At 45.4% G+C, this 261847-nt stretch overlaps 1 protein-coding gene across 6 annotated transcripts; it reads right to left on the reverse strand.

Moving 5' to 3' along the window:
- Positions 1–44275: 44275 nt before the first annotated feature.
- On the reverse strand, positions 44276–164032 carry TIAM1 (TIAM Rac1 associated GEF 1). Of its 6 annotated transcripts, XM_086631681.1 has the most exons (26): positions 163949–164032; positions 126883–127863; positions 111282–111729; positions 108839–109011; positions 104226–104450; positions 102278–102463; positions 99701–99847; positions 97514–97588; positions 96293–96463; positions 90366–90470; positions 86446–86527; positions 80927–81013; positions 76931–77155; positions 66799–66902; positions 58297–58476; positions 57784–57852; positions 57348–57473; positions 55591–55699; positions 53266–53445; positions 53024–53142; positions 51118–51226; positions 49500–49558; positions 48418–48520; positions 47705–47792; positions 46623–46795; positions 44276–44760 (listed from the first exon to the last, which is right to left on the reverse strand). In XM_086631681.1, the coding sequence occupies exons 1-26, from the start codon at positions 164030–164032 to the stop codon at positions 44276–44278; spliced, it is 4893 nt and encodes a 1630-aa protein (XP_086487807.1). The 6 variants fall into 6 exon arrangements, with proteins under 6 accessions (XP_086487807.1, XP_086487832.1, XP_086487814.1 ...); XM_086631706.1 differs by lacking the exon at positions 163949–164032 and having other exon boundaries at positions 58297–58401; positions 126883–127851; XM_086631688.1 differs by lacking the exon at positions 163949–164032 and having other exon boundaries at positions 66799–66905; positions 126883–127851.
- Positions 164033–261847: the final 97815 nt, after the last annotated feature.

Genomic DNA, 261847 nt, shown 5'->3' on the forward strand with positions numbered 1-261847 from the left:
AGGGCTTGGGACCTTGCAGAGGGCCAAAGACCTGATTAAGCAAAGTGCTAATGGCCTCAGCAATGAACTGCTTTGCCAGCACAAATAATTAACCTGCTAAAAAAACTGGTAAATCTATTACCAGGTTCAGACACTGTGTCTTTGGGCAAGATAGGCTTAAAACATGAGCAAATATGTTGAGTGTCCACCTACACCCACTGAACTGCATTGTGTACCTCTGCCTGGCAGTTCAAACAAGATTTTTTTGCATCTGTTTTTTTGAATTTATTCTAGTTGATTGGATCTAAAACCTCTAATAACTACACTCATTTGTACTACATATACACAACCATTTAATACAAAATAAATCTTTTATGAAGGCTCTTGCTGGACTCTTGGAAGATATTTTACTGCAGTTGTAAAAGTTGCTATCAACTTTTAAGTTGGACCATCAGATTAGTGTCCTACAAGTAACAATTCCTCTGCTTTGAAATGTTACATCTCAAATATTACAGAAATTTACTATCAAATAGCAATGACAAGATTACTTTTTCTGGCAACACTGACTAACAAATTCCATTCAAATTATTTTTAAAAAAAAATTACTTCCTCTAAAATCACTTTCCTGAACAGTCAAAAAAAAAAAAAAGTACCTTTTGACCAAAAACCTTTGGCAAAATCAATACTCTTGGCTTCCATCCAGAAATTAAAGATGAAATAGATAATGGCTGAAAAACATGTTAAAAAGCTGACTGCTCCCAGTGGCACTGAAGGCAAAGCCTTATCTATCTTGATGTTTTGTATTTCTGCAATAAATGTATGAAACATGTTATTAAACCAGAATTTGCCCTCTGTAGGAAAGCAGTGCACAATCATGACTATTTGTTCTATGTTCGCATGTTTTGAGAAACAAACCAGGTCAGGAATCTTTGCAATGGTGCCTTCTGCAGCACTGTCCTTACTAAGTGATAGACGCTATATGTAGCTATAGGAAAACTAAACAAACAAATGTGATATACATAGATGAAAGGGAAAGAAATATGGGGAAGAATTCAGTGTGACAAAAAGCACATCTGTCTAGTTCTAATCCCTTCTCTTCCCTCCTCTGCAGTGTGCAAATAATCCTTATCTAAATATTTTATTCTGAAACTATGTTGTCTCTTATCTTTTTACACCATGTTTTTGTATTTGATCTTAATCTTCTTCTACTTAGCTGGTACTAGCCTTTGACCTTTTCACATTTAAGGATTTTCTTTCTGCAGAAATTTCCCACTAGGAATAGGAAAAAATATAAATATTGCTGTAGGTAAATAAGCATATAAGATCTAACATTATATGTGGGGGAAAAAAGATAAGAACATTTTAGCATGAATTTGTTTTCCTAAAAGTTAAAGACAAGTCACATATTTTTTTTCCTATAATGATATTTTCCATAAAATGAAGGCATGCTGAAGGCAGTGCAGTGAAATTACACCAATTTACAACGTTGCAATGCATCAGATTCCAGCCTACTCTCCCAAGAGTGTGCCTCTAACTCCCATAAACAGCCCCGAAGTTCTTTGGAGGAAACATTTACTTTATAATTTCACCACAAACTAGAAAATCAACACCAGCTATAGTGTTGCTAAATTATTCCCCCCTCACAAAAGCAGCTGTGAAAGATTATCATTACAGTTCTCAAACACACTTTTTTTTAAATTACAAATTCTCAGTGAAAGTTGTTGATGAATATTAATTCTCATTATCCCAAAATTTTACAGAATGAGCATTCAATCATAAGTTCCCCCAATCATAAGTTCCCTCCTTCCCAGTCAAGACCATATTTTTTCTATTGCCCCTTGAGTTTCTTCTGGTGGACAAGGAACACCTTTTCAGAGCCAAGTCTGAACATTAGAGGTAATTCACCACTGTACCACTCAGGGCAGAAACAGAATCCTGGTTCTTGCAGTGGCCCTTCTCTGTTGTAAGGCTATTGCCAAGAAGGCCTGCATACCAAACAGGCTTTCCTTTTCCTCACATATTTCAGAGCATGGAATGGGATAAAGAAATACAAGCACAAAAAACCCTTTTCTTAAGCAACTACATATTTACTCTGACCTTATTGTACTATACTGCCACTGTGGAGCACGTAGGGAAAGCCATGCTTTGATCACCCTGGCTGCCACGTGTAACAACACAAATGCAAGCACAGACTTTAGCATGGAATGTGTAGGCTCAGCAGGGACCTCAGATTCCATTTGGGAGCTCATGCTGAAGCCCAAGCCACTGATGGGTCATTACTGCCTTTGCTTTTCCTATCCAAGCAAAAAAGTGGGATGAGTCCTAGCGCTTTAATCACATTTCTATTTGTGATAGAGATGGCAATTATTGTACAGAATTATCTGCAAAAGCTGTGCAAAATATTTACAGTGAGTGATGAGTCCTTGGGCTTATGTTTCCAGGAACTCAGCCTGAGGTTTACTGGCTTCGTAATTATAACAGAAACCTCCTCCCACTTAGCCACCCTCACACCATTCTGCCTGAAGTTTTCTAAACACGGATAGCAAATGAAGACACCAGGGTCAGGCAAAACTGAGAGAGAAAAGAAATCTGCTCTAATGAATTCAGTCTGGATATTTATTAATTTTCCTCTTGTTAAATACCCAAACAAATCCACACAGGATGTTTGCTTCCAACCAATGCAGACTGAGGGGTTTAATTAGCTGAAAGCTCCACAAACGGAGCCCTGCTGAGTTTGCAGTGCTGCAGTTACCACCCGAGTTTTAAAGGAGACAGAAACGGCCACAGGATATCTAACTATGTCCTGGATCAAAGTGAAATGGTGACTGCCTGAGTTCAGGTGATAATATAATCAATTTTTTTTTTTTTTAGTGCAATGAAAACTATTGTTGTTTTAGGGTCTCTTTGAACTGCTGAATTGTTGCACTCCTGGAGAGATGCACAAACGCACAGCTAAAGTAGAAGCAAGCATTGAGAACACTCAAGGTGAGATATTGTGTCACATTCTTAAGACTTTTGAGGTTGCTTTTTTAAAAAATATGTAATATCTTGGCAAACTCAGTTAACAGTCACCTTTGTTTTCCTTTCTTGTGTGAAAAATGAATATAGAAGTGTCAGAAATGGTGACGCTGCATGAATAGTCTGTTTTAATAAGCTGAACTTCATCTTGTCAAATGTGGTTTGTGGGACTTAACGTCTCTTCTTTAGACTGAATAACATGGTTATTTTTACCAGTCTGTACTTAGCAGACATAGTCACATACTGGTTCAGCATATTCCTCATGAATATGATGTAATCTTGCACCATCATCCACTACGGAAAAGAGAAAATCAGTCAACCTCACAGTATTGCTCTTCCTGAAGCCAGCCCTTACAGGAAAGCCTCCTTCCAGGAATCCTTCCCTTTGCTCACTGATGGCCTTGCTCTTTTCTCCTGACAAAATGGCCACAAATATCCCTGCGTTGCTCTCTGCAGTCCTGGGTGCTTTGTTGCCTTGTCGGTCCCAATGGTGCATTGGGCTGAAGCCATGAGTGCAAAGGCTGTTGCTTTGGAAAAACTCTCTGGAAGCCATCCTTTCTCAGAAAAGAAGACTCTTAAAGTCTGTTTCAAAAGAGGCATGCTGCTTTGTTTATTTGTTTTGGCTTCTCCTGGCTTCGTTCCTCAGGGAACCAGCTTATAGGCTCTCAGGTCTTGGGAATCCAGCTGTCTCCTGATTACAACACTGGCAGTCCTCCTAATTTCCCACTATACTATTTATCCTTTCTCTGATGCTTTGGACAACATCACCTACTCCCCAGTTTGTTTTGCTTAGAGTTCAGAACATGGAAGAAGGAATTCCCACCTGGGCCCTGAAAGAGCTTCATTGGGAGCTCCTGTTCTCAGAACCCACAATGTCACCTCTTATAGCCATTGTCACCCTTGTCACTTTGTATTCTTACTCTTTATATATATATATATATAAATTATTTGTTGTACTTTGTCCTTCAAATAGCCCTGACTTGAGAAAAACTCACTTACAAAGCTAAGGTGAGTACTGAGAAGTCCCTAGATTTCAGCCGTGGGATATAACCTGACTAAATGATCTCTAAGTGAAAGTCAGCTCAAGAATTTGAGGCTAATTCCCATCTGTGTATGTCACAAATTTTAACGCAGGCTCTCATGGAAGGTTGGTGCATGACTACAGCACTGCATCATGCCAGCTATTGCTAGATCTGCTTCAGTAAAATCACTGAATTTGTATTGATTTGTAGGGTTAGCATAACATAAAAGAAAGTTTGGTATGTGATCACAGATGTTCTGGTCAGTACAGTGATTTTTTAATAAAGTCTCTTCTAATTGATTGATGCCAGCAACAAACTATCCATTATTTCAGGATTTGTCTTCCAGTGCTTTGCATTTTGAGCCCTCGTAGCTATCTGTGCCAACTACGTGTCACTTTGCATAAAAGTCAGCAGCTAGATAGAGGGATGGCAGGGAAGAACAGCCGCTTTGAAAACAGCCTCCGTGCCTGTTCCCCTGACACCATCAGAGTGAAGGTCCTGGGTGATTGAAGCTTACACAGGCCTTGGAGGCAAGAAGAGAAGTGGGATGGTCCCTTCTCCAGCTTCATCCTTCCTATACCTGTGGGACCAGCAGCACTGGAGATAGCAGAGGGATTCCCCTCCCCATCTTCCTAGAAAATCTTCTCTCTCCAAAGGGACCTTAACCAAAGCCCAGCCAAAGGCACCAAGCTGTGTCCACCCCATGAACATCCAGTGAAGGTCATAGTGGGACAGAGAGAAAATCAGCATGCCACGTGGCAGCAGAGTGTCTTTTAGGCTATAAAGGCTGAAGTAATGGGAAGAAGAATGCCTCCCTCTGGAGTAGCACAGGGCTGTGCATGGGATCGGGCTCCGTGGCCCATCGTGTGTGAAACGCCACTTAGAAAAGCTGCCAGGAGAGGTTGTCTTGCTAGGAGCAGCTGCGGGGTGGAATAAAGGTGTGTGTATGCTGGGGAGTTAAAAACATCTCCGAGCCTAATGACTGTTTTAGTGGTGACCTGCAGCCCAGACGGAAGCAGGAAAAGCATCCCGAATGTGCTCTCTGGCTGATTACCACCCACTGTCTAAAATATAGCGAGTCAAAAGGATTGTTAAAGCCTGCTGCGGTCTCAGGGACCAAATCAGCCAAACAAATAATTCCACTGCTTGCTGTTAACACGTCCCAGAAATGTGAAACAAAAGGTACAAGCGATATGTTGCTCCCCTCTCTAATTTTAACTGCAGTTCTGCAGACAAGATGTTCCTTACCGCAAATTCATTACAAAGCAGCAACAATAGAGGGGCAAAGCGAAATAAAAACTCCACATCTCCCTGGGGAAGTACAATCCATTTCTAATCCCTTTTTTTTTTTTCTTTTGTGTCGACAACCAGCAATCAGAGGGTAAGCAGACATAACAGAGCTACATGCTATTGCCAAGCCACGGTTAAAAGAAGAAAAGCTGATGTGGGGTTACACCATTCTCTAGTTTACCGTGCAAGCGAGGGAAAGAATGACAGCAGAGGTCAGAAGAAATACCATTGCTTTCATAAAAGATGGACAATTGGTTCTCTGAATTATGGAAAGATCCAGCTTAAACATAATAATTAGCACAGAATGGAAATGGAAGTTCCTTTCATAACAAATAGCAATTACTGAGGACGCGTGGCTTTAGAAGGTAATGCAAGTTTGTAATGAATAGGGAACTATGGAGTGGATGTACGGAGAGCAATTTAATCAGCCCAGGGGTATAAGGGCCATGGTCAGCTCCAGTCAGCATGGTGCAATATAAAACACATGTATTAAAATATCAATAAAGGAAACAAAGAAACCATTCAAAATATAGGCTAAGAGTTAGTCACTGTGCTTTTCTCCAGACTGCATGGTGCTGCCAAATCAAAACCTATTCCTTCCACTCACCTAGGAAGTCAAAACGAAAAGAAATGCGTTGTCCATATACTGGAAATACAGGGAGGCCTGAAGTCCTCCATAATGATGATAGTCACCCAAAATTGTCCAGCCCTCCAGGGACACAGTGGGGAGGGGGACCCACATACGACGCAACTTCTGTACCTGCAGCAGAAAAGAACAAAAAGAAAACAAAGACTTACCGCTTGAGAAAAAGTAGAAATGCAGGAATTTCTAAGGCAAGCAGAGGAAAAAGTAGGAGTGAGGGGAGGCAAGGACATGAGCAGGAAGGAGATAAAGCTTTGCAGAAAGGGAGGAAGGGGTTAAACGTTCAGGGGAAGAGCAGAATAATGAGGAAAGCAGCAAAAACAAAGTCCCACAGAGTGGGGAGAGGAGGAGGGTGGCATCCTCAAACGTTCCAAAATCCTGACAATGTGAATTAGTCTTGCTCTGAGATTTTTGGACTCAGTCCATGTCTCTTAATACTTATCAGCTATATATCATCTTCAAGCACCTGCAGAAACATTAATCCTAACTAACCAGTCTTCTCAGGTATATTTGTAATGCTATTGTCCTCACTTACAAATAGGACTGCAGAAATATGAGAAATGAGACCCGGCAGAAGGTCTTAAACTGTGTCTAAACAAGGTGTCAAGTGGTGTTTTAATTCATGTTAGGCAGCACTGGGAGTTTTTGCACCTTTTCTCCCAGTAGGAGCAAGTCCAGGCAAGCCGTATCTTCCCCTCTGACTTCTCATTATAAACTGATGTATAGACCAAAATTACAATTAATAGCTGAGGAGGAGGGATTGGCCTTTATAATATAAAGGTAAAGAGAGGATTTAATGAAGGAGTATCAATCTAACTGAGGGTAAGTACCAAAGAGGAGAGGGGAACATTGCTGCGGAGCCAGGGGTGCGCGACACGGGGCTATTGCAGACCGACTGTATGCGAGGAAAGGGGGAATTAAGAGCCGACCCTCAGTTGCAAAGGAACATCTTTGCCATTTGAGGCTCACTGCAATATTGTTTATGCAGGAGCTGCTGATGAGGAAGAGTGACTTCCCCGCTCACAGCTGAGACGTGGGCAGCAGTGGAACTCACACTTTCATCTAAATATTTCGCTGAATTTTCCCCAAGTGCTTTTAATATCTCATCGCTTTCATTGTGAGTTGGTTTGACTTTCTTTTAGTGCCACCAGCTGCTCCACACACAAAAACAGTTGGCTGTGAACTTCAAAGTTCAACACCGATTTTCACTGCAGTTTCATGCCAAGATTCCTATAGGAGGAGAAGGAGAAGGGAAAGTAGCTTGTTAGGGATACATTTCTCTTCTGTCTGTCCTAGAAAAGGGCTCTTCAGGTACAATACATTATTCCGCATACATAACTTACGGGCATAATCCATCAGACCACAGGTCCACCTAGTCAACCGCTCTGTTTCCAAAGCAGCTAGTGGCTATAAATGACGTAGTTGTGTAACAGTATGCCAAGTGATATCCTTCCCCAGAAGATTCCCAGAAGTCCCCCTCGTGCAATTTTCAGCTTAGAGTCTTTTCAGTATTTTTGTATTTACTAGCCCTCAGTGGATTTTATTCTCAGTCATTCATCCCCAAACATTTCAAGCCAATGTAATCAACTATAATGCTGCGCAGCTCACAGTCCCACATCTGAACTGCACCCTGTGTGAAGGATGGTCTTCTTCTGCAGCGAGCTGCAGGGATGGCTGTCTCATTTGACCCCTCCTAGCTCTTTTGTTGCAAGACTGTAAACAACCATTCCCTGTTCACCTTCTCCTTGTCACTAGAGATTTAATATATCTCTCCCATATCCCTTTCTGGTCATTTCTTTCAACCTGGAGAATCATTGTTCATACAGAAACTATTCCATACATCAGATTATCCTCGTTGCCCTTCTTGGTGTTGTTTGCGTGTCAGCTGCATTCCCTCCGAACTGAGAGGGCCAGATGTGAATACACATTTAGGATGCAGACACAGCATGAGTTTGTGATGGCGACACGCTGCTTTCTGTTTTGATCTTTATGCCTTTCCTAATAATCCCTAATTTTCAATGTGCCAGTGTGATCAATAACAAGTGTTGTCATGATGTTTTCACGCAACAAACTATTAGAAACCTGAGAGCTCCTTCTTGTGAGGTAGCAATCACCTTAGAGGCCACCATTTTATGTGTGAAATTAGGATTGTTTTTCCCATGTACACCACTTCATGTTTCCCTACAATGAATTTCACTGACCACCTCATCACCTCTTCATTCACTCTTACAACGTCCTTCTGCAGTTCTCACAGTCAGCCTTGCATTCACTGCTCTGAATGACTTAGTATGACCAGTGAATATTGTCATCTCATTTTTTCCATTTTCGGTTCATTTAGGAACACATTGAACAGCACAAGCTCCCCACACAAATCCCCACAGGACTCCATTCATGACCTTCTTCCACTGTGAAAGCAGAACATTAATTTCTGCCTTCTGTTTCCTTTTAATTATCTGTGTACAGACCTTTCTCCTTCCCCATGGCCATTCAGTGCTGCAACAGCTGATGGTGAAGGACCTTGTAAAAACAACCTTACAAAGTTACCAAGGAAATGAATCACCCTTATCTACATGCTTGTGGACTCTCTGCATTTGTAAAGAAAGTGTGTAAGTAGATGTGATTTTTCAGTCTTCTTGGATGTGAAGCCACATCCCAAGGCAGTGAAATTTCTAGCAGCAGTTCACCAAATGTCAACAGAGAAGTTGTCCCTGTCCTCATGTATGCAGCTTTGCAGCTGAGTAATTCTGTAACTGTGGAACGAATCCTTGAACTTCAACACAGTTTATGCTGGTCTGGGAACTTCCAAAGAGCTGCTTTCATAAGAAAAACAAGAATAAAATGGGAAATAACTGGGAACGGGTGTTGTAATCTGCAAATAAAACATTATGCCAAAGTTGATATTTGGTATTTCAGTCTGAATTCCTATTTTGCAAAACATTATATCTTTGCAGTTATTTAAACATACATATATCACAGCCTTCTTACTGCACTGAGTGTGGTTCATTCATTTTTTAATCACCTGATTGTTTCTAGTAGTTCAATAAAAGTATTGCAAAGTCTGGATTCATGTATTTTAATCAACTACCTCTTTTTATCCCACTTCAGGCAAATCACAAGTAAAAACAATACATGAGTTCTCTAAAGTACATAAAGAGAGAATCTGAACTGGTGATTTGTGGTCCCAGTGCTTTGAGGATTTTAAAGTCAGTAGGTTGCAAACTCTAGGGCTCAGCTTCCACCCATTACTTAAAGAGTGGATAACATGCTTTTCTGCTTCTTGCAATAGCAACTGGCTGCCACTTTGTGAGTGAATCAGACGTTGACCTGAACTAGCTGAATAAACTAAAATGAAAAATAATCCCCCTACTGCCAGAAAAGACTACCCCGTCAGTATTTATTTGGCACCTCAGTGAGTCAGTAACCATCCACCAGCTCAGCAGTCTGGCACCGAAAACGTGCTACTTTATATTATTGTCTTATAATCTAGTCTGACATCATGAAATAAATTTTAAAAATACTTCTTAAACTTTTCTTTGCCATTAATTTTTAAACTGTGTATCAAAGAAAGAAACAGTTAAATTTAAGGAATCAATTTCTGCAGTAGACATCAAATTATATCTACCGTGAAATCTTTAAAATCATATGCTGAGTGGATAAATCTTACAATCGTGTGGGGAACGTTTCAGGAATATGAAAATTTTTTCAAAACAAGAGACAACCAAGGAGCTCAAAAAGCTTTTTAAATTCATACACCAAAAACCAGCCACCTCTGATGAAGCGTTAGCTCTGTGTCCCTGGGACCACCATCCCAGACTGTACAGTAAGAGGTTTCTGCAAGGTTGGAAATATCACAGAGAACATGGTTTGGTCAAACAAAGCATCTCCTCCCCTCCACGCAAACAGCTTGGTGACAAGTCTGACCAAGTGGTTGCCAGTGCGGCACTCGCAGCTGAGGATCAGGGTTGCACCATGGCAAGACCCATCAGGTGTAACTGGGGTGAGCTCACACATCTTAAAAGGACTTTTGCCTCCATCACTCCAGCTCCTAAGGCTCTCGCTATGTCTCATGAAACTGGATTAAAACGATTGTAGTAAGTAGTAGCAGACCAAAGTATAAATGTTACAGAAAAAGTAGAGAATTGCTTCTCACTGGTTATTTCAGGCCAGAGAACATTTCAAAAATATTCTTGCTCTAAACAGGTGCTGGGCAAGACCAGCAGGGGTGACGACTGGAGACGAAGCGCTCTCAGAGAAGTTTAACAACATGCTGTCCCTCACAGTCCTCCACCACGGTATTTAAATATTTTATCTCTTTCCTGCACTCAGGATTATGTATTAGGAGAAGGAAGGAAGGATCTGGAAGATTGCTTTCCTGTGTTCTTGTTAAGCTTCTCTCTCTCAAGCCTGATGCCCATATGGCCTGTTAATAATGCAGCACCATAATTTAACAGAGTTCGCCTTCAGATAAATCCCAAAGTAAGCATGGTCTGGGATAATGCTCACTTAATATGAAGTGCATGGCCCAAAGGGAATTGACAAGCAAACCAAACTATAAATGCTAAAAGATGGAGGAAAAATACAAGTCATCCCAAGCACTTCAGAAGTTTTTACTATTATTATTATTATTATTATTATTATTATTATTATTATTATTATTATTATTATTATTATTATTATGAGCTTTCATCCCGTCAGCTTGAATGAAAAAGGATTAGATCTCCATATTCTCCTGCAGGTCCAGGGACTCCCAGTAAGGTGCAAAATTTTAATCAGAACGATAAAGGGATTTTTTTTAGAAAAAAGTATATCATTTCATTCTAATAGAATCCAGGAGGGTGCTCAAGGCAACTGGTGAAACATGTAATGATTTGTTAGCATGAAAAAAAAAAAAAAAGGAAAGAAAGAAAGAAAAAAGGAAAATGAAGGAGCTAAGGAGTTGGACCAGAAGTTTGGCTTTGTGTTAGTAAAGCTAAGAGTGAGTTAAGAAGGTTCACTAGCAGGGAGTATCACTGTGACATAGATGCAGGGCTTACGGGTTTCAGGTCAGTCTCCGGGGACAGGTGCACCCACTCAGTTGCTGTGGGGTCCAGCCAGCAGTGCAATGGCTGTTCTTCGAGTGACACAGACAGGAGGAACAAGGAGCATTTTGGGCAATGCTCATGTGACAACCATAACCCCGGACACCTTCCCACATTCACCATGCCTTTGGGCTTGGAGACATGAGCATGATTTCTCCTTCTGAAAGGATAAGGAAATATAACGAGCCAAAAAGTAAGAGAGCCATTTGGACTTGAGGAAGACTGTGTCGTCTTCACTGTGTCATGACTGTGAGCAAGCTGTGCCTTTTCATTAGCAATTGCAACACTTACCTGAGCAGATCCTACTTAAAGGGAACAAATAGAAAACAAAGAAAAGGTGAGCGTATGGTTTGGCCAGTGCTTTTAATTTTACTGCACCTCCGTAAACTGTGCCCTGCAATGTCAGAAGAGAGGCCTGGGCCAGCAGCTGGTGGAGGTCTATTATGACAAATGGAAGACTTTGTGGTGTTCATATGGTTATTTTTACTGCCAAGAGCTGGCCTGACCCAGGCTGACCGGCAGAACCAGGGCAGCTCTCATGCAAGGGCGTGTTTCCTCCAGCAGCCTTGTGTCGCCCCTGGTGCCCACTTTCTGCCACCAGGCACAGCCACCCTCGGGACACAGCCCTAGTCAAAGTCCACAGGGTTTAGCGCATCAGGGCTCTCAAAAGGCCTCTAGTTTTCAAAAGAGAAAGCAGAAAGTTTTACTAAATGTGAAATTCAATTCACTTAATGTGTTTCCAGAGATTATTCACCAACAGTAACACTTTTTATTTTATTTCTGCCCACAGCACCCCAGCTAACATAATGCTTAAGTATCCAGAGGAGACAAAAATAATTATGTAACTTTGTGATATCTAAGCAATAATGATGAAAAAGTTCAGTTTCTATCACAGTCATAGAAAAACAAGACCTATTACTCACATAACATTTAACTCGCTTTCAATACCGCAGTATAGTGCTTCTGTCTCAAAGCATTAATAAAACGTAACTACACAGGCTGTTGAGAAAGCAGATTTCCATAGATTTTCTAACATATCCGAGGCTTTCTGTTTAAGTGTGAACATGTATCTGAAATATTATTGCAACAGTGAATCGAAAAACTCTTCCCAAAGTGCACAGGTGGCCTGAAAAATAGATAAATAAATATGAGGTTGATAAACAAAATATCAGTTTCAATTACTATTCTAGAGAAATCAGATCTTCTCCCTGCCCCCTCAAATTACGAGTATAAGGAAATTTACCAGGTTTTTTTCTTTTGAATTCCTCTCTTTATGAAAGGAGTTTGAAAATCATGGAAGAAAAACAAAGCATATTCCTTCATATGCATCATCAGGATCCGTAGTTGCATCTGCATTGGTTTAGGTGACTGAAAACCATAATGTTGGCATATGCATGAGTTGGAAAGGCTAGATGAAACGCCCAGTAGAAAACGGAGAATATCTGGCTACACAGGAAAGCCGTTGCCAGAAAAGACGACAAACCATTCACTAGCCAGTAACGTGACGCTGTTTCTGAAAGTGGAAGTCTTCTCCTGGCGTGCATTTACAGGATTATTGTCCATTAGACTTGAGAAGAAAATGATTGTTTCTACCTGTACTGGGGAGGCCTCAGCCATGCAGAAGTACATACCTTTGGGAACTGCGCCTCAGGAGTGCCATAGGAGAGATGGAGAGAGCATAGAGACAATCCTCATAACAGGTCATTTGGTCTACAAGTCTTTGTGAGGAAACAGTAAAGGAATTGACTTCTGAAAATATTTTTTAAAAATTTATATTCATATCATATGCACAGAGAGAGAGAGAGAGAGAGAGATCACATGTCTGTTTTCTAAGGAGATACCTTAAATGTCAATGGCAGTATTATACAGATCAACTCTGGTGTCTTATGAATCCCACAGAACAGCTTACATCCTAATGAAACAGTCCAGCACAACACCTACCTGCAGATTTCTTGATGAACCATTTACTCTATTGATTACATGACAAGCTGCATAAAACCTACATTAGCTATCCACAGAAAAGCTTAGATTTTTGGCTAAGGATTAATTTAAGAGTTTTTATGTGATGTGGGCAAATCTACTTTAGCTTTGCAAGACTATAACATTGCCAGGTTCAAGAGAATTTACTGTACAAAAATCCGCTTTTCCCCATACTCAGAGTATGTACAAGAATATTATAAAGCATAATTCTTCATGATCTACTCAATGCTATCATGCCCCAGTTATACCAGCTTTTGTAGATTTTAACTTTGCAGTTTTATCATTGCCAATGGGTATATTTATTTCAGTTTCAAACGTATCTAAAAATGATTCTCTAAGTTTTTCTCTATCTTTCAAAGCTTCTTCTAAAAGAAGAAACAGCAACACAGCATCTAGACAGATGACCAGAGAAGGAAGTTGCCCATGAACTCATACAAAGGATTTGCACCCTTAGCTTTTTCATGACCACTGACTTTTAAAATCTTACTTTGTGACTTTCACAGTTTAGATTTTAACTCACCGAACTGGAAGATTTTTGGGTCATGACGGTTTGATACAGAGGCTGAACTTTTTTTTTGCTGAGCACTATCTGCAGAGAAGAACAGAGAGATATATTAAAAGTACTTACAAATCTGTATGTAGTTCTCAAATGGGACTGTATATCACGAAGATTTCCTGCACTGCATCTACACTGAAAGTAGTTAAATCAAATTTAGATATACATAATGAAACACATTTGCAGTACAAAGGACATTTCACACACGACAACTACTAGATGCATATTTCGTTAACTACATATGCATCTAGTAATGACTCACAGTTTGAGATATTTATGTTTGTTTGTATTAACATCTTACGGCCGTAAACAGCAGAAGTTACACACCAGCTAGAATAAGTGTCTTTTCTGAAATACATCCACACCAATTCTGAGAGGTTTGGTGGCCCCTTACCTACAAGGGCAGCTCTATGCAACCGTCCCTGGCACTCTGCGTGTGGGCCACAGTGGCATTAGCACGAATCTCTCTAGCACTGGTTCACTGCATCCCTTGTCCACCTCTCCTCCATCAGCCCCTCTGCTTTCCCCAAAGGCCATACCATCCTGTCTGTGCAGTCATCCCATAGCTTGATCCAGAGCCTTTAATGCCTGGTTAGGGCTGGGATAAGAATAAGCTGCTCTCACCTGTTTATCCAGTGCAAAGAGCCCAGGGGGAAGCAAGGAGATCATCCTCCTTATCATAAATACTTTCACATTTCTGGTTTGCATCTTATTTGTGAAATTTATACCAACATCACTAGGGCATTTGAATGGCTGCCATTTTAGGAAGTGCATATGAGAGACGTTTTGGCAGTTACCTTTAATTTTCCAAGCCAGATCAAAAAGATTATGCATTTGTCAGTAAGCTTCCTTTCAAATCATGAGTGTCCTAATGCACAAAACCTGTACTTTGCTCAGGAGAGCAATGGGAACGATGATAGATTTTTTTCAATGCATATGATCTCAATTTGTAGCAGAGCAGGTTAAACGCTCACACAGTTCAGCAAAATGGATCTCACTTCTTGCTATCTTTTACTCTATTCCAAACCATCAATTTGTGTGTGAATTTTGGGTGGTTTTTGGTTGCCTCCTGTGCATACAGTGTTGTCCTCAAAACATATGCTTCTGCTAAATCTGTATAGAGGCTTTGTTAGGGGGCATAAAGATGCTTGTATTACACAGTATAAAGTGTGTAGGTGTTGCATTGGTAATGCATCTGTCCATTTATGCTTATGGTACATTTAGCTTACGTCTCTAGTGTGGCGTTTCTGAAGTTCCCTTCTCACTGGGTGCATTCAAACCAGCGCGCTGCTGTTTGCAAGGCTTCTGAAGCTCTCTGACATTGATCATTACGTATTCACAATAAATAGCACTGTGTTTTAATGGGATTGGAGGACTGTTGGGTTTTTTTTTGCTTGTCAGGAAGCAAATTTAATATAGACGTTCGTTAAAGGCGGGAAGCCAGAGCATGTTGAGGATGGTCATGCCAGAGCATGTTGATGTTATGTGCTCTTGCGGCCCAGAAGGCCAACCACGTCCTGGGCTGCATCAAGAGGAGCGTGGCCAGCAGGTCGAGAGAGGTGATTCTTCCCCTCTACTCTGCCCTCGTGAGACCTCACCTGGAGTACTGCGTCCAGTTCTGGAGCCCCCAACATAAGAAGGACATGGACCAGTTGGAGAGGGTCCAGAGGAGGGCCACGAAGATGATAAGAGGGCTGGAGCACCTTTCCTATGAGGACAGGCTGAAAGAGTTGGGGCTGTTCAGCCTGGAGAAGAGGAGGCTCCAGGGTGACCTTATAGCGGTCTTCCAGTACCTCAAGGGGGCCTACAGGAAAGATGGGGAGAGGCTATTCAGGAGGGCCAGTTGTGATAGGAAAAGGGGTAATGGTTTTAAAATAGAGGGAGGTAGATTCAGATTGGATATTAGGAAAAAATTTTTTACCATGAGAGTTGTAGAACACTGGAACAGGTTGCCCAGAGAGGTGGTGGATGCTCCATCCCTGGAGACGTTCAAGGCCAGGTTGGACGAGGCCCTGAGCAACCTGATCTAGTTGGAGATATCCCTGTTCCTTGCAGGGGGGTTGGACTAGATGACCTTTGAAGGTCCCTTCCAGCCCTAACCATTCTATGATTCTATGATTCTATGGTGCCAACTGCTCGTTGCAGGTTAAATTGAGGCAAAGGACACAGCAAAAATACAAAAGACTTCCCTGTATACATGCGTCTGCGAAGAACCGCGGCTTCCCTCAGCACCAACTGGCACACAGTATTGGTATGCAGGACCCGGCGATTTCACCACTCCTCACAACTCCAGCCTAAAATTTTCTATTGTTTGGGGCATGCATCGGTTGCATTCACTGGTGGCTTTGAACCAGCTGAGAAAAGATTATGGTTGTGGGTTTCTGAAGTTGCTTTCTCCGTGAGACACTAATGTTGGGTTATTTGCTCTGCCCTTTTATTAAGAGGAGTGCATGTGGATTCTCATGTACTTTCTGCATGCTGCACAGCTCTACAAAAATATAAAATCCTAACTCAAAGGAGATGAAATTAGATTTGGGAGATGCAAACTCCCGAAAAAGAAAAGAAAACAAAAACCCTGATCAGCACATTGTGATCGTGGAAGACATTCTAAAGAAATTTCATGCTATGTAATGCATATTTAAAAGGCAGCTTTTTACGGCTGTACATTTTTTCCTGTTTGCTTGTACATGGTAACAAGTAGCACTGAGACACAACATACATTAGAATCCACCACATAGCTCAGCCATCTGCTGAAACTAAGTTAACTTAGCATCAGTTTCTCATGTCTTTAGACAGAGACTCAAATGGCAGATTCTAGTAGTACCAAGCTGATGCAGCTGGTTGTCCTATATCCTTTCTCTTATCCCGTTGAGATACCACCCCTGCAGCTGCTCTGCTTGGTTGTCGCTCTGATGCGTTACTTAGTTAACCGCACTTTTCTTTTTATATGGTGAGAAAATAATTGTCATTATAGGACCTGTCTTCTGCAACAAACCAACCATTGGGATGTAAATGCAGTTTCTTCCATGACTCAAGGAACTGTTTCAATTCACGACTGTTACAAGAGGACTGATGGAGGGCTAGCTTGACAGAAGGATTTTGGTGAAACAATTCTGCGGTGTCTGACCCAGTCTCACAGGTGCCTTCCTCAGTCAATGAACTCGCAATCCTGGGTGAGTCACACGAGCGTCCTATTCAGCGTCAGGGAAAGGAGTACGTATATTGCACTTGGATCTATGGACATGCTTCCTAACAAAGGGTCAGACTAAGCACAATGATGCTCTCTAGGACTGCACCTAACGTACTTGTTCGCTAATGGTATTCAGTTCACGGGACCTGGCTCACGCTAACCTGACATAGCCCTTCCAAAATGCACATAGTGTGGATATTAAGTCCCCGCACCAAGTGTTTTCAGTTGCACACCTGGACCACAATACTCACTGACGTAGATAAAAGCATCAGCATGATAATCCAAGCTGTGCAGCTGCATTATCCTCCCTCTGAGATTCAGAAACCCTGAGCTTCCTCCAACATGGTTGTCTTTACTCATGAATCACCAGCACAGACAGGGACGTGAAACAGCCATAGCTCTTACATCATCTTTCTCCTAAACACTCCAGTGACCACTGGGAAAGCATGGGTATGCAGAAACTTTAGATCCCTCCCCAAAAAGTGCACAAAGATTTTTAAAATTTATTTTTATCGATTCATGGATCTGTTTCCAACACAGCAGTCTCCTTTTCTCTCCAAACTGAGCTTTCTCTTCTGTTGCTTAATACCACTGGTGTGTATTAAGTCTTGGGAGATGTTATGCTCTCTCCAAAAGACATGAGTATTCTGCTCACTGTAAACAATATTTCCAAAGGAAGTTCAAGCTGTTTCCAAAACTAGGATCGAAAAGGGTTGAAGTTCATCTGGTGAGCTATATTGTATTCTGCCTGTGTAGAGCTTTGCCTCTAAAAGGGTAAAAGACCGTGCTAGAAATTCACTTCATTCTGTACATTCACTGTTAGTGAGAGCCATAAAAGTCACACTTTTGAAATTTTGAGGACTTCCATCGAGTCACTTACCACTGCCAAATGCATAGAGCAACTTAAAATTTTGAGGACTTCTATCGAATCACTTACCGCTGCCAAATGCATAGAGCAACTTAATTAAGGTTACAAAAAGACCATCATAGGCAATCAGGATCCTATTATTACAGGAGAAAACCATTTTTCCAGTGACCCTACACCCTTCAGGAGAAAATGCAAAGTTGTTTCTGCAGACAGATGGAAAAATACTTTTTAATGAGTCACCTTTTGACAATAAAGAATAAAACCTATCTGAATTTAAAGAATTCTGAAAGTTTTTTAAAAAATGTTTTTGTTTAAGAGAGTTTAAGTCTTAGACATGTTACGCATACCAGCTTTTTAAAGCAACAGAGTGGAACTGAATGAGTAGGCTAGTGGTGAACAAGGTTCTGCAGTACCTGTCCAAATTCGTTTCAAGAAGCCTTGACTCTTTTTCTTACAAATAGATTGCAAACAGAACAGACTGTTAGGAAAGAGGTTGCACGCTGAAAATGTAGAAGGACAATAAACCAAAAGATGTATAATCAGATATTAAATCAAATCTCATCAAGCAAATTTTAGCCTTAGCTCTTAAAACCTTCACTTAAGAGCCACTTAATAAATGTAATGATGTAAGAGCACAGAAAACATACATTTTATTAACTGCTAAAATCTGAGATAAATCTTTATATTTATCCTTAACTAAAGCAGAAACTGTTTCAGTGTGTGTTGGCTACGTCTCTTGTGCTGTTTTGTACCTCTATGAAGCAAAAGGGAAAAGATGCAGTGAACTGAGCTCCTAAGAGTGTTCTTGTTCCCTGTTTGAACTCTGTTTCCTTTCCTTGAGGACTGGGGTTATGGACAGTAGTAAGGAAAACCAATGATTCTTGATGAATCCTCACATTTCAACTCAAGTCAGATACAATTTTCTGGAGAAGTATGCCAACAGGGGTTGATTAGCTCAAGAACCTGGGAGCCCCCTGGCCTTGGATGGCCCTTCCCATGTTGTACAGCTCAGTAGAGAGTGTAAGATCGCCCTCATGGCCTCAGCATCAAGCAGTTTCTGGAGGGCAGATGTCCACATGAGGAAGCCCCTGATCAGCACTGAGCATTCTTTGAGAAGATATGGAGAAGAGATAACTTACAAACTCCCACCATTGTGAGATTTTGCCTTTTTTGCAGATGTTGTTAGCATAATTTGATTTGTCAATTGCCATTTCTCACCATTTTCCTTTACAGAAACATCAAAAAACAGCAACCTTCACTTTTGCGCCTTTTGCAGCAGACATGCTTTCCTGGACAAAAACCAATGGAAATCTCAAACATATGAATCAGAGATGACAATTGTCTTCCTCTTAAATAAAAAGAGAGCTGAAGAAGCAACGGAGGCTCCTGCGTGGTTCCAGCATAGTGGAAACTTTTTCCTTCTGCTGATCCAGAGACAACTAGCCAAAGAAGGTTGGCTGCCTAAATTTCCTCTTTCATGGGGTCTCTGCTCAGAACACAGCATCTGCTCCAACATCTGATGAGCTACATGGCACGGCAGTTTGCGTGGAAGGGCATGCAGGAAGGGCACAGTCACCCTGCCAGCTCAAGAGGTGAGTTTAATTGGTGGCCATTATGCTCTCAGAAGGAGCTTAGCTATGGTGTCCACCTGGCAGAAAGCTATGTCCTCTGCACTCCGCAGAATGGATGTGGCAACCCAGACAGCGCCCCCATGAAAACATGTAGCCATCCAGGTCTCAGACCGCAGGGAGTGACAAAGCCATTAGCTGGTAATGGATGGTAGTAGGGGGAACAACTGCTTGAGGAGTGACCAGGTGAAAAATCTCCTCAGCCTGATGGCAGAACTGCAAGAGGAAGTAGAAAGGTCAAGGAGCATCAGAGAGTCTGAGAAAGAGATAGACTAGTGGTGTCACGTTCTGCCCAACCTGAGACAGCAACAGTAATGGCCACCAGAAAAAAACAAGATGAAGGGGGTTCTGTATCCTCCCCCCACCAGGCTGAAGGTAGTACTTTAAATGAAAGGAGTAAATGGAGGCAAGTCCATGCTTGGGGCAGCAGGCGAACCCCCTCTTTGCCAATCTCACCTTCCCAGATGCCTCTGTACAAGAGACTCTGGATGTGGAAGGCCAGTCAATGGATGATGTGGATGATGGTGCATCTACACCAGAGGTGTTGCCAGGGTCAGAAAGGCCTACCCCCTTTATCACAACCACCTCCACGAGGAAGAAAAGACGGGTTATAATTGTAAGTGACTCCCATCTGAGCAGAACAGAAGGTCTGATATGCTGGACAGATCCTCCTTGTAGGGAAGTCTGCTGCCTCCCTGGGGCCCAGGCTAAAGACATTGCTGGGAAACTTCCTAGCCTGGTATGGCCCTCGGATTGTTACCCATTACTGCTCTTCCACATCGGTGCTGATGAAGCTGCTACGTGTAGCCCAGGGGCCATGAAAAGACACTTCAGGGTCCTGGGACAGTTGGTAAGGGAACCTGCAGCATAGGTTATTTTTTCCTCTCCTTCCAGTTGCGAGCAGCAGCATTGGAAGAAACAAGATACATACAGTCTATTAATACATGGCTCCAAGGCTGGTGGCACTGCCACAGTTTTGGTTTTTTAGATAACGGGATGGTCTATACAGCACCAGGCTTGCTGGTGCCAGATGGGATTTACCTTTCTCAAAGGGCAAGAGGGTCTTTGCTCATGAGCTAGTGGGGCTCATTAACAGGGCTTTAAACTAGATTGAAGGGGAAACGGATAATATCAGGCTTGATCAAGACAAGCTGAAAGCACCTGAAGAGCAGCAGAAAGGAATTGCAGCCACTCCAGTTAGTAAGTCAGCTTCATCGCGGGCCAACTCATATGCCTCTGTGCAAGTGCATGTAGCATGGAGAATAAACAAGAGGAGTTAGAGCACAAGCACAAATACAGGTTGAGTGGAGAATGGATTGAGAGCAGCCCTGAGGAGAAGAACTTGGGCATGTAGGTTGATGAGAAGCTCAACATGATCCGGCAATGTGCACTTGCAGCCCAGAGAGCCAACCGCATCCTGGGCTGCATCCAAAGAAGTGTGGCCAGCAGGTCGAGGCAGCTGATTCTGCCCCTCTACTCTGCTCTTGTGAGACCCCACCTGAAATACTGCGTTCAGCTCTGGGGTCCCCAACATAAGAAGGACATGGACCTTTCGGAGCAGGTCCAGAGGAGGGCCATGAAAATGATCTGAGGGCTGGAGCACCTCTCCTGTGAAGACAGGCTGAGAGAGTTGGAGTTGTTCAGCCTGGAGAAGAGAAGGCTCCGGGGTGATCTTATAGCAGTCTTCCAGTACCTAAAGGGGGCCTACAAGAGAGCTGGAGAGGGGCTTTTTACAAGGGCAGGTAGTGATAGGACGAGGGGCAATTGCTTTAAACTGAAAGAGGGGAGATTTCGATTAGATGTAAGGAAGAAATTCTTCACTCTGAGGGCAGTGAGGCACTGGAACAGATCGGCCAGAGAAGCTGTGGAAGTGTTCAAGGCCAGCTTGGATGAGACTTTGAGCTACCTGATGTAGGTGAAGGGTCCATGGCAGGGAAGTTGGAATTAGATGATCTCTAAGATCCCTTCCAATTCAAACCATTCTATGATTTTATGATTCTATGATTCTGTATTTTTCTCTTTGATTCAGTTGCTGTTTTCAAGAAGTCTCTCTCTGTAGTTATGCTATGGGTTTTGGACGTGACATTGTGTTGATTCCATAGAAAAGAGTGGAACCTTTGAGTGAGCCTTTGTGAATTTCCTCTGTAAAGAGCTTCAGAAAATATTTTTTGAAAGAATCCAAAGTCAGAAACATTCATAAACCTTTTCTAGTTCACTTCACTGCTACAGCTGAGGAATCAAGAAAGTTTGTTGGATCAAATAACCTAGGTTGGACTCTTCCTGTACTGTGCATCTTGGTAAGGTTAATCAGTTCTCCAGGATGTAATTGAGAGCAGAGTTTAGGAGACTCAAGGCAGAATTTAACACTCAGCGATGTAGTCAATGTTGCAGATCGCTTTTGTGCACCCTGAGTAAAGAACTTACTGTGACAAATCATATTCCTGTTAATTCACTTCCTAAGCATTTGTCTTACAATATTCTCACTCTGTTTACAGAGAAAAAGTTGAAGGATTCCACCATATGGGTATAAAAATATTATCTCAGATGGCTTATTATTTTATTGCACCCTATTTCCCACCTACAATATTAATTCTTATTCACACACCACCCAGGCTTTAGCAGCAACTATTTAACATTGACATCTGCCCATTATTGCTGTTCTCTGTTCCCTTAGGAAACGAAGTTATGCCGTTGAACTGTCTATCCATCCATCTGCCTGTCTGACAGTTTCCCTAGCCCCGTCTAAACAAGTGCTGGTTCTTGGCCAGTTGCTATGACATTTGACAGAAACATTTAAACCCCAAAATTAACATGCTTCATGAAAATGAAAGTCAGGCAAAGGAGACACTGTCAACATTACTGTCACCACTGTGGGAAAGGCAGGCAGAGCTCATTCATCCTCCACCTGGCAGCAGCTACATGGATGATGAGCCAACATGTCCTCACCTGCCTATTGGCGCAGCGAGGTCCCTGCCTGACCTCTGCCTGCACTGTTCCTTGGCCTTTGTGGTGGCATAAGAGTATATGCAGGGAAGAAAGGTTATTATCACAAGGAAAAGGTCTTAAGAACACAAACCTACAAGAAAATCAGCTGCTGGAGCTAGAGGTTTCATTAGTTCTGCAGCTCATGGGACAACCTCTCTCTTATTTGTGTGGTGGCTGTGCCTAAAAGACCTTTTTCTGTATCAGATCCCAATTTTCTGAGCACTGTACAAAGACAGTCTCTCCTTCTTCCTACTAAAGCTTTAGTCATTCTATGTCCATTTCTGTCTCCTGACTGTGTGTCAAATAAAAACAATGAAGACAACAAATTGTGGAATAAACATAATCTAGAGTAACAGGAGAAACATGTAAAAAATGTGTAATGAAGCCAAACCATTGCTAGTGCAAAGTCTCAAGTGCAATTAGTAACTTTGGCTGTGTCAGTAGATTTATTTTTTATCCCCATTGGACATGTCGCTGATGGTACCCTCAGAGGGCCTGATTTCTCAGGCATAGATGCTCAGTGCTGTGAAATAAAGTGAAATCTGTGTATGGGGTTCATGCAGCTGCTGATTCAATGTGAATGGCTGAAATCATTGTTCCCTCAGCCAGAAGTTCCCTCCCTGTAGATGCGATGAGCGAACTGACCATATGCGTGCTCCAAATCTCTTACACTGTGAAACAGAATAGGTAGCTTTTATCACACTTGGTCTATTTCTGGCACCAGCAAATGAAAATAAATCTGTCCTGTCACCTTAGCACGTATGACTTTTTCCTCTCTTTCATGGGCACTAAGAGCTTTTGACAAGTACCTTTTATTTGAGAAAAAGAGGTAGGCAGGGAGAGAAGCAAAAATAAACACAGTGCAATGTCTCAAAAATTCAGTCGACCACACAATTGCAAATTAACCAGGGAGCAGCAAAGCCTTTCACCCCTGGCCAACCCAAAATTCTCCCCAGGGCCCTGTGAGACACAGAGGAACCAAAAGGGTTCCCACCCCATGAGTTAACCTCCACCTGGCTTATCCAGGCTCAGCTATAAAGACAATTTTTCACCTCACTGCATCTAAACACGTTTCCACACAAAGTCAGCCTGACACTGTTTCTGACCTTGGCCCTGCCCAGTCAGGGCTAGCTGGTCCCAAGAGGGACTCTCAGTGCCAGCAAACATCCTTTGCTGGGCCATGCCGGGCAGGTGTCCCATGCCAAAGCACCCTGCAAGCTCAGGGTGACCTGTGTAGGGCAGGTGTCCTCCTGCCAACTCCTGTGCAACTGGAGCAGCACAAAATAGGAAGTCAAATAGGCATCAAAAGTCAAACAGGCTCTGGGGAAAGTGCTGGGAATTGTGTTTGAAGGACTATAGCAGCTCACTGGTAACTGCTGGATGACTTCAGCTGTTCATCACAACAAACACAGCCAGTTCCACAGCATAAAGAAAAAGAAAAAGAAAAAAAAGCATTGGGTAAGGAAGGTTATGCTTCATGTAAATTAAATAAATTAACATCATGCAAGTTTGTAAGTTGGGTCCCTCGCTTTTTTCCAGTTCAAGAAATCACATGTGGCACCAAGGAGGGAGTTTCAGTGCTTTCTGCCGCTCTATGTCAGCATAAAGTTCAGATAAAAAATGTGCAAAAACAGAAAATTCTTCTTTTTTAACCTGAGGAAGGGTTAAGCCCCTTTCCCCCACCCACAAATCAGGAAAAATGAGAATGACTTTGAGATATCTTTGCCCTAATCCTCGCTGCTGAGGAAGAGCGTTGTCTACATCAAGTCACCATACAGCTTCGTACGGAAAGTCTCTCTTTTTAAGGGAAAAGAAAATTCCATATTCCTGGCTTTTTTTCAAAGTTTCTGCCAAAACTCCTTGCAGACTGTTTCCATGGGTGAAGATGAAGAGCTCTTTCACCTGCGTGCGGTTACTTTGACTTAATTTCCGTCAATTCATTCTATCAGCTGCTGCAATTATTTCTCTTCACAGAAACCTTTCACTGTCTGTTATCAAATTTCCAGCGCTGCATGGCTGAGTACCTGCAGCAATACTTACCACCGGTGTCAGCGCCAGAGCCGAGCGTGTCTCCTTCTGAAGGACAGATTAGTAAATAGGCTCTGTTTACTTCGGATAATTTCCTTCCCCAGGGTGATAGCGCAAGTGAGTCCGACTGGAGGAAGAAAGAAAATGCCATTCATGCATGTACAGTTTATGTTGAAATAAATTTTCAGGGAAAAAAAGGCAGCCAGTCCAGAGAGAAAGAAACAGGCGTTCCCACCGCTCGCTTTTGGCTGCAAGACATGTTTTCCTGTTGCAATTATCCAGTGTGCCATTCTGTGGTATGTTTTCAAATTAACAAGGTGATGTGTTGTGGCAATGTAAATTGAACAGCAAAGATAAGAATCTTCCAGTGAACATCTGGGTAATGCAGGTCAGTCGGTAGTCTGCCTCAGTCATCTCTCCGGCAGTTGACCCAATGTCGTGGGTTAGGCCGATCCGGCAACTAAACTCCACACAGCTCTCCCACTCCAGTAAAGTAGAGAGGAGAAAAATATAATAAAGAGCTGAGGGTCGAGACAAGAACAGAGGAGCACCCACCAACCACGGTCCCGGGCCAAAGCAGTACTCGGCTTTCTTAAAGCAAAGCAACTTATTAACAGCTACCTAAAAAGAGAAAAGCAAACAAAAATGGTTACTTGAGCGGATAACAAGAAAACAAGGCCAGAACTTAAAATCAACACCACTCCCCCACCTTTGCCTCTTCTTCCCGGCTCTACCTCCTCCCTCCAGTGGCACAGGGGGGCAGGGAATGGGGGAGTGCAGGTCAGTTCATCCCATGTTGTTACTGCCGCCTCTCTTAAAGGAGAAGGAGTCCTTATACCATTTTCCCTTGCTCCAGTGGATCCCCTACTCATGAGGAAAATCCACAGACTTCTCCAGCGTGAGGTCCTACCCGCAGGAGGCAATCCTTAACCCATCGGATTGCTCCAGGTGTGGGCTTTACCACAGTCTCGGATTCTTAGGGAGTCGTTGCCACTCGCTCTGGTGTGGGTCGTCATACAGACTTTAAATGCATAAATGTGCCCAGACTTTAGATGCATAAATGCATCTAAATGCATCTAATGCATCAACGCGCCTCGACCTGTGCCCGTGATTCACAATAGTCTCAGGCTCAGGCATCTCCTTTAACAAAGCACCTCCCCATCGGCGGGGGTCATCCCACGGACTCTAGATGCGTACCGTGCTCAGGCTCTGGCATCTCTTCTCGACGTGGGTCCTCCACAGGCTGCGAGTGGGTCTCTGCTTGCTCCACCAAGGACTGGTTGCAAAGGGGCCACTTGCAAGGGGGACTCAGCTGCGGCACACGTTGTACCGTTCCATCTTCACCGACCTGGTGTCGGTGTGGCCGTTTCTCTCAGATCTCAGTCTTTTCTGGGTGAACTCAGCCCAGTGGGCACCCCGGGAGCGGGACTGTCCCCGAGTTCCCCAAGCGCCTCCGCCGCAGCCATCCTCAGCTGGTGGTGCCCGGCCGGGCGCTGAGGAGTGGAGGCCACGCCCCCCTCCCCTCTCCTTGCTCCTGGGCACCGGCACACCTTTCCGGTTCCTTTGTCCCAATGTAAATAGGGCAATTCGCAGAGGCGCCAATTGGCTCAAGCCCCGAGGGGGATGGGAGTCCGGTCTGATGGACAGCTTCTGCCACCCGCACCTCCCCCCACATCAAACCATGACACCCAACCACTGTAGGACTCGAGCACTGCTGCTGTAGTCAGAAACAGAAACCCCGTCCTCTGGAAAGGAAAATCTCTCCATTTCACATAGTTTCTGGAGCTTCCATTTTTCCGTGCACTGAAACGTGTGCTCCTTTTGGCCAGTGTTATTTCCTTGTCACCCACCCACATAGACCTTTTCTTCTCTAGCTCCCTCACGTCTTCACTACACATCGCAAATTCGTTAGTTACTGCTTACGTCTTTTGGGCAGCCGGTGATTCTGTTTCTGGTTTGAATGTGCTGCATCTGAGACAATACACCTACTGAACAGGGTTTGTTTGCTATGGCGCAACACCTTCTCCAGTGGTGACACCTTTCCTCAGCGCCTGGTCTGCACTAGCTCAGGAATTGCCTGCAGTAGGCCAACTGATCTCACGCACATGTCCGCAGCTGCACCTACTGATTTTGTAAGTACAAGAGGTGTTTGGGGGCTACACGAAAATTATTCTGCACTACCTAGTCTCCTTTAAGGGAGGATGAGCTATAATGAGTTCTAAACTCAAACAATCAAAATAAACTCAATTTCTTAACATTCAAGACACTAACTTAGATTTGGACAAGGAAATCAGATGACAATGGCTTTCTGCTTTCTTATCTTTTAATCGTTTTTCTTCTTTTCTTTCTCTCATCTTTACCTCTCTCTCTTTTTCTAATCTGTCATCTCTTTTTTGTTCTCCCCTTGTCTTTGTCTTGCTTCTGCACATCACTGACGCCTCCGTCCAGAGACAGGGCTGACAGAAGCCCAGAAATGGGGCAGGAGAGTTCAGTGCAGGGCAAGGCTGACATGGACAGGCTGTGGTCTACGTTGCTTAACACATAAACGCAACTCATCCTCTTCTTGGACACAAGTGCAAAAGCCTGATGGTTCTTCCTAAATGTGGTTTAGTCTGGAGAATGCTATCTGAAAGGCTACAGCCCAGCTGACTTTTGTATAAGCGGGTTTTGTTTCCTGACTCCATAGAAATCCTCTGCATTGCAACTACTGTGCTTCCCAGATGGATTTTGCAGGCGATTCACCAGCAATGTTCCCTGTCCTCTGCTCCAGCTCCTTGCCTTACTCCCAGGGATGTGCAGAAAGGCAGTGGCAGTGACCAAGCAGGGCTGGTGTTGGTCCAGGCTTTCCCTGCTCACAAATCCTGAGTGTAGGCAGGTCTGGCAGATTTCTGGGAAGAGGACTTTGACCTTTGCAAGCAGAGGTCTGTGAGACCACACCGTTTGTATCAGTAGCAACTTGCTCGTCACAAAAAGCCACAGGAACTGTAAAAATTAATGTATTCTTTGTGTACTACTTATGAGAACTAATGCCTCTGGGCTATAGACTCTTTGTTTTCCTTCATGTTGTGTTTTACACTAGTGGCATTTTATCAGGTTGATAATTCAGCTATATAAGAATCCCCTGATATCAGCATTAGTTCTGTCAAATCCCTTATCCACTGCGTGAAAACAGACTGGCGTTTCGTTGAAACAATAAATCCATTATGTCAACACAATTAATTCTGTTCACTGACTAAAACATTCTGTCAAGGAACAAAAGGCATTAACCTAATATCTTTATCTGGTTGACAAAAAACAAATTAGTTCAGAGTCTTTGATGTCATTGTGGTTTACGCCAAGGAAAATCCTTCCTGTCGACATACCATTTTATCATCATTTTGTGGGGAGTCAGGACGCATGGCTCTGCTGAACGACACAGGGAAAGTTATTGCATCTGCTTGTGCCTGTATTTCCCTCTGTCTGGACCGGTGCTTCTCCAGAGAATCGTTTGTAATTATGTGCCTGTACCAAGATGGTCTTTTCCCTGTGTTAGGGACCATCATTCTCTATGTGTTTATTTTTATAACACAAAAGGAAAGGAATGGGTTCCCTCTCTGCTCTTGCAGCACCAACAATAAGCGCTTGATTTCTCTTGGCACTTCTTAATGCTATTATAGGCCAAATCACTTTCAAAGTCATTGGCGAACACAAGGGGTTTTGGGAGTCCAAGTTTCTAAATGAGATCAGCTATCCATGCATGTCTCCATATGCCTTAAGCAAAGTCCCTCTCTTCTCACACGTATGTTTTTTCCTACAGTCATTGAAAATTATAGGTTCAAATTTCACACTATTTCTTCAGGGAATTATTTCATTACAAAGAGACCTCAGGTTTCACTGAAGCCCATAACAGCAGGCTGCATATGCACAGAGAAAGGAAGTGTTGCACTGGGATAATGTTCTTTTTATTTTCCCTCTTCTCCTCAGAAGTGCTGAATTACATTATGAGATGAGTTTTTGAATCAGTGAAGTAGTCAGTCCTGCCTCCCTGGAGGCTAAGGTACGGCTGTGGTTTCCCTCAGCACCTCCTGGCACTGCAATGGCTCCTCTGCAGCGGGGTCTTGGACTGGAAAGTATGAGAGTAGATGACACAGACAAACCCAGCCTGTTGTAGGGGACAACCTCCACGAGCTCGGACAGGGCTGGGATGCAGAATGAGGGTAGGACCACTGCTGATGCCACTGCAGCAATTCCTTTACCACCCATGGACATGTGTATCAGGACAGCAACCCTTCTGGCCACGGCAGCAGCCACATGCAGAAGTTCAAATTTGTTTTGTTACGGGCACAGGCTTTGTGCAACACCTCCAGCACCCCATTTGGCCATGCCACATAAAGTCAGGGGCTCCTCTGTTCATCCTCTGAGGAAGGTCCTCCTTTAAAGATGCCCATTTTATTTTGTGCTAACAGCACTACACACGAGCATGCACATCGGCGTTGTCTTTTTGCTGAATGGAAAGGCTGTCATGGAAAGGCCTCTGGATGAGATTTATCAAATCTGAGATTTATCAAATCAAAGCTAAATCTCTGATCTGCCAGAAAAAAACTGTGCATGTCCCAGGTTTCCTTTTTGTCAGTGCCCATCTGAAAAAGGCCATAGTGGAGCTTCTTTTCCTCACAGTGAGAATAAAGATATCTCTTGAGGGCAAAGAGGGTTGTGAAGTGGTACTGCATGCGGTGATCTGAGTTAGAACTAAGCACAAGTATACTTTTAGAAGATGGACATTTCACAGTGGTCACTTGGCACTCCAGTCCAGCTTCCTTGTGTACCCTGAAAGTAGCAGGACACCATCAGTCTTTGAAGTACTGTAGGTCCCATACACAAGACTTCAAACACAGGTCAGGGCACGGGGCCATGCGAGATTTATCCCAGCTACTTGCTTGCTAGGAATCTACACTTTCCTTATCTGTGAGACTAATATTTGGTAGCAGATTTAAGAGGTTCATTTTAAAAGAAAAACTGGAAAGAATTAAAAGGATGCTTATAATAAACATTCAAGAAAAACCCTCAAATTATACTTCATCATATCTAAAACTCCTTCAGACTGCACGCCTACATTTCTTTTTCAAACTCCCAGCAACTAGGTTTTTCTCCTTACGCTGTCTAAAAGGCAACAGTGTAGCTCCACGCAATGCAGCTAGAATGATTGTGAATTGTGTGGTTATCAATAGATTCCTGATGGGCAATTTTTCTTCCATTTATGCCTGCAGTGATTAAGAAATACCCAGCTCCTTCTTTCATTTTTTAATATTTTTTTTTTCCTATTCTACTGGAAAATAATCTGGTTGGGTTGATCCATGATTTGGCCCTCTGCTGTGGTCACGCATTGTTTTAGAGTAGCTTGTGAATCACAGCTGTGAGCTGAATTTCTGATGTACTTCTGCATATGCTTACCTTTAAGTTGGCAAGTGATCCTTGCAAGATCAATAACGTTGTGTTTAAGTACGTGCTTAGGGGCTTTGCTGGATTGGGACTCAAGTGCTCAGGATCTGCAAAGCTGAACTCCTGGTGGATAAATGCTGTAATCTATAGATTTGTTACAGTTTTAATTTAACAGCCAAGGCTTGCTCATTTATTAGGTAGCTCCTGTCCCCTAAGCGTATTTGCTATGACGTTTTTTTGAGTGATTGCCTCAGCGTTCCTGCAGACCTCACCTGTTGTATCAGCTAAGGTAGTCCTCTCTCTGAACTTCAGAGGTAGTGCAGAAGTTAGCAGCAGGATCTAATTATGTGGTAGCTATTTTGCTAATTTGGTTAATGAGATGCTTTTCCAGTGTGAGACAGATGTTGCCTATACACACAGGCACAGAGAGAAACCTAGATCTCTGGAAACAGAATTACTGCCTTCGGGAAATGTTCTGCTCAACGTACTTGCAAATGCTCATGGGAAGCCATCCTGTTTCACCTAGCTGAGCTAAGATAATTGGCTGGGGATTTTCTATCTCCAATTTTAAACTTTTCCGATATTATCTAGAATGCCTCAACACTCAGTCTCTGAGGTTTTGCTGTGTTTCCTAAGCTATGCTCTCTGAAATCAGCTGCAAAATCTTACTAAAACGTTGCTTGAAATCATTTCACAGTCAAAGTCAATCTGTCTAATGTACTGTCACAATATTTCAGATAGCATCTGTACAGAGGTCCCTTAAAAAGAAATAGTCTTAATTGCATATCATTTCTCTGTTATGTTTTTCCACTCATTTGCCCAGTATATTAAATCTGCTTTACACAAGCTATTCATTCTTCCTAAACAGAAAAATTAAATTCAACTTTCAACATGAAACATTTCACTTCCAGCTACAGAATCATCTCTTGCTTTGCAGCAAATAAAATGTTAGAACATAACACAAAAGCATGCAAACACACATGGTCTGGGAGGACAGAACCAAAAAGTGGCAACACCATGTTTTGCTGCCTTTGATGTGTGGTACTGGGAGAAGAAATAGAGATTCATTGAATCACAGGAGAACTGTTGAGGTTGGAAGAGACCTCTGGACACTGCCCAGTCCAAGTCCCTGCTCAGAGCAGGGTCACACACAACAGGTTTCCAAGGACTGTGTCCAGCAGGATTTTGGATCCCTCCAAGAATGGAGACTCTACAACCTTTCTGGGCAACCAGTTCCAGTGTCAAGTAACCTTAAAGTAAAAAGGATTTTTTCCTACTTTCTAGACAGAATACTGTACACTGGAAAACTTTCCAGTTGCAGTCTTTCACAGAGGGCGTCAGAATTGCCCTCAGGCCACCATCAAGTCAGCAAAATGGTGGCAGTCCCAAAAGCAGTGTCACAAGAGGGCATGAGGTTGAGAGACACTCAAAATTGCAGTGATGTAAGACGGTGTTGATGGTCTCTTTGACACAGATAAGCACGATCACAGAAACAAGGTATTGCTGCAGCATTAGTACAGGGCCCTGCCTCAGGTTCCCCCAGGCTTTGACAGGCCAGTTCTGGCAAATCTGTCGGTGCCTTAAGGTGCTCCCCTGCCAGCTGTCCACAGCTGTGCAACACTCGCCCCAGAGCAGATGGCCAAGTGGGCTGTCCCACTGCCACACAGTGGGACAGGCTCAGAAAACCCTCTTACTTCCGTAGCTTACCCTAAGGCGGATGGAGGACGGGGCTGCGGATGAATACACCCCGCTACTGACTGCAGCAGTAAATGTGACTGTGCAGGGACAGGCAGACCAAAGGGGTGACAGGAGTAACATTTTAAAGCCATTTAGCAAATATGATTGGGGTTTGCCTGTCGACTCCCATACCTACAATGATATCACAGAGGAAAGACTACACAGTTCAGACTCCATAGGCCACATGTAGGATAAGAAGGGACAGTGCATGTAGTGATAGGATGAGGGGCAATGCATTAAAATTGAAAGAGGGTAGATTTAGATTAGATATAAGGAAGAAATTCTTCACTCTGAGGGTAGTGAGGCACTGGAACAGGTTGCCCAGAGAAGCTGTGGATGCCCCATCCCTGGAAGTGTTCAAGGCCAGGTTGGATGAGGCTTGGAGCAACCTGGCGTAGTGGAGGGTGTTCCTGCCCATGGCAGGGGTGTTGGAACTAGGTAATCTTTAAGGTCCCTTCCAACCCAAACCATTCTATGATTCTATTCTGTGGTTTGTGGAAGGATGCAAGTGAAATAAAACAAGGTTTGGGCTTGATGAGAGGTGCTCAGTTGCTCAATACAAATGCACGATATGGGGGCAGGAGGAAGGGAAATTGCTGATTGCTGAGTGGTGCCACAGTGCTGGGTCCCTGAACCCCCTTGCAACTCAGTTTTGGTCACCAGCCCAGTGCATGTCCTCTTGGGGGACACAGTAGTCTTACTCACGTGGCTAGGGGAGACACATTCGGACAGCCCAGCAGATAGCCCATCACTGTCCTTCAAGGGTGTTTTGATGGCTGAGAAGGAAGGTAGAGCAATGACTTTCTCTGGGTCCTGTGAGCCACATTCATCCAACAACACAAGTAAGCCATAGCTAATTTCCATGTGTCCACTGATGTTTCTCTGTAAGAAGGGAAAGCCAAACCTTGGATCAGGAAAGACAAACATGAGAAATTGGTCATTTCCATAAGTACCAAACCAGATGAAAGACTGTAATCCCCTATCACACTGAAGAAAAGGCGTGTTTGTTGGAAATGTAGTATCACACAGACTGTAACGCATCTCTTTTTGCATTTGGTCTTCAAAGGAGAAAAATAAACCTGTTTTCTCTCAGCATTGAAGAGAATTGCACATCTCAGCCTCCAAAACAGTCCCACACAGATGAATATCTTCTCACTTGAACAGGATAAATTTATTTATGCTCTCTGTGAAGAGGTTACAATGAGAAGAACTTTCCTGAGCCACTAGTTGAGCAGATTGAGCTCCCAGTGTGGTTTGATTTTGATTTGCTTGTTTCTAAATCAAGGCTGCCAGGGATATACTGAGCCTGCTGACTTTTAGTGGCTTTTCCAGCTCTTGTCACGACAGTTGTGACAACAGTTTTCACAGTGCGACAGGATAGAGCATCCCCATCAACAGTGTCATCATTGCTGCACATGGGAGCGTGCCCAGGGGAGCAGCTCATATTTAGCCTTGGGAGACCCAGCTGAAAGGAACTAATGCAAAACCTCCTCATCACATTAAACCCCATTGCTGCTCCTGGAAGGATTTTTCTACTGTCACCAAAATAACAGAGAGCTGCCAACAGAAATGGTCGTAATAGATTTTTACCAGCCTGCACCTGAGCAGGAGAGGTGTTTACATGTACATGAGATTGTTTTGTCAGCATTTCTGTCTTGCCCTTACACTGTTCTGTATTAACAGTCCCTTCAGGCTCAAATTCGGTTAAATGCAATTATATTAGCAAAGCAACGTCGTCCTTCGCGTGACTAATATCAGCACTTTTCAGAAGCACAGATCGCATACTGTGTCTCAAAGATGTTCAATAGTCTGCAAGTGAGGCTGACTCTAGTCGCTAAGGCAGTGATGGAGGAGCTATAGGAAGAAAATGCTCCATCAGAACCAGACATCACAGGTCAACTGATACAGCCCTCAACCGTACGAAACCGTTGTTGTTAACTCCAAACAACTTCAGTTCTTTACGAAAATGGAGAGAAGCCCTTTCCTAGCTATAGAAGCAACACAGATAGTTAAATTCTGGGATGATCCTTCCTCATTTCTTCCCAATTCCATTGCGTTCAGGACCAGAGAGCAAGAATTCAAGAGACAGCTTAATCAATATGCTGTGCTTCCCACAAACCGATCTGTTTTGACACTCCAGGTGTAACTTCAATTAATGGTAGCAGGAAGAACGTTTGGCAGATGGTAGGACCAGTAAGAGATCAGTATTGCACACTGATGCTGCAGTTTTTTACACACAGTTATGGGGATTACTTGTCTATGTCGCAATACTACTCTACACTTCTGCATGTTTGGGATCAAAGTTTTATTATCTTACACGTTTCTTCCTCGTTTCCCAGTATTAGTCTCTCCAGGGCTGGGACATCTTTGTCGCTGATGAAGTACTTGGGATAATAGTTTTGCAAAGTGTTCCTTCCTTTGATTCATGCTAAGCACACCCTTTGCCTACTGCTGCTGTATATTTCATACTTATTTATTAGTGTAGAGCCATAAGGCAGCATTGTAAAGTGTGCACAGTTTTAAAAAGCAGATATAGGTGTAAAGGAAGTGAACGGTTACCCAGCTGGTACCACAATATGTTATTTATTTAGAGCCCAGTCATAAAACCAGCCAGGTGAAAGCAACGGTGGCCTTGTGGATTTTCAACATCAGAACACGCAGAGATCTTGCCCTGTGGTGCAGAACTCAGCCTAATGCAGGGTTAAAACACGAGATTGCAGGGACCTGGCATAGCAAGCAGAAAAAGGAAAAGGCCCTCTGGAGCGGGTGAGTGCCCTTGCCAGCACAGACCAGCTCTGTATGTGGGGGTGTCTGTGCTGCCATGCCCCACAGCCCTCACTGCAGATTAGGGCAGCACTCTGCAGGTTCAAGCTATTCAGCCTAAATACACTAAATTAAAAAGTCCTCCCCTGTAGTAACTATCCCACAACTGAATAAGATTGCACTATATTGTTCCCTTTTTCCTGAAATTCTCCATTTCTCTCTTCAGTTCCCAATGGCATTGTCTTACTGCCCTCTCCAATCTTAAGTCTCCACACTGACATTTATGATCTTCCAACCCCTGCTCTTGTCCCAACATACTGAAACATCTTCTTAGGCCATCTACAGAAATAATGTCAATTGCAGTTCACTGCCTGAGGCTTTTCCCTGCATCTCCTTGAAATTCCCTCTTGCAGTTCCCCGGGGAAATGCAGAGAGCTGAGCCTCACAGCTCCAACCTGTCTGTACTCCACTGGGGTGAATCTTCCCAGACCCATCTAGTGTTTTCAAAATGCATTTGCTGTGCAAATGTGCAATTTTTATCCCAGTACTCTCAGTTTTATTTTGCTTTAACAACAGCTCTTTCTTTAGTTTTTAAATGGGAGGCAGAGAAAGAAGGGTCATTTAAAAATCATTTCATTACCAACTGCTCATTTTCTCATGCTTTGTGAGGTTTTGAGGGGGCAAAGGATTGGATTTTCTTATCTTTTTAAGTTACTTTTTTTTTGCTGTCTTTATCTCCTCTTCCTGGAGTATTCCAGTGTATAATTCAACTAATAGCCTGCTACTGCAGTGACCTCAAAGAAAGCTGATACTCTTCCTCTACTCGAGTCTTTTAGTTCCTTACTGGAGATCTAAAGGGCTTTCATTAATGCTGTATTAGGAATTTGTGAGAGAGGATGAAGTAGATTCTTCTGACTTGCATTTCTACTAAAGCTTGCTTCCATGTCCCTCCGCCTTTTCCAACAGTGAGGTTTTGCCAAAGCTCTCTACTATCACGAAGAACTCTCGAACACTCTTTGCTCGCTGTTTTTAAGAGCAAGGCTGCAGTTCTCAAAGCAAACTTCAGTCACGCTAGGCTCTTGCTTCGACCTACCCAGCCAGGGCATGGGAGGAAGACTCAGTACAAATCCGTAAAAGGTCCTGGCGAACGGCTGCTGGCTCCCACACCGCCTCGCAGATCCTGCAAAAACAACCAAGGAGGTGGGACGTGAACGCCGCTATCAAGAGTCGCAGGTACAAAATCTGTTTGTCCTTTATGCAATGTTTGCCTGTCACCTGAGACACTGGTACAGGGCTCACGAGGGCACTGAGCGGCTGGCCACCTTCCACACCTCTGCCTGTTAGGAGGTGTTATCCCCATCCCGTGCCTCCTGCCTAAACTCCTGATGGAATCCTTCCATCCCTTCGGAGTGTTAGTACAAAATAGCGGACAAGACTGAGAGAGAATCTGCCCGCCTCCATCGGGGGAGATGATAGACAGATACCCACTGATCAGGAGCATCGGTCCCAGCGTCATCAGTGCTTGAATGACTACAAGGACACTAAGCCATCTAATACCTCTTGAGGAGTTAATTAAAGGGATTTAATCTCTGCTGAGAAGAAGCGAATCTGAATCTATCCCTGGAAATTACTTTCTCTGACAGAACGACGCCTGCTTTTCATTTATTTTCTGTTTATTCGCGTTATTAGAGCGGAAACCCGCCCGTTTCCAAAGGCGCCGGAGAACCAGGGCGGCGCGGCCCGGCAGCCGGGCCGGTGCCGTTCGCAGGGGAAGAGCGACCCCCGCTGGCCACGACGGGAAAGGCGCCCGGGGCCGCGCACCGTGGAGGAGGAAGAGGAGGAGGAGGAGGAGGAGGAGGAGGAAGAGGCCCATGTCTCATGTCAGCGTCCTCCTCTGCCCTATCGCCCCGCTCCCCTACAGAAAATCTGCTGGGCTTGTTGGCGGTTTGTGCCTCTGCGCGGTCACCGTGGAGGCAGAGCGGCCATTCCCAGGGCAGCCCCGGGGATGTTTTGGCAGCAGGAGTGCTGTCCTGGAAAAGCACTGGGTGGGATATTGCCGTTGCGCCGTTTGCAGAAACACTTCTTGAGCCTCTGCTCTTCCCTGCAAGTGGAAGGAGCCCCGCCACTTGCGAGCGGTGACGCTGGGCCATCCGGAGAGCAGAGGGGCAGAAGGCTCCGCGCTGAAGCTGATGCTGGAGCTGGCTGCCTCCTAGACAGCCCCAGCCGCCAGCAGCGGACAAGGCTCTCATTGGGGACATCAGGACCAAACTGCCTCAGTCACTCCAGCAGGTTGGACACAGGTGCCTGCACGGGCACTGTCAGCTCCGCTGCTCATGAGCTGTCTGTCTCAAAACGCTTGGAGCACGTCAGGGACGGCAGAGGTATCTGAGCTGAAATACTGCCCTGTAGGACCAGGCAGGTGTGCGGTACCATGTGTTGCCTCAGCTGAAGGGGGCAAAGCCTTCAGCATACCTGGGAAAACAGTGCAGGGCTCCATGCAGTGGAAGGAGAGCCCGAAGGCCACTGAGTTTCCATGGAGGAAACCCGAGGAGCAATGACTTGCACTGAACTGGCCCAGCAACTCTGCAAAGCAATAGGTGTTTTCTCTAGGAACTGCAAGGGAAGCTGCTGGAACTACAGCTGTGCAATTAGATTTAAAACTCTCTGGCACTGGCAGCAGCTGATCCAGAACAGCCTGTCTGTGCTGTGGAGCTCCCACAGTCTCCTCAACACCGTGGCCACAGGCAAAATGTTCCTGTGGCCATGTTCTACCTACTGTGAGTTAACACGGGCGAGGCTAGGGTTGCTGAGAAGCAGGAGAGCATCTGGTGCAAGATGGTACCTTGAGCAATTCTTCTAGGTACGGTGGCTGCAAAGGTTTGCCTGGTGCTTTTTCAGAAGTGAGGCTCATGTCACATAATGCAGAGCTGTATGTTGGCCCTTGGGCATGGAGGAGCACTTGGCTTTTTCCTTGCCACACTCCAAGCACCCCAGTCAGGTGTTGATTCGGAGCTTGTTCTCCTTTTGGAGACAATGTAGTACATACTTAATATTCTATCCACACCTCTCTGCAGCTTTATGAATCTCAGTTTCTGGCTTGATATGATTCCTGCAACATTAATTAATTTCAGGCCCTCTTGCTCCCTCTTTTTTTTCCAATATACTATTTCTAATTATTTCTTATTTCCTTGAGTTACCTATTTCGTTTCAAACAATTTTTCCCCATGAGCAGATGACAAACGTGTGATTGCGTACGGGTCATGAGCTAATTGCATAGATGTGACATGGGCATCTGGCACACCTCTCTAGCACACAGTCTACTGGAGTCTGTTCTGGTACTCCAAAACGTTACCAGGATTCGCCTCTCCAAACTGTGCATGGAATTGCAGGAGGAAGTTTCCCTCTGTCTTCCTCTTTCACGCAGAGGTGTCTGGCTGGTAGTAGCACGGAGTTTTAAAGCCAAAGCAGTGGGAAGGGTTTCAAATCTGGTGCGGTGAAGAGCACAGCGAGCTGGCATACACGAGTCACTTGTCACTGCTTGTGTGCGTGCTCTTCTAGTTGTGTGCTGCTTTCTGCTTGATGCCCTGACTCTCCTTCTTCAATTCACTACTTCACTGACTTCCTGAAGGTTTTGGATTAGTCTGGTAGTATTACAAACTGAAAATAATCCTACCTTAAGTAGCAAACACTAATTTGCTGCAAGACATGCCACTGCTGTAGGAACTGCTGCATATACCATACCCCATTTTCATGCCATTTCCTTTTTGTGCCTTTTATCGTCATCCTCAAGAGAGACACGGAGCTCTGCAACATTTAACCACTCTGAGAATCTTAATCCAACTTGCTGGTAACATATTCAAGATGCTTTATTTCTACTTCCTTTCACTGTCATACCTTCATAATTTTTATTATCTGCTTTTTTTTTTTTTGAAAAAAAAGCCCCATGACATCAATGAGCAGGATTCATGGCTCTTTGAGTACCAGAAAGGGCTCAGTCTGGACAAAAAGATGACTAATGAGGAATATGGCAGAGGTTTCTGAAGTTATGGATGATATGGAGAAAGTTAGTAGAGATTTGACTCTTCACAGTTTCCTCCAATGTAAAAAATTGATGGGTGTCAAATGAAACTAATGGGATCAAATTCAGAATGCGCAAAAGAAGGTGGCACGTCTCTACCTGGGTACTAGACTTCTAAAAGTCCTTGCCAAAGGATGTCTGGATGCAAAAATCTTACCTGGATTCAATGGTACACTGGACAGCTTCCTGGAAACGTAAGTCCTTGGAGAGCTACTAAACCCACAGGGTGGGGTTCAGTTGCCTTTAATGCCATCTGAGCTCCCCAAGATTCCCCACCGTACGCCAGCTGCCCCTCAATAACAGCATAGCTCACCTGAAGCACTTGTATCTCCCGCGCCCTCACACAGATAGATGTCTTGGACCTCTTAGACACCTGAAGTGTTACTTATTGACTACATGTGGGCGGATGAATTGACCTTGGGGGCTTTTGAAGTGCAAACCACCACAGAACAGCGCTAAGTGACTGTATTTAGGAGTCAGGAGCGTAGAGGTCAAAGTATCACAAATGTTACTCTTCTTTCCTAGATATGTATCTGTGGGTGCTGTTTGAGGCAGGACACTGGGCGCATCTGTAGGGGAGCCCAGAGTCATACCCTATCCTCCATTGCCCCTTGCAGTCAACCCTTCCCAAGAGTTCCCTCCTTCAGAATAGCCTCATTTCAGGTAGGATGCCGACCTCAAATACCTACCAGGCTCTGGGAGGAAGAGGAGTAGTACCTTTAACTCTGATGTGCCAAAACAGGGGGTTAAGGGGAGATTTTCTCATTTCAAATGTTGTCCTTCAACTGGGAGATGACCAGGGAGTAGAAAACATGATTTTGTATACCCAAAAAACAGTTTAGATAAAAGTCCAGTGATGTTTTTGCAGCAAGGACCCAAGGATTAATGGTAAATGGTCACTCCTGCCATTTAATGTTTAGGAGACCTGGGGGATTCCCAGGAAATCCAGCTCCATCTGCACCAAACCCTTCTCACTGGGGGTGAGAGGATCAGGAAAAGGTGACTTACGGCCTCTTCAGTTGTCCCATCTCACAGTAAATCAGTGCTCCTGCCATTTCCCACTGAAGATTGTCACCAAGCTTTATCTCCCGAGAGTTTGTCTATTTAGTTTCATTGTAATATTTTAATCTTTTGGTACAATTTGCAGTTTGTCCCTGATGGGGGAAAAAAAAAGCCAAACCAACTGAAACCTACCCTGTGTGACCAGGCAGGGAGGGCTGTGGAGAGGGAGTCACAGCATCACAGGATAATAATGCAGGTGGGAAGGGCCATCAGGTCGGTCTCTGGTCTAACCTCCTGCCTGAAGCAGGGCCAGCTCTGGGATCAGACCAGGCTGCTCCAGGCTTTCTCCACACGGTTCCTGAAACCCCCAAGGACAGAGCCTGCACAATCTCTATGGGCAAACTGTTCTCCTTTCAGGCACACCGAGATGTATTCCCCTGAGGCTGTGTGCCATCAGCATCACTTGTAACATCAGTGCACGGAGAGGAACAGTCACAGAAACCATGGCTTCATTTTGAAGGTCACATGGAAAACACTTCACTGGTTACAATTATTCCTGACTCATCACCATCCCTCCTCCCATTACTAAATTGATTGGAAACACAGAATTGAAAGGAGAAAGCAAACTCGATCTGACAGCATTAGTCTTATTCCCAGCTTTACCTAATGGACAAACAAATCCACCCTGCCCAGGAAGTCTGTGGGACTTTTCTGTTCCCTTTATTACTCTGCCACAAGAAAGGATTCCTTACTGCAGCTAATTACTTCTTTACATTAATGAAAAGGAAACGTTGTCCAGACTAATGGTTAAATAGCCTTCTGCAAGCCTGTCACCGGCACCACAGGCTTCCTGCATGACCTTGTGTGTGCTCCTCCATTTGCCTTCGTTCATCAAGCTTAAAATGGGAGCAATTTACCCAGGCTCTAAGGCTGCTATAAGATTTCACTATTGCAAAAAGCTACTCAAGCTCGTGCCCACGTACAACGCAGAGGTACTATGTATTATTAACAGGATGTGGCCAAAGGAAAAGAGAAACAGAGGAATCAATTTTTCAAAGTCTTTCTTTCCCCCCCGAACAAGGCAGAGACGCAGCAAGCTTCCATGATCCTGGCCTGGATTCATTCAGTAATACTGGCACGCTGACAGTCTTCAATCAACATGCATGACAGCTCTTGTAACTGAAAGGATTAAAAAAGAAAAGTTGTGTTCAACGGCGGTACCTCAGCAACTGTCGAGAATAAAATTAAAAGGAAAAGAAAGCAAGTTGCAGAGAACCCAAAGACACCGGGAGGGGGAACACGAGCTGTGGGGAGAGGCAGCACTGTTTGCTGTCTCCATGATAATCTGGCTGCATGAAGGGAGCAGGGTGACGTTCTTGACATGTTATTTGCAGAGACAATAGCCTCAGAAACAAAGTATTTCCTGTGCTGTCCTGAAGCCCCTGCAAGCAAAGCAGGTCTGCTAGAGAAGACAACAAAAAACCAGCTGACTAGCAAAACTGGAGTCAAGAAAATGTCAGTCCCACATGTCAGTGCTATGGAGTGCCTGTGCTCTCCCCAGGAATCTGCTGCTGCTTCTACTGCAGGCAAGCCCAAGGGGCTGTGCAAGGCTCTTCTCGCAGCACTGGCAGTAACACCTTGTTTCCTAATAAACCAGTTCCCTCACATCCACCAGCCCACCTTCTAGGGAATATCTGCCAGGATCCATGAACATAACCAAACTGCCTATACATAACTAGTCCTAGCTCCCCTAAAGAAAAGCAGTGAGAGTCACAGTCTCACCCACGGGCCAGGGAAGCTCCTGCCCATCCTGCAATGCCTGATGTTATTGCACAAAACACCATCCCACAGTGCCCTCCTTACATTTAGGCTGAAATCCAGCACCCCAAAGGGAGGAGGTTTGGCCAAACAACCAGCCACGGCAAGACTGGAGAGTTCTTCCAACGTAATTGGAATTCTGGAATTTGCTATTTTTTTCCTCTTTTTAAAACACGCACTTAAGGTTCCTTGTGATCAGCATAGAAAAAGAAACAGGCATGACTAGCTATGGACGTAATAAGGAAAACGGCAACTCACTTCCACAGAATATGAGCTGAGCCTTACCTGAGGGTTCTTTCCTAAGCTACCGTGACTGGTAGGTGAGAATACAAGAACTATTCCATAGCGTTACACATTCCACCTATCGCACCTTCTGTGTAAGGCTTGATGTGTGACAAACGAGCTACATGAGTTTTTAATGCAATGCCTGATGTTATTGCAGTAGGACAAGCTCTTTATGCAGCTTCATACACAATCTGAAACATTGCAGTCGCCAGCAAAACCTAAACTGTGGAGGAAACAAACATGTGAACCCATCTAAAGAAAGACTGGGGCATTTAAAATAGAAGTTCCTGCTTGTTCACATTTGTTCTCTGCTCATCACACGAGCCAGCATTGGCACGCTTTGCACTCATGTTTCAGTAGAGGTTGATGCAGTTTCACAGATTTGGGGAACAGTGTTGCTAGTTACAGACCTGAACATGCCATTTTAAAGTTAGTGGTCCCACTAAAGGGGAGGTGGGACCTTCATGTGCCGAGGTGCATGTCAAATAGGCACACTGTGGGCAAATACTGGCATCTGGCATTTGATGTCTAGCAACGTCTGTCTGTCTCATTTTCTGTCCTCTAACAGGTGAGGCTCCAGGCTTGGACCTTCCATTGAGGAAACAAATAAATAAGAATAAGGTTTAAGTAGGAGAGAAGGGAGGCCAACAAGCTTGCCCCGGCCATTCACGTGGGACAGGCTGAAGCTCAGCACATGCTGGCCAAAGGAGGCGTTATTTACTCCAGAGCTCAGATCCCACCAAAAAGCAGAGCCAAGACAGGCTGAGTCTGTTCTAAGGGAATATCCACACATGATACAGGGCACACACTGCTAAGGGTGGAAACCCTACTAGTAAGGAGACTCCCTACAGGTTACTAAAGCCAGGAGAGTGATCTCAACAGCTTCATCTACCGTAGGACTTCCTCCCTTGCTCGCCTCTACTGCGAGAGGCACCTGTCTTGGAGCACACACATACACATACCACTCTCTTGTATGTTTTTTCCAGTATTTTATTTCTGACAGGCATTTACAACGTTCCATTCATAGAACTAAAAACATAAAAATAGACCTTCTTTCAGCTTATAAAAGAAATATATAAGAACCTTTGACATAGACATGTCATGACATTATGTACAAGAGCAACGGTACCTTCCCAGTACCAGCCTTCCAGTATTTCAGCGCTGACTGTGTTCCGCTGGGTACAGCATAGGACAGCTAAAACCTCCGCTTCTCTAATACGCTGGGACACAACTGACAGGTAGATGATATAAAACAATGATGTGATAATACAAAGGGTATAGAAACCTTTCTAAAGCTTTTACGAAAAAGAAATCAGAAGATAGCAAAAAGTTAATAGAGAAAGCTTTCATAAGATCAAGTATAGTGCACCAGAAACCAGAAAGGGTGGGCAAGGGGAGAATGCTAGCTGGGACACAAAGACAGTGATGGATTTTTTGGGGGAATAATTTTTTTGTTATGTTTTAAAATATAGTCAGAGTGGATTTTATAAAATATAATCCTAAAGCTATTATAAAATTTCAGGTTTTCAAAGTACCTACTAATGTGTCAAACATCAATAGATACCAACCAAAAAAAAGAAAATTCCTTATAATCTTCCTTTTTTCCTATAGGTGAAACTGAAATGGGAAAAGCTATATAAATCTTAAAAAAAAAAAGTGCTATTTTGTGTTTCGTATTTGGAAGTCTACTTAAAAACCACAAGATTTTAGTCACATTTTACCCTGTTTTAGATGTTTAAATAAAAGATTTAAAATGTTCAAGAGGTTTGCTTGTGTAGAACTTGTTCATACTCTATTGCAGTGGAAAAGCTTTTATAAAGGAATTAAAATACACTAGTTTCACCCACAGTAGAAGAGTGGATGAGGTCAGTTTTTTTGGCCACGAATTCCCTGTCCCCTAAGCCCAAACTCTGCCAGAGGGAGTAGACCAAACGGATCTGTGATGTTGCTACACTGGCTCCAGCGAGGTTACACCATGGATCAGTTTGGTCCACTACAATTCAGTCATGTCATTTTATTTTATTCTTTTTATTATCTAACTAAACTCCAGTCTCAAACATATACAATAATCCTTTTCCTGAAGAAAGTTATACCTAAATAAGAGTTTCCAGTTCATATTTTAATATAAAACCACCATTCCTAACCCTCTGCAAAAAGCTAGCCTCGTATCCTAGACGTGGAGCTACACTAACGCTGTAAAACTCTTATCCCTTTGTGCCCCTGCATCTCAGGTAAAATACAAAAAAATATTTCTTCAAGTGTTAAATTTGGATCTCTCTAAAGAGAGTTTGGCATCTTTATAATATTATGTAAAACTAGAGCTTCCAGCATTGACATTAAATTAGACCAGCCACAGACCAAGAGGACTTAACACAACATAAATCCCGAACCTTTCCTCACACATTCCTAAAATACATGTATATTCTCTTACATTTAAAGAGGGAAAAGTAATAAGAATACTGCAACTGTACATGTTAAAAAGGCAGTTTCCTCGTTAAGGAGATGAACCTACGACTGACGTTTTACGGCTATAAACCCCTCTGTTCGTTGTGCTATTGTTTAAGCTAGTTTGCTGCACGTAGGTTAAGACATCCAGAGTAATTAGTTTTCCAGTGATGATATTCTCCCCATACTTAATTTCAGCCCCTGATTATTTTAGAATAAATAAAATAGTGTGAAAGCCCTTGGTAACGTAAGACGGGACCTTAAGCTTATTCTGTTCCAGGTTTTGAGCGTTTTACGGTTGCCTGAAGTGTGGCCGCATGGCTTTGGACCAATTCAGCTGCCAAAATGGTGTGTGCAAGTGTGCAATCTATCGGGATCGGCTCTCCGCGGTGTGTGGGGACGGGAGGGAGGGAGGGAGGGGAGGACGGGGAGACCTACGCATCCAGGCGGGGAAGGGGACCGGTTTAGAGCTCCGTGTTCAGTTTCCTGCTGGGGACAAAGTCTTCACGCCTAACCCAGATGACCTCTTCGCCGTGACCCTCCACGTCGCCGTTGATGCCGGACAAGGCCGCCTGCTTCTTCAGCTGGGTCATCCTGGAGGCGTGCGTGTCCATGGCTGGGCGCGGGCGGTCTCCCCGGCACGGCTGGCTGCTCGTGATGGAGGCTGCCTGCAGCCGCTCCCGAAGGTCTCGGTCGGCCACGGCGCCTCTCATGGCCTCGCAGTACTCATCGTCATCGCTGAGGATGTCCGTTTCCTTGATGTCCTCCTGCTCCTCATACTGAGCAAGGTCAAACTGTTCCTCTACCCAGCGGTCAGTGTCCCCACTGTGCGTGGGCTGCTGGGGCTCTTTTTCAGGGCTGCTCGTGTAGACGGCATCTGAGTCAATGGTAAACCTGTTTCGGGCCAGCCGCCGCCTCCTCCTCCCAAGAGACTTGCTTGGGGCTGACACTGCGCACACACAAAGATAAAACCCCACAGGCTTTTTACACACGGTACAACTCTCTTTAAAAAGTTAGTCTTCCAGGGGCTCTTTATTTAACACCACTAGGCACAAAGCAGGGAGGCTCCCACGAATGACCGAGTCATTCGGCATCCTCCCTGCGGGCAAGTCACACTTCACTCAGCTACTCAGCACAGGTCTCTCTCCAGCTGAAAAAGGAGTTTCTGCTACTCAGATCCACAGTGGGGATAATGGCCCACAATTACTGTTCCTCCTAAGCGGTAGGCAGCCAGCCAGCCAGTACAAAGTGCATCTGTTCAGCTCAGCTTCTCACAGGCAGTGCCCTGCTGTCAGCACACTGCGAAAACTGACTGGCCTTACGCCTCGGTACGGGAAATTGCTTTGTCTGGGGTAAGAGCAACGCTACGGGTTTCCAAGTAGCTACCTTGGTGCTGAAGATGCTGCAATTGTTGCGTTATTTATGGGGAAGTAAGTTACCTGCCCAGGCTCTGCTACTCCCTTCCCCACTCCCTCCCTACTGGAGAAGAAAAAAAAAAAAACAAACCCACCCCAAAACCAGATAAACTTTCAGAATTTCCTTACTCAGCATCAGCTGGTCTACTAGCTTTTGCAACTGGCCCAATTAGCAAATTCACATCTTCCATGTTGGAACATCTTCATAAGAGGCTTGTGAGGCAAAGCAGGGGATGAATCCTGCAGCCGAAGGACCTGCAGGCATTCCAGCGCTTTACGTGCACACACACGTGGCTCCATGGCAAGCAGGTGAACTCCGAGGTTATAGTTTGTCCCCCTCCACTAAAAAGCACCTTGGCACTTTCAGTACGTAGTTATTAAACTCTAGCTTGGGGGCAGGGAGACATTTAATATCCCTGAGCCTCAAAACATGCATGAAGTACAAGAGCTCGGCAGTTGCGCATTTTCACTGTAGTGAGAGGTCTGGACTCTAAGAGAACAGTTGCATTTTGGCCCTCCGTTGACTCTTCTTCCTTACGATTTTAAGCGTCTCTGAGGCAGATGGCTAGCAACACACCGAGTGAGAAGCCATGCTGCGAATGTTATTGGTCTGGCCTGCCCATTACAGAAGAGGAACAGAAAGCCTGGTTGTCTACATTGCTGGATCTAATGAGCAGAAAAAAAAAAACAAAACCAAAACAGACCAGAACAAAACACGCGGCGGTGCCGTGCATTTTTCAGTTGGAAGCAAATGTTTCTTCCCTCCACCATCTAGTGTTCTGAAAATGAAAACCTGCTTTTCCCTGGGATTTTCTCATTGCTTTTGCCTGAAGTCAACTGAAAAGGAAAATCCATGGTTTAGGACAGGCCACTACAAAAATAGTAATATCAAGTGCACGCTTCTCAAAACGTGAGAAGTAGAAGCACGTGCCCTTTAGCAGTAGAGCTGAAAAGGCCAAAACGGAGGACATACAAAGCTATCTCTTCAAACAAAGCCACTCACTCGGGGGAGCTGATTTTTTCTTGTGCATTTTAGTTTAAAAGTGCTAGGGTTAGCTCAAAATTCTGTACATGCTTTTAGGAAATATGCAGCAGGCTTCTGCTTTGTTCAGCTGAAACCCCTTTCCAGATTAAAGTGCACAGCCAATCGGTACTGACAGGAACCCCATTTCTTCCCTCCATGCCAGAAGGACTGCTCTGAATCTGAGCCTTGAGTGCAAAGCAAAGTAAATAGAGGCAATTTAAGGCTCTCAAGGAGGTGAAGCACGGAAAACCAGCAGTTTTTACATACATAGGAGAGAATGCTAATCCTAATATACAAGTAACAGACACCACCACATGTCCTACAACGGTGCTGGGGTTACTGGGATCTTGAAAGTCTGTAGCCCTACAGTACCTGCCCTGTTCATGGCTGGCCTTGCACCTTTTAGAGCACACAATCTTTTTCCACCAAAAGGAACATATTGCTGGGATGAGGGCAAACTTTCGGTTTTAAGAAGCTGTCTTCTGTGTTTATCCCGCAGAATTGAGTGCACTGCCTTCAGAAAGTCCTTCCTGTGTTCTGGTGAACTGAAAAACAGGCGAGAATACAAAAGGCAGCGTTATCTCTTGGGAACTGCTAAAAGCTCGCTGTAAATGAGATAAATAATGGCCAGTTCTGTAATTTAAGACAGTGCAAACCAACTGGCACGCACTTCCCACAGAGAAGACTCAATTTAATACAGCATTTTCAAAGCAAAGCTAAATCTACAATCACTGCAACAGACATCCAAGGAAACAAATACACTGTTCGTTAACGAAACATTTAGCTCTTCACCCCTCTGGAGGCTTCCTTTTCCCATTTAGCTATTCATCCCTCTGGAGGCTTCCTTTTCCTCTGATACCAACCACGCTCTTCTCTTTGTCCGATAAACATCAAGTTGACCTATGGTGACTAATTAAATCTCAGTTTGACTCCTGTAAACACACTCCAAGCAGAAGTCCTGCAACTCTCTACTACCTAGTAGTAGGATTTGGTTTGGTATCAGATCCATTAGACCCTAGTGAACTTGTGTACTGAGTTCTTATTTGAACTCTAAAACACATCAAGGCAACTGCCACAACAAAGATGGACGAGGTTTACTTGAGCAAAGGGCAATGCCCTAAAAGCAGAGGTTGGAACTTGGTGGCATGACAGGTGCCAGCTGAACAAGACACATGAGCAGCTACCTGACAGAAAGATCCAATGCTGGAGTTTAGTTGGATGTCAATGTGTGAAAGGAAAATTGTAATAAAGATATTCTCATAATGATGGAAAGCTGGTCAAATATATGCCTTTATTTGAATACATTTTACAAAATTCTGCCTGCCAGAAGTAAGGTTTTAACACCCCCTCCCCACTCCCCCTGCTGGCTGTTCCCAGATTGCCTTAAAGGAAAGGCATAGGCAAGCTGGGATACAGAGATGTAGCTGCCATTGGAAATATGGAAATGCACTTACCTACAGCAAAGGTGAAACGTTCTTTCTGGCCTGCCTTCAGACTCAGATTTAACATGGACAATCTCACAGACAGAATTGGTCTCTGCATCTAAAGTGAAAAGCAAGCACTGCTTCATGCAACGGTTTCTCATATCTAACCCCAATTAGAGTATTTATTTCATAATCCTGAGAAAACGGTTTAAGACCATCCAGGATAACAAATAATACACTGCAAACAACATTAACTCATGGCTGAAAGGCAGCAGTGGGCAAGTGAGTAATGAGGAGTACTGTCACATTTTACAGCAATCTCCTATGTTCCTCCCACTTTCAGTTATGCATTAGAAAGGGAGCAAATTGTTTAAAATTTTGAATGCAATAAGCTTCACATGAAGCCATAAATGACAAGAACAAAAAATCACTAGCTCTGTTGTCTCATAGCTGCAAGATTTCCTTCTAGTCTCCAGAAGGGGAACAGAGCGAACCAGAGTCAACAACAACTTTGTCCTTGTTTTCCTGACTGGCTTCAGAAAAGTACTGACAAGCTGCAGAAACACAACCGGAGCTTCTGTCCCTTCGTTTCTCTCCAGGACTATTACAGATGTTGAACTTGTGGGTTCCTTGCTCAGGCCCCGGAAGCTGCATACACGTGTACTAAGGACAAACATTGCTCAGTAAACACCCCCAGACTGAACATTAAGAACCCTGCCAAATTCATGCAGCGGGAAAGCTACCTGCACTTGCCAACGCTCGAACCTGCAGTGCTTCTAAAGGTATCATGTGGCGAAAGCGGAATGGATCCCAGTCTTCATAAATTGAAGCTCTATGTGATCCTCCCTGGAAGAATTTCAAAATACCGTTAGGAAACGAGACACCTTGGGATAGTCAGACATGAAAGTCTCCTTTGCTTTGCACTGAGAACACCCAGCTAGAGACTTGTTGCAATTCCTATTCTCTCACTACAATGTCTTAGTAACAGCATCACTAATGTGCCTACCTATGAAGGTCTTGCTAAATTCTAGACAAAAGAACCATTAGACCAATCAACTCTTACCAATGCCTTCAAAAGCCATTTGAGACCAATGCTGCATTCTCTCCTCCAAGTGCACATACACTCAAAAACATGCCTAATTTTTGCCTTAGTCACTCTACAGTTATTTCATGGCCATTTGGCTTTAGAAAACAACCATACAAGCATTTCAAATCACACTTTGGTTTATGCCATATGTGGGAATCAAAAAGTTTTCCATAATAGTATAAACTGTGTTCCCTATTGTAGCAAGGCATGTGTTTACTGTCAAGCTTAGCTTTAACTTTTAATCCCAGTCTCCAGTAGGATCCCCTGATACATACTGTAGGCACACCTAATTTAGCTAAGAGCTGCCAGCACGTGCTCCGCGGCATGCAACAGCCAGAACTGAAGTGAGGACATTGTGTTTCACTAAGAAAGTTGACAGACATCAGCTCTCATATTTGATTCACACACACTGATCAAAGAGCCAAACACAAGAGAGATGTTCAAGGTGACGCCTTGTTTCATGGAAGTCCTCTCTACAGCATGGAATAGATGTGGCAGGTCACAGGAATGACTAGTCCAGCAGTGAGCAAAGGATGAACTAAAGGAAGGCTTGCAGAGCACTGCGCCCAGGCTGAACAACAGCCCCACTCAGCACTACTCAAAACCTCAGCTGTGTGGCAGAGAATAAGAATCACATATGCAAAAGCACACTCTAGGACCACAGCATTATGGAAAGCAAATCATGACTGTAGCACCACAAACACACACAGCATCGCCGAAATAGTCCATGCAACTTACAAGTTTCTTCTTCTGTTTGGAACCATCCTTGTATACAAGGACCACAGCAGTTTTGAACACTAGAGGAGAAAGTTAGAAACAAAAGCCATGTAGTCAATAAGGTTGGGAATGGGTCTCCTCTACGCCCAAGCACACAGAGCTTTCAACTCCTCACACAGCCCTCACCTGAGCCAAGGAGGGAAGGCAGGAGTAAACCTACCAGATCTCTTGCATATTCTTCCCCAAAAAACCCAATCTCAACTGCTTTTAGCACACAAAACCACGTTACTTCAAAGTCACTTAAAACTTAAAGAGTTTAAGTTACCAGTTATTGGAACAACTATTCAAGCAGCAACAGTCCTATACAAAAATGTGATAACTTTAATCCCCCTCGCTCAGTTCATCTCAGACAAACGAGCAGCATCCAGCTACACGCAGCCAGTCAGCAGATGAGGACAGAGTCTGAACCCCTCCCAGGTGGGACAGTGGACTATGCTGAATTAAAAAAATGAGCACTACTGGCAGGCAGAGGTGTAATCCGATTCCTCTTTTGCCACCTAACATCCACTTGGAGCTGGAATTTGTCTTTTAAGACTCCAGTTTTCTTTGGGATCTCTTTCTTCAGGCCTCAAACGCACCCTTTGTTTTAGGATTGAATTGCATGGACGCTTAGCTTTGGACATTGTATGAAACCAATTTAAAGCTTTTTGCAGTAATTAAGAGTGGCTGCACATTCCTAACATCTTTCATGAGGCCTCTCAGCTTCAGGGTATGACCAGGTGCTTTCCCAACTTACAGGAAAGCAGTTAATTTTTATATGCTCTTCCAGAGCAAAGCTGGAAGAGCCTGCGTTTGTTATCTGTTTGGTATAAACCAAAAATAAAAATCATTGGCTTCCTAATCAGCATCGCTTTCTGGAAACAACAGAAACAACAAGGAAAAAGCTCTTTGCGTGTAAAGAAATTTAGGAACAAATAAAGAAAACCTAGCACACTCTGCACTACTTGATACAATTTGCAAAGTAGAAGAGACACGATTTAGCCAATATAAGCAATCATGTACCTTTCCAAGGGACCATACTCCAATGCAGTGGAAAGACCTTGAGATCTATGCCAACAAACAGTTTCAATTTCTAGTTTGGCCACCCAAGATAGACTGCTCAAAGGGAAGGAGACAGACCACTCAAAAGTAACTCACTGGGAGTCCTGGCTTAGCTTTTAAGTGCTTTTTAAAGTTTAGACATACAACTTCTTTCTGGCAAAAGGCACAGAGAAAAAAGGCAAACTCTCTTCAAGTTCCCAACCCCATCCTACAGGATGTGAAGTAGAGTGACTTGGCATCGATTAGACTATTGAACTATATCTTTCCAGAGACAAATACTTTTCTATAAAGCCCTCAATTCATAGCCTCGGGTATGGGTTTAAGAAACCCTTGCACTACTACAGCAGTCATCTCCAAATTCTTCACCAGATTTAGATCAACACAGAACAGAATTTGACTATTGCAGCAAAGAGAAAATATGGGTTTAGGTTCCAGTCAATCTTGCGGAAGGCAATGCTTAGCTACCTTCAACAAACATCTGCTAAGGCACAGCCGACAGTCTTTTAGGCATCCAAAATAAAATTACTGGGATACAAACCAAATGCTGCCAGCTCAGGTTCCTTCTTCCATTTCCCCAGTGAAGCAGGAGGATTCAGCCATATCACTGTATTATGCAAGAGCAAGTCCCCCATCGAAAGGTCTGCAACCTGCCAACACAAACACACGCACAAAGACACAATGCGTAATCAGTTCAAGAAAGCTTACTTGAATTTTCGGTTCAAGAAAACTTGCTTGAACTTCACTCTTAAACAAACAAACACACACCCCACGAGCAAACTTTTGGAATATTTAACCAGATGACTGCAAGCGTCTGCAAACAGACTGTGACAGTTGGCAACAGATGCATGTAAATCCTTAAAGGGTGAGCATAAATTAGAAGTCAAACTCAAGAGTCCAGCTCTCATAATTTGGATAGAAGGCAGGGAAAAACCCAGATGTTTTCCTTGCATTTTTTGCTCCTTTGTCCATCTTTCTCTCTACCAGTTTCTTTCTATTTTGTTTGAACATTTAAGCATAGCCCCCATCACACACACAGAGTTTAGGGTAAAGTTTAGAGGCTGCATCACGTGAAGCAGTCAAAGCGCTTCCTCCCCACAGTAGCTATGGCTCTTGATTTCACGCAAAGGCTCATCTGTGGAAACCACATTGCTGAAAATGGACCAGTAAAGGAGTTTATAACAACTGTTATGATGATGCCTACTAATATTGCAGCAACTGGATCTTGCACTTCGACTTACAGCCTCTGAGAGTGACAAATGGAGGGCTATCCCCACTCTAGGGGCCATGTAAGCCCATTCCTCCATCCTCCTCTCAGTGTAGTCTGACTTTTGCCAAAGGACACCACAGATACCATCACCACAATAACCTGAGGTCTCCTCAATAACAAGAACAACACTAAGATATGTGTTTGCTGTCCCCTCTTCCACATTAACACCAAACCACGACTGCTTTCCCAACAGATGTCCCGACATGCTCTCTCCAGCGCTGCTTGCCAGTACCAACTTTGGTCTTTGCCCTCTGTGCACCATCTGATCCTCCCTCCCTGCTGCTGCTATCCAGCTCTCACACCCAAAGCTTCCTCAACATTACTCAATCCCAGACCTCCTTTGCCCTGTAGCCCAATGCCTCTTATGTTTGTTCTTCATCATGGCTGTTGGCAAAACCCCATTGCCATTACTTCATGTGGTCATGTCTCTCCAGCCTTCACTCACATCGCTGCTCCCATCAGCCCTTTAGTAAGTCTCTACCTCATCCTTGAATCTCCCTCGACCTCACTCCGTTCCCATGTTACTGCCCACCACTCTCCTTCACTGCGCTGCTGGACTGCAGACCTATGTTTTATCAGTAAACGGAGAGTCCAGATCTCAGTCTGAAACTTCGAGACACCCTCCACGGGTTTCTGAGATGGTCAGCCAGGACTGAGCCACACTGGATCTTCACACTTTTGTATATGCACCATATGAGACATATAGACCAAAGCCCAAGGGGCTCTCACATATCAAGCCCACTAACACACCTTCTAAAACAGAAAGAGCAGTTTCTCACACGCTGCACCTCACATTTTGATATCTTTAAAGTGATTAAAGAGCTAAGTACAGACTTGCCTCAGCATGCCAGTCCACTCAGACAGGTGAGGCGAGATCATTTATGTGGAGTGAGGAGGTCCAAGACATGGACCTCAAAATAGTGAACTGCAAGCTGGGATGTGGTTTTGACCCAAGCACAACACTGAAGGTGATTTAACCCACTACTTCTTTACAGTGGTCTCACTCACTGAGTTGTACATGGAAAAGCAGTTTTTGAATTGGATTGGGATTTATCTGTTTGCACTAGGATCCACTTAAATGACGCTGCACAAAAGGTAAATATTTGACACAATTTAACATTCACGCTACATGACTCAAAATAACAGCCTTTTTCTTTTAAATTTGATCATCTGTTACCTCTTTTTTCTCCCCTGTTTGTTCTGCTATGAGTTGGTCAAACACTGCCCCATATTCTTCATGGATTTTCTGCATTTCATTAATGTGGCTGGCAACTTTGTTCATTGTTTTTATGGCCACTAGAAGAAAGAGAGATAGGGGAAGAGACAGAAGGTATTTTTAAGCCTCTGAGAGGAGGTGGGAGTAGGAGGGTTTCAGATCAGAGGTTAAACGGGGAAGAGCAATGTAGGTTAGCTCCTTACCATCAAGGTGATAATGTTCTTCACTGTCTACGTCAGTCAGAGCAAAGAGCTCCTTCAGCAGGAGAGGGTATTTCAGTATCCGCTGTATGGGTTTGATGAGGTAAGACTCCAGCGTGGAGGAGTGCTGCCGTCGGGGATTCTGAGCATCCAGAAATGCCTTGAAAGCAGTGTCTGTCTTGGCTGGAAGATTAAAATGAAGCGATCGGATAAATCAAAAATCCGAACAGCTGCCCTGATAAAGTGACTTTTCCAGCTTTAAATTCATTTATCCAAAGACATTTTGCAAGGAAGTGCAGATTTATCAGGTCCACAGTATTAGATTTATGCACTTCAAGTTTTGAGTTACTGACACTGTGCCACAGATATGCTATTTATGATTCAGCATCAGGCACCCACTTACTGTACCAAAACATGCAGGTTTTAATTTCACTATCCACAGTATTTCTGGCCTTTCAAATACTTTAGAGCAGCATATATTGTTTCAATCATCTGTTTCCTTTAAGAAAAGGCTCAAATGGAGTATTTGTAACAAGTCACTACTCATGAGTCTAGTCTGACAGGTACACCTACAATATTGGTGAGTCTGGTTATTGTTACCTCGTTAAACCTTAAAATGCAGTATTGAACAACAACATCAAAAATCAAGTGCTAGGAAGCAGGCAGGAAGCAGTAAACATGATAGTACACTATATTTTGGAAGCAACAGCAGACTGGACACCTGATTGCTGTAATTTTTCTGCCTGGCTGCTACTGAATTTATAAAAATATTGTTTTGTCTGTTGATCTCTCTACTAGAACATAAATTTGTACACGGAAGGAAGCATGAAGAAGGTACCACTTTTAGACATACAAGTTATGCAGTGCAGGAACAATTCCACACAATTGCTTTTATTAGAGTCATGTCCCCCACTGAGGTTGGATGGTTTTTTTGCAGACAGTCACCTGATTTCAATAAAGCAACTTCAATTTTAAAGCCAAAAAGCCACCTGCACCTCAGCTGAGGACATCAAATTACACTTGAAACACGCTCCCAGGCTTTTTAAGAGATTTAGCTCTGGAATAAAATTTTAAGTTCTGTTTGTGTGATAATTCAAGCACAACCATTTCTTATTTATAAATACAGTCAGCAATGAAAAGGCAAAACACAACAACCAGACCTACCTAAGTCTACATTAAGGTCTAACAAAATGATGAGGAAAGAAATTATGGATGTGACTAGCAACAAATCATTTATTCATGTATTCCATAGAGCTGCCAAGTATTCTTTGCAGCATAGTAAATAAAGAGTTTACAAGTAGAAATTTAAAAAAAAAATGTGTACCGCAAAAAAAAAAGCAAAACAAAACCAACAACCAAGAAACAAAAAAATCTGAAACTTTTGATTGTCAGGCATCCAGACGTTCTTTGAAAAATACGAGCTCCTCCCTTAACAGCATTGCTCCTACGATTGGAACCATTTGTTTATTTAATGTCTTGGCCAAAAATGAATCGCATGAAGCACTGCTAGCTCTAAGAGATTAACACTTTCACAGGGGAAAAAGCATCACTCCAAGGCAAGGAGGCCCACGAGCGTTTATAAGCCAGACCACAGTTCATTTATCTCCTTCTCAGCAAGCCAAGCTCTGCTAGAAATTTGTACATGGAAACTTCTCAGGCAAACTGAAATGAAGGTGAGAGGAGACAGAGAGGGGAGAGAGAGCACAGTGAAGTTAAAATATTTAGACAGCTTCCATAAAACATTCTCCCAGGGCGATCTGTTCCTAGTCGCTGTCAGCGTTCAACCACATTGGCTGCAGCTTCAGTGGAATTGCCACAAGCAAGGATTTGCGGCAACCTCTAGGAGGATCCAGAGGTCATTACAAGTGTCACCACTCCTGGTTCCAAAGTACACAGTGATACAGTAGCACAAGCCACATTGCCCATTTATGAAATCTTTCCACTCCCCACATGACTGAAAAGAAACTGAACATGTCAAGGGAGAATAAATTGTGGGGGGAAAAACTACACATGAGGTTAACAACCTCTTGTAATGGGCTACTCAGGTATCATTACATCGATGGTGGTCCAAGAACACCCATGGCATGGAGCTCTCTGTGAGCCTCTTAAGCCAGATGGACTTATTTCCCTACTGCAGAGGCTCCTGGAGAGCAACCAGGCACATGTGCGCCCCCATTCCTCTGCCACAACTTGCCCTGCATGGTTTGGGGTGCAGCGGCCACCTTTCATCATCCACAAGGGCAATCTGTGCCAGCTCAAGCCAACACTTCACTGCAACATCTCTCTCTCTGCATGCCCAGGTCTGTTTGTCCAGCACACGGCTCTTACCTTTCACCAGTACTTTGGGGACCTTCGTGTGGCTGGCACAGAAGGCACTGTACAGCTTGAATCGGTCAGCATAGTAAAGAAAGGATCCACCCAAGGAAAACAACACTTTCTAGGATTTAAAAAAAAAAAACGGTGTTAGAAAAAAAAGCACATGAAAGCCAGTGAGTTATTTTCCCTTCTGCAGGGTCACCTGAAGTTTCCATTTAGCTTCCAGATGACAGGACACTGCATTTTTGGAGTGTTTTCACACCATCTAGCAAGAAACAGGCCCAGCCTTGGTGCCTGGATTGAGGCTAAGTGATTAACATCATTATCCAAATTCCTGTTAGGACCATCTGGAGACACCACTGACTATACAGAGAACTGGGTTCACAGCTCCCAAACTGTATTTAAATGCCTGAGCTTAAACCCTTATTGATCTAAGTAATGACCAGAGGCCACAGGAAGGACTGGATGAATCTGACTTTGTAATAGATTAAGACACTAAGGAGCTGCAAGCAAGACTATCATCCCCCTGCACAAACACACCAAGGTCTTCACTCTCTTGAAAATGAGTTTGTGTTAAGGGCCAAACACAATCCTTCCCTAACAGGTCTATGCCATGGTCAAGCATTTGCTCCACTACCCGCTTAGGAAGAAGAAGACAACATGGGGCTGGAGGCGACAACACCTAGGCAGCTTGCCTAGAGCAAGCAGAGGGAAGCAAACTGCGGAATTGAAACCATGAATCCCTGAAGTCTCATTTTGCACACTGCTTTCAGACCATGCCCATAGGACAGAAGCGAAGTTGATGCATGTTTTATGGAAAGAGGTGGAATAAGCAGCAGCGCTCAGAAGACAGAGTTGTCTCCATAAGGAAGCTTCTTCCACACTCCTCTCTCAAAGCTCAGAGCACACAGTGGTCACAGAAGCTTCCTCCACTAAAAAAGTACCTCCGTGCTTTCTGTTATACAAAACAAAAGCTGTGTTCTAGCTACACGAGGGCTGTGTTCACCATTGACGCTTGTTTTAAACAAGTACCTGATGGCAAAGCCAGACACATACAAAAAAGTCAACTTCTTTCAGTAGTTCTTCCAGGGCTGTGTGTTAGCTGAAGAGCAATCCCCATGGAATTATTATTATTCATCAAGACATCCTGTCCTCTACCAAGGTGAGTGCTCAAAGCAAGAGTAAAATTCCCCAAAGACTAAACACTGTATTAGCTACTTGCCATATATCCAGTACATGACTACATTAGAAATAAAACAAAGTTTCTGTTTCCACATTTTACTATTGCTTTTTTTTAAAAAAATGAAGTTCATATATCTTTAGTTTACATTTCTATGTTTGATGCATATCTGCTGATAGTTTTTGCCATATAGTTCCACTATGTATCAAAAGCCTCAATACAGAATTCAATTTATAGTTCTGATCTGTAGCCCTAGTAGGCTTCTGAACTACTACATTAGACTTGTCAGAACAAAGATTTTATGTAACTTTCCATTTCCAGCTTTTTGTGACAGCCTGAGACAAAAAAATCTGGCAGAAGGGCAGGAATAGCATCTAAAAGCACATGGCGTTACAGATTTTTTTAGTGCTCTATATGGATAAATGTAGCATGAACTACAATCGTTAGCAGGATGGTTTTCAAACAGTTCCAATATTAACTAACAATTAATCTTGAGCAGATGTAGGTTTTCACATGAACAGTGACAGTAGTCAGACAAATAAAATAAAGAGTGTTAAAGGACTACTCTGAATGTAGACAACAAGATTACCTTAAATTGCTCAACTTTTTCAAGCTTTTCCAGGTCTGGAACCAGCCTTACTCCATCTTCAAGAGTTTTCAAGAACTCTACCTGGAATGCTACCATTTCAGTCAGATTCCCAAAGAGAACATCCAGCTAATAAGAGAAAAAAAAAAAAAAAAGCATGATGCTGAAAATACCACTTTGCAGCTAAATCACATTTTCTAGAACTTCAGTAAATTCTCAGTCCAATTGTATAATCAGTGTGATGTCAGGAAAAAAAAAACTAGACTATACATTACTGAGCAATTCCTTTATACTCTACTCAATCTATTATTTTAAAAGAAATGTAATTCAAAATTTCTCCATAGCCCTTGCTCAGACAAGCAAGTCAAGCTGGGGAGTGAGGGGAGTGCAGAGGTGTGTGTAAACTATCTAGCAAAAAGGGAAGGAAGAGTTAACATACCTCATCTGGTGTGAGGAACGTTTCCTTTTGTAGAGGCTTCAGGTATCTCTCCATTAGACAATTTAAGTCCTAAAAATTCAGAAAAAGATTCCCATGTTGGTTCCTTGAACTGCCTCTCAGTATTTACTGAAGTGGTAAAGATCACCATTTACCGAGTCTATGAACTTTTCCCTTTCACACATAAGACAAAATAGTTGGATTTCACAGAATTTAAGATAGTAAAAGGAAACATTTATACCGTTTTACTTACAAAATCAATACTGGAGCTCATTGAGCAGTGTTCTTCTGCACACCAGACAAGTAATTTCAAAATGACAGAATCAGAATTTGGAAAGCCTACTTATTTCAGAGGTTTAAGTTACTATTCTAGGGACAGGCTGTAGGATTGAATGCAAGTTAATGCAGAGATACGTGCACAAAACATCATTTGAAGTATTAGAGGAGAAACTAGCAAAATTTTCCAGAAGGAGGAGAAATATTAGCAGACTGAAACAATACATCAAGACCCCTTACTTTGACATAGGTGCGTTCCGTCTCGAGAAGTTCACAGATAACCTTTCGCAGTTTATCTGCATCTGTGAGCTGCCTCATGGTGGCCAGCTGGGGTCCTGTAAATTCCTGAGGATGAGCACTTGAATCAGAAGGGTTCATTTCATGCAGACTGCGACAGAAAGCAGCGACCTGCTCTGTACTCTTTAAAAAGAAGGAAAAGGAAAGACGAGCGGTAATATTTTAGGTAAGAGCTGTAGGAACGATGGAGCTGAGAAGCCTTTGCAGTTAAGCAGTTGCAGCCTGGGGGCTTTTTAACAGCCACCAAAGTCCAGAAGTGTACACATCATTTCATAGATCTGTCTATCCTATCTCTCAGTGACTGAGAATAAGGGGGGGAAAAAAAAAAAAAAAGAGTTGTACGATTCAAGTGAATGGAATGTTCAATAACATTCCTGGTATCAGACAATCATGAGCTTTAATTAAAATAGGCTCGTCCAGCATTTAAGACTGAAAAACAAACAAACAAAAAGGCTCAAGAATCGGGAACTAAAAATGACTGTGCAAACAAAACTCACACCCCAGCCCTCTGCCAGTTCCCTAATCCAGTTTGCAACAGTTCTGTAAATAGCTGTGTCAACACAACCAAGGAGACAAAGCAGAGATAGAAACCACTTTGGGGAAGAAGAGCCATCTGGGGAACCCAAGCCTCTCCGGGCTTCAAAAGCAAGCTCTTTGGGAAAGTAACCGTAGATCTGGTCTGTGTCTGGAAACATGCCTTGCAGGGTGAATTTCTTCCCTGTAAGTCAGGTTTTTCAGAGCTTTTACATCTAGCTGGTTTCTTTAATGTTTAATCAGCTGTCTATATATAAAGACAGTTATCCTCTCTTCACCTCCTCATGTTAGATCATCTTCTCACATCTTTCGTTACGCTGAAAAGTTTGGAGCAGGTATAGTCTCTGGTGTCAGTGACGACAGCCCCAGGCTTCTAGGGTTGCCAAAGCAGCAGTGTGCTCGGTCTCCATCCTTCCCAGTGACCTGGAGGGAGCGTGGGAGCATGGGAGGGAAAAGAGCAGCTGCACTTGATCATATCTCTCTAACCTTCTGCATCTAATCCTGCCACAGTATCTTAACCCAGATTTAGTGACCTTCCAGCACTGTCTCTGTAGCCCTCCAGTCCATACTAAAGCAACTTACCCAAAATTAGTCTGTTCAAACAGAGAATATGCAAAGAGAGGAGGCAAAAAAAACCTGCCCCCCCCCAAAAAAAAAACCCCAAACAAACAAAAAAAATAAAAATAAAATAAAAAAAAAAAATAAAGAAGAGAGCACATCACCACCTTGCAGTTTGGAGACAGAGCTCTGACCCCTGGGACACCACTTCACTCTCACCAGCAGGTAGCAAGAACATCACCCAGAGTCTGCAGTACCCCACACCTTCGTGATGACTCAGTGCTGAAAAACCTCTGTATTTTTTAAGCTGCGCAGTCTGCTCACATGCAGCTATTCTCCCCTCTCAGTGCACCTATAGCACTACACAGCCATGAAGCCCAAGAGGAGCATTAACCATGCTAGTGACAAGTAAAGGATTTCCTGCCATAATACAGTTGCTTTCCCTAAATTTACAGCTTTTATGGCTGTAAATGCTTACCTAAGTGTACCACTGCAAGGCATATTACTAAAGATGCTTGTTATGCAAAGGATAATTTTCTTCAGGACACAAATGCAAGCAATGAACTAATTGCAACTGACTGTCTATGCAAAAATGCCTCTTGGATGCAGTTTATTACAGGAAAAATATTCATCTTCAGTATCTGAGGTTTAACTCAGATGAGGAAGAAAGGAAAACCATTGTAAGTGGAGGGCAGGGGGAAGCAGTAAGTTGACCAATTCACTTCAAACTCACTCAGATTCTGGTAATGGCCCATGTCACAGAGTTGGATTTATTAGTCAAAGTAATTCCTTTTCCTTCTCAGCAAGGTTCCACCTATACTTGCTGTACTCTTAAGTAAATCCAAAGCATAATCAAAATTTTAGGTTAAGTTTGCATTAGATTTCAACAGGTGCGATCTTGATCCCAACAGCCCCAATCCACAAAGTACAGTAGGTGAAAGTATGGCTCCAGTGCAGGCAAAAAAAAAAACGGCCTGAATCATAGAATCATCTGGTTGGAAGAGACCCTCAAGATCATCGAGTCCAACCATTCACCCTGCACTGTCAGGGTCCCTAAACCATGTTCCTCAACTCCTCCCCCGAGTTACCCACTCTGCTGGAAAGGGACAAAGAACTGACAATTAACAGATGTTAATCTGAATCTGCAGATACATTTAGCTTTCTTAAGACTATTTTGTGAAAGAGTATTTGAGGAGGGCATATCCAGTGACATTTTGTTGTAAGAGCCCAATGTACACTTAAAAATAGTTACAATGTGTAAACCAAGTATGGAATCGAACCCTAAAAATAAACTAAGTGTTTTAAGCAGTTCATGCTTGATACCCCGCAGACAGCTCACCATCCTGCGAACGGACTTGCAGTAAGTTGCAGTGAAAGATGGGTGACCCAGAAAGAGAGTGAAAATCCACTTACACCATGAAACACCAGCAAGTAGTTGAAAATTGGATAACTGTCATATAGGCATACAGTGTGCCCCAGAAGGAACAGCTACACCCATATGCCAAAAAGGAAGCGTAGAAGACTTGTAAAAGCCTTATCTCCACCTGTGCACACTTAACGAACCGCTCGCTGACTTCAGCCATGGCCGGCTCCAGCCTGCGGCAGGGCTGAGCTCTGCCTTCCCGCTGCCCTGCCTCACCTCTTCTACATACTTCCCAAGCATCATTCACCCAATGCTCTTTGGACAGATGAGAAGTCTACTGCACAACAATGTTCACAAACCTGTTTTCTTGCTTGTTCATTGAACAAATTTTCATTCCTGGTTTCCTTCCTGAACGTAATCCTCGCTACCTTATATTTACTTTAAAAAAATCAATTTCTAGGCAGAAAGCAGATGCATACTGCACCCAGGGATGTTCAGACCACAGCTGTTTTGCTGAAAACTCCCGGACAGTATTAACAAAAGCCTCTCCATCCCCATTTTCCTTAAGAAAGTGGATAGAGTAGAGAAGGTCTGGAAAAGAAACAGATCCTTTTGTCTGCCAGTACCAGCTGTTTGCCAGCTGCAACATGATAGCACTGAACGAGGATTCCTCCAGGAGAAATACAGCATCGCACTTCAGGCACAATTCTGCAAGCAATCCCATCTAGCAACCTTAAAATGAGACGGAGGGCTGGCACAACTGGGCTGTAAAGCCAAGTTTATTTTGCAAGTACATTAACCCTTCCTCAGCAGGAGGCTTGGCAGAAGAGCTAAGCTCACATCCTTCCCATGCAGGAGGAGCACGTCCTTAAACTCATCAAGCATGCTGATGCTGCCCACAGTGGGGAATTTTGGCTGCCTGCCTATAGTTGTGAGAGCGGAGTGCCATTTCCCCTTGTGCTCACCAAATAAAAATATACGGGTGCCTGGGCATCAGGCAGATTGCTCCCTTGAACGACATGCAGCACCTCTGTTCCGCCACGGATGGCAAACTCTAAGCAGTACTGATCTCCCGAACAAAACTCAGGCACATGGCATCCTTTCATGCACTGCTAATGACATTGCACAGCAACAAAAAGCCCCTACAGGGTATATACGTTACAGCTCAGCCTCAAATTCATAACCTGAAAATTAAAACAGCATGAAAATGCGTTTAACTGCTAATTACTTAGACTAGTCGCGTTGCACAGTAGATCTGCTCACCAAATACAGCATACGGTACAGAGAGTCACCAGCTCGCCCAGCGCTTTCGTTCTTGAGTTTACGGTTAACTCTCCAAAGAGCCGACATCGCTGGAAAGGCAGTATTGCCAGAGCTGTCACTCAGCTAGGAGGAAAATCCCAGTTCTCCACATCTTCAGCTGATCCGAAAAGGCTTTCCCACTCCAGACAGATACTCCGTGCTGCTTACTTGGCACGCAATGCAGAAGACGGCTGCATTTTAATAAGGAAGGGCAGGGACCATATTTCTCTAAGCAAAGCCTTTCGCATGTATCATTTGCCGCCGGCCTCGTTCACTCACCGCATCAGCTGGAATTAAGATCCGGCTCCCAGTCGAAGCTGAGAACTCAACGCTGTTTTTCATAGACTCGTTAAGAGGAAAACTTCAGCAGAGAGGCTGAAATGCAGCAAAGCAGAGGTGAAGGCAGCCCAGGAATATAAATGTCTGTTGCCTGTGGCTGAGCACAAGCCGATTGGCTACGAACGGCACAGCTGAAGAATATTAAACATCTGAAGGGACCGAGACACAGAATTAAAAGAACTTAAAAAAGCCAATTACACTACCGGAAAACCTACCCCTCAAATCCCCATTCTAATCCTTTCACATCTATTGCAACACATTGAAGGTTTTGAGACTTAATTCTGGTCTTGAATAATGCTGCAGAGGGAAAACGACCTATTTTCTCAGAAAAAAAATACCTCTAAATAGTATAAGCATGTACACACACAGCCCGATACAGCACGCTCCCCCAAGCACAAGTGCTGCAAGGTAATTAGCTTTCATTTCAAGAGGCAGATGTCTTTAATTAGAAACAGGGAGAAATGAGTGTCCTGCAGTATTTTAACTGATGACAGTTTTTAAAACACATCCCAAATAAATTCAAAGGACCACTACAGGAAAAAATATGCACAAAGATTGATCTCGAGATGCAACACAACACCCATCTTAGCCTTTGGTAACCTGGAACATTAAGAACTCACACTTATACTCAGTTTTCAAGGTATCTCCTTTGAACCTCAATTTATTCTACAATATGTAAAAGGTCAAAACAGTCAGTTCACCACAAAGGCAAGTAACCAATTAAGAAATTACTCTGGAACGAAATGTTCCCCATACCCTGTTGAATTGGAGACTAACAGAGGGGCATCATCTAGATTTCGTAAACAACCTGAAACTCGAACTCACAAGCTAGATGAAAACAAGCCTGAAGAGGTGGCAGAGAGCAGGATTTCCTTTCCCCTACTCTCCTCTTGGCTCCCACGCAAAATAGGGAGAGAAGGGAAAGTCAGGAGCCCATGCCAGAGCAGAAGCACATGGGAGCGTAACTCGGGCCACTGTCAGTTGCACGGCTTAAAGGAATAGAGTTGCAGCCAGAAAGCGTACCTGCTTCCTACTGTTTACACAGATTTCAACCCAAGAGATACCGTACCTAAGGCGGCTGCTGGATACTGGAAAGGCATCATGAAATTAGATAGGGAGCAAGTCCAAAGAACAACAGCTATCCCACACCGCTGCACTACAGATGCCTCAAGCCATCTTGGAAATGGGTTTCTATTATTTTATGAGAATAGTTCTACAGACATCCCATTTTTGCTTATTATTATAACAATTCTTTTGACAATAGTGATGGAGAAGTAAACTCTACGTTATTAGGTCTTTAGGATACACAGAAGATAAGATTTTCGGAACAGGGAGGAATCCTCAGAGCTACTGGTATACCCTTCAAATCCTTCACCACCATCAACAGCTTGGAGGCTTTTGCAGATTAAGAAACAAACGCACCACTACTAAGGAAACACACCCACGTGCACACATGCTGGGCTGGGGGAAGGGAAAGAGACAGCCGGGAGGGAGGAGGAGGAGGAGGAGGAGAAGAAGAGAAGACACATTCGAGTACCTCCTGTGTCATAAATCCACCTACCACCTATGCGACGAAATTACAGGCAAGTCAGAAGGGACCGACGCCCAGCTTTTGGTAGGATTTCAAACAGCTTACCTCCACAAAAAGCCCACCCAGCCTGTGCTACACGAGCAGATGAAGGAGAGCTGCAGCGCGGCGTTCCTCTCCTTTACCCATGAATTATTAACTTTCTCCCAGGATCGCTTTGCTGGATGGAGAGCCAGGAAGTTTCCTTGGAGAAGCTCGGAGCTCTTCTCCTCTGCAGCACTCTGCAGGCATCAGCAGACCGCCAGCAGCACGGCGCGGTGCTGTTTGCAGGATTCAACCCTGCCCCAGGATCATGCTATCGCAAGGCAAAAGGTATCCCAAACCCTATTTTTGGGTCTTCGGCTGCTAACGCTTCCTCTGCGCTGAAAGAAGGGGAACTCTGCGTTTAGCTGGGAGGCTCCAGCGTAGTTAAACTGGATTTCCTCTGCTGCCCAGCGGTGAATGGATGAGAGTGCTCCTGCCCTGCTTTTGCCAAGAAGGGCAGACAAGAAAGAAAGTCTCCCCTGAACTCCACCATCCGAGGGAGACTGGAAGCTGTGGCTGTAATGGCGATAGCGGGGAAGATGCTCCTCCTGGTGGTACGAGGGCTGAGCGTTTCACTTCCCACGTACAAAAATAACCCGTGTAAAACAGTGCTGAGGACATCAGCTTAATCTTCTGCTCCATAATCCTGGGAGCATGGAAAGGTGTGGCAGTGCATGGACAGGAAAACATCTTTGCTTTTTTCTCAACGTACCAGCCCAGGGGTGACTTTTCATGGAAAAATATGTGTTGTAGACTCCTTACTTCCCATGCAGATTGGCTTTCCCCAGCATCCAGAAACGCAAAGGGATTAGGAAAACCCTGTGGTTAACTGAGCTTTTTTAGGTTAGGTTTTTTCTCATTGTTGTTGTATTTAAAAATCAGCATGCGATTAGCAAGCAATGATATCCTCCCCTCTACCCCACACTGGAATTCTCTATAAGCATTAGAGGGTTTCTGTAGCTTTCGTTAGAGAAGAACCACGAAACAAGCCCACTTAGTACAGAGCTCTTCTATGTGAACAGGGACAGTGGCGTTCATGAGTTTCCCAAATGGAGCACAACGTATATACTATACGTACATGTGTGCTTCTTTTTTTATGGAAAACCATTTCAAGCAGTTCATCCCATAAGAAACAGAATGTGAAGAAAAATGCCTCACTCCTCTCTGTATCACACAAACAAAACAAGACATATTTCTGAATTATAAAAGAAAACATGTACTGATGTCAACATTCCATTTACAGAGAGACAGATTTTCCTCTCGTTGGCAACCGAGGCTTGTTAGAGTTACGAGTTACTCTCCCAATTTATGAATATTAAGCATTAAAGCTGCTAATGAACATTTCTCAGTTTAACTAAATCTGCTGAGCCAGAGGGCTAATCACGTAATCCTTACGCCTTGCTTCAGGCAATTACAGCTCTGAAGATCCAGGAGGCAAGATAAAAAATGGAACCCCACAGCCTGTCACACAGTTCAGAAATAGAAAGCTACAGAAAACACAGCGAGAACATTTATTCCCCAAGTAGCTATGTGTTATGCTCGGTGCTCTTCCGCAGCTTCAGTGTTTAACAGAAGAGACTGTTTTCAGAGCATATGAAAATCCCACATATTTACAGTCAAAAATCCCAAAGCATCAACAAACACTTCCACTTACTGGAGAAGAAATTCTTTCTACGTACAAGAAAAAGTTCCGTAATGAAACCTGGAAACAAACTGTAACAGCAATCACCTTCTCTGCATGCAAGCTCCACATGTATTTCATGCATAGGAATGTCTTCTCTTATCTGACTTCCACTGTCCGGCTATCAAAGACAAAACTACAGGCTAGCATGACGTAAGAGATCAGGAAACAAGAGGCCAGGGTCTTTTCCTTCCTTCCTTTCACTACAATGACGAGAGGAATAGCACCGGGACCAGTTCAGAGCTCACTATAACACATTTTAGTTAAAACCAGAGCTGAGAAAAAACACACTGGTACATCAGCAAAAACTGAGTGAGATCTGATTCTCATTAGATCATTAATTCTGTAGAAAAATGGCTGTAAGCTCTCACCATCACCTATGCAACAAATACCTAAAAGCAATCAATGTCTTTAAAATAGTCTCACTTGATTCTCCCTCAAAAGCCACTAATCATCACACCTAATGTTGTGTAAAGCCCCTCAGCACCACAGCAAGTGCAAACTACCAACCATTGCCAAACCCATCCCTTAATAGGTGACAATTAGCAATCCATTTACACAACCTCTTAGCTATAATTGGAGAGTTTTGCTTCAATTTCAGGTAGATTGGCTATAATTAGTTTGCATTTAAAAACTAGCATGCTGCTATGCTAGTGATTTAAGGAAATACTGTTTAACTTACATTCCTCCTATGCCTAGAAATGGAGAAAATAAGAAATTGTAATAATCCATCTGATCTTTTGGTTTAGCTGACCTGCTCTGGTGAAGTAGGTGATAAGCCATCACATTTAAAAACTATGTGGGAATATTATCACAAGATGCTGACAATGTGAATCAGCCCTGGAAAAAGGGCACAAGTCTTGCTCAAGAGGTAGTGATGCGCCGTAATCAAAGCTGTAATTTGTTACATTCAATATCATCCGTAAACACCTTAAAAGTAAGATTAACATTTTCCCAGGAAAGATGCTGTAATTGTGTGCAGCTGTGAAGTCAGCACATCAGCTGCGAGCGTACTGCGCTTTCGCTCCTTGTCATGCAAAAATGAAACTTTCTCACCTTGGTTGTTTTATCGGCCTCATCAGATGACTCCAAGTCTTGTGCTTCCGCCTCCTCTGGAGCTGTCTCAACAGAGCTTTCCGGGTCGCCGAAAAGAGAGTGCCCTGCTGAAATTGAGACGTGAGTGAAAACCCAACCATAATCCCCAAAAATGCAAAAAACTGGGCGCAACAGACAGGATGTTCCCATGGAGGGCCAGGCCCCATTCTGCACCCAAGGACATGCCAACAGGACGTTGTGCCAGAGGCACTCAATGACCTCAGAGGACTACCTCGGTGTACAGCAGGGGCCAGGTTTAACTACAGGTGTAAAAATAAACAGGTTATGGCCAGACACATTATTTAGTTGGGAACTACGAAAGCTGAACCGATTCAGAGATAAGGCTAAAATGCCGCATTGGAATTCTTTGGTTTATTGTTAATTTCTTGGCTGGTGAGCAATTGCCTGTCTTTATACTTCAGTGGTTCCAAATGGAAACTGCGGAATGTGACTGGGCAGGCTGTGCCAAGAAGCAAGCAAGCCTTGTCAGTCCTTCCTCTGAGTTAAGTCGAACGTGATGATTTGAAATTGCTTGCAGTTTTGGCCTAACACACCCACTACTGAGTTTTGATGTTGATTTTTCAGGAAACAAATCCAGTTTTAGCAGTTTTTAGGAGCCTATTACATTCACTGAAAACTAAATTTCACTTCCATCAGTTCTTGGCAACAACTATGCCGCTCTATGTCTAAGCACTCTTCTGGAGACTATGTTGTTGATACAGTTAATAACTCCTTTGCGACTTCTTGTAAGTAAATGATGAATTACCTGCAAGTAACAAAAGAAAGAGCAGAACTAATCCCAGCCTGAGAGCTCTATGCACAAATAACTTTTTGGGGGATCTCATTCTCTGACTCAAATAGCTGTAAGAAGCAGTATGAACCAGTCTTCACAGAAAAAAACGATTTAATATACATCCAGCTCCTAGCTATGGCAAATTATAATGACCAGTGATGGAATTAACTCTGCCAGGAAATTCCTGTGTGCCTCAATTGAGCTTCAAGCTGTCACGAAGAGACGCTTCACAGTAGCTAAGTCCAGACGCTAATTCCTTTTACCCTTCCTCTTTCCTCCTCTCCACCTCACAAAGAAGAGTTTTTTCTATGGTGCCACTCCTGGAGCTGGATGGGGAAGGGTGGTTTCTGAGTATACCTCCCTGCCCGCATCCTGCCACACAAATAGGACACTGAATGTTCCACCAGGGATTGTACCCTTTATTCCATTCAGATAATGCAGAAAAACATAATCAATGTTCAATGGATGCGGCAACACAGAAAACCTCTGCTTTTTAATACCCAAGACTCAACAGCCTATATTAGCATTGGGTTTGGTTGTGTTGTTAGCACGTATTGCTTAAATCTTTTGGTGGAAAACTGAATAGAAAATTTTTCAAACCAGTGGGTTTTTTTGTTTGCTAGTCCTAAGAACAGAAGCAAGCCCAACAGCATGCTATCATGCTGTCAGCGCTCAGTGGTCCAGCAGCCGTACCTTCCTGTTCACCACTTGACTGAAACATGGCATTTTACAAAGATTAACAGTGATTTGGCACATCAGATGCAGCACCATTTCTGTGTTAGTCCCATGCTGAATCTCATGTTACTTGCTATTTTTCAATGAGGCATCTCAATTTAGGTAAGTCACGTATATTTGTCTATAAGAAGCACTTGGCTAGATAGCAATGCTGTGAGTAAAAAGGCCACAGTGATGATAACATACATCTGTCATACTGATATATTTCAGCATGGCCAAAAAGGCTAAAATAGTGTGGATGGTCTTTTTAATTCGGATAAAATGGCAGGCTGCTTTCAAAATCAAGAGATCTGGGGGGAGAAGAAAGGATTACACACATCTAGTGTGTTTGTTTGTATTTATATTGGATTGAAATAGGCTTTGTGATATAGAAATTATAGTCTCTAGGAAATGTTTCCTCAACAAATAAGCAAAATTCTGCTGACCCTTCACTGCTCTTCTTTCAATGAGTTTTATGTTAATGCATAGAGTTCGTTTGCAAACACATCCTAGATAAGGTTCTCTACATCAAGACTGAGGGCAGAGATCCAGATCTGGGTTCCTCAGTACCAACTTTCAGTTGCTGTTCTTGCGAGCTTTCAGCCACAACCACCAAAACCAATTTGCACGACTGTGCAAGATTTCCACTTTGTTGAGTCTGGAAATGATTTGGAAAAACTACAATTCCAGAAATCCAATCAAAAATAAATTCAAAACATATTCTGCCTACTGAGATGGAGCTAAATTCGCCATAAAATGAAATTAAAAGGACACAGAAGGAAGTTCATAGCTAAGATTCCAGAAGACATCTCTCTTTTCTGAGAAGACAGGGTTTACCTTTTAAAAAGATGTGCCTGCAGGGATTGTTTGGCAACACAAAACCTATCTGAAGAAGTGTTTTTTCTGTAAGAAGTTAGGTTTCCTGAGCCTTGCCCAGATTTTATCAACTTGAACTATCAGCTTTCTGGTCTCTCTATTAATGTGTGAAAAAATTCTTAAACCCCTTAAGCTTTCCATTAAAAAATAAGAGAAAAAAAACGTGCTATGTGTCATAATTTGTTTTGGGCAGTCTGTGTTTTTTCCCTGCAATTAATTTCCCATTATAAGCTGTGTGAAATACATCCTACAGCTGTTTCTCACCCCGAGCCAAGGCAAATAATGTTTGTTTGAGGGTTTGGGGTTTTGCTTTTAAGCTACCATTTTTTTCTTTTCCTGTATATTAAAACCCCACTTCATCTGTTTCCTGCAGGATAAACACTTTTACCCAGTGGACAGCAATATTTCACTTACGCCTTAATGAGCAGTCACACAGTACACATGCTCAGGGTATTTCTAATGTCTTAAGCTGCCAAAGCCAACATCGACTTTAGCAGGTTTATCTGCTGGTTGTTAAACGCAGGCAATCAGCTCAATAATGCCGCACGTTCCTGCCTCTTAATATCTTCCAGTTACCATCCCATTTCTGTCAGGTACGTTACATCATTTTATTTTTTCCCTGTAAATCTTTATTTAGCTCTGTCAGGAGCTCTGAGGACAACGTGCTCGTTTCCTTCTGCAGCACCTGAACGCTGCCCAACCACTACCATTTGCTAGGGACGGTAACGCGTGGGCTTCGCTTGACATTAAGGAATTAGAAAGGGAAATCCAAAAAGCAGCAGGAAAAGGGGGTCAATTCCATATGGCCACCAGCACAGATGGAGGTCACACAAGCTCCCAAGTTGCCTCAGCAGTGTAATATCCGTGACATTATGACTAATGCCCATTAAATAACTCCTTCTTATGGCTAGAACTAGCAAAATAAAAGGAAGTCTTATATCACTGGAGCAAAGGTGCTGGGGCTTAAAGGCCTGGAGAATCACGTAAAGCTTAAGCACCATGCCAACACTTGGCTAAAATTTTCCATGGCTGCTGCATTGGAAAACCTTCCAATTTGCAAGGTTGCTGTCGCTCAAGATTTTAATGAGACTTCCACGATATTTGGTACTGCTCTTAAAGCCCGCTTCTTGGTGCCAGATTATTTTTATTCTAATGCAGTGGAAATAAATATTCCCAGCCAGGCTCTGTCAGCTGTGGTGCAAAGCTCAGAAGCGCACATCCTACTAACACGAAAAGCAGCATACAAATCAGAAAACCCTCCGTGTTCATAATTTTAGCATCTTAATGCCTTGTTCCCAAGTATGTGGAACTGGCAATACTGAATTTAGTCTCCGTGATGGCTGCGATGGGGAAGTGCTGACAAGGGCAGCCATCTGCCAGCGTGTTACATGCTGTAGGCCAGAAGCAACAACAGGCTCGGATGGCTGAAAACTTTGGTTTGTAACTTTAAGGTGTCTCAGTTGTTCGAACAGGTTGTTTACACATCTCAGTGCCCCAAAAAACACCTTGCTATGAGACTGAGGCAGAGATCTGGGACTGCTGCAGCCGGACGGCAAGTGTTAGGGGCCAAGGAGCTCAGGCCGGTGTCCTTCCCTGCCCGTCTGCCACTGCTCGCTCCCTGCAAAAGGCGCGTCGTGCTCCTCCGCCCTTCTTTCATCAATGAAACTCAGCGATGCTGGAAGTCAAATGCAGCGATTGCTTCATCACTTTCAGCGGGAAATAAGGAGCGATCCCCACCCGAGCTGAAACCGCAGAAGAAATACGGACCAGGCAGAATGTGACTATCCCAGCTGAATCCCAGCCAAGACATGCGGGTGTCTGCGCTCCTGTGAGAAGTGCTGCGAAGGTTTCGGTGCTTTCAGTGCCTCACGTTTGACTGTAGTCTTAAAAGAAAAGAGCATCACTTGGGCAGTTCGACAGCAACTTCCTTAAACAGAACGTGTCATTTCTAAATGCTGCTGGGGAACAGCCCTATTATGACAACGGAGCATCTTTCAGAAGAGACTTTGTCATACATGGAACAATTTTAATACAACTTGTTAGGGAACTGTCTCTCTGATTAAATTTTTAATTGAGATAAAATTTTGCCCATAAATCCACAACAAAAAAAGGTAAGTATGCATATTTTTCTTTTTTAGAATTCTGGTTAGCTTTTAAACACTGAAACACTGTCCACGAAGAAGGAAACATCATTTTAGACTGGGGTACTCCGTCCCATTGGGAAGTCCTACAGAGTTGGTAACTTCTCCAAAAGACCTGTAAAACAGAGCTACAGCTATCACAGTTTCAGTCAACTGGGCAACCAAAGAACAGAAGAGGACTGAACTGGGAAACTATAACTTTCCTGGAGAGCTATAGAACAAGCCCATAAATCTCTTTTTCTTTCAAAAGAGCTCTTTTCCTTCTCTTTCCATTTCAACTAGGTAATAAATTGTGCAAACAAAGAAAAAATCTGTGCTGAATGTCATTCAGTTCATTCACTCTTCTTGGGAAAAATGCAGATTCAATGAAACCTTCCCTGTACCAACTGCACCACGGTCATTTTTCAGCCTCTCAGGTCAGGTGCCTAGTCAGACACTTGTAATAGGCTTGAGTAGCCTCTTTGGAATAAATAGGAGTTTCATAGACATAAAAATGAAGCATGTGCTCAGGGACCTTGGAAGCCAGAGACTCTGAGACGAGAAATACCAGCCTTTCCTTCCGCAAGTACCGTGCTGCAGCTTCCGGCTCGCGGTGCCAGTAGAGGGAGCGGCAACACAGCAAGAATATTAAGATTAGAAATCCGGGAGTAAGGGAGCAGGGATGCTTTCTGCAGCTAAAACGGAAAGGGTCAGAAACCCAAAGCTGCAATGCAAAAACTAATGTGCTAATAGCCACGCTGCTTATTTCAACAGCAGCTCAGGCAGACTTTAGAAAAGCCACAAATGAGACCTCTGAATGCAACTTTGACTAAGGCCACATCCTTGAGCTTTGGCTTTTAAGCTTTTAGAAAATAGATCTCACAAACAACTGCATGTCTCTGATTAATTATACGCAAGACCCTCAGATTGCTGCTGCAGCAAATGCCCCTGGAATTGTTAAATCAAGCACTGAATGATAACAATACTTTTTAACATGCTACAAAAGGTATGAAATTAGCTGTCTGCCTCAGGAAAATAACCCTGAGAAATTAAGGTTACTGTTAGTCTCAGCTTGTTCTGAAAACCAAATTACTTAGCCTAAGGGGACCTGTGACAGGACGAGGATGGAATGTAAAATAGTGTCCATTCTCATAGTGCAATGAAAGTTTGTTTCAGTTTTATACCACGGTCTTTGGAATGTGTGCTAACTTCAGCCTCTGGTTCTCCTGCTTTCTGAATGACAAAATAATAGGCTCCTTAAAAATACCTAGTTGCTTCATTTCTGTAAGATTAATATATATATTCAAACAGGTGTATGCTTTCTTTTTTATCATTTATACATTCTGCATGGTGATTTATATGGCTCACAGTTATCCTTGCAGAGTTATCCCTCATGCTAGAGGTCTCCAAAATACCAGAGCATACAAAGCCTAAACCTCAGAAACTCTACTGCAGAGTAAAAAAAGGTAGTGAATGGTGGGGAGACCACAAACAAATATGGATGCTGCTCCCATTCCCAAATCTCCTTCTAGTAACAAAATAGCTTCGTTATGATTCCGGGGAGATGCAACCCTGTGTTTCCAGCTTTCAGCCTCTCATTCCCTGGCTTAAGTGGAGCAGAATGGGGAGACAAAACACTCCTCATGGGGAGAGGAGACAGCTCTCTCTGATACTTTTAGGCAATCAGGAAAACATGCTGTGGGGCTCCAGACAGAATGAGAGCTAGTCCTCCTCAACCAGATTTATGCAGGCTGCATTAACAGGAGAGAAGACTGAAAGCCAGGAAAAACAATAACAGATGAAAGGAACGAAACTCGTGGCTCTGCAAACCTGATGCAGTGTGAATTCCTAGGGGAAAGTATACATCATACTCAAGATGATATTTTTTCACATCAATTAGAGATATAAAATCCAAGGTCATTTCCAGAATAACCTTTTAAATAAACACAATGAAGTAACCGGTGGCCCAGAGCTGAATTGCAGCTTTAGCCCCAACCTCAGTATATACAAGGTAGTTCCAAATAATGAAACAGCTGTAAGAAACATTGTATTTAACAGGAGCACTAGCAGTCACTTCTGGGAGGTCGACTCCCCGAAACAGCCCTGCTTTGCTCGTGGAAGACCTCCAACTGAGCAATAAGGCATTAGGAAAGCTTCCTATCAAAAAAAAAAAAAAAAAAAAAAAAAAAAAAAAAAAGTAACAGCATCTTTCTGTTGAAAACAAACATGATTTGCTTCACACAAAAAATCTACCCTTTGCTGCCTTTATAGCTGATGAAGAATTGCTAGTGAAGAAGACAATGATAGGACACCAGCACGGCTGGTCAACCAGACCCTGAATTTCTGCAGAATGGATGTGCCTACAGGTGATTTATACCTGCTGACATTCTGACCCTGCAATGTTTCACCCCCCCTGCTGAAACAGGGGCTACGCTACTTCAGGACCAAAGAAAAAATCTGCATTCTATAAATAAAGCGTGTAACAGAAATCACTGAGCTGATTTGCCCAGCCAGCCAAACTGCCAGTAATCAACAAGGACACAAATAAATGGGTCAGTGGGTATTTCACACTCGACTGCTCTCTACAAGAAGCTGCAGAGTCGAGACCAAAAATCTAAGATACAGCCACAATTTCCCGAATAAAAGCACATACCCCTTTTTAAATTTTTTTCGTGGACCCCATTTTAAGTAATGAATCCCTGAAAAAGCACAGGGCCAGAACAAGAGAGGCTTCAGTAAAACAGTGTGTTCTACAAACACCTGAATAGAGAGAAATACATGGGGAAGATCAAAACACCTTGCCTCCCAACCGCACACTTGGGTGCAGATCCTTGATTTCACTCCCACCTCAGGCTAAGTCATCCCAAATTAGAGCATCAGCATTGTTTAGCTTTAAACACCTTCTTCACATCGTTCTTCAGAGGCATATTTCATATGGCAACCACAGGCACTTTCAGAAGCTGCCAGACACCTGCACATCTGATGAACTACTGTGTTGCTTCTGTTGGTTAAAGAAGCGTTCCTCCCCCTTTGAGGAGGAATGAAGGCAATTCCCACCACAAAGTTTGCTGCATTTTGAAGGAAGGTAAATGTCAAGAGAGCTCTAGCTTCTGTGCTGCTTGAAAGAAAGGGCAAAGGAGCTGACTACAGAATACCAAAAGTGAAGGGCAGCTGTACTGAGAGAAATCTGAAGGGAAAAGGAAGCCCTAAAGCTTACCCCAGGTCCTGGGGAGCTATTTAAGCAGCAAGCACTTTGGCTCACCAGACAGTCACATGCTCACTGCAGGACATGGAAAAACAAGCAGCCGTTCCACATCGCTGCGATAACCACAAAAACAGGATAGACACCACTCAAGTTGGGAGCAGCACAAAGGAAGTCATGTCTACAAAGCAGCGGAGGCAGGAGGTCTGATTTTGCCGTGACGTGTCCATCAGCCACATCCTATGTCTTCATTTCACATGGGGCATGCAGGGTTATTACCGGATTATACTAAAAGACAAATGTTAGGTTCTTCAGACACATTTGACAAATGATGCACTATCTCACCCTTCAGCAAGGAAAAGGACCCCTCGAAGACCCTCAAAATAATGATGCAAAGAACAGTGCTTGTTGAGACCAACTGTTGAGACCCTGTACAACATGTGACGTCTCTGGCTCAGAAATCACTGAATACAAAAATTCCCAGTTCCCAATTCTTTGCACCCAGGGCAGACACTCACTTCAGTCAAAAGTTGGAGTAAGAGGATTCAGCACTTGGGGTATCAGTGTAACAGCACAGGCAAGGACAAAAGGATGAGGCCCACGAAGAGCTGGTGTTAAGTAGGAAATGGGGGCATCTTGTGGCCAACTCTAAAAACGTACAAGATGATCTCCATTTTTCAGCACAAAAGCCTAACTGGGAAAAGTTGAATTAAAATTAAAAGGGGAAAATGTCCTTCTGAAAATCTTTAACGGCCTTTGAGGGTTTATCCCATATCTTACATGAGGTTGCTTTTATCAGTCCCTTCAGAGGTATTTGCAATAAGCTGTTTCTAAGCTTTCCTGTTCACACTATTCCACTTGCTATGAATATCACGCTCCCCAAAGTCAGACTAGGGGTCCAGCTTCCCCTTTCCCCACTACGTGTTCCCATCACTTGAACAATGACATTTTTGCTAGACCACTCTTAGTATTTTAAGCAAAACCAGAGCAGCATCCAGAAATGTGGAAAGGCAGACTGCACCTCCGTGACCCTTTGCAGGCAGAGATGAGTCAGCTGGGTCCGGAGCCCAAGCAAACTATTTTTCACTGTGGCTCATTTGCTCCAGCTCAGCATCATGCTAATGCACTCACACTGCTCCTGGGTCAACTCCAGTTTGCACCCAGACTCCTTCCAGAAGGCCCTACACTGAGTGATTGCAGCGATTAGACAGACATGTCCTGGGATAAGGCTGACTTTAACCCCAGTGAAGGGCTTTAACAGCTCCCCTTACACTTCGGCTTTTTATTCCAAATGCCTGAAACAAAATTGTTTCATTGTTGTCAAAACAATTATTTTGACATTTCTGAAACCTTTACTTTGGGGAGAAAACAAAAATATTTTGAAATATTCAGGCACCATTTACTTTAGACTGGAAGTCGAAATTTCCCTCAGCTCAGAATAGTTTTGATTATCTAGAAACTACTTCTGTTTGGCCATTCCATTCATTTATCCTGGATTTTAAATGATTCAAAAAAACTAAAGCAAGCAGATACGTCCAGTATTCTCTTCTGTTTTCGAGTACAGGAGCCATTTAGAAGCCGAGAAGTTAAGGCTTGACTAAGCAGGCAAGTAAGAGGAGTGGGAGTTTTCCTGCTATCCCAGTGCAATGTCCAACCCCCTTGTCTTACAGAGGTAATGGCTAGCAACTGCCAAGGAGGTGGTCCTGCTCTTCTGCAGTCATTTCTCTTAACCTAGCACCAGTGCTTGCCCTCAGCCAGTTCAGGAAGCTAAACTAGTGGCAAACAATTCCCATTCGTTAGGGATTGATTTTCTGACAGTTCAGTTCTCTGAACAGGGCAGCACAGTGGGCAGGAATGCCCCTTCCCACCGCAGCGTGCTGTGGGACCAGTTAGATACCTTTGGCTCTAATGTCAATCCCTACCTTTAGGTGTTTTGAACTGTCCTTGTGAGTTATTTATGCATGTCAGCAAACACACAGGGCTCCTCTGCTCCTGCCTAATCCCAGAGAGGGCAAATGCTTATCCGCTCTTCCTTCCCTGTCATACATACATCCTGTGGGCAAACCCAGAGGTAAAGGCACCTCCTGAGCAGCCCAGAAGCGAGCTATCAGTTCTGCCACTTGCTGGAGGCACAGCTAGATGATGTGACGTGCATTTGGCGATGACACACGTTTCACAGCCTAACCGTGTACACAGCCATTCCTTCACTGCTACCGCAGATTATACCTTACAGCTTCCAGAGCTCCCATGTATTACCTGTCCAGAACATTCAGACTGTAATTCCTCTCACTTCCACTGTCGAAGTTACATGCAGGGATCAATGGGATTACACCAGCACATTGTAAGCATGAATCCTCCTCCTGGTAATTTCTACTTTGAACCCAATACCTTGGTTGCTCCCAGCAAATGTCAGTGCGCTGTCACTCAAGTCAGATGGATTTTCCAAGCGACGCGGTGGTGGCTGCATTAGTTTCTGCCCTTCCTCTATCTCAGGATAGGTGCGCACGGTAAGAAACAGCGAAGGCTGAACAAGGGCATCTTTCAGCAAAGCTGAGTCCAGATCCTCAGCAGCTTTCTTGTTAATCTCCACAATTTCATCACCAGCTTTCAGGCCTGCAACACAGAAAGGAACAGGTAAGACTTGCACAGTAACGTTTCTGTTACCCACAGGCATCAAGGAGCTTGGCCGGGTGTTTATGAAGTGCCAGCAGTGCTATGTCTAGACATAAAGTAAACATTTAGGACTGCAAATTATATTGAAATTTGATGGCCTTTTGCGAGATCTATTGTCAGGCTGGTACTCCAGTACTATCCCTAAGAGCACGGTGCCCAGGAAGTCCCTCACAACGTACCAGCAACAAGACATCCCCTTTTTCGTCACGTCACTCTGCAAGGAAACAGCTGCTGCACAGCAAGGCACCCTACACAACGCATTGCTCGTAAATAAATCTATACGGAAGGACAGAGTCAGACTTGTGAGGCGCTGCACACAGGATGGGGGAAGGATGGAGTAGCTGGGCTGGCTTGATTCTTGCTTTTAGCTTTCCATATAAGTGAAGACTTTTATTTGAAGTGGTCACCTACCCATACACCTAGGAGGAGAGAAAACATTTCCGACTCAGCCAGGGCGTACGGTGTAGGACTTCAGAACAGCCTCCTCTCTGGCCCTGTCTCAATCATGTCCTAGTACACAGATCTTCAAAAGGCAAATTTTAGTGCTTGGTTAAGTTAGTCATGGGTTTTTTTCCAATCTGATTTCAGGAGCTATTTATAGCACCAGCACCCAAGGGAACAGGAGATCTGCAGAGAAAACAGCTGACTCCTGCTCGCTTCAGGGGTGACACGGCGATGCTGACAGATCACGTGCAGCCCTATGAGGTGCTGCAGGAAACCTGACCTTCCCCTTAACCAGCGGGGCCTGCTCTCCAACTAACAACAGCAAGCTGGACCAGGGTTTAATCCCAAATAATCTTTAGGGTCAGGCAGGCAGCAGTGTGCCAGGGCACACCGGTGCTGACAGCCTTGATCGTTGGAGCTGCTGCTGCCACTGCAGCTTCTGTCTCTGCTTGAGGGTGATGCTGGCAGTCCCCGCAGACATCCCCCCAGGAGCCAGCCCACCGGGCACAGTCGGTGGGAAAGCTTACTCTGCAACAGCCACTGGCCTGCCAACGGGACTGCTGCAGCACCTCGGTCACCGTCCTGGCATTTACAGGAATGAAAGGTGGAATTTACAGGGTTGGAAGAACTGCTCTGTGGGGGTGATCTGCCCTTGTGCCATGCCATCCTCTGGCTGGGCAACCATGCAGAGGATGAGTCTTTCCACCCCTTAAGCCTGGATGAAAGGCCTGACTCAATGAGCCTGAGCTGCAAGCTGAGCTTAGCTGCATCCAGGCATTGCAGCCTTACTTAAAGAGGCTTACAGGAAAGCTGGAGAGGGACTTTTTACAAGGGCATGTAGTGATAAGACAAGGGGCAATGGCTTTAAACTGAAAGAGGGGAGATTTAGATTAGATATAAGGAAGAAATTTTTCACTCTGAGGGTGGTGAGGCACAGGAACAGGTTGCCCAGAGAAGTTGTGGATGTCCCATCCCTGGAAGTGTTCAAGGCCAGGTTGGATGAGGCTTGGAGCAACCTGGCGTAGTGGAGGGTGTTCCTGCCCATGGCAGGGGGGTTGGAACTAGATGACCTTTGAGGTCCCTTCCAACCCAAACCATTCTATGATTCTATGATCCTCCAGCAAACAGATTACCTACCCACATTCAAGAAAGATACATGGAAGGATGGGGCTAAAGAGCTTCAGTCTTCTTTAGGAAAATTGAGATCTTTCTAAATGCATGTAATTGTGCCCAGAAACTGTAGTATGGCATGCAGTTTCGGAGAGAATAAAATGAACTAGATAGAATAGCTACAAAGTAAATGGACCAGAAAATCATATTTGAAACAAGGACAAAACAAAGCAAGTCAAGCATTTCACATTATTTCATTTATTCTACTTAGTGATGCCATGTCATAATGGTAGCACATTAATATGCCTGCAACCATAAACATCTTATCTGGGGCTTCATTTACTGCTTGTAATCCTTGTTTTGAATCATTTAGGATAAAGCATCATGCCTATCTCAGCAGAATCACGCACCTCAAATTCCAACAATGGTCTAGCTAATGCAGATCAACAGAAAAACCAAAAAGATAAATCATAAAAAGTATTAGGGGAAAATAAAACTTAAATTTTCTAATTGGAGAAAAGATTTAAAATGAAATACTCTATCTCTTCTGGTTAGACTTACTATAGGAAGTGCAGTCAAAGGCAAACATGAATGTAAATAATGGGAGGAAGAGAGAGTTTTCCTCCCCGCTTTCTGCGAACTACGAGTATCTTGTCACAATATCCTGCCACATACTGTTCATACAGAAGTGGCTTTTTTATCAATTATGAAGAGCAACATACTATCGAAAGCATGTTGTAGCATTTCAGCCCCACAGGAGGCAGTCTGTGTTCATGCATTCATTTAAATTGTTGTTCAAACATTTTCTAAAAGCAAAATAAGGAAGCCCTGCTGCAAACCCCTCACCCTTGTGTTCTCTTTGCTCCCTGCAGCAAGCCCACAGGGTTTTATTTCCCTGTGACAGGCTGGCAGAGAGCTGTCGCCCAGGCCCGACTCAGGGCTTTTGGCAGAACACCCACATGGTCACCCAGGGAATCATATGGGGCTGAGGTGAGGGGAGAAGGAACAGGAAAGAGAAAGATGGCCTTCTCAAGCTCAATAAACACATGCAGCAGCCTCCAGAACCACCTATGTGGTTTTCCTAAGTCAGGGTTAGAGGCTACAGATGAGTGAAACTCCAGGCTCCCAGCAGCCAAAACTGCTCCCCATCCCCTGCTTCTTCTTTCCCAGTTTCTGTCTGTGCGGTCCTGTCCCTCCACTGTGCCACTTCCACCGTGCGCTTCACTGCAACACAAGCTGACTCCCTGGGCTGGAAAAGCGGCCATGCATTTCTGCCATGGACGTTTTCTATCAAGATGGTGAGCTGCATCGGCTCAGCAGGGTGCCAGAGTCAGCACAAAGCAAAGGGATGGAGAGGTTTGAGGGACATCAACCCCTGTTGCTTTCAGCAACAGCTGGCTGTTGAATAAGCTCTGCAAGACCACATAACCAGTCGCCAAGAAAACTCTGAAGGTGTTTTTCCGGACTCTGCATACACTGATGGGTTACGAAGAGATGAGAGGCTTCTCAGTCTTCATGCTCCCCATGTTATGCTTTAAAATCTGTTTAGGTTTCAGCTGCCCATGTCCTTGACCAGCCCATCCTGTGACTGCAAGAGCAGCAGTGCCAGCACATTCAAAAGGGCAATGAATGGGAAAAGCACTAAAGACATGGCAGCGTCGGGATTGACCTCAGCTTGGGTAGGCTGCAGTTAAACCATATCCTACTCTGCCCTGGGACTAGCCCAGCATCCTAGTTATCTCTGCCAGTTTCTGGTCCAAGTGCTGTCATACTTCCTGCAAAGGCTAGAAGCAAAACTAGAGGCAGTAATCCCAGCTACGGAGAGCACTATGTTGACTTCTACTGTACCCATTTATCTTACAGTGACTGACTTGAGAGGGCCTCTGCTCCTCTTTCTTGCTGCAAGGGACATGCTGACCCTGCTACACGTATAGCAACTCAAAAGTTTTTGAAAGAGGTTGACTATATAGCACAGCTGATCCCAAAAGCAGAACAGACATGTATTCAGTACCTCAGGTTCTTCCCAAAAGACCATGATGTCTTTTGGACTGGGACTCTGATTTGATATGTCTGTAAAGCTCCCATCCCAACAAGCTCACGGTCTATATCGCGATTAAACAAACAATAACAAAAGCACTTTTAAAAGAAGTCTTTTACCTTTCTTGAAGGCTAGGCCTGTCTCTTTGACACCGTTCACATATAGCCGACGAATCCCTTCTTCTTCCACGGAGGACAGAGAGAAACCTAGGTAGATACCCACTGAGACAGTTAGTAAAGCCAACCACTTCCAGCATGTCCTAACAACTGCACACACTGCAGGTAAGGCTGTGCTGTCCCTGCAGTGAGTAGTCAGGAATTTCTCCCTTCTCTTTTCCCATAAACCTTTACAAATGGAAAGGGAAAGTTAAAAAATGAAAGTGGCTTTAACAAAAACCTGAACTGAATTTCTGAGTTGATACATAAATCATCTACAGCTTTATTTAAGGATACCACAGCTGCAAAATATTGGAACAGACTTCCAGTTCTCTTGCCACAAAAGGTCACTTCAAGAAGTTTTGGTGTTTGCAGACAAAAGCAGCGCAGAGATGTGGTTTGTGACCCAAACCGACAAAAGCCCGGAAATGGAGAGCTATGGCTGACATGACATCTTGAACTCAGACAAGGCACACCAGTGCCTGCTAAAGCAGAATGCCAACTTTTACTTTTCAAAAGTCCTAGACTGGGTATATTTGTAAAAATGCTGCTTCCTCTTCTCCCCCTTTCTATTCTCAGCTGCTCCTGGCATGACTGTTATCTGCTAAGTCTCAGCTCAGTGCACATTTTATGGCTACATCAGAGACCCATAGGCCAGCCTTATAATGGAAGTACTGACACTGGCTTAATTTAAACAGTGCAAATGGTACTGTTACTTTTGGTTTTGGTGATTTTCCTGCCATTTGTGTTTGACACCATGTAAGACAACAATGTGTAAAGGAAATACAATGTCATTAGTTAAATAGCGTTTATTTATTTACTGTTGAGAGTTATCTAAAGCAGAACATTTGCCTTTCTGAAACTTCATTACTCCCTAAATGGGCTTAGGCAACCATTTGCTCTCTCTTTCTCTGACTAGAAAAACATTTACAAACGTCTGAGGGGAGATGCTTGTTTGACATGGAATCAGTCACCAGCCAAGAGGAAGCAGATGTGCCGGGAGCCTATTCTGACTTTAGGACTCCCTTCAAGTTGGTGCTTATGGATAAGAAGTTATTTTTTTCATCCATCATTTAAAAAAAATAAAGGAGAGGGAAGAATGTGGCAGCCTAGAAGCGAGGAGCATATGGCCCTTTGTGACTCACTGAGCTACTTGGAATCTGCACGTGAGCTCCTCAGTCTGAGTAAAATGAAATTTGTGAAGCTCACTCAACACACCAACTTTGGCAGAGAGAAAAAGCTTTGGACTAACCAAAAGAGCAGCTGTAAAAAAATAGTAGCTATTGGTTGACATCACTGCAAAGTCTACCTGGAAAACCCTTAACCAGAAGCACAGTGGAGCATGTCCAAGACTGCAGTTCGAGGCAGCACAAATTACCAGTTACTAATACCATCACTCTTTTGCAACTGAAATGCTGTTTTGCAGCCAACTACCATACACTTAAAATAAGGCTGAGCTGCATCTCAAGTTCTCACCATGGCTAACTGTGAAGAGATTAGCACGTTCAAGCAATCTCAAGCTCCCATTCTCCTCCATTAGAAGACCTCTGCCTCCTCCAATCTGTCAGGGCTAAGGGAAGGTGTAGTTGCTTTTTAATTCAGTTATCATTAAAAAAAAAATCCAGAGCGGAACAGGTATAAAGAGCAATTACGTGGGTTGTCATCACCTTCAAGAGACAGGCAATTGGCAACAGCCTTGAAATGGTCATCTCACAAAAGCACTTAACCCCTCTGCAGACAGGGTACGTGACCATACCTCAGGTGCAGATAAACCATTTCATTTCCACAGTAGTGATGTGGCTGGATCAATCTGAAGCAGCATTCCTGTCCCACTGCAGTGCTGGTGCCAGTGCTTTCACTGTCATGCAGTAAAGCAGAGCAGAGAACTCATCCAGATGGGAGATACCTCAGTCAAGTGTGTGAGTGCGTGTGTGTGTGTGTAGATATATGTATATACACACTTGCATATATGCATACATGTGTAAACATGTATGCCATGGGGTAATGATTTTAAACTAAAAGAAGGTAGGTTTAGACTAGATGGAAGGAAGAAATTTTTTATGATGAGGGTGGTGAAACACAGGAACAGGTTGCCCAGAGAGGTGGTAGATGCCCCATCCCTGGAAACATTCAAGGCCCGGCTAGACAGGGCTCTGAGCAACCTGATCCAGTTGAAGATGTCCCTGCTCACTGCAGGGGGGCTGGACTAGATGACCTTTAAAGGTCCCTTCCAACCCAAACCATTCTATGATTCTATCATTCTATGCATGTATAGTTTGTATATACACATATACAGTATGAATGTACAGTTTCCATCTGGCTGAATTCTGCAGGTGCTCCACACAAACACGTGTACTAGCATTGCATGAGAGGAAGGGCAGGAGTGGGTGGAAGAGACAGCAATTGCATAAGCTGGCATCACTGCCAAAAAGATTATTATCAAATTGTGCATGGACTCTGAAACACAGGTGTGAACAGATGGGTGGTGACCCAGACAGAGCCTTTTCTTCACTGCAAAGTTTTGATGACAGGAGGACAAAAGTCTACATCTATGAGTGCACATGGCCTCACCAAACCAGCACAATACCTGAACAAATCCGCCTCCAGAAAATTACCTCTGCCCCTTGAGATAGACAGTTGCTAACAAAAAAGCAGTATGTTCCTGCACACATACAGGAGCTGGAAGCAATAGGTTCTTACTGCTGGTGCACCCTGATTCCTGCCCACGCAACCTTTGCAATGAGGCTGGTACCAGTGAAAGAGGCAAGAACGTATGTGCCCAGGCATCAGCAACAGTATCACATTGACAGATCTAACGCTGGCAAGCTCCAACATACTGGCCAGACACTCCAGGAGCTCCTCTTACCACAGGCACGTTGGTGGGCATAGAAACACTACTAAATGTTCCCAGGTGAGCTTTCCCTGAAACACTGCTCCGTCTTCTTCACATCACTTGAACACATGGTGTGCTCAGATATGATGGCAAAGCTGCTCCAAAGGCCTGCTAACACCTGAAGGGGCAGCTCTGCCCTCTTCCCAGCACCAGGATCTCTTAGCTGGCCCAAAACTTCTTGCAAAGCCTGCAGACAGCTATTCACTTCTTTTGTTATCTTACCGTTCTGCCAGGCTAGTGAGCTGAACTGGCCTGTCTAATTGCACCCTTAGTGAAAGCGTTTCACCTCCCTATCTCTGATACCATGTCTGTTAAATGAAGATAACAGCACTAAGTCTACATTGTCAGGATTAGTGAATAGCTGCTTGTGAAATATCTTAAAAATTCAAGGTGATTTACAAGTATTATTATTGCTATAGCTGGAATACTAGCAACAGCAACAGGTAATGTCACTAATGATTTTCATAATCTCATCCATTTTCAAAATAAAGACTTCCAGTTCTTCTGAAGGAATCAAGACACAGGGAATTTGGATATATGCTTTTAAAATGGGCAAACAGTATGAGGGTTGAATAAAGCTGCCCAGAAAAAACAAGTAATCAGCAGAATAAAAAGACTCTTAGCGCTCTAGACATTTGGTTTCAGGACTGGCTCCTGACCCTGTTCCCAGCACGTGTCGAAATGCCTGTGGAGGGCTGAGCCTCCAGTGCTCCCCAGTTGACTGAGAACCAATCTCAAAGGCAGCCCCACTCACACCAAGACTTAGGCAGGTGCTTAGATGCTTAGAGTGTGTGGTCACGTTACTGATTTAGGTTTTTATCAAAACAAAACCAGTAGCAAGAACCCTTAATCAACCCTGTTAAAAAGATTCTACGCCAAAATTTTAAAGCTCTGATCTTCGTTCGTGTTGCCATAGCTTGTGAATGTGCTGTAGCTTTCTCTCTGGATTGTGAAAGTATGTATTGGCAACGCTAATTCTGGAAAGAGACCAAAAACCCTAAAAACTCAAATGTACCTAACACACAGGATGGGAAAGGATCTCAGGAGGAAACTCAGCCTTCCTCAAAAATGGATCAACACTTCACTTCTGCACCCCCACACGCATGTGTTTCAGTACATGCTTGTCGCTGCGTGAACACATAGTACTGTTTCTGTGAGACACACACAGACTACAGAAATTCTGCTGCCATTTAGACTCAAGGTAGGTTTTGCCATTTTCTTTCAATGAGAACAAAGTCAGCTTTTTTGGGGTGCATTTAGCATTCACTCCCTGCAGGGCTGGAGCCACTGAACAGATACATCCCATGTCTCACACAGCTGATCTCATTTCACAGGACATGACAGTGCATTTCACGGTCTTTCCCAGCTATCACTTAAAAAAAGAGAAGAAAAAGAAAGAAATAGAAAATGCCACGATATCCCTAACTCCTGCAGTGCTTTCAGGCATGGCATAATTATTGAACCTAGGGCCATCGCCGTGCTGGTTAATATTACTCTCTTAGGCCTTCAATATTCAAATCGCAGTCAGCACCACTGCTTTGTAGCAGAGCTCAATATTCAAATGGCCTGCGGCTGTATAGTAAGCAGTTTGGGGATTCAGAATTATTCTAGTCATTAAAACAGAATATTTAGATAAACAGTAAAAAGATGCAGACTGGCTTCCCGCAGGGCAGGTTGCACAAATAACTTTAAAATACACTACAGAATTGTAATTGCCAGACCAAAGGGCAAACTCACCAGGCTGGAGGTTTGTAACTTGAAATACTTTGAAGTTAAGAAATACAACCACCCCATTGTAAAGATTGGGGATTTTGCTGAGATTGTACAGGGTGGACTTCCTCTGGTTTATATTTTATGTACATATGTGTATCACGTGTCAGCTTCTGGCTCTTGGAGTCCACAGGGCATCCTCGGGGGCCAGGCGTGCACCAGGACCAGGCTCCCCCAGCCTCGGGAACAGCGGTGCAAGGCAGGGACCCACCTTGTGTGCCCATGGCAGGCAGGGAAAGAGGCCAAGCAGTTTCTCCTGGGAGAGCTGCCCAGCTGCAGGCCTTGAGATGCTTCGTATCCACAGCAATGCTCCTGGCACTATCCCTGCCATCGTGCTTGGTAGATGGGATGAGGAGGGGGAGAATCTGCTAGTAGCAGCAAGCTATGGTGGTAGCCCTCTCCCAAGCCCCACTGCATGGCCCCTGTGAACACCGTGATGCAGGCATTCATGTCAGATGTGACAACTGGCAAAGGATGCTGTTTTCCGCCAACGCTCAGTTGCACAACCTCCGTAGGTGGTGTTTCGAGAAACTACAAGAACAAGAAAACATTTGTCCTTTCTGCCACTGTAGTTCTCATCAAAGACCTGCACATCCTACAGCTCGAGCACCAAGAAAGACAGCATTCAGTGCACCACAAATAAAACTGTCCAGCTTCAGGGCAGGGGAGTGAGCTTTCTGTGGACGGCACAGGAATCAGATGTGCTTTTATTATTGTGTTCAACAGGCCTGTCAGCTATATCAATGAATAGCAAGCAAGAACTTGCACGCACTAGAATTGACTTGGTAGAAAAGTAAAAACAAATCAAGGAGATACTCACCATAAATATCAGAGGATGCATCAGACTTCTCTATTTGAATGTGCTGTGTAATTTTCTGACAGATTTCTATTTCTTTGTACAGCTGAATAGAAAAAAAAAACAAACACAAAAATACGTTACTGTGGCAGGACACATCAACTGTGATCATTCTGAACAGATGATTTATTTATTTTTTTAATTACAGGCAGAAGAAATGGACTGTGGTCATTATTTATCAAACAATTTTTCTCCGTGTGCGTGAGATGTATTTGTAGTGTCACTAAGCTTTACTGCTAGGAACAGTCAAAGAGAAGGCAACAGTGTTTTACTACCACCATCACAAAAGCAAGGCGACATCTATTTCACTCGGTCAATACCATTTTGAGTGCACAAGAAACACAGCTTCTATTCCTGTTTTCGTATTTTATTGGTAGTCATCATTTAACGTTTTTAAATTGTTTTGATTAAGACATTGCAGGAATTCAATCGTTCAACAGCACTAAAATCACAAGGAAGGATTTCGTTAGCAGATTTCTTAGCACGAATAACACGTTTATGTTTATTTGTACCAAGAAAAGCCCCCAACTCTTTGAAATGGTCGTTAACATCCTTCCTGGGACGTTAATTCATCCCAGCGCAAATTCACACCTAGGTAATAACCCAGAAGCCTACGCACACAGGTGCAATTCACTCTGCCTTTCAGGAGCCAAGCAACCCCTCAGCAGGGCTACACCTCTCCACCACTGCTCACACATTTTCTGCTTTTAAATCACTTACATCCTCCTGTTTTGGGTGGCTCGCTGTTGTCGCCGGCTCCTGCCCCAAGCTCTGAATAAAAGAGCTTGTACTGGGGCCTGTCACCCCACCTGAGGCAGAGAAACTCTGCTTTTCCAGACAAAGTCAGGTATTTAGAGGCTCTGAGCTGGCATCTTTGGGAGTCAGCCCTGTCTTACTCCTTGTAAGGCAGCCTTGACGTACTGGAAACCTCTGGCTCAGCACAGGTTTGAAGCTGGTTTGTCCACAGCACAGGCCAGCACTTAAATAACAAACCATCCTTTCGTCTTTGGAAAAAATCATACCCACAGGTGAATGAGAGCCCACAGGTAAACACTAATCTCGTTTACGTGCCGATACGAGTGTGTAAAAAAGCACTTGACAATAATTAACACTTTGAAACTAAATAACATCAGTGTTTGGACTGAAGTATTCAAACTATTTCTTAAAAAAAGAAGAGTAACTCATTAGTAAAGGGCTTCCTTAATAAAAATATGATTTTATCTCTTGCTTACATCAGCACTTACATAGCTACCTAACTGCAAATATTAGGTATTACAAAACAGTTATATACCCATTTAAATGGTTGTATATAGTAAAATAAAATGTAAAATTAAATGAGGATGCCATGCTAGCAATATTTTTAAAATGCAGTTTTCAAACATAGGACTGTATTGTTCAGAACCTGAAAAAGAGTCAAACAACTTTTACAAAAATCTCAGCTAGATTTCAGCACAGGTTTTAAAAAGTGGAGAAACCAAAATAGGAGCGAAAATAGCAGTATTTTCAGAACAAAACTTGTGTCTGCTCCCTGCAGTCATCTAAACTGAGTGTGCAGGACCAGAACCAGGGAGGCCGGCTGACAAGCTTTCCCAGGGATACAGGAGCCACTTGCTGCCTGCATCCCAAAGTGCTGTTTTCAAGCAAGAACCAAGAATGGGAGGCAAATAACTGGGATGCACAGACTGCAGCTGAGCTGCCCAAACCAGAGAGCTGGTTCGACAGCAGCCCTGAGGCGCTGCGTGCATTTCCGTGCCCCATGGACCCACTGTCCCGACACCAAAGGCAGGCAGCACATTTGGGCTATGGTGGCTCACTCCATGAAGCTGCCGGCCTTGTGAGCACCACAGGCTTGTGGGGGAAACCTCCTCCAGACCCAGCACAGAGGCCAGGGCTCTGCACAGAGAGGTTTGATAGCAATACCGGGAGCATCCCAGGGGGTTTGCCAGGCACCAAGGAGTGCCCGAGGACAGGATTTCTTCCTGACAGCAGCAGCACTGCCCCTTTGAGCTGCTCCAATCCCTCATAGTGTTTCTCATAGCAGTTTTGGGATATTATTACTATTATTGCTGTTGTTTTTCCTCAAGACTTGTTCTTCCTTGCCCTTTTTTCCCCTACGTTTTTTGGTCTTGTCCCAGCACTGCTTCGCAGGGATACCTTTTCCAGCAGCCCCAATGCCTTCACTGCAGCCTCATCCTACCTGCGAGATTTTCAGGGAGGCCTCTGGTCTCCTGCTTTCATCTAAAAGTGCCGTCTTACCCAAAGTAAAAAGTCTGGCATGTCAAGCTTCAGCCAAAACACTCCAACACTTTGTTTACAATAAAAGGTGCTTAAAAATACAACTGCCTGGTTCAGTACCTAATGCTAAATACTATCCCCTGAAACCTCAGTAACATTTTTAACACATAATAAACCGGGCTTATTAATTTTTGAAATACTATATCAGAGCACAAAGCATCACCATTCATGTTTTGGAGAGGAATGGAATACAGATATTTAATCTCCCTTTCTTATTTAAATACATCTGATATGTTATGCAAGAAAAAGGAGTATCATCCCAAGAAATTATGTTTACCTTTTCTGCAGCAATGTATGCATATAGAAGTATTTTAGTAGATGGAAGATACCTCTAGCAAGGTCACATCAACATTACACAACACTATAAACAGCTATTCAGGAGACTACAAAAATAGAGGCATTAGTTTTATCATACTGCACCAGAATCATTTAATTAAACACCTAAACAAAGTAACTCAAATTTCTCATGAAACAAGCACACACACACACAAGCAAACATAAAAATGTGTGTTAATGTGTGTTACTACATTAGATACAGCCCTGCGGCACTTATCTATATTTTAATCTTTCAGCATGTACAAAGTCCCACTGACTGTAGCATTTTGATTTAATTTCAGGTTTTCAGAATACACAATAACTGATGACTATGTCAGTCCTGCATCCTCACAACATAAGGCAAGTCATCACAGTCCTGCCAGGCAATGAAAGCTAAAATCTGTCTCCTCTGAGTTTTAATTTTTCCCAACTATATTTCACTTCCCAGTCTTAGTACTCCACTAGCACTTTCTCACTCTTTTTTTTTTCTTGACAGTACTAGCAGCAAACCCCAGAACTTCTTTACTAAATGAACAAAAGCATCCATAACTGGCAAAGTTTTACTTTTTGCAAATAAAACAGCCAACAACGTAAAGGGCTTTAAAAAGCTTTACAGCCATGCATGTGTAAAATCATAGAGTTAAAGCATGACACTAATTCTGTTTGGTCTTTTTTTTAATGTCTCATTTCAAAATTCCTTTGAAGTGTGCTTCTGAGATGAATGATATGAAAACATCCAACTGAAGCAATTAGGAAAATATATTCTCACATAACTCTGGAGCTTTTTAACCTCAAGGTTTGCCTTCCTATTTAGGGAAAAAAAAACAACAAACAAAAAAAAACCAACTACTTGTGCATTTCCTCCTTCTTCAAAAATCAGACAAAGTGATGCAAACAAGAAATACTCAGGCCTCAAGACTATGTCTTTAAAACCACCAAGGACAATATGAACAACAGGAAAAGGCAACCTTGAGAGAAGTTAAGCTTAAATGTATGTTACAGTGACTTTCACATATTAGTGACTTTCACATATTACCTGTGGCTGTTCTTTCTTCCAGGCAGACACATGCACAAACATAAGCTAAACACCAACTCTTTCCTCAAGATGAAATGTCTGGAGAGATAACTTTACTGTAGGCCAATTTGCTATGGTCTGCAAAGCACTATAATTGCAAGTCAAAAAGCATAACTCTGCATATTACAAATGTCAGATAAACACTAATTAATAGTGTCCTACCAAGTGTCATTTAATTTTGCTCAGTAGGTAGCATTACCAGTTCATAGATATCCTCTTCTGGCTTTGGTACATAAAATCGAATCTGGTTTTCAATCAGGAATTTAAGACGCAGGTAGTGAGCAGAGTGATCCAGCTGATGTGTCTGCAAGAAAAAGAGAAGAGGCTTTAGAAGAGAAAAGCAACCGCTCTCATCAACTGTACCTAGAAAACAGCCTGACATTCACAGGGAGAAAAAGGTGAGGATGTCCCAGCACCATCTTTCACAAGAGGCTCACAATCTCCTAACCTGAACAAGAACCTGAACCTCCTCCTTTTCCCCAGGAATAAGTGTTCATTTAACCACCGACCCGGATGTCAAGGGCAGTGCTAGTACTCTAAGCAGCCTCTCCGGTTCTGCTTATCTGGCAATTTTGCTCCATCCCATGCTATTGCAGAAATAAGCAAACACTACTACAGCAGAAGACTCAGAGCATACTTTTGTATACAAAGGGCATTTAAAATCACAAGGAGGAAAATAAATGTTCTGCTAACAGAGGAAAATGTAACAGAAAAGTTGTTTCTGTTTGTTTTGGGTTTTTTAGCATCTTCATAATTTGGTGAGTAAGTATGATGTGGTAAATTTCAAGCAAGGTTAATATAAAAAAAAATCTGTATGTCCTCCAAATTCAAAACAGCTCTGGATACACTGTTTTTATGAGGCTAAAAGAAGCCAAGAGTTGGATTACATCCCAGTGGAAACAGGTCACATCATTTTAATGAATTAGTTATAATTAGCTGAGGATACGGCATTTGGTCTGGGAGATGTTAACGACCTTTTCTCAGCACGATTAATAAGCTTGATTTAAGCAGAGGTTAATGCAGTGTGTAATCAAAACACATTAGAATTATGATAAACACAAAGGATGTCATTCAGAAGTTACTTTCAATGTTCGTCAACTGTTGACTAAAGCTAATGAAAAACCCCAAAGTGATTCACAAATACAGGAGGTAAATTCTCCTGTCACTTTTGAAATCCTATTATTACATACTTTTATACACTGGCCTTTTCATTTAATCCAAGCAAATTGCCAAAGTTTCCTAGATTGTACTAAAAACAACGGCTCATCTGAAAGTTCATGCAAGAATGTCATCATTGCCTATTTATTATGTTTTTTAAAGCCTCGCTTATCCAGTTCAAGCCAAGACGGTGATACACCAGGACTCAGCTGACGGATCACACAGCACAGATGATGAGTAACGTACACCGAGTGACCCGTGGAAAAGATCACACACTGACCTAGCAAACCCTTCAGCAAATACTCAGAGAACAGTGAATGTTTTTGAAACTCTAGACTAGCACATGAATAAAAAAGAGCTACCAATAAGAAGGAAAAAAAAAAAAGACAGATCTATTGTTGCACTCTATCTACGTAGCACTATGTTCAAATATGTCCAATTCAAAGACCAAATTATCTGTCTATGAAATTGAGTATCTGAAATAGGATAACCTCCATAATCTGGACAAATACCTAGTTAATTAAATAAGGAATGTGAAATCTATCAAAGGCCAAAGTAAAAAGAGCTGAATGTAGGAGATGCTTATCAAAAAAAAAAGAAAAAAAGAAAAAAAGGGGAGAAGGTAAGCATTTTGCATGCTTTTCTCATTGTTTACTGACTATTTTCACTAGTTTTCTCTCTTAAACACATACACATACCAACACCCCAGAAATTAATGGGAAGCAGAATTGGCTTTAATGGCTCAGAAATGATACGGAGGAGTCCTAGACTAGTTTCTGGTTAGATTAGTTTACTGTCTCTAGACACAAACTGAAGAGCGCCTTGCACACCAATTAAACAAAAACATATAAAGGAGACATAAACCCACAGACTGCACACCCCATGTCCGAAGGGAGAAGTCTGTGACAAATCTTTTTGAAAGTCCATGAAATACTGGGGCCATTTGCAGCAAAGTCAGCAGGAAGCAAATTCTATGGAAAAATCATACCAGCAGAAAAAGGAGCCAGGCACCCTGGCAGGCTCCTCCTGTCACCACGGTGTATCCTTCCCTTCCTTCCTGTGGTCTCCTGTGCCGAAGTTCTCGTATATGTGCTGCATTTGAGACAGTGTCAGGCCATGCTGCTCAGCCAGACCTATGCTGACAAGCTACATGTTATTGACCAAAGCCCAGCGTTGGGAGAGAGCCCTAGCCTGCAGCTGGGTATTTGTGTCACTTCCAACAGCGACTCCAAAGGTCCTTCTCTTGCAGAGGAGACCCAAAGAGATGCTTTCCAGCCTGCCCTAGACCAGCAGAAATCACAACCTGTTGAATTTTATCCATTCTGGGGTCTCCAGCCGTTGGGCGCAGGCCAGGAGCTGCCTTAGCTGCACTGGTGGTGCAGGGAGTCCATGCCCAGCCACTTCGGGCTCCCCGCAGGTCCAGGGGCACCCCACCACCCCCAATTCAGAGCCACCACCCACCCTGGGGCAGAGGCAGGGTTCGCTCACACCTGCCTGCAGCCTGTACCATGATAGCATCTTAAAAGAGCAACCTTCCCTGCAGGCTGTGGCTTGATCTGCCATCCCAGCAGTCAATGACAGGGCTTCTGCCTGCTTTGATATGGGCACTGCATCAAGCGTGGTGGTGGCAACCAACGCCGCCTCCATTTTCACACCCATCTTTGCAGGGAGAAAATCATGTGTGCTGGCCATTTTGGAGAGCAGGAGGGGATCAAATGCAAGATGAGCAATGCTGCACTGAAGCCCTCAATTATGCCAGAGCACAGCATTCTCTAAAGAGGTCACTGGATAAAACTCACATATTTTTTGAGCCACTCATTTCTTCCAAAAAGCACCATCAGCTGAGGTGGATGCCACTCATCCAGTACATCGCAATCTCATCCAAGACAGGCAACGAGAGTCATCCTTAAAGCTGTGATGGTGCAGCACATGAGCCACACCACTTAGACATTTGTATAGCTGCAGCAAGGCTTTGTCAACTCGAAATTTTACATCAGATAAACGGTTTCAATCAGCGGCATGATTTTCTACTGAAGTGAAAGAGAAAGGTCCTCTTAAAGTTGACATAGCCAGGCTGCCCTAAAAGCTATACCACTAACACTTTTTTTGTTGCTGGTCTAGCTGCATCCACATGCAGGAAGGTGGGAGCAGAATCAGGGCAGCTTTAATGATATTAATATCCTTTCGAGACCACCAAAAATACCTTTTAGCAGTCCAAATAAGCTTCTTGATTTATTTATTTCTCTCCTAATAACTCTGGCTATGTCTGGACTAAATTAAGCAGCTAATCCAATTCAAAGCACAACCCAACAGCTTAACCAACGTGCTCTTGAAGGATAATTTACAGCCTGGGGTGTGATCCGATTCCACAGGCTCCATGTGGTGTAGCAGGTCAGCACACAACCTGAACTGTTCATCCATTTCGGCTCCCTTCTAGTTAAAGCGAGGAATGGGCATATTCTTTCAGCTTGGTGGGGGAGACCTTCATTAGTGCTGAAGTGACAGCATCACAGAACACACCAGCCATCCCACCGTATTACTCCAGCTTTGAACTTGTGTGGCCCAAGCTTTTTCAGTAGGAAAACACCAGCTCAAAATCAACGTAAGCCCATAGAGCATCAGGCTCAACTAACTTCTCCGAGACTTTGAGCACAGACCTAGAGACCCTGGGGAAATCTGCCTCTTGGCTCTCAAGTAGGTCTATTAGAAAAACGCAAATCATGAGAAAACAGAACCTGTTTCGCTTCTTGCTTTTTATCCAGTTCAGTCAAAAGACTAAACGCCACATGGTCTTCAATGTTTGATTTTTAGGGTTGTTCTCTCCACACTGGCTCTGCCTAAATCCATGTAAAGTGTGTGTGTTTCTACTCAATTTTAAGATATAGCATTATGCAAATATTAGTAATATGTATACACACATTCACACTTACCAGTACTATTCATAGGAAACAATTTAATGCATATACACTGACTTTTCCTGCCTTCCAAGTGATGTTATTAGTTAAATCTTAGGAGAAATCTTCGAGAAACCACTTTAAAATATGCTTTAAACTCTCCTCCCACCATTCTTGAATCATAAAAGTGTCACAAAGCAGCCTCCAAAACCTAACTCTCTGTATAATAACAAGCAGCAATGTTAGTATAAGAACACATTTTCTACAATGACTTGAGTGCACTTAATGTTCTCCAACAGAATAATCAAGCTCAGTTTAATAGCACAGATAGATTTAACCACATCTACAAACATGAAGAGGTTTATATGAAATGTAGATCTTGAAATGTTTACTGTACCAGAACTTGACTGGTTCTCAGATGGCAGATGGCAAACTGATGTGAAATGATGTGGATCAGATATTAAAGGGGAAAAAATGAGCTGAATGCAAGAGACAGAAGAAAGAGATTGATTATTAAATGCTACAGAAAAGAAGGCATCCATCAGTGTTTTCCAGACTGAAAACTCTTACAGAAAGGAAAGAAACAGATAATAGCTCTTCAAAAAACAAACACTCACCCATCTCCCCTTCTCCTTATACACCACCACCCACAACAATCAAACACACAGTGAGAGACCAGATTCTCGGCAGGCACCTACTGAAAGCGGTGGAGCTACATCAGTTTACTCCAGCTACGGATTTGGCTCACGGAGTTAATCACTCGTACCCAAAGGACAATATAAATCCTAAAAATAAATCATTACTAATAATGTGTCATCCGGCTTCTCTATTATATCTCTCTCCAAAAATGTCATCTTTTCCTGAATACAATGAAGAGCTTTCATAAGCAGCAGCACTCTTTAATAGCGCACCTGGCAGAGGGACGAGCACGCTGTATAATTATTGCAAACAAATGCCTCTCTCTCACCTTCCCTCTCTTTGGAAGCACATGCAACATGTTCTAAAGGTCCCCAAAGTTAAGCTCTTCACAGTAATAAATGTTTTCTTGTCTTTTGCTGTTGTTGTTGTACAGAAAGAGGACTCACTTTTCAGAACAGCACGTGACACGAGTTGGGTCTAGCTTGCAGTCAGCCGGTTAGCAGAAAACACACATTATGTAGCTGCCAGAACCGAAAACTTGTATTTAATTTGTCAAAGCTTTCAACTTCTCCACTGAGACATAACTCTTTTTAACGGCCAAATGTCTCTGATACTTCATCTGGCAAAGAAATCCAGGTGTTTTTTCTTCCACCCCCTCCCCAAACGCAGATAAAAGCTCTCCTCTCTCTTCCCTCCTGCCACCTACACGAGGTGAGTCTGACTCCGCAATGCAGACAGCAAACACAGGCACCTTCTCCTACTCCTGGTGCTGCTGTTTTCTCCATGTCATCCTCCCCCGCGCCAGTCGGAGGGGAGGAAGCGGCAGGGGGAAGGAAGGAGGAATGGCACATGGAAACAGGACAACCTGGCACCTGGGAAAGGGTGAGATCAAGATCACTCCACTTGCCTGGTGGAGGAGGGAACGAGCCAGGGGAGGAGGGCTTGGCAGAGATGGGGTGGTCGGGCGAGGACAGGGTGACTGCACTACCACGCTATAGGGCATCCAGAGAAAGGAAGTGGGCTGGGGGCCAGGATGTTGGGGGGCAGATGGGGAGAGGAGAAGGGTCCTGCACACAGCTTGGTCTCCAGAAGAGGGGGAGCGGGTGGGTGGGTATGTGAGAGGTGGCAGCAGAGGCAGGGTGTGAAGGCACTTCAGAGGCTCATGCACAGCAGCCAGAGTGGAAAAGGCAAAAACTAGTCTGCCTTTCTCTCCCTATACCCGTGCCAGGTTTAGCTCCAGCTGTAGGACTTTTTCTTGTGTGGTGCTAGCATGAAAATTTCAGTATAACTAATGTTTTTCATCTAACATACAACTGATCCCCCAAGACAGTGCAGTCTGAGCACTGGTATATGAGAAAGTCACTATGAGGTTCAACGGAAGGGCTCGGGGTTGCAGACACTTCGCCCCGCTCCAGGGCACACTCGCAGCCTTTACCTTGCAAATCATTTCCAGCACATCTCGTGTGGTGTCCCCGGGACGTATGACTGTCAGAGCAGGCTGGTTGTTCGGCAGGCAGAACCAAGACGGCGTAAAATACTCATGAACCCAAATATCACAGTCGGGATTGTGCTGATGGACACTGCTCAGTGCCACTTCTTTCTCCCTCTAAAGAGACAAAATCCATTATGAATCTACCAGCCAAATACGATCACCCTCTTCATCAATAACAAGTGTAAGGAACATTAAATCTGTATCAAAAATCCCTCTTACTGTGAAGTTGTTTTATTCACAAGCCTAGATTGAAGGCTTGTCTGAACAGGAAACTTTGCAGTTTTACCTGAGCAGTATAAAGTGTGCCTTCCCAAGCCACCCACACAGCTACACTGGTGCAATGTGCTTTTCCTGGGATTTCACCTATAGCTATCGGGAATGCTAGGAATGCAACAAAAAACAACAGTGATATAAAGAGATTAAAATAAAACTTAAATGCACTGTGTTTCCTGGTAAACCAGTACAAGGCCAACACAACTGTTGTAGGTGCTACAGTACTTGTACCTAAAAATGGCAAAATAACAAATCTTGGCATTTATTTTGAATTTACTGTCTTTTATACATCCAAGTTGCACTCCAAGCTATAAATCCCCAGGAAGCGATGGAGCTGCAGAATTCCTATTTGCTGCAAGTGGGCTCGCGCAGCTAAACTCATATTCACTACATGCAGAATGTGCCTCTCAGCACGTTCTCAATGCTGTTTTATAGCTCACCTTCTCTGGGGAAAGAGAAAGCAGTTGTAATTGTGGCTGCAAAAGAAGAAGCTCACAGAAGCGCATGAGAACAAAACAGAGAAAGCCCTGCGCTTCATAGTTGCTCCAGCCTTAAATTATGAAAACCCCATATGGCCACCACAAGGAGTCATTTTCCAGAACCAGTGGCACCCAGGCTCTCCTGTGGGCAGGCGTTTCCCTGACGTGCAGTGCTAACACCCCTCCAGGTCTGGCACCTCCAGCTGTGCTTGGGATCCACAGGCAACAAGCCCTCTTGTTAGTGGGCAACCAGCTCAAACCCTCCCAGAGCAGCTACCAGCCCTACAGCGTGCAGGGGGTCCTCTTCTCTCCCACGGGTTCCACATCCCCTCTCATGTCCCAGAGTCTATGCTGCATTTAGGCTGGCTGCAAACAGGGGAGGAAGGAGGGAGCTGGAGAGCTGATGTTTTACCTTGCCATCTGGGACCGTATCGTCAAAGATTCCTTCGAGAGATTTCTTTACTGAATCAACTCCTTCACCAAACACCTGAGGAACAATAGAGCAACTCTGCTTTAGAACATGAATGCGCCTCTGTGCCGTCTGCAGCACACGCTAAGGGGAGAACAGTGTATTTAACATCTAGCATGGAAATCAAACTTAAAAATAAAAACATTCATCTCAAAATACAGAAAAGGAAAATATCAGCTTGTTAAAAAGGAAGGGAGGGTGAAGGACAAGCTGGTGACAGGGCACCATGCTGAAAGATTAGAGGCCAGTTCTGCTTAGCGGTCTGTCACCGACTTACTTTGTGGAGCTGGACAAACTTTATCTACTTTTCTGCTCAGTTTCTCCACCTGTAAAGTGGAAGAAATCATGCTCTCCACCTCTGCTAAGCCTGAGAAATCAGAAGGGCTTCGCTTCCGGCTCTTTTTGTAATAAACTGGTTTCCAAAAAGTACTTAGCGAACATTCACGTACGGCAAGTCAGTGTAATCCTTCTCTAATGGAACAAGAGCTGTTAACCCAGCATGAGCCAGAGAGCTAAAATCAACAGGACTCCATGCAGGAGGAACGACAGAATGGGAATATTTAAAGGATCCACCCCAAATCAGCACAGGACTGCATCAGACTGGCCAACAGGGTCGTTACTGCAGCAGAAGCTTATAATTAAAACTGAAAAGTTAAGTTTTATAGCGCCACATCAGCACAGCTTTATGATCAAGTTGCTGGGTTTGACTGTTAACTATTCTGTACCTAAAATGAAGCAGGGACCATGCAGGATGGGAGAAGGTCACTGCCTTTTAGGGATTTATAGTTTACTGCCTCAACTTGGCAATACTTTGCACACTACTACACAAGAGCAGTGAAAATGTGTTCAGGCACTACATTTAGACATCCTGCTACTTTTTCAAAGCTTTACTTTTTCAAAGCTTTACTTTTTCTTTGACTCTCTCCAGTATGACTTTTCTTTAACCTGGAACAAAATCCCTTTTCACGCCTGTGCTTATTGAGGAGTGAGGTGGGTAAGGGTGGGAGTGGGAGGAGGAAGCGTGAAGAACGCATTTATCCCCACTGAAAGAAAAAAAAGGGTGAGTTCAGAAAAAAAACAGGTCTGAAGACACAGCACGTGCAGGATCCTAGCTCAGGACAAGAGATTGTGCTTCATTTGGGGAACACAAGTACAAAGCAACAGGGATGCCGCAGCTCCAGCATGAAGAATCAGGAATGCGCTCACAGAGGCATCTGCTGCTTCCCAGCAAACCCCTGAGCTTTTGCTCAGTCACTAAATATTTGGTGAACTTTTAATGTCTCACTAAAAACAAGCTAAACAATTTTGCAGCATTCATCCTCTGCTGAACAAAACAAACACCCACTGCTGCTTTAACAGAAGAAAGAAGAAATCACAGGGCACAGAACAACACGTGTCCCATGCCTTTCTCCCCTCAAAAAATGAAAGAAGAGAAAGAAAAGTAAACCTACGTTTCCTGCAATTAGATGAGGTATGGCTCTCAAAAATTGAAAGCTGTAATTAGAGATGTTTGGAAAGAATAACAGGGAAGCACCTTCCTACCACACTGAAACACGTTTTCTAGAGAAAGATCTGGGCAGCAACTGGGTGTAAACATTTCAGTTTTTGCTTTTTTAAAAATCTGAAGCAAAACAGGGACTGTCCCTACTAAATGCAAAGCTTTTTGTTACTTCAGGAACTTTTCTCCAAACTCAGCTACATTTAAAGTATTCTACAAACTCGTAACTTTCATTTAAAGAAACAAACACGTCTGCATTTTTTTTTTCCTTCCAAAGCTGCATCTGTTTTACACTGCTGCTTTGTTACTCCCGAGTTTAGGGAAAGTACCTCCAGCAAAAGCAGAAGCAGCAGAAATGCAACAACAGTAGAAATGCAACCAGCTCAGCTAAAGAGGGTGTGAATTGCAAACTGTGTTTGATAAGAGCTGCTGTATACTTACCTGTAATTACAGTCACTGATTTTTGAAGAGGATGTGGAATGAGATGACTATGCACCATGAAAGATTAAACAGGCAAGGTTAAGGCTGGATGTGTAAGTGCTTGATGCAAGTGACTCTTTGCATGAGCTGCATTCTGCATGCTAACAAATAAACCTTGAAAATAACAATATTACAAACTTCCACACACTCACCTGATTAATACTTGGCCTCCCTTGCTTTTTCTTCGAGGTAGTATCCAGCCCCCAAAGAGAAGAAAACCTGCTTCTCCGTTTACTGGCAGATCTGGACATGGCCTGCGTCCTTCTTCTCACTCCAGACTCCCCTGTGCGAGCCGCCACCTGTCAATGCCACATGGTTTTAAAATCAAAGGTCGCAGCATCCCACCGCACCGTGGCTTACATAATCTAACAAACAGTGGAATCTGGTTTGAAAAAAAGAGGCAAATACTATGGCAACAATGTGTACTCGCAACAGGAACAATGGTGATGCTGCCAGACTACTTCCTTCTCACTGCAATTTAATTACCTTCTTCCAACGTCAAACATCAAAAATTAAAATGGGCACTACCACCCCCTTGGTTTTTGGCATTTAATCTGAGATATTTTGAAGCAGCCTAATCACCACAGAGCAAAGCTTCAGCACCAGTGAAAGGTTTGGGGGTTTTCTTGTTTGGGTTTTTTTTTTTTCTAACAAGGTTTCAAAGCCGGACACATGAAACTTGAGATTTCCAAACTTATCTGTTGCTTCTGAAAAGCCTGGTCTTTCTCTTTGCTCTTTCCTGTGGAAGCACTCCAGGCATCCTGGAACTGACTCATAACTGTTACAAGGCCAGATAAAGGCTTGCAAATAGGACAAGGTATTTAAAACCTGCACTTCCTTAAAGATAGCAACATTTGCAGGAGTGAGCAAAACACAGGAAGGAAAAAAGGAAGTTGAAATGACCCTTTGGATTAGAGCAGTGCTAAGTGCTTGGATACTTGAAAAATGGCCTGTGGCAACCCCTTCAGAGCAAAGATATTTGCCTTTACTGAGACCAGATATCTGGGGAGCATTTCCCAAACGAGGAAGCTCTGGTAGAAATCAGTGCGACATTAGTCAGAGGTGAAGATACACCTCTGAGGCCAATGTTTAAGCAGACTTCCCATGTGGAGGTGGCCTCAGGAGAGAGAGCTGCTCTCCTGCGAAAAAGGGAGTGGTAGGAGATGGCAGGTATGAACGGGAGCGCAAGGCGAAGCTAGACAGACGGACAGACCCGCCCTGCCGACTTGGCCGTATGCTTCCTGGAACACCTTTGTACTGGATTCCCACAGTCGAAACTAGCAAAATGTCATTTGGCAATCCCAGCAGGAACACCCGCACCTCTGAGTGACGCCCCAAGCTACGGAGCTGAGAAACTGGTTGTTTGGGTGCAGCAGATACAAAAACCCGTAGAAAGACGGAACGAACAGAAGGCTGGCTCGTGTACCCAGGGAACCGGCGCTGTATGAGTAACAGTGACTCTCCTTGGGAAATGTGGATAAATCAAGGCAAAGGAGAACTTAAACCCTACTGCAAGTGCCTCCATTCCCACAGCCTGGACTTGTGAGATGTTTCTTAGCTGTACCTGGGACATTTGTGCAGAGGCACCTGTACTAATGTACTGAGGAACATCTTCAGGAGAGCTAGGCATGCCACGCTATCACCATGCGGCACCCAGCTCGAGTCTGAGACTCACTGCACCATCTCCACGCTATTGAGGGCAAAGGAGGACACGAGAGTTTGCTTAAAGGAAGAGAAAGCACGTGTCTTTTCCAACACAACATATTCAAAACATTTTTTTTTCACTTGGCTCTCGAGAGACACCAGCATGAAGAGGCAGACTGTTTTTCAGGCTAACACTCAGAGCTTTGCTAGATGCAAAAAAAATAAGCACAAATGCAAATTACAGCCCAGCACTTAAAAAAAAAAACATAAATCCACTAGCAATCATCGGGATGATGACACTACTCTTTTCATATATAAAAGAATAAAAACGCCCCTGACTGAATTACAGCTCTGGATTCAATTGAAGGGTACAGCTGACATCTACAAGACAACAGTGGAGCTCAGCTATTTCTGTGAAGCTCCAGGAGTCCAAGCTGAAACTACAGGAACTTGATCTAAATTCATTAAAAACCCACCACTTTGCAATACATTTCCCTATACTTTTAAGAACTGGGTTGTTACATTATTTAACTTTAAACAACCATTGTAAACATTATTTGCCACACTGCAAGTAGCAGAGAAGAACATTTCCCCTCCCTTGCGGAGCATCAGATGTTGATCACTGGAGACCGGATATCAGACTAATTGGTCAGTAGCTTCATCCATATGGTAGAAAGCAAGTCATGCCTGAGCAGGTCTAAGCCAACACGAGCTGAGGGCCTCAGCAAGACTCCCATTGACTTCACAGGTCTTTTGGATCAAGCCCATGTACACGGACATCAGAGATGAGCCTGTTCTTGTAAAAAGAGGCTCTGTTTATAGAAAGCAGATCTAGAAATTCAAAATCACACATTTAGGAAAAATATGGTTCTTCCACTTCCATAAGGCCGTAGCTTGCAATCATCTGCTTTTTAATCTGTATCCAGGACACACACCCCTTCCAGGAAGCAGAATATTCTGCATGCTAAGGTAAGGGCCTCACCCCCCAGGCACAGACTGCTGTTTGTGAATGTGATCTCTGCATTGCACAGGTAAAGCAATTTGCAGGTTGGCAGAGATGACCCCTGGCCTCTGTTCAAACTTACCAGAGCGTGAAACGACGAGACTGAAAAGATTCCAAGACGGCCCATCACAACTTTCGTTGGACGGCTGGCAAAAGCAAGCAGTCTCTTAGGGTTTGGGAGCTCCCCTCCTTGGAGACTAGCCAAATAACAGCGGTATCGAAATAGGTCCATTTGGAACTGTTCAAGATTTTGTTCCCAAACGAAGATCTGTGTACAGTGAAGATTGAGACACGTGAGAAGAAAAGGGGAGAGGAGGAAGAACAGAGTGGTAAATACCTTGAGAAAATTCTACTGTTTCTGGTAATAAACCTCTTTCACAAATGCTAAGCTCATTCAAGAAACTTTGATTCCCCTTCTTTCCCACTCTCCCCTACCCTCCCAACCCCAAAAAGGACACAAATAATAAAAAAGTTTTCATTAAATGGAAAACAACTTTTTTTCGTGTTCATGGCAGAAGTCTTCTCCTGGGACAACTGCTCCTTTGATACAACGCTAATTAATAGGATTAGAATTCCTTTTTTAATTTTCCTTGTACTCCAGGATTCTCTTCCAAGCAGTCCCTTAAGAGGCTTCTCTCATGCATCGAGGGCATCTGAGAAACGAGAAAACCAAACCCCACCAAATTCCACATACAGAGGGCCCGAATCAGCAGCCAAAGCAGCAGCGTTGCTGTAAGCATCAACAGAACTCACTATACTTGAAAAAGTGTAGTACACTGGCGATAATTAATCTTATCAGCAGAAGAGCACTATAATCAGCCTATGTAAGGACTTATTTAAATAATTCAAATTGCTGATAGGAAACAGTTTCAAAGCGTTTAGAAAAACTCAGTTACATAAAGAGACTGCTCTGCCCTCTCACTGTGATAGAGAGCCTTTGAGTGGAGCCCTTTCAACGGAGGTGAGCATCTCTCCCCTCTCTCCCCCTTCTTCTCATGGGCTTCCTTCAGAGGACACAAAATCTCTTTAGCTGAGCGCATTAGGGCCCCAGTCGCTCCCGATGGTTTGCATTACAGGCACGTTTGGCAGTCGTGGTAAAAGAGCTACAAACTAATGAAAAGCCATATGTCAGTTTCCTAAAACAAGGTGCTGCTGCGGCAGCGGGAGAGACATCTGCTCGAGGCTCTCTGCTTCTCGAATGCAACTGCGTTGCCCATTTCAAGTCAGAAGAAGCGGTCCCAAGGGGCAGCCAGGGCTGCAGCCATGAGGTCAAGGCAGGCCCTCGCCACAAGGAGACACCAGGGATGGCTTCATCCCATCTGCTAGCAGAAGAACCAGCCTCTTGCACTCTTAACACAACAGCAACAGCAGCCTTTGTTGGTCTACGACCAGCTCTTCCCTAAGGCATCCTGCTGCCATGGCCTGGTAGCCTCTTCACTCCCCTAAAGCCCTCACTCAACTTCCGAGCAGCTCGATGAGAGTTTATAGAATCATAGAATCATAGAATGGTTAGGGCTGGAAGGGACCTTCAAAGGTCATCTAGTCCAACCCCCCTGCAAGGAACAGGGATATCTCCAACTAGATCAGGTTGCTCAGGGCCTTGTCCAACCTGGCCTTGAACGTCTCCAGGGACGGAGCATCCACCACCTCTCTGGGCAACCTGTTCCAGTGTTCTACCACTCTCATAGTAAAAAATTTTTTCCTAATATCCAACCTGAACCTACCTCCCTCTATTTTAAAACCATTACCCCTTGTCCTATCATAACTGGCCCTCCTGAACAGCAGCTACCCAAATCCCCTGCGTGGAGGCCAGAAGACAGCCCATGCTGTACCTTAGTGCACGCTGTTTGGAGAAAAGGTGCAACTAGGGCAGCCAGCACAGCTCTCCTGCCAACACACGTCCCGCCTGCTCTGGGGAGCTCTGCCCGCACACACGCACGGCACAGCGGGAGCAGACTGACGTACTGCTAATCTGAAGAAGGCCTTAAATATTTTCTAGGGGCCTATTTCACATAAGCAAGTGAGATTACTTGATCCAGTATGGTCTTTTTCTTCTTGGAGTCCGTTACTGAGGACAGCTGCATTTCACCCATTTTCTTCATCTTCTCATCCATATCAATCTTCTGCTCCAGCTTTTTTATCTCTGTTTTCAGGAGCTTGACGGTGTCCTCCTTGTGATGCTGCCTTGCCACCGCGGTTGCGCAAGCTGAATGGATTGCAGTGATCCAGTTCTCCAGTTCGGTCTGGCTAGAGGTCTGAAGAGGGGGAAAGAGGGGAAAAGAAGTCACGATCCTCTTTAAAATTGATTGAAGATTAACAAATGCAATTCCAAGGAGTTTCCTTTTCCTTTGATCTTAAGATTCAAAGCCTTAAATCCACTTACGAGAGAAGTAATAAAAACCCCATCATTCTTAAGCAGGCCATTTTAAACCCAGCACTAGGCATTGAGCACTCAGAATTACACCTATATCTGTGCTTTGCAGTCATACAGTGTTTCCCAGCAAGGTCTCAGGAATTGCCTTCCTTGTTCAATGCAACACTGCCATAATTTGTAGCTCAACATTTAATGACGTGTTCTAAACTCTCAGATCCTCAAGGCAGGGAATTCACTAGTCTCTGTGCTTTTCACAGTATGGAGATCTTTTTTGGCATGCAACAGTTAGTAATAAATTAATGGCATAAAACGTGACAGTAATAATTAGTGGCATAAAACGTGACCATGATATCTATGAGTAGCTTTATCATGATTCATAGACAAACAAGCTTTCCACTTCTGAAGGCCCCAAAGCACTCTGAAGACAACGCTGTTATCATTAAAAGCAAGTTCATCATAATTTTTATGGCTCTGGTACTGTTCCTTCAAAAGCATGCATGTGACAGTTCAGCAAAAGGGACCACCTTCCCTTCCTGGAATTGTTCAAGGCCAGGTCGGATGGGGCTTTGAGCAACCTGCTCTAGTGGAAGGTGTCTCTGCACACAGCAGGGGGCTTGGAACTAGATGATCTTTAAGGTCCCTTTCAACCCAAACCATTCTGTGATTCTATGATTCTACGAGATATTAGGCTGGGGCATGGGACACTAGTACATTTATCTGTAAGAGCACTGATTAGAGGTTTTTGACAGAGAAAGAAGAATATTTCAAAGCGTTCCTTTTCCAGACTTTCAAAATAAAAAGTAAATCTTCCTAGCCTTCTTACTAAACTTCATTCCTTTTTACAGTAGGCTGTAAAACAAAATTTACGGCCAAGTCAGGGCTGCAGTGACTTTCTCTGAGTGTCAGCCTTTAGCAGTAATCACACCGGTATTTGGCTTGTGCCTGAAAAAGTAGTAAGGTGCCAAGCCACCTTGTTCTAATTAAACTTTCTGATGATACCTTCTCTATTAATAGACAGCACGGTATGACTTCTGCAGTTGCTAGCATACACGAAGAAGGTCACCCTCACTGCTCTCCTGGTGGTGACAACTAACAGCAAAGGACATGGCTCACTGAAGCCAAGGAGAGATTCCCACAGAAGCCTGATGCTGGAAATCAGGTATGCACAGGCTGGACTTCAGACCAATGCTCCCAAACGTCTGTGGGACTGAAGCAGGTGAAGCACACATGTCCCATAATGACATCCCTTTCCCCAGCTCAGGTTAGAAGTCCTAAGCAGAAGATACGCCAGGAAGACTGATCTCCTACTCCTAATTTTCTTGTCTTCAGTTGGCACTTTACAAAGTATATTGCTTAAATTGGAGATACTCCTTGCCTGAGTAATAACACTAATGAGTTCTCATTCACAGATGAGGCTTAAAATGTCTTACTGCCACTGCTGAAGACATGTTGAGGTCCCGTTGCTGAGGAGTTTCTGCTGAAAATAGAGAAATTATCTGCAGAATGGAAGACACTGCTTACAGTCAGGTGGTAAAACCTAGCCCTTCATGGAGAAGAGAGTACCACTGGACCTATAACAAGATGGTATGTTTTGTCAATTCTTAGAAAGTAAGAGCAAGATGTCATATTTTCATCTTATTCAATTTTAAAATATTATCTATATACCATTAGATTCAGTTTTCATCTTAGCTTCCTGGGGAGAAGGAGGGGAAAAAAAATCTGGACAGGATTTTAGGAACTGAAGACTCTTCTGGTAGATGAGTAGGCAAGGGGAAATCACTCTGCTTCTCAACGGAAAGGACCACATAAACAAGCTGTAAAACATCTGATACATCAGTATGTGGTGCCACAAGTTGCTCTGAGCTCCTGGAAAATGCATGTGACATCTGCAAGTAATGGATTTGTGTAGGCACGACAAGAACTGACTGAGCAAGGAATCATTGTGTAGGAGGTATGTGATGTCTCTAGGTGCAATGCAGTGGGAAGGCTTGTTACAAGATGTCCAATATCCGTACGCATTACAAAGCAAGCCTATTTTTCTCCCTAAGTACACAGTCTCCATAGGACGGAAATAGTCTTCTCCAGGTCTGTGGTTTCTTCTCACCAAAACCGCTACTACGGCACTGTGTTACGTGTGGATGGACATGTATGACAAGAGCAGTTGAGTAACACTGCTGAACAGCCTTATACGTGCTTCGGCTGCTCTGTGCACAGCACAGCAAGCCCTACAGCACAGTCACTCATACGTTACTTCCACCACTGCGGCTGGTCTTCTTCCCTTCTCCCCAAACCCACCCCTTCTTTCTCTTCTGCTTCTGCTTCACTAGCAATGCATGGGTTCTATGGCAGAAGAGACATATCAAGGAAAAAATTTCTGCAAGGCAATACAAATTACTGTTTTTCATTTGAAAAGGCCCATTTTTGCATTTTCCCACAAAGTTACATTAAAATCTACCCATGGCATAATGACACAAGGCTTTTAATGAATAAGGCCCTGTGTTGCTGCAAAAGAAATGTACTGAATGTGACCTTTTCAGTATTTATCATCCACTGGCATTAATTTTATGAGAATGAAGGTTTTTCCTTAGAAAACTGTATAGAAAAGATTTTACAGCTTGTATTAGTAAACCAGGAGGAGGTGGTGCTCCAAGGCCTTTCAAGCACACACTGAGACCATAAGCACCGCATTTACCTCCTGGATAAAGCTCTCCAGGTGGCAAAATACACGTACCCTGCCCAAGAGAGGCATGAAGTAGAAAGGGGCAGTGCAGTATTACACTATGAGCTGAGGAAAAATCAGACTGAGGTGGCAGAGAAGCGAGTCCACAAAAAAAAAATTTTTTTCAGTATGCAATCAGATACTCGGTCTCTTCAAGATGTAAGCCAGCACCGCTTCTTCTCAGTCATAGAATCATAGAATCATGGAACACCATGGGACACCTTCCACTTCATCAGGTTACTCAAAGCCCCATCCAACCCAGCCTTGGACACTTCCAGGGATGGGGCATCCACAACTTCTCTGGGCAACCTGTTCCAGCACCTCATCACCCTCAGAGTGAAGAATTTTTTCCTTAGATCTAATCGAAATCTACCCTCTTTCAGTTTAAAGCCTTTGCCCCCTGTCGTATCATTACACGCCCTTGTACGGGCGAGTAGTCAGTAAGGCTTTTTGATTTTGCACTAGTTTGAGAATCTGGCCTCTTGTTTAGAACAGCTGCAAGGACCTGCAAGACACTGTAATTTTAAAGATCTGCTCTAGAGTACAGGGGAGTGATGACACGGAGGCACATTCTACCACAGAGAAGCTTCTGGTTCAAGAAGGCAAGAAACTCTCAATACATTGTCATTGGAAAGGGAAATAAATAAGGGATTCCTCTGGTGAAGAAAACTGAATCAAAAGAGGAGGAAATGGCACCACCTCAGCACAGGCTGGCAATTACAAATAAAAGAGTGTCCCACCTTGACCAGTGACAACTTGCAATAGGAAAGTGCAATGCCAATCTGAAAATCACTCAGAGAAGCAGTAGTTACCAAAATACAGAAATTTTTTGAGTGAAAAACATCAACTGATGTATGGTCTTTAAGTACTGGATTTTTTTAAATGTACACTGTGAAATTCAGATATTTCTATTTTCTGATTAAAAAACCTAAACATGCATTTTCAGTGTCCTCTTGGTCAACAGCAAGATGCTGACTAAGATCTGCATGAACAAGGTGCAACTGGATTCTGAAGCACCATTGGGTGAGCACCTGCAGGTCCAAGTACTCCCTTGCACTTCAAACTCCTCTTGGTCTTGTAAACTCCCCCCAAGCCTCTCTGCAAGGTCCCATCTTTGATACATGTCTCTTATGAGATGCAGATAGTGTTACAGCACATTTAACGCACCACTGCATGATCTATATGGTAACTGGACTGGTCTGTGTGTTATAAGCACGCTGTCAAACCATGCAGAATTCCCAGTTTTTACAGGGATGTAAGAATCTTTCTTAATCCTTACTTTGTTCCAACCATCTACACAAAGAGGGTCCAGTCAGCCAATAAAAAACACAGATGTGACAGTGATTCACATGCAGTGGTGGGTCTCTTGAGTGACATTTACCGAATACATTGTGTCCTTCCTCTAGTGGTGCCAGAGGAAAATCCAAACCTACTGGAGTCAGCAGGATTTTTCCATCTATTTGAGTCAGAGCTAAAATTTCCTCCTTGGTCAGTGGCATGAAGGAGAGAGAGAAAAAGAGAACTTTGTAAAACCCTCGAACCAGACCAACCTGAAAGAGGAAAGCGTCCCCAAGGGAGTTGCTGAGACAGAAGACAAAATCCTTCTTGGGATGCTCAGGCACCGCTTGCACTATGCTGTTTTCCACCCAGACAGCATGCTTTGGGATGCTGTTGTGGTCAATGCCAGATCTGCCATCAGTCTCATAAAAAAACAACGTGCATCCTAAAAGACACAACCATATATCAGCAAGAAAAACATTTAAACGCAACAGCTGCCTTGGATCTATTCAGTGGTAATACTCGGGACTACAAACTATCCATAAAACTGCCACAGGGATGAGGAAGAATTTGCAGGACCTGTTCAGGTTTTCAGCCCCACAGCGGAAAGCACCAGCAACAGCCCAGTTTTCAGTCTGAGAAGGTGCTGGTGTCCACGCCATGGGGGCGCACCACGAGCTGTATGGTATATAGAGCCGTACAGCTGAGGGGAGCGAAAGGAACACGTAGGTGTGAGAGCGTGTTCCCTGCGGCAGTGCCGGACAGCTGGGAGCCGGCCCCTCCGAGGACACAGCCCCCCAGCAAATCTCCATGGCCCTGCCTCAGCCCCCCGCAGCTGCTGGCTGCTGCAGTCCCTGCCAGGCAGAGATCAAGCGGTTTAATTACTGGATGCAGATGAGAAACTGGAAGAAAAACGGACAGGAAGGAGCTGTGCTTCCTAAAAGACTGACATACAAAAAAAAAAATTAATCAAAAAAAAAAAAACCAAACCCAAAACCGAAAAGCATAAACCAAGTCCTTATTCCGCTATAAGGTTTCAGCTCTGATTCACTGGGCCGTATGGCCAAAACCAAAAACGCATTTTAGCCGGCAACAGCAAACAACCTGCTTGGTTTTAGAAAACAACCTTGACAATTCTTGAGGTGTGGGGGAGCAGGGGAAGGTATAGCAAGGCTGCAATTCGGGAGATCCCCAAATAAAAGGGTCTCCTCCTCTCCCTCCCACCTTCTCACATCATTATCTACAGTTGTTTTAAAGTAAAACTGGCACATTGTTTCTCTGCCACTGGAAACAGCCCTCTGGGTGCAAAGGGATGCCCTGTTACCCAGCCTCGAAGAAAACTATTTGCAGCCAAACAATAGCAGCTGTTAACTTCAAAGCCTCATTTACACCCTAACGTTATTAAGGCACAGCAAAGTGAGGGGCAGACACTCCATCTGAGTCAAAGCACTTCAAAATAACATTGCCTCTGCACTCATCCTTCCCCTTTTTCCTCCCAGATGGCCCTTTGTTTGCCTGCTCCTCACAGCAAGACCTTCCTGCCACAGGGCCCCCTCCCAGGAGATTAGGGCTCCCCCCTGCCCCCTAGCCCTCCCTCTCTCCTCTTTCATGTCCCCAATCTCTCTAACCACTCCCAAGAAGACTTGGCACCTAACTGCCGTTGGTTTTGAAACAGTACCGCAAATTAAAAAAAAATAGTGCTCTAAAAAAAGCATTCTGTGGGGAGGACAGGGCTTTAACTATACGGAGCTTTTTGGTGATCTCACCTAGAGCAGGAGACATGGCTCTGGCTCCCCTGGCTCATGGAGGAGGCTGGTCGCTGTGGAAGAGAGCAAGGCCAGTCCCGAAACTCTGCAAGCATTGCTTCCCATTTTGTGCTGATGTAACCGCACGAAGATCAATTAGAGGTCGCTTTAGGAGGCCAGCTCCTGAGTCTCCCCGCTCCATTAACATTTATGTGCATTTATAAGCACTCAGATCCTGAACGGGGCTGGAGCACTCTCCTAGCAGGAACTGCAAAACTTCAGAGAGAAGAGGGTGTGTGGAGTGGGCAGCCAAAGGGGCCAGCAGGGCGGCCAGGTGCCGAGGGCTGCCCACCACAAGACGGGTGACACAGCCAGAGCCAACGTCTCCCAGGTCACGAGCCAACCTCGATGACCAAACCATGGCTTCCTGTCAACACTGCAAATGTGCTGCAACTCGCTGGGTGTGAAGCAAACCTCGGAGAAGGAGAGGTCAACGGCACTGAGCACAAGAGAAACACACACAAAGAGGGGCCTGTTGGAACACGTGCCGGCAGCCGGCGTCATGGCTAGCAAACTCCCACTGTCACGTGCCTGCAGCTCCACACAGGTGTTTAGTTTGTCAGCAAGCCACAGAAGTGCTTTTCAAAAGAAACACCCAACGCTCGGAGAAGCCACCTCAGGTGGTGCCAGCAGGAATTGAAGCAGGGTATGAACCCCACTTCAGTGCAGGACAGTCACGTGTCTTGGACTACACACTTGCCATAATGTGAGCACATCAACAACCATCACACAAAACCCCCCTCTGAAAAACATCAAGACCACTTCCTCATACTTGATGTTAATTATACAGAAGTTCACAGGAGCTTTTGTTATGAGTCTAAGCTACAGGTTTCTTCATCTGCAGCAATACACAACCCAGAGGACACTGCAGCCGCCCACCTGGATAAACCCTTGCACGCTTGCTCTGTACCTTTCAGGGAAACCCAGTAGTGCTTCCATTTCCTGCGTGTGGCCGACTCCACTTTCTTGTTCTTTTTGTGAACCAGGAAGTTTTTCACTGCCAGAGCGCCAGCTTTCCGTACCGTGCCCTGAGCAGCCGTCAGAAGGATGTCGGACTGCCCCGGGGAGCTGAGGGTGCCACTGCTCTGCTCATCGCTGAGGGCAGAGCCGGCCTCCTCCAGGTTCTCGCTGTTGGTGGTGCTCATCTCCAGCTCCCGGCGGAAGTTCTCGTACACCCCCTGGCGAAGTCCATCGCCTGTCGAGCTGCTCCCGCTGTCGCTGCCGATGAAAGCCCGACTGGCCGGCGGGGAGTAACTTGAGTTGGTAGCATTGGAGCGTCTAGAAAGGAGATCGGTGTCGGTGGCTGCTCCCTCGATCCCACTGTCGGTGAACTCGCTCCCTTCGCCTGCATTGACATCCTAGTTGCAAGAGAGACACAGTGTGAGATGAAGAGCCTGGCCAAGCCTGGCCTTCTGGAGACACCGACAGAACCTGAAATGTCCAGGGGGCACCACATTTCTTCACATCCCCATTTTGTCTGGCTCTGGAAATCCCTCATTTCTTTTTCTTCTGAAGATAAACAACTGGAAGAAAAGGTGGAGTAGGCAGAACTTCCAGCACAATTTAGGAAAGACCAGTCACACACGCATGATTTCAGGTGGTGCCTCTACAAAACGCCTTAGCATTTTGGAATGCAAGATGCAGCAGCATCATCTGTTTACATTAAGCTAAGTTAACAGTGCTAAAGGTTTTGCAGAATGAGAACATATGGTAGCAAAAACTGGCAGTGTCAAGAAAAGCAGCAATCAACCTACGCATTTTGAAAAGAAAACATTGATATCGTACATTCACACCTACAGTTGAAGATGCATTTTAGACATCCCAAGACTGTCATTTGTGAATTATATAACCAAAAAGGTACTTTTTTTTCTCCTAAGAAGTTAATGTATTTGAAATTATTTCTGTTTTGCATCACTTCTACATTGCAAACCCTAACCATGGGCCAGAATCCCCTGGTGATAGACTCTGACAAAATACTGCAACAACAGAAGACCCTTCCTGGTGTCCAGGAACTTGCAGCTGAAGGATCAGAAGAGACCAGAACACGGCTGGCTTGAGCAAGACAGGAAACAACACGACCAAATTCAGGTTTTGAAGGCTTAGTGGCTCAGCTTGCCCCCTGCAACAAGGCTAGTGCCCAAAGGGGACTAACCACTATCATCTCAGCACTCAAAGGCATCGGTGGCCGTCCTTGAAGCAGGACTAAGGCCAAGCCCTGTAAGTGGAAACAAATATGTTAGATACTCGGGAGACAAGGAAGAAGAGGTGAGAAATATGGCCAAAACAACAGGAACTTCAGCCTCTCTCTCTCCTGGAAGAGCAGCTGGTGCTTGATTAACAAGTTTTTTAAAAAAATGAGGAGACTCTGAGGAGAGGTGGCAGAATGCAGTATTTACTTGGAGAGAAAACAAGCTGCTAGGTGTTGGTTCAAGCACCAGTTTTCTATGCATCCAAGAGCAGCTCTGCAGAAACCGAGAAACCCTCCACCGAGCTCTGTTTGAAACCTTCCTCCTGTGGAGCAAGAGCTGGATGAGGAAACCTTAGGGGGAGGGGAGGGATGTTGCTGAATTTGACTAACTTTTAAGGCATTAATTTGTAACGGATGGGCTTGTTCCTTATAAACGCTACCTCTCAAGGGAGACTTGGAGTCCAGCTGGAAGACTAAGCACTTCCTTCGCTGCTCAATGAGCACAGTTATCCTAGTCAGGCTGATTATTTAATGCAACACAGTGATAGACGAGCTGCTCTGGACAGGCCCATATTCCTCTATTCCCACTGCACACGAATGAGCTGAGCAGGGCTTCCTGTAAGTGCAGTCATCTACAGAGCAGTCTTCTCAACCACACATATTTTCCTGCTGTTCCAATACACTTGTTTTTTGGAAGCCAATTATCTTCCCATTTCTTGCAGCACTGCAAAGGAGAAGGGAACTGGTGCTGCTCAGAAACCAGCGCTCACAAAATGCTGCTGCAAGTGAGTTTTTGCACTCCATCACAAAACGCTGGATGGTGCAACTTCTGATGACAGCACTCCATCTGAGACCCCATCTATCAGGGAGCCAGGACTGGCACAGCCGCTCCATGCTCACACGCCCGAGGCACTGCCTCTCTGCCAACACGACTACAACAGCATAAAATCAGAGAGCCAAAGAACAGAATCGGACCCCCCATGTTCATTGGGATAGTTATTCCTATAGGATGACTGGGGTTTGCATGTGTTTTCTGAGGCCTTCTTCCTCCATAATTTTTTTAACAGGAAAATCTGTGTCACTCGTATAACATAAACAAATCTGCATTCTGCAGTGAACATTACATAATGGTGGCAACAGAAATTATTTGAGGTTTTTAGATTTTAATTTTAGGTTAATGATTTAATAAATATACAATCTGTCTCGTAATTATTTTATCCATGCAATACAAAAAGTATAGAGTCAATTCCAAAATATTAGCTGACGTAACTTTTAGGAAACGTATCTCATGCTTTAACTAGAATTAGTTGGTTTAAAAAAATAAATTGCTACCAAAACAGACCACCAACTTGAGGGAGGCAGGATTTGTAATTTTGCTAGCCAGTGCATGCGCAAAGCTTTCTTGGTGCTTTTTAGCAGATGGAGTATTTTTCCAGAAACAGAAGTGGACCCAGAGATGTTCAAGCACAGGGCTGCAATGCAGGCTCTCAAAGTTCCTCACGCCCAGTGTGACACAGCCTTCTCTTGTGTAACCTTGATGAGACACAGTATTAATTGACTCAGTTTCCCCATCCATAAACAGGGACTATACTCCATAACTGATACACAGGCATAATGGTTTACTATTTATAAAAAAATAAAAGGATGGAAAACTCAGAGTGAATGTTACATACACTCATGAGCTTAAATTGTAGCACATTTTGCAAACATCTTTATAATCTTTACCACAATGCAAGTGATAGGCTGGATGAGTCAAAAGATCTTTTCAGCATAATACTGCATCCCTGCCCCTAATCTCCCTCTGCTCCCTGCACTCCCTTTTCCTCTCTTCAGTATCCTGTATCAAAGACTTCTTGCCAACCGATGCAAGCCCTTTGGTAGGAGGAGGGTCTGAGCATACAAAGGTCAGAACGGTTCAAAACCTACAGCCTGTGAATATTGTTCACGCTCATGAATTATGAAACGTAGCATTGAGCGAGCTTAGCACTTTCGGAAGTCTGCTGTATGAGAAGATCGGTCTCGGGGTTAGCAGGGTGAAGAGCATTCACTGCACAGGTCTCTGACTTCTGAGCTCCCGCTGCAATGTCAGCTCGTTCTCATCGGAGGGTATGAAAAGCTCTCAAGAAGCAACCGGCATCTGCTCTGGCCGTCTCACAGTGCTATAATCCACACACTGAAGGGCATTCAATTAAGAGTTCAGTAGAAAGTGCAGAGGTTCGGTACTGTGCTTCCGCAGAAACATGCCAAGGCCGAAGGGGTAATGCTCCCAAGCCACAGAAGAAACTGCAGCAGAGCTCGATAAGCATATCACTAGGGGCACAGAAACACCCCCACAAACTTTCAAATCAGGATGACGAAAACGAAGCGTCCCAACTCACACCGTGAGCAGCACGGTTCCACACTGACAAGATCAATGTGGATACATGGGCCCCTAGCTTTGGAGTCCAGCCCTCGAAGTACCTACTGACCATGGCCACCACAGGCTACAGTCCGATGTGAAGCAAACGTTGTGTAACCCTGATGAGAGCTACTTAAAAATCACTCACGTTTTCTGTTCAGGTTCTCAAAGAGGCCCGCAGGCAACAGCAACGTCTCTCTCCTCTGAGGAAGACTTAATACCATCCCAAGTCCGTGACAGGATGCGCCAAGGAGGCTTGCTAACGAAACAGGCATTTCACTCCTCAGCAGAACGGCAAAGACTCTTGAGGCTGAGTGTGAACTGCAGACACAGCTCAGCCTTCACTACTCACCCCTCTGAATTCTGCCCAGCATGGCTATGGGTCTCCATCAGGACTATGTGCGAGGAAAATCATGGGAGTTTGGAGACAGCTGAAGACTGCAGAATGCCTGTTTCTGAAGCCCACGGTTTTGGACATTATACACACATTATAACAAATCACCAGGACATTACTCCAGACTTGCAACGGCTGTCATCAAGGGGCTCTGTTCTATTTCACTGGTTAAACACCCCAAAAGTTTCATTCAGCTGTGTGTAAGACTCAGGACACTGCATCTGATATTTTGCACCTCACCAGAGATCTTGTGTTTTGTATTTTCAGGCTGGCAAACAGCTGTCTCCACACAGAGGAATATTTTTGCCCGGTAAGACCATCCCAGGAACCAAACGCAAGACTGGAACTAAATCCGTGCTGCCCGACTTAGCCTTCCCACTGGTGTTTACCTAGCTTCAGGCCTGGGAGGACAAGAGGGCAAAGCAAGAGGGAGGTGGAAATCATTACATTGGTCACACCAAGTAGCAAGCATGTAGCAAAGAAAAGAAAGCATATTTCCTCCAAGACAGAGAGATGGGGGAAGCCGTGGGAATAGCAGTGCTTGGCATTTTGCAAACACAAGTGTTAGTCCACAGAGACAATAAACTGAATAAAGAGGAGGTTTATCCCTTTGATTCAAGACTGCTCGGTGGAAAGCTGGGCGAAAGTCGCATAAAGACCACCGGCTGAAGAAGGGAACTAAACAGGCTCTAGGCAATTGTGCTTCACTGTGTGCCTTGATAGGGAGGCAGTAAGTAGTAGCAGAGCTTCCACTGGGATCTGGGATCTCTGCCGCTGCTGACGATGACGGAGGAGCGGCACCGCTTCTTACACTGGCAGTGCTATCGTATTGGTTGTAAATGCCCAGGGTTTATAAAGAAAGGAGGTCGTGCCGCCAGTAATGGAGGGAAAGAGGAGGGAAAGGTGAAATGCCCGATGCCAGAGAGATATGCCACAGAACGAGAAACCAGAGAAGGGCTGAATGGTGCCGTAGTTACGGACAAGAACGCATCGAGGCCCAGCAAGCAGGCTGTGTGCCAGGACAGCTACAACAGCCCCAACACATTCGAGCGTAATGAAGTGGAATTATCACAGCTCCATCAAATGCAGAGAACCATTTAACTGATGAATCAATTGAGTAAAATATTAGTGGAAGCATTAGCAACCCACTTAAATATATGTGTTTTCTTCACATGAACACTGGGTTTCAAGCAAAGCAAGCCAGTGGGGAATAAAACCACAATGCAAGCTACATCAAGCTAATGTACTTGGTGCTGTAGCTTTTGCATACTCGCGTGGTACTCATACCTCTATATGTCCGCTGCTGCCACATTTGTTAAAAAATTCTTGCTAGATTTAAAAGATATACAGAAAAAAACCTTTTGCTTTAAAAGATATACAGAAAAAAAACCCTTTTGCTTTAGAAAAAATCTCTACGTTCAACTAGTGAAGATCAGGTGAAAAGTTTTGGGGCAGGTTCCAAGTGTCTTTGTCCCCTTGTTGAACATATTTGGTACTGGCCTCTGCTAGCAAGAGACCACTGGGTGGGATAAGCCTTGCCCAACTCTCCAGCTCACGACTGAACACATTCAGAGTGCTTGCAATAACGATGCCCTTACCAAACTGCCCACCAACAGCCCTGTTACAGACACTACTAAAATAGCTTGGTGAATCACTTTCTCCTGCTTGACTGACAACAGTGATTCATGGACTCTTCAGGCACACGGGACTGATTTAGTAGGAAAACACTTACTTCCCTAATGTAATCAGTTCCTTATGTGGTTAATACTTCTTTCTAAATTAACCATTAGATTAAAAGTACTCGCTAGTAAAAGGCGACTGAGTGCGTTTTTTTTCTTGGATGGGTCTCCATCTGAAACAATGCAAATCCTTTGTTCCCCATCCTGTTTAGCAACAGAGCAATAAGGTGTTCCCATCCAGCAACAGCCTGAAATTGCACATAACCTGTCTGGTTGCTAGCTAGGCAAGCACCATGGAATACATTTAAAATATATGGGTAAGCAGCCTGATGGTTTCCATGCTTTTATGTGCCTGATGTCTCTTTGAAGGTCCTGTGTAGAAAAAGATTGGCCTGATAAGTGTTTTTCCCTTCTTTTCAGTACTGACTACCATCATTTGATGGTCAAGGTGGTCTGTTAAGGTACGACTTGCCCCAAATCAAAATGAAATCCTTTCTCCAGAGTAAGTTGAACACCTGGTAACAAATGCATTAGAAGATTTACCTGTCTTGAAAAGAGTCAAAACATTCCAAGAAGCAAAGATAAATCAGAGATTGCAATTGAAACCTGAGTGAGATAAATGGTTTTAAACCTGCCATGGAGAAACACAAAAGGAACTCCATAGCTTGTTCTATCAGGAGAAATAGAGTTTTGAAGACTGTTAGAAACGTACTGAATCACGTCCACATAACTCACTGTAAAGTCAGAGGGATTATAGTAATGACATGAAGGAGATCTGCCACCACAGCAACGAACAAAGGCCCTCAACCAGATGCTGGGAGCTGAAACAAAGGAAGGTTTTGAATACAACAGAACAGTCCTATATGAGAACTAGTCAGGATGCGCTGGATTTACAGCAGGCTTTGGAGAACTAAACTGACAGCCACAAACCAACGTGGGCCAACTGCAGTTTTCTGTTGGATTGGTTGGGTCTTGTTTACACCTTCTAGGAGGGCTCCCAAGTCCAGTGAGGTACAGTCACAAGCCAACTGCAATTTGTACATGGATACCAGACTGAGATGCTGGCTTTGTTACCTTCAGGAATTCAAAGAGATCGGATACTGATATGTACAAGCAGCTTTGGTTCCTACTTCTGTGAACTCACCGTACTGGTGCAACAGTTGTTCAGATGTCTGAAAGACTCGAAATTAAAAAACAAAACAAACCAAAGCCTTACATGTGTTATTAAAGCTGCTCAGAGCGGTTTAACAAGTAAGTAGGTTTTGGCCATGGTTCTCTGAAATCAAATTTACTCTCAACGAAAAAGGTACTAGTCCAGACCTCTGGATATTTTTCCTAGCAGTAAGCTTCACTCTTATTACAAAAGGATGAATCACAGTCACAGGTTTCTGGGCAACAATCCCTGGGAAAGTCTTAAGGCATGGATTTCAATGGATTTTGGTTCCAGAATTCCTTTATGAACTTGTCTTGATGAATGCTGTACAGTGTAATTTGGCACCTTGGAAAGACAGACGAGGTACCGGGTGCCAGGCACCTGGAAGATGCTCGAATATGGGGAGGAGATGTGCATCCACTTTGCTCCTGTGGGGCAGGCAGGTAGCAAACACCAATGTATCATGCATCCACCAACCTTAGTTCCTTGGCACGCAACTCTGACTGATATATATGGCTGTTACCTCAGTATTACACATGGCTCCTTCACTTTATGTTAAACTATCACATTAGCTTGGTGCCTCTAACACAGGGGTTGGGAACATTTTCAGTTCACTGACTCCCCAGACAGTTTCCAGGAAATATTTGGGCCCTTCCAGAAAGATCATCTCTGTAAACCACCATGTTTCCCCGAGGCACCCGGTTTTCTTAGCTGACTTAGATGCCTTAAAGGCAAATTAGGGACCCACAGGGACTCCTGCAGCAGTCAGGAAAGAACAGCAGAGAGAGAAAACATTGGAAATTAGACTGTCCCCCATAAAGCTGCAGGAAAATACATGGGACAGCTTTACTCTTCTCTCCAAGGTACTGTGTAGAGCTCTTCAGTGACTGAGGACAGTTGTGGCATCAGTTTGCGATCTGTTCATGTTCAGAAAGTTAGTTTTGCATCCCTAAAAGCTGAAGTACGGGTAAAGGGAAGGGGGAGGATGTTTTGATTTTGCTTTTTAATAACATGGGAGAAATTCAAGCCTGTGAGAGAACGCACAAAGGTCCTTAGCAGGAAACAGCATAAAGCACTACCAGGGGACCTGAGCACACCAGCTCTTCCCTGGCTTGAGCACTGGCTTTTAAGGAGTGCTAAAGTATATAATACCACGAACGAGAATCAGCCCATAATCCAGTAAAGCCTCTTGCAGTGTGGTCCCTGCACACAGCTTCCGACACCTGCGCAGACCTGGGGTGGATGCCCGCTTCCCATCCCAGCAGCAGGAGGAAGTCTCAGTGCTTGCACGCTGCAGTGCTTAATCTCTCTGTTCCCAAATGATATGCTGAGGACCCCCCAAAACTTAACTTGCTTTCATCCCAACAGACCACCCAGATGAAGAAAGTTTCTAGAGGGATAGAGCTAACCATAGATGAATGCAAGCAGCCTAACCGTGCTCAAGTTATACAAATGGCAACAAGCCCAACCAAAATCCTCAAAGTAAAATACAGGGTTAGGTTACTTTTTGTTTGCTCGGTGCCAAGAAGAAGTAATTCTTCCTGACAAATGTAACTGAGGGAGTAGAAGTGGGGAAGGGGGAAAGCTAATAGAACAGCAGCTTGAAATCGAAACATATCATCTGGGAGGTGTTCCCCTGAACAATCACCTAACTTAAGGGAGCAAGGAAATGTCTGCCATCTGGGATGATGACTAGCCACAGGATCACATGCTGAAGCTCTCTGAAAGGAAATATTTCAATGGAGCACTTCATTGGAAAGGATCACTACTGCAAATTGCATCCATTTAAGTAAGCACAGTCGAGCAAACAAGCAGCTGGAGCAACCTGTCTGTGATTTTTAAGTGGAAAGTACTTGAAACTAAAAACATGCAGTGTATACAGCTTCACAGAGAATACAATTACTGCCAATGGTACAAGCACTTCTGATGTATAAATGACAAAGTCCTACTGTTTAAAAAAAACATGCCTAAATGGAGCTCGATCAGATATCAGGACTGCTGATTTGCTTTCCATTGGCTTCAGACCAAGAGCGAAGGAAGAAAAACAAATTAAGATCTTCAAAAGAGTATCAAAATATTTGCCAGCAGAGACCAAACCACTCATTTTCACATGCTCCTTTCCCTGACAACACCAGGGCAGAGTTGTGTGCTCTGAAGGGAGCGACTGCTATTTGCTTTAAAATATCCTGAACAGGCAATACCTGATCTAATCTCATCCATCTGGGAAGGGCAGTCTGGTGACAGACTGAGGTTGGGTCTGAAGCCCTCTGTTCAAGCTTTCCTCCAGACTCACGCTGAATCCGCTTCCAGTCGGCCAGGCTATAAACAGCTCATTTGGTCTAGCCATTAAATGGGTCTGGTCATTCAGACCCACTAAGAGCTGCCACAGCCAGCAGGACCCAAGATGTGGATTCACAAACAGTTTACACTGGTGCAAGCTTGGGCTGCCACCGGAACGAGTGGTTATCCCTTCCCCCTCTAGCTCATTTCCACCCCTTTAACTTCGTGCCCTGTGGCTAGTAGCTGAAAACAGAGATGTTCGGTTTTAATAGGGTTGTTTGCTTTGAGACTGAGCAAAGTGACCAGCTGCTCTCCAGTGGGATTCAGCCTCTTGTGTCACCCAAGTAAAACTGGCTGACTTGAAGATCTCCCGCTTTTGGAGATTTGGAGTGCAGCTCAGGCTACATCCAAGACCTCGGAAATGACCTCCGTCTGAAAAGTACTATGAGACCTTATGAACAGGGGCTTGAATAAGTGAGATGTACATTATACCAGAAAACCAGTAATATTCTACTTTTAGGCACTTACTAAACTATGTGTCATTAATTATAATTTAATGATACATGAGTTTGTCTTTATTTCTTTTCTCAATTCCATCTGGAGTCAAACGACTAAGATTAAAGGTCCGGGTCAATTTGATTAAGAATTATATTTAGGTTGAAATAGCTATGTTCTCTAGACTACAGACTGAGATATACAGAATTACTTTAATAGGAGCAGAGCTTCAGCTGCTGAAGATACTCTGCCTGGAAAAGATGACTGAGGAGGGCTATAAGAACAGGCTGTAAGGTCACAAGTGTTATGCAGAGAGTGAACAGGATGTGGTGGAAGCCAGAAGCAGAAAATTATTTCAGAAAAGAGAATTCATGGGGGACAGGTCAACCCAACACTCTTGGATGCACTCCTCGCTCAGGAAGACTCAAATCACTAATTTTCTGGGATTGGGAAGAATGCCGTAAAGGAAAGATCACCTCGCACTCTCCTCGTTTCTTTCTTTCCCTGAGCACTTAGTATTTGGGGAACAAGGTACTGGGCTGGATGGTGCTTTCATGTGACTGACTCAGTGTGGACCTTTTACATTTTGAGGTTATATCCTCTATGCCACAAAACTATTTGTGAAAAAGCTTTACACAACTTAAAAACAAGTATCAGCTCTCTGGAGTTTAGCCATCCTACAGAGCGTAATGAAACACCACAACCTGTTACAAAATTCTCTGCAATGATAAAAAAATACTATCAGCTGGAAAGATATTCTAATTTCAGACTGGTTTCTGCCTATGTCTTGATTCAATTCCCACAAAAGCTTTGATTTCATCCCCTGCATATTCTGCAGAATTTTTTTATAAGGATTTTTTTTTTAAGGCCTGAGATCTCAAATTCCTTCAGGCTACCTACAGAGGCCTAAAAATAGTAATAAACTTGAAAATCGGACAAAAGGGGATTTAACGCGCCAAGGACATAGTCTGGGGCTGGCGCTGAAGGAGGTGCAGTTTCCAAGTCAGGCAGGCAGGAAGCTTGTTCACTCTCCCCTTGCTCAGTTTCACAACAAACACTGAACTGGACGCTGTAAAAAAACCTTTGCTTTCCCTGCAGAGTTGAGGGACATCTTCTTGCTGCTCCATCTCAAAAGTTATGTAAAAAACTTGGACTGCACCATTGTAACACTCACATCGGAACTGATTTTTCCATAAGAAATCACAGGCTGGGCTATAAAGCTCAGAGAGGAGCAAGTCACTCTTCTTGTACATGAGTGGTCGACCCTGCGGAAGCACTTTGGCTGTTGTGTCTCCTTGGATTTTAATGCACACGGGAGTCACAGCATGCTCTAAATACTGCTTGTAAAACACCATTGCTGCCCTAGAAAAGACAGTCCACCCATAGCTTCATACCTGCTTGGGATTACTCTTAATGCCTTCTCTACAAAGCAAATACCAGCACTGGAAGCTCATGGAGGTCTCCAGCTCTGATAGCCACTGCCATCACCATCTCGACCATCACGAAAACCAGAGGGGGAGGAGCAGGACCTGTAGGGTCGAAGTCACCATCAGGTAAGGCTGGCTCATGCCAGTCTGCTGCAGACACCAATGAACAGACACACTGCCGGCACCACGGCCTGGCAAGTAGATTTTGCCACCTGACCAAAACATCTTCTGTACCTGCAGGACGTCTTCACCTGACTACCCTTGTTACAGAGTTTGAGATGTCAAAAGAGGTTCATGCTCTATGCAAGGCTGGATCCCCTCAGTTTAATGGTCTAGAGAAAAGAGCAACAAAATTATCCACAAAGGGGGAACACAGAATAAAGAGGTGTCAAGACGGGCTTGGAAGTGGCACAAAACTGTTATCTCGAGGTTTCCATTCCCCAATTCCCCTCCAGAAACTTCAATTAGGGATCATAACAGCAGGGGAGCATGTGCTTACATTCATCTCTCAACATCTACCAGGACCAGGCGGAGGAGGAGTTAGGAGTCTCCCGCAGGCAGATGTTTAGCTGCAACCAGGACACAACAAGGCCATTTCACAAAATCTGGAACCCAACGAGCAGGTTGTAGGATCCCGGGGATCGCACAACCCACAGTCAGAACAAGCTGTATCCAACAGGAGCTTGTCTCCTTTCAAGCAAAAATGGGTGAAAATGTCAGCCAATTAAGCTGTTTCCACCTACATGACATCAGCTCCAAAAGCCAAACAGGATCCCAGCAGAGCTCTCCGGGAAGTCTCGCTTCAGCAGATCTGAACCCTTAATGTTAAAATGTTACGAAAAACAGAACAGCTGCGTGGGCGCCCCAAAGCCACCCTGTGAATATTAATCACTTGTGCATATTGAATATAATTGTCTCTCCAGTATTAAAAAGCTTTCCTTCTCAATTAGTGGAAAGTGACTCCCACAGTTCAATTTAAGGTTTAAATTTGGAAGGGAGAAATTTCCTTTTTTTTTTTTCTCTTTAAAGTAAACCACGTACTTGTTAAGAACCCATGGATAAGGCATTATAACAAAACACACGTCCAGCTGTGATTCTGGCATCTCCTTTCTGTGATACGTTTGAGGATGCGTTTTCCCAGTAGCAGCGGCCAGTACACCACAAAAATTACAGCTACTGACAACGTCTACCAAATTTAGTCTGTATAGAAAATACAATGATGTACAAAGAGTTGAATATGCAGTGGCTGGATTCAGGAATCAAACACAAAGGCACAAGCTCATTACCATAGTCTCAGACTCACTCTGTGCTTGGCGTCTCCTGCTTTCAGGAATCTCTTTGGGAACTAGGCTAGTCAAAAGCTACCTACAAGTGGCCATCAGGACCTTTCAGTATTTTTAGCACCAGGGCAGGTGAGTCTTAAAAAATGCAAATATCTCAGCGGCAACTTTTCAAAAGCTGAAAAAAACTCACTGGCAAATACAAAACGAAATTCTCGTGAGGATAGTCAACAGTGACGTGGGCAGAAATCTCCCTCCTGGCTATGGGGTTCAATTAGGTGACTTTGAACAAGAGAGCTACCTCTGCACTGTTAAATAATACAGGAACGGTGACAGATCACTGGCCCGGAGGTCAAGAGGAAAAACTGTGTCCCACACCATATTACACTTGGCCCTGGGCCACCTTTGTATGGTACCCCTATGGCACTAAGACATAAATACTCTTTTTTGGGATGAGGATGGGGGAGGCAGTTCTAAAAGCTGGAAAAAAACATGAAAGTTTTGTCGCAGTCCACTAAATTGTTTTTGTATCATGAAACGTTTTATGACATGAGAACAGGTACGGCAGGCTCTGGAGCAATGCTCAAGGTGGTCATCAGGAGTGTGAAGCCCATTGAGAATGTGTTGAAAGACTGGGAAGGGCAAAGGGAAACAAAATTCCCCAAACTGTGATGAAGTACCAGCTGGCACAGGCCAACACAATGCCCGGGAGCACGTTAACAGCAAAGCAGTAAGGCCATCAGCTCTACATCTCAGCTTCCACTGTCTCGGGTAGGGTAACCATCGCGTTCTACTTCACATCAGGGGTGCTGAGTAAAGATGTGCAAAGTGCTGAGATGCTGCCGGACTGGGGACCTGTACGGAGAGAGGCTGGTGGTTTCACTCCTCTCGCCCCATCCAAAGCCACCTAATCAGGTTGACCAAGGATGTATTCCTTTTACTTTAGTGCAAATTTGGACTTTCTTTTCACTCTTTCAAACACATAATGATAGTCATTTCCCTAAGCTTGCTAAAGGTAGGCTTGGGCTAACATGACTTCATTGCTGACAAGTATCTTATACTTACTGTATGCTGCTAGGATTAAAGACTTGGAAGGAATTCCCACCTTTCCAAAGCTTTAATTTTGTTGGTAATAATCACTGCCGAGACTTCTTACAGCCACCGTCTCCAAGCTCAGGAGATACACCTAGTGAAACCAGCCCCACAAAGTGATTTCCCTGGCTATAGCTGAGGCCTCGCAAAATGCTACGCCAATTTGTGACTTTCACTAAGTGCCTCAGAGGAATCTTCTTAGAGCCAAGATAGGCACCAAGAAGAACCACAAACGCTTCGCTGTTCACCAGCGACACTGTTCTCTCCTTCTTAAACGCACTTGAAAGAGGGCTGGACGCAGCAGTTGCACCTAACAATCTCCATCAAAGCTGTTACATTCAAGGCTGCCAAATAACATCCTTTTTTGTGCTTGTTTTTGTTGTTCTCTTGCTTTTCATCCTGCACTGCCTTGATGGAGCACCAAAGGGTTTTTGCGCTTGCACCGTAAAAATACCTCCGAAAATACAGAGCTGATTTTGAAGTGCAAAGCTGCTGCTGTGGGACGCTGCAGCATCTGGTTTAGCACGTCATTTTTATATTTAGAAGCAGCATATCTCCACAGATCAAGCACAGCCGGTAAGTCACTCAGGAACCCCTTCCCATCAGCTCTCACAAGCCAGTGCCAGCCGACGGAGAGGGAGACACGCTCCTCTCGCCCCCGACAGCCCCTCCGCAGCCCCGCGCCTCCCCTGCAGCACGCTGCAACCCGCCTGACTCCCGCTGCCCAGTATCTCTGGTATCTCCAAGGCTGGTGTCCTGCCAACAGCTCAGGCCGGCAGCAGGACGCGAGCCCGCCAGCCTCCGACCTTGATGCAACGTGCTGCTTTTTGCTTTTTCTGGGTCACGCGGCGCAGTGCGTGTACGCTGCACGGCATATGTAGGAGAAACCACGCAATAACATCAGGGGAAGCCGCTGAAGCGTGCAATCTGGCGCACGGCTCCGACTCCCGCCGTCAGGCTTGTTCTGTCTGTGTCCCCCGGCCACGTTTCTGAGCTGGTGCCCACAGCTAGGAAACAGCGCACGTGAAAAACGCCACAGCCAGCCCCTTCCATCGGGCAGCTGGACCTCTGCTCTGAGAAGGTCCGGTCGAACGAACTTAAACTAAATGCTATGCGCCCGCAACGCGCATGCCACACGCGGCTTGTACGGGTGGGCAGGATTTGCAGCTTCTTTTTCCTCCCTCTCCAAGAGTAGTCTGCCACTTACTGTACGCAGAATTGCTGTTTGCAGCACGAGGCGGTGCTGTGTAACTCGATGAGGCAGAACGCGGCCAAGAAAAGCAGGACAAAACATGAAAGAAAGACCCAACAGCAGCCGTCAAAGCAAAGGTCACAGACTGGTGCTTGGAGTGCGGGAGGGGCACCAGATAGAAAAGCTCGTCTTGGCTCTGTGCTGTCTGTTAAAAGGATGAAGGATGAAGGATGAAGGGTATGACGTCCTCCCTGGCTAGGAGAAGCAGCATCTTCTCCATACAGCTACATCCCCCATCATTTTTTCAGTTTACAGCAGGTGAGCACTGCAGCTTGCAGGACCGGCAGTCTCCTGCGAGGGGACAGCACTGTTTCTGGGTGATGTTTTGCACAGATGTGAATGTCAGCTAATTAGAAAAGTGAAATTTCAGCCCAGCAAGCGTTTACGACGGAGGAGAGGGGAAACACTCACAGGTTTCTTCTTTGCTTCCAGCCAAAAGAGCCAAGGAGTGCTTGCACATGTGCAGGCAGGGGAGGGCAACAGGGCAGGGAGGGCAGAGAGGGGAGACACAGCCAACACAGGCGAGGTCCCGAGTGGAGTGATTGGTTTTGGCAGCTGCCCTGGGAAAAAAGGCACTGTCAGCACTACAAAACATGCAGGAAAATCTTAGCTGGCACACAGATTTATCTTTTCCAGAGGCAGTGAAGAATGGAAAAGGCCCAAAGAGAGTTGCAGATAAGGAAGGGAGCAGTGATGGGATGAAGCCAGCTCCAGAGACCAGTTAATTCAGCTCTCTCCTGGATACAGCCCGCTTCTTAGAAAGGGGGTTTTGAAGGAAAACAGAGTCTGGAAGAACCTGGAATATCTTTAACTACAGACACAGCTTAGCAAATACCACACACTTCTGTTTTACATAGAAGAAAACTGCCTTACCTGAGTAGTTTTCGCCCTTCTGCCTTGCATGCTGTTACTATGGCTAATTTGTGGGTTGGTGGCCCCTTCGGAAAGGCAGTGGGATTTCCTGCAGGGCAGTGTATTGTAATTACTGTAGGAAGGCGCGTCCTCAGCAGTAACTGATGCCATCTTATGGCTCCCAATGTCTGGAATGTCAGACACTAAATTCCGGCAGTACCCTCCAAAGGCGTTCCGCGGGCCGCCGTTGACGGTAGCACTCGGGGTTTTGGGGGAATACAAGTCGCTCATAGAGTTGGCGCGCTGGCAGGTGACCAATGGCTGGGGGCTGCCGCTGGCCTCTGTTCCCCGGGTGGCCTCGGCATCCTTCTCCTCAGCCAAGCCCAGGATTTCCTCGTTGCTCGTTAAATGCTCCTGGCTGAGATCGGAGAGCGAAAATTCCAAGCTGTCCTCGCGCCAGATGTCGGCCGATTTGGAGCGCTTCTTCTTGAAGCTGGTCGTCTCCATGAAGTTCGTCCCATTGGCTGTGTATCGATGTGACCTCCCATCACCCTCTGCCAGGAACGGCGGCTCATCCCCGTAGAGCCTGCTCTCCTCCGAGTCCGGCATGCTCTGGACGGAGGCGGCGGTGAGGACAGTGCTGCTGTCCACGCTAGGGGTGACAGAGGAGTCGGTGTGGTAGGAAACGGGCCGCAAGCCCATGTCTACACGGTCCACCCAGATGGGGCTTCCAAAGTCCTCTAGGTTGGCCTCCTGGGCGAAGGGCTCCAGGCCATTTTCCGCCAGGGACTGGGGGATGCTGGGGGTACTGCTGGAGCGGGTGCTCACTTCTGAGTTACGGTGGATAATTTTTCCGGAAGAAGCGTGCCGCGTCCGGCGAGAGGCTTTATTGGAGAGGCGAAGCGAGCGGGAAGTGTGCTTGCGGCCCAGGCTGGCGTGCTTGTCTCCGTAGAAGGCATGCTCCACGCTCTGGCTCTCCGCGTTTCCCATGGCGTCACAGTCTGCAGAGGCAGAGAGTGGGAAACCATTAAAGGCAGCAACCAAACATGCAGGCAAGACACACGGAGGCTTCAGAACATACAAAACAGCTTTTTTTTTTTTTTTAAATGAACCTGTCCCAAAACCTACACCACAGCTTCCACTGGGTCTTGTGGGATGTGCTTTAACAGTGGCAACTAATCCCAAAGACTTATTTAACGGAGCCAGTGACCGTACCAGTAAACTTATAAATACAGCTCACTTAAATCAGTAAGTAGCAAAAAGCCAGACCATAGCTACGTTGGTGTACGTGAAGAGTGTAGAAGAGGGGAGGACTGCACCTTGAAGCCTGGTCCAAACTGGAGCCAGGTTACCACCAAAGCGCACTGGCAGTCTCAGCTCTGCACACATTCACTTGACTCTTAGCGTTAGCTTCTCCTTCGCAATTGCAGCCAACACTACACACTCAAAAAATGAACAGCTATCGTCTATCTGCATGTAAGGAGATGCCAAAAAGTAGATGGATATACGCCTTTATCTGAAATGTCACTTTTCTTTGCTAGGAACTGCTAGCTGAAGCAACAAAGTACAAGTTCAACTGTTCAGCAGAGAGCTAATGACAGGTTTGATTTCTCGAACAAAAAAACAGTGCAACATTAAGCAGGTACAGAGAGCCCCACACAAGAAAGCCAAATTACGAAAAATAAATTAGCATGAGTGACTCAGACTATACAAAAATAACCTTTCCTTCCTACTCACTCTGAAGCAGATAGCTAGATCTAAGCGCTTTGATCTAGCAAAGGGAAAACTGAGCTGGAACGCAGGGACTGGGTTTCTGCCCCCATCTCCATATCTAGCCTCCTGCATCATTCAGTTGTGGACATCCTGCTGTGAAACAGGTTTCCCATCCAGAAGATGGGAGTAATGATCTGGATTCAGTCTTGGAAAGCACTTTAAGGCCTGTGATCTCACTCAACAAATGTCAGAAATATTTTATCAGTAGTATTGGCTCCCTCTGGCCAAAGAGCAAGAAGAAGAAGAAGAAAAGTAAATGTTAAAGTACATGGTCATTCAAAATTAAATAGGAGATCCTGAATTACACACAAGACAATTATATCTAGATAAACAGTCCATAAATCTTGAACAGAAATTCAAAGACAAAACTTCCTCGATCTGAGGTATTTCTATTAGTCCTGGTTGGGAAAAAAAAAGCTGTCTTGACAGTAAAATAATCTGGAGTTTTTCCTTTCTTGGGGGAATTTCCTCTCCTGCAACAGGATGCGCTGATGGGTATTGAGCCGGATGCTGGCAGAATGAATGTGATCGTGTATTTTCCCTCGCTATCTAAACACAAATCACTGCTGCACAGAACTGAATCATCCCTACATAAGTTACGCAGAAAGCGAGGAATCGATTGTGCTAAATGCAGGCACAGCACTTCTGCCATAGGCTGCCCTGGACACATACAGTGGAACTGAACTTCTGCAGTGAAACTTCTGAGCACAGTCAGAAGACTGCGCTTCTCTTCTACCCAGCTAAGTTAGCTCGTGTCTGAGGCTAAGAAGCTCTTCAATGCTGGAGCAACAGACACCTCCATAAATATCTGGACATTTCTGTATCTAAAACAAATATAATTGCATGGCAAGTAAACTATACCAGGAAATACCCTACGTCTATTGAAATTAATGGCTGAACTCCCATTGACTGCCATGAGACTTGGTTATCATGCATCATTTAGAAAAATAAATGTGCTGAACAGAGGGCAGGTTTTAATCTAAAAAAAATGATGGCATTATACATCCCTAGACAGGGTTTATTATTCCTTAAAAGCTACAGCCCTTTGATATGGACTGGACTGAAAAAAAAAAAAGGTCAGCTAGCTTTTGCTTCTAAAAGATTTTAAAAGCACAAAAACTGAATTTTGTCTTCCACACTGATGTCTAAAACCAGACCTCAACACCCGCCATCTTCCAAAAGAAACCCTCTCCGGGTAACGCTTTTAGCTGTTTTGATTTTGAGATTCTTGCTAACCACACTTTCATTCACTGGGATTTCCACCAGTTCCAAAGCCCATCAGAGCATGCAGCAGCCATTTATCCCCAGTCTCCAGCCATGCAGCCATCACTTCAGTACCTTTCTATGGAGAAAGAGCAGCTTTAGAAGTCCTCTTGAAACCCTGAATGATTGAAGAGTGGCTCTTTACCTTCAGAAACAGAGCTGCCGAAGGGCAGGAGCGTCCCTCACACACCACAGGACAAGGAACCCTTGCTGATGAAAACGCCGGACAGCGTGGCTATGGAATGCAGCCCTGTGCCACCATCTCGATGTAGTCTCCATGCAAGCCGGGCAGACTTTCGCCCAGCCAAAAAGTAACGGAACCACAAACGACTTGGCACAGAAAGGAGCAGCAGCTCAGGCTGAGTCCCGTGAGGAAATAATGCTGCTAGAAAACACTCTCATGGAAGGAGGAAAGTCTTCTCTCCGCAGATGGCGGCAAGAATGTTTACTGAGCGATTTCACACAATGAGAAGTATCTGCTAGATACCGACAAGAAGTGTCAGACTTCAAAGGAAAGAGCTGTCCCTTTTTCATTCCGTGGATTGGCACTTCAGGTGAGGACGCGTTTGCAAGTCCCGCAGACTGGCTATCTGTCCCGGTGGTGATTAGCCCATGCCTCCTCCTGCATCCAGGAAGGACTTGACCGGAGAGATCTTACCCTAAAGCCACTCATTTCCCCAGCATTACATTGCAGGCTTGCACATTCTGCATGCATGGTGGGTGCAACGGGGCCGTGGGCAGGCACCGTGCAGCTGATCCAGCTGCAGGGATGCAAGACGGCACCGTTATCGTCCCTCGCCAGATGCCAGCAGATGAGGGCATGACAGGTTGAGCCCACCTCGAGTGGGGATGGCCAACCCCACCAGGTCAAGCTGAAGGTGGCTGCTTGTGGGGTGCCTGAGACAAATGTCTCCCCTTGGAAGGGACCCCTCTTCTACCTCCTCACTCCCATTTTTACCTCCCCTCTGCACTTCTGGCAGAGCATTTCCACCAGTTACCCTCAACGAATTCAGATGCTCACAAGTCCACTGAAACAGCAGGAAATAAATGCAGATGGGGGGAGAAAAGGAGAAGAGAGAAAAAAAAAAAAAAGACTGACTTCATTTATTAGTTTATTTTTACTGGGATTGTGAATTCAACTGGGACATACCAGAGGCAGCAGAGGGTCCCCGTCTGGGGACACACGGGGTTGGGGATGGGGCAGCATGGCTGGAGGGTGACGCGGGAGCTGGGGAAGAGGGGACAGCAAGCAGCTCCTCCCCCATTTTTTTGGCAGCAGAGAGCTGTTAGGTCATCTCAGGCAGATGTGGAAAGGCAGCCCCGAAACATGTGAATTCGCACTGAAGCAGATGCTGGCATCCTCAGCTAGCAGGAGCGGGCGCTGGGCGGGGGAGGGGAGCCCCAACCTCCCCATCCCAGGGGTAGCGGCAGACACCCTGGGGCAAAAACGTCTTAAACTGCTCCAGCTACGACTGCCAGATGCTGCCTGTCTATGGCTTAACTGAATTTAGCACACTCAATGAAAAAAATCTGTATCAAATTAAGAAAATGAGTAATGTTAATGGGAGTTGCACGCAAACACTGGTAGGACAAAGGCTCCCCTTGTTAGCTCACCCACCGAATCCAAAGGTGACCATTAAAGGCCTATCAAGGTACCACCAGGATACAACATAAATCAACTGTGACACGTCTTGATGCTTTAAACAGGTCTGTCGTGCTCGACCAAGGATTGCGACGTGTCAAAAATCTGTTCTGAATTATTCGCCGAAGCTAGCAGAGATTAGCGCGCACAGACCATGCACTGCAAGCAGAAGTAGCTGGAAATTTTTCAGCAGAAAATGTTGATTCATCAAAACCCAAACTTTTCGTGGGAATAGACTGCTTTTGATGAAAGGCCCCTCCACTCCAAGAGGGAGAGATTTGAAAACCGAAGCAGCGAGACAGGCACGTCTCCTGAAGAGGCACCAGCTCTGTGACTCAGTTGCTTGCGGAAGACGTAGAAGATCGAGATTCCTATCTGCAGCCCAAGCAAGGCAAACAAGAGGTGGCAACTTGTTCCTCCACATCCTGGAGAGGTGGCCAGATCATCAAGCTACCGGCTGTTCTGGGAAAGGGCTCTCTCTCCCAGAAGATCTGCTCCTTCCTGGTTCAGAGCAGGGAAAATGTCAAAATTGTGGAAGTCTTCAAGGGGCCAGGAAAGTCACCTTTTAGACAGCTTGCATGCCAAGAGAGTACAGGGGTTTGAGCTGTTTGTTTTTTTTAAACCCAAAACTGAAGATTAATATCAACATTAAGACATCAGCAGGAAGAACACAAACTCTGCAGGAAAGCTTTGGAAAAAACAGTGTTCCCTACATCGGCTACCCTAGACAAGCGAACTGACCTCTAGCTGAACTGCTGAGTTTTTGCTGGATGAGTCTTATATGAAATGGTTACACATAAAGACAATCACATTCGAGATGACCACTGATGATAGCCAAAGAATATAATTTTCTTTAAAAACAGTCATTTTCCTTTCTCTTCCCTTACCCACATTATAAAATATTTCTTAAAATAATTACAAAACCAAAATACTTATTTCAATTAAACCTAAGTTACGAATTCTCAGAGTTGCAAAAAGTTGGGCCGTTAGATTCCAGAAGAAAATCTGAAATATATCAACTTTCCAACCAAATTTGAAGCACCTCGCAAGACAACAGATTGCAAATTTAAAATTAGATTCTAGTGGGAGGCCCTGGTGACAAATCCGTATTTTTCTCCTGAAGCGGAGCTTGAAGGCTGTGAGAACCAGAACAATGATTACATCTACAGCAAGCAATGAGCCCACAGAAATAAACTTTTGCTAAAATCTGCCAGCCAGCAACAAAGATTTTTACTGAAGTCACAAGAACCACACAGAAAAATGTACAAGACTAATAACCAAGTGTGAATATACACATTTTATTGTATTTAAAATGTGCTTTTTCAAAAGGGCAAGAAGAGGCAGAAATTCCACAGTAAGCCTTTGAGTTTCTGGGAAACTCCAGAAGCATATTTAATTGTTTTCAAATCAGAACCTTTTAACCAGCCATTTCTTTCTTGTAAGCTGCTCTCGCATATGTTAAAGCAGGGGATGGACTCCAAAAAGGCTCCGCAGGCAATTCAAATAAGAGGAGGAGAGAGAGAGAGGGAGGAAGGAATGTCATCAGGAGCTGCTTGATAGCCATTCAAATGCCTTTGTATTGCTAAACGGGTGTGACCATAAACCCGCATCCAGCCTATCCATTTTTTTCCCCTCCCACAAACCATTATACAACACAGCAAACTCCTAAAGAAAAATATATGGACACACATGTACCTTCCGAGGCAGTACTGGTATCCAGCGCAACCTTCCCCAAGAGAGCTGTGGCATTTAGAGGTATAGAATTGCAAATGATACCAAAATGAACAGTTACTGGGACTGCAGAAGCTGTCAGCACCTGCCACTCAGCGCCTCCATTACTCTCACGTCAGAGTCTATGACTATATGCCAAAAACCTAGGAAGAAGAAAAAAAAAAAAATCAGACAAAGGGTTAGCAGGAACAGCTATACAGGAGAACGTCTTCTGCCAGGTCCTGTTACCATCACTTACCTAAGACATACTGTAATACAGCGTGCGAATGCTGTGCTTAAATTCGCATGATGAAATCTAATAATGGCAGAATAAATGAAAAACCCAGTCAAGCACCATCAGCCCAAACTATAAAACATGGAGAGTTCCTCTTCCCACCGCTTTGTGCAATAAAAATCCCCATAGACATTAAAATGCTCCTGCTGAGGACGGTCTGTCTTGGGCAGGGCTAGAAAACCTCAGGTCCAAAAGCACATTTGTGTTCAAAGACGACCACCAAGAAAGGCACCTTCCAGTGAACCAGGGTTTAACTTCCAGCAGCAAAGGGGGACCCAGCTGCCCAGAGAAGAGGCCCGAAACTGGAATACCTCAGAGGAGATTTCTCTGCGCAGACTGCCTAATTGACGAAAAGGGCGGTTATCGGAGCAGGGATTTCATTAACATTTTTCAAGGGCGAATTAGACACATAGGGCAGAGCATTTACATGCATTTCTGCGCACGGTGAAAGGATCGTTGGGTTAATTGCATTCACTAAGGCGCAGACACAAGAGACCAGTCTGCGCCTATTTGGACCTAAGACAAGTCATAAGTATAGTCTTCAAGTTACACATTTGGTGTGCACCAAATCCTAGCGCTTCCTTGGCCCGACACCACCGGCAAGCTCCCTTGCAAGTACGCCAGCTTAAGGTCCAGTCCTGTGAGATACCAAGAAACACAAAAACTCACCGGAGGGCTGGTGCACTGCCCAAGCCAGCTCTCAAGTCACCCAACTCCCCCTTCTCCCAGTCAAACATCAGCAGTGAAACATCAACTCAACACTCCACGCAGAGTTTCGAGAGTTATAAACTTTTCCAAAAGTCTCAAGGAACAAAAACTTCGGAAGAGACTACTGATGTCCTTCATGTTATTAGAGCTGCTTGGTGAGGAAATTGTAATCCTCAGTCTTGGCTAGATTCTCAAAAGAGATGAGAGTCACCGGCTCCTTTCTAAATTAAAAACATTCTCATTTTCTTTCTCCTCCTTCATGTTCCCTTGTTTGCTCCCCACCTCCCCCTCTTCCCCCAAGCTGTTGGTTGAGATCTGAAAAGCAGTTCATGAATTCCTCAGGAGCTGGCAGAAATTAATAAAATGAAGCTCATTTATATTGAAATGGACTCATTACCATGCCAGCTGCCAATAATTTGCAAGACGGGAATCTTGCTGACAAACAAGGTCCTACAGGCAAGAGGTTTCCCACCTGCATCTCCCGCACGACAAGCAACCATGAGATGCACGTTCCTCGCCCCTAAAGAAAATGGCATTGCAACCACCTTTTTTCAGATCTGTCTGCTGCTGCCCCCAAAAAAATGTCCAAAAGAATTAAAAACCAGATGTGGCTAAGCATTTTATCAAAGTTTCCATCCTGAACTGGCTTTTGAGGAGTTTGTAACTCAGAAAAATCTGCTCCAGGTTGGTCACTTCTGTGAGAAATCAACTGTCACCCACTCTCCATGCCACCTGTGCTCCTCCAACAAAAATCATTCTTCTTGCACTCATTTGTTCAAAAAGTGAGAAGATCCAAAGCAGATGTTTACAACTGGATGCTGGATTATCCAAATCCTCACTGCACTCCAGCACATCAGAAGGGCTGGCAATATCCTCTGCCACGAACAGATGAGTATCGTGCACGCACAGCTCCTCCAGCAGAGAAGGATTTATCATTACCCTCAGATTCTCTCCTGGAAAGGTTTGTTCCTATTAACTTTTACAACTTGGAGAATCTTTCCCAAACAAAACCAAGTCACACTTTTCAAGAAGAACATCAGCTTTTCATACTTCTCTTTGTCGGCCATTAATATGCACCGGAACAGTCCTCATCCCCATGCTTCCCAGTTCACCGCAACAGCCCAGGCTCTGCTGCAGCAGAAGTTCTGGAGGCCTGCAGTGCTGAAGCAGCCTCAGACAAGGACTTTCCTCCAACAAGGTCTTGGCAAAAGGACATGCCTGTGCTCCTCCATCAGGAGGAAAGGCAGAAGCAAACACGAGCACAGTCCCATCCACGGCTCGCTTCCCAGCCCTTCCTGAGCCCTTCCCTGCACAGGACCTGTTTGCTCCTGTGGATGCTTGCTCCGTGAGTGGAGCCTGACCGAGGGGGAAGCTGACCACATGTTCAGACCACCAGTACTTCATCAGTAACTGTTCTCAGGGCAGATAGACAGTTGTAAACATTCCCGCATGGAAGAGTTCATCTCATTAAAAAAGAAACATCAAATAAAGACTTTTAAACGTCTGTGCTCAAGACAAAACACTGAGTCTTAGAGCTGACACCTGCAAACATGGATGCAGGCACACACACATACATATACATCTATGACACATGTCTGCATGCACGTGTGCCAATGTCTACTACGTCAATGGAACTCCTCTTGTTCTTTGAAGGTTTGGAAGCAGCACAGTTGTATTTATTTCATAGCCACGGAACAGCGCCTTGAAAAATCAGGCCAAGGAGTTCCCACAGGGCTCATCACACAGCAACTTAAGTCAATCCAAACTGAGGAAGCTCGCAGCAAACCACCATGAAGGGATTAAATGAATGCATAGGAGGGAAGCAGGATATATTAAAGGAGCACCTCGTTATTCATCGCATCTGCTACCTGCGATTCTAGGTAGAGCAAAGAGAGGTTTGACTTTCATATGCTGGGAGCTGTTTGCAATGCCAAGAGATTAGAAAAAAAAACAGCACATCTGTTTTCTTTTTGCTTGCGGACACTAGACATGAACATTAATGGATGAAAAATATGGAAGCTGTAGCTTTCTAAAAGCCTCCTTTTCAAAGCCAAACCCATCCTTTCCAGCAAGGTAAAATTAGTATGCAAGTATATCCCCTTGACCAGTGAATGTGAAAAGTTGGCTAGAAGGACGACAGCTCTCTTTCATTTCTATTTTTATTTTTGATTTTATGATGCATCATTTTTGTCAGATTCCAAATGCAACTGCAGATGTGAGATCAGTTGGTCTTTAAGCAAATCTTCATCCAGCTTTGAGAAGCCCTTGATAATTCTACCACAAACCATCAGGATGTACATACATAGACAGAAAGCAGTAGTCATTTCATACAGAAACTATTTAATATTAATCAGTGGCTCTGGGCTGTATTTGCCACCCACGATCCCTATTCCAAGCCATTATAACTCCGGTGTTCGATCCTGTCTCCTGAAATGGAGAATCAGGCCCTTTATTTGTAACTGGAGGCCACGTTTTGTCAGCCTTTGTTACCCATAGTTAATATGAATTGCTGCCAAAATCAATCTATCAAATGGCCTACCCTGAGAAGAAGGTAAATGCTCTAGTATGCCCCAGAGTCCTGGTGCCCTGACGACTCTGGTCTCCTCATCCCATACCCTTGCGCTGCCCTCCACAAAACGAAAGACTGCAGCTCATAGGAGCTGGGTGGGTGGGTGGGCGGACAGAGAGAGGCTGCTCTATGCCCAGATCTGGCCTTTGGTGTCTGAGTGCAGGGAGGGAGAGCAAATTGAAGCTCCTGTGATCCAAGAGGAACGGGTCAAGGATCTGCTCCTTCGGCTGGATGCCCACAAGTCTATGGGGCCTGATGGTATCCACCCGAGAGTCCTGAGAGAGCTGGCGGATGTCATTGCCAAACCCCTGTCCATTATCTTTGGGCAGTCTTGGCTCACTAGGGAAGTTCCGCTGGACTGGAGGCTGGCGGACGTTACCCCCATTTACAAAAAAGGGCGGAAGGAGGATCCAGGGAACTACAGGCCTGTCAGTTTGACCTCGGTGACGGGCAAAGTCATGGAACAGGTTATCTTGAGTGCTATTAATGAGCACATACAGGTTAACCGGGTGATCAGGCCCAGTCAACATGGGTTTATGAAAGGCAGGTCTTGCCAATCAAACCTGATCACCTTCTATGACAGGGTGACCCGCCCGGTTGATGAGGGAAGGGCTGTGGATGTAGTTTTCCTAGACCTCGGTAAAGCCTTTGATACAGTTTCTCATAGTGTTCTGGTTGAGAAACTGATAACTGCTGGCCTGGATAGGCACACCCTCCTTTGGGTTAAAAACTGGCTGGATGGCCGGGCCCAAAGAGTGGTAGTAAATGGGGCTAAATCCGGCTGGAGGCCGGTCACCAGTGGGGTTCCCCAGGGCTCAGTGCTGGGTCCGGTTCTGTTTAACATCTTTATCAATGACCTGGATGAGGGGATTGAATGTACCCTCAGTAAATTTGCGGACGACACCAAGCTGGGAGGCTGTGTCGATCTGCTCGAGGGTAGGGAGGCCCTTCAGAGGGATTTGAACAGACTGGATCGTTGGGCTGAGGCCAATGGCATGAGCTTTAATAAGGCCAAGTGCAGAGTCCTTCACTTGGGGTATAAAAACCCCAAGCATCGCTATAGGCTCGGGGAAGAGTGGCTGGAGAGCTGCCTGGCGGAGAAGGACCTGGGGGTCTTGGTTGACTACCGGCTTGATATGAGTCAGCAGTGTGCCCAGGTGGCCAAAAAGGCCAATGGGATACTGGTGTGTATCAAGAATAGTGTAACCAGCAGGAACAGGGAAGTGATCCTGCCCCTGTACTCGGCACTGGTGAGGCCGCACCTGGAATATTGTGTCCAGTTTTGGGCCCCTCGCTTTGAGAGATATTGAGCTCCTGGAGTGAGTCCAAAGAAGGGCAACTAAACTGGTCAAGGGGCTGGAAAATAAAACTTATGAGGAGCGGCTGAGGGAGTTGGGGCTGTTTAGCCTGGAGAAGAGGAGGCTGAGGGGAGACCTGATTACAGCCTACAAATACTTGAGAAAAGATGGTGGGGAGGTGGGGGAAGGGCTCTTTACATTAGTGATGGGTGATAGAACAAGAGGAAATGGGCATAAGCTTAGTCAGGGGAGATTCAGGTTGGATGTTAGGAAGTATTTCTTCTCTGAAAGGGTTGTCAGCCACTGGAATAGGCTGCCCAGGGAGGTGGTAGAGTCCCCATCCCTGGATGTGTTTAAGAATAGGGTGGATGATCTACTTAGCGATATGGTTTAATGGGGATTAGGGACGGTTGGACTCGATGATCTCTAAAGTCTTTTCCAACCTAGAAATCTATGAATCTTTGTCTGAGAGGGCTTTCTGTAATGGCTTTCCATGCACATATGGATTCAGAGACATAATTCAGAAATGCTCCAAGCTGCGTCATTTTTGTTGTAGTCACTGAAACCATGTACGACATGGTTCTGAGATCAACTCCAGTGGATTGCAGAAGCTGCTTGACTTTTAAACCAGTGAAAATAAATGACAAATATGCTCCTTTTTGTGTTTTCTTTATATAAAATGTCACAGAAACCTTTTGTTTGTGAGAAAAATTAATTTGAAACTAACCATGGCTTATACTACATGTCAAAAGAAATGGCTGCTCCTGAAACTGGAGGCTGACAACAATGACCATCCAGACAAGGCTGGGGAGACCGTCCACACAACTGCAGGAACGGGCCAGCAGAGCTGGAATTGCACAACCTCTTTGCAACTGTCTCACTAACAGGCAAACTTTGTGTCTGTCACGGTTAGGAGAACAATACTGGGTGATATCGCTCCAGATGAAGAGGAAGGGAAAGGAAAATAAACCCACGTTCTCTCTGTGGAGAACTCATACAGGAAAGATGTGGAAAGCCTTGTTCCTCTACCTGTAGCACCATATATATCTATGAGAATTTGTAAGGGAGAGAAGAAAAGGCAAAAAGGGAGGGAGACCTAAAACCTCCACACAGCTGACAGTCAGCTATCCCCAAATCATAACTAAAGAAAACAAACCAGAAGCATGGCACTGACAAAGCACCGGGGGGCCTTGGTAATAAATTAATGGAAGAGAAGAGCAGGTAACCCAAGGGAAAGCCCCTCTTTAGGGTTTCTATATTTATAGGAGGGGATGTGAATAATTGACACGGTTGAGAGTTTGTTTGTTTTTTAATAATTTTTACAAGTATCTGAACGCGTTTTAAGTCTTTCTCCTTCCCTTCCCTTTTATTTTTAATGATGGGAAAATCCCCCTTTCTTCCCTAGGGGAAATCTGCAAGGTTTTACACGTTTACGGAAAAGGGCAAAGCAGGGAAAGGATTCTAATTTCAGATCATCAGACATAAGCAAATCTATGGGAAGCCATGAGGGCAACTCCCTGGAGCCTGTGGGGCAGACGAACGGCAACTTGCGCGCTGCGTCTTGGGAAGCGGAGGGGTTTTATAACCCGCTCCGGGGAGCTGCAGCCACAAGGGAGCTGCAAGGAAGAAGGAACCCGCCTGGCCTCCATGGAGGATGAGAATGAGGAAGGTAGCCACAAGGACTGTGTGTACATTTACGTGTTACTTAAAAAAAAAAAAAGAAAAAGAATGCCCAATATGCAGCTGAAATACAAATCAGGCGTGGTTTGTTTATTTACCTTAAGGTTATACATTATTGTTATTACACTTTGCTTGAAAAGGGCTTTCTGCCTGTGCCAAATGAGCAGAGAACTGCTGCTACACAATGAGGACGGGATGTGCCAAACGCATTAAAAAACCCTTTTATTTCAAAGTAATGAGGAAGTGTTCAGACCAGGAGACAGAGCCCCGAACGCATCCATCAGAGCATCCACTGCGCAGCCGAGGATGGGCAGCTGGAGGAGGGAGAAGCGGACCGGAACAGAGCAGATCGTGCATGCACAGAGGAACCATCCAGCGCCATGGTCTCCGGCAATAAAAATTGAAACCCTTGGCTTGAGTGACCAGGGAGCCACTGAGGCAGGATGTGAAGGATTAAAATGTTGCGGAAAAATATTAAGGCCGGTAATTGGGGAAGGGGGAATTGGAGAGGAAGTGTTTAGTGCATATCCTCATTTAAGCACAGAGGTAAGTAATCTGATTTTTCAAGCAGTGCCAAAGACCTCACACAGATCATTAAGATGGTGCCTGAGATATGGAGACAAGTATCTAATTTTAGATACCCCAGCTTAAGTACCAGGGAGGGATTCTAGAGGTCTACGGAAAAACAGACAGCAAATTAAACTCGGGCACATGCACGATCAGAGTAGCTTTCACATTTCGGTTGCAGTGTCTCTGATGAAGAATGAGGTACCTCACCAAGGTACAAAAGCACTATAAGGTGTGCTATGTAATCAGTAGAAAGGATGTAAAAGTAACAACTTCCGCCATGAGGCCACAAGGGAAGCACAATAAGGAAAAGTATTAAAGGAGAGGATGTCCTTGTAAGTTTATAACACGCCTTACGGAAGTTTTGGTATCTCTCCATGAATAAGTTCCTACTTTTAAATCAGTACCTCGCAAGATTCAGCCTTCACTGAAATTGTTTGCCAGGGCTGCCTTGCCAGTCTGGGATGGAGAGGCCAGCAGCTGCAGCACTGAGCTGGCAGAGCAGGGCTTGACCCGTGCCGGGCAGCCTGCCGCCTGTGCCACCTTGGGCAAGCCAGGGAGACTCCCCACAGCTCCCTTCCTCTCTGTGAAGCGTGAATGCAGCACTCTCATCCATTGCAGAAAGAGCCAAGATGGCCACATGCCAATTTAAAAGGGTACTGGGTGACTCCAAGGAGGAAAGGCACATCTAACCAGTAGAAAGTGCACGTTAAACACGCCTCACTTCCTGAAAATAGCAGAGCTTATCACCTGATGTGTTGGTCACATCACAGCCGGGCTGCTCTGGTGGGACAAGGCAAGATGGAGTTGCTTGAGACAGCAGTTCACCCAGGCCAATAAACAGGACTACCAACAGGACTACCTCAGCCTGCACTGAAGGCTCCTGCCAGGGCTGCAGGAGAGGACAGGAGAAACAAAAAGGAGCCTGGGGTGAAGAGGCAGCCACACTTCACAAAACCCAACACTGAGACTTACAACCACTGTTTATTCAGAGCCTGGGAGGAGAGGCAAGCGCACGTATGACCACATGGCTGCTGTTTTCACCTAGTGTGATGATACCAACAGCAACAGAGCAGGTTTCTCAGCCTGGCATTACCATAGTATAAGCCCTCGCCGTTTCTTCAGCACGCAGGAAAAAAGAAAACATTCATGCAAAACTCAGCTGGTCTGCACCAGCTTGCCACTGTCAAAGTTAAATTAAGCACTCAGATCTTATCTTGCACGTCCTGACAGAACCTGATCACTCAAATGCCGTCGCGGGGATGCATCCGCACCGCAGTTGAGTTTATCTGGGTTTACCGGTTTTAGTCACAACTCATACATCACATCTCCTGACACAGCTCCTGCTGATAGCTCTTCCCCCGCAGGACACCAAAGGCCACACACTGGGTGTAGTTTCTTTAATTAAGAAGGGGCAAAACCCATGAGGGATGGTAATCCTGGGGGAAGACACCCTCGGGGCTCAGGGGGTGAGCCCCCACGCTGGGAAGAAGTGAGCAGGGAGCACTGAGCCCTGCCATGGAGCGGAGACATGGACTCACCAGCAAATGTTTTTGAGAGGAAAAGTCAAAACTATCAAAAGCCAGGCTAAGGTAGCTTTGTAATGGAAATCTGAAACCCATCTGCTCTGAGAGCGGCCTCAAAACAAAATGAATGCTTTGCCTTTGTTTTCAGTAAGGGCAGGGGGGAGCAAGACATGTGAATCACCATGTCTGAGGTATCTGAGGAGCAAAATTCAAAGAGTTTAAAATGTGCCAGTCAGCAGAAGCTTTGAATCTGCGTCCCAAAACTATGAGAGAAGTGGTGCAAGCAACCACAGGGATACAGACAAGAATTTTTATATTAAAACCTGCGGATCAGCATCCTGCCTGGGACTGGAGAACAAGTGATCCTGGCAATGACATACCCATCTGCTTGGCCTCAATGGCACTCCAGGCTAGAGAGCACATCTGAGAGACAGAAGAGGGGATGACATGGAAAGAAATGGGAAATGGAATAAAATGCAACATGCATTGTGGCACACTACTCTGATCACTTTCTCTAACAAGATGACCCATTTTCCAGGGGAGGAAAGGGCAGAAGATATTTTTCCAGGAAACTACTCATTAAGCTGAAGATGACAAAAACTGGCATAGGAATTATGATATGCATAAGAAACTTGGCAAAAAGGTTGTGCTGAAAGGAGAATTATCTGGCTCAAGGGATGAGTTTTTTTATTGTTTTTAATGATGACACACAAAGAAAAAAAATGTACCAGTGACTTGTGCTGATACAAAGCTAGAAAAAGTCACAATACAGAAGAGACCTTTTGTCTCGTATTGATCCCAGAGGACCATAAGCTCCCGATGCGATAAAAATGACAAAAAAGCAAATGCAATCAAAAGACACACCAAGCAAGACTTGCCCAGCAGAAACAGGAATGAATGGTGCCACAGAAGACATTGACCTCATCTGGAATAACACGTGCAATCCTCGTCGTCTGTGGCAAAGGTTAATAGAGGCCAGGCTACCTTCAAGAAAAGCAAGGCAGACACAATGAAGCACAGAGCTTCACTCTTGAGAGGCAAAAACAACAGGACTGTCTCATGTGGCAAAACAAGAGGCTGCAAAAGGACATGATTTATGTTCACGGGCAGAAAAGGGTAGGTTAAAAAAATCACAAATTCAGACAGTTGTATTCATAGTAATTTCATCCTGACAAAACAAGCAAGGCAAGGTTAAAATAGACTGTGCCTTCCTCCCGCTCCCTCTCCCCTTTTCAAATGGCCTCAAGACAGGCAGCAGTCCCTGGTACTCGGATCAAGCAGGGAGACCTGCCTAAAAGCAGCCAGCCCCCAGTGTGTGCACAGGATGTCCCAGGAGAAGAGAGACACACAGCAGGCAAGTCCCTGCTGCCCTGGCATGACCGGTGCTGCCCCAGGAGCTGCAGGAGCAAGCCAGGGTGATATCTCTCTCAGACGCGTTTCAATGGACAAGGATTGAAGACTACGTAAGTTTTGCACAATAATTTCTCTTGGACAGGTTAAACTTTGCCTCCAGGATAACAAATTTGTAGTCAGATGGGACACAAGTGTGCAGCAGAGAGGCAGCTTTGCACACTAGCAACGCCAGCAGACCAAGCTGGCTTGCTCAGGAGATGATTACTGCCCTGGACTTCATGAACTGACCAACCTTGGTGGGATCCATGGACTGCAGCTGCATCAAGGGAAAGAGCTTGTCCTTTCAAAAGATGTGAAACTCAAGCTCTTTCTGAGAAATATGAAAAAACCAATATGTTGATGAAGCTGGACTAATTCTCCATAGTCTGGCAGGCAGCAGTCAGTTCAAGTTCTCCTCTGGCTATGCAAACTATGGTCAACAAAGGCAAAACATTGCTGCTGGCACATGCAAGCTACCTGTAATTCGTGCAAAGCCAGCACTAACAGATGGATGGCCAGTTGTGGGTCTTGTACCTTTATGTTCCTGACATCCGACAGAGCAGACTGCCAAAAAGAGCTTCTGGTTTCTTCTTCTTTTGAAAACAATCAAAAAGTATCACCAAAGAAAGAGCAAGAAGAGTTGTTCCAAATCGTAGATTTCCAGCACCAGGCTCTAACTTTCTCTTAGTGTCTCAATATTTAAATATTATACAAAAAGCATAAGCAACTACTTACAAGACAAACTGAGGAAAACTGTTACAGGAACATCTGACAATGTAGTAATTCAAAAAAGCCTCTTGCGAAGGTGACTCCCACAGGACAGGTGGAAAATGGAGATTTTAGACTCATGAGACAGAGGATTTTCACCTGGACCTCCCCAATTTTGGAGAAATGACATCCTCTTGGGTAGAGGCTGGAAAGGAGCATGCAGGAGTGTGCACACTGGCAGAGGTGAGAGAGGTGAAGTCCCTCTTTCTGTAATTTATTAGTCTATCTGGAAAATTAAGTTTTCAGTTGAAAATACTGAGTGAGTTTAACTCAAACCTGCGGTTGTAGCAATCGCCCTGAGCCTCGGATCCTGCTACCCGTCTGCCCAATCCCACCTGGGAGCTCCAACAACACAGTATTGCTTGACCATGGCCCTCTGCAGCTTATAACGGGCTCCAGAGTTTCTCTTAGCTGTCCCAAACTCACCAACCATGTTTCAGTGAATAAACCATTCACCGAAAAAGAGAAATTGATTGCCTAGCCTGAAGGGAAACATTACTGGAAAGTCACCTGGTAGAGCTATTTATTAGAGAGTGTGCCACAGATGCTGCCTGACTGAAGCACGACCAGAGTGTTGCTGGAAAACTGCTTACTGTCAGCTCTGGTTCAATGCCTTTTTTATAAAAGAAGGTCCCTAATAAAATGTTCTGCTTTAATATTTATAAGAAGAATATTTTTCCTACCTGTAGCAGTTACTGCAGGGTATAGTCACATAGACGAAACATTATATGGTGCTAAAGTATTAAGTGGGATTTTTGTAGGAATTCTCAAGTAGGCATTAGAAATGCAAACACTGCATGAAACAATAGCTGTACCTCTTTAGAAATGCCAGGTTGGTGAAATATCAGCCACACCATCACACAGAGACACAGTAAATCTACACAGCACTCGATATTTTCAGCAGTAGTAAGCATCATTCCATCATTTCAATGCTTCACGTTGATACGTGGCCCGAAATAGTCCTAAAAGAAAATAACCAGTTTCCTCTTTAAATTTAAAGAGTGGTAGATGATTTTAGTAGCTGAGAAAGCTACTGATATTTTCTGTGGCATCATTCCCAGCCCAAATTAAAATAAAGAATGCAGTAAATGTACACATGCTGTATTCGCGGGCACACTGACCGTATTCACCTATGCCCGCGTTACAAGTGAATTATTCAGCCCACCTGAGTTCATAACAGTTCCTGAATTCACGTGAATGACAAAGGGAGCGATGTCCAAGCTCCAGGGAAGACCACCCTCTGCCAATAATTTCCCAGCACTGTTTCTGTCCGTATTGCACACAGTCCTCACTGTGTTACCGGATAAAGTGATTTTTACTCAAATGGGTGTTAAAAAGAACATCAGAAGGCCTGAATTTCAGTCCTCTTGAAAGCCACAGTTCCTCCCGCTCACGCCAAAGCCACCAGGAGAGATGACTCCCCTGTACCTTCCAGTCCACCAGCAGTCACAGCCTCGCCACATCTCCACACTGACCTCACAGAGCCAGGGCAGAACAAGTAACTTACTTTTTTGCAGCACGTGGATATACCTCAAAGACAAAGAAGAGACTACTGCCATTTTAAAAGGTAATTTTAAAGGGAATCCATTTAAAGAGGGGCCAAAAGAGAGAAGTGAAGGACACCTTTACAACTAAGCTAAACAAAGACTCTTTGGTTCTGCAATGCTGCACCAGCCTCTGCACCTCTTTTTGGAGGACAATATTCTTTGAGCTGGTTCAGAGGTCTTTATTGCTGAGGTTTTCAGATCGCTAGTATAGAGTCTGCCCTACAGATGCTCTGGCCATCTCTGGACGTTTTGCCATCAGAGACAGTCCTCCCATCTTAAAAGATCACCTTGTCACTCAACATGGATGTGTTGTGCATCCCTTGAAGTCACCAAGAGGGAAATTAAAATACTTCGAATGTAATTCCCTCCTCCTCTTGTTTTTTCCTGACACTTTTTAGAGCTGACATATCCAAATGAAGAGGAGAGGGGGAAAAGCCAATATTTTGCACATAATTTACAGTTTTTGACCAATTCTAACCCTACAAAATGTTTGCCAGAAAGTTATCCCCTGTACATTAAAGGAGGAAGGACAGCTCTGTGCAGTGCAGGCATCTAATCACGGTCTCAGGATTGAGGCCAGATCTCCGATACAAATATTTGCCAGCACAGCTACGTCAGTCACAAACCTGATGGAGCACGACCTCTGATTATGCCTGCAGAGGCCACTGCAATACAGTTACAGGAGCAAAACTGCAACATGGCTTATAGTAACACTTTTTCTTTTCCCAAAGAAAAACAAGCTCAGAAGAAGCTCTGCCAGCCAAAGCGCCGTTCTGCTGGCGTAAGTGCCAGCCACATGAAGAAGGCTCTGTACCGCTGCGAGGAGGCTGTGCCGGTGCACCTCGCCATTCGTGTGCCATCCACGCATATCTGGCCTGGCTGCATCCTGCTCCCATGCCTGCCCTCCATGATGCGACACCTTTCCTCTTTCGTCTGCCAGCCCTGCTGCTCTCGGCATGCTAGGAGGGGAAGGTCGCTCTTTTCTCCGTCGGTCCGCGTTGCATAAAACCTGGGCTGCTCCGAGCAGCCTCCGGCCGCTGCGACACGCAGCAATGCAGACGCTCTCCTTTTCGTGATCCTGCAGCCGATCACCGCCAGGCTGGCAGGCTGCCGGCTCCTGGTGGCGCTGCGGGTGGGCAGAAGCCTCAGGTCTGTCAGGGGAAGGAAAAGTATCTCCCTCCAACGTGCCGACACCATCCGTTTCTTCCAAAGGAAGCTGTCGAGCTTACGCGTATGGGTGTCACTCGGAACAAGCTGCCACACGAGCGATCCAGGCCCTCCCACCTGCAGAAAGCAGCAGCAGCTCTCTTAAAACACCTTGCTTTGGGCCCGGCCCAAAAGCCTTAGTGAAATCAGTGGAAAATTAATTCAATGGGTTTTGGATCGGGCCCAGGAAGAAGTAACGAGGTTTGAAGAGTCGCACACAAAACCAAAAATCTTAGCCCGGCTTCTGCCATTTCTGAACCACAACGGGAAATTGTGTACTTTCACGCCAAAAAGGAAAAGGCAAAAGGCCGCAAAGAATAGATGAAAAAAAAAATCCCAGAGAAATAAGATGTTATTCCTCTGGCCTTTCTAAAACCCATTTCCTCAGCGGTCAGTTTTAGCACCCTTTTCCTTGGCCCACAGTCCCCTCACCAGCCGGGCTGTGCCTGAGCCTCTCCAGCCGGCTCTCAGCAGCTGTCCCACCAGGGTTTGGCTGCAGGGAAGGCTCCTTCTCTTCCTCTTCTTCCTGCTCAGGCCCAGGAGACCTGATGGTCCCAATGAGGAGGAGGAGAAGGAGGAAGCAAAGGCAGTGGAAGGCAGTGCTGCCGCTCTCCTCAGCTGCTGGCATCAGCCCAGGCAGCAGTCCCAGGGCAGCACATCTCACTTTCCCATTCAGAAAAAAATAAAAAGGTGTGCTTCAAAGGAAACTCACAGTAAGCATTTTGAAAACACCTGTGTTAATATCTTATATATAATTTTTTTAAATACCTGAATTTCCCACAGCAGCTACCCCTGCTCAGGCAGGGTACCCAAAAAAGCAACCAAACACTCTCATTCCTCTGCAAAAAGCATTCGTTGCTTTACACTTTCGAGAGCCAAAGTCCAGCTCCAAAGGCTGGAGAAAAATCACCTCTCCTTTCAGCCCATCTCACGGACTATAGAATCCACTATACCATCCTCCTGGTGACATTGGCAAGGTTGCAATTAGTTACCAGTATTTCTGTAATCTTATATAGTGTAGCAAACAGTAAGTCCATTAATTGTGACATTTTTGTGGGATTTCTGTCAGTTCGTTTGTTCCAGAGGCTTACATCTATAAAAGATACAGAAACCTGACAGGCTTCCTTTTTTCGCAGTGTTTCAGACAGATTCACCAACTTTCAGAGTTCATTTCAGGTTTAATTATTAGATAAATAATTATGTACACAGGCATTCACTTCCTTTTAAAGAGAAGAAAAACATTTGAAGAGTAACTTAACATTAAAAACAAGAGCGATGCTCCTCCAAGAATCACTCGAAATCCCACTGCACCAATTAACATGCGGGATATCGTTTTGTCTGACCACCTATCAGCACAGCAGGTCACAAGGGAGAAGTAATTTAAACCAGTCGTGTCTGCAACGGTTTTGAAATGAAACAAATAAATTCCTATAGTGACGGCTGGAGACGTGGTTTGAGGCCGGTTTCTACCACCCTCGTTTACCGTGAGCTCTGCTTTACCATGAAAAGACTTACTGATTTCACCGGTCGGAGGAACAGGGGGAAGAAGGTGGGTTTTGGCAGAGACCTCATTCCTTGGGATAGGGTGATGGGGCAGGGAAAGGGCCCCGTGCACCGCCAGCCTGACAATTTGGGGGTCAACAACAAGCACTGTGGTGAGAGGGGGAGCCAGACCCCTGGGATGGGGACAGGGACCAGCACCAGTGCTGCTCATGGGGACCAGGGCAGGCAGGGGAATAGAGGCAATCTGCCCCCCAACCACCTCACCCCTCTCCATCTCAAAACAGAGGCCATGCAGCAAGCCCCCGCGGGACAGAGCTGCGAACAAAAGAAGCCAGACATGGGGTTTGGCGCGTCTTATCTACACCCAGCTGTGGGAAAGGAGGGAGGCACTCGATTATCACGTCTACATACAGGTTTTAACATGCCTGAATGTATTCTCTGTCTCTTAAAAAAAAAAAAAAAACACACACCACCATAACTATGAAAAGGAATGTATAATCACTTTTGCAGGGTACCTTTCCGCTCCAGCTTGCAGAGTCCGCCCCACCATGTACTTTTCCCAGTGCAACGTGACTTGCGAAACATTTTACACAATGGGCACCTCAAACTTTTCAAGTGAAACGACTTCCCTCAGCCCCAGCGGCAAATTAGGCGGAGGCCTTTGCTGACAGCTCCCACACCATTGAGGAAAAATGCCCCAGTGAAATTTGAACATGGAAGTGAAATAAAGGAAAAAAAAAGTGTTTGTTTACAGGAGAGATGTGGGAAGCTCCAGCCAAATGTGCAGCCAAGTGCATCCCTGGCTGCTGGGTTCAGGCTTTCGGTCAAACAACCTTTGGGGCACCCGGAGGAAGGACACACCCAATGTGCTGTGACTGTTTCTCAGCATCTACTAAAACACAAAAAAAACCCTACATGGATGGCCCTAACCAATACTGCAACACAGAGGTATGTTCTTCTTCTCAAGAATAATTTTGTCGTGGGCAGGCAGAAAGTGATGCCAACGCTCTGCCGAGTAATACAAGCGCATCTCTCGGAGCCGTTCATAAAAGCTGGTGCTTAATTTGAGGCACGAAGCATTGAGATAAAACTAGACCATGAGGAAAGGCAGCTAATGAGATCTGGAATATCGGAATGGGAGGTGAAAGGAAAGGGATTGTAATTAATCTTCCTAACAAGCAAAAAGGCTGGGAAAACTCTAGCAAGGTTTTGTGCGGGGATTTATACGCAATTGCAGGAGCTCAGCGATTCTAATAACCTGCTCTTCTTACAGTCCCACAAGTAAATATGCAATTTTAGGGCACGAGCCAACTTTGTAAACGTATGCTCCATAGTTCCATTTTGATCTTCCTCCTTAAAACCTGACTTCCAACCACGTTTTGAAAAGGAAACGAGTCCTATACTTGTCTTAACAAGTGGGCAACACCTGCTCCGGCACTTTTGGTTTTACTGTATTGTTTGGGGTTTAGATTCTATTTTTTAAAGCCCAACCTAACAGGCTTAGGGAAAAAAAAAGGCCCCTAACCAGTTTTGGGAACAATATAGAAAAATATTTCATTCACTCGCACCTTTGTTTTCAGGAAACCTATCCTGACATTTCTCTGTCAATACATAATGAAAAATGCAGAAAATGCAAACATAGGTGGGATGGTGCTTCAAAGGGAAAAGGTACGGCCCCGCTTTGGCTCCCCGTTTCTTCTGACCAAGCCTATATTCTAGGATATTTCTGTATCGTCAAGAGACCTTTTTACTGGAACTTTGAACAAGCAGGGAAAACACAGCAGTATCCCGCTTGCCAAGTATAATTTGTCTATGCAAGTTTTCCAGAATCCACCTTCTTTTCCCCCCCAGAAATCTGATGTTCACACGCAAGGAAGATACTTAAATGCTATAATACAAGACCTGAGCAAAGCTCAGCACTGCTGTGCTCCCGCTACGCTCAAGGGATGTTTTTATATGAACACTCACATGACTGAAGTTAAGTATTGTCCCACAATGCTACACCAGGGTCATTATTTCAGATACCACTTTATTAAAAAGAAACAAGATTTAAAAACTACGTGGAATTCCAGAAAGAATTAGTCCCCAATTCAAGTGAGCAGCTTGAAGTGTGGATCAATGTGAAGCCAGGATTGACAGCAAGCCTATCGACAATGAAGCCATCCCCAGGCTAGCATTTTTTTCAAGGGAACGTTCAGATGAAGACTAATGGATACATGAGGACAGCTCTCAGTTTAACCTGTCAGCCAGTGACTTCAGACTAAATTGAATTACGAATTGTTGATCCCATAAGAACGTTAGTTAAATGTTTTCTTGCAGCATACATCACTTAAGACACTATCCCTCAAAACGAAAACAGAAAAGAACTTTTTGTCTGTCGTGGGTGATTTTGCCCAATTAATTCAATAATGGAGTTTGAGGGAAATATTCAGGAGGCGGCCACATGGTGTGAACAGATAAATAAGATGCCCCACTGTACATATTTTCCAACTTAGCCTGTATTTAAGGCAAGCATGAAATAAGAAAACTGAACAACAGTGAACACAGTTCTTAGTACTAACATAAAATTAAAAAAACAAAACACAGTTAATTTTGTTGATTCCTTTGCTGTGCCAAGTGTAACAGGTTGATAAATTCCTGCAGAAAGGATATAATTCACAAGGACTGTTCTTGTACTACCTGGAGATATGCAAGTAACAACTTAAAACGCTAAAGCCAGCCTAGCCCATGGCACAGAAGTGCTATCTCAATTCCGCATGTTCTAATGCCTCGGCAGCTTCTCTGGTGGGTTTTGAGCTGTGGTGTCTACAGCAGCCCATAGGAATCTGCAGGAGGGGACCGGGAGAGCGCAGCCACAGCTGCTACACAGCACGCTGCCCACTGACGACTTCTAAGAGATTTAGGGCTCTGCTGGAACAGCTTTAGGGATGTACTGACCAAAAGATGTTGAAAGCCACTGCATGGAAGTACAGGCTATGCGCGCTGGAATGGGCTTGAATTTGCATGCAGAGAAGAATAAATCCACATAAATCACATTCGATATCGTGACAGCTAACCATAAATTTCAATTTAGCTGATGTGATACCAAACATGACATCCTGGACTAGACTGACCACAAAGTTGTGACTCATGTCACACAAATTAACTTGATGCTTTGGCATCAGGCTTAAACACATTAATATGTTGTTGGTTAGATCATAAAACTTCAAAACTTCATAAACTTCATAACTACATGAAACTTCAAAATTCTACCAAAATTTTCCAAATCTATTTAGATGAAGAAACATTGATGCAATGGCCATCCAGCTTTTCCAAGGAGATCACAGTGCCTTTCGTGAAAGAGGTCAGGAAGCAATTCTACTTGCCAAGTCAGTAAACGGAATTAGATTTAGAAGAATAATAATTCCATTTTTAATCAGGGAAAATGGCAGAAATAATTAAAACTTAATAATTGTTATGGAAACCCAGCTGAAACATTTGTTGATTTTAAATTAAAATGGTCTTGCATTGGACTAACGAAGAGTTGTATTTAGAATGTTTTCAATGCTCTCTTACTAAAAAAGCACTTTAATTTACTCCTTTTTTAAAAAGAATAACCTACAGGACTTGGAAGAAAAACCTGGTACGTCTTTATGGATTACTCAGCTGCAAACAACAATACCATAGTGTTTGCTCCACCAAGAACATCTAAAAGAGCTTCACCACATGATTTAAGTGAAGTTCGAAATACTATGAACATAAAATTCTACTAGTATAAAATTTAGATATTGCAGTATTTTCTTCTTTCTCCTAACTCTTACATTTTGTGATTTCATCGCGTTGTCTTAATCTTTTCACCTATTAGCAAGGGATCATAAACACCAACAGGAGGGCTGGTTAGGGTGCGGTGGCTAAAACCATCCCCATGGATGTACCCAAGCGCACTGCTGTGATTTTAACTTGGGTATACAGGTTGAGCAGTACGGTTTAATGCCATATTTCGCCATCGCTGCAGCTGTAGGGCCGGTAACTTCCAATAGAGGACCGGTACGGACAGCTGCGGGCAGTCAGTGACTCAGTGCCCAGTTTAATTTGCTATTACAGAAGACAACACCCTTAGCTACCTTTTCTTTGGAGCTTTCAGGACCGAGCGTTAGACACATGGCTGCTGCCCTGGCCAGATCCTATGGCCCTGTGGCTACTCCATTGCACACTCAAACTCTACTCAGCTAGTAGGAGCTTTAGAGGTATGAAGAAAACTAAATTCTGGTCCTCATACAACCTTTTTGGCAAAACAAAACAAAACAAAACAAAAAGTCAGTTCTACTGTGATTTTATAGAGATAGATGCAGTGATATCAATATACAAGTGACCTCTGCTGCTGTGGCTGAATCCCCTTTCCATAGGAAAAATCAACTCCACTGGTGTTTTTGGTACCAACGGTGTTGAAGGAGGTGAAGGAAACCTCACCGTAGGCAGGGAAACTCTCACCTGGTGGGCTTGTGGACCTCCAGGCATTTTCAGAGGGACGCAGCACTGGTTCAGCCCCCTGAGCATCCTCACACCTTCAGGAGCTGGCTGCCCAACTCCAACAGCACAATCTAATGTGCACACGCAACCCTGACAACAGCCAAAAGAAAACAGTATCTGCATCAGTCTGCAGCAAGCTAGAAGCATAAATGGTCGTTCAGTCAAAAACTCCCCTCAATTTCTATATGAAAACATGATAACCCAGCCCAGGCACACAATTTTGCCTCACACTCTGAGGGATCAAGCTCTTCGCATACATTTATGTTTAATCCTTCGAGCACTATTACAATGTCATAATGGAAATAAAATAACGGCTTTCAAGTGTAGCTATTGAGATAATCACATTCAGCCAGAAACAATCAGAAAGCCTGAGTCTTCAAATCCACGATTTACAGTACAGTGAAACTGTTAATGCTAACAGGTAGCGTTGCAGATCACATTTTGTACCGCTGAATAAATTCGACGACGTTATGCAATGCTGTCCCATCGGGCAGACCTATTTTCTGTTATTACCCTGATGAAATAACCTGCAGTACTTACATCAGGCATGCTCCTGTTGTTTTCTTTACACTTAGCACCCTCGCTTATTTTCACATACTCAACAAGATTTTAGAAGAACAGCTAGATCAAACGCATTGGGGATGTTTTTCGAAGAAGGGCATGTGCCTTTAGAGCCGAGGCTTTTCTTTTTTTCCTACATTTTTAAATTCTAGACGATTCTGTTCAATTGCAAGCCAAGAACTTCGGCGTGCAGCACTCAGGCTTTCTGACAGGTTTATTAGTTTATTCAGTTATGAAGCTGAAGCAAAGGCTGTATCTTATAGCGAAGGTACTAGATTAGGACTCCACTCTGAAACTTAATTCCACGGATTCACAGGCAAGTATCTTAAATCTCTCTGCATCTCAAATCTCCTTTTACAGATGGAGAAATTACTTCCCTATATCACTGAAATAAAGTCAGAATAAATCCATTTATATAGGTGAGGTGCTCAAGCAGGTGACATGGTGGTGACAAATATCTAGTTAGACAGAAAGGACTGTGCTCAACACCACATAATTTAATCAGAATATCAAAAAAACACCATGTCACTTTGCTTCACATAAAAGACCTCCGTAAAACGAAGTGAAAGGAATCATATGCACCTCCTTAGGAGACGACCAGAATTACTCTGATATACAGACTCGTAGGACCCACTCAATTACTTTGAGATAATATTGCAATAAATTGTAGGTCAGGCATGGTGGAATATAAATCCCTGGCCTCCGGCATTCATCTATTAGGTTTAAAAAGAGAGGTCGGACAAAGATAATCCTCTTATTGCTCTGTCAATTTCACTAGCAAGAGACTCTAAAATGTGAAATTTCCACGTCCAGCTTTAGCAATAAAAAAATATTTTCATTTGCCAACATCTCAAACCTCTGCCTCTCAAGAGCTCCGGCTGGGAGCCTCACCGAGCTCCAGGAGCGGTGGGATGGGTCCAGCCTCGAGCACCCACCAGCTCAACCTAGCCAACCCTCCCAGCTTTTGAAAGCCCTCTTCAAGAGGGGACCTGAGAAAGTGGGCGAGCAAAGAGATTGGACAGGCCTCCGCACAAAGGTATTCATTTCTGAGACCTCCAGAGAATTTTGCTAAAATATTCACGGCAAGAAGTTTTGGTACTTTCTGGTGCAAAGAGGGTGGCGAAAAGCAAGTGCTGCCAGGAAGGCATGAAGTTGCTGTCTCTCCCTTCTGTACTAAATTCTGAGTAATGTTAAAACATGACGAACATATTTTTGCAGATCAGAGCAAGGCAAGAAATTTTATTGCCATTTAGAGAATGAATCAGTAGCTCTGGAAGGAATAAAACCTTCTAAAAGCTTTTATCTTTCCATATTCAAATACTTATTTTTTTAAGAGAATTTGACAAAAGTATAAATACCTGCTGAAAAGCTTTAATCCTTAATTACTTCTCATCAGAATTACATACTTCCAAAACCTGTCCTCTGTTGGATTTTTTTTTACTTCCTTCTCCGAATAATCTAGGACCGAAGTATATTACAGAAAAGTCAGTGGAAGCAACAGGTGGGCAGAGGTTTCAAAAAACTGATGCCGCTCCCTTAAGTGACTCATTTTGGAGTTCAGTGAGCAAAAAGTGCATTAAACTTTAAAGGGATTCCTGTACAGAAATAGCTCTCCACAGCTGGCTGGTCTCGGTAAGTTTAAAATGAGATGTACACTCTGATGAGCAGGTTCAAGATTGCTCTTAAAAAGCTGGCTATCTGCAGCTCGCCTGTAATCTTGTCTAAATTACAGGCAAGCTAAAGATGGCCAGCTGTGCTGCTCTTAAACCTGCTGTGTGGAGGAAAATCCCAGTCGGATGGGGGGGTATCCAGCCATCTCAGGAAACGTGGGCTGGGGAACCATTTCAAAGATAGGATGATCAACCCGCAAGCTCAGGATAAGCACCGCAGAGCTGGAGTAGGCTCTGGTGGCAAGCAGGATCCAGTCCTCCGACCCCGGGAAACCCTGGAGCTCAGACTAAGACCCCATCCCAGTGCAAGGGTGCATGCGTTTACAGGGGCTGGCAGGTAGGTCTGTGTCTTGGAAATGAGGTCAGCTGAACACAAAACTGACTCCAAAGGCAATTCCTCAGACTTCTTGTTCCTCTTGCAGACAACAACCCTAGGCTAAAACAACTTCGGGTAAAATGCACTGGAGATGTGCAAACTATATTCAATAAACATCAGAGAAACTTTGTAAATATTCCTTAATCCACAAAATCTGTGTGTGAGAAGCCAAGCAACCGTGCCTGAACTGTGGGCAACTACTTGGTGGGAGGAACCGATCTACTCCAACCACGAGACTACACTCCCTGCTAGAGGCAGCCCCCGTTCATCTCTTCAGAAAATCAACACTGAAACCAACTTAAAAGTAAAGCTTTTGGTGGGGGAAAGGAATCCAGCAAAGCCCTGACTGCAGATCAGGAACCTGAAGATTTACTTGCATAACCTCACTCGGTACATTTAAGTTAGTGTGGTGCGATGTGCCAGTCTCCAAGGAATACGATGCCATCCCTGGAGAGCAACTTCAGAGCTCTTTGCTGCTCTATGTCAACAACATACTACAATGTCCTCAGCCTTTTATTATCATGCCATCTCTATAGCTCTGCGCATTTTAGTATATAGGACGTTATTTCTTCTCTTAATAGATTTATTTGCAATTTTGCCTGCCTGACCACTCACTGTCTGGGAGCTGTGGTTTTACTGGGCTCCTTCAACTAACTTTCAAAGACTTTTTCCCCCGCACATTTGTACTCTGCACCAAACAAGCATTTGTTAGAGCACTTCACTGTTTACTTTCACAAGACGCATTTCTCTGATGTTCTGCATTGCTGAATTATGCAAAAATAGCATACTCCACCATCATACTTCCTATACGTTTGCAAGTTGTTGTATCTGTGTATTATACACAAAAGGGGCATTTTCTCTGGAAAAGTTTTTCTTCTGAGACATCATCCACCCCAATCACCTCCTGAGAGCTGATCATGGACCCTGCTGTACTTACACTGCAGTTGCATCTGAAAGCTCCAGTGTGGACTGAAACTGGAGCTCCCAGCTGCTTTACAGTCACACAAGGATATGTGATCCTCGGTCCAGGAGCTCACACAAAGCTCTAGCTGTTTTCTCTGTCATCACAGACTTGGGCTTGTCAATTATTTAGTTGCCATTTATTTGGTGCTGGTGGGGGAAGCCTTGTGCAAGGGGTCAGTCCCAGCTCCCATTTCACATGGCATCTAATACTTTGGGGAATCCAGCCTGCGCTGTTCAACAGAGACCAGGTTTTCGGCAGGTGTAAAATGGCTCAGCCTCCTGTTTTCCAGGAGGACTAATCAACGCGCTCTGATGAGACTCCAGCCCCTGCAGCATTGGCCAATACGCCCGATTCAGAGAAAGACCAACCTCTATTTCTCTCTCTTCTCCAGCCCCATGCCATCCCAAATCCTTGACCTTCCCCACAGTCTGTTGACTGCCAGCTTCTCCCTGCTCCCTTACCAAACACCTTTCCCTGGAAAAGGAGATCCCAACGAGGGCAGATGTAAGGTCCTCAGAAACACAAGGTTTCTTCATTAGTTGTGAGGCACCATGAACTCGAACGAGGCTGAAAGTAGACCTTCCCCGCAAAGCCTCTATTTCCAAATAATCCCACCTCTTCTCCCAAAGACGCAGCTCCAGCACCCCCAGGCCTGCAGACATTTTCACTCTCAAAGCCACGTTCCCAAAAAAAGCCTCGATTTCTTTCTTTTCGCTGGCCCAGAAGCATAAATCAAAAGCTGACTGTGGTAGGTACCGCGGTTTTCTCATGCTCCCAGACAGCCGCGTTCTGGTTATTCCCCGCATTACTCAATGTTATTTCGAAATACAGACTCCAGCTGTTTGAGTACCTATGCGGATGTGCAACTTTGCCCTCCCCTGGCCTCAACCCCCTGCTGCAAGAAGGCTGGAGGCCACATTTCAGCAGAGAGGCTCTGTCTGTTCCCTGGCTGTCCCTTGGCCGGGGAGGACAGCTCATGCTGCTGGCCACTCCGGCAAGAAAAGACAGGGGCTCCCAGGGACACTGCTAATGGGTCCAAAGTCTTCGTGAAGCTCTGGATATGTATACAGATTTACCAAGTCCAGGTGGCTCAAAACAACTGACTGCATCTCTAATCTCACATTCCTTTTAATTTACCTTTAAAAAAACTCCATAAATTCCAAACTTGAAGGTATACTCAGGTAACCAAGTCAAGCATAAAGACCTGTTTTAAACAGTAAACAGAAGCTGAAATGTCATGCATTCATTCATATGCCTCCAGGAATGACAGCTTGAAGGAACATATCAAATACTATGACTTTCCAAATTTAAAAAAAAAAAACAGGCTGGTAAATTGCAGTGATTTATCATTCCACAACAAAGTACACACACAAAACAGTGCTTCCCAGAAAAAGATTACCAAGAAATCATCCAGATGTTACTAAAGCATTAAGATTAATTTGCTTTAAAAAAATAAAAGCAGAGAGGAAATTACTCCCACTGGCTTTTTTTTGTCATAAGTTCCATCCTGCAACTTCTAACTGAATCAACTTCCATATTCGGCCTCGAGTCTTACACCAAGGCCATGTGCAGTTCTGGTGCCTGCTGCCTAAGTTCACATCTCCCATGGCAGCATCTCTCTAACTCCACTCTGGGATGCCATAAAAGTCAACAAAAATGCAATTTTCCTCCCACTTAAGGGGAAGAAAAAAAAAGCATTTTCATTGTTGCAGTCGTGCAGAGGAAAGAAAAAAAAAAGGTTCCTTTGTTACTGTTAAAAAAGCACATTAGTCATTTTTAACCAAAACAACCTTTGGCATGTCTTACACATCACTTACAGTGAAAGTCATCAGATGCTTGGCAAAGGTTTTCGGTAACCACTTTAGGCATAAACCTGCAGTGATCACTTAATAATCCCCCTCCTCCGCCCCCACCCGCCAGGAAACCTGGGAGTAGTTAATGTTCCGAGTCCCGTGGCGCTTGGTCGGCAGGTTTCTTCCAGCAAGCCCCAGGCTGCAGCCACACCGTGCCATGCCATGTTGTGCCACGGCATCCCTCCAGCTCCCCAGTGCTTGGGTCCCCCCTCACTGGGAGAGGTGGGAAGCTGTTCGCAAAGGGAGGTGAGCAGCTTCCCCGCAGCCGAGGAGCAGTGGACAACCTCTGGTTTAGGTCTTCCAGGTTTTGCCAGCGTTCATGCAAAACCCAGGCAGGGGCGAGGACACGTCTGATCTCTTTGGAGACGAGACTTCAGCGTCGAGATGCAGCTTTCCCATGACTGGGATAACCCAAAAACTGTCTTCTCAGACACCTGCCGCGGGCACAGAGCTGGCGAGCAGCAGTCATATGGCTGCGTTTTTTTAAACTCAGGTTCATCAGTGTTCACTAATTTCAGGTTGGGAAGTTTACACCACATGGTTAATGTCCTTCAACACGCTGGATTTGGGGGTTTGGGCAATATTTAGTGTAATCCCACGAAGGCTGTTAAAATCATTTTAGCTTCTTCCAGCTAGGCACACCAGTTAACGTGCAAGAAATGTGCCTACCAAGCAGCGCTGTTCAAGTGAATTTTGTTTTGTAGTAACCATTAAATACCCCTTTCTCCTGCAAATCCCAGACCTTGATCACAATCTCTCGGATCTTGACCAGGATTTGGTCCCCTTTCCTGCCTGGGTGCAGGGAGGCAGCTGCACCCAGCAGCTTCCCACCTCCTTTCCCTCCGGTGGCTTTGCGCAACAGGGAGTCTTTGTCTCCATTTCAATGTCTCAAGGCCTGGAGCACACTCTGAATATACCTTCCCCACCCAGGTTAATGCAAATGAATAACAAGGCAATTTTCAGCTGGGAAGCAGACAGAAGGAGGCTTATTTGTTTTCCCTCTGACTTGAGGATTAGAGGGACTCAGCTGCAGGGCCACGGAGTGCTGTTTGCTCACCTGGGAAAGTCACGACATCAAGTTTTCAGAATTTGCTACAGTGGTAAAGCCCCCTCTCACCAAAAGCCCAACTGCTGCTAGAATATTTTCAGCAGCCGCATGGCAACGTGGTGTATGGAAGGAAAGACCAGCAGGAGCAGCTCTGTGCATCCTCCAAAAGCAGTGGAGGCAGGTATTAATGCAAAATTGACATGATTTCCTTTTTCTCTCCCATCTCTGCTATTTTATAGGCTTCCAAAGCATTGCTTTCCAGCTCCCAACAGAGCGCCACAGATAAGGTCTGGCAATTCCTCCAATTCATCCATCTGCAGCTATGACTACACTGCCTACTTCAGAGAGCCGTATCTTAGGAAGGGCCATCCTCAGAGCCCATGACAACTGCTTCGAGAGCTCCAACACTATAGGAAAAGCGACGTTTCCCTGCGCATGCAGGAGGCTTTGGCTCTGTGGAGCAAGAGGCCAGTGCAGCAGAATCACACCACCTCTGCCAGGCAGCTGCTGAGGTCCAAAGCCCCTGTCTGTCCTGCTGGCAGCTGTGCAGCCCCCTATGGACATCACTATATGGTGAAATGTGTCTGGGCAACAATACTAGTGCTGCAAGTATTGATACAGAGGGGAAAAAAAAAAAGAAAAGAAAAAAAAAGACTTTTATAAAGACAATACGATTCAAGTGCTGTTTCTGCACTTATTATTCAATACAAATGCAATACAAGTGAGGCGTTCTCTTGCACTAGTCATATGAAACCAAGCCTGTCAGTTCCAAATTGTTTGGAAGGGAAAATAGAAATACAAATGCAGAGCAACTTTCCGAGAAAAAAATGTTTCTGCCTCTTTAGAAACAAACGCAACTGTTCCCACTGCCATGGCTGCCCACCAGCACCACCTCTATCCCCTTACCTCTGCAGAAAAGCACACTCACCGTGACTTTCTCATGTTCCTATGTCCACAGTAATCTGTACATCTCATCTTTTGAGAGACTCAGACTGTTCCTGAAATGTCCCCGCTTGCAAACACTCATGCCATTGCAGCGGCGTGTCGATACGCAAGGTGATTTGTGATGAGGCCCGAGTCAGCTTATGGAGGTACAGCTCGTTAGCTGTAAAGCAGGTACAGCTACGGCAATGCAAGGTGGTGCAATTTATCTCATACCACTCTTGGTGAAGTCGCACCGCGGCACATTTGCTGTGCTCCTAACAGCATGCACACAGCTCCTGCAGCCCAGCTAACACGTGGCAATATGTTAAACCCTGTTAACGATCACTGTGAGTTTGAGCTCTTAATTACGCCATAATCTAGAACAACTCTAGACAACGCTAGAAAAGGCAAGAGTTAAAACCACTGCTGGTCTCCCACGAGCTAACCTCCAACCTGCCACCCCGGACCTCGATACTGGGAAGACCACCGAAGGCAGCGAGGGAGAGCGGGAGCTGCTGCGGGTGCCGGCAGCAGCAAGACCACCGATCCTCCTACATGGGCTGCGTCTGAACCAAGGCAAGGGCTGGGCCCAGAGACCCTTCATGGGACTGCAGCTACCCAGGACCCCTCAGCCTGCACGCACCCAGGTGCACCCTCTGCCCCATGGGCACCCCGCTGCACCCCTGGCTGCTGTTGGCACCAGCTATTTGCTTTGCTTTACGAGGGCTTTTTTTAAGCTACCTGAGCACATCGCGTTCCAACTCTTGTTGAAAGCATAACTGGAAGTCTCAAAAAGCAATTACATTAAAAGTACTCTACAGTGAATCAACTAACTACCCGTTTGCCCACCAGCCTCTCGGCCCCAGCCACAGCGCTGGTCGATGGGGCTCTACTTCCAGGATGCACGCACGGCGCCAAGCACGGAGGGAGGCTGCATGCATGGGAACAACACAACAGCTTCCCCCTGGAAGGAAGAGAGGGTTGTTGGTTATCACAAATGCTCCCTCTCCCCTTCCTGGAGTCCTTCAACATCATCCCACTGAGAAAGCAAACAAGCAGCAGAGAGCCAGCCTGCTGAGCCAGGGAAAAAGGATGCTCGTGTTCGTTTACAATTCAATTAAAATTTGAGATGTCGCAACCAATAAAGAGAAAAACTACATTCTGGTTCTAGAAACCCCTAAATCTTCTGTGACCTATGCCTTGCAAGGCACAATAAAAATATAAATATTTATATGTGATAACTTCCCTTTTTTTTCCCCACTGTTTGCAGCACAGCTGGGCTAATCCCATTTTCACTGTGCTGTATTCTGACCTCCTTAAACAATCCCATGCCAGGATGTTAATACACTCTAAATCTATAAATAATGTATTCCTCTCATCCAGCAATGGATTACTGGGCCATAAAACTCAACGGAACACACCCCACAGTCGCCAGTTTTAACAAAGTAATGCTGAGAAAGATGCATCAGTAGAGAGTCGTCCTCGTTCTTATTCAATTCTTCTAAAGATATGATGCCACCATTACTTTTGCATTGGATTTTTCTTTTTTAATAAATTGTTTAGGAGCTGGTGTTTTATTCTGGTGACTTCTTTTCCCCCTCACTAAAGACCCTTTATTTTTTTGCACTATTAATCCTCACAGCACGGCAAAAGACCAGCTAACTAATCAGACCCAAAGCAAAGGGGGAGCGATAAAGGGCTCGCTGTTGCCATACGCCACGGGGCCTCTACATGCACAGTGAGGCTTTAGATCCAAGCCAATTTGTTGCCCCAAGCAGGGAGCTCCCATTTCTACCTGCCATCCTCCCACCCCAGCTTTTGGCAGGAGGATGCCTGGATGTTCACTGGCTCCCGCACTGGGCCAGTCCAGATCACTGATCCTGCAGGAAACTATCGGTATTTCCCTCGGGGTTCACTTTCAGACAGCCAGTACCTACAACTCAAGCCATAATGTGTAACTTCGTTTAAAGATAGATGAGTCTGCTCCGAAGACCGATGTCTAATAGGCTTGCTCCCACTGCTGCGATGGTGCAAAATCAATGCCTCTCCTACGCCACAGATGCCAGCAGGAATCTTACCACTGATTTCCCAGAGCAAAAGCATAAAGCTCAAGCAAACACTTAAATGATGCAAATTTGCGGTTTGGCAGATTTTTTCTGAGAGGCATTCTGGAAAAATAAAATGTTTCTGCCTCAAAACAAGTTGGAATCCTCTTTAAAAAACAGAAGTGCACCCTATAAAGAGCAAGTTCCCCTAGGAAACATAACCAGGCACGTCACACTTCAGTACTTGATTCCTTAGCTCCATTTGCCGTGAATAATACAGCAATTTTCCACCCATTTTTTGTAATGCACAGATCACTTTTAACTCCAAAAGGATTGAGGAAAAACAAGCAACCCACCAACACCCACAAAACCTGCTTCCTTCGTTCCACTGCACTAAGCACTTGTGAAAATTTTAATCACTCCCGCAACAAGAAAACGCTGTCAAAGGAATGAATAGCCGCCTTGACAACGGCTTTCTGGTATATTAAGCGAAACGATTAAAGCACTAACATTTCCAACAGCTACAGCGTGACTTAATACCCCCAAAAAGGTACGCGTTATACTTTGCCTCTGCACGGGAGGATTACTCATGGCTGATGGGTTGCAGTGCAGCTCTGAATCAGGTCTGAACTCTGCCCGTCGGAAAGCAAGCCCGTGCCCCTCAGGAAGCAGAAACCACATCCAACATTTCTACAGCAGCACTGAAGCCAGCGGGTCATGATGGAGAGCTGGGAGAGGACAGCAAGCCGGCCCCTCGACGGCAGCCGGCTGCTGGGGGAAGAGCAGGGCCGGGAGATAACGCTGCCCGCTTGGTTATTAGTCCTGATGCTTAGTCACAGTAAATGCAGGGCCAGGGCTCTGTACTCACATTTCCTGTCACTAACCCAAGAATTAGGCAATTTAGATTTAAAGATAGTAACTGGTATATAAAATAACTCGGTAAGCGATCACAGAAGTAACTCGGAGAAAAATGAGCAACTCGATATGGAAAAGCTTTGCCCAGCCCCTGCTTCTGCAGCGGTATCAGATCTTGGGCGAGCGCAAGACCCCACCAAACCCAGCCTTCCCACCCTCGCTGAAAAGCGCAGCAGCACTGCCCTTCACCAAATCCAGCCTTCCCACCCTCGCTGAAAAGCGCGGCAGCACTGCCCTTCACAACGCTTCGGCTCTCCCCACCTCACAGAAACACCTAACAGAGCTCAATTCGAACCGAAACCTTTCGCGGGGCTCATTTTCAACAATTAAAGAGCACGGCAACCTGTAATTACTGAAAATAAAGTCAGACAGCTGGAGGAGGGAAGCATCTTTAATAAGTAACATGATACTACATTTTCTCTCTAAGGGAATTTAGTTTTTAAGTCCCCAGCTCCCATTTGTTCCTTCTGAGCTCTCGGTGTCTGCAATGAACCCAGCGTGCTTCTGCTACCTGCGAGCAGCACAAAACAACGCTTGGCGACCTGATTAAATGCAACTCAGAAGAAGCAACACCTCCATCCACGCTGAGAAAAGACAAAAGTTAGGAGAGGAAAGCCTTACGGGGGTTCCCGAGCACACGGCATCTTAGGCAACACAATGACTCTACGCCCCACAAACACGTTTTTCCCAGCTTTAGCTGCTTTCATTCCCCCAGCCTGGCACACACAACACAAGCAAAAGTGAATATTGTTCACAAAGTAGCTTACCGCTCATCATCAACAGCACAAACATTTTTTCCTGTCGTATTTCCCAAGACCCAGCTGCCTGTAACAGAAAGGAGGAAGCGCCAGCGTTTCATTCCCCTTCTGCTTCAGAGTGGGTGTAACTCGTTAAGTTTCATGCTAAGATGAGACGGGTCAATTGGGTGTGTTTGAAGGTTTGGGTTTTTGCCATCCCTCCCTCCCTCCTTCCTTTCCTCCCTCCCTCTCCTGATTAATTCCTCCCGTCGTAGGCTTCAGACGAGCTGCCACTCAGCCCCGCTGGCTCCTGAAATCTGAATTCCTAAGGACACCCCTCCGGGGTGACTTTAACTCACCAGCCCGGCACGCTGCAAGAGGAGCCAAGAACCCAAATACCCGGTCAACCCACAGAGGCGACTTGCACATCAGCTACGCGTGAACCAGTCGCGTGGTCCCCTTCCTCACGCTGAACTGCATCGTCCCCGGCATTTCATTGCATTTTCAGGAGGCAGTTCACCAGCAAGACATAAAATAAAAAACCTCTGACCTACTCTGTACGTTTTGCCACTGCCCTAGACTGCCTTACATCCCAGAGGATTTCTCCCTGGACACGTATCTGGATGGTGCTTCTGTAAGAGGACACGCATTCAAAGCGCATGGGCGATTGCCTCCCACTAAGCTGTCCATAGGTGCAAAAGCGTTTGCACGATCAGGAACTACAGGGGTTTAAAAATTACTCACGGATCTGGTTTTACTTAATTCACTACTTCCACGTAGCCGTCTCTGGATTAGGATTTGAGCAGCAGCACCCTCAAGACCAGGGTTGGTTAATGGTTGCTATAAATAAAAAATACGAATTCAAAACCTAAAGCGTCTGTGCTTATCCTTCAACTTCCCCCACCTTGACTCTGCACCATTTATACAGGAGAAGAAAAACAGGTATCAAACTATTCTCAGAATGAAGTAGATGACACAGTAAATATTTTTTATAAACAGAAATAAAATTAATTAAGAAATTACCATTTACAACTCTGTGTGATACTTCAAAAATACAGAGCATTACGCAATAAACACATCCTTGCAGTTTTGCTCTCTGCAACCCTGCAATGACCACGAATTTGGAAAAGAACAAAATCATCAGGAAAAAAAAAAAATGAACTGGCAAAAGGTATGTGCAGGAGCCTAGTTCTCCCACCAGATTATACACACAGTTGTGCGACTGCAATGATGAGATAGCTGCAGTGAGGCTACGGAGCTCCACACGCCTGGGTGCTACGGATGTTGAAGGAGAGGACGGGAGGTGAGAACTCTATTTGGGGCCAGCCAAAAACGAGGTAGTTGGAGAAGTGATTTGATGCAGCACAATCATTCTTACACACCCCATCATCAGAAACAGGCACGCAAGCTGAGTTTCCTGGTACAGCAGTTGGTTTTAGCCCACTTCAAAGAGCAGGTCTGGCTTAACTTTACACTCAAGCACTTGCAGCATCAGATGTTTCTGCTATCTGCCCACACTTAGAAAGCTCCAGGTCCCCCCATGACCGCAGGCACTCCTGATGAGCACTGGAGTCCTCCACCTCAACAGCAGAAAAGGTCTGAAGGAGGGATGAGACCAGACGCACCCTTTGGACTAGAAAGCCCTGAAACGATCCATCCTTAGCCTTACGGTTAATTCATACACCAAACAAGCACAGTCAACAGCTCCTATTTGTGGGCCAGGTAGGAGAAACAAACAGAAGAAAGCCAGGGGAGCAGACCACCTCCCCCAGAAGTTTTTGGTGCTGGTAACTAGCAAACCCCGAGCAAGCGAGCAGGTTTGGCGAGCCGCAAGTGACTCAGAAGGCGACAGGGGCTGCTGCTACCTGCCTTCAGGTTCACTCGGGCATGGTCAGCACTCACCATCTTCAACCCCTTCGAAGAGCCCGACAGGCAAAGCCACGTTCAGAGCTCTGACACCACCCACCCTCAATCGCTCCCATCAAAACAGTTTCGTCACTACGCAGAAACCAATGTGTACGTATACACAGGCGTGTGTGCACACAAGCTCCCATAGATACAAACCAGTTATGCTCCAGTCCTAAAGAAGGCACATATATGCTTACTACGACAGATTGCAAGCGATTGTCTGAAGCGTTTTTTTAGATTAAGAGGACAAAAGGAAGCACACCCTTTTGCCGCCAGCGTCAGGTCGATTTGCGTTCTGTCACAGCAGTTTGAGGTATCTCTTCCTGCTGGTTCGCTGCTACCTATATAGCAAATCCTTGGCATAGCCAGGACCCCTAGGAAAACATGAACTACATGTGCCCTCTCCCTGTTAAAGCTGCTTTCAGAAAGCTTCAGACAACCAAGTCATAAGTCAGCAAGTCTCAAGTCGGTCTGACCACTGGTGTATTTTAAATCAGTGCAGATGAATAAAAGAAAAGCAGTGATTTCCCTGTCCCATCGTGACCCATAGCATCGGACTAAGAAACAGCAAATAATAAATAACAAGACTGACAAATGGAGAGAGATGCGCAGCAGAATTACAGGTGCCTTCACATAGCTAAGATCTGGGGGCTTTGTAGATACAGTGCTTGATCTGGTTGTAGCTGAAGTCTTCGGGAGGGGCTGGAGGGAGAGGCAAGGGAAGCCTTCTCCCCAGCTGTGTACCAGCCAACCCACCCTCCTCCAAAGCTTTGCTAAGAAACGAAACAATGGGCTTTCAGGAAGGCCTGGCTGGGGCAAGCAAGCTACTAAGGTCCAGGCTGCAGAAAGAGAGCAGGTGGCCCCGGATGCTCATGAAAGGTGCGGAGTGGCCAGCTGACAACAGCCTCGCCGAAAGCATTCCCAGGCAGCGCCGTGACTTGTCAGCTCACGCCTGCCCGCTGCGGGAGAACAGGCATTTCCAGGCCCCGGCCCCGTCACCCCAGCTCGGCTGACGCATTTGGATACACACCTTTTGATGTGGGCTTCCTCTGAAGGCGAGCAAGCCAACTTCTATAATTCTTAATGCTCTCCTGCGCTAAGCAATTAGCGAAGACCTACCGAAACCCGTTTTCAGACAACATAATCTATTCCACCCAAAACGGGCTGGAGGCAACCAGGCCAGCTGATGAGCTGGCTGACTGGAGGGGATGTCACCTCCAGAAGCTTGAAGAAGTGGCCATTGGCTAAACCCTGTGGCTGGAAGAGGGCAGGCATTTACCCTCCCTTTCTCAGCCGAATAAAGATGACACCACTGGCAAATGCCCCTTTTTCTTCCAGCATCAGCAGGACAAATCTCAGCAACCCTACAGGGATTCCTCAGGCTCTCCCAGATATCCAGCTGAGATGTGGAGACCCTTTCTCAGAGGCCGGAGGAGAAAGGCACCCGCAACATGGCATGGTCCACTGCAGGACAGCACCTCCTCGATTGTGAAAGGAGGGGAGAGGGCCTCCCCTCAGACACAACCAAGTCTGTATCCTGTGTAAAGGGGTATTTATCAACCCTAATTAACATCCCAGGCTTCTCACACCCTGACACACCTGCTAATTAGCACACATGAGTTAATAACATTTTAACAATAGATTATCACTCTGAGCAGAAAAATGGTTGGGAGTCACTTCAGAACAGTGACTCACCCTGAGCACAGCAGCAAGGTAAGATATGAAGAGCATTGGCCACACTTGCACAGGGCTATGCAGACCATATCTCTTTAACTGCGGCTTACTTTACAAAGCCAAGGTGCTTCAAAAATTCATGATTGTATCTGTCTTATTTTCCACCTGTGCAAACAGATGGCCTTGGAGAAGCATCCTGTCTCCGTCCTCCAGACAACTGGAGCCACTCAAGTCTTTCTTCAAGTCCTTAAAGTCATGGTGGAGCTTCTAATGGTCCCAGCCATCCTGATTATCATCTGCTTTGGTCAAGCATGTTTCAGGACATGACCCAGGGCCCACCAGGCACTTACCACCTGACAGGAATGACCCCAGGGGAACACCACGTTGCTGATGCCCAATGCCAGTTTTGGTGCTACTCCAAACGTCCCACAGCTGCAGACCAATCCGGCAGTGCAGGCAGACACCCCGGCACCCGTTACTGCGACATCATACCCCTTTTTCACATAGCGCTGTAAACTGCAGCCCTACAGAGGCAACCTGGGCTTCAAAGTTCAAGCCAACTCTTGCAAGTCACTGCGGATGATGTGGCCAAGTTGTGCATGGGCTTTCACCCCAGTAACCCCCCTCCTCTGGAAGCAACACCCACACTTGCATCTGTGCAGCCTGATGCATCTGGCAGGAGGAGCTGTGACCAAGAAATACTGCTAAAGCAAAGGGTTGTCTCAGCGTAGGTGGGGACACAGTTTGGCTTGAGCCACCTAATATTCTATGATAAACTGAGAAAGAAAGTTGACTTAAGTTGTATTTTTTTAAAGCCTCAGCTTTCAAACTGGATCTCTGTGATGTAGAAGCTGACAAGAGGGCACTGATGGAAAACCATCACACTGCCATGAGAATCACTTCTACCCCATCAAATTCATGTTGGACACTGCCTGCCTTCACTTTGTCCAATAAAAACCTGCAAACCAACCCTTGACAATTAAAGAACGTTAACACCATGAAAAATTATACTAGATTGAACGTATCCATACTCCCTCTTATCAAAAAGATTTTCTCAGCCTCATGTTTCTGTTTGGGATTAAGAAGGGAGCTGTGAAAGGCAGGTATTGTTCAGCCACAAATAGTTCCCTTTCAGCCTCTACAAAAGTAAGGTAATGAACTACAGGGTGGTTTTTTTCCCTTTGGAGAGGTCAGTAGATACATCAACTCATGGGAAAACTGATCCCTGTTGTTACACTGCAAGGTTAGTTGAAAAAGGTTTCTAATGAGCTACAGGGAGTGGATGCTGGCAATGAGCCAGCACTCTTGCCTGCGAAACCAAGACGAATGACAAGAGGCATGAACCACTCCTGGAGCAAGTACAACTTAAAATTTAAGGCTTTGCATTTCATTGGGCTGCTTGTGGCTGGCAGTTCTCACACCGACTTTGCAGTGCGTCCACAGGTGCGTTGCTTGCAGACACTCAGCGTGCATAACTTCACAGGCAAAGGTAGGGCACTCTCATAGGATGGTATGGGTTGGAAAGGACTTTAAAGATCACCTAGTTCCAACACCCCTGCCATGAGCAGGGACACCTTCCTCTAGGATCAGGTCGCTCGAAGTCTCATCCAACCTGGCCTTGAACACTTCCAGGGATGGGGCATCTGCAATTTCTCTGGGCAAGGCAACCTGTTCTAGTGCCTCACCACCCTAAGAGTGAAGAATTTCTGCCTTAGATCTAATCTAAATCTATCCTCTTTCAGTTTAAAGCCATTGCTTCTTGTTCTACCACTACATGCCTTTGTCAAAAGTCCCTCTCCAGCTTCCTTGTAGGCCCCTTTAGCTACTGGAAGGCTGCTAGAAGGTCTCCCTGGAGCTTTCCCTTCTCCAGGCTGAATAACCCCAACTCGCTCGGCCTGTCTTCTCCTAAGAAGAGCTCCAGTTCTCGGATCATCTTTCTCTTTACTGGGACTATCCAGGTACACACGGGTAAAATACACACCTCTGTGTATACAGGATTAGTATCCATAGAAGAGACCTGCTCCTAATCATCTCGCCTCAAGAAAATACCCACAACAGCGAAGCTCTTCTGGACACGCACACAAGGACATACCCAAGGTCACTAGGAGCTTCTGCACCTCCCAGGCACTGGGATGGTTTTATAGGGTGACCTGGCTGCATGCGGTGGCTCCAACCCAGCTCCCCCACGATGGGGAAGCGGGCACCGCTGTGACACCCCACGTTACACAAGCCTCATGGCAGTGCCCACGAGCTCGTTCGGTCCTTACCGCAACTGCCGCGTGGCGCAATGACAAGCCGCAGTTTAACGAAACAAGGACTGTTTCTTTTTTCGATGAGAAGGCTCGAGGAGGAACGTTTTATTCGAGACCTCTAATCCAAACACCTCCTCTCATTTCTTTGAAAGAAGCTAGGCGGTAGCTGCTGTCATTTTCATGCCACGTTCTGACACGCTTCCATCGCGTCCCTGCCGATAGTTTTAATTTCGTTGGAAAAATCAGCTCAAAATGAGAGTGACAAGCTGTACACTGGTGATGATGCTGTCAAGTAACGGATAATGTAGGTTTACATTAGTTGTCAAAATTTTTCAACACTAAAAATAGGTATCACAAGCTTTCAGATTCACCACATTGAAGTAATAAACATACAGGATATTCACACCTTCCAAAGAGCCCAAAGCCTCTCAAAGCCAGATAAAACCAGCAATGTGTGACGTACGGCAAAGGTCTCTGAGCGTTATTTATTTTGAGAAGAAAAAAGCAACACACTGCGGTATGAAATCTCACAACAACGCTGGCCAAAATAAAGACAAGATGTTGCACACAACATGAAACACAACAGCACAGTATCAGATGCAAACACACACAAAGGAAGAAAGAAAGAAAAAAAGCTTTGAGGAGAGGAGGGAAAATCCTGCACCATGTTATCCCAGCTCTTGGTCCAGATGCCACCAAAAGGGAGGGCAGAGATCTTCCATGGCAGCTCCTCCTTTCCCTCCCACCATGCCTCACCTGCCCCAGCCCACCAACAAAGGGCCCAGAGCCGCAAGGCTGGGGAAGGATGGGAAAGCCTGGGAAAAGCAACTCAGTTGTTGTAGGACCAACATTTCCATTCAAGGGATGACCTCTACCCAAGCGGTGACCGTCTGATGGCCACCAGCCAGGGAGCAGATCACCAAAGGGGACATTGTTCTTACGGGTGAGATGGCATTGGGAAGGGGGGGTGGGAAGAGAGACCATTTGAAAACCGAATCCATCTTGCTTATTCACTGAGTCATTGAGATGACTAGCACAGGCAGAGTTGTCCCTATATTAGGACAATATTTATAGCAGAAAGAAAATGAAGCATCATAAGGAATTACTAATTAGATGTTATCATAACACCGTGTAGAACTGAAGCAGCACTCTAATGTGCTTTATAAATAATTAGCAAATTAACTTTCACAACACCTCTGTGAGGCAAGCATTATCCCCATCTTCTGCACGGCCAAGCGGAGAGTGAGTGGTTTGCTCACAACCACAGTCCTTGAGCAGAGGCAGGATTACAACTGATGTCCTGGTCCCCTGTCACTACCACCAGGTCCAGGCACAGCCTGCTCAGCCAGGGTGAAATCCTGACTCAAAACAAGCTTGTGTTAAGTTGGCCAGAGCACCTGACTTGACATCTATGTTTTTATGCCAGTGGTGAGAGGACAGGAGATACCTGTCCCAGCATAAAGCCCAATAGTACTAAAAAAAGCACAGCAGCACAGTCGGCTTAAACCTACCAAAGTCCATGTCACTGACTTAAGAAGAGACCTCACCCTACAGCCACATGTTCCTCTCCAGGCACATGTTGACTTGCTGGTTCAGGGAGCAGCTTGGGCTGAAAGCTAGCCCTGCTTTAAAAAAAAAAAAAAAAAAAGCAGCATTTGGACAGATGGTTTCCCTGATCCATTCGAGTGCACAAATGGCCAGGACAGGACATCGAAGAGGAATAGGTTACATCTCCTGTATCCTCAGACCATGAGCCACACTGCTACTCTCTCCTAGATCTCTGCTCAGTCCAGGAAGCAGGGGCTTCTCAGTCATCATCTCAGCCCCACACATCTCCACGCACTGGCCCGGGCTGCATTTTTCCAATTCCTTGCCACTGGAATGAAATGCACTCACAGCCATGTACTCGGGACCTGAATCCAGGGCTGACCACGCAGCTGATTCCACTTTACCTGGCACAGGTGTGACTCCTTTCACTCTAGGAGTAAATTCCAGCTTACGCCAGCACAAGACCAAGATGCTGCCTCTTCCTTTGCTCTCAGGAGGTGCACGACAGATGACATGCCAAAGTCCAAAGTTTTGTTCTGTGGCTCAGTCCCTCCCACTCTCCCCAGAAGAGGCACCTTCTCAGAGCTCATGGATAAACATCTTCACAGGCACAGAGCTGAGGGCGGCCAGGTGGCAGAGACTGCACCAGCCACAGACAGACCCCCACCATCCCTATCCATCTCTCCCACCCTGCCAGAGAAAATTGCAGCCTGTGGCTCTGCCATCATTCCCCCAGAGCCCCCCACCCTGGCAGCCAGAGGGGTACCGTCGGAGGCAGGGACAGCACTGCCTGCTCTCTCCAGCGCTTGCTTGCCTGCCCATTGGGTGGAGAAAGGTTGACTGCAAGCACATGCAGGTGAGTCCCCATGGGCTCCTCATGTGTTGGGCACACGAACTGGAAGGTGGAAGTCCCTCCACTCCCAACAGATACAAAGGAAACATCTCTGAGTCCCTTTCTAGACTTAGCCAGGAGGCAAATTGAGCATGCAGCTTCAAGTGTGGACTGTAAGCATCTGCTAACTCCAACAGCACAACAGAAAGCATCCTTCCAGTATTTCTTCTGTCTGCGCAGTGCTTCCCTATGCATCCAACTCTCACCTTTCACTGGAGAAAGCGGGCTACCACAAAGTGTCCTTGCTCCCTCCCTCCCACACCAAGCTTCTTACTGAAGGAGAAGACCACGTCAGCATCAATGCCACCCACACACACACCTCTCTTGTCACTGCCACTTCTGCCCTCGCCGTGCAGGGGTGACTGGCACATCCAAAGCCAAGTCACTTTCTCAACAGGTCACTGTCAAGCAGCAGGAGCAGGCAGGTCAGGGAAGGGAGCAACCCAGTCCATAGGACAGGCAGGAGAACGAAGAGTCATGGAGGCGGACATAGGCGCTCTTCTCCAAGTTCTCCACAAAAGTATGCAGTGAAATCGAGGATACTCTTGCACAGCTGCCTGCACAGCCCAAAATGACCACCTCAGAAAGCTCCTGCTGCAAGCCCTAACGACACCTTCTCACCACCAGCCACGCAGACCAGACCACCAGGCAGATCCAAGCTAAAGGCATGGTTCCCATCAGCTGGTCCTCTCCATGAAGTACTCCAAGACCCTCACAGAAAGAAAAAGTACAGAAGTGTAAACTGCTGCTATTACTTTCTGCTGGATGCGTGTTAAGAAAGTAGGTAGACCTGTGTCTATTTCAGACGTGCTGCGTAAAAATAAAAGATGCTGGTTGACTGCACATGTTCTCTTTTTTAGAAAACAAGCTCAAATTTATTTCTTCTCTTCAATTCTTTACAGCCAGACCATAAAAAAATTCCCTTCAATGTCACCTCAAGGAAAAAAAGCCCCGACCTGTTTTCAACCTCCCTGGACCAGAGTAGGACACAGGAACCACACCATTCAGTTAACATCTCTCTCCTGGGGGCTCCAACCTGATGCCTGACCCAAAGCCCTCTGACATGAGCACAGATCTTGACTTCAGGTTGTGCCCAGAGGGCTACCACCACTGACTTTCACAGGGTGACTCAAGGTTATAAAACTACAGCTGGCAGACAGGGATGGCCCAACTGAGCTTGCCAACCCTCAGAGCTCTCACAGAGTTTTAAGGAGACACGGCTCTCCAGTTTATGTCTTAGTGCTTTCCCTTTTTCTCCTTTTGCATTAACTTGTTCTAGCTACTTTAGAGGTCTTTTTCCCTTTTAAAAATCCACATCATGTTATTCCATTGAAAGACAAACACAATTTCATCAGAAAGTATATGCTACTTTTCTGCTTTTCCTATTTATATTCCCCTCATTCACTGCCAGGACACACCACCTCATATAACTATATTATGGTCTACTTGTTTGCCAGTGCTGTGCTCCTGATAATGAGCAAATGTTTAATTTCAAGGCATAGTTTGTGTCCATCTACGGTCTCTGTCAGGCATCCACATTGGTGGCACTCATGCCAAGTCTGGGTATACCATGTTACAGTGGTCACGAAGTGAATCACTGGCAGTTCCGTCTGGATATATAGAGATCTTCACCATGAAGATGCTCAACGTGAAAAGTGAAGTGGGATCATGTTTTCCAGAGAGGTTGTGCAGGCTCCGTCCTTGGAGGTTTTCAAGACCTGCCTGGAAAAGAGCCCTGAGCAGCTGGGTCTGGTCTCAGAGCTGGCTCTGCTTTGGGTATGGAGTTAGAGTGAAAATCCCTGTATGTCCCTTCCCATATGAGATTCATTGACCTCAGGCCCAGGGGTACCCTCCTGAACAATCATCAATCAAAATGCCCAGGACCATGCCTGGCAAAGAGGGCAAAACTCCACATCAAGAGGAGATGAGCCTTTCATCAGCCTTGGGTCCACTAAGCTACACTGCCTTGAAGCTTCATCACAGCTTGTGGAAGGGTTTGATCCAGTCAAACCATTCTTATGACCATGACAGCTGGATCCTCCTCCTTACACACTGGCTGCCGAACATGCCAACCAACCTAGCTACGGGGCCAGCCACAGCACCCCCAACCCATTTCAGTCCAACAGAGCTGAGGACACACTTAAGCAAACAGGTCTCTGCTAAACTGAACGACAGCAAGTGCCGAAATGGTGCGAGTGCTTACGAAAAGTGTTTTGCCAGCAAACCTGAGAGCCACCAACTTCCAACAGGGGTTTACAACACTACTCGGTGGCAGCAGGATGGCAACCTCCTGTGAGCCACTAGCAGTCTGCAAAGCACACCTCTATCTACACCCTTGTTCCCAATCCACAACAGAACGAATCTGAGGGATTTCTCTACATAGCTAGGAGGACAAGAGCAAAGCGTGACAGAGGTACGCTAACATAGAATAGTAATGAGAAATGCCATTGATGCATTTTGCTTTAAAAAGCATCAAAATTACAGGAAATTGTTCGGACTCCCTTTATTAAGAAAACAAGAAACTGAGAAGCGTGACCAGGAAACGCTGTTTAAAAGTTGGCTCTTTTTCATGGTTAGCAGGCAAGGAAAGGAGGTGCAGAAAAAGAGCAGGAGGAAAGCATGAAGCAGCTGACAGTGTCTTCTCTGAATTGTAGTCTGAAGTCTTTGGCTTTCTTTTGATACCAGTAAATTGAAAAGAAAATAAAGACTCCAAATCTTGCTCCAAACTACTATTTGGAAGAAAGCCACAGCTCGTTACAGACAAAGCAGGCAAAAAGTATGTGTTTTGTGACACTCAGACAATGGCCCGACTCCTGCAAGTCCAGCCCTGACTATTTGCAGACCAGTGGCAACACTGACAGACAATACACACATCGGTATATACTTGCGGTGTTACACACTCACCCTTGGAAGTCCTGCATTAAGGTCTGACCTGAGCCTGCAGCGTCTAAGGCCACTGCCACTTGACCTTGCCTTTATACTTGCACAAATGTGTTTTTTAATGCTTAGAGAGGCATAATTTCTCTGAGTGATCCCTAAGACTAAGAGTTCATATACAGATTAACTGCTTAAGCAAGCTCAGGGGCAGAGACCTGGTCTCTTTTACTGGCAAAAGTCTCGTACTCTGAAAAATCATAATTGTTCTAAAACTGCTGATTAATTTTCCTCATTTGTACTTTTTTTCCCCCCTCTTTTAGAGTCCTGCCTGTTTCTCTTATTTCTTATGAGGCTTTTCAGTATTTGTCTGTTACTTGAACATTAAAGCCTGATTTGTGATTAAACACAACATTTGGGAGGCAGACTCCAATGCTGCCTGCTGTCGCTGTTCCAACTGTAAGACGCTCTGGGAGATATCAGTGTATCAGGGCAGATCCTTCTCTGCATAAGTCCGTGTGACCAAAGTTATTCTCCTCTATTTCATTTCCCCATCCACCTCCAAAAGAAAAAAACGTGATTAATACACTGTGGGATAGCTGCATGGTATGAATAGTGGTGGGTATACATTACAGTGGCAATAAATAGGGCAATGGCAGCGAGAACATAGAAATACATTGCAGAGCAATAAACCCGTCCAGTTTCATCAGTCGCGTTAATTGCACAAAAGCAGTAATCAGAGAGTGCATGCTTAAGTATGTCAAGAATGCTGCACTCGGTAACTTGAAGAAATTACTTCTATAACTTGGCCCACTTCCCCCACTGTAGCCACACTCAGCGGATAAGGGAACTCTTCAAACTTAAGTGACCACGTTCCACATTTTGGGGTTCTGCAAAAACTATCTGGAGGCCAGCTGAGGTCAGGCCAGCTGAAGTCGGGCCAGCACCAAGGGTGTGAGCATTGATCTTCTCGCCCATTTCAATGACGCAGTTGGCTGCAGGAAAAGGGAGCCTCCTGTATCAGCCATGGATGAAAGTCCTGGAGAGACTTCTGCAAAAGCAGAATAAAAAGCACTGAAGGCCTCAGGTCACCTGCACTCTTCACATTAGGTGATCCTGCAGTATGAGTGATCCAGAGCCTCTCCAGGAAGATGCCTCCTCTTCTTTGCTCTCCATCCCACTCTCAGCATGGATCTCTGGCTGGTCCTTAAAGCAGGTATCTCCTGGGACATCATCTTGCAAGACACTAGTGAAAAAGCTCTAAAATCCACAGCCAAAAAGCACAACCCCAGAGCTGGTGAGAAAGGGTTAATCAAGGATGCCCATCTGTCACACTGGGCTTTGGAGTGAAGGATCCTAATGACACAGATTGCTGAGGCCAAGAGAGTGCTAAACAGGTTCCAAGACACCTCCTTTCTCCTCAAACCTGCTCAAGAATGACACAGCCAGATGATGCAGAAAGGCATGAAGCCCCAGCTGTACATGCCCTAGAACAGAGAAATGGAGGGGGGACCTCCAAGCGTTGCATATTTATGCAGTTACAACACTACTTGAGAAATTATTCATTGCAGGCAGCATACAGATGCTCAGTTCAGAAGCAGGATGCACTAAAGCACTCAGAGAGACACCCACGCCAGAAGCAGGGTGCTGCGAGCAGAGGATGAGAGTGCTGTAGAACAAGTAGCAGCCCCTTACAAGCAGGAGCCCTCTCCACAGCAGCTCAGTGCTCGAGACCTCCAGGCAACACCAGGAGAATCAGGAAGGATCAGTCCAAAGTACGTTCTGGAGAGGTCCGACCTTCACAAAATGTTTCATTAAACTCTGTTCTTTCCCTCTCTTCGATCAGCCTTCAGCAGAGTCCAAAAGCACTGGGAAGTGGCTGGTTCCCATCACTGGGATAAATCGTCCCAACACACTGGGCAAGGAGAGACTGCAGGTGGTGGCAGGAAGCACCAGGCTGCAAGAGAAGTTTTCCCCTCTGTGTCAAAGTCTCTGAGGGGCATTGCTGATGAACTAAGGACAAAGTGGCTCTGCACAAGAGGAAATCCTATTGAAATTGTGCTCCATGGGCTGCCAGCGACCTCTGCTTCTGTTCGCTCTTGTGAAGCAAGGTGCAGTAAAGCCTTTCAGGCAGCCTCAGAAACTGTCCATCATTCCTCAGCAAAAGATTTAGCCACAGGATTGACTTTAGATGCATTAAAAACATCCTTGATTTTACCTAGAGCTCCAGTACATGCTTAAAGCTGATCACCATCAAAGCTTATGGGTTTTGCTACCTAGAAGTGAACAGTGACACATCTTTACTCAAACAGGCACCTAAAGCTGTGGAGACTGCTGCTAACTAGCACTCTGGTGCAGGTGGGCAGTCAGAGGTCCTGCGAGATAATAAAGAAATATGCTGAAGGAAATGTAGATGGCTGTATTGCCCTGGCACCTTTCAAACCATCATACCCAAACCTGTTTAGTGGATGAGGGAAAGGCTGTGGAGGTTGTCTACCTAGATTTTAGTAAAGCCTTTGACTCCATTTCCCACAGCATTCTCCTGGAGAAACCGGCTGCTCATGGCTTGGACAGGCATGCTCTTCATAGTGTAAAAAAACTGGCTGGATGGCTGGGCCCAAAGTGCTGTGGTGAATGGAGTTAAATCCAGTCGGTGGCCAGTAACAAATGGTGTTTCCCAGGGCTCAGTATTGGGGCCAGTTCTGTTTAATATTGATTAGGATGATAAAGGATCAATGATCTGGACGAGCAGATCAAGTGCACCTTCAGTCAGTTTACAGAGAACATCTATTTGGGCAGCAGCGTTGATCTGCTTGAGGGTAGGAATGCTACAGAGGGATCTGGACAAGCTGGATCCATGGGATGAGGCCAACTGTATGAGATTCAACAAGGCCAAGTGCCAGGACCTGCGGTTTGGTCACAACCACCCCATGCAACGCTACAGGCTTGGGAAAGAGTGGCTGGAAAGCTGTCTGGCAGAAAAGGACCTGGGGATGTTGGTCTACAGCTGGCTGAATATGAGCCAGCAGTGTGGCCAGGTGGCCAAGAAGGCCAACAGCATCCTGGCTTGTGTCAGAAACAGTGTGGCCAGCAGGAGTAGGGCAGTGATCATCTCCTTGTACTCGGCACTGGTGAGGCCACATCTCAAATACTGCGTTCAGTTTTGGGCCCCTCACTGCAAGAGGGGCTGGAGCATGGCCAAAGGAGGGCAACAAAGTTGGTGAAAGGAATAGAGCACAAGTCTTATAAAGAGCAGCTGAGGGGACTGGGGCTGTTTAGGCTGAAGAAAAGGAGGCTGAAGGGAGACCCTACTGCTCTCTACAACTATCTGAAAGGAGGTTGTAATGAGGTGGGTGTTGGTCTCTCTTGCCAAGTAACAAGGGATAGGACAGGAGGAAATGGCCTCAAGTTGTACCAGGTGAGGTTCAAACTGAATATAAGGAGAAATTTCTTCTCCAAAAGGGTTGTCAAGCATTGGAACAGGCTGCCCAGGGAAGCGGTTGAGTCACCATCCCTGGAGATATTTAAAAGATGTCTAGATGTGGCACTTAGGGACATAGTTTAGTGTCAGACTTGGCAGTGCTAGGTTAATGGTTGGACTTGATGATCTTAAAGATCTTTTCCAACCTAAACAATTCTATGATTCTATGACTCATCAGTTAAAATAGGGATGTACTCTAGTCACAGCACATTGTCGCTAATTAAGACAACTAGAGCACAGCCTGGTGTAGGTAAAGGACAGCAAGATCTCTGATGCAGCTTTACTAAAGGCTGTGTCTCCAGGCTAGGCTTTCAGTCAAACTTGATGCATTCAGGTGCTGCTACAGCTTTGACTGTAATTTGTCATGTCATCTGAGCCATCCCTTCCCAACGAGATGGAAGGGATATGCATTGTGGCCAACAGCATCCTTAGGCACCCACCTGCCCCCCCCATCCCTGCTCCTCCTTGCCTCACTTGAACGACTCCATACCAGGGCCATCACGTCCTGCTCACGCGTTCCCACCTCCAGATAGCCACCAGCCTTCCTCCAGTCCCCCAGCTCACAAAACACAGCTGCGCAAAGCACCACATTTTTATTTTCTGGCCATTTGGGCTCCCTGAACTTGCTTACTGTGCAATGAGGAATGCACCTGTGCCGCTGCAAGGAGAGGAGCAGGAACACGTGGTCCTGATTAAAATGATAGCTGAAGCTCAGAGCCATGTCCTACCACTCAGCAGTGACGCATGGCAGGGAAACAGGGCCAGCTTACAGCTAACCAGGCAAAGTATACACACTTCGTATACCAGATCAATACCTTGGACTGATTCATGACCACCCTGGAGATGCAGCTGTGTGACAGGGCAGGATGCTCCAAGCTGGAAGTGCCGAAGACTTGCTCTTACTAAACCCAAGCCATACAAAAGCACAAAAACATCACACACAATATCCTCCTTCCTCTTACAAAAAAAAAAAGGAATTAACTTTTGGGTTTGTTGTGAAAGATGCAACAGCCTTCAGAGCAGCAACCCCTTTGACATTAGTCAATATTTGATACGATGGAATGGGAGAGAAGGCAAGGGATAATGAAGAGGAGACCTTTCACTTTTTTTTTTTTAGTTTTTAAGATGCACTGTCAGTCTATAACCTCAATAAATGTCTGTGCATCTCTTTATAACACAAATGTCAGCCCTGCAGTGGATTGGAACCTTGGGATTACTGCACTGGCAGAATTAACGTATTAGACATAAAAACCATAACACTTCATTATCCATTGTAAACTGCATGTGCTTTCACTCTAGGGAAACTGGAAATATCACCCAATTTCACTATCATTTTCTGTTAACTGACTGTTCTGCCACATATTCGCATACTGGCACATTCAGTTTGATGATATATCAATCTTCTAGTTTCATTCTTCTTTCTCTACAATGCTGACATTTTTTTAATATTTTTTTTTTGTTCTGTTTCTGTCTCTGTGAAGGTACGACACTACAAAACCACTCAGTTGAAAAAAAAAAACCCAAACACACACACTTATCCTGGAACAAACAGAAAGGATCATATCTGTCAAGCTGAAGGAACCTATCCTGACATATAAAGTAAGGGTAGAAGGCAACATGGAGGTAAGAAAACCTCAGACACAACAGGCAAGGCTTCGACTCATTTACAGGCACGCTAGGGTCTATGGTCCATAGTGAGGCACTAAAGAACGGAATCCGTTCCCTTCTGCGGTTTAAACTCTCTGTATTTTTCCTTCCCACTATTAGGCTGGCTGCAAATTCAAAGATTTGCATAAGCCACAGATTTTGTCTGTCTCTTTGAAAGGTCAAAAATTAGAAGCAGCACAAACAAACACACATGACAAATAGGCCAGCTGGCAGCAATTTGGAGTGACCACATAGAGGAAGTGTGGAGAAGAATAAGGGCAGGAGAGGAGCCTTTAAAAGCCTGGGTCATACATATATTGCAAGTTACAGGGTGCCTCAGGGGAATTTTTTTATTTAATCAGTTTTGTATCTTTGCAAAGATTAGTGACCAACTATCCAGATTTAGTGCTGTCATGTTTCTATAAACATTTCTGAACATACTTCCTCTGATAAAACATGCAGCTGCTAACATGATTTTTTGTATAAACATTTCACTGTGTATCACACTGTGTATTTCAAAAACATTTGAACATTTTTATTTCTAAGAGAGCGCTCCTTCTCCTCTGCAGGCTACAGAGCATTGCCCTAGGACAGAGAAACGAAAGGACGAGTAAGCAGAGCAGAAGGAGGGTGGGCAGAAGCTGCAGATACAACAGTAAAAGTCTTTACCAAAACCACTCTGGTCGTTACTCACATGAGGGCGTTAGGGAAGTAAGTAGGAAGGTAAGGAAACATTTGTAGTCTTGTGTAGCTTCTGGAATGGAAGAGAAAAATCAACAGGTCAACTTAAAACATCGAGCCAGATGCACACAGCTGGTGTTAATCTGCATGACCCTCATTACCTTCAACAGATCTCTGCCAGACTACAGCAGCCAAAGAGCTGGCCGGATTTTTATTACTAACATCACCTCGACCTATTAATGCAGGGAGGGAAATAATTCGAATCCAAATTGCTTCTCACTATTTGTTGCTGTTTATATCTTGCCAGAGCCACAAAACCCAATTAAGTCGGTTTCCCTTTGGTTTGCAGTCGGTCAGCTCCAGGCGCTCAGAGCTGCAGTATCTGCGGCTGCCTGTCCTGCCGGGAACATTTACTTGTTTAAAAGCAACTCTTTCCACTGGACTTGGGTTTAGCTAATTGTACCATTTCTATTGATCTTGAGTTCTATAAAAAGCTTGGCTCCCGATTGCATGCTGTCAGCAAAATTACACTTGGGGGCCAAATTTGGTGTAGTCTGGCTCTCACAGAACAATGAACGGGAAACACAGACATAGTTTTAACACAGTAAACCAGAATGCATTTAAAAAAACAAATCTCTAGAACATCTGTCCAACTACAGTAGTGAAAGGTCACTTTTCCCCAGTAAATATCATCACTGCATGCTGTTCAGAGATTGGAAATGTGAGCTGATTGACGACTCCCTGAGCACCATCCAACTGAGATTTCCTACAGTCCTTCTTCCTGACCAACTCTCTTCGCAACACCTCAAAACACGGCTTTGTAGGAGGGAGAGCTTGCTGACAGCTCACTATTTAAAACGGTTGTTTTCCCACAACAAGGAAAGCTTCCCGTTGTCATTCGACCCACCACAACGCACTGAGGCCTTTTAAAACCCTCACAGGCTCCAAGTGCTGTAGATGATGTAACGTCATCAGACATCTGCCAAATAAATAAGCAAGCTCCAACGTGCCTCCCTCCAAACCTGCAAAGCAATTTCCATTCCAGTACAGGAACTTGTCCCAGGGTTTAACACTCTCTTGAATATATCCCCTTCCACAAAGAAAATCTGGGCCTGCTGCTACGGGAACATGCTTAATCCCTGTAAGCAGATGTCAGCCTCCGAAGCTGAGAAAATGACTTTGTTCTCTAGGATCAGGGAATTTAAAACACAAGAAGTTGAAATGCCTTGATGAATTTGGTAACTTAAAACCCGAAAGGAAGCACCTGCTTTCTGAATAGCTGCCCAATTAAAAGCCTGCCGCTGTTTTATGCATCCATAATTCAACGTGAATGGTCTTTTGCTAGCTGACAATATATCAGCTATGGCCAAAGAGCGACACAGCTGAAAAAAGAGAGAAGGGAACTACTGAGGGCAAACAGCCTGAATCCTGCAGCATCGCCCCACACAGCAGCTCTCAGATGAAAACTTCCCTGAGCCAGGGCTGCTCCTGCAAGGATCCACCAGACTCCGCACAAGCTCCACCAACCACTCTGGAGAGACGCCAGGTCACCCCAGTGGTAGATCTGGAGCCCAGATCCACATCTCAGATGTACAGCTATGCCTCCTCTCTCCCAGCAACCCACTCACAGAAATAAAAGCATCTCCCTTCACTATATGGCAGGTAAAGTAAGGCTCCGGTATGCTGCAGGTAAAGTAAGGCATCTTCCCATTTATTCACATCAGCACTGGCAGGGATGGGGAGGGGAAAACCAAAATAAAACACAAAAAGGGGATTTTGCTTCAAAAAGTAAACAAAACTAAAAGCCAAGAACACACAGGAATTATCAGCCTGCCTGCAGGATTAGCAACCGCAACAACAAAAAGCAAGAAACCCGTAGCAATCCCCTTAGCCGAACTAGAAATAAAGTGGGCAGGCTTGTCATCGCGCCTGCTTGCCACCGTGCCACCCAGGGCAAAAGGTGGTGAGGCTGGAGCAGGACCCTCCTCTCATCATACATTAGGCAGCAGCTTCAAATATTCAACCCAAGTCCTGGTCCACCTTCACATCGGCTAAAAGAGGCACCCACCAGCCACTGGGCCAGGACAAAGTCACTCAGCCATTTACAAAAAGTCTCGTTTACCTCATGTTGTCTGTCGTTTTATCTCAGCACAGCTAGTTTTGAGAAAGAAATGCTTTCCCTGTAAACAGGCAGAAACTCAGCTAAAAATAAGGTGTCTCCACAGACCTGATGGAGCAAGGAGCACTTGGCAGGAGAGGGACTGTGTCTATAAGGAGTTCAGGTAGGACCGGCAGTAGATCAGCAACCTTTCTGGGAAATGTTATCTGCGTTACTACACGTGCACAAAGGATATCAGTTTGGAAGCCTTAAAAGACACTGGCATGAATCGTGATGACAGGCAGAACTGTTGCTCCACTACAATTAAAATCTTCATCGACACCCAGGGCCAGGCCAGGCACTTCCCTCGTTTCCCACCACCTCTGGAGGGGTGCGGAAAGCCCCAGCGAGAAGCCATGCTGGCCTCGGTCCAGCGCCCAGGTCAGCAGCAGCTTCAGAGTGCTTCAATCGCCACGTGCTCAGTACAGACCGGCTCGTCAGGCACGCTCACGCCAAACACCGGCAGATCTCATGGAGCAGGTGTGCCAAAATCCTTCTCCAGCCCCTGCCCTACCACAGAAGGCTGCCCGAAAAGCAGCTCCCTCTGACATGAGGCATTTCCCTCCTTCACCTCTCTAGGGGATGAGGAGCACAAGTGACAGACACACAGACCAGAAGCCAGACCAAACCTGGACCAGACTTTTATCCACCCAGGCCAGCAAGTCCCCAGGAGAAGCAGGCACCAGGTTTCCCAAAACCAGAGAGGAACAACAACAAAAGACCTGCCTCTCTTCCCCATCCTTGAGTCCCTCTTCCAACAAGACCAGAGTCAGAGGCAGCCCTCATTTTGTGCCCGCTACCACCAGCCCTGCCGGGAAGCAAACGTGCTGCATGCAAGGCAGGAGGTGTCCTGTAATTAAACACCCATCGAAATGAGGGCAAGTAAAGATTAGGCAGAAAACCTCAGTTCTGATATCTTCTAAGTTTAGCTTGCTTAAAACTCTGTCTTCAGTAATATGCATTTAACAAAGAGGTTGGAATGTGCAGTTTTTAATATGTCTTTTGAGAGGTCCACAGGAAAACAGATGAAAATTTAAAAAAAATTTACCATGTAAATTAACCAAAGTTTGCCTGGAAGATCTACAATCAGCTTCCTTACCTGTGCATTTTGTGTAAGAAAAATCTTTGATACCTCACTACATTGAGGTCAGAGCGCTCCTGTTTTCTCCTCTGAGGACTCCCCTCAATTGGAGCTCCAGCCTTCTTAGGGATCCACTTTGTCTTCTCTGCAAAGGCCTTTTCTTCTCTTTCGCTATTCTAGAAGCCCGGAATGAAACCCAAGCATCCCCAAGAACTACCGTAAATCCCCAGTCCTTTTTTTCTGATTTAAAAATGGCTGCCACAGTACAGTATCATCATACAGTACTTATCCTTGAAAACATGTAACTCCAATTCAACAATCCTATTACATATGCTCCTAGCATTTGTACAGAAGAGATTTAGCTCTTAGCTCTCCATTGCTTTATCTCTTTCCGTGTTTGCCAGTGCAGAAATTATCTCAGGCTATAGACAGGTCACGTCCAAATGCTTCTCCTATCTTGCTGCAAATCTGGGGAAAAAAAAAAGCAACCGTCACGTAGCTTGCACTACCCTGTCAAGCTTCCTAGCTCAGCTTTTAATAGCCACCCCTCTGAAATGCAGTGGAAAGAGCCAGTTATGCTATCTGCCTAGCGTCCCGTCTCTAAGCGATGCTATCAAAAAGACAACTTGCGCAATCAAGAGGTTCGTTCAATCCCCTCCGGAGGAACGCGGGCCAGACAGAACCCGTGTCACGCTCACAAGGATCCAGGTTGCTTCAGAAGTGACGGCAGTACGAGTCTAACAAGCTACATGGCAAAGAGCCCACCTAGAGCAGAGCAGTCAGTAGGGCAGCTCCCAAGAGCAGAGATGGCAAAAGGACAACATGAGGGGAAAACAAGAAACATGGACATGCACATGGATGGAAAAACCCACTGTCTGTATTTCAGTGACTTGCCTTAAAACTTGGGGCTGGGGTGGTAGGGTAAAACCACACCAGCATACCATGCTGCTGGCAGGGGGAAATTACCCCGTCCTGCTCTCTTCTGGCTTGGATCCCCCAAATTGCACTTATGTTCTTACCTCACGGGCACTGCCAGCTGCCCATGGCCCTTCCTGTGCCAACGCTATTCATGCCAACTCACTGCTTTTGTCAGCAAACTGAGCCACCATCAAGCTGTCTCCATGTCTCAGCAACACACCCACTTCTTGCAGAAGAGAAAATTTAGAGCTAAATCACTTCTGTTTCATTTATTCCAAGTGCACTGTTCCTACAGGCCTATCCTCCGTGATATCCTTATACATTTCTCGAATCACCATCTTCTACATCTACTATTGAAACCCTGTTTTAATGCTGTTTTGCCATTCACCTGCCAGGGATATCCTCTCTCTTTCATTGCGGTACCCTTTCCATGCTCTTGCCCAAGACCTGTCTCTTACCTCATCCCATTTTTTCCTCATATCACACCTCCAACACAGTCTTGACAGCTCATAGTTTAGTCACTATTAGCAAGTCTAAACCCTGGCCATGGAGCATTTGCCAGTGAGACAGCTCTATCTCCGTGAGAACATCAGCCCGGCTTTCTAAATACACAGCTCTCAGCAGGTCTGACGCCGCAGCCCAAGAACAGCCCACGGAGCACTCAGTGCTCTCGAGAAACTTGCCCTTTATTTACAAGTATTAATGTAATAGTGGCACTTACAGATGCTTTTGACTCATCCTGCAGCAGCTCCACTCAAGAAACACTAAACATAGACTGAGAGGAAAGGAAGGATTAAGACAATTGGGATTTGCAAGGTGGTTTTGTCTGTGCTGATCACCCCACCAACTACATATTGACAGTAATACTAAAACTGAAGGGCAGGAGATGTCACTCAGAGTACACTTTCACTATTAGTTCAAACCAAGACCACAAAAGGGACAGCACGACCCAGGGCTGCACATACCCACTGGCTCCTTCATGCCACCTGAGCACGGCTGCACCCATGTGTCAGTCAAATCAAGCTGCCCAAAAACACATCTGATAAAACCAGGTCATTTTTTCAGCCACGTGGCCTGGGAGTGCTGGTACCAACACAAGCAAGGCAGTGGGAACACAGGGCCCAGCAAAGAAAGAGACGAGATAATACTGTTCCCTTCAACAGCAATTGAGTCCTGGAGAATTAAAAAACCAAAAAGTTAAAAACAAAATATCACCCAGATGCTCAAGAAAGTGATTATTATTTTTTTTCTGAAAAGCAAGCCAAGAGAAACAGGGAGCAGGCTGCAGTCGGCCCCAGCCACGCTCTCTAAACACCAACACTGCTCAGAACGGTTTATCCTGTGTTTTTCCCAACCAGCCTCTAAGGCAGATTGCTGGTTTGGCCTCAGCACCCATGGGGAACATTCGATCTTGTCCTGTGAAAGTAGCATCCCACCCCACAACGAGCCATTTTGATTAACCAAGCCTTACTTTCAGTAACAACATTGCCCTACCAAAAATTTTTCTTAGAAAAGGCTACAAGGTGCCTAGGAGCAACGCCAGCCTGTTCTGCTGAGCTGCATCTTCTCACCACCCTTGTGGCACCGTGAACTCTTTTAACCGTGCTGTTTTGCTCTGCCCCTGCAGCCGGACCCCATGGTGTGCCTTTTGCAGCCTCTCACCCCTGACCCACCACTTCCGACATCCGTTTCTCATCCTCTTCCTCTCCTTCTCCTATCTGGCATGTTCCCACCATCCCACAAACCCAGCCTTTGTCTTCTCTTCCGAGCAGCACTGATCCCCGTGCCCTCTCCCTACCCCTGCTCCCCCCAGCCACGCGAGGCTATTAACTGCACTGTGGTATTCAAACACTATAAAGTTTAGGAACATATAAAAGCCTCAGGAGGGGGGCAAAAAAAAAAATAGCCCCTGCGCTTATGCAGAGCGGTTTTGTTTAAAACACAGCTTATACCTGAATCCAGACCCCAGCGACTGCAGACACAAGCCTTCTCCCCTCACCTGGCTGCTGGCCACGTGCCACCGCTATGTCCACTTTCCTCGTGCCCTCCTCTGCACCTCCCCAAGGCTCCGGCTCTTCGCCGTCCGCTTCACCTGTTGCCCTGCTCACTCCACGCTGCCTGCCTCCCTTGTGGTTCCCACCAGCCATCACCCTTCCCGACGTCGTTCCTCCAGCAGCCCCACGCCTCCACGGCCCCGACTCCGAGGGGGCCTGGGGGCAGTACCCCAGTGCGGGTGTTGGGCAACAAGACAGTGGCAGCAGCTACAAACCCTTTCACCAGATTCCTGCCCCGTTACCACATCGACAACGCAGCTCCTCCGGCCAGCACCGGTGTTACGGCAGGCACACCATGCATGCATTCCCAGCGCAGGAGTAACACGGTGCTGGCAGGTCTCACCCGGGGGCACGGCAAACTGTCATCAAACGAGGCCACGACGAAAGAAGCCAAACATCTTAAGCGATACACTGCAACTTCAACTGAAGCATCCCCGGCCTCGGGGAGAAAGCACATGACATGCTGCGGTCGCTGTCATGCAGAAGAGCAGACTGGATCAGGGTCTTCACCTTTGGTTTCTGTTCTGTAAGCGATTCTCCAGAGCAAGAGCTGTCCTTGCAGAAATGCCCCCTGGCTGAACAAGTTCATCTGTGCTCACAGCAATATGAACTTGCTTTCACAGGCACCTCCAGCAGATCCCCTCTCAAAGGAGATTCCCAAGGATTCCCAAAGAGCCACAGATGCAGACAGTCATCACCAGGCACACAGGATGACTGACACTGTTCTGTCCTCAAGTTTCTGCAAATCTACGTATCAAATAGATCAAAGAGGGCAAACCTCCTCTCTGCTTGCATTTCCAGCTTTGCCTTCCAATCAGTCTCTCTGATGTTACTGGTTCTCCTCTGTTTCTGCTCTTTTTGTCTCCTGGTCCTGTCCACAGCTCTGGACTTCTATTATGCTGATTGCTATGTTGCCAATGTCACTTTCTGTGCCCATCCAGCCTTTCTCTTCCTTCAAACTCACTTTTTGCATCAGTTTCTCCAAAAACACCTTCTTCCAGTTCATGTTATTGCTTTCTTTATGACGGGGCTGCAAGATCTGAGTTTGCACAGGATTGAGCACATTCCTTCCAGATCACTGTGGCAAATAAATCCCCTCAGAACATGTGCGACAGCATCAAACAAGGCAGCAATATGATGTTCCTGCACCAGATCGCTGTTGTCATGGTTGATACATATACACACACACAAAAACGCTTGCAAATGCGTTTTGAGAGGGAGGAGGGACCAGAGAGCTCTTCTAACCTACACAATTCTACAATTCTGTCATCTTTTTGCAAGCAAAATAATAAAGACTAAAACTGGAAACAGCTCTGCTCACTTGATGGAATACAGCAGAGGTCTTCTCCCGGCTTTGCTGCTGTACCACAGTGACCTTTGCTATAATACCTCACTTCTCAAAAAAAAAAAAAAAAAAAAAAAATCACAATTCATTCCCATTAAAGCTGATATGACATCAAAGGTCTTCTTTTGCAATGCACCTAATAATCTACCAATGAAAACTGTGATGTAAGTAAGTAGATAACCGTGACTATACTTAAGACTAACATCACTATGGTATAACGTATTGTTACTGTATCACCTGAAAAAGCTTGTAAACATAAACTAACAGTGAAAGTCTTCAGTGCTCGGAAAGTATTTCAGACTTTAGCTTTCCTTCAGTCCTCTTTGACAGGGTAAGGAGGGCTGACTTATGTAAACATGCTATTTAAATGAGGCATTTTTGACAGCCATTTTGACAGTCTTCTGAAGTGACTAGAGCTGGCCATGACTAGCAGTGCACAAACCGGAGACGGGCACGTGGGCTGGAGGCTGAGCCCCTCTGCCCCATCCCAGCACACAGCCACAGGAGCAGAAGGACTGACTGTGGCTACTAAGTCCACCAGCATCACGGCACTACCCAACGCCGCAGCTGCCTCTTTGGTGCCAGGGAGACAAAGGTGTCATTACCAAATAGACCTGGCAAACTAAATTCAGGAACCTCTCTTGGCACTGGCTGAGATATAGATAAGGACAAGGAACTCTGAAGTTCACTTTCCTATAGAAAGCAAATTTTACCTTGGTAGAGAATCACAGGCTCTGTCTTGTTCCAGCCTGAAGGTGCCCGTGCCTTCTGCCGGCGTTTTCCAAAAGGACAATTTCACCCCTTGGAAGTGGAGAGCTCTTCAGTTAGCACCAGCAAGAGAGAAGATGTTTAGTTTGATAATGTGGCTGTCAGTGGGATTTTGAAATGTCACTCCCACACCTAGCAGATGCAGTTGGCTCATTCCTTGTTTTAGAAAAATGTACTGAAGTTTCTTTTGTAATTGATGCAAAATGTTTCAAAAGGCTGGAGAGATTTATTTTGAAGAAACACTCCTCATTTCCTTTCCATTGAAAGGCATTTTAATTAATTCTCTTGAATATATTTAAACTGTTCTATCCTTTTTAAAGATGCTTTTGTAGGGACAAGCTATCTCCTTAAGTAAAACCCATATGGCACAGAGCTGAACTAAAAATGTCCAAAACCAACACAAAAGCGTGAGCTGATGTTTCAGGAAGGTGGATCCTCCACCTGTCATCATTCTTGGCCCTGACTTTGCCAAAATATACATCTGTGAGTAACTCTGGAAGGATGACCAAGACAAATGTTTGTATAATGGGAGCTTGAAAATGTAAATTGTTTTTAAACAAGCATGTAAGACAAATCACAACTGGAATGACAGTATAAAAAAAACAAGTGAGAGGAGAGACCAAAAACCTGTGGGAGAAAGATGACATGAGTTCCAATTAGTTTTGGTACCTTATCTTACAAGGGAGCTCAGCTAATAATTTAAGTACCAAAACTAATCTATTAGATAAGCTGGGTTTTTTTTTTTTTAGTATCAATTTTCAATCCATATAAAAATTCTTGCTTAAACACCACAAAACCACCTGCAGTTCTTCACATCCTCATTATCCCTTTAAACTTCTTCCTTCTTTTTGGAAAAAATGCACCTGGGACAAGAGGAAAGCCCCACAAAACAGCTCCAAATTTACCGTATCTTGACTCCAGGATATATGAAAATGTGGACATGGAAAGAAAATTTATTCCTGAGTTAACATTTCACTCGGAAATAAACCTTTGATTTTTAACCTGTGGCAACTAAATCTCCTCTCCCTGCAAGTCCTGACATTGAACTTCATGGAAATTGGACCAGGCTCCTAGGAAAATTGCTGTGACATTTTCTAAGAGCCCAGATCCATATCCCCATATACTGGTCTAACTTCATCAGCTAAACATACTGGATTTGCTTCTTAAGGTTAGAACAACACTATTTACCCTCTGTTCCATCATGCAAAGTTTAAAAGTGAACTCTGTTGGTTTTGCTATTTGTCCTAAAACTAAGGCAATGATCACTTTATCATCAGCATTAAATCAGCTTGCTCTTAAAACTCATCATAGTTCTCTAAATTGCTTTTCTGTTTTCACAGCAGGGTTGGCTGAATTTTCTTCTTTGAGAAAACCGTCTACATACAAATATATCTGCCCATGAAACAGTCCCCAACGTTTGGTAGAGAAAGGAAGACAAGCATACCCTGTACCAAATTCTGTGCAGTTGCTATTCTCCATTATACAAACACTTGGCAGGCTTCCATTGTAAAATTTATGCACTAAAATTAGCTCTCACAATTGCAATCAATTGCAACAATCAAGCGTAAGTAATTTAAAAAAAAAGCGAGCACGAAAAACAATGTTACAGCACTGCAGCGGTTCCTCTATTTATTTATAATTATGTCCAACACAAAGCTGGAAGCAGAGTATGCAGAGTAATTTCTCATCAAGAAGGTTCCTTCTGCGATGCCCAGAATGCTTCCTTGTCATTTCGGTTTTGGCACTCTCTCCCCATCTTGGGGAAGGATGCTGGGAAGAGACCCTAGAAACTCGCCAGTGCAGAAGATGCCCACCTCCATCTCCCCACATCCCAGCTTTATCCAACACCTCTCAGGCTCCCCTTTTCCTTGCCCCTGTTTCTGCAGGCAAGTGACCTGGGCACGGCTGCGCTCTCTGCCCGTCCTTGCCAAGGACCCGTCTGCACAGTGCTAAGGGAGGGGACAGTGCAGCTCCGCAGGAACCCATGGGCTGTCCCTGAGCCCTGGCTCTACAGATTCTTCCCAGGGCTGAATCCCATCTCCAGTGCTGGCTATTGAGTAGCAGAGTACAGGGGATTTTCCAGGAGGGGCAGGGAGGGATAGGTCCCCCAAAGCAGTACAAGAGCTGCCTGTCACCATAACAACCTGCAGAGCAGGGATGTGCACATCATCACTTTGAAAACACGAGCCTTAATTTCTCACTATGCTGTGAGGAGGGGTGAAGGATTAAAAGCCATCTTACCAACCAACAGCAAAGCATCAGGAACACTCCTCAAAAAGATTTTCATGACCATGAATAACTTTAAGACAACTACACAGTAACTTGGTTGATATGCTTTTTTTTTTTATCACCCGCTGTGAGGCAGATGGTATGTATTGTGTATGGTATGGCACCAGAGCAGAACTCAAAGTTACAGGCAGCTTTGTACAGATTTTTCCCCCTTGAAACAACAACTCAACTCATGAAACTAGTAATAAATGTTATATTGTTTGGAACGAAAAGCAGATAATGTATATAAACTTCTGGAAATTAAACACATATGGCAAGAATATGCTAGAGAATATAGAATACTCTAGAGAATGCAGATAGTTAGAAAAACCCTCTCTGTGTAATTTAGTGTAAATATTACATCTGATTGTCTCTTCTCTCCAACATGCACACAAGCAAATCCATGTCTGGCATCCCACTTTAATCTGAGCAGTACTCCATCTTCTATACTAACAATCTACATAACTTTTGGCCCCCAAGACCCTACATCTTGCATGTCAGCACACATTAAAAGTGAATTACCTGCCACTGTTTTAATTTACTCTGGGTTTGGTTTGTTTTGGGTTTTTTTAAGCAAGTCACAGCTGTACTATAAAGGAATATAGACAGCTAAATAAGCATATGGTGTTAAAGAAACATTTTAGTTTTCCAAAGAGAGGAGTAAGAAAAGTTTGCATGGTACATCTTGATCAAATCAGAATCAAAGCCCTTGGGTACTACACATTTGTCTCCTTCCCTCAGTTCCTAACAGTAGATGCTCTTCTGACCCAGACCTATCACACTGAGGAAAACAAAATGAGCATAAACTCATCGTTCTGTGTATCATCTAAAAGCTACTTACAGTGGTCAATGTGAAACAAATTTCATAAGAGCCCACCAACAAAACTCTAAGAATTTTCCACGGACGTCACTTGGCTTTGGTCTAACCCTGTAACATCATTTCTCACTGACATCTTTTTGCACCATAAAATTCACGTTCACAATTCGTATCAGAATAGCCAAAAAGGCCTCTCTGAAAAGTGTCCAGAGAATCAGCTGACTCTTCTGCAATGTCTAAAAAAAAGCATATGAATATGATCAAAACCAGATTTAGTATAATACTTATTCATATGACACTAAATAGAAGCTGGTATCTAGCACATCTTGCCTTTAATTTTTTCATTGAATGCACCTGTTCTTATTCAAGATGAGGGCTAAGTTCTTTAAACAGCCAAGTTACTTTATGAGCTATTTCCCTTAGCACACAAGCAAGCCCAGGCAAGAGAAACCATCCCTCTAAAACATGGCTGCTCCCTGGAGACAGTGCAGGGCAAAATTTGTAGAGCAGACATGCACTGTGACTGCACAGACTCTCACATTTGGCGTTTCAGCACAGTATATTCTGTGATTGCTTTACTCGATCACCTCTAAAATGCACATTGCAATGGGTTCTACTGTCAAACTCGAATCAATTTGGCTTTTATTTTTTTTTTTGCTCACAGACTGAGTCACACCTGCAGGTTCAAGTTGCTGTGTCCCTCCACCCCTCCAGGCAAACCAGCCGGCATCAGAAGGTGGTGACTGTCAAAAACGATACCAGAAAACAAGAGCAACAAAAATATATATATATTTATTTTTTTTTTTAACATGGAAAGTCTTTCGATTGAGGGATGAAAGTTTCTTCTCAAAGGAGAAGAGAAATCCCAGAAGACTCATCCATCCCATGGCCATTCACCTGGGAGGATCAGACATGCCTTGGGAAGAAGAGCAGGAACCTGAACCCAGGCTTCTACTCCTTAGTCGAGCCCCTCGATCACTGCCAAAGCAATGACTCTTCATTTGAGCCCAGAGTGGCTTCTTTACACCCTGACTGATTCAAATCCAGTTTCAGATCCAAGCATAGTCAGAACATTTCTGATTTCTTCAAGTTTTATAGGAGAGCATTTATGTTTTCAACACAACTGCAATTAAAAGTTATGCATAAAACACAGAGGTGATGACAAGTTATTTAAAATTCCTCACTCTGAGTTTGCATTAAGATTAAGACAAAAAACAGCTAGGGAAAGGTTTTAAAAAATATATATGAGCTGTAAGGAATAGTTTTAAATGTAGCAAAAGAGGAGATGGCTAGAGGAAAGGATTTGGAGGAGAACTGAAGCTGATAATCAGGAAAGAGGAATACAACAACATGCCAGACTGTAGAATGCCCTCCAAAAGCACTGAAGAGATAATCACTGTAAAAAGCATTGCCATGGCAGGAGATGATCAGCAGCTGAACACATCCCTATAAATTCTCACATTCCTGCAGTGCTATGGAAATGCAATGATATCCCAAACACCGGAATTATCTTAAACTGGAAAGGTAGGGAAAAGAAAATGGACACATTCCAAAAGTATCTTAAATATTTCCTGTGTTGACCAGCACAAAAACCAAAGAGCGGCACAGACCTATATACACAAGTTACCAGAAAGGAAAGACCTCGTTAATTGGCCATCCCACTCCTCAACTAAGAAGCTTGCTGCCAGGCCGCCCCAGGTATCAGGGCAAAAGGTCCAAGAGCAGCCACTTAAGTAGAAAACTTCAAACATGGCATGGCCAAACCAGGCACTACACGTCTTTCAACATCAGGTGCTCACTGAGCAGATGACTGTTCAGATAACAAGCTGTAAACAAAATCATACACATGGATACACAGAAGAAATACTTCGGCTTCAAAGGCATTTTTCTTCAGCATGTAAACATTGCAGGAATTTCTCTCATGTCTCTAATAGCATTACTCTGTGCACAAAGTCAAGTCCACTCACAGCAAGGTTTATTTTTGTCCAATCATTAGAAACAACAACAGCCTTTAACCGCTAAGAGAGACTGCAGTACACATCCTGAGGTTCAGAGCTGCTCTGCAACGATGGGCTAAGCTATTTTTAGAAATCTATCTGGTTGCCAGGGCAAATTCTTGTAACGATATGCACCATCCACCAAGCAGAATCTGGTTTGCAAGTCAGGAGAGGAGGAAAAATTAAGATGAGAGATGACTAACCAAGCAAACGTGAGAAACCAAATGAAATGCCATGCTATATAGAAATATGGCTAGGGCTTCCATCAAGACTCAGCTGAACTCCTACATGAAACACACCTGGTTGTTTTGAGCCAACGGAGCCTAGATCGCAGGCTTGAAAAGTTTCAAAAGTTGTACAAGGCATCCTGCTGCCTCCAAGGCAGGATTAACCATATCTAAACAGTACCTTAGGCAGGGCATACCATTACTGAATCATAAGCATTTGTTCATACAACTCTCTCCTATCATTAATATTTGGTTTTTTTACACAAGGGGGTAAACAAGGTAGACAGAAATTAAGCAGTTAGCCCTCAACTTCACACCAAGTCTCCTGCAAAATTAGGAAATCATTCCAGATGTTCAAAAATCCACAAATAACTGATGGATCAGTTTTCTAGGAGCTGTATGCATGGATATCCTCTCATTTGCAAAATTACTGGAGCCTCAGTTCACATCTCAACCTGTTACACATCTGGATAGTCTTACGTATTTTATAAAAGACCATGAGAGTTTTTCTATCCAAATTCTACGCTTTTAGCTCAAGACATGTGCAAAGATGGTAAAGAAAGGACAAAGGCAGGAGGGATGTGGGTTATGAACTATTTTCCATTTTCTCCATGAACAGTGAAGAATGGAAACTTGCGTGCTGATGTTCAAAAACACCAGTCTCAGATGACACAAACTGGAAAAGGTTGTATAATTTATACCTTACTGCACATCTTCTGGTCAGCTTTGCGCTGAACTCAACTGAGATTATAAGAAAGTGTGCAGATCAAGTTTAGGAAACCACCATACTCTTCCTGGTAGCTGAGCACTTCCCATGTCAGAAGAAAGCTTCTGTAATTAAAACAGTATCTCCTTTACAACTGAGAACAGAGAATATTTAATTAGGCTTTAAACTGTTGAGAAGAGGCTTATATAATAATCTCACTTAGGCCTCACAGTCAAATGAAAAGTGCCCACCAAGACTTAGCTGAACCCAAGTGTACCTGTCCTGGTTTTAGCTGGGACAGTGTTAGCTCTTCTTTTTAGCAGCTAGAAGAGCTCCGTGTTTTGGTATTACTCAGAGGCTCGCTCTGAAAAGAATGCTGATAGCAAGCTGATATTTGTGGTTGGACGTGAGACTCCAAGGACTTTTCAGTGTGCCGGAGTGCAGAAGCACGGCGGGATAAAGGGGGAGCATAGCCGGGACAAGGGGGACATGACTCCCCTTGTGATTTGTGGTGGAACTTAAGATTGAGGGCCAAACTGGTCAATTAGCATTCCATATCATGCAGCGTCATGCCCAGTATAAAAGTGAGGGTCAGCCGGACAGAAGGGCTTTTGCGCTTTGGCTCTTTCGCCGCTTTTGCTCTTTTGCGCTTCTGCGCTTTTGCTCTATTGCCTTTTTTTTTTTTCTCTCTCCCAGTACTCCCACTCTCGGAGTACTCTCTCTCTCTCTCTCTCTGCCGCTCTCTATTTCGGGGCCTTGCGTTCGTCCGGGATTGCAGCTTCGGGACGAGACGGGCTTCGTATACGAGGGGGTGGTGAGCATCTACCCTGTGTATTAAATCATCTGTATTAAATTGTTCTTATCTCAACCCACGGGTATCCCATTTATCCTTTAATTCTCTCCCTCATCCCTGGGACTGGGCAAGGGTGAGTCAACGACTGTGGGGGGAGCAGCCTAACCCACAACAGTACCTCACTGGTAATAGACAGTCCTCCCAACACAACCTGGCATTAAAATGGACTTAGCGTGCTCTTTTCCTCCATTTCGACTTCTGAAATAAAAAGGTTCAAACCGGTGAGAGATTTAAACACTGCAGAGACCACGAACCAAGTGACATTCATTAAGCCACCAGACTTAAAGGTTACCCCAGTAACCTGTAGGAGCAATGATAAAAGCAGAACAACCACCGAGACTGAAGCAGAAACCTCTGCCACAGGTGTCTGACGGACATCCAGTGGGGCAGACACCTCTGCCGCAGCCCTGGACACGTTCCATAGGCCTCTGGTCAGCAGGGTTGCAACTCTCTTCACTGGAGTAACCACGAACCAGGCAACGCACAAGACACCAGTTCTTTCTTCTGTGCCAACACAGCGCACCCCCAGCCCCCTGCCTTCACGAAAGAGCAGTTTTCAGATGAAGGTCTATCTGACTCGTTTCCCTTTGGGCTGCAGGCAGACTTCTCATGTACGTGTGCATGACACAGGGACCCCCCTGCAAGGGTCATCCCTGCCTATACAGTGGCATGGCCCTGGCAGAAAGCGTAGGCATGGGGCTCCAAGGGACAGGCCAGCACACCAAACCAGGCAGCAAGCCCTCTCCATTTCTCCTGAACATGTAGAGCTTTGATGCCGCTTAGAGCTGAAGCAGCAGCCCTCCTTTCATTCTGCTCAGGAAACAAATCAACTCACACTCGATGGAGCGTTTGGGCAAGCAAAGGTAAGGACCTAGCTGAACTAGTCAGAGCTCAAACTGCAGCTGCCTTGAAACTCTTATCAACCACAGCACCAAAGACAAAGTTTTGTGCTCTTCCAGCTGTCTCCCAAAGACTTCTTCAGACGGGACTGTTTTATAAGTGGGTTTTCCCTAGCCAGTCACAAAACACTGGCAATTCTCCATATCCACAGTGTGTTCTGCTGCGTGAGTTCCAGCCAAGTCACCTGCACTGCTTGGAGACGAAGCACAAGAGCAAGGTGCTCCCAAGTTTCTGCAGTGATCCAAAGATGCTACTCAGGCCCTTGTAAGGACAATACGGTGCACGTGGGTACACACGTGCAGCAATTTAAGAAACGGTCTTGTTCACTTTAGGTACTGTTGAAGAGGCTAATGCTTCCAAAAAACTCAGTTTTGAAAAATGGGGCTTAAATCCCATTGAAACCCAAGAGCATAAAGAGAAAAACACATGTGCACATGCTCCTAAGAAACCAAATAGCTTTTCAAAACAGCATTTCTCTGACACGCTCCTAAAGCAAGCTTTTTTTACTTAAACTGTCACCAACTAAAGAACAGGAAAAAGACTTCAAGAAATGTGTCAGTAAATATTCCCATTCCACACAGGTAAAAACATCTGCACAAAGTAATCTAATAACTTCCTAATCTGATAAGATGCCATTATACACAACGTAAATTATAACATATGTGCACATGTGATATTTGTATATGTTCATATACATGTATCACATTGCATAGCGTCTTGCAAACAACTTTGCAATCATATGATGACCCAACCTCACGGAAGTAGTACAGAGAAGACTAAAGGGGAAGATATTCTCTTATCCAGTGAAATCCATCACAGTCAGGAGATCCATCCTACTGACAAAGATCAGACAGGGAATGAGGAGACCCAGCTTTTATTTCCTGCAGCATCATTTCCTTCTGGACATCCCCACTACACTTCCCTAAGCCTCCACTGGTCCTTCGGTTGTTGTTCTTGCAAGGAGGCTGGCAGCTTATTCATGGAAAGGGCTTACCTTTGCTATGGGTGTGAGAATTTACTGGCATTAAGGTACTTCCAAAGGGCGCTGCAGACAGATAAGCTGGCTTCTCTTCTCTGCGTCCCACGGAAGAGAACGTGGCTTAATAAATATTGGGAGGGAATCTGCCTGTAGCTTTATTAGACTGCATTAAAGTTTTCCTGGAGCAGCAGGGAGCTTGTAGGGGGACACAAAATGCACAGCTGCACAAATACAAGATTAGAAGAGGAGGATGGAAGGTATCAGGAGGTCTGAAATGTTTTTGGTGAGATACACAGGCTCACCCAGTCTCCTGACAAGTACTCTGATTTTAAAAGGTGCTTTAATCTGTCTTAGATCTATATAAACAAAGATCATAGAAACAATTGTCTATAGCAGCACGGGAAGGAAGAATACTGGTATCATCTTTCACTTTGTAGCTTCATGTTGGAGAAGAGGGAGAAGAAGGAAAGAGGAAAGTAAAGTAACCACGCTCACCATCACGGCTCGACCTGAACAGGCCTGTTTCTTTTGTTAATATGGGTCATCAGGATAATTAAATCCTTTATAATAGCCACTGATCCGCGTCAGACAGCACATGTAACTGCGAGCCAACTTCTTTAAGCTGTGCAAAAGAGCTGCTACATCTTGCGAAATAGCCTCTGCGCCTTGCTTGGCACTTCCAGAACAGATCCTGGTGCCGCTACTTCAGCAGCGCCGTACCGCGCCGATCAGCCAGACTGACAGATAGCCTCAGCCCATGCTGACTGCAAAGTCCCCCCCCAGAAAAGGAAGTTCGGTGCCATTTGGGGAGCAAGTTGGTACTCCAGTGCCTGGGGTACGGCCTGCCCCGTGCCGCCCAGGGGACCCCACAGTTCGACCACAGCTCGGATGCTGCACGTGTGTTTGGAGGAGCGGTGGAGTTGATGGAAAGGTCAGTCTGAGTCGCTGCACTTCTGTTTCCACCCTTCCTCCCCCAACTGCAGAGTTTCTAAATTAATCTGGGTCTTTAGGCTTGTCGGCTTTTATTGCCGTTTCTTAAAGAAAAGCCCAGCTTTCACACCACAAACTAGAGGGCTGAAATCCCCAGACAAGTTTAGTAAGTGCTTTTTGCAATTCGCCTTTGCCCTTATCCATCCAAGTGTACTCCCTTAAGTGTTTCCTAAAATTCTAAGACAGAAAATGCGCTTAGTTTCTTCCTTATTTTCCCCTTCCTGCAATGTTTTAATCAAAACGCGCCAGCCAGCTCCATCCAGCAGACGCGGGGTGGATGGGAACAGCACCGCTTTGTACAGATTGCACTTGACAAGTCACATCAGCGGGGTGCAGCCTGAACCACCTCCAACTCACAACCCCTCCCAAATCCTGACCTCTGCTGCTCCAAGGTCTCTGACTTGGGGATGCCAGAGGGCAAGAAATCCCGCTTCTGTGTGACAAGACATTGTTAAAGGGAAAATTCCTTGGCTTTTTTTTTTTTTTTTCTCCTCTAAATCCTTGACAAGGAGATCTGTGTGTGTATGGCCCACAGCAAAAATAATCCTACTCCTACCAAAAATCAAACAGTAATTTACTGACCAGCTCTCACACGCTCTAGGGACCAAGCCAAAGCCTAGAAACTTGCACTGGTTGTCCCGTGACAATATAACACCTTTTCTATTTTAGTTTCACTTAAGTATAAGAGGGGGAAAAAAAAAGTAAAAACATGTTTAACTAATAACTGGAAACTTTCTGTTAAACTAATCAGAGTGCTATACTTGGGTAGGGGTGCATTACAGCTTCTTAGGACGTGCTAACCAACCAAACATAACCCACCATCGGCTGCTGGCAGGATCAGCTGCTCAGCTGCAACAGCACACATCTGTTAGCGCTGGCAATTTACAACTGGAAAGTATTAGGGAGGGCTGATTAATTGCTACAATATGAAATTTCCATGCCTTCATTTTACATTAGCAGCTTCACGGTTAGCAAAAACCCGAGGGAAAACTAGAAGAGGCAGGGAGCGAGGGGGAGGAGAAAGCAGCCCCTCTCAGACGTGTCCAGGGCCAGAAGCATCCTTGGAGGATGCTCCCTTTTCAGCAGGGCTTCAGCTTTCATCAGAAACAAACAAGGCCTTCATGCTTTCAGGCTGCGCAGAAAATGCCACGGGTGGGAGCTGAAGCAGCAACGTTCTCCAGAGTCCCTATACAGCCCCAGTGCCCTTCTCCTCCATGGGGGGAGGCTAGCAGGACCGGTGCCTCAGAGGCATGCAGCACTACAGAGGGACCACAATGTCCACAAGACTGATAGAGGCAACACTATCCACCCTCCTTCCTCACCTCCCTCCTCTTCTTCTCTGCCAAAAAAAGGAGGGGTGAGAGATTACAGAGGGACTCCAAGGCTACAAACCTCTTGCTTCACAGGACCTGATGCCATGCACAGGGACCTGATGCCATGCACAGGGACCTGATGCCTTAAAGTGAGGACCATCGAGAGCCACATGTGCATTACCAGAGCACAGGAGCAGGCTCAAGCACACGCACATGAATGGGCGCAGGGGCCAGTGACAGTCACAGAAAAATCCCAAATCCTCCATCAGAGGGCAAGCTCGCCACTGGCCCAAGGCGCAGGGACACAGTGCAGAGACGCCACTGTCACGGGCTGCCTGCCAAGATGCTCGGACTCCAACTTTTCGGCATGGGGGCAACTTGCACCTGCCACCAAAGCGGGAAATGCGAAACTCCACTGTGTCTTGCTCCCCAGATGAAGCAAAGCAAGATGACGGCTTTTTTGTCACCTCCCCTGTTGTCCCTTCCTCCCCTCTCCTTGCACAGGCAGCAGGAATATTTCCAACACACTTTGTAATACGAACTGAGACGAACAAAAGAACAAAAACTCTCGCCCCCTCTCTCCGGAGGAGAGGGGAAAAAAATCAGAGTTCAGTCTGCCACTCCACTGCTAGCTGGCACTGCCACTGCCGGTGCCACAGGGGCCACCGAGCACTGGGTAATTTCACACGCCATATGTGCAGCAATCGGGAAGCACCGAAAGCACAGGGCTGGAGGAGGTGCCGCTGCCTGCAAATCAACGGTGCTACGGGAAAAGAAAAGCAGCAAAACAACATCCACAAGTAATCTGCCACATGCAGTCTTTCCAAGGTAACATAATGGCCCTGGACATGCTCCCCCAGTACAGCGTGAAAGGCGTGTGGACGCAGGGCACGCTTTGGCATCACCCGTCTGCACGCGCAGTGCCACTGGCTATGATAAACCCAGAACACAGCATCCACTCCCACCACCATGCCGCCCACGGGCAGGGGTGTGGGGGGCCAGCATACCACACAGTGACAGGCAAGGTCAGGGCAGCAGAGCCAAGGGTACTGTGCACATGGCTGGTTGCGTGCCATGCGCCCAGCTGAGCCCAGCGGCTCTGCCCCATCCCTACAGCTATACTCCTGGGATCTCTGTCTCCGGCTGGGAAACCCACCGGCACGTTTCCAAGATTGCCACTGACAGGAACCCACACCAGGCAGGAAAGCAGGGTGCAGGTAGAACAGCCCTTGGTAGAGGTCAGTGATGTGCACACTGGGTGCAAGAGATGAGCATTCTGTTGCCTGGGAGGAGAAACCCCTCCTTGCAGGGAGCTCCACCGGTGAGCATACAGCATTGTCAGGCTTCAGGCATCAAAACCCTGAGGTCTACTTTACACCTGGGACTTTCCAAGGTGGGTTTTTTTTTTGGTTGGTTTTTGTTGTTTTGGGTTTTTTTAACAACTGCTGGGTCCATGTGACAAATTTTAAGCAAGCAAGACTCAGATCCTCATAATTAAAGAGGCACAGAAATGGAGGGGTACAAGATGACACGACAGACACCCACACGCTTAAACTGTAAAAACCTAAGAGGGTGAACAGCACAGAAGTTCTTGTCCTAGAAGCAGCAGAGCTTTATTTTTCTTGTTTTCTTTCTTGAAAACACCTCAGTCAATGAAGACAGGGGGGGGAAGGGGCAAAGAAGTTTTAAAAACATGGTCTGACACATCATTTGTACTCACCTTGGCAAGATCTCTTATTTTTCAAAGGTCTAACAGCTTCCAGGTGAATATAGCAGCTCTGGAAAGAGAGAGTTTGACAGTACTATCTGCAGAGAAATACCCTGAACGCAAAGGGTCTGAGTTGTTCTCTGTGTAGTCCCATGAATGAATTTTGGCCTTCACGCTTCCTCCAGTTGGCTTCTCCTTAGCAGAAGGGTCTGGAGACGAGTCGCAGGGCAGCTCTGGGACACACACGAGAAGCCTCCCCAGGGAGCTGGGCTCCGGCAATCAGGGGTGCAGGGCTGATGCACCAACTGGCTGTTCCCCAGGTCGAGCCTCGCCGCCAGGTACCAGCACGGTCCCCTGCACAAAGAGCAAACACAGAGCTGACAAGTGCAGCCTTCAGCTACAGTGCAGCGTTTTGCCCGTGTTTTATGTAACCATTTATGACTGTTATTAAATTAGGAAGGAGAGCTTGCCATGGAAACTGCAAGGAGGTATTTTGTTTAAGATACAGTGCACACTTTTTAAGTTAAGAGCTGTTCATCTCTAACATGCAAACATCTGAACTGCGTTCAAGGTTTTACGTTTAGATGCATTTCCCAGAAGACAGCCAGTCCTACTTGGAGGCTGTGCACCACACAGCACGTCTGAAACAAAGAATCCTTAAGTTTTTCCTCCCTAAAGCTAAAAGGCCAGGTGAAAAGAAGGAATGGATCCGCTCCTATATGCGGCCATTGCAGGGTTCAGTGGAAAATGCCATTTTCCACTGCTACGGGACTGTAGCGGTTTAGCAGGCTGCCAGCCTACATCAGCCTCCCGAAAAGCTAAGCCTCAGGGACCAGTCCCAATCCTGTACAGCCCACAGTCAGTCGCTAAGTGACCTAGTAATCCAATTAGGCAGCAACACAGGCTGTCTAAAGAAATAAAACAAAAGGAAACGAGGAAGGGAAAAGTAACAGGAAAGAAATTATGCCTAAAGCAAAGCATATTCTCATTGCTCCCCTAATCGGCAGCTGCAGGCAGGAGATTAGCTGGGTGCCCAGGGCATGGGAGAAGGGGACAACAATCTACAGAAAGCCCAGCTCATACCCCAGCCTGGAAACCACCCATCAGCAAACACAAGAGCTGCTCGCTGGATGTATGGAAGACCAGGCAGCAAAGAGACAGTCTGGTCAGTAAAGCTCAGCATGATTTCTGCAACCTGTTCTAGCTATTTAAGGTGCTTCTCTGGCTTTTGTCATACCACATTCAGCCATTGCCAGGTATTCTGAGTGTGTTATCCAGAAAACCACGTGGCTACAAAGGGACAAGGGAGGGACACCAAGATTATTTCTTCTAAACACGGCTGGGTGGCAGAGACTGCTCCTGTGAGCACTCCTTAGGGTGCCCATTCCAGCTGCCCAATCCACCAGGTGTCAACTCCAGAGAGCATCCCATGCTTTTCAGAGGATGCCCCACATCTAGCACAAATGTGAAACAAGTACACGAGAAACCACCTGTTCAGCTTTAAAGCTCAGAACCTCTGGGAAGAGAAGGGAAACACAATTTTGCAAGATGCTGAAAAAAAACACTACAACTGCAAGAAGTGGATTTCTATTTAAAACAAATGTTTAAACTGCCCGTGGTTTTCATGCACCTAAGAAACGAGCACAGCCAAAGTTTTAAAAACATGTTTTAAGCAACTTCCTAGCTGAGCTCTGGCTTCTGCTGGGCCATAAGATAATTACAAGCTCAAACACAGAGCAAGAGATCTCAGCCATTGATGGATTTTTTTGTGGGTGTGAAAGCTCAAAAGCATGAAAACTATCACATCAGCTTCCGTGCTGGAGGCCCAAACAGCAGCATTATCTGGGGTTTTGGAAAACAACAAAAGGAAAGGAAAAAAACTTCATAAATGCCATTGCTCTAGAAAATTAGCATTTTTAATAGGAAAGTAAACGTAAGGCTTGTTTTATATGATGATAACTATCAGTGTGTCAGGCTTTTTTTATGGTTTCTCCATTATCATAACAAAAAGTGTGCCGAGCATCTTGGTTGAACTGCAGGAGTTAAAAAATGTATGACATCAACTTCTTAGAGATAATTTTGCCAACAAGAAGCGATGCAGATGCACTTCTCCTACCACCGATTTCTTTTATGATTAAAAACACTTTAAGTCTGCAGAGAGATCCAGTTACTTTATCAAGACAGACCTGCAATCCAAGAACACAGTTTGCAAGCAAGATAGGTTAAGGGGCTGGGCATCCATCCCTGGCTTAGAAAAATCCTTCTCCTGAACATTATCCTAAAGGACTCATTTTTGCTCTGTTTTCTGTGACACGACACTGCACAGCATCTACCAATGAAGCAATGCCTCCTGGTAGCCATTCACCACACTACCAAAACCTTGGCTGAGCATGGCCAGGCCCCGTTTTGAGACAGAGCAGCTCCTGCACTGGTCCAGCGTCTATGCCAGGGGCACCTCTGGATCAGAGGAGACCGAGCGGCAGCCAAATTGCCCTCCCTGGCCGAGGCCAGACATGGAGCAGCTGAAACCTGTGCCTACCTAGCCACAGATAGGTTTTTCCACCCCAAAGGTGTCCCAGCATGGGGTACAGCCCCTGGGGGCAACTCCATGCCCCAGCACGAGGGGTTGCCCAGCAGTAGCAAAGGCAACACCAGCCTCCCACACAGTGGGGAGCACGTGCCCCGGCACAGAGAGCAGCCCCAAAACGTGCTCCCACATGTCCCCCGCTGTGGGTAGCAGCAGGCAGGGAGGGACAAGGAGCTTGGGACCCAAACAAGCCAATCTTGAATGCTGTGGGCTCGCCCGAGCTGCCGGGCAGCATTCATGCCATCAGCTACACAGGTCTAGGGAGCAACCAATTTCGCAGCAAACAAAATATTTTTCTACCCTCTCCACGGACAATTAGCAACGCAAGCCTGAAACGTCAAAAACCAACTCTTAATTACCGAAGTCAGCACTTAATGACTCCAATTATATTTCCACTGATTTCTGAAAATTAGATTCTCCACTACACTTGCTGTGTTTAAATTAGTTCCTTACCTCATTCGTGGTAATTATTCTTTGACAAACCAAACTAAAATACAGTTGAGATTTCTAAAATCCTACTTTAAAATAGCGGGGATTTAAGAACAAAAAATTTCTTAAGCCTACCGCTATCCACATTTTTCATTACGCTCCCTTCAGGGCACAGGAATGCAGAGGGTTAAAAGATGAGAGAGATGCAAAAGGCAGTATTTTGTTAAAACACTGCAGAAATAGTGTTTTAGTAGTAGGAAACATTGTTTAGTCCTGTGATAGAAACTCACTGTCTTATCCTCTGGTGTCACAGAAATTAGCTTGTCCTTTTATCCTAAAAACCAACAGAAGTTACTCTTCTCAGGCTGCCCATCACCACTAGCTCAGAGGACTCCAGCAATGAGGAGACTCAGATGTGCATTTATCAGTAGAGAATACATTTCTCACGTACAACCAACAGCTCTTTGTATCTAACCTGCATGCTGAGACCCCCAGTATCTAGATCTACCCTCAAAACACACCTATGGGATAAGTATGGCTTCTGCAGGACGCAGTTGCACCCATTTGGGGATGCCTACTCTTTATTAAGGAATTATTTTCAAGTTCCTGTTCGTAATCAGTATTAGAAATGGAAAAGGACAAGAGAGCAGGCAGTACATCTCAAGAAACTGAGCAACCAATGGAAAGAATGCATAAAAGCACAGGATTTTAGGGAAAGCCTCTACATACGTTTACTTCATATGATACAGAAAGAGCAGCCATTTCTCCAAAGAAGATGGCCCTCCGTACATTTTTCTCCCAAAAGAGGAAGGAAAAAAACACTAACAGCTCCTAATCCCTTCGCCAATCTCAAAACTAAAACATCCGAAGCACATACCTTCACATTGCAGCAGCCTGGCAATAGCCACAGGAGTTGTTGAGGATCCACAGTAACGATGGCAAAGCCAAGGTGCCCACGCCAACACTGTGGGCAGCATCGCAGTCCAGGCAATGCGGTCACAGGGCTGTGTCTCAGCACCTGGACAAATTAATCCTAATCTCTGCAGGACCAGAGCTGTTTCAGGAGCCAGCTACCTGGCACTGCATCTCAAAGGACAGGCAGGCATTACAATGGCTGGGCAGGCAGTATACTGAGCAACCAAGCCAGCTACAAAGTTAGCTGACAGTAAATTAAAAACACGTTTCAGGTTTCTGAAAAATCACAACTGCCCCAAATAAGCAATGCTAAAAAGTCCGAAGCAGCCTGGACCGATGTGGGGTGCCATCCTCTAGTTCCTTATGGCAAAGCAGGAAGGCATCACAAAAGACCTCACCGGCTCACTACAACTAGAGCAACACAAAGCAAACCATCTGCACGTGTTTAATGTGTATAGAGCTAATTCAAGAGGCAAGAGGATATAGATTTACAGGGTCACATTTGCAGTTCAGTATAGAGATATAATATGCTGCTGTCACAGCTACTTCTTACAGTAATACCTTTTCATTATGTTTGTTTCTGCTTTATTTTTATTCTCATCTTTCACGGATACCCATTACTCAGCAGTGGTTGTTGGATTTTATGTTCACATATGGTTTAAAGAGGTGGCTGTTTAATGTTCCCTATATGTAAATAACTACATGCTGTTTCACAGTCCCTGCTGTGCAAGTGAAGGAATGATTAGATTATAAATCTCGAATACAGAAATATGTCAAGTTTCAACTACAAATCTATTAGAGTTTACTCCGGGTTACATCTTCTGTCTTCCTTTTCACCCATGAATTCCCACTGCTTTTAATGAGCAAATAAAGCAACCAGTAACAGGCAAAAACAGCCCGAAAAGCAGGACTCCAGGGGAGTAGCTCAGATGCAGCCCTCTCGTAGGCATCCCTCTGCCTGGAGGCAGCAGGGCTTTCACCAACAACAGTGCAAAGCTGAATCTGAAGTGGCAATCCCGAAATGCCAAGGGGGCTCGTGTGCCGAGGATGTCTAGGGAACCCCCCACAGCACAGCAGAGAGCAGGGAGCCTGGGGAAGGGCCATCCCTGTATGCTGGGGCCAGTGCCCCATGCGAGCACACTGGGAGCCGGCTTCGCCACCAGCAAAAAGCAACCATGGGACAACACATGCAAACAGCAGTGCAGCACAGCATGGTAAGAGCCAGGAGGGGCAAACACCTGCATTTTAAACGATTCTGCTTTTACTCTATCTGTGGCATCACCCTAGTGCTGCTACTAGAAACAAACACACATTCAGTATAATTTACCATCTTTTTAACATGGCTGACAGTATTCATTTCAAATCAAAGCTCCCATGCCAAGCACATTAAAACAATTTTTATTTTTCAAAAGTGAACGCCATGAGAGCCAGAAGCAACATTAACATAACCACTAACATTTCCAGCTCGTTCGGTATCAGAAAACAGCACATAGAATAATCTTTTGAACTTTCCAAGGCGGAGATACGCTCTTTAAGTAAATAAAGAGGAGATACATAATTCGTTGCTCAGCCGGTCTCCCTCCCTTGCTGAGCCACGACAGACTGCAGGAAATGCTCCTGCTCCCTGCCATCCCCACCCCTGATACTCCAAGGCCTTTCAGTGCAAGGGGAGAAAGTCAGAAAGCTCACACTGGCTATCAAGCAAGCATCCTATAGCTGCAGGTAAACAGGCAGCAGACCTTTCATCACAAGCACTCCCAGACAGCCCACGCTGCAAGCCACAAAGTGCTTGCCCAACAAAACACTGGGCCTGTACTGCACAAGATGGAAAGCCTTTAATAAAGTATCATTTATTACTGAAAGCAAGCAGGAAACATGGCAGGCAGCGGTGGCAGCACCCAATTTCTTCCCAATAAAGAGTTTGTTGGGTTAAAACTCCTGTCTCACCCTAGGAAGGTAAGCCCACAACCGGCTGCTGTGCACAGGTGCGAGGCAGTGAGCAGTGGTCACTGAGTACTCGATTCAGCAGCAGAATTGCCCGAGTGTATCGGTACTACCATGAACAGGTGCAAGCACTCCCCATGTAGCCACCTACCTCAGGGTAGGTGAGTGTAGAAATCCATTTCTGGTAGCAAACAAACAAGCAAAACCAGGAAACGCCTCGGAAGGCAGAAATGAAGATGCTAATCAAGAAGTCAGGAAGGAAGGAAAAATCTTTGTCCTCTGAAAGCAGGCAGCAGATAGCTTGAAACTGGGTATTAACTCAATTTATACAAGTCTAGTCCAAACTATCAAGCTTGGGTATAGTCCTTCCATAGTTAGGAGACATTAGAGTAACTGCAAGAGCTATGGGACTCAAAAGACACTCCAAATCTACACTGCAGCACAAGGATGGGAGGAACTCCCAACCTGCTCATGTTTGCCTTCTTCCATCCCCACCCCACACTTCCACTCTCTCAGTATACTAATGAGGAATCCTTGCCCAAATCCAGTCCCAGTAACTGATTTCTGCTGACCTAAAGTTATCTTGCAGTTCTAACAACAGATGATGGATCTCATTTCCTGCCCTAGCAGCCTCTGTCATGTGGTGTTGCTCTGCATATTAACGATCCTTAATGACACCTAAAAGCATCTGCAAAATCTGAAGTATGGATTTTACCACTTAGTATCATGTTTGGCAGACAGAAGCCATAAAAAGCCGACGATAGTAAAGTATGTTTAAGGATCGAAACCAAGAAAGGAAAGCATTCATTAAGATGTCCTCTTACTCTTGTGGAAAAGGGCATTAAGATGATTTTTTTTCTCCTTGACCAGCAGTGGCAGGTGAGTAAGATGATGAGTAATATTAGCCTGTTAAAATAAATATGTACTTTTTAAGTTGAAGGGAATAAGCCTATTCGGTAGAAGCAGGGGGGGGGGGGACCGGGGGGCGGGTGGTAAAAAAAAATCAAGGGAGTGAAAAGAAAATGCTGCCCACTTGCCCGTGACATCGTCAGCTTTGGACAGTGATGGAAGATTAGTCCTTAGGAATACAAATCACTTCCAGTCAGGGCTTCTGGAATTCAGCACTTCCCGTGACTTCTGAAGAGGCACTGTCAGCTGATCCTTATTTCTCAAGTTTGGGATGACAACTGGGGTGGGATAAGATTGAAAAAAAGGGTTAATTAAACAAAGAAGCAAATAGGCAAGAGCCTTTAGAAATTGATTAAACAATGAAAGTAAATGACTTGGCAAAACAACCTTGATCTCACTGCCAGAGTTATAAAAACATCGAAGAGATGGAGCGCTGTTTTAATGATTGATATTGTCACTGTATGTTCCCACAGAAATGATAAGTACTGGGACATTTATTAGGGTAAACGAAGTCACAACCAAGCCACCTCCTTTCCTACTCTGTGTAAGGAGAAAAAGCTGCCAAGGATCTCTCCATCCAGAAACCAAAGCACCACCAAGGACTTAGGGAAATGATCATGTTGCCAAAACAAGGCTCAGAAAAACGCGTTCATCAAGATTGTGGCGTTTGTTGCTTCCTTGTTTGGAGGAACAGTGCACCAACATTCAGGTACGTGACCAAAACCAGAAACGCACCTTCCCTCTGCATTTCTGCTCTACAGCTAAACTTCACATTTTCTACTCTCCCATGAAGATTTATTTCTGTTTGTTCGGGAAGTCATATGGCCAGGGCAAGAGCCTTGGGGAAAAAAAAAAAAAAAAATAGGTAAAACATAGATCATGCCTATGTTACTCATCTAATGGTTATTTAATGCTTTTTTGGTAATATACTGGTAAATAAAAGAAGCTTCAGTCCAATCTCCTAACACCAAAGTCTTGAATCATCATGTCCATGAGGTCAGAACTACAACTGGTATAAATTTACTCACCATCACCATAAATCCCGGCATCGTAACGCTGAAATATTCCAGCCATCAGAGCAGCGATGTTGCAGACTGCCCTGCATTTTTAACCTCGATAGTACATAATTGTTAATCACTGACCCATTCTCCAGCGGGCCACGGCAGGAGCGGGTTGCTAAGCAACCCGTTTTTGCTCCAGATACTTCTTAAAGCTAGTTTAGAAATGGCCAAAAGTCAACAAAGTGAGTATCAAGACTCTGGCAGGCAGATCCGAAGCAGAGGCACAAGCATAGGAAGCGAGCGAGACCAACCCGCACCTCTACCAAAGGTGCAGCAATATTTGGTGCCGCTTTGTTATTATGAAAACCCCTTAAAGAAGCCCTGCTGCAGCCCCAGTGCAGCTCGCACACCTCCTGACCTGCACTATTAATTGCCTTCTGTTCCTGAACGAGCTCCTGTGCAGATTGCCAGCACAAGAAGAAGACAGAGATGAGGAGCCAGACCTCTGTGCTCACCCCACCGGGGAGTCGTACTCACATCTGGGAGACATCATGGCTGCAACCTGGCACGGCTGAGAGCAGGCACCCTGGCGTGCCCACCTACTCGCCCCACAGGGGTGCTGAGCCCAAACACCTGCACCTCACAGAGGCAGCGGGTGACCGGCGACATCCTCCAGACCAGCACTTGCAGGCATCTGAAGGACCACACGGAATGAGAACAGCCTTCAGAAACACACATGGGGTCTTATTAGGGAAAAAAACATGCTGTTCTTTGAAAGATAATGGGAATATAATCACTCTCCCAGCCAGGAGTGCAGGGGCTTTCTATAGAATGATGATTAGAAATAATCAGGTAGAATTAATCAAGTAGAGGGTAGAAATCATCCAGCCTGTGTTTCTGCATCCCTGTTGCCCTGCAGCCTTCCCTTCCCAGCTCCCCCCATCAGCAGGTACACCGGCACGCACACCTGGCCAGCACCGGACCATGGGCCTGCTGAGTGGCACATCAGGCAGCCAGATTATTTCTGCTGCTCCCTTCAATGAGCAGGCGAGCCTGGGGTTCTCACGCCCATGAGGATACCATGCTCCTCAGGACTTGCAGGAAGGGACCTGGTAACTCCAGGACTTTTATCCTTCTGGCAAACTAGCTTGGGTGGGACATGGATGGTGCAGGGAGAACTGTGAACACTGCCCTGTCTTTATTTCCCCCCACCTTCTTTTCTCCCTTTTTTCCTTTTTTGAAAAACACCCTGAAAAAGAGGAGCAACACTTACTGTGTTATGTCATCGCAGAGAATTATGTCCTTCCCATCTTGGTATTTTACTCACGTATCACCATCTCATTAACAAACACTATGGTATGTCATTATTAGTTCTAGAAACTTGATTTTTGTCCTGTAGGAACCAGTGGTAAAAATACTACAGATTTAAATAGAAGCAAGGCTGAGCAATGATGTTGATTGTCAAGAAGGAACTGGAAAAGTTGCAGGATTCAGGAAGAACATGCAGACAGGAAAGCTCTGAAGTTATTCTTTTTCTGCCCTTTTTTTCTTTCTTTTTAATGTAACCTACTAGTGTAGGTTACAGTAGTAACTATAGTTATTAGTGTAACTAGTGTAAATTAGACCTTTATGGTCAGGTTCACAAAGCAGCTGAGCAATTCAACAAGAGAAGCTGTGGATATATGCCAGTGTGTATATTCAAGTAGCTGAACATGTTGCATTTTCATAATTTCTGGGTTTTCTTGTTTTCAGAATGGGCTTTGTATCAATTGAATACGTTTACGCAAACATGCCTTTTTTTTCTTTAAAACATCAAGAAACTTTTAAGAACAGCCTAGCCCAACAAGTACTGGGGTAAACACATACAAAAACAGTAACGGCTTCCAGCTTGTCCCTTTCTTACCACCAGGAATCTTCTTTTTACCAAAAGTAGCCTGGGTTACAATACCAATGTAGGAGTAACAGAGATGGGTTAAAGAACTGAGAGAGAGACAGACAGGCTTGGGCAACCAGATGATTGCCAGGGACAACACATGCAAAAAAGGCAGAGAGGTATGAGGATCAAGAGGTCAATAGAGTACAACAGAGAGGGACCCTGAGCAGCGAACCCACCCAATGGAGTCAGAGGGCATTGCCCAGTAGGGCTCTGGCCAGACATGCAACAGGGCAAGGGGACAGAAACGGGGCGCCCTGCCGCCAAGTCTACCCCCTGGCCAGTGTCCCCCTCCTGCTGGGTGGGCCAGGGCAATGGGGAAGTCCTATGACTTGGCCCCATCTTTACCATAAGTGAATTTTCACCCCCCTAAGCACCAGCTGAAGCCCAAGGCAGGGCTGTGTAGTACATCAACCTACACCACCGCATTCACCTACACGCTCTGCAAACACCTGGTGTTAGTCTCACTTAGCCTCTGTTCCATAACCGCGTGAAAGAAATGCTATGAAATTATTAGCTTGGAAAAGAAATGATTAAGCATGAAGAAGTCATACAAAACCAGAGGGCCCCATGAGTAATTTGACCGCTTCTGTTTAGACTATTTTTTGATAGTTTGTTACACAGGACTTAAAACCTTAACCCAGCCTGCCTTGGCTGCTGCTCTCGAGGTCTGAGCAAGCTGTTTATCGCACTTGGTGATACTACAACAAGTTATGCAGCACAAAGCTTTGTCACTGCCTTGTCAGTCACTCCAAGCAACACGATACCATCACCTCCAGCTGACCCCTGGAATTTAAGTATTGTTTCATGAGAAAATACTGAAGCTTGTTGATGGCAATCTGCCCTCCAGACAGACAGACCTTGCACAACACTCAACCTGCATCCACAGCCAAGGCATCACCCAGCGGGATTGCTAACTGGAGATAAATACCCACGGCAGATCGGAAGGTGACGAGCCAGAAACACAAAGCCAGTGACTTCAGGAAGGCTGCTGGGATTAAACAATAACGTTTCCACCAGTTCTGCAGAGGAAGAGCTAGAGATGACCCAGAGTAGGAAACTTTGCCAAATAAAACTGCTAGGAGCTGGATTGCTCACTGTTCCCTTTTGGAAGCAAAGCCTCTAGGAAAAGAAAACAAACCCTTTTCAGTCCTAGAAGTGCCTGGAGTAGAAAACCTGGACTCAGGTCTGTACCCTGCCTGTCCCCAAGAATAAAAAGGATCAGGTGGCGAGAGCAGAAGGACGGTACAATATGTGTGTGCACACAGGCATCGGAACAGGCGCTGCTGCTCAGGAGCCAGGAGGTGGACTGCAGAAGTAATTTTAGGCCCACTGCCCTCTGCAGAATGATAACAAAAGAAAAAAGGAACTATAAAGAGCTCCAAAATGCAAAACGCCTCCTGAAAGAAGAGAGTTGTTGGAGTAGCACCTGATAAATGTTGCAGTTGTTAAATGATTGATGCCTGTAAGCATCAAGCAACCAGCCTCACGCCAAAAGCAGAGGTGACTGCGGAGACTGCTGGAAGTTTTGCCTGTAGAGAGACCTGATGACCTAGCCTAAAAGTTTCAGTGACCTCCATGGTCCCTAAAGAAAGAAGAAGAAAAAAAAAAGCACAAAGAGAGACAACCAGAGCTGATCTGTGCAGTGCTCTACTTCATTGGACAGGAAGCAAATCTGACATGCATAAAATATTACCATATGTGTTTGGAACCAAATTCCTGCTTCATCAGACCTATTAAAACCAACCATCAAGGGAGCCTCAACCTACTCGGCACAAGCAAGCACCAGGTGCCCGAGTTTGCTGAGGGGCTTGGGGCAGCAGAGGAGACAGGCAGGAGCACCCACAAGAGAGCGTGCAAAATGAAGAGGAGCACACAAGACCACTTCCATAGCGTGGCAGAGATGGAGATGCATGCTGTTCCAGGTGCCTCAGGCCAGTCAAAGCCCATGCTGTTGCCAGAGACGAAAACTCCATCTTCCATCTGCACCTCACATGCCAGACCCTACCTTCTGCACTCCTGGATGCTCCTGCACCCACACAACTCAAGGTGTGCAGGTGGAAGTGAACCCTTGGTGAAAATCAACCCTACCAAGAGTGGTTTCAAGCAGACTGGCTCCCCAAACACCTCACCACATGGTCACTAGCATTTTCCTTGTCCTCTCCCTTGTGCCAGCATCCCCAGGATGCCAGGGGATGGAAATCCTCCTCCTCCTCCTCCCATTCCATGTCACAGGGAGGCACATGGGGCAGAATGGGGCAGAGTTGGCACAGCCACTCCTGTGCTGAATCTCTTCTGCTAAAACAGCCTCACATTTCCAGAGAGCCATTAATCCACCACCCTTCAGCTCTAAAATTCATACAAATTATTTTATTCATAATTAATTAAGGTCTCTAAATGTGGAAATTAAATTACCATTTACCGTGTAAAAAGAGATAGCACAGAAAAACCTAGACAGCAGCAACAGCTCTTTTCTCTACATGAATCAGGTGGACATGTAGGGGTGGAGGCTATCTGGCAGTAGCTTTAAGTCATAATATAGATTTCAGCATCTTTGAAAAACTGTTCAGGCCCAGTCACAAGAGACTTATGTCTGAGGTGCCAGATTAATCCCAAAACTCAGGTGCCTCTCAACTCTGCTCCCAATAATCTCCTGGATTCCTGCATTAGGGGCACATTTGCAGGACAACTCAAGACCCAGTGTTTCTTTTATCACTTGGCTCCTCTGCTGGAAAACAAGCTATTTGAAGCACAAAAGAGCCGCTCCTCATCATATGTATTTAGACTCACCTTTCCATTCAAATCAGGCTGCAGCAAATGAGAGAACATACAGGGAAACAGATGGCCCTGCACTGAACACAAGGCGTAATTCACTTGAGGGGTTGAGAGTCAGGGAGAGAGATGGGATAAGCAAGCTACAGATCAACGCCACCGTTGAATTCAGCCTTGTATTTACAGCAGAATCCTGCTGTAAATACTGTAACACACACTACAGCCATGAACATTTTCTCATTGACTCAGAAGGGAAAGATTCTGGAAAGTTTTTTTGCTTCTTGATTTGATTGCAAAGCAGCATCTGAATCAGTGATGGGGATGATAACGACAGTTTCAAAGGCAACTTCTTCCCATCCCCAACAGCCCACTAATGCAGTTAGTATCTTTTTCCCTTATATTCAGTTACTGGTTTGCCCAATTGCAAGGAGATATTTGGGCTGAGACAATGGTAGGAAGATGGTCTGGATACAGTTACTGAAAGAAACCAGGAAACAGACATGTCCCGAGACATTAGCATACTCAGCCAGGCAGCCAGATTGCAGAAAGGGTAAGAGCCATGTTGAAATTAAGCAAAGAAGAAAAGGTTAATATGCCTAACCTTTCGGATTCTGCGCAGCCAAAAACAACGATGTACAAACTACAGGAAATTTTTAAAGCTAGATTCTCCCCCCACCTCGAGCACCCTCATGTCTCACTGAAGTCAGGGGGGGCCAAGTCGATGCCTGTGCTAACAGTACGCACAACTTTTCCTTACGGAGGGAACAGGGGTAAGCTCCTTGCAGTACCCCACAGGAGCCTTCCAAGATCAGTTCTTCACTTGGCAAGACAAAACCCACCAAGCTAAGTAACAGCACAGGCATGTTTGTTGCTGAAAAAATCAAGAACGTGGATAGCAGGAACAAGAAGAACTGCTCCGTCTGGTCTCTCTTCCTCGTGCGCCCATCTCTGTGAACCTGCTGTCTTTGTGAATCCAACCAACTGGTAAGTCCCCTTCTGCCGCTGATGGACGAAGGATGTGAAACCTCAATTAGGGATCCATGTCTCACAGGCTGTCTTAATTCATGCCTTTAGCTCTGTAGGACCTCAGGTCAATTCCTGATGGATAGCTGCTGCATAAACACAGTTCAGAGGCTAACGCTTCCAAAATCCCTACAGACACACATGCAGAGGTATATAATTGAGCGCCAAAAGAAATGCAACTGTTGTGGAATAGTCAATATTTAAAACCCCCAGTTTGTTTCTTGCAACATATCTATTAGATGCAATGAAAACACAGTTACTTTACCCCTTTTGGTTCAGGCTATTCAACATTGCATCTGATGGTTTAAGTCCTTCAGAGGCCAAGGCACGTGCTTGGCTTCGCATACTGATGTACAGCCTATATTTACACACCATGAGCATAAGAGTTAAGCAGATGCCCAAATCGCAGCAGGACTGCGGTTGGTATTCCAGTGCCATACTCAAAGGAGCTTATCTCTGTATCTCCAACATGATGTGACTCCAGCAAGCTTGGTGATCACAGTAGAGCTGGATGAAGCTTTTGATTTTCAGTTGGAATGAACTACATAGTTTTATAGGAGAGGTGGCTCAAATTGATGCCGACATCAAGACATTATAAAATAAGGAGACAAGTGTGAATAGTGAACAACTGAGGTGTACCTCAAAAGGCATACAGCACATAAACGTCACTGCAACACTGAGGAAAGCGAAAAACCCCTCCAAAGGCAACTCTATTATTGTTCGTAGACATACCTCCTCTTGAAGACTCCAAGAGTCGCAGCCACATCCTAAAGTGCCCAAACACAGAGTTACCGTAGGCAAGTGCAGGCAGATTCCCACAGCAGTGGGGCCAGGGCATGCCTCCCAAGTAGTCCCTCTTGCAAGGACTGCCTTAGCTCCTTCCTCAGCCTCTTCCTCAGCCTCTTCCTCAGCCAGGGACACCAAACCAGCCTGCTTGCTGGGGTATCTGCCCGTTCCCAGGAGGCAGCGAAGAAAAGAGATGTTTCCATGCTCCCTTGTCAACATAGCTCTTCCTGCAAAATGCTGTTTTGTGAAGCCTGGTTTAAATCAGATCTCACTCCTGCAAAATACATGCCTCGCCTCCCATTCCTGGTACACAAACCTAGCAACCTAATGGGACTACTTACAAACACAGCCACACATGGATGTGCCATACAGTCCTCAGATCTACCACGGCACAGCGTGAGCCTTTGAGATGTGCAAGTAGTAAGTGACACACAGGACATCCAGATTTTGTTTGTGTATTTGTAGTTTCATTGAATACCAGATAATCCCAACCAAGTTGGCTCCCATTTGCTCAAAGACCCATTGAGCACCCTGTTGCATCTGAACGCAGCAATAGTGCTGCCATCCTCATTTTTGCCCCAAGCTTTGAGTCAGGTCTTCCAGAAGGAAGGAGGCTGCAGCAGAGCCACATGCCTTCCAACTCCAAAAGCCAAAACCTGAGATAGTCCACCATTTCCAAGCAGTGGGTACACAAACTGCTCGAGCACAGTAGACAGGAAAAAAGCAATTTTCTTATCAGTACCGCTTTTGTTAGCGGACAGGACCCAAAGCAGCAAAAACACCTTCTGCAAACCACCCTCATCAAACCGAGAGCACATAACACATCATAAATATCACCCTTCAGCTGGGGATCAAGTGCTTTTCTTCCTAATGAGCCTTTCCAAACCAGAGCAGACAATGACCACAACACAATTACAAAGAATAATATTGGAAATTGCCAATTAGGTACAGTATATAAAAAAAGCTTCCAAGAAGAAAAAGAACTTCAACGAAGACACTGCTTATTCTTACCCAGCTACAGATAGTACTTATTTAAGGGAAAACGTTTTGCTAGAAAACATGTTTGTTTTAATTATGTAACTGACTTCACACACAAACAAATTCAAGCTACGGAAAACGCCATACCTAGGCTTTTAAAACAGCAAGAGTCAAGCCAAAGAGAAGAATGTGCTATAGTAATTAACGTTTCTTTGCAATCCAAAAGGTATTTACCATTTGGTTTTGCCCACGGGAAATAAACGCTGTTGCAAAGTGATATAAAACACTGTTCTAGAGTAAAGCCTGCCTCTGTCCTGTGCTCATTACTCCCTGCAAAAAATCTGTGTGTGCACATGAACAGAAAGAAGTGAATAAGGCAGAGACACTTCCCCTTCTCCCCTTCGTGGGCCAAGTACCACCTCTCTCCAGGAGCACCAACGAGGGACGACACTGCCCCTCGCTCCCCATGGGAGTGCCACCTGCCACCCTTCATGCCAGGGCACCCAGGGTGGTGGCTAGGGGCAGGAGCAATGCTGTGGCTGGTCCAGCCCATGTCACCTGTCACAGGGCTGCCTTGGATGGCTTTTGAACACCAGGTGTGGGTCCGCTGCCCATCCCCATGGGGACCGGCAGCAAAGCCAACACAGCTGCTCGTGGTGTGGCAGCGGGCAACTAAAGGTCACGCCAACACACCAGGAAAAAAGAGTTTGGAAATCACTGTTACCTCCAGTGCAGACAACTGGCTTCAAGTATAAACCTTTTTATTTCAGCTCCATTTCTGTATAGTTAAAGTATCCCAAACTGCCCGAGGTTATCGGCACAAACATCAAACGCACAGAGCCATATTAAACACGTCAGCAGCTGGCCCAGTCAGATCTCTAAAAGTAATGCTGGCAAGAGTAAGTTGCTAACCCAACTACGAGCACCAGGATTCAAGGGAATTGGATGCAAAGGAAAAAAGCTATCCATATATCTATCTCATTTTTAAGAAGAAAGCTCACCAAGCAATTAAAAAGAAAAGAAGGATATAAAACTTCTTCACATCAGAAATCATCACCTAAGCTATTCCACTCCGTTAATATTTTAGCAGTGCTACCCATTCAACACAAATATCAGACAGAGAAGTTACACTTTTAGTCTTTTGAAGCAAATTTTCTTCCATAGAAAGGACAATCAACCTGATAGCAATTCATCCGCAGTGGAAAAAGAAAGGGATTCCCTCTCACACACAGCAAATTCAGTGACAAAACTCTATAAATATTGCAAACTGGTTTCAGCAATACATCTGGTTTGAAAGCAGCTCAGTAGCCAGGGCTTAAAATAAGCCATTCAAGTCAAATGCTTTTGCAGTGAGGTGTTCAGAGGTAGTGTGTGGGGGGTTTTACATTTTATTTTTTTTTCTTCACCAGTTTGTGACATGGTTGTATCAAAAGCTTGATCTAAACCCCAAAGGATAAAATACCAATAGAGGCCCTCCTCAAGCTGCAGAAGGAGATCTTTGGAACCCTCCATCAGGCAGCAGTCCTGGCCACAGAGTCGGGCTGCTTCCCCAGGGAAGAAGCCGAAAGCTTCTTCTGTCAGTGAGATGCTCACTTGAGCTCTCCTTGCTTTAAGACTTCGCAGTTAGTACTAATTTCCTTGGTCATAGCGCAGGAATTTCGTAGTTAGGAGGACAACCTTCTCTCTGGCCCAACAAAAGATTTGACATGAAGCACAGCCCAAATTCCCCCAGCATCTAAATCACTTCTAAAGGGAATTCCCACAGCCAAGGAAGGAAGAGCAATAGCAAGTCTACAAAGCCTCAAGAGAGATGCAAAACAGAGAAACAACAACCCACCAAAGATATGTCCTGCTATTTCAGCACAAACTAATTTATAAAGAAAAAGGAAAGAAAGCAAACTGCTGCTTAAAATAGTCTTTGGAGGTTACATAAGGGATGTTTAAAAAATAAATAAACCTATTAATTTTTTGCTAAAAGGAAGCATCCTGAACAAAGGTCCTAGGAAGAAAAAAAATAAACTCATTACTCAATTGCGTACCATTTACTTAAGACCGCGGTGATGAATGCACACAAGCAGTCTTCAGGCAGGGTTTCCCCTGAACTTCCGAGTGTTCAACTTATCTGCTCTTAACACTGAATAAAATAAATAAATAAAATTGAATACTGTATGCATGAGTAACTCCTGACTTCAAATATTTATGAAAGACTATTATCATTACCCTCGACATGGGTCATCTGCAGTGCAAAGACGTTCAGATCCGCAGCACAAGCAGCCAGGACTAGTAAGAATAAGCATTAAGAAATGTTCTTTGCTACCTGGATCACTCATAATTGCTGGTAGGTCTCAAAGCTACTGGGCATCACAGAAGGGTTCAGTCACAATGGGTTGGTTTGACTGCAGGTTTCAGAGAGAGAAGTCTGCTCCCAAATGTTACCCTGTATTAAAGCACCCACACGAGTTAGATCAGCACAATGAAAATGAGCCGGAACAATCCTATTACAGCTAGGCTGGCTAGTTTTTCACACAGACAAGCCTAAATTCATACTTAATTAGCTATTTTAAGAAAGCTCAATAGTCTCTCTAAGACCAGCTTTCCGGAAGGGACCACCAGCTGCATTTTCAAAAGACAGCAGGGAAAAAAACTACACCAAACCCATCTATTTCCTTCTGTAGAAGAGGCCCCACCGAGACAGCAGGGCACACAGACTCTCATCGACACCAAACCCCCTCAACAGCCATGCAAAGTCTCACCAGCTGCAGGTGGGGCAAGATGCTGCCTTTAGTCTCCTGTGCCCTTGCTGGGGCTGGCTGCAACACCTGGAGCAGCAACTGCATTCCAGGTACCACTAGAAGTTTCACTCACCATGGCAGATAACAAAAGTATCCAGTATAAGCAGCTGACTCCCTTACTCTGATTAGACAGCATAAAAGTGATCTTGCGGCCCCTGTCTGGGTTGTTACCTACTACCACAGCAGTGAAACTGAACCATGGGGCAGCCATGTCTTGTGATCCTCACCACCTCATGGTTAGACTTTGATTTATTTTATTTATTAGTGTTTAATTTGAGATAGAGCCTATTTTATGTGAAATGCTTAAGCATACTGTGCCTTCGGGTTGCTAGCCTGGCATCGCTTTAACACAAATAAAGACCAAGAGAATGCCAAGTGATATTCACCTCCAAAAAAAAAACACCTAAAGAGACTACTTGAACAAAAGTAGCAGCAGGTTTACTTTAGGCATCTGGAGTGGAAGCAGGTATTACAATTCAAGTACAAAGAGAGCTGCAAGTGCAGCAGGACTCTGATAACGAGACAGGGAGATTAAAACAGACCCAAACATCAGAACAAACCTTTGAGGAATCTGAAGGGAGAAACCCAGGATCTGACAATCACTTCGACATCATTGCAGCTTTAGCTATAAAGATGGATGGATAAGTATCAGTGTTTAAATTCTCTTGGGGATTTCTACAAGTTTTATCTTATTCTGTAAAAAGAAGTTACACGAAACGACTGTGCTTTTGAATGTTTTCTCTGCCACAAAGGCTACAGGTACTTCAGTCTCCTCTGGCAATGCCACACACTTTCAGTCCCTGAAATTTAGAACTTTTTTAAGTTAAATGAGAATGGGAAATTCAACATTTTAATCTCAGCTAGGAGAAACAGTACTTCAAATACAGAAAACATTGGCACAGGTTAACAAAAAAGAAACTGATTTGATCTCTTCAAAAGCTTAGAAGGGTAGAAATTATCTTCTTCTACCAAGCACTTTGGAACCAATTTTAAAGGAAAGCATCCACTGACAAGTAACGCTGCTATATCTAACTTGAAAGACAAGATTTAAGGCTAGATTAAGTCTTGTTGGCAAGCTGGAGGAACTCCATTGCTATCAACTGTCCTACTCACTTGCGCAAAGCCAGGACTTGTTTTAGGGTGCTGCAGAATGTGACCTCAGTTTTGAGCTTGTACTAGCAAGGAACAGCGTGTCGCACTGAAGCATTAAAATCTATGGATTTGGTCAAATCTTCTGTCTCAATTGCCACCAAGTTAAACCAGCAACAATTGTCATCCTGATCTGAAAGCTGAAAGCATCAACTTTCTTCAACAGATATCTAAAGATTGTGAGGGAAGACAATATGCATCAAGAATCCCTGAAAGGAAAGCAATTAGCAGATGGGGTACAGGGCAGAGGGAAGAGAGTGCCTCCTGCAAAGACAAGACTGGAAATGCCACAGTAGTCAACATCCCCCCCCACCCCAAAAACCTGTCCTATAAGTGTTGGTACTTTCTTCTTACAGCCAGTGAAACTGACAAGCAGCAGGTCAGAGCACCCCACAGCCTTGCCAAAGCCCAGAGTGCATGGTGCTGCACCCATGCTCCAGGGACACCCCTGGGCATCCCCCACCCTTAACCCACAGGATGGGAGGGTAAGAAGCAAGTGACGTTTCTCAACACGTTATCTTCAAATTTCACACTGGTTAAAATTCATCAGGAAAGCATTTAGTGGCCAGATACTGATACGGATCAGAGATTCATTTACTCGCCACAGTCAACTGCAGGGAAGAAGAAAACAACAACCCTCACACACACACTTGCCTCTCCTTTCCTATATTTCTGGCATCTTCCTATTTTGTGTGGCTTGTGACACCACCAAGCAAAGGGAAAGCCCAAAGCATCCTGCAAACAAAAGAAGAAAAGCTGGTCTTTCATGAGGATAAAAGAAGGAGGTATTAGTACCCGCCCTTGAAGTACAAACAGGTTCAGACACTTTCTCTTAGAAAGATAAAGAACATTTCACATATAATTCTTCCCACCATCTCAAGGAGGCTTTAAAGTACTTGGAGGAAGGAAGGAAGGATGTGCCCAGAGAAGATTGTACATTTGCATCAGACACTTTGATGATATCAATATTTCTGTGTACTCACATTTATTAAAGAGATGATTATCACTACCATGCACGAGTGAAAACACACAACAGGCCTCACCAAACACAACACGCAACACAGGTGGCAGCGGAGGACTCAGGAGCTCCTGGGTAAGAGAAGGTCTTCTACAGCTTCACACATGCACCACTCTTAATACTAGTAGGTCCATGACCATGGCAAATGAAGGAGAAGGAGGAGGGAAGAAGAGGGAAACAGAAAGCCAGCATACAGAAACATGGTTAAATATCCCCCTTTGATATTATTCAGGTTAAGACGGAACTTCAATAAATACCTAGGTAACATGAAGTGAAGAGTAAGCACACAGACATATTAGAAATAAAAAAAAAGGTTTTCCTTATTTTCTGTAAAACTTAAGACTCAGTCATCACCTTGGGACAACCTGTTCTTTCTATCCACAATGAGGAGAAATCCAGAGCTGCCCGCCCAAGGTGAGTGAAGACACTTCTAACTTCTTGTCTCCTCAAGAGCTTATGTATTCTCACAATCACTTCAGAAACAAAGTTCATCTTAACACCTGAAAACCAAACCTGACTAACAGTACATGTAGAGCTGACACTGAGGTAACAGTGATTAAACTATTCCTGCTCACAAAGACCAAAGCAGGCCTAGAAACAAAGCAAGTCAAGCACAAATTTTCTCCCCATCTCAGGAACACACATATGCCCACATTGCGACCTGCTGGAGCTGGCTGACTTCCTTCATCCGGTTCAGGCTTACCAATCTCACTCTTCTCCTGTTGTCTGTCACTTGTCATAATTGTACAATTAAGGTATCAGCTTTCTCTCACTAACTCCTACAGACCAGTCCTCTCTTATTGCAGAGTCAGCTCCAAGCAATTTTTGGCACAGCTCTCTAAAGAAAGGAGTTTCACCACCGAGGTACAACTTAACAGCCAAGACCAAGAAAATAATTTAGTGACATAAAGAGAGATGCTTAGCTTAGCAGATCAGCTAACGAGCACACTGGTGCTGGAAAAGCCATATGCAGATTTCAGGCAGGGCAACACTCTTGGGTAACTTTTAAAATGCTTGATGACTCTTATTGTTTCTTTGGAAACCCTTCAAAAGTACAAAAACTAAAACAATTTCCAGCTTCAGAGAAGGTATACATGCTTTTAAGGACAGCCACCGGCTCTAAAGAGAGACTTCTGTCCATCGCAGACACTATGTTGAATCCTCATCATTTCCATCATTTTTTCCCCTTGTTCCAACACCGGGCATGCTCTCGGCAGCTTCAGTAGAGAGCATCCTTGCAGAAGAAAACCATGTCTGTGTACAAACAGGATCACATAATACAGACGTCTTCAGAAGATCCCCATCCAGCAACAACATTGCAAGACTCTCCATGTTTGCAGCTAGATGCTGAAATATCTCTTCAAACAAGCCTCTCCTGTTCAAGAGAGGAACTGAAACACAGAAGGCTTCCCAGCCTCAATACATAAAGATTATCGGTGGCCCAGAGGAAAGCTAGATAAGTGGGTCCCTCTCTGTGTGTGCATGCAGAGTGTGCCAGAGCAGAGGAGACATGAGGCAAGAGACCTGTACATTCCTTCTGTCAACAAGGATTTGGGCAGATCTAAGAGAGCAATGTTTGCTACTATCAGTCATGAGTAAAAGCCCCTGGAGATGTGACTGACTCTGGTGACACAAACAAGTCTGCTGGTAGCCTACGGGCTGCATAGCTCAGAGACCACACATCCCTCTGATCTCCCACCCCTCACCCAGCTCCGCCTGCACCAGCAGCCCCAGTTCGCTGTCAGTCCTTTTCATCTGCACGGTTGGCAGGGTCAAGACATCTCGTCCTAGAGCAGGTCTGTACACTTCTGTGAGCGGCCTCCTTCCCCCTCGCGCACGCCTGACGATCTGCCTGACCAGTGATGCTGCACAGGTACGCCTGGCATTACACAGGTACGCCTGCTTCGCAGGGCTGGCCACAGCTCCCTAGTGTCAAGCCGAAGCCTCGAGAGCTTCCCTCAGAACTGCTGCTTTTGCTGGCTGTCACGGACCACAGCCCTTGGGCTGTGCAAGTCACTGAGCAGGATCCCCAGCCCGAGACGCTCACGTTATGCTGCTGCTTACTCCCTCTTGTGCTTGCCAAAAGGCACCGTGCATGAGCTCTTCCCTCTCCTGTCCATCAAAAGAAGGAATAAATTACCTCCCAGCCGACCGAGACTCAGTTGTTCACTGACTCCAGAGACCTCGAGCATCTGCAGCAAGAAAATCTCCTAAGGCACTTCATGTGCTGCCATTCCTAGTTCTGCCACATGATGGTTCCCATTAGGGTGCCCCCACCTCCTCCACAGACCTCGGTTAGGATTTCAGCTGGCATGGATCCTGAGTGCAGCTCAAATCATTCTAGAAAAATGATCTTTTCTGTTCCTGGTTCTCCATCAATATCCCCTTATTTTAACCCCCACTCCAGGGTGGATATCATGGTTTAGGCCCAGGCAGCAACTGGGCACCATGCAGCCGCTCGCTCACTCCTCTCCCCCGGTGGGACAGGACAGGGAGCAATCGCTCACCAATTATGGTCACAGGCAAAACAGACTTGACTTGGGGAAAAAAAAAAATCAGTTTAATTTGTTACCAATCAAATCAGAGTAGAATAACGAGAAATAAAACCAAATCTTAAAAGCATCTTCTCCCCACCCCTCCCTTCTTCCTAGGCTTAACTTTACTCTCTCCTTCCCCCAGCATCACAGGGGGATGGGGAATGAGGGTTGTGGTCAGTTCATCACACACGGTTTCTGCTGCTCCTTCCTCCCCAGGGGAAGGACTCCTCATACTCTTCCCCTGCTCCAGCCTGAGGTCCCTCCCATGGGAGACGGCCCTCCATGAACTTCTCTGACATGAGTCTTTCCCACGGGCTGCAGCTCTTCACGAACTGCTCCAGCATGGACCCTACCGTGGGGTGCAGTCCTTCAGGAACAGCCTGCTTTAGAGCTGGCCTCCCACGAGTCAACAGCCTTCTTCAGGCGCAGCCACCTACTTGGGTGTGGGGTCCTCCATGGGCTGCAGGTGGGTCTCTGCTCCACCACTAACCTCCGTGGGTTGCAGAGGGGCTGCCTGCTGTCTCGCCATGGGCTGCAGGGAATCTTAGCTCCAGCACACCTCTTCCTCCTCCTTCTTCCCTGACCTTGGCATCTGCAGAGTTGTTTCTCTCACATCACGCTCTTCTCTCCACTGCAGCTGCGCCAGGCCCAACTGGCCCAAAAAACTCTGGCAGCCCCAGCAGGACGAGCTCCACCCAACAGGCACTCTGGGAGCAGGGAGCTTCAGAGCCCTCCCTGAGTCTCAGTTTAAAGAGAACAAAGGCCCTTGGCCAATGTCGCTTGGCTGCGGGGAACCGCTCCCCGGGTCAGGGCCAGGCACCCCAGCCGTGTCACCGCCACTTGCCCGCTGCCAGGCAAGGGGCAGCTGCCCAGCACATGCAGCTGCCCACACCTCCCCCCTCTCTCTGTTGCGGGTTCACACACAGTGCTTTTGTTTGTTTTGTTTTTTTTCCTCCTTAAATATGTTATCACAGAGGCACTGCCACCATCACTGATGGGCTCTGCCTTGGCCAGAAGCAGGTCGGACTGGGAGCCAGGGAAGCTTCTAGCAGCTTCTCACAGGAGCCACCTCTGTAGCCCCTTGCCTGCTACCAGAATCCCACCACACAAACCCAACACGTTGGAATAAACAGGTCAGGGAAGACTCGGGCCCAAGGATGTCCTCCCACACTTCCAGCACAAGGGGCAACCTTCGGCATAATTTTTCTTCCTCTCCTCCCATATTTCAAGACAATTTGGGTATTCCACAGAAAAACTGTGGATTTGCTTCTACAGCTGCACCAAGCTGAAAGTTTGTTTTCAAGCACAAGGTTCAGTCGTCTGTGCTGCTGCCTCTCCTGCTCCCACTGCAGGACAAAAGGAGGCAACAGGCAAAGTGCTGACAAAAAAAAGTAAAGTAATTAAACTTGTAAGACTACTCCATTTGAATGGAACAATCCTAGGCAAAGAGAGAGTAGATATTAGCCTGGCAAGGCCATATTTCATGTCTAAGCTCCACAGGAACAGAAGGCCAGATCAAGAAAACAAATTAGAGGTGCCAGAGCCAGAAACAGCCACAGCAACTCAGCAACAAGCAAGCAAGAGTGCAAGCTCACCTAGCTGGTGTTTCAGGTGTCCAGCAGGAGGAAGAGCAATTGCACAGGATCTGCTTTTCCCTCCAGCAGTGGTCTGTGCTTGTCCTGACACATCTGCCCTACACAGACCTGTGCAAAACCAGAGAAGACAGGAGAAGCCCTCCAGCATTTCAGGACCCCACCAGCAGCAGCCACAGTCACATCTGTCCACCCAAGGAGGCTTCATGGGACTTGACCAACAGTTCAGTTCTCTTTAAAAATGTCAGTAAAACCAGAGAGCACTAGGGCTCAGATGGGGAATGGATAAGGGCCTACATGGGGTAGAGGCTAAGGGAACGGAGACCTCTCCCCACAGCAAAAATGCAGACAGCTTATCTATCGTACCCTGGGGGGGTCTCTTCTGAAGGCTTTTTCTTCTTTTCCAGGAAGGGAAAGGAGAGAGGAGTGTCTTTTGGCACTCTTAGTTAAAAAAAAAAAACAACACACAAAACACAAGCAACGCACACCACCCAAACTAGGAGACCTGTTCTCTGTTGGCCAAATCTACAAGAACTTTCTCCACCCCCTCTCAATTCCTCACATTCTCCAGATGCCTCTTCACTGTCCCCTAGCCTCTTTCACCACCCGGACAAGGCCATGGGTGGAGGACATCAGGGCAGATCCCACCCCGCAATGGGGAGAAAAGGTGAGGAAAGGGGATGGCGTGTGGGATCCCTCAGTTCAGTCAAGCATTTGGCTTCACGACTGCACCCAAACACCAAATGGGCAGAGTTTTCTTCTTGGTTTAATTCAAGGGCACCCATACTCACAACTTTTGTTTTAACAAGGTCTGCTTTGTTAAAAACACAGTGTGATTTCTAAATTAACACAGACAGAAAACAAGGTACAGCAAAGGATGTTTTGTTGTTTCAGAAGACCTTATTTATATATTATACATCCACAACTTCCAAGAAACTCACCTACCACACACACAACCCCCAGCTGCTGCTAATTGCACTTGCTCAGGGCCTGTTTGACCAGAGGGCTCCCGTAGCAACTTTTCCATGTTTCTTCGCTGGATTTTGTTCCCTGTTCTTCCATCCCTCCACTTTTCCACAGATAGCAGGGGCCAGGCACACTTGCATACAAGATAGAGTGACTGTCTGCCAGCAGTCAAATACAGAAAATATACCAAGTTTCGTCAGTAAACCACCAGTCTTCGTCCAAAGTCTTAACGCTTAGTAAGTATTTTGCAAAATTTTTTCATACCCAGCTTCTTCCTACAAGCTTGGAGCACCCTATGTTTAGGGACTTGTCTCACACCTCCCTGTCGAAGGTTGCCTGTTTGCAGGGGTCAGGCAGACAGCTGAAGTCCAGCTCTTCTTCTGAGCACTGCCATGGGAGAACTGAGCAAGCAAAGTCTAGCACGGCGTTGAGGTCTGACGGCTGTACAGAGCCAGCAGCGCGTTAACCACAGATGGCCCAAGCAAGCTGAAGTGAGTAATGTAATTAGTGAACCACTAAGTGCCTCCACGGTCACATGCTTCAGTGACTGTCTTCAGAAAGCTGTGAACAGACCACTGCAGCTATGCCCAAGCTTTTAACATAGAAATTAATTCATTCTTGGCCTGAGGCACACAAAAAACCCACCCCCACCATGGATTTGGTCAGCAACTGAACTGATGACTGCTGGTCAATACCATCCATGCTTTTCCTTGACCCAGCGCAAGCCTCACCATAACATATATCTGACAGAAACAATACACATATAGATATAAAAAAAAATATATGACAACACTGTCAAATTTCAAGTTCACATTATCCAAAGAGAAATGCATGCAGTCATCACAAAAAATAGTGCAGATCATCAGAAATGAAGTGAGTGTAGAATCAGCATTTGGGTACCTCTAAGGTACAGGATGCAGTCTCTGATGCCTTCAAACATGCTCACAAGGACATGAAATCCCTTACACCAGAGCACCTGCAATGCCTTGTTGTGGATGCTCCTGTGTAAGGGATTTCACGTCAATGCCACAAGCTGCTACACAGGTGTTTATAACTCAAGCGCCACTGCACACACAACTAGTTGAAGCATAAAAGCCCAAGGTAGTAGAGAAGTAAACCTTCGCACATGTCTAAACTATAATTTTTTTCACATTCTTAGGTTGTGGTTGCACTGGAGATGCATAGCAGTGGCCAGGTGGCATCTGACCAATGGTCCATCTGGGCAAGCTCCATGGCAATGGCAGTCAGGGCCACCTTTTGGACTCACGCCACCGAAAGGTCTCACTGCCACTCATAAGAAGGGCAAAGTAACACATCACTTGGCTCCCTCTGGACAAAGTTGTTAAATACAAAGAGGCTGCTGCTGGCCTGCAAAATTCCCAAACTGCACAGTGCTAGAAGCTGGGAGAGCAGTTCACAGAAGCGTCAGTAGCACCTGCCCTGGTCTCATACTCACCCCTAGGACAGAAGAGTTTGGCACTATTTAGTAGCCTTCCATAGGCATATTCCATGGAAGAAAACAAGAAAAAAATCAAATACGATGTGAGAGTGTGTTCACAAGATCCCATGGGACGAAGAGGCTGCATGAAGAACTGGCTCATTCATCTGGTTTGAGCCTACCTTCAACTCAAGCCCCAACAGGTACCTCCAGACATTCACAAGTGACCAAAGGAAAACTGCTTTATCATTCCCACAAGCTTCTTAAGCCTTCCTGTGATGCAAAAAGAAAAGAACAGCACCCCGAAATCATATTTTGCCAATAAACAATTTCCACATGCAGAAAAAGAGTGAAAATTTCAGACTGATTCAAAGTTGAAAGCTAAGCAGTTTTAATTCAGGAAACAAGGATGAAAATGTGAACTGCCAACAAATAATTCTCCAAAGTAACACAACACACACACCCCCCCACTCACACTCCCACATGAGCAAGCCCCAGACACAACCCTTTCAGAAAGGATACATGCCTTGTGTCTACGAACATTAGGAGGGTTCTGGTGGAATAATTACAACTAATCCATTACTTAATTTTCTAATTACTTCTGAGCAAACAGCATTCCAGGACATTTGTTAATAATGTATTCATTTTCATACCATCCTACTCACGAAAATTTAGCCAAGAAAATAAATTGAAAAATGCCCAAGTAACACCCATTACTTCACTCAAAGCTATAAGCCAGAAAGATTCTGAAGCCAAGGCTTCATCCATAGTGGCAACTCACCATTGCTGGTGCCAGCACTGAAAGCTCCCCTACTCTGCAGGTCTCAACAGCAAGCCCCCCACCGCTTGCCACAGGAGCCACCTTCCATTTCCAGTTGCTCGGGCTGGGTTTTAAGTGCTTGTGGTCCATGAGCTGCATCAGTAACTGGATACACAGAGTCTCCTAGCAATTCCCTTCTTACTCAATATACTCCACCTAACATATATATTGCAGATTTAAACAAGCAGTGAAGAAGTTTAACCACCCCACGGGATGCGATAACTAGGTGTTACCAGGAAAGTCAGGGCAGACAAGAGTAAGAATAGAAATTTAGGCAGTCTTTGCAACACTTCAATTGTATCTCACTTGGTAGGTTGAGGAAAGACCTCTAACACTGACTGTTTTTTGGTTTATTATCAGAGGAAAGAATAGTCCAGCATGGGAGCCCTGAAGCTAAAATTAAAAACCCATAATTTGGGTTCAGTAGCAGTTGGTATAATTCAGATCCCAGCCACAATGAGAGGTCTCTAACATTATCAACTGTCAACAATTATTACTGGCTAGGCACACAAAACAGCTTTGTTCTGAACTGGAAGCCACAACTGCAAGCAGCAGTAATTGCTACCAAAGGCAAAACACACAAAAAAAGCCAGCCTTTCCCTGCAAAATACTCTCCAAAGAGGAATATAGGAATGGACACAAAAGTCTTCCTATCTCCACTTGCATCTTTAAAAAACAAAGAGTAAAATCCAAGACTGTACACTCAGCAAAGGAGGGGGCTAGCAAGGAAAAGTGATCCCAAAAAGACACTTGTCAACTATTCTGAGCTAAACACACATCTAATGAAACATCCTGTTCATTAGTTATTGAACTTTCATTAGCAGTTTAAGGGAAAGCTACACATGGAAGAGATTAAATGCAATCAATTTCTCCTGAAATTGCATAAATTTCCACACTAATCCTCAGCAAGTTCATCCCAACCGATATTAAAAACCAAATCAATTAATACTAATTGCTCACCTTATTTTCACAGAGGGATCTTTGCACTTCAGCAAGCCTCAAAAAAAAAAAGAAAAAAGCTATTTATACAAAAGCAATTTACTTGTCTGGTCTTTTTGTATTCATTTAGCTATGCACTTAATTATTTTGGCAGGTAATTCTGTCAGCTCAAGTTTCCTTCCTCACAACTACCCTTTTGCAAACTGACAGCACGAAGCAATCACGTTTTTATAACCCCACAGCCTATAGCAACAGAATAAACAAAGTTTTCTGAGTCATGGGGCGAAATCCCAAACCCACTGACTTCATTAGCAGATCTGCCATTAAGTTAACACAACTAACTGGTGGGACTTGCCCGGGAGACAATGATGACCAAGCAAGGAAACGTGTTTTACTAGAAACAAGCAAACATAGCAGGATTCAGGTTCAATTTTTCTTAAGCACAACACGTACATTTTTAACAAGTGCCACACAGCTAGCACAGAGTAAACAGAAGCTACATTTGTCCTCCTCTGGTGTAGGAGTGCAACAGGTTTTCTGACCATCACACGCTGAGTCTTCAAAAGAGGTTTTCTCTTCCTGCACTCCATGTAACCACACTATACTTCAACATCACCCCCCCATTAATAGGTCTTGAGGTTTTTTTTTATTATTTTTTATTTTACACAGGGCCATTAATGTCTACAAGCAAAATAAGACAAATAGCCGTAAAAAAAAAAAAGACACTTAATGCTGACTGTCTTTGTTCTTGGTTAGTTTTATGGCGAAAATCCTGCCAAAATGGCTCTCCAATATGCTAAAAAACTTTGACCTGTGTGGCCCCAATCAATCAGCATCCCTAGAGCATCCTGCACCCCTCACCCCAGTGACAAGCAGGTGTCAGTACCAGCCAGACTCTGGGGAGGCTTTCCCAGGAGCTAAACAACAAACACACCACCTGCCTAGCCTCAACTGCTCCTAGGGTTTCCTCCTGCCTTCAAAATCACAGCTAGCTCACATTCCACCTGTCCCAGCTCCCACAGACGTAGGGGATGCACAACACCACAAGACAGCGCCAGGCAGAAAACCTTTGGTTCATCTGGAAGGAGACAGCTCAGGCACCAGAGGCAGTAATGGTGGCAGAGATCCTTTTGGGTTTTTTTTGCTTCAGCTGTATCTGGGCAGCCAAGAAGTGACTTCAGCGAAACTAGTAACAAGGTGGGGATGGAACAGCCTCAACTCAAAACGTGTCTCGCATCATCCAGATTCTGCACTTCCTGCGTTGTTTCGCATTTTTCCTCCCTCACACTTGGTCTTGGCTAATACTGCAGGGAAGCCAAGCCTCTTCAGGGAAGATGCTTAACCTTTTTTCACTCCCAAGCTGGAACAAGTTAAGCGCTGCTAGCTGTCATGCTGCTTTGTCACAGTAACAGCTCTCCCTCTCCCAGCACAGCAGATATCAAACCCTCTGGATCAAAACCTATTGTCATCTCTTAGAAGTGTGATGATAAAAACATGATAGTAAGTGTAAAAAATCAACTGAAGTCAGCACTCTCTGCATTTTTTGTTTGGGTTTTTTTTTTTTTTTACTGTGGTTCTCCAGATCACCTGTAACACAGTCAGTGGAGAACAGTTTAAAAACTGCCTCTGCAATCGTGTTGCACAGGCACCTACCCAAACTCTAGAGAAGGTCCACGAAGAAGGAACAAGATACAAATGGAGGCCTCCTGTAAGTGATGCAGGTGAGGATAGAAATGCAGATAGGGCATGAATTAAGGTTTTCATAAAAGTTTCTAACAGTACCTAAACTCTGCAGGAACCCCTCAGGTGGTTAGGAAGCAGTACTCTGAAGGTTTTAGGACATGCTTTCGATAAGCAAACTGAGCTGAGGAACTGATGCCATCAAACAGAGCTCTGCTGGAACACTGGCTGGGACACAGGGAAAAAGCGTCTGCAGAGAGGAGAGCAATGGGACCAACCAGTGGAGCACAGCACAGAGAGCGTGGCCCATTCCCGAGGTCGTTCATCATGAAGGAAGAGCTGGCAGGGGAACAGCAAGCTTCGAAAGTTCAGGGGGTTTCCGCCGCCCAGGAGATCAAAGCGGTGCTGGAGTGGGAAGAGGCGGCAAAAAAGTGAAAGAAAAGCCTGTTTTGAGATCAGGATGGCAAGAGCTGAAGTCGGATGGGAAGCAGTCAAGAAGAGCCTGCCTGGGGTTAATGAGGAAACCCACATCTCTCCCCAAACTGTGCCAAGAGATAAAGGCAGGCATAGGATTTGCTTTAGAAGAAGCAAAGAGAACTAATCGTGAGGGACAAGGGTAAGAGAATTCAAAACAATAAAAACCCCCTGCTGCTATGATAATGAATGGGTCCAACCAACAAGTAGTAACTAAATCCAAGCAGGAATTGCTCTGACTTGCTGAAAGCCTGATACCTAACTGAGCACTGATTATCAGGGAGGGTGGAAAGCCAGATAGAGGGCTAATATAATGACAAATCGACCAGGTTACTGGACAGGGAAAAAAAAAGGGGGGGGGGGTGAGGAGAGGAGAATCAAAACGCCAAGCAGAACTTTCATAACATCACTAGTTTTCTCCATGCTTTCCTCTGCGAAGAAGACAGACAAGACACAGGCAATCGAGATATTCACGTTCTTGTAGAGTAGTGCTGGTATAGCAGGAAATCACGAGCAAAGTATCAGGCCACAGTTCTCTGGCATGAGGTTTTAAATCTCTAGATATAAGATGTTTTGAGTGAGAGATGAGAGACGTTTTCCAGCTGTGGTTTAACTTTAGCCTAGAGATATGCAGTTGCTCTATAAAGATAGTTCCTAAGAGTACTTTTTACAACAAAGGGAGAGGAAACTCCAGTCATCCGAGAGTGCTATTGTCAGCCAGTCTGAGATGAAACGGCAGCACTGACTGATAGCTACACAGGATGAGATGGCTCTCACATTAGGGAAAGAGATTTCTTCCCTTAGGTAGTCAGTTTGTGTTGCAGTTCTCCAGAGGCGGCTGTGCAGTGTGTATGGCTTTACATGAGGAAAGCAGCAGAGCTGTTCCTCCTTGAAAAGCCATTTTGGAAAGAAAATTAGCAGAAAGGACTCTTTCCAAATAGGGAAGCACTGCTGCAGCTCCTCCACCCTCCCCAGCAAGAGGCACACCTGCCCCCACCAGCGCAAGAGTTTTGCATGAGCCCTCAGATGAGCCCGCAGCAGCAGGAACGGCAACAGCAGAGGGGAAACTTGACAGCTCCTGGCTCCTAAACCTCTGACAGCTCTCTTCGCACCAGCACCAACTGTTGCCACCCTGGGAGCTGCTCCTGGCACAAGTCAGCCAAGCCCAGACCTTCTGGAGCAGCCACCCACCCTCCCCAAGCCCTGCCACTTCACAGGGACATGACATTTGGCCCAAAGGACCCTGGTATCTTCTCAGGCCATGCCAGATAAGGGGTGCATTGCAAGTAATGCATGGCCAAATCCAATGTTGGAGGTTGCCACAAGCCTTCTGCAGTCAACTTTGTCTTCACAAAACACCCTCCAACAGAGTAATCAAGTCACTGTGCAACATGGACCCATTTTGCATTGATGTCTTTGCCATCATTCTGCAGAGGGAAGGATGGTCTTGCCCTCCAGTAAGTCACACAATTAGGCAAAGTAAACGAGTTGTCAATAAACCCTTGATTGTTCAATGAGATGTCCCTAATGGGAAGGCAAATGTACACTGCCAGAATCCATGACGTGATAGCAATAATTTTCAAGATATGCTTGATGTTTCTGTGATGAAGCTATTTTCAGTTGCTTTGAATCCTCTTCACGAAAGTCAGTCTTTGAATCAAAAAAAGAAAAAAAAAAGTCGTGATTGTTCTGAGCTCAGATGCATGCATTTAATCAGTCCAGGTGCTTAAATTATTTATCCATGAGGAGGAAAACTGTACTAATCTTAGGAACAGAGCATATGAAGGGGAAAAACAATTAGACATAATGACATGCTGAATAATGTGAAGCAGTAGAGAATTCTCTTATGCACAAGATAACTGTGACCAAGAGTGTTCCAAGTATTTATGTTATTGGAGCCCAGGCTACAAAACTCAAAATACAGAGATCTGCTGTTACTATAAGAAGTGTTCCCCAACCATAAGGCAAAATGATCATTTTCAACAAGCAAAAAGCCCCAGTCAAAAGTCAGTACTTTCCCTAGTTTGAAAAAGCAGAACTTTTAATTTATTTTTTTTTTTCAAAAACAGTGTCTGGGGGAAAAAGCAGAGTACTTCATGAATTATTCTTCCACAAATAAGCGTGACATCCAATGCTCTGGACTAGAATGTCCTGACTGATCACTTTTACTCATAGAAAATAACCTCTTGCCTTCCTTCTTTGATCTTAACCTTCTCTTCCTCTATCTCACTTTTCAAAGCCAAGAATCTCCCCAAGCTGCAAGGGTGACCTCCTAGGCGGAAGATATACAGGGTGGGAGCGACACTCCAGCCCACTGCAGCCTTGTCAGATCACTCCCCCAGCAATGGTCACCACAGAAGCAGAAGCACTACAGCTGTAGGTCCCCAGATGGATTGAAGGGCTGTGGTGACACACCACGACACCTGGCTAAGAATACAAGACCTTCCCACCACCCTTACTCACTGCCTGCTCTTTCAAGGGAAGAAATCCTTAAAATAAGTCTGCTTTAATGTTAATGGATTAGGTATCTTGCTCCGACTTTCAAATGCCTGGTCCCTCAGAAGATTTGGCTTTATCCACGGAAATTAATGAAGAAGGTCAAGAAAGTGGTGTATTCATACTGTGCACTGGAGAAAAGTAAAACTAGGTGTCCTGCTGCCAAGATAAACGCATTTACACAATGCTGAACCCCAGTATTGGTACCTTCACTTAGAAAGACTTAGCCAATTAAGTTGATAGCACGGCACACACTGGCACTTTCTGAGCATGCAGGAAACCAAACAGGCAGTTCTTATTCCAGCAAAGAATCTGGCTCTTCTCCCAGCTTGTTACCAGCTTTTCTGCCTCACCACCCGGCATGCATCGCCTGCCATGGAGGTGGGTTCCAGCTACTGAGCAACAGCTTGCTCCTATGAGAACAAGCTAAAATCCTTTCTTGGTCTGGGGGCTGTATCGCACAGGTTGGGCTGACTACAGAGAAAACAAAATCCCTACCTTTGCTCGGAGACCCAGGGAGAAGTTCAAGGTATTTCAACTCCCTTCAAGCCATTGCCAGCTGCTGTTTCAATCATTTTGTTTCTATAATCTGGGCAGCACACCAAAGATCACAAGGTTTGGGTTTAAGTTTCATTTAAAAACCATCTCATAGGAGAAGAATCATTCCTCCATTTTATTAAGCAAAAACCATAGGCTGCTGACAATGCTATTATAGGCGGCAACATCAGTGGAACATTAAATGTTTAAAAAAAATACATAAAAACATTGAGCTGGAAGGTTACTAACAAAAATAGAAAGGAAGAGCCCTTGAGACATTCTCTTTGTAATTCCTTTCTACACAAGCCAACACTTAAAGCCTCCTGGCTGAGATTCCCCAGGTAAGCTACAAACTGTTTTATAGCATCATTGCTCAAACCAATCCGAGTATCCAGTAGAGCAATTTATAAGGGAATGACATGCCTATTATTGACAAAATTCTTCACAGAGCAAGGAGAAAACCTACAATGCAGATAAATCAACTTTTTTGAAAGTAACATTGGTTCCAATTGAGTTATAATGGGAAAGTGACCTGTTTTGATGCCAAAGGTTCTTGGCATTACTGCTCAGAGAAAAAGTGTCTGTGGAACATTGCAAGAGGGACGCAGTTTCACAAGGAGCAGCAGCCAAATGAGAGGGGAAAGAGAAGGAAAGGAAAAAAAAAAAATAATATCAGACTAGCCTCCAGCACCACAGCCTGCCCAACTGCTGCCAGGTACAGGGGATCATGAGTCCCCTTCCTTCTTAGTATCATTTCTGTAGCCATGGGAATCCTTCATTTGATTTTTGCTTTCAGCTGACATCAGCCTTTTTACTCAGTTTTGCCAGATTGCACTTCTGTCATTAGTTCTGGTTAGAGATACAGATGAGATGGCACTTCCATTTCATTTTTTTTTTTTAACTGAAGTGCCTTATCCTGTAACTCTAAGGATAATTACTTTAGGGGCTGAAATTTCCCTGGTCTTTTTCTCATTGCAGAGGTACATATCTGAAGAAGATCTGCTTGGTCATTTAAGGTTTTTAAACACGTTCTCAGATAAGCTCAGCTGCATTTTTAACAGTAGCTAAAACCACAGAATTTAAGAAGGGAAAATTTGATGTGATGTTTCATGTTTTAGTTAACAGTCTTCCAAGATACAAAGCTCCAGTTGCTCTGGAAACTGTAACTTGGACGCAACCATGTAGATACATCACCCCCTGGCTATAAATGAAAACACTTTAGCAACACTGCACATCCATGTGACAAACATTTTTGAAAACAAGCATCGCTTCCTGATCTTCAGATAGAGAGGGCACATCCTGCAGCCCTCCACGCATGGCACAGTTCTCCGACTGCGTTTCCTTTAAGCCTCAAGAGAAATGACTGAGCAAGATCAGGAGAACATGTGGACCTACCACCAAGATGACAACCCTCCAGATAAGGGAGAGATGGGAAACACAGGTGGGTATTTGAGGGATATGGCAGGGGTTCAAAGCAGGGCTGTTTCTTCCTGTGCTTGCGTGGTGTCTGTCGGACAGCAGACACAGCTGGAAGCAAACACTAGTACCAAAAGGAGGACTTAGAAGACAAACAAACATGGTGGACAGGCCAGGATCTGGTACACAGAGCCCTCAGCTGCTGGCCTAGGAGAAGACGGCAGGAAGGCTGGAGCTGGGAACAGAGCAAGATGACGGCCATCGAGAGAAAGAAAGCAGAGGGGGATGCTTAAAAGCAGAGTAGGAGGAATGAGCATGGGGTGTTCGCAGAGGAAGACTGGACACAGCACAACAACAGAAGCCAAATACGTTTTTTTAAAAAAAAAAAAAAGGGAAAGATTACATACGTAAATGATGGCCTGAGTGCTGGTTGCTGTGGAAACCATAACTTTGAATTCAGTGGCTAAAACCTAGCATTGCTATTTATACCATGCTCCTCACTACAGCACAAGAACTTCATGTGAGAAACTGAGAGCTCTAGTACCAGGCAAACGTGTTTTTTCCCCTGTTACACACAGTGATCCTTTCAAACGATGCCTCACAAGGTTTTTCTGATGTTCCTGGCCACTGAATGACTACACAACATTATCATCTCCAATAGTAAAAAAACACACCACTGTCTTTCCTCCTCCAAGCAAGACTAGATGAATCACTGGACAGGTATCAGGTAGGATTCACTGAATTCTACTTCGGTCAAGAACAACCAGAGAAGCCAAAAAGGCCATTTAAAACAGCACTGTATCTTGATTCCCTTAAGGCAAATTACAGCCAGCATTGCATAAGATTATAGAGGGCCAGGTCCCAAAGTCAGTTATCATTAAAGATGATGAGCATTTGTTTAAGGACTCCAGAATATTGCCTTTAATATACTGGAAAGCATAACTGGATCATTACTGCAATAATAACAATAACAAAAAAGCTACAGATTAAAATCCTGTTGGGAGAAATCCTTTAAAAAAAAAATTCATTTTTGAGTTGCTCTGCTGTTCAAGAAGAAAATGGCTTTTTCCTCCACGGAAAACATGATTCTGGGCAGCGAGTGTCCCCACAGCCTTAGTGGGAGCAGGATTAATCTGTCTGTAACCAAAGCAGAGGTGAGCCAAGACCCCACGGGTCTATCACATTCCTCTTCCACCTCCACCATTCCGGGTCCCAGACAGGAAGAAACAGTCCCATTCCCCACACACTCTTAAATCATGTTTTACCTCAAGTAGTATGGAGGTGCTAGCGTAGCATGTTCATGGCCACTACCAAATACACACAATAACTACCACAGGGATGATGATCAGGTTTTAAGTCACTTTCCAGGACCTGTGCACACATTGGTCCCCAAACCACAGAGCTTGTGGCATTCGAGGGTAATTAAGGCAAAAGCTGAGAGAGAAAAACCACAGCGCTTTTCAAGGTCACTTGCATCTTCGAAATCCCACAGGACTGTCCCATCCACGTGGGTTCATTGGGAAGCAGCAAGGACAACCATTACATGCAATCTGATAAGCAATATTCTGCCTAGACAAGGCAGCTTTTGGCAGGGGAAGGGCAGCCAGGGATTGCACAGGGATGGGAGCAAGGACTCAGCACAGGGGCTCCAAGAGCTGCCAAACCAGGAGGGGTGGAAGTTGCTTTTTGCAAGATCGGGCCCTTACAGCTAAGATGAAGCAGGTCTCCTTTGCCTTTGTTCAATAACTTATATGATAGCATTGAAGTGTCATTGAAATTGACAGAAGCGTTTTAATAATACAGGAAGGGGAAAAGATGCTCTAATCACAAATTAGGCACCCAAGTAATCACTCCATAGATCTCAGCCTCCCCTAATTTATTCCAATACATTTTTCAATCAGAATTTCATACGTAGGAAAATGATTAACAAGTCACGAGTACTACCTGTTCTCCAGCCAGCCTCCACTAGCCCAGAGTCCCCCGGCTGCCGCGGAGAGCGGGAAGTGGGAATTAAAGACCGACGAGGAGAAGAAAGTCTATTTCTCCCAGCGCTTCCCAATTTGACGGGGTAGTACAGAGCTGCACACTGGAATTACGCACCCGTTCCTGCAACTCTATTTAAGACCTCGTTGGTGCCAGGGCTGCCCATCAAGCCCAGGACTGCGAGCATCGGTCAACTGTCCCTAACTTCAGCAAGGGCAGCGCGGGCAGGCTGTGCCCTGCCTTCAGTGACGGAAACACACCTCCCGTACCCGGTGCGCGCTCGTTAAACCGATATTCCCGAAGTGACACCTCGGCTGCGTCCCCGCACCGCGGCCGGTACGGCTCCCCCGCAGCAGCAGCATCACCCGGCGGGGAAGGGACCCCGTGGCCGCCTCCGCTCCGCGCAGGGCCAGCACCGGGCAGCGCGGCTGCTGGGGTTCTCCGGGGGGCCCGACAGCCCCCGCGCAGCCCCCCCGGGGGGCGGCGGTGACATTTTAAGCGCAGGACTGGCGCTCCCGGAGGCCGGCTACTGCAGGGCCGGCTCCGGAGCCGCGCAGCAGCGGGGCCGGACCCCGGCGAAGCCCCGGGCACTCCAGCGGGGCCGCCCCCGCGTCGCCGCACCGGCGCGGGGAGCGGCACCGGCCCGCACCGCGAACAATAAAGCGGGCCCCGGTGGGCTGGGCGCGCGCCCGCCCACCCGCAGCGGGGCAGCACGGCAGAGCCCCCCACCCCCTGCCCGGGCCGCTCGGTGCGGGCGGCGGCGGTGGAGGGGCTGCGAGCCGGGCCGCGGCCGCGGAGCCGCGCCGCGAAACGCCCCCGAAGCGGGGCGCTCCGCCAGGGCGCACCGGCGCGAGGGGGGGGATGCCGTGCGCGGGGGACCGGGACGCCAAAGGCCGCCCACTCACCTGCCGCGGCTGGGCTCGGCACCGGGGTCGTCGGCACCGGCACCGCCGCCCGCCCGGGGAGCTGCTCCCCGTCGTCGCCGCCGCCGGGCGCTCGCGGCCACCGCCGCTCACAGCGCGCCGCCACCAATAGGCGCCGCTGCCATATTGTTACTGCGAGGGGCGGTACCGGCGGCCGCCTTGGAAACCGGCGGCCATTGGCTGCGCGGCGAGTCAATCCGGGCCGTGTGAGCCAATGGGCGACTGCGGCGGCGAACAGCGGGGCGTTCGGACTTGGAATGTTGTGTGACAATGGTCCACGCGGCTCCCAGGCGGGAGGGGAGGGGCCGCTCCCCGGGGGGCGGCGGGGGCGGGCGGCGCCGCGTGCGGACCACCCCCCCGCGCCCCCCCGCACGGCGGAGCCCGCAACAAAAGCGGCCAATGGGGCGCGCGGGCCGCCCGCCGCGCGGGGGAGCCCGGCCAATCGGGGGGGCGCGGGGCGAAGTTGGCGCGCGCGGCGGTGGCGGGCGGGCGGGCGGGGTGGGCGGCGACGGCGGCGGTGGTGAGAGGGCGGTGAGAAGCTGGCTGCGGAGTCGGACCGGCTGCCGAGGCGGTCCAGAGCCGTCCCGCTCACGGTGTCCCGACCCCCCTCCGCCGTGCCTCCACCGCACCGCCCCGTGAGGGGAAGGAGGTTCCTGACAGCTGCGAGGGGGCCGGCAGCCATGAGGCAGTCAGGCACCTTCCCTCATGGCTTCCGACTCCCTCAAAGTCCCCCGGAGCAGCGCTGAGCTTTCCCTCTGTCCCTCCTTCACGTTCACCACCAGGACGCTCACAAGGAGCCATCGCCCAGCACACACTGGTGGCACCGGATCTCTGGCCTGGGCCTTGTCCATGCTTGCTTCCCTCGCTGCAGGTGCCATCCCACGCCACGTTCTCCTTCCTTCCCTGACGTCCGCTGGAGACGCCCACGCGCCAACGACCATCTGCATGGCTCAGAGACACGAACAAGGTGCAACGGCTCTTCCCCCGTGCCAGCTTGCTCCTGTGCTATTCCTGCAGCTGCAGATTTTGAGGGAAATTAAGCCAGTGCTTTAGTTGTACACCGTGCACACAAGACTCTGTTCAATGAGAAGCCAGAAAGCACCTTGTCACAAGCATTGCCACGGCTGCCAAAGTGTTGGGGTTTTTTTTTAGGTAATGACTCAGCTCAAATCTGGATAAGTACATTTTAAAATGCATTAATAAATAAACATGAGCTGTGTCTTAACTGAATGTATTTTACAAAACCTGCCAAACTACACAAGTTGATTTTTAAACGCGAAAAGGTAGAAGCACCTCCCCATCAACTTTGAAAGCCAGGATGGGGAAATCCAAATCAACCGTCATCCTTGATCTTAATGCTTGGATGTGTATCGAATAAGGAGTATTTGTTTAGAAATTCTGTATTCGTTCTACCTTTAAAAATCATATACAAAATCTCAACTATCTACTTATCACTATGTTGCTTGCAAATCAAATCCAAATAAAAAACATCAGTTTTCTTCATCAAGCCATTGATTAATTAACGGCAGGTTTTAAATGGCATTACCACACCAAGCACTTTAGTCAAAGCATTCAATCAGCAAGATTGCATGTAAGTCCTTTCCTGACATGGTTTTGTAGGTAGAATTCCCCACTGATTCAGCCAGGAGATCTTATTAGAATTTGATAGTGCGCTACGGCCCCGGACCAGGAAAGTTCAGCTAGTCAAGTGGCCGCTCAGAATAATCATACGAGTCCAACCAAGCAAGTGACAGCTACCTCAGGTGTGCAGTCTGGTTTATAGCTCACAATCGGTAGCGTAACCTGAAAACAGATCTTTAAGGAGTCCATCAGCTTCTAAACAAATGTATCTCATCCAACTATGAGTTGCACATCAAAATCTCCATGTACCCAAGAGCCATCCCAGCCCTGTGTAGAGCTACTGCACCTCCTACAAGGCCCTAGACCAGGAGGACAGCTCCGGCCTTTGGCCACCTCAGACCTTCAATCACAACTAAGACCATAAAGGGAAGTCATGCTTGACCAACCCAATAATCTTCTACAATGAAATGCCTGTCTCTGTAGATGAGAGAAGAGCAAGTGGGTATTGTCTACTGTGACTTCGGTGTGGCTTTCCACACTGTTTCCCTTAAGATCCTTATAGACAAGATGATAAGCATGGGCTGGATGAGCAGAGAGGTGGAGTGAAAACTGGCTGAACAGCTGGGCCCAGAGGGTGGTGGTCAGTGGTGCAAAGTCTAGTTGGAGGCCAGAAACAGTGTACCCCAAGGGTCAATACTGGGTCCAGTCCTCTTCAACATCTTCATTAAGGATCTGCATGATGGGGCACAGTGTACCCTCAGCAAGTTTGCAGATGACACAGAACTGAGAAGAGTGACACAAAACAGAGAGCCGTGCTGTCATCCAGAGGGACCTAGACAGCCTGGAGAAATGGGCTGGCAGGAACTTCATGAAGTTCAGCAAGGGGAAGTGCAAACTCCTTCACCTGGGGAAGAACAACCCCACATACCAGTATACGCTGGGGGTCACCCAGCTGGAAAGCAGCTTGGCAGAAAAGGACCTTGTGCCCTTGCAGCAGAAGCGGCAAACGGTACTCTGGGCTGCGTTAGGTGAAGCACTGCCAGCAGACTGAGGGAGATGATCCTTCCCCTCTACTCAGCACTGGTGAGGCCACACCTCGAGCACTGTGTCCAGTTCTGGGCTCCCCAGTACATGAGAGACATGGACACGCTGCAGAGAGTCCAGCAAAGGACCAGGAAGATGGTGAAGGGACTGGAGTATCTCTCCCAAGAGGAAAGGCTGGGAGAGCTGGGACTGTTCAGCATGGAGGAGAGAAGGCACAGGGGGATCTCATCAATGTATATAAATACCTGAAGGGAGGGCGTGAAGAGGACCGAGCCAGGCTTTTTTCAGTGGTGCCCAGTGACAGGACCAGAGGCGATGGGCACAGACCGAAACACAGGAGGTTTCCTCTGAACATCTGGAAACATTTTTTTCTCTGTGAAGGTGACCGAGCACTGGCACAAGTTGCCCAGAGAGACTGCGTAGTGTCCCACCTTGGAGATATTCAAAAGCCATCTGGGCAACCGGCTCTAGGTAGCCCTGCTTGAGCAAGGGGTTGGACCAGATGCCCTCCAGAGCTCCTCCACTTTGGGCTCTTTATGTCTGATGACAGGACAAGAGGGAATGGCCTCAAGTTGCACCAGGGGAAATTTAGGTTAGATATCAGGAAGAATTTCTTTACAGAGAGGGTTGTGAAGTATTGGAACAGGGTGCCCAGGGAGGTGGTGGAGTCCCCATCCCTGGAGGTGTTTAAAAAACGTGTAGATTTGGTGTTGAGCAACATGGTTTAAGGACCCTGACAGTGCAGGGTGAATGGTTGGACTCGATGATCTTGAAGGTCTCTTCCAACCAGATGATTCTATGATTCTATGTGTGCTTCATTTGCACCACCAACACCTTTTTCCACAAGTGCAACCTGGCCACTGAGCAGACGTGAGTCACTGGCTCGAACAAGTGAGGCTGGGCAATGCTGCTCTGTCATCATGTGCCAGCTAAGTGTGGTGACCTGCTGTCCCACCAGGCAGGTGTGCCTGGCACAGCACTGCTTTATTTCTGTATATCCTGCATCCCAAGATCTACTTCTTCCATGTTGTAGGCAGCTCCACACAGCCCAGAGGAAATTTTCCCCTAGGTTAGTAGGCTATGCTTGGCTCCTCAGCCAACGTTTGGGCACACTTGACGCACACGTTCCTCTATAACAATGAATTGTGAGTCTTTAAGGTCTCACAGCCTGGCTATCAGTTGCATGGTTAATGAGATTTGAACTTTGATGTGATTTACCATTTTGGAAAACTTCTAGTGAAAAGGAAGGAAAAAAGCATTTTTTTTTAAATAAAAAAGGAAGAGGAGGAGAACATCATTTCAACTCTCAAGCAAGGTGAAGCCACCAAAGACAGCAGAAGATCCCTCATGCAGCATGCCTGCTTTGCCCAAGCAATGGTTGAGGAAGGCTGTATCACTTCCTAGGTTTGGCCAACACCATCCAACGGCAGAGTGCTTTGATGATGAGCCATCCTCACAGAGAAAAATAAGGACAAGGAGCCAAATGCTTCCCCTTCATGTGATTCTGCAGAGAAAATCCAGGAGGACTGGATTAGGCTGAGCATGCTGCATTGTCCATGCCTTACAGATGAGACCACCAAGCTGCCACCACCCCACATGGTGAGCAAAGCAATTCAGAGACACTTAATTGAAATGAGTCAGGGGATGGGAGAAAAGCAGAGAGAAGAGTTGAGATATTTTAAGGAGAGCTGAGGAAGGCAACATGGTGCAGAAGATCTTCTTTATTACATGGAGCACCACTGGCATCAGTGGGACTATAAATCACAGGAAGGTAAAGTCAGAAGGGAGCTCTGGGAGCCTTTAGACCAATCTCCTGCTCAAAGCAAGGCTAATTTCAGTCAGGGAGGTTGCGCATGGACTTGCCTTGTCAAGGTCTGAATATCTTCAAGACTGGAGGTTTCACAGCTTCTGCGCAGCCTGTGCTCCTTGCTCACCATGAGCTCCAGCCCCTAGCTCTGTGTCCTTCCACCGGACCCTCTCCAATCTGCCAGTCTCCCTGTGGTACGGCAGCTTTCATATGCATCCAAAGGAGAAATCCCACAGCTGCCAGGATGGTTTGAGGCAAACACAAGGCTATAAATGAGGCAATCATCTGGCAGGTCCTGTTGCACACCGTATCCTCCATTTCTCAGCCTACGGCTCCTGCACAGTAGAGTACCACATAGCCCGTGCAGGCTTCTCTCACACCCAGTATCTATTCTGTATCTCCATGTATCCTCTGCGGTACATGGAGAAGAATGGCAAAGAAGAGCTAATGGTGAAGAAAAGCCAGGACATTTTCTAGCAGCCTGTAAAGCAAAATGGTAGGAAGACACATCCAGCTGTGTATGAGAGTCCGACGCCAGAGAGGTGCTGTTGCCTCCTGCCACCACAGTGCATGACACTGGCATGGTCCTGCTTTAACACCGGTGCGATTTACAACAGCTGCCCCAGAACCAGGCGAAACTGAAAAGGGCCAGAGGTATTGACCTGTAGGTGACATCTACCACCAGACCCAGTCGAGGAATATTTCTGTTCCCATGGAAAGCTCCAGGTGTCTGAGGAAGGAGGGGGCTGCTTCTCTACTCAGACCAGCTCCTGCATCCCCTTCACCGCTCGACTCTACAGATGCTCATGTCAGCCAGAACCAGCGGGGAAAAAAGGGGCCAGAGCTAAAACCCCTGCAGGGACTGCTTTTCTCTGCTGCAGCGCAGGCTCGGGTGCACATCAAACAACAGCACAGGAGAACCATCCCCCCCTCCTCAATGCTGCCACCCCCCTCCCCTGCTGCGCCCCGCAAACGTTGGATGCAGCTCCCGCAGTCAGGCACGTGTGGGCAGGCGGCTGCCTCTCAGCAGACCTGACTGCGCAACTGGGGCTTATGCCAGTTAATATAGGCATATTTTTAAGTAATCCCACTTTGTTAGCTACTTTTTCAGGGCCTCAGCATATAGTAAGTGAAATCCATTAGTCATCTGACAGTTCTAGTTATTCTGCATGTCAAGTCTTCTCTCTTCATTTATGTATCCAGACCGTTACGGCAAACTGGTGCGCCAGTTGTACCCCTCCACCTACTCAGTGCTAATTTAAGGGTTGTTATTTTTGGCTCACAGTGATTGTGTGCATAAAAAGTTCGGTTTCCTCCAAAAAATTGTAAAAGGAAGCAGAACGCAGGACTGAACAGAAAATTCCCCTTGCTAAACACCATTTGCCCAACATCAGCAAACCTTGTTTTCAGGTAATTTAGCAGAAGCAAAGCATCTTCCAGCGAAGATTCTGTCTGAGCTTATGAATGACTGAGTCACAAAAATCGTAGTCCTTTTTGACACAACTGGTAGATGGGGCATACAGGAGTAGCTCACTCAGAAAAAAATGAGAATTCACAATGAACAGAGTATAACTTATTGCAAGGATGGTAATTCCGTGATTGAAAACATGAAATAGCATTTGTTTATTGAAAAATTTGCATGGATGAGGAAAGCTCAAAAGCAAAGTTCTGTCTCTACCCCAGACATGCCTTGTCCATTTGTAAAAATAATTACCTGTAAATAAAGCATTTCTCTCCTTGTAATGCTTGTTTCGATAATTCTCTACACAGAAGAATGCTTTTATCCCCGAGCAGTGCACCCATGTACCTGAGAGACAGGAATAGCAGAGGACATTTAAAGTGGAAAAATTGAAAAAGGAAAAAAAAAATCAGTGAAATTGTTCTTTAAAAAATAGTTGTAGACTGTTACTAGTATGTCCTTTCAAGGATATGCTGCTGCATGCATGTAAGCTGACATTTTATGTCCTGCACACAGTTAGCAGAAGGATTGCTTACCAACGAAGTCCTAATCAGGCTGTCAAAACTGGATTGAATTAGGACTTGTTCTGTACTGGTGAACTCCACGCCTACTACATTTTTCCTGTCAGTTTTGCCCGTAGCTTAAAAAAGGCATTGACCACAACCCAGAAGTTGTTGCCTTCTTTTTTTTCTTTGAAAACGGGAACAATAATGCAATAACGAAGGTTTCTTTCTGGCTTTTAGGTAGAAGTAACTCATGCTGGTTCCAAGACCCTGAATTCCATACATAGAAAGTAACTATCCCTGCTTAATATCCCTTTTAGCAGAGACAGTCTGCTTCCGTGAACGATGAATATCTATTACCCTTTATAGTCCCTTGAAGAAGCTCTCCCAGGCCTTTGCATGCTTCAAAAATTACAGTAATGCCTTCCTTATTTTTTTCAGCTGGTATTTGTCTGGATAATTTTCAGGCTGCAGCAAGGTTAATAGTAGAATCACATCCTGGCACATCTAGGATTATGTAAAAGAGGAGATGTGTTTGATGAATTATTGTCCACCTCAGCCTCTCTTTTGAAAAACGCTGTTATCTGTGTTCCCTGCCAGTTGCGAGCGAAGCGTTATGTAAAATCACAGAGTACTCTGGATAATAGCAAAGTCTGAGCTTTGCCAGGGGGTATGATGGCTCATGTCATAAGGACAGGTATGGGAAAGGCAATAGCCCTTGCTTCCACTCCCTGTTTTGTCGTCAGTTTATGGTATTAAAGGGTTTCTTTCAATATCATTGCTAATTTATGGATAAAGAATGCTTTACTGGAAAGCCTATATGAGGAGGAAAAAAAAAAATCACTGAAAATATTTGTCTCTTGTTGGATTAGCTTAACCCACGCATGTAAACCTAAGCAAAATCTGTGTTATTGCATTAGCCTTTTACTACTGGAAACCTGGCCTCAGCCCTGATGTAGGTCACAGACAGAAAATCATTTACTGTCCTTAACTAAATCCCAAAGGGGACATTTGCCCTTGCGACCACCTCACTAAAACCTCAGCAGGCTTTGGTCCCAGCCTTGCGTGGCTGGCTTTTGCCTTTGTGAAAGGAACCACAAGGAACCGTTGAAGGTCGGCAGAGGAGAGGACGAGGATGTCAGATTTTGTGGCAGCACTCTCCTCTTCTATTCTTCCGTTTCCAAACACAGTAACACAAAAGCGTGGGATAAAGCAACAAGAGACTTGTCATGATGAGTGCATGAATGAGAAACAATTTCATTGGGCGCACCAATGCTGCCTGAAACATCAAGGATGCACTTCAAGAGGACAGAAATAACCAAAATTTTGAAAGCTAGATGCGAGGGGAATGCCTATGTGCCTTATAAATGGCAAAGCAAGAAAGACAGAGAGACAGACAGCAGTCTTTGCTGTCAGGAGGCACAGACTGAGAGCATGGATTTCTGTGGCACCTCTAGGCAGGTTAAACAATCTCACTTGATACTACATCTAAGCCAGCCTTGACAGCAAACAATAGTGCAAAGGGACAGCGTTGGTCCTGCTCCCTCACTGCTTGCCTGGCACAATCCAACCCTGCAGTGAGCAAGCTCAGCCACCCAAAAATTAATTCTCCAAAACCAAGGCGTCAGCTTCCTCTCGGTCTAGCTCCCTGAGCAGGCTGGAAGGATGGATAGGTGGGTGCTGGTACCAGCAAAAAGGAAAGGAGAACCTTCCCTTAGCAGATAGCTGTTATACTGGTTTAGCCATAAAGTAAAGAATACAGCAAGTAGCGTCATGAACGGTGGTACTGGTGCAGCAGAAGCAGATGGTGGAGGTAGGAATGAGTGGGGAAAGTAGAGAGGAGCCAGAAGACACTCGAGGTGCCATTGCCATTGAGAAAAGTATAGCCTAAGCCCACAAATCAGGTGTTTGCAGGGAGAGGCAGTTTGGTTTGGTGTGAGATGGCGGTTGGTTTTTTTCACTTGATCCATTGATACTGTCAAGAAACAGAACGGCTTTCAAGCACACAAACCCTTCCTCATTTCTGCAACAGAAGCAGCAATCTTCATGGTAAGAACAGATTAAGATGTGTTGTTCCGGGTTTAATTGAATTACGTTAATCAGCTGAACCATTTGAGAACATGTTTAGTCAGTACTTGTGAAGTGCTCACAAGGGAGAGGTGGTAGAGGAGGTAGGTAAATACTGCTTGTGGGATACTGAGGTGTTGGCAGGAGGGAACCACCTATAATTTATCTTAAAGGTTAGTGTCTTCTTTATAGCCAGGGTGTCTTTTTAGCCACTAGGTTAGTTAATTCCAGATTCACCTTTTGATGGTGTTTCGTGTGTTCCTCTGAGAGTCTGTTTCATGCAGAATGCCCCCTCACCCTCTCCCCGCTTTTCAATTTGGGGCTTCTGTCTCTGTGGGCTGGTTGCGGGAGTTAAATCTGGTGACTAGTGGTTGTCTGGCTCCCCCACGTTATCTCTTCAAGGGCAGCAGTGCACTAAGTGGCACGGACATCCTTCTGTGTGTGCGTGTGCCTGCTGTGCTCCGGCCGCTTTGGTGGCTGGGGATGTGCAACGGCACGTTTTGCAGTGGGTGCTGTGCAGTAACCTCACCTACGGGGAGGCCTAGGGAAGAGATCAGCTGAGTAACGGGGGAAAGGCAATGATGTTCTGCAGAAGTGATGTCTAAGAAATACCTGTATGAGTAACAAGAATGTTTTTTAAGAAGTTCTTTTATCTCGAAAATGGTATTACTCAGCTTCCAAGTATGTGGGCTCCCACGGAGGTGGCCTTCGGAGCTTCTGATGGCTTGCTCTGCAGCATCATCTGGTGGTAGCAGCAGGGAAAAATTACTCCTCCAGCACCTCTCACTTCTGTAGCCTCCACTATCGTAGTGCCTCATAACCTCCCTGCGTCTTTTTCTTCTCCTCTCCACTCCTTCTCCTCTGCATAAGTTACTCCTCCTATAGTGACTGGAGTCACAGGAAAAACTCGAGGAGTACTTGGTTCAGGTGACTCTGAAAGACTGCTGGGCCCACCACTGGCACTGTGTGAAACCTGCCCCTTGGTAGAGGGTCAGCAGCGGCCAACATATCATTGAAGCCCTTTGGAGAGCTGTGTAGAATTTACACAGCCCACGAGTTTCACACAGTCCTCAGCGGAGTCTGTACATGACACTACTACTATCTGGAGAGCAGACACAGTGCATGTAAAACTTAAAGGACCGTTGGCTCAGGCTACAGGGATGAATTTCCCCTTCCAGCCTGAGCAGTGTATGAATGAAGTGTCTCACCCTTTCTCCTCGTCACAAGGAGAGGGGCAGTTGCTGCAGGTCTGCTGTCTCCATGCCAGCTGAGCATGGGGAGCAAGCAGCAGCTGACCATGCAGAGTCAGACGCTGCCCACCAGCACCTTAGTCGGGCACAAACCACTGTGAGAGAAAGTGGTCTGGGCACTGTGCCCAGAGCATGGGCAGATGGGGACAGAGATGTGGCTCAGGAACTGTGTTGCCATCGGACAGCTTTCTTGCAGTAGGTCACCACCACCACATTCGCGTTCAGCTGGTGAACTTGGCTGCTGATAAACATGGGGACATGGTGGTCGTGACTTTGGCACGGGTCATTATAAGCTTGCCTTCTTACCTGCTCGGGTGGCTTGCTGTGCTGAGGTCTGGCCTCCACCTTCCCCTGGGGGACCTGGGAGAAGCTGGGCAGCCTCAGCTGTACGGAAAGATGATTTCGACCCGTGTGCTCCCCAGCTGGTGTGTCGTGGCAGCAGGGCCCTCACCTGTGGAACGTGTCCAGCACGGCTCTTTGTAACTTGTTTTCCTGATTGCTAAAGCTGACTCTGAGCAGCAGGAACATAACTCCCAGAGCAACTCTTATGGACATAGCTTTGCAGCCCACTGGACCTGCCTGCTGGCCCATCTCCTGAAAGGGCTACCCAGGGAAACATGCTTGCAGCCCACGGAATGACAGGGGAAAGGGGCAGGCGGCCCTGCTGCTCAAAGGTGAGCAGGCTGCAGCAAACCTCACCCAAACCTCCAAGTCTTCTGTCCCCAGTGATGTCAAGCCCATTTGCCTTTTTGGGGCAAACTTACAGCACAGGCATATTTAAGGATAATTACTCATACTTTACCCCACAACAAGTCAGGACCGTGAGACGTAGAGAAGCACAAAGCTGCTTATGAAAGGATGGGGAGAGAGTACCTCCTGCCCTTCCTGAGTAAATCATTAGCCTGGACCTTTTCTTCCTCAAATATTAATGTTTTCCTGATTACCTGCTCCTTATGAAAAGGTGATTGTGCCTGTGGACTCTCTGAATAATTCATTTAAAATATTAAAGCCAGAGAGAAGTGAATTTTTACTTAACAGTGGGTTGAGCATGGCCTGTCTATGCCATCCTTGCCCCAGGGGAGGAAAGCAATGGGAAGCATTCCCAGTATCCTAGTCCTTTGGAGACGGCAGTAAGGAGAGCAAAAACAGCGGTGAGAGTTGCTACAGACCATCTTTTCCACTTGCATGTAGGTGTGGAGTGGGAAGGAAGGCAGGAATTGGGCAGGGAGGGAGGGCAGAGGAGGGAGGCTCAATGAGCTTTCCTTCAACTTATCTATATTTTTAAGCCACATTTAGCATCATGGCTTCTGCAGGTAGGTACTGATGGGGTCACTGCCTTTCCTCAAAATAAATGAATTAAGCAGACAGAGCAAACCTGTGCTATTTTTACTCCAGCTATCTGTGGTGCCACAAGCATCCCTGGTGTAACACCTCTTCTTTTTTTTCATGGCACTCCCCAAGGTCAACCGAGAACATGGATTCACCTACTGCAATTTAAGACACAGCTTAACAAGTGGTTGGGCAGATCAGATACCACATGCTCGGTGCAGTTGGCCCAGGCATTTGCACCTGTAGTCCCTTTGGAAGGACATGGTCTTGAAAGGGATGCAAGATATTGTTAAGATGCGCTGGAAGGTGAAGGATGAGGTGATAGAAGAGACAACTCCTTGCACACGTGCCCACCTAAACTGGTGACTCTTGGCCATGGGAAAGCACTGGGTTGGATCTCTATTGCTAACTCAGCTTTGAACATGTGCTGATAAGAGAGACAACACCGTGTTTTATAGGGGCTTGGAAGAGGACTGCTACTCTCACCCTGGGGCAAAGCCTTTGACTCGTGTCATGTCTCAGTGGCAAGAGAGCTCAGGTGGCTCCAGCCCTAGAAGGAAGGATGGTCCCAAAGTCTTCACTGTCCTGGCTTTGCTTACACTGCTGGATGGAAAAAGAGCAAGGACCAATTCTTAAGCTTAGCAGCTAAACAGCATATCCCCTGCGCACGGCTATGGGCTAGCCTGCTCTGTTGGCAGACTTACCTTGGAAAGGCTGATTGAGATGATCTAAAACATTGACCTAACAAGTACTCAGTGCAGATAATCAAGAATCCAGTGCTTGAACTTACTCCCTGGTCTTCCTGTACTCAGCAAGTGTAGACATACCTTCTGTCTTCTTGAGGAGCAAGGGACAACAGTGCTGCCTGCGAGGACTCCTATGAGCCAGAATATGTGCTGTAAGACTTCGGGGAAAAGACAGAAAGCAGCTGAAACCAGACTTCAAGTTAGCTTCTATGGAGATGCATCCTCCAGGGTGATGTCAAGATGGGACAGTTTCAAACAACCTCGTGGCTTTTGTGAATTCTAGCTTTTCTCATTTTTCTACTTGGACTCTAAATCTCTGAGACGCTTTGATGTAGACAATTTGCCAGTGCAGTCTTGAGCATTTCAGGAGTCCAGAACTGGCTGGGCTGAGAACGTACCCATCCATCCTGCCCTCGCCTGCTGTGATGGATGTCAGATCCCACCTCAGAGGGGACCAGAGGGTGTTAGGTGTTGCTGAATGCTGTGCCTATTGATTTGTGTTTATTAGTTCCATTACTTCTATTTTCACAAGCGCTTTTGCTGTCCTCCCATAACTCAACCCTGTCAGGCTAATGCAGGTAGTAAGTCACTCCGCCCTCTGATTCCAGCAGATGGCCTCCCCATGATGGGCGTTTGTTTTCTGCCTGCACAGATAAACTACAGTCTGTGTCTGTGCTGGAAGTGGAGGGAACAGGATGGCTCTGTGCCAGGCGTAGTAGATATGATCAGCCGTAAGCCGCACTGCTCTCGCAGCGTTTGGCTGAGCCAGGGGAGAAGGGGAGGCAAAAATCTTGGAGGCTCCTCGTGGAACTCAGCCCCTGCAATTAGTGGGCACTGGCACTGCCTCTGCCCACTTTTGCTACTAAATCCTGTTATGGGATTAGTTCATCTGTATCTTCAGCATTTTGCTTTCACTTTTGAAGCAGGGTGAATTGTTTAGCGATCATCGGGAAACAGTATGTTGGAGGAGCCGGGTACTGACTAAATTGGTATCCCCATCTCATGCATACAAGGCAGCTTCTGTTATGTGGGGTTGTTATGTTCCCCACTTCTCTCTGTCCTGGTGAGGTCCTACGTGTTGCCAAAGCACGAGAGATCGCATCCTGCCATTTTTACTGAAGCTGTTGACATTACACGGTTATCGCAATATTAGAAAACTCACAAAGTATCTCTGTGTCATTCACTTTAAAATCCTCTTTCCCCAGACAGACCATGACAGACTGGTTCCACGTTTCCCCATGACAGACTGGTTCCACATTCTGCAATGGATGGGGGCATTTCCCCCCCGCAGGCAAGTCCTTATGCCCCTTTTTTTATTACAGTCTGATGTAAGATGCCATATAAAGATCTCCTCTGTGTCCCCAGAGGAATTAGAGCAATCATTTGTATGAACGTGGAGGCTTTCTGATCTCTTTTCAGACTAGTTGTTTTCAACCCTTGTGAGACAGATTCTCTCATCCAGAAAACTATCAGCTATCCTCTCCAGGCATTGTGGGATAAGGAAGGAGAATTTTTTTTCCACAGTTTATATTGCCAAACAGCCAAAGATTCATCAAGGTTTCTAAATTACAAACCTAAGTTAAAAAGGGCAAATTTATTTTTGCTGAGCTGATAAGCCTACATAATTTCTTCCCTTTGCTTCCTCAGACCCCTCACTCACAAATCTTAATGTTATCAAGCATATCCAACAGACTATTAAGTCTTATCCAAGTCCTGCTTTTGCCGGATCGTCTGAAGCTGGAATCTGTATAAAACAGGATTAGACATGAAGCACATCGGCTGGGTAAAGGAACGTACTGGGAGAAGGGCAATAAGGAGCCTATCACAACAGTTCTTGTTTAATGCAGTAAGGACCATCTTCTCAGAATGTTCCTTTTAGATCTCATTTTAATTGAAATGGACTGATCTATGTACCAACAGGGAATTAAGCATGACTTAGAAAACTGTGCCTGGCTCAGTTGGGCTTTGGTTTCTCACAGTTATAGAACCATTGAATGGTTTGGGTTAGAAAGGACCTTAAAGATCATCTAGTTCCAAGCCCCCTGCCATGGGCAGGGAAACCCTCCACTACACCAGGTTGCCCAAAGCCTCATCCAGCCTGGCCTTGAACACCTCCAGGGATGGGGCATCCACAACTTCTCTGAGCAATCTGTTCCAGTGCCTCACCACCTTTACAGTGAAAAATTTATTCCTTATATCTAATTTAAATCTGCCCTCTTTCAGTTTAAAGCCATTGCCCTTTGTCCTATCACTACACGCCCTTGTAAAAAGTCCTTCTCCATCTTTCTTGCAGGCCTCCTTTAAGTACTGGAAGGCTGCTATAAGGTCTCCTCAGAGCATTCTCTTCTCCAGGCTGAACAACCTCAACTCTCTCAGCCTGTCTTCATAGGAGAGATGCTCCAGCCCTTGAATCATCTCTGTGGATGACCCTAGATCTCAATGTCCAGCAGACAGGTGCAAGGGTTCCCCACAGAAGACCTTCTCCGAAGACCTAAATACTTCCCAGGGCCTGACACCAGCAACTCACAGAGTGCTGGTTCAACTGAGCAGGGTGCACCTGAACTCAACACTGCTAAAAATCAAGTGCCCAAAACTGAGATGAGATGGGTTGCAGAAAGTCATTGGTCGTTTCAGAAAAGCTGGTGGTTGGTCTGCTGGTTCATGAGATGCAGCTGGAATTTCTTTTCTTGCCTCTGGGTTTCCTAAAGAAGGATGAAGATGGTAACATTTACGTGAGAGAGGGCAGAGACAGTTGTGTGTATGTATAAAATTACCAACGTGCCTTGTTATCTTTCTAGCTACTACAAATTTTCCACTATTTCAGCAAAAGAAGAGTAGAAGTACTGAGGAAGGTCGAATCTGCTAAACGAAACTTGGACTACTAATGCCATCCAGTGGCTGGCACACACTAACACACTCGCCATCGCTAATAAACCCTGAACAAACATTAACCTTTGACCAGAACAAACATTAACTCTATACTCTTCCCCCCACGCTGTTTACAATCGTTCAGACAGTGGTTTTTTGCACTTGGTCCCATCAGAGCCCAGGCTTATACTGAAAAAACGTAAGAAACTACACATGTTGCACCTAGCTTGTTTTAGCATGTTTTTCCTTTCCCACCTCTGTTTTCTTTAGAAAGTATCATCTAGAGCTTAGTCTCTGTGAAGTAATCCCCATAAATTTTGCACATGCTGCTGAGTTTGTATCTGATCTTTCTTCATGCACACGATGCAGTAAGATGTCCTGCCCGTGTACGGCGAGTGCCTCCAGCCAAGAGCCATGGGGGAAATGCATTAAAGTGAATTTGGGGTACAGAGCAAAATTGACTTTATTTGCTTCTGCAACGGTGTGTTACACAGTCACACACTGTTGCCCCTGTGTAATTCATATAGCCCCTATAGAACAGCGAGGCACAACAGGAACTCTCCGTGTCAGCTGGCAGGAGGCAAGGAGGAAGCTGTAGTCACCACGGCTTGTACTAGAGAGATTAGCCTGCTACCTACTGCTACATCCTCCGAAAATCCAATTAGCCAACCACCACCACAGCCAAAGCACAGTCATCTGCATCCTGCTCTGGTCTGCTCCTCTCCCATGTCTGCCAAGATAGAGCAGGCAGAGCTGCAGGACCACAAAACCTGACCAGGATATGTCTGTGCGTCTGCTCAAGCATTTGTGCAGGGGACTCGCAGTGAGCTCCTGCTTTCAGGGCGAGGGAACAAAGCAGAAAGGTGGTACTGTGTGGGGAATTCTCCTTCTGCTTTCAAACAGAGAACATTTCAATTTTTCTCATGCCCCACAGGGGTGAGGAGTCCTGATCGGTCTGGCTGGACAGCCAGGCTGCTGCCTGCTCTCATGGGCACAGAGGAGGAGTTTGGTGTGCAGAGGTTGCTGAGGTGAAAGCAATGAGAAAACTCTGTAAAGAAGCAGAGTGGTGGCTTAAAAGAGAGAAGAGCTAACGGTCCTACAGTCAAACCAAAGCAAGGATGGTATCTGAGATAGCAGGTATGACTCATTGACCAGCACATGGACCTGAACAGGTAGGCTAAAGGCTTCTCCGCTATCCCCAGGCATACGGCAGGCCCTGGGCATTCAAATAATGCCTTCTGTGCTGGCAACAAACCATCTCAGAAGTACCACCCGCAGGCCCTCAGCTACTCAGAGCAAGGCACAACTGGGATATATGAACTGAAAACTCTGCACGGGTGCTGTCTCCACCACAGAGATCAGTCATAAACAACATCACGATAGGGATGTGGATCAAGAAACACGAGGGCACTGTGCACACAGGTGATGCAGCTGACGTGGTTGTGCACGAGTTGCCTCCGCTGCAAGTTCCCACAGCATAATGGAGCAAACCCACCATAGTGGCAGTGATTGCTCCTCCTGCAGGTGGCAGGGTGATGACAAGTGTCCCTGCAGTGACCCAGGAATAGCTGCTGTGATTGCTCTTTCTCCAGAATACAGTCACAATGCTCAGGATGTCACGAAAAGCCAACAGCTTTTGTTCTTACAAGGAGCGCCTCTGGTGCATGCCCAGATCCCAATGCCACGGCTGGCACTCACCAGTGGCAGCTGAGACTCGCTGTAAAAAAGGCACAAGAATTACTTTGTGGAAGCTGGTTGTTCACCAGACGGATGCTGACAGAGGCTGCAATGAACATTCATGGTGAGGTTTGAGTCAGGAGAGGTGCCTGGCACTCTGCAGCAGGGGCTGCATTGCACCCACCCATGCCAAGCAGCTTCTTCGGTCCGCCCTGAGCAAAGGTTGCTGTTGTCCCTCAGATCTCCCAGCATAATCACACATGGAGCTGCTCCTTAACCGTGTTACGTCAGCAAGATCTTGGCTAGAAAATCCCTGCTATTAAAAGTGTGAAAATTAGCCTGGATCTTAGTGGCAGACGGATCAGGGAATAACTACGCATGCAGTCAGGAAGCAGTGCCGCTCTCCAGCAGCTGGGTGCCGCAAACTCCTTCTTCAGCAGCTGCCGACAGGCTGGCATAGGCGAGCGGTTCGCAGGCATGTGACACAGTGGGCCGCCTGCCAGGGACCGTTAGGAGGTTTAAATTACTCCGTTCCTGGAAAGTTATGGGGGCTGTCCCGCCGGGCCCACGGGCCCATGGGGAGCCCGGTGCTGACAAGCTGGGGAGCGTGCTGATGGGACTGGGCGCAGTTCAGTGCAGAGACAGGTTTCGGTGGGTGCCGCAGCCTCCTCCAGAGCTTGGCCCTGGCAAGCTTCTAAAGTCTCTTGACACTTACAAGTGAACGTGGAAGGGGACCTTTTCTTCTGTCCACCAAAACCAACAGTCACAGATCCCAAGAACTGTCTAGAAACTCACGTACCTGCTCTGGCCACGTTTTATGAAGGCGTTCCAGATCACACAAACCCACAGGGACAATGGTTCCCAGTGTGCACACTGGGTGCAAAGTCTGCACAAAGTCTCCTGTGGTGCACTTCATCCTTTTGGCAAGGCTGGAGATGACCTATGGAAAACATTTCCTAACAGACAACAAGTGGTCATATAAATATTAATTACGAGGTACTGTGGAAATTGTATTACAATACCTGGCTAATGCATTTTGCAGCCGCATTCCCACTTATTAATTGTTTATATTAAAACAGCACCCAGAAGCCTCGTTTCACTGACAGCTGTACAAACCCAAGCTGAGTTCTGCTTCTAGCTCATGAAAAAACTCGGTCGCTCCCCAACCACCCAGTGTCCTCAGAGAAGAAATCATGTGTTTAAAAATCCAAATAAAACCACATCTTTGTTATTCTGGAGATCTGCCTAGATGTGTTCCGTTTGGCAGTCTTCATCTCCCACTGCAGAAATGGGACAGTTTATCCTGTTGTATCATTTAGGTATTTTTCTAATTGCGTATTAATTAGCATTTTCACTGTGGTTTTGTACCGAATCAAACAATTGCATCTCCAGGATTGCCCAACACAGCTGAGTTACGAAGGGAAAAAAAACCCAACCAAGCAAGGAACCACCTCATCCTTCGGTGTACTGACACCTGCTGTACTACTAAAACGTAAACATGGTAAATACCAAAGAGAGAGTGCAGAACAGTTTGTGTCAGGGCGTGCTGAAAAGCATATCCAAATGAAACCGCGCAGGAAGTTACCTCTGGCATATGCTTATGTGGGTTGGGATCTGCAAAGCAACTTATATATCAAGTGACATTAAGAGTTTAATTACAACTGTAGGGACTTTTACAAATAAACTCCTAGCTAAAAATGTAAGAATAAGCTTTTCTTTTTCTACACTGTGAATGAAATCCTCAGTAGGTCATTATTGAGGAATATGGTTTAGGGACTCTGACAGTGCAGGGTGAATGGTTGGATTCGATCTTGAGGGTCTCTTCCAACCAGATGATTCTATGATTCTGAGATTCTATGATTATATATAACATATATATAAAATGTATGAAAAGGTACATGCTTCCTTTGGACTTTATTGATTTTTATCCTAGTTGATATTTTAAGCATATTTTCCTAATATATTTATAAACACACACATGCATAACATTTTAGTTGCATCTATTCAGGTGTCTGGGCCCTTTCAGTGAACAAAATAACATTCCTGAACACATAAACATTTTGAGTTTCTAATTTAAAAAACCACTTCTTTCAGATGACATTTCTGCACGTTGTTCTGTCTTTGACCAGTTTCAAAGGTAATGTTTTCACCTTCTCATGACAAAAACTTTAATCACCAGTAACCCGAAGAGTGCTTTGCTCTGTAGCCCTGGCTCTGCTCCCCTGCAGAAGCAGCCTTGCCAGCCACCACCAAGTACATGTACCCGTTTTCCTCCTGACAGTGCAAATGCCCGATAAGCGCTGGCTGCGATGCCAGAGCTCGAGCACCTCCTGCTCCGCTGCTCCTGGGCTTGGCACAGGGCTGGCCAAGAGCCTGGCATCACGCCAGGGAGCTCTGCTGCTTCAGCTTCAAGAGATGCCTGTTTGCCAGAAAGAGGGTGAAGGACTCACTCACAGGACTTTGGTCTGCTGTACATTGGCCCTGTGTTCCTGTAGGAGCAGAAACTCCAACCCTCTGGGCCTGATTTTTGCTCTGGTGAATCCAGCTGCAGCACACAACCCTGCCTCGCTCTCTCAGAAGCAGCAGGAGGTGGGGGCTGCAGGGGGCTGCCACAGCCGGAGGAGAGGTGCCCATCACCTCGGCGGGGTGCACACCAGGGCAGATGTTTCCTGTGGCTGCTGCTTGTGGTAGTGCTTCTCCATCTGTAATCCAAGTGGGCAAATAAACCGCTGGAGGTGGGGAGTGTATGCATTGAGGCTGATGGAGCAACGCTAGTTCAAAATAAGTATGTGTAAGAGAATAAGGCCTCAAATTATGGCTTTCATTATCTTAACCAAAATATTCTTTTGAATTTTTTATGAAGTATTCAAGCCCAGTAAAAAAATAAAAAATAAAATTTAGTGAATACTTTAAAAGCCATTTTAAACTTTAGCTATGTTTCCCCAGTTTGATTGCAGTCATCACTTTGTGCTGTAACATCAGTTCTCATAAAGACCTCAGCCAATTATTTTTCCTGCAAACACCCGGAAAATCCACGGGATCCATGTGTGCACCCATCCCATCTTGCATATGACAATCCTGCTGATAGTTGTTAGCTGCTTCGCAATCTCAGTTTCAGCCTGTTGGGCTGTTTCGATGGGGAAATTCTCCCGATGGCTGCCGGGCGTGCAGGAGCTCCAGCCCATGAGCTCCGAGTGAGGCACTGCAGGATCAGCCATGCTTGGCAGGAATTCCTCACTGTCTCAGCATCTTTTTTAGCCAAGGGTCACACAGCCTTCTGAGCAGAAACAAAGGTCTTTGGTTTCTCTTATAGGCTACTTCTGCTGTTTAAGGGAGATAGAGGCAAACAGTATCACAGCCTTACTAATATCATTTAAAATTTGTCAGCATTTCAATGCAGCACTGGCAGATGCTAGGAAACCAGTTCAAAATCCCTTTGGCAGTGGGCACTGCCAGGAACACCCTCTCCTGTGACTGCTGCTGCCCCACACAGGCACCTACCGCCCAGTTCCTTCAGAGCATGCCCGTACAGGGGTGCATGGGCGAGAGGGGATGTGGAGCACCAGGTTTGCACTGCTTTCCCAAACCACCCGCTGCAGACTTCCATATGTGGCTCAGCAGGGGATCTCTGCAATCCATTGAACTCACTAGAAATACACACTGGAATAACATGCACAGGCTTTGGCACTGCCTGAAATATCTAAAGTCCAGTCCTTGGTGAATGTTATCAAGGAAAAAAAAAATAATCAGTGGAGAGACCTTGAATAGCACCAGTGCCCTGGAAGGGCTGTAGTAACTTGTGGCTGCAAGCCCCATGCTGGGTACAAAGGTCTTCATCAACATTTACGCAGCCTCTCCTTTGAGTCTCATGTTTCAAGTTTACTCAGCTTATTAAGCAATGGAGGATGAGAGACTTGCAGCAGACAGATTCGCCCAGTTCAGCTGCTAAAAGTGTATGTTATTTTTAATTTTGTATGTTCCGTGTAAAGGCTTTCCAGCTGACACTACATTAATTACATGAATACTTTAGTTATCAGTGCCACTACCCCTTAATTGGAACGGCAGGCTTTCCACTAGGGAGCCACCGTCACAAAAGTTTCTGGTGCAAAAATGCTTAATAACTTCCACGGCACATTTCATCTTCAAAATGTGATACAAACATGAACTCAGTTAATTACCTCTCCCAGCATCCCTTAGAGGTAGGGAAGTGTCACTACCCACATGTAATCAAATGGAGAGACTTTAATGATACACAGTGTCTTGCCCAGGACACCACCAAGGCTCAGGGTTTGATTTGGTTCCCCAGTGTACGCACCTAGTGCTCTCTAAGACGCTGTGGAGCACCTTCAGGGATGCACAGGGGGCTGGCAGGTAGGGAACAGCAGCTCCAGGATCCCTTCTGCAGCAGCTAGAGGCCAGAGGAGATAGCCTGGAGTATCTCAGATGGTGCTAGACACCAATATGTAGACAGCTGAGTCCAGTGAGAAAGCATTAGGACAGCAGGAGAATCCAGCATCTAGACTGTAGGATCCCAAAGGAAAACTACAAATCAACCCACAAGCCTCTCCCAGACGATTCATAATCCAGAATAAGAATCTACACATGGTGCCACACTCTCCTCACTGAGTAAGCCTGAACAAGCACGCGTGTATTGTGTTCTCTGTGCATTAGGTGACTCCCAAATGCAGCAAGTCATCTACGGTGCCCCAGCGCAAGGTCACACTAATACTGGAAATGCAGCTTCCACCTTTCCACAGAGAAATTCGAGATGACAAGACCATGCAACCTCTCCATTACAGCACTGGGAAGCCACTGCTCATCACCTTCGTGTAACAGGGGCTACTCAGCCGCTGAGCTGGAAAAAATGGGCTAAGAATAGCCAAAGATCTGCTCCAGAAGCAGGAGGGACTGCTCTGATCCAGCCTCGCTGGGATTATCGGTCACTGGAGCACAAGGCTGCAGAGAAAAGACAGTTATCAGCTTTCCTGCATGCTGGGATGAGCACCCCTGTACTTATCTCACCAGCACAGTCTCCTCCAGAGACACACATCGAAGTAACAGGCACTTAACGAAGGACCATTATTCAAAATTCACACTGTTTGTGTTTACTTTTCTTAACATAAGAGAATAAACATAAAAGAAATACATTAATGCAGATTCGTGGACAGTGACCTTGATGAGCGAGCACCCATGCACACAAGTGATATTTACCACTTCAGTTTTATTTTCACCCCGTATTTTTCCAGAAGAGTCATCACAAGTAGAAAAGACTATATATTTGCACAAGGAGCTAGAAGTATGGTTGCCACAGGAATCACAACCCTCACAATTCCCTCTAATTTTTTAATCCATATAAAATCTTGATCAGAAAGCATGTTAATGTTCTGCATGGGCTTTATGCTTGATATATGCCACATTTTACCACACGTTTTTACACGTTTGGGGTTTTTTTTTACTACTTTTGCACATTTTGCTTATGTTGCTTAGCTTTGTCTACATAGATTAGACTTCTGTTAACCTACATCACACA

Source organism: Tauraco erythrolophus, chromosome 1, assembly GCF_009769465.1.
Source record: "Tauraco erythrolophus isolate bTauEry1 chromosome 1, bTauEry1.pri, whole genome shotgun sequence".
Lineage (NCBI taxonomy): Eukaryota > Metazoa > Chordata > Aves > Musophagiformes > Musophagidae > Tauraco > Tauraco erythrolophus.

Bases quoted from the DNA above. Each gene is read 5' to 3' on its own strand.
- TIAM1 (XM_086631681.1), bottom strand. From the start codon at position 164,032: ATGAAACGCTGGCGCTTCCTCCTTTCTGTTACAGGCAGCTGGGTCTTG. The intron at 109,012-111,281 runs GTACAGAGCAAG...TGTGTCTTTTAG, and splicing joins CTACTGGGTTTCCCTGAAAG to GATGCACGTTGTTTTTTTAT. The intron at 53,143-53,265 runs GTAAGGAGCTAA...TCTTTCTTCTAG, and splicing joins AGAACATTATCACCTTGATG to TGGCCATAAAAACAATGAAC.